This window comes from Pipistrellus hanaki (genome assembly GCF_964339955.1).
Source record: "Pipistrellus hanaki genome assembly, chromosome: 2".
Taxonomy (NCBI): Eukaryota; Metazoa; Chordata; class Mammalia; order Chiroptera; family Vespertilionidae; genus Pipistrellus; species Pipistrellus hanaki.
In genome coordinates, this window is record NC_140504.1 from 39053353 (window position 1) to 39331130 (window position 277778).

A 277778-nucleotide genomic window follows, 5' to 3' on the forward strand; every position below is an offset into this window, starting at 1 on the left:
CAATTCTCATTGTTCAGAGTATCTATCCCCCAAGTTGGTCAAGTTCCTTTATCATAATTATTGCATTGAAAAACTACATTTTTCAATGCACAGGAGATCACAACAGATGTTTCTCTTTCACATTGATGTTTCTTTCTCTATTCCTCCCTCCTGTCCACTCTCTCTAAAATCAGTGGAGAGCCAAAACCAGTTTGGCTCAGTGGATAGAGCATTGGCTTTTAGACTGAAAAGTCCCTGGTTCAATTCTGGTCAAGGGCATGTACCTTGGTTGTGGGCACATCCCCGGTAGGGGGTGTGCAGGAGGCAGCTGATCAATGTTTCTCTCTCATCAATATTTCTAACTCTATCCCTCTCCCTTCCTCTCTGTAAAACATCAATAAAATATATATATTTTTTAAAATCAGTGGAGAAAATATTCGTGGTTGGGAGAGAGGAAAGAAAGGGAGGGTAACTTTTTACTTCCCACTTAACACTCATTAAGACTTTATATCCTAATATAAAAAAATATAAAAAGACTTGCCCTAGCTGATTTGGCTCACTGGATAGAGTATCAGCCTGTGGACTGAGGGTCCCAGATTCGATTCCGGTAAAGGCATGTACCATGGTTTCAGGCACATCCCTAGTAGGGGGTGTGCATGAGGCAGCTGATCTATGCTTCTCTCTCATTGATGTTCCTAATTCTCTATCCCTCTCCCTCTCTGTAAAAAATTAATAAAATATATATTTAAAATACTTTATACCTAATTATGCATTAATTTTACAATATTAAAATAATTAAAGTACAATCATGTGACCATACTTAATGCCACAGAACTGTGCCCTTAAAAATGGTTAAGGTGGCCAAAACCGGTTTGGCTCAATGGATAGAGCATCGGCTTGGGGACTGAAGGGTCCCGGGTTCAATTCCGGTCAAGGACATGTACCTTGGTTGCGGGTATATCCCCAGTAGGGGGTGTGCAAGAGGCAGCTGATCGATGACTCTCTCTCATCAATGTTTCTAACTATCTCTCTCCCTTCCTCTCTGAACAAAATCAATCAAATATATTTTTTTAAAAATGGTTAAGATGGTAAATTTTGTTATGTATATACTTTACCACAATTTTTAAAAAGATATAATTAGCCCGGTCTGCTTGGCTCAGTGGTTGAGTGTTGACCTATGAACCAGAAGGTCATGGTTCAATTCTCCAGCAGGACAAATGCCACAGGATGCCCCAGGGTGCGGTAGGGGGGCATTCAGGAGGTAATCGATAAATGATTCTCTCTCATCATTATTGTTTCTATCTCTCCCTCTCCTTTCCTCTCTGAAATGAATAAAAAAATTTTAAAAGATATAAATTGAAATAAACCCTGTGTAGCTGAAACTGGTTTGGCTCAGTGGTAGAGCGTCGGTCTGCGGACTGAAAGGTCCCGGATTCGATTCCGGTCAAGGGCATGTACCTTGGTTGCAGGCACATCCCCGTTAGGGGGTGTGCAAGAGGCAGTTGGTCGATGTTTCTCTCTCATGGACGTTTCTAGCTCTCTATCTCTCTCCCTTCCTCCTCTCTGTAAAATATCAATAAAATATATTTTTTTAAAAAAGAAAAAAAAGAAATAAACCCTGTGTGAACTCATCATTCCCTAGCTTGAAAGCCCTCTAATGACTTTTCAAAAGTTTTCAAGTAAATTTGAAAATCCTTAATAAGATTCTAAAGCCCTGAATAATTCAGTAACTTTCCTTTATTCCCTGTAAGGCTCCACACTTTCTTTTTTTTTATATATTTTATTGATTTTTTTACAGAGAGGAAGGGAGAGGGATAGAGAGTTAGAAACATTGATGAGAGAGAATCATTGATCGGCTGCCTCCTGCATGCCCCATCCAGGGGATCGAGCCTACAACCCAGACATGTTCCCTTGACCAAAATGGTACCTGGGACCCTTCAGCCTTTAGGCTGATGCTCTATCCACTGAGTCAAACTGGCAAGGGCCCAACTGATATTTGACAAAGGTAAAAAAGCAATTCAATGAAGGATAGATAGTCTTTTCCAGAAATGGTGCTGGAACAATTGGCTATCCATAGAGGAAAAATTTAAAAACCTTGACCCATAAAGCCATGCCTATTCATCAAAGAGGAACGTTTATTTACATGCTTCCAATGAAACTCCTTTGCCCCCATTTCCTCAGGGGGCCCTCAGGCCCCACAAACCCGGCTTTGTTCTGTGGCGGCTGGCACCAGCTCAGATCCTGGTATCACTTAATTGGAAGATGGCTTGTTTTCTGGTCCTGACTCCTCAACCACGAGGAAACGTGCTGGTCAGCAGACCCAGCAGTAAGCAGCTGAGACTTAGGGCAATCTATCCCTCCAGAAGGAGCTATTCTTCTCACCAAATAAAGAGCTGGGCCCATTCCCAGCCAGCGTGGCTGAGTAGCTGAGCATCGTATGAACCAGGAGGTCACAGTTCCATTCCCAGTCAGGGCCCGTGCACGGGTTGTGGGCTCAATTCCCAGTGTGGGGCATGCAGGAGGCAGCTGATCAATGATTCCCTCTCATCATTGATGTTTCTATCTCTCATCCTCTCCCTTTCCTCTCTGAAATCAATAAAAAAATAAAATAATAAAAAAATAAAAACCTTGACCCAAACCTCACACCTTATTAATTTTTTTCAAATGAATCAAAGACTTAAACGTAAAATTTCTAGAGGCTAACATAAGAGAAAATCTTTGGGATCTAGGGCTTAGTGAAGAGTTCTTAAGATGGCTGAAACCAGTTTGGCTCAATGGATAGAGCGTTGGCCTGTGGACTCCAGGGTCCTGGGTTCGATTCTGGCCAAGGGCATGTACCTGAGTTGTGGGCATGTCCCCAGTAGGGGGTGTGCAAGAGGCAGCTGATCGATGTTACTCTCTCATTGATGTTTCTGGCTTTCTATCTCTCTCCCTTCCTCTCTGTAAAAAATCAATAAAATATATTTTTTTTTAAAAAGAGTTCTTAAAATGATACCATAGAAGGAAAACACAATAAACTGAGTTTTTGATATGTTGGCAAAATATGAAAAAGAAAGGAACACTTGTATATTGCTGACAGAAATGTAAAAATTTTCAGCTGGTATGGAAAACCTCACTAAGTTAGTATAGAATTACCATATCACCTAGAAAATCCACTCCTGGGTATGTACTCAAAAGAAATGAAAATAGATATTCAAGCAAAAACTTTTATACAAAGGTTCATCACAGTACTGTTCACAATAGCAAAAGGGTGGGGGGCGGGGGAACCCAATTTTTATAAGCTGATGAATGAGTAAACAAAAATGATATAGCTATACAATGATATATTATTCAACCAAAAAAGATAATTAAGTACTGATACATGCTACAACATAAATGAACCTTGAAAACATTAAGTGTAAGAAGCCAGACACAAAAGTCCACATATTGTATGATTCCCTTTATATGAAATATGCAAAAATATGGAAGTCTATAGAAACAGAGAGCATGGTTTCCAGGGATTGAGAGGAGGAGGGAATAGAGAGCGACTTTTTAATGGATATGGGGTTTCCTTTCGGGGTGATCAAAATGTTCTAGAACTGGATATAGTAATGGTTGCTACTCTCATTTTGAATGTACTAATATCACTAATGGTAAAATTTACCTATCTGTATTTTACCACAATAAAAATGGTGAATTCTATTGTATATAAATTATACCTCAAATAAAACATATATTAATTGTGACATTAATGGATGCTAAAACTTGTAGGTAAGATTTTGATGAAGACTGGGAAACAATCTCCCCACAAATGTACTTATTTATTTACAAAAAGAAAAAAATACACTGTAGGGGTGGGATGAGGGCATGAGACAGAGGGTAGGGGAGGCTGGGGGAAGATCAATGAGGGGAAAAAAGGAGATCTCTCTACTACTATATATATTACTTTAAACAATAAAAAAAAAAGGAAAAAATAGCATTACAGTGGAAAAACCTAGAAACCTTACCTGGAATAGTTTATTTCACGTACGGTATCAACTTGAAGTATGCTTTGGGATGAGATTAACATTTAAATTGGTGAACTGTGACTAAGCATATTGCTCTTCATACTGTGGGTGGACCTCATCCAGTCAGTTGAAGTAGAATAAGAAGAGGGGATTCTCCAGCAGACTTCCTTCAGATGTCTCTTGCATTATTAGCTCTCCTGGGTCTCCAACCTGCTACCCACACTGCAAACTTGAACTTGCCAGCCTCCTTAACTGGATCAGCCAATTCCTTATAATAAATAAGTAAATGAAAACACAAATAAGAACATAAACACACACATAGCTAAAGATACATCTCCTATTGGTTTTGCTTCCACTTGGAGAACCCTAATATACCACTTGAATCCAATGATCAAAGTTAACATCACCAGTCATAGTAACTGACAAGCACATCCTAATGTAATATAGTGAGAAGGCTACATTATTTATGTGGTAAACCTGCCAAAAATTAATATCCTGAATCTAATCAAGAGCAAACAACAGGTAAACCCAAACGGAGGCCGAAACCGGTTTGGCTCAGTGGATAGAGCATTGGCCTGCAGACTCAAGGGTCCCAGGTTTGATTCCCATCAAGGGCATGTACCTTGGTTGCGGGCACATCCCCGATGGGGGGTGTGCAGGAGGCAGCTGATCAATGTTTCTCTGTCATCAATGTTTTTAACTCTCTATCCCTTCTCCTTCCTCTCTGTAAAAAATCAATAAAATATATTAAAAAAACAAAAAAACAAAAAAACAAATGGAGACATTCTACAAAATAACTGGCCAGAACTCTTCACAAATGCCAGTATTGTGAAAGACAAAAAGGAATGAGGATTGACTTCTGATCAAAGTGTGAGCCATTTTCTCACCAAAGTACAAGCCTTTCCATACAGAGACTATGTCTTTTTAGCTCTGTACTGCCCCCCCCCCCTTCCTTCTGCCTGGCACACAGCAGGCCACCCAAGCTCCATGCCATTCCTTAGCCCTGCCTAGAATCCCCCTCCCCCTTCTGGAACCTGATTCGGGGCCCTCTGGGGCAGCACTGTCCCTTCCTGTCCTCAGTGGCCTGCCATGCTGCAGCTCTACCCCCAGAGTGCTCCCAGCTGGGCCTCAGAGACCCATTTGCTGTCCCCACCAAGCCCCTCTTCTCCCTGGCGTCACACCGCCTACCCTGCCCCACCCCATCCTGCAGGATGCTTCCTGCCTCTTGCAGAGCTGGAGCTGCTGACCCGTCTCTTCCTCCGTTGGCCTGTCAGGCCGGTCCAGCTTCCCAGCAAAGCTTGGCTCCGACAAGCGTGTTATCTTAGTCTCTGACAGGAACGCCATCTTCCCGGAACACTGTCCTACATCCAAACTCCTCTCAGGACCAAAGAGGACCTCTGGCCATTCCTGTGTGTTCTGAGCAGTTAATGACTGCTCCCTGCCGCTTCAGCTTTGGCCCGAGGGCCACATGTAACTTATGGTTCGTTTGCAGAAGGGGCAACGCACAAAACCCCCTTGAGCTCCTGGAGGACTTCCCTGGACTGGTGCTGCCTGGAGACCTGGAGCCCCTGGATGGCCCATCTGCCCACACACCAACCACTGCTTCTCCCTAAACCCGGAAGAGGGGAGCTCACTCAGCACCAGGCTGAAAGCAGGTTCAGCAAAGAAGGGAGGACAGGTGTCAATGGAAGCATGGCTCAGACGGTGTGGAAAGAACGCGGGTGGAATGCAGCTGGAGCTCGCTGTGGGCTGGGTCATCGCGATGGTGGCTATGTTTTCTGTGTCATCCTGGTGCATTTCCGCCCGTGGAGTTCCCGGGGGAGAGGCCCAGCGAAGGCCGCCATGCTCAGTGGAAAGGGTGTGGCTGAGGGCTCAGGTGCTCCAGGAGACAGGGGATCCCCCTGGGACAGAAGGGGGGGGGGGGGGTGGCGACTGGATAAACTGGGGAGGGGTGAAACCTGCCTTGCTTGAAAGCCCACTCCCACCTGCTGCCCCCTCCTCTCAGCTCCCCTCAAGGCCTCTTTGCAGCATCTGAGTGTGGCCTCTGCACGAAGGCATACAGGGGTGACTAACACGGTCACTTCCCAGGACGCCCAGACTCTCCGCCAGGGGCTGGGGAGAGCTTCTGCAGCATAGCACTTTCAAGCCGCAGGACCATTCCGCCAATATCCGGGAACCTGTTCACCAACAGAGATGTTTTCGCCTGTTGCAGTGGTGGGGTGGGGGGTGGGGTCCCTGATGGGGGAGGGGAGGGGTGGGGGTCTGCCACCACAAGAAGGCTCAGCAGGCGGGAAGACCTCGCTTCCCAGGTGGTGGGCAACGGAAGCACAGGGAGTTAAATCGCGTGGGGGTGATCCTGCCCACTCTCCTCCCCACCCCCGGAGAAAGCGGGGAGATGGCTCTGCCCTGGTGGGGAGGCTGTCTGCTTGCTGGTGGGGGGAAGTCGCTGCAGTGCTGAGGACCTCTGCTTGGCGTGAGAGGTCCCTGAAGTGAGCAGACAAGTTGAAGGTACCTGCAGGGCGGGAAGGGGGGGTGTCCCGCAGTGAGGGGGGCGCACTTTGAAAAGGGATGGGGTGGCTTGTTGGGGCTTGGGGTCCAGGGACCACCACAGGGAGCCGGGGTTCGCTGCAGTGATGAGGGAGGGGTAGTGCAGAGACGGGAAGCCTGGGGGGGGGGTAAGGGGGAGGGGTTGGGGCTGGTCCTGGGATAGCTGCGGTCGCTGCGGTGTTGGGGGGCATCTGCAGGACGCCCCGCTTCCCGGAGGACAGAAAGGGTGGGGCCTCGGAGCCGGTCTCGCACCGGCGGGGGGCTGTGCGGCGGGAGGACGCGGGCCCTGCAGTGCGGTGCGGGCCAGGCTGGCACCGCACGCGGAGAGGGGGGGGGGGTGGAAGGCGGCGAACAGCAGCCCCGCCGCAGCGGCAGGCGGGGCCGGGGCGGGCCGGGGGCGGCCTTTCGGATCGGGGGCGGGACCAGCATCCTCGGGGCCGCCGCCCCGGAGCGGACCGAGAGCGGCGCTGCGGGAGGGAGTCCGGAGCCGGAGCCCCGCGGGTGCCCAGGCGGAGAGCCCCGAGGCGCAGCGGCCCCGCACCCCGGCCCCGCGCAGCCAGGACTCCGCAGAGGACGCGGCGGTGAGGCGGGGCTGCCTGCGGGCGGGGACGACCCCTGGGGCATCCCTGGCAGCTCGGCTCCTGCAGGGAGAGGTGCCCGGACAGACGGACGGACGCCCCCGCCCCTGCACTTCCCCGGCCTCGCCTCCGAGAGACCCCCTCCTCCCGCTTCCCGACCGCGTTCCTCCCACCCCAGGCCCCTGCCCACCCCGCCCGCAGTCTCTCCGCATCCAGGTCAGTGCAGGCGCCGGGAGAGAAGGACCGCAGCCCTGGGCTCCCCTCCCGCCTCGCCCCTCCCCGCGGTCCCCGGCCGGGCTGGGGGCTCCCCGGAGGACGCTGGCCCTTTAAACCCCGCTCCGCACCCAGAGCATCTCCCTCTCCCGCCCGCGCTCCTTCCGACAGCTGGCGGCCGGGGAGCCCGGGGAGCCCGGGGGCACAGGTAGGGGCGGGGAGGCTGGGAGCCGGAGGTGAACAGCTGGGACCCCCCCCTCCGCCCCCGGAGGAGCCGCGTCCGGACTGCTCGGCGCCCCGAGCGCCGGTTAATCATTAACCCTCCGCGCCCCGGCCCCGAGCGCCCGGCGGTGCGCCCCGCCCGGCCTCCCAGGTAACGGGCGAGGGCGCGGGGCTGCCCCGCCGCCTCCTCCGCCCTCCGCTCCCCGCCCCGCCCCGCGGCCCCCGAGCCCCCGCGGCCTTGGATGCCCTGCGGGTCCCGCCCTCCCGCCCGGGTGCCCGCGCCCCCCTCACCCCGCGCCCCCCGCCCCGCCCCCAGGCGCCATGCCCGGCCTGTACTGCCCCGCCAGCTGGACGCCGCTGCCCCTCACCGACTCCTGGGTCCGGGCCCGCGCCAACGGCCCCTGCCTGAGCCTGCGCGCCCGGCTCACCTACCGCAACCCGCAGCCGCGGCCGGTGGACGGTGAGGCCGGAGGGGCGGCGCGGGGCGGTGGGAGCGGGGGCCGGGCGGGATCCGATGCCTCCTGTGTGCACCCCAATCCCCAGGCGTGTTCGTGTACCCGCTGGCCGAGGCCGAGGTGGTGTCGAGCTTCGAGGCGGAGGCGGCCGGACGGCGCGTCTCCTTCCGTCTGCAGAGCCGGCGCCGCGCGCAGGCCGCCTGCTGCCGCGCGCTGGGCCCCGCGCCCGGGGCCCCCACGCCCCGCCGCTGCGCGCAGGGTGAGCCCGGGGCCCGCCCCGCGCCCGAAGCCGCCCTCCTCCTGCCCCCGCCAGCCACCGATTTTATTTTTTTTTTAATTCATGGATTCATCCCTTTATTCAACAGCTGACACGCGCCAGGTGCTGGGGGGTGTGACCCAGGCCTGACCCAGGGTTCTCAGCCAGGGCGACAGGCACGGCGGGCATCACACACCTGCTTCCCGCTCTGGAGCCATAGCTCCCGAGCCGGGACAGGGTTTGGGTCATTCCCACGACCCTGCATCTTGTGCCACAAAGGGGTTCAGAGAGTGCGGGGTGGGGTGGAGGTCCGCCCCCGGGTTAGGTTCCATGGCTCGCACTCCATTCTTTACTTTGCGTGCATTTGTTTGGTTTCTGCACATGGGATGTACCGTCCGTTCGAGTGAAAGGAGGGACAGAATCCAGTGGTGCTGAGCGTTGGCATATGCCCCACAGGTAGTTAGAAGCCAGAGTGAGGGATGTTCCAGAAGGAAGGGGAGCCAGCATTTGACGGAAAGGAAGGGGGAGGCACCCCAGGCCAGCGCAATGGTGTGAGCGAAGGTTTGGAATTGAGTTGTCCTGGGTGATGGCAATGAAATACCCGGTGTTTATAGAGATTTACACTTCACAAAGCCCACTCACTGGTATCGCTTTGTTTGAGTCCTGAGAGGTGGGAATGCGATTGCTGTTCTCCTTCTCCCTTGTATAGGTCATGAAAAATAGCAGCAGTGGCCTCTTACATATTAGATGCTTTGCACATAGTATGTCATTTATTCCTTACAACAATCTCTGAGACTCAGTTACTATGACCCCTCCATCCCCCCAGGGCAGGAACTGAGGCTCCTCAAAACGAGAGTTACCAAAGGACCGAGTTAGAAGCCACAGAGCCAGGACCCACACTCTGCTCTCACCACACCACATGGCAGCAGGCTCTCTTCCGTCTTTACCACCCAGCTCCCCCTCCTTCTTTTATTCAGCAAGTATTCCTCAAAGGAATGGATAGGTGGTGATGGTGGGCCCGTGAGGTGAAGTAGGGCTGTAAGCGTAGTCTGGGGTCAGACCACGGAAGGCCCTGCCTATCACGGTTCATATCTGGCCGTTTTCCTTTCCCAACTGTGGGGACTCCATGCCCACCCCCCCGGGTTTGTCAAATAAAACTATGATCTGAGCAAATGGTGTGCTTGGTATGCAAATACAGCTCTATGTCCTCTAGCCCACTTCCAAGCAGATCACTGCTCCTAAACTCCTCTTGGGTAGAAAGTGCTGGAGCCACTCCTAGCAGGCAGTGGGGAACTCCTTAGTATTCATGAGCAAGGGATTTGTGGGTCCCAGGCTACAGGGAATGTCAGTCCACAAAGATGGTCCTCTAGGAAGGTCTGGATAGATAGGGGCAGAGGGTATGGGCCCCCCGGAATCTTGGCCTGGTGTGAATATGCCTTGTTCTCCGCAGCTTCCGTTAGCAGTGTTGTCACTGCCCCCTTTCCTGATGACAGCCAGATCCTTTTACCACCCATCTACCTCTGTCTACCATCATTCATCCCATGCCTCCATCCTGTACCACCCAGGCACTGGCCCAGTGGTCGGCAAACTCATTAGTCTACAGAGCCAAATAGCAACAGTACAACGATTGGAATTTCTTTTGAGAGTCAAATTTTTTAAACGTAAACTTCTTCTAACACCACTTCTTCAACATAGACTCGCCCAGGCCGTAGTATTTTGTGGAAGAGTCACACTCAAGGGGCCAAGGAGCCACATGTGGCTCGCGAGCCACAGTTTGCCGACCATGGCTGTAGCCCATTGTCTCTCCGGTACCCCTTGCCCAGGCTCCCCTGACTCAGTGCCTGCACCCACCCCTGTCTTCCCTCATCCCCTTCTGCTCCCAGCCCCCTCTGACCCCTTTTCTCACTCATCATAGGTCATCTTGTCTTGGATCTGGCCCAGGCCCGGTCCACACTGGTGCTGCCCACCGGCCTCATCGCCTCGGCCGGCACCATGACAGTGACCCTGTGCAGCAGCCGGGAGCTGCCCTCCAGGCCTGATGGGGTGCTCCATGTGGCTCTGCCCTCGGTGCTCACCCCACTGGCCCCGCCAGGTCCGCCGGGCCCCCCCAGAGCTCCGGGGCTCTGTGACGACAGGTTGGGCCTATGGTGATTCTCTTCGTCCCTCCCTCGGCTTCTCTGGGTCTAGTGCGGGTGAGGGGGCTCTGGCAGGGTGCCCCGGGTAATGGGCAGGGCGGAGCCGGGCTGGGGCCAGTCAGCCAGAGGGGCTAGGGGCCTTGGGAGTGGCCAAGTGACCCTCCTCGTGCTCCCTTCCAGCCCGACCAGCTGCTTCGGGGTGGGCAGCCCTCAGGAGGAAGGTCAGGCCTGGGAGGAGCCCGCTGCCCCTCCGGACGTGTTCTTAGGCCCTGCCCGCTGCCCCGCCCCGTACACCTTCTCCTTCGAGATGCTGGTGACTGGGCCGTGCCTGCTGGCAGGTGGGTGCCCCTCTCAGCACAGCTGACTGGGACATAATTCAAGGCTCAGGGATGGGAGGAACACAGAACAAAACAAAAAAAGACAGGGACCTAAGCCTTGGGGACCCCCAGTCTCACAGTGGGAGCATCCTCTGGACCCCTCAGTTTGTCAGTGTCACTTATTTACATACCGCCCCACTCACCCATGGGAAGAGAGAGGCTTATGGTGAGACCAGGGCAAGAAGCGGGGGAGGGTGCTAAATCAACACTTGGGTTGACCAGCCAGGAACAGAGCTGGGACTCTGCCTCCTAAACCACGAAACCATGCAACCCCTCCCCCCCTTGTCCATTGGAGCCTGTGACCAGGTTCTGAGAGCTGAGCTGAATCAGTCGTGATCCCTCGGGGCCCATGGCCTGGGAAGGGGGTGTTTATGCTCTTCGCGCTGACTTAGGGTGGGGCGAGCACCACCCCTCCTTGCCTCTTTGCCCCTCAGGCCTTGAGAGCCCCTCTCATACTCTGCGGGCAGATGCCCCACCCCACGCCAGCTCTGCCGCCACCATCTGTGTCACCCTGGCAGAGGGCCACCGCTGCGACCGGGCCGTGGAGATCCTGCTGCACCCCAGCGGTGAGCGAACGGGCACACGGCGAGCCGGCTCTGACCAGCCTCGGGCCACCTCAGTGGCATTTTTTTTTTTTTTTTTTTTCTATCACTAGCATTTCTCAAGCATAGATTTCTGGTCTCCTCCTCAGACGGACCAAGTCATCTGTAAGGGAGGGCCTGGTGCCGTGGTCGGCAAACTGCGGCTCCTGAGCCACATGCTGCTCCTTGGCCCCTTGCACATGGCTCTTCCACAAAACACCACGGCCTGGGCGAGTCTATTTTGAAGAAGTGGCGTTAGAAGAAGGTTCAGGTTAAAAAAAATTTGGCTCTCAAATGAAATTCTAATCGTGGTACTGTTGATAGCTGGCTCTGTTGACCAATGAGTTTGCCGACCGCTGGCCTGGTGGTGTAGGGAGGCTGCACAGCAGGACGGGGCAGTTAGGGTCCAGAAACAGGGACTTCCCTGACAGCTGTGTGCCCTCCCCTGCAGAGCCCCACCAGCCGCACCTGATGCTGGAGGCCGGCAGCCTGAGCTCAGCAGAATATGAGGCCCGAGTGAGGGCCCGCCGGGATTTCCAGAGGCTGCAGCGCAGACACAGTGACGGGGACCGGCAGGTACAGTGGCCAGGGGGCCTGACTTGGCCCCTGGCCTGGCTGCTAGGTGCATTTGTGCATGAGGATCAGGCGAGCAGACTCATGTCGGGATGAGTAGGGGGCTCTGCTCACAGTAAGAATGCTCAGCACCCCACCACCATCCCAAAGGGCTGGGAGTCTCTGGAAGGCCCATTCAGGCCTCCCTGGGCTGTGTCTCAGAGAACAGGGGCTCCGCCTGCCGTGGGCAGAGGACAGCCACCTGCCTCTGCCCAGGCCTTGAATCCCATGACCACAAAAAGGTGACTCATGGGGCGGGTGAGATAGAAAAAGGCCCCGGGGCTGAGTTCCACTGCCAGCCCAGGCGGGAGCTGCGCTCAGCCTGGCCCAGGGTGACTCTGGGCTCCGTGTTCAGGTGTGGTTCCTGCAGCGACGCTTCCACAAGGACATCCTGCTGAACCCCGTACTGATGCTGAGCTTCTGCCCAGACCTGAGCTCCGAGCCTGGACACCTGGGCACAGCTACGCGGGAGCTCCTCTTCCTGCTGGACGGCAGCGCCGCAGCACACAAGGCCTGTGGGGGCGTCTGGGGGCATGGAGGGCAGGCCTGGGGGCGGTCTGAGGTGGGCTGCAGCACACACACGCGCGTGTACACACACACACACACACACACACACACACACACGTCTCTTTCTCATACACAGATGCATCTCTCCCAGATTCCAAGGGCCTGTCTCATACATAATAGATTGTCACCTAATGTCAAAGCCAGGTGTCATATACACCTCCAGAGTCACATACACAAATGTCTCCCTAACACTCTCCATTCTCACACACACAGGGCCTCTCTCAGATCCTCATCCAGGCCCATTGTACACAGCCTGCAGAGGCGGGCCCTCCGTGTCCCTTTCTCTCCACCCGCGCCCCGGGGCCTGCCTCACCCTGTCCTCTCCGGCCCTCCCTCCCCAGGATGCCCTTGTCCTGGCCGTGAAGTCGCTCCCATCCCAGACTCTCATCAACCTGGCCACGTTCGGCGCGGCAGCGCAGCCCCTCTTCCCCGACAGCAGGCTGTGCAGTGACGTAAGTGCAGCCGGGAGTCTGGGGGCCCCGTGGAGAAGCTTCCCTCAGCCTGTGCCTTCTCCCCGCAGGACACGGTGAAGTTGATCTGTGAGAGCGTGGAGTCCCTGCAGGCTGCGGGAGGTCCCCCAGATGTGCTGGCCGCGCTGGACTGGGCCATGAGGCAGCCCCAGCACAGGGCCCACCCTCGGCAGCTGTTCCTGCTCACGGCCGCCTCGCCTGCGGCTGCCATGACCCAGCAAGCCCTGGAGCTCATGAGGTGGCACAGGGGGGCAGCCAGGTACGAGGTGGGCAGAGACCGGTGACTGAGGTGAGCCCCCTCAGAGGCTCTGAAGGTCACAACTGTCTCCCTTCCTTCATCAGGTGCTTCTCCTTTGGGCTGGGGCCTGCCTGCCGCCAGCTGCTCCAGGGTCTGTCTGCCCTCAGCAGGGGCCAGGCCTACTTCCCGAGGCCTGGGGAGAGGCTGCAGCCCATGGTGAGCTTGAGCCTGGGCCCTGTTCCCTACTCCTCAAGTCCTTCTCCCAAGTTGCACTGAGTCCGAGGCAGAACCCGGTTCTGTTGTGGGGTCTCCTGGCTTCTCCCCGACTCCAATCCCGACTCTCCCTGGAGGTGCCCATCAGGGGAGGAGCCACAGGGGTTGCTGTGGGATGCTTCAGGGGCTGAAGGTGAGGGGAGCACGGCTTCTGACCACCCCCCAAATATTATTCTCAGTTGTGTCCTGGTACTGAGTCATATCCTTGATAAGCCTTTTCTCATTCACATGGTAGAGCTCAGGCCAAGAGAGAGACCCAGCCCTGAGGCCTGAGCTCTCGGTCCCCTTGCTTGTTCCTACCCCCATTCCTTCCCCTCACCCCAGCCTGACCTGGCTTCCCTGAGCTAGAGACCAGGCAGGTGGGAAGGGCAGCCTTTCTGCTCTGTCCGCTGAGTGGCACCTCTCTCCCCCCCATGGCCTCTCCCCACAGCTGGTGCGGGCTCTGCGCAAGGCACTGGAGCCTGCTCTGAGCGACATCTCTGTGGACTGGTTTGTGCCAGACTCGGTGGAGGCACTGCTGACCCCCCGGGAGATCCCAGCACTCTACCCTGGGGACCAGCTGCTCGGTTACTGCTCGCTCTTCAGGGTGGATGGCTTCCGGCCTCACCTGCTTGGGGTAGGCCTGGGCTGGGGGACGGGCAGTGGGCCTGTGATCACTGAAGCCCTTGCATCTCCCTCCAAACCCTTCTTCCATTTCCCATGCCTTTCTGCCAGACTCTCCTCCTACCTCCAGGCCTCCTCAGAGACCACACGGGGCCCTCCAAGGTGACTGCAACCTGCCTCCGCTTTAGGTCTTCCGCTGAGTTGTCCTTAAAGTGGTGCCCTGGCTTTTACCATGGGTCACTAAGCCACCCAGACAGAGAACAGCTCCAGCATTTGCTATGAGATCTTGGTCACAATTTGCTCACTACTTCCCTCAGTGCCCTACAGAAGGCACCCTCCGATTATTCCCTGTAACATTCAGGGGCAGGTGCAGCACAGTCTAGATGAAATCTCAGGTACTAGCCATTTGATTTTGGGCTAGTGATTTAACCTCTCTGAAAACCATTTCCTCAAAGGCATTTTTTTTTTCATAGGGTTGTTGTAATTCGAGGTCATAATATACACGCTCTTGGTAGAATACTTGGCACGTAGTAGGAGTTAGAGATATGATAGTTATTTTTATTATGGAAAGCTTTCTCCCTTTGGAAGAACTAAGCGTGCATCTCTCTTTTTGATAACGGACTGTTTGCCCTTTTGCCTGGTTGCCAGGAAGCTCAGGGCCAGACCTGGAGCTCAGCCACAGAAGCTCTATTAACCCTATGGTTAGCACGGATGGTTCCTCCTTCCCTAGTACTGGGCTTTCCCTTCTGGCTTATTAACTTTATTGCCTCTTGCAGTTAGCCATCTTAAATCTGTTTGGAAAGAGGTCGCATCTTCCAAAAGAACGACAATCTGTTTTTTTCCCAATGACTCTTTCTCCCTAGGGCCAAGAGTCTGGCTGGCAGAGCTTGGGCGGCTCCATGTTCCCATCGCCAGAGGAGGTGCCTTCTGCCACCAGCGCTGGCACTGAGCCCACTGGCACCTCGGAGCCGCTGGGAACAGGCACTGTGCCAGGAGAGCTGTCCAGCCCCTGGGCTGCCGGGGACTCGGAGCAGAGTGAGTGCTGGGTGCCGGTGTGTGGCTGTGCTGGAAGGATGGGCAGGAGGAGGGGCCAGGGCGAGCTTCCTTCTCCTGCCTCCATTAGGTACCGACGCTCTGACGGACCCAGTCACGGACCCTGGACCGAACCCCTCCTCTGACACAGCCATATGGCGTCGCATCTTCCAGTCCTCATACATCCGGGAGCAGTATGTGCTCACCCACTGCTCTGCCAGCCCTGAGCCAGGCCCAGGCTCTGCAGGCAGCAGTGAGTCCCCTGGCTCCCAGGGCCCTGGCTCCCCCGAGGGCAGTGTTCCCCTGGACCCCCCCTCTCAGCAGGGCTGCCGCAGCCTGGCCTGGGGAGAACCTGCAGGCTCCCGCTCCTGCCCCCTGCCTCCACCCCCACTGGCATCAGTCAAGGTGAGACTCAATCCACATCCCTTTACCGTTATGTCCAGCCACACTTCTTGGCCATCTGCTGTATGTCGTACATGGTACGGTGGTTACGTGAAGTCTAGCTGAAGAGCTGGGTGGGTAAATCTAGAATGATGCCATGCAGTATACGGGGATGAGCTCAGGGACATGGTGCTGTGGGGACTTAGAGTTCTAAGGTGACTAACCCTGTCTCAGGGAGCCGGGAAAGCAAGAGCCACATCTGGAAAAATACGTAGAAGTGAGCCGGGCAAAGAGGGACATGGCATGAACAAAAAGACAAGTAACTTGCCGAAACCAGTTTGGCTCAGTGGATGTAGCCTGAAAGGTCCCAGGTTCGATTCCGGTCAAGGGCATGTGCCTTGGTTGCAGGCACATCCCCAGTAGGGGGGTGTGCAGAAGGCAGCTGATCGACGTTTCTCTCTCATCGATGTTTCTAACTCTCTATCTCTCTCTCTTCCTCTCTGTGAAAAGTCAATAAAATATATTTAAAACAAACAAAGTAACCTCCAGTGAGATATAGGATGTAGAGTGGCATAATTGGGAGGGGGCCAGAGGCCATGGGAGCCATGCCTTTTTCCTAACCACACTCAGGGTTTCAGTAAAAGGGAAAGCTGTGTGTGTGTGTGTGTGTGTGTGTGTGTGTATGTGTGATGGCCAGGAGCTATGCTTTCCTTGGCCAATGGACCCGCCTTGTCACCTGCAGACTGGGGCCTTGAGTGCCGAGGTGCTGAACCGTCGCCGCAGAGCGGCTCTGGCTGGCCGAAGCCTCTCATCGCCCCCTGGCCAGGTGAACCCAGTCCCTGGCCGTCCCCGGCACCCCTCTCTGGGCGCAGCACCGGAGGGGCCAGGCCCTGAGTTTGGGCAGCAGCTGGGACAAGGCCTGGACGACTCAGGTAAAGGTTGGCTGGAGAGTTGAATTCTGACACCACGGAGGCCTCTGGAAGGCCGAGCCCAGGGCACCACACCCCCTGCCCCTGCCATTGTCTCCTCAGGAAACCTGCTCTCCCCAGCGCCCATGGACTGGGACATGTTGATGGAACCCCCCTTCTTGTTTACGGCTGTGCCCTCTGATGGGGAGTCTGCACCCCCAGCAGTGCCACTGCCTCCGCAGGCTCCACGCTGCCACGTGGTGATCCGGGCCCTGCGTGGGGAGCAGCCTGTGTGCTGGGAGGTGGGTGTTGGGCTAGAGACACTCTGGGGGCCTGGGGATGATGGCTCACTGCCTCCATCACCTCACGAAAGAGAAGGTGCTTGGGACCAAGCACTCCATCGGCTGACAGCAGCGTCTGTGGTCCGGGACAATGAGCAGCTGGCTCTCCGAGGGGCTGAGACCATGGCTGACTGGGGTGAGTTGCTGGTGGGCCCAAGGAGGCTGTATGGGGCAGAGTGGCAGAGGTATGAGTCTGTTTGATCACTCTCTCTATAGATCACTTTGCACATAAACAATTTGAGGTGGCTCATCCACATTTACAAGGGGAGAAATTAAGCAGGGCAATGGGGGGAAAAAGGATAACAACAGAAAGGAGAGAATGAGGTCTTATTAAATACTGGAGGCCTGGTGCACGAAATTTATGCACTGGGATGGGAGGGTGTCCCTCAGCCCAGCCTGCATTCTCTTGCAGCCCAAGAGCCCTTAGGGGATGTCCCACTGCCACCGTCACTGTGCTTGCCAGCCATGAACCTAGCTTCTGGCAGCTTCTGGCTGAACTCACTGACCACCTGGGGGCAGCTCCTTCATTCAGCATCTGCTCCCTGGTCGTCAGTGCACATAATAGTGACCTGTCATCCCACAATTCAGTTGATTTGCATGTTAGCCTTTTATGCCTGTGGGAGTGGGCTGAAACTAGCTCTCCAACATCCCCCTAGGGATCCCAGATTGCAAGAAGGCGCAGGCCCAGCCAAGGGACCCCACTGGTACACCATCAGGGCCAGGGCGGGACACAGGAGGTTTGATAGCCAAGGAGGGACTGTGGGAGGGCTCCAGGGCATGTCTGGCCTCTCTCTCAGTCCCGATCGGCCAGACCCCAGCAGCAAGCTAATCTACCAGTCAGAGTGTCTGCCCCCCTGGTGGTCAGTGCACATCATAGCAAATGGTTGAGTGGTCTTAGCATATCATTAGCATATTAAGCTTTGATTGGTTAAATGGATGACCAGATGACTGGACACTTAGCATATTAGGCTTTTATTATATAGGATGCACACCATGAGGTTATGTGCCTTTGCAAGTATGTGACCCAAAATTGGCAAGCTTCTTAGCAGCCAATAGAGAGAAATGACATCTTGTAAGGATTTTTAGTGCCCATAACATAAAAACAAATGTCACTCAGGAAGACTGTTAAAACCAAGAAAAGCTAACATTTCAATTCCTCAGTTACACTAGCTATATTTCAAGTGCTTGAATCACACACATATAGGACATTTCCTTCCTCACAGGAAGTTCTATTGGACAGTGTTGAAATGAGCAGGTAGAAAAGGCACTGGTCCATGCTTCCTGAATGGTGTCCAGAATATTGAATTTCTGGATGGCCAAGAGGCATAGCCCTGCTATGGATTAAGGATTCAGCTTAACCACTTCTTGCTGAAGTTGGCGAGTTAAGCTGGTCCAGATCCTGAGAAACTTTACTCTGTCCAAAAGTGAACAGAGAAGCTATGGGAACACTGAAGTGTTTTTCTTTGAAGCCCTAAGTAGAGGGTGGGCGGTGGGAGTGCACCCCGGCCTGGTCAGCAAACTGCTCCTTGGTTTTACAGGCCATGCCCGGAGGTCCTGGCTCCGAGCCCTTCAGACAAGCAAGGTCAGCTCTGCCCCCTCCTGCTTCACCTGCCCCGTGGCTGTGGACGCTGCCAGTAGGGAAGTCCTGCCCTTAGCCCTGCAGGTGCGGGGCTCAGGTAGAGTCCCTCCCGAGTGTCCTCTCAGGTGCTGGCCCTCACTTCACTGGCCACATGCCCAGACAAACCTCTGCCCTGTCTTCTGTGCCCCTGCAGAGCCAGTGGAGTCCCCAGGCACCCCTCCTGCCTCTCAGGGCCATCTAGATGCAGCTCTGCCCACAGCTGTCCAGTGCAAAGGTAACACTCAACTCTGGGCCAATGGCAGGGAGCACCGAGCTGAGGGATCACCGCTGGCACTGACTGGCTCCATTGCAGGCCTTCAGGGAGGCCCTCTGGCAAGTGGCTCAGATCCAGACCAAAAGGACAACTCCAAGTCTGCTTGGGAGGATTCTGCAGCCCCTCCTCGAGGTCCTCACACCGTGCCCCCTCGGCCCCCTTTGAAGCTCAGCCTGGGCCATCGGAAACCCAGAGGCCCAGACAGCCACAGACTCTGCAGCCCCAACACAGGCCAGGCCAGCGACGGCAACAGCGAAGGCAGCAGCCATGACTACTTGCCCTTGGTGAGGACTCGGGAGGTGGAGGGTGGTGTTGCAGGGCCAGGGCGCTGTCTCAGCTCACTTCTCCCCCCACCTCCTCTCTCCTCAGGTGCGACTGCAGGAGGCACCGGGCTCCTTCCGCCTGGACGCGCCCTTCTGCACCGCGGTGCACATCCCACAGGAGCGCCTGTGCCGCGCCTCGCCCTTCGCCGTGCACCGTGCCAGCCTCAGCCCCACCTCGGCTTCGTCTCCCTGGGCACTTCTGGGCCCCGGTGTCAGCCAGGGAGACAGTGCCACGGCCTCCTGCAGCCCGACCCCCAGCTCAGGCTCCGAGGGTCCCGGCCAGGTGGACAGTGGGCAGGGTTCAGACACCGAGGCCTCAGAGGGGGCCGAGGGTCCGAGTGGAACCGACCTGCGGGGCCGGACCTGGGCCACAGCAGTGGCACTTGCGTGGCTGGAGCACCGCTGTGCGGCCGCCTTCGGCGAGTGGGAGCTGGCAGCGGCCAAGGCGGACTGTTGGCTGCGAGCACAGCACCTGCCCGATGGCCTGGACTTGGCCGCGCTCAAGGCCGCAGCCCGGGGTCTTTTCCTGCTGCTGCGTCACTGGGACCAGAACCTGCAGCTACACCTGCTGTGTTACAGCCCAGCGAACATGTGAAGGCTGCCCACTGCTGGGCTGGCAGCCCCCAACAGAGTCAAGTCACTGCCACCCGGGCCGGCTTCTCGGTGCCGGGAAGGGGTAGGACGGTGACAGCCTGCCCCCACTGCTTCTCATCCCCTTCCAGAATCCTCTTTCCCACAGAAAGTGCCTGCCTGTGCTCTCTCCCACTCCTTTCACCCCAGCTCCTTTCCCTCTGAGCTCTGTACAGTTCGGTAAAAGAGGAGAGAGCCACAGCCCCCAAATCCTATGCAATAAAGTGCCTCTTGCCCTGACTGGTTTGGCTCAGTGGATAGAGCACTGGCCTGCGGACTGAAGGGTTCCAGGTTCGATTATAATCAGGGGCATGTGCCTTGGTTGCGGGTACATCCCCAGTAGGAGGTGTGCAGGAGGCAGCTGATCAATGTTTCTCTCTCATCGATGTTTCTAGCTCTCTGTCCCTCTCCCTTCCTCTCTGTAAAAAAAAAAAAAAAAAAGAAAGAAAAAAAAAGTGCCTCTTAAAACTGCCTGAATGAGTTCTTTATCTGCCTCATGCATACCCCTCACAGGTTAGTCTAGGCACCTCCATGTAGGCTGCACAGAAGTGGACTTGGTAAGGTTTATTGGGAGGAGCACAGAGTCCATCCACGTCCAGGGCCCTGAGAAGGGGGCAGAGGTGATCTCAGTGGGCTTTCTTGCTGTGCTGGGCGCTCCTGGGGAAGGGCTGGGGGCCCAGCCAGAGCTGCAGCAGGATGACAGCATGGCACGCGTGCAGGGCAGCGGAGCTGCAGGACGTGGACGGGTATGTGTTCCAGGAGAGCTCGATGAGCCCCAGCACCAGCAACCTGGAGATGAGAAACACGCTCCAGAGTCTGGCCAGTGTCTAGGCCCCAGCCCCTCCAAGGTCCCTGACCCTAACCCGTACCCCTCCCTCAGGCTGTCCCAGCCAGTACCTGAGCAGGTGTGTGAGCCAGCGTGCAGGCGTGGCCCACAGGAGGTAGGGCAGCGTGTGGAAGTACCAGACGTAGAACTGGTAGTGGAGAGAACGGCTGAAGCAGATGCCAATGAAGTTGGAGGTGAAGAGGGTGGACACTATCTGTATGCAGTGGTCAAGGCCAAGGGCAGAAGCAGAAGGGCCTGGGGCTGGGGCTGGGGCCGGGCAGGGAGGTTCCAAAGCAGAGGGGTAACAATTTTTGGATCAGATAGCCCCCTGGCTCTACCATTCCCAGATGCATATTTTTGAAAACCTTTTAAAAAAAAAATATATTTTATTGATTTTTCACAGAGAGGAAGGGAGAGAGATAGAGAGCCAGAAATGTCGATGAGAGAGAAACGTCGACCAGCTGCCTCCTGCACACCCCCCACCAGGGATGTGCTCACAACCAATGTACATGCCCTTGACCGGAATCGAACCCGGGACCTTTCAGTCCACAGACCGACGCTCTACCACTGAGCCAAACCGGCTTCGGCTGAAAACGTTTCTTAACCTCTCTGGAATGCTCCTCAATCTGAGGTGGAGACAGGGATACCTAGGGCCATAAAGCCTGGTGAGTCCATCACTTCCTAGCTGGGTGATCTCGGTGAATTATTTAACCACTTAAAGCCCTAATGTTGCCAGCTGTAAATGAGGATAATAAATATACTTCCTATATCAGGGTCTCCTGTAAGCTTTAAATGTTAGCACAGCACCAGGCAGTGGATGAACGCTCATAACAATGATATTTGAAGTTATGAATAAATATACTCATATATGTAAATGCTCAGCACAGTGTTTGGTGCGGAGCAGGAGTTCTAAGAACGGGCCCTATGGCTATTACTGGTGCCTCTTTTACCCGCCTCCCCCCAGGTCACCACCTGACCAGGACCCTGTCTGCACCTGGAGAGGGCAAGACTTACCTTCCCATGACTTAAAGGATATGATTGGGTGTGAGGGGTTGAGGTGGAACCTTCCTTTTGGAGGGATCCTTCAGCAGGGACAGAATACTTTCCCCTGTCCTGGGGAAAAGCCATTCAGACATTCATCAAGCTCTCATCCTGGGCCAAGCTCTAAAATTCACCTCCATGAGTTCAACATCTCCCCTAAGCAGCCCCTAAGGCCCAGGCCCTTCCCTCCTTCCCCTGCATCTGCCCTGGGCACTGCGCCCCGTTCTCACCTGTGCCACCTGCAGAGAACAAAGAGCAGGAGCAGGGCGAGGTGGGTGGCCAGCAGCGCCAGGTGGAAGGCGCGATGCAGGAAGAGGCTCTCGGGGAGGAAGCGCCAGTTCACTGTCCAACGGAAGAGAAACTGGCGGCCAAGGTCAAAGGAGCGGGACAGGTACCCGACGGGGTTCTCCAGGAGGAAGGGCAGCCCCAGCACCACCTGAGATGGATGCAATGTCAGCAGAGCTGCCCAGGCCCACTCCAGCCTCATACCAGTCAGGAGAGTGGGAATCGGTGTGGGTCTCAGAGGTTCCTTAATTCCCGAGGACTCCCGCCCACCCCCCTCTCCCCGCCCCGCTCCGTCAGAGCCCGGGGCCAAAGAGGAAGCTGAGGAGGCAGGTAATGACAGTGCTTTAATGGGCAGAGCTAGAAAGGCCCTACAAGACCATCTAGTTCAGCATCCTTATATTACAGCAACAAACAAACAAAACAGCCCAGAGAGGTAGTGGCTACCCAGTCCAGAATCAATTCCAAAACCCTTGCCTCTTGGCTGTGAGGAAGTCTCAAGGAGGGAAGGGGGCCATCTTTAAAAAGGAGTGAGGTGGGAGTACCTGTAAGACAGCACAGATGCCCAGCTTGGGGAGGGTCCCACGGAGGCCAAATTGTGTGAGGAGAAGGAACAGTAATCCAGGGGCAAAGAGAAGCACGTTCATCTTCACAGAGACTGCCAGGCTAGATGCGGAGAAGAGATAAGGGTGGAAATCAGCTCCAGGGCTATGCACCCCCACCCCCACCATCCAGGCAACTCCTCCCCTCCACCACCAAGCTGCAGGATAGCTCGGTGTGCTGGGCAGCGGAGCTGCAGGACGCGGGTGGGTATGTGTTCCAGGAGAGCTCCATGAGCCCCAGCCCCAGCAACCTGGAGACAGGGCCCACACTCAGAGCTGCGGGAGGGAGGGGAAGGTAGCCTGGGAGGAAGCTGGGGATCGGGAATAGATACCTATTCTCTATGCCCAGACTGAACAAACAAATATATACTGAATATTAGGAATATGAATGACCGACTCCAATACAACTGTGAATTATGGGTTAGAGTGGAGCCTTTCTATAGATCCTGGACTCACCTAGTGGGACCTAACTGACCCACATTGTCTGGCCATGGCCTTGCTGCAGAAATTTAGGGGAAAAGTGATGGAAATACAATAGTAAGAAAGGGGACCAGATGGGAGGGATGCTGACCTGAAACAGCAGCAACCCCAGCCCCAGCGCCGGGCCAGGAACAGGTTGATACTGAGGAAAAGCAGCGCCATGGCCACCGGGTCATTGAAGAGCCGCAACACGAAGATGGAGTGGACACGGTAAGAGGCACAGCACATGAAGAAAAAGACGAAGGGAGGAACCTAAGAGGTGGGCACAGAGGGGAAGAAGGTCAGCTCACCAACCCTGAGCCATCACCATACCTCGGCCCTCCCAGGGTGGAGACCCACATCCTGGTATTGTGGACTCACCTTGCAGGTCTGGTGGTAGATCAGAAAGACAAGCAGCAAGGTGGCCAGGTAGAGCACGGCAAAGATATGCTGGGCCATGCGGATGTCCGTGCCATGGCCGGTGACATAGTACAGCCCCATAAAGATGTACACGAAGCCGGCTGGGTATCTGAAAGAGGAGGGGGAACGTGAAACTGGGAACAGATACCCCGCCTTGTCTCCAGTCAGCCCCTCACATCCCTGCTGAACCTGCTATCCCCACTCACACAAGAGGTCCAGTGTCACCCTGCAGTTGGGTGTAGTCATAGGTGCCATTGATGACGCCCTCCACCTCAGCCATGTAGGCCTTCCAGTCAATCTCTGTATCTGGAAAAGGAAAGGACGGTGTGGTTACTTCCAAGTCCAAAACTTGTCTGCCCCCAACCCATCCAACCCAAGCACCGAGTTCCAGGTCACCCTCAGGGCTTCTATCACAACCGCTTACCTAACTGCCTACGTGATATTCTTTGGGTGAACCCAGGCATCTCAAATTGTTTCTAACTGAACTCATAACCTACTCTAAATCTGCTCCCCTTCCTGAGTTCCACTGAATGGCACCATCAACCTCTCTGTTGCCCAAGTCACAAAACTGAAACTTCCTTCTCTCTCATTTCCAACCCCCATGACCATGTCCTGTCTATTCTTCATTCTACACATCTCTACTCTCATCCTTCTCGACTATTATATAGCAAAATTTGGGCCTAGCATAATCTCTAGCCTCAATGAGGCAACAGCTTCCTTATTAGGCTCCCAGATTTCACGTTCACCTCACCACAATATATTTGCCACCCTGCAATCAGCTCTTCCTATTGTAGAAACCTATCATGTCTCTCTGCTTGAAATCCTTCAACGATTCCCTAAGGCTGTTAAGATAAAGACCAAACTCTGTTACTGTCATTTTAGAAGAGGAACCTATGAATTATTGAGGGTAAGTGACTAGCTCAAGATCAGCAAGCTAGGAAGAGCAGAACTGAAACTGGAATTCATAGGATCCTAGATTCTTAACCACTAACTTTACTGCTATCTCCTTAACACAGCTTACTGACTCCTTTATAATCTAGTCTCAACTTCTGCAAACTCATTTTAGTACTGGCCTCACTTGAATTCTACGTTCCAACTCTAAAGAGACTCCAGGCCCAGTGGGCGTGGCTCAGTGTAGAGCATCGACCTAGGAACCTGGAGGTCTCAGTGATTCCTGGTGGGGGCACATTGCCCGGGTTGTGGTCTCGATCCCCAGTGTTGGATGGGCAGGAGGCAGCAGATCAATGATTCTCTCTCATCATTGGTATTTCTATCTCCCTCTCCCTTTATCTTTGACATTAATTAAAAAATATAATAAAAATAAAAAATAAATAAACCCCAGAATTGAACAGATGAGACCCAGCTGGGGAAGTGACATGTCCAAAGCCACAGAGACAAGCAGCAGCAGCAGGACATTCACACAGACCCAGGTCTTTGACACCAGGCTGGCGGGCTGTACCTTCAGGGCAGAGGACCAATCTCTAGGATCCCCCCTTTCGTCATGGGGGAGGGATTATCAGATCGGGTTTGGTTTTCGGTGGAGCAGGCTTGGAACTTGGGGTAAAAGATATGGGTCTGCAATTGATGACTAAGTGGACCTGGGGTCTGGGTCTGAGCTCCGAATCTGAGTCCCGGTTTGAGTAGGGCGTTCGAGTCCACCTCCCTCCCGCCTTCTCCGCTCCCTTCCACTCCCCTCCCCCTCGGCGCACTCACATGCCACCCTGTGAATGACCCAGAAGGTGATGCCCACCTCCGCCAGGCAGAGGCAGGCAGCCACCAGCAGCGTGTAACGCGGCTCCAGCAGCAGTAGACGCCGCTCTTGCCAGGCGCGCCGCAACCACTGCTCGCAGAGTCCCGCCACCCGGGGTGGGGGTCCCGCCCGGGCGCGTTTCCGAACGCCCGCGGCCATCTTGTCGGTGCACCGTTCATATGGGCCCGCCACCCTGGAAACCGGACCCTTTGGCACTTAGGTTCCGCTCTGGGCGCCGGTGTCCTAACCGAGTTGCCCGCGTCCTTATTTCCTACACTAAAATGTACTCCTTCTACATCGGTCTCTCCTGATGGACTGCACGTTCCCTACGAGCAGGAATGGTCTTACTCTTCCGTATATACTTACCCCTGGGTACCCAGGAGCTCAGATGGATGGAATATTTGCCCAGAAAAACAACACCCCTGCCCGTGCCCTCCCCTTCCCCCGTCTCCGCCCCAGTCCTGCCATCCCTCCCGGCCCAGTCTAACACTTCGCCGGTGTTGATCATATCTGTGTTCATGCCTGTGTCTACGCACCCCTCCTGCCACCCCTCAGAGCCTTCCGGGTGCTCAAAAAGGGGAAGAAACGGACCTTTCATTAATATTTCACATTTAATGTAAGAAGCCGGCCAAATTGAAAATATGAGAAGGGACCGTGATGAACCAGAGTGAGTCTGACACTACTACGAGTGTGGTTCTCCGATGTGAGAAGTACAGCCGGAAGCTTCAGAGTCTAGACAGCCGGAAGATTCTTCGCTGCGCGCTCAGCCGAGGGCGGAAGTTCCACGTGTTTATGTTGGGCAACCTCAATTGGGGGCGGGGACTCTGAGGCCACGCCCCCAATGCAGGACCGTCCAACCGGCTTCGCAGGGGAGCCAAGCCCCGCCCTAAAGGTGCCGGCCGCCTGCCCTACAGGCCCCGCGGCGGCAAACATGGCCACTCCCGGGGCCCCCGAGCCCCGGCCGGAGTTACCCGAGCACAACTCCGGGTACCGAGAGGTCCAGTACTGGGACCAGCGCTACCGGGATGCGGCCGACTCTGCCCCCTACGAGTGGTTCGGGGACTTCTCCTCATTCCGGGCCCTCCTAGAACCGGAGCTGCGGCCCGAGGACCGTATCCTGGTGTTAGGTGGGTAGTCCCGGCGCTGCCCAGCCCAGCCCGGCCCAGGCGGAGCTGACTGGACCGGCTCCGCCTCGGCGCCTCTGTCCGCTGGCCTCGCGTCTGTCCGCCCCTGACTGAGGATGCCCAGGTCAGGAGCCAAGATCCAGTATCTTCAGAATCTGGAGTCAGGGCAAACGGAAGTCCAGAGTCAGGTCCCTGTCCCCCCTCTCCAACTCGGCAATCTCTCTGAGCTTGGGCGCGGTAGGTGGCCCGGGGCCCTGTTCCTCGCCCTCGGGAGGCAGCCGCCAGCACTGGAGAGCTCGGAGGATCTAGTAAGTCCCTATGCTGGTTGGCTCTAGGACTTAGGAAGGGTCGTAAACCCGTCCTAAGCTTCGGAGTCGCTTCTAGAAATGGAACTGCGAGCTCCCGTCGGATAAGGCACGTGCAGGAATCCCGAGCACAGTGCATACCGCCTTTCGGTCTGCGCCAATGGGCACCGCGAGCTGTTGTCACCTGGAGGGAGTTGCCACTTTCCAAACTCGAAAACTCGGTGTTATTCCCCGCTGGCAGTGATGAGGACAGCGCCCTCTGAGGTCAGAGGGGATATTGCCACCGAGATTGGTGAGATTCGAGGAAAAAGTACTATCGGTAGGTTGCAAGATGGGGCTTTGTCCCAGTGCCAGCCTTGGGGAGGGGGGTGTTAGAGACGTTTGATTGAGCAACGGGATTCCTTCCAATTATAGTTTTTATTTTGGTATTTGTAAAAGCATTTATATGCTTAAGTGAAATATTTCATGTGCTCGCTTCGGCGGCACTATACTAAAATGGACAATACAGAGATTAGCATGGCCCCTGTGCAAGGATGACTCGAAAATTCGTGAAGTGTTCCATATTAAAAAAAGGAAAGAAAAGAAGTATTTCATATACATGTCATCTGGAATACAGTATATGAAAGTTATAAATGATAAATCTAATATGTATGTGCATACCATTCTCAGTTTGAAAAACAGAATATTCCTAGGACTAAAAGCAGGTATAACCTAGTGCTTAAGAACCTGGACCCTGGAGGCAGCTAATTCTGTTGGAATCTAGGCTCATGTAATCTTAGCTGTGGAATAATGGGCAAAATCATGGAATCTTAACCATGTAGTCCTGGAAAAAAATACTTAAATTTCTGTGCCTCCATTTCACAGCCTTAAAAATAAAAAGAGATTACTTATTTAGTGGGTTTTTAAGATGATTGAATGAGTATGAAAGATACCCAAAACAATGCCTGGTAAAATTAAAGGCCCATGTATATTCAAGGTTTTCTGTGTAGTCCTTCCAAACCCCTTAACCTCCAGAAGTAAGGACTCGAATTTTATGCTTTTAAGCCATTACATTTATGTATAGATTTACCATAGATCTGATTTTTTTTAAACTTTAGTGTGCATCTAAATCACCTGGAAAGCTGGACCCCCTCCAGGGTCAGTCTAAGGTGGATCCTAGGAGTCTGTAGTTTCAGCAAGCTCACAGCGGATTCTCATGCTGAGAATAACACTGCCTTACAATCTCCTATACTGGAAGGGGAGAAAAATATTCTTTTCTGGAGAGGGGAGAAAAGTCTAAAAATAAAAAAGGAAAACTTCCCAGGCATTATTCCCAAGATCTAAAGAGAGGACCCAGTCAGACCTGCGTGGCTCAGTGGTTGAGCATCAACCTATGAAGGAGGAAGTCCCAGTTTCATTCTTGGTCAGGGCACGTGCCAAGGTTTTGGGCTCAACCCCCAGGGGGCATGCAGAAGCCAGCTGATCACTGATGATTCTCATCATTGATCTCTCTCTCTCTCTCTCTCTCTCTCTCTCTCTCTCCCCCTCTCTCCTTCTCTCCCTCTCCCTTCCTCTCTGAAAACAATAAAAATATACTTAAAGAATAAATAAATAAAAAGAGGACCCACAACTTGGGAAGTACCTATGTTACATTCTACTTTAACAAACAAGCTGAGCACCTGGTAGGTGCTAGGGAATGTGCTGGGTGGGCCCTTTCTAACCTAATATTTATGACAACCCTGAGAAGTGAGTAATAAGTATTACTAGACTTACTGTAAATCAGGGGTCAGTACTGTTTCTGAAAATGGCCAAATAGTAAATATTTGGGCTTTGTGGGCTATACAGTTTCTGTGACAACTAGTCAGCACTGATGTTTAGTAGAAAAGCAGCCACAGACAGTACATAAGTGAATGAGAACAGCTGTATTCCAAGAAAATTTTATTTACCAAAACAGGTGGCAAACTGAGTTTGGTATTCCCTGCTGCAGGTCATTGTCTCAGGTTGGGTCCAGAAAGAAATCCTAAGATTACGATTCATCTCCTAGTGCTTTGTTAGGGATGTGCTCCCGAAGCAATCAGCCAGAGAGTGAGTGAATAGGGAAGGGAAGAGACCAAGCAGGGCCGAAACCGGTTTGGCTCGATGATAGAGCGTCGGCTTGGGGACTGAAGGGTCCTGGGTTCGATTCCGGTCAAGGGCATGTACCTTGGTTGCGGGCATATCCCCAGTAGGGGGTGTGCAAGAGGCAGCTGATCGATGACTCTGTCATCGATGTTTCTAACTCTATATCTCCCTTCCTCTCTGTAAAAAATCAATAAAATATATTTTTTTAAAAAGGGAAGAGACCAAGCAGGATTGTGATCACAGGTAAAAGTTTCCCTGAGAGTAGTTTCAGCCTGAAGAGTCACAGATGCAAACTGTCAGAATCAAGCACACACCAAAACCTAGAGGTACTTCAAGCGGATCTGATCAGAGCACTGACAGTGTCCACAGTTGTCACGTAGCAAATAGATGGTGAAGTAAGGGTGCCATCTGACTCCAGAGCTTCTGCTGTTGCACCATGCCTATGGGCATAGAGAGACATCTAGAACTCAGTTACAACTGATAAAATGATTAAAGATGGAATGTCACAACTGAAGGTGAGTGGACCTTCTGAAAACCGGAAACAGTTTTGCATAGTGGTTTAAGAGCTCTGATTCTGGCGTGAAACAGGCCTAGATCCAAATTCTACCCTGTTTCCCCGAAAATAAGACAGTGTCTTATATTATTTTTTTCTCCCAGAGTTGCGCTAGGTCTTATTTTCAGGGGATGTCTTATCTTTCCATGCGCTAGGTCTTATTTTCGGAGGATGTCTTATTTTTGGGGAAACACTGTAACTCTACCACTGGATGATGTGACCGTGGGAAGTTTCTTACATACTTTGGGCAGCCTCAGTTTTCCCATCTAGAAAATGGTAATGATACTAACAGTTATCTTCTCTGTGAAGGTAGTATGAAGATAAACTGAGATAATGCTTAGAAATGCTTAGCATAGGGCCCAGTGTTCAATGACTATTAGCCATCATCATCATTATTAAAAGTGGGAGTTAGAGGAACAGTTTATCACAAACCACTCAGATGACACAGAGTACCCTGCCTGAGGACTTGTGTATCTGGTCCCTATGGCTAGAATATCCTCGTAACAGATGAATGCATATGGCTGTCCTAGCTTTGCCATCATTATATAATACATCTCTGATTCTACATGTTCCATAGGAATCTTATCATAATTTCGCTTCAATTTGTATTTTCTATATATAGAGAAGGGACTGACCAGGGGATTGACTGTCAAGTCCCCATGGTGGCTATTTTTCTTTTTATAAATTAGTGAATTGGCATTCTGGTTTACCCCTCATTCTCTTGGTGCTGGGATAGCATCCACATAGCTCCGGACTCCTATGTAATGGGTTCGTGGAGCTGCCTCAGTTTTCCAGGCTCTACTTCTCTAAGGCTCCACCTCGGGAGGCAGGGACCTTCCCAAACCCCATCTTAGTTGCTAGCTCCAAATCACTGAGGCAGCAGGATCAGAAATCACTGCTTTGTAAGCATGACTGGCCCTGTGGTCAGATTTTGTTCTTCCTTCATCTTCAGTGAAGTTCTCTTGGGATATACCATTCCTTTACGGAGCAGGATAAAGTAAGGATATTTGCCAGCTTCTGTGGCTCTGGTTGAGTGTCAACCAAGGAACCCAGAGGTCACTGGTTCAATTCCCAATCAGGGCACATGCCAGGGTTGTGGGCTCAGTCCCCAGTAGGGTGCATGCAGGAGGCAGCAGATCAGTGTTTCTCACATTGATGCTTCTCTCTCTCCCTCTCCCTTCCTCTCTCTGTAAAAAACAAAAAACAAAAACATTTAAAAGAAAAGGGGAGAGGGATATTTGGGTTTGTCTGTTGTTGGGCAGAGCTCTGTAGGCATGAAGTCAAGTGTAGGGTGGTAAAGGGTTTGTGGGCCAGAGAACCCAGTGGGGTAACAGCCTGAACTGAGGTAGGGTCTTTTGTTCAGCCACTCTCACCTCCCATCCCATGTTGTGTATCTACTAGAGCTTGCTGTAAGGAAGCACACATTAATTTTTTTTCAGGTGAGACAGTAGTCTGCTTGAGCCTGGGGCCTGAGAAAGAACACAGGAAAGGTCAGCTGAGGACCAGTTAGCATCCTCTGGGTGTCTGATCTGGTACCAAGCCCTGCTAGATTAGGGCTATCCCCACAGCTGATCCTATGATCCTCTTAGAGACAAATGGGGATTAAAGGTAATCTAATCCCAAAAGCTGGGCATCCCCATGTGGGGCCAACAAGAGCTGTCATCCAGCCCTGGTCTCAGGCTGAGACTGACCACAAGAGGGCCTGGAAGAAGCCAACAGATCTTTGAAGAAAATCCATGGGTCCACATCCATGCTTCTAACCTCCACCTGTTCTTTTAAGGACCTCGTCCTCTTTGGGACTGCTTTTCAGGCACTTCCCACCAGTATTACGATTCTTCAAGACTGATTGGTTGTCAGCTTCCCTGCAACCCTTGCCCAACTTCCTGATGTGGGGACAGGGATCATCTTTTTTTTTTATAATATATTTTATTGATTTTTTACAGAGAAGAAGAGATAGGGATAGTTAGAAACATCGATGAGGGAGAATCATCGATCAGCTGCCCCCTGCCCACCCCCTACTGGGGATGTGCCTGCAACCAATGTACATGCCCTTGACTGGAATGGAACCCGGGACCTTTCAGTCTGCAGGCCGACGCTCTATCCACTGAGCCAAACCAGTTTCAGCAACAGGGATCATCTTATGTGCTCCCACAGCCTGTCCCTATTGAAACACTCATCACATTACGTGGCAATTGCCTGATTACACATCTGTTCCTCCCACCAAAGCATGAGCTCCTTAAGGTCAGGGACTCTTACTCAGTAGAATACAATATGTAAGGAATTATAAGGGATCAGCTCCAACGTGTCCCCACCTGGTTTCCCCTTCACTTGTTAATAAAATAGGAAAATGATCCCTAACCTGAAGTTTTCCCAGAGGTTCTCTGGGAGGTCCAGTATTAGGGTAATATTAATATCCTAATGATAATGCTATGAACCTAATGATGCCAATATTTTCCCATTCTGAGTCTGAGAAAACAGGCTCAGAATTGAGTGAATTGCCAAGGCAGTGTGACAAGGAGTATCAGAACCCAGATCTTTGAACTCCTACGTTCAGAGCTTCTTCATCTGTTTTAGTTCTTAAAATTCAGTGCAGCTTCTCCTGCAGGCAGGCTAGGTCTTGTTATCTTCCTTTTTCTAAATAGGAAACCCAAGTTCCTAATTCACACATCTAGGAATGATAGAGCCAGGATATGTGCCCACGTCTGCCTGACTCCGAGCCTCATGCTCTTTTCTGTACGGTGCTGCTTCTTTCTCAGCACAGGAGGGTTTGGGCTGTTGGAAAATGGGCCAAGAGTGGATGGATAATTGGGGAGGGGAGAATCAAAGCTAACTTATCTTACTCAGCTGGTGTGGCTCAGTGGTTGAGCGTCAACCTATGAACCAGGAGGTCACGGTTCAGTCCCAGGTGGGGCACATGCCCAGGTTGTAGGCTCGATGCTCTGTGTAGGACATGCAGGAGGCAGCCAATCAATGATTCTCATTGATGTTTCTCTCCCTCCCTCTCCGAAATCAATAATAATATATATGTGGAAAAAAATAAAAGGTAACCTAGCTTTTTTGCTACCCACCTTTTCCCACCCAGGATGTGGAAACAGTGCCCTGAGCTACCAGCTGTACCTTGGGGGCTTCCCTGCTGTGACCAGTGTGGATTACTCATCAGTAGTGGTGGACGCCATGCGGGCTCGCTACGCTCATGTGCCCACGCTGCGCTGGGAGACCATGGACGTACGGGCACTGGGCTTTCCCAATGGTTCCTTCGATGTGGTGCTCGAGAAGGGCACACTGGATGCCCTGTTGGCTGGAGAACGGGATCCCTGGACTGTGTCCGCTGAAGGTGTCCACACCGTGGACCAGGTGCTGAGTGAGGTGAGAGAGCAACAAGAGAGGAGGGCAGACCAAGAAGTGGAGCTGAGGGGTGGAAGTTTCAGGAGATTGGATGGACTTAGAAGCCTGAGGAGGCATTTTCATGACTGTGGTTACCTGAATGAAGGGGAGAGCTACACTGGTCAAGATTATAGGAGACTGGAGTGGCCAAGTTCACAGAGCTGATGGTTGGCTACTGGGATGCCGTAGGGATGGCATAGTAGCCAGGTTCCAGATAGGTAATAGACTGGGAGGGTGGGCAATTGGCAGGAAAGCAGTGTCCCCTGGCTTGACATCACTCCCGTGCTCCTACCTGTCTAGAATATAGCCCTGCCCCATAGAATGACCAGGGACACAGAAGGAGGCTCAATTTGCCATGGAGAGCTGGATGCAGGGTAGTATCTGGGAGGTCAACTGGGACAATACTGACCTTTGAGAACCTGAAGATGGACTCCTCACCAATGGCTTCTCTGTTTGCCTTGCAGGTGAGCAGAGTGCTGGTCCCTGGAGGCCGGTTCGTCTCGCTGACCTCTGCTGCCCCCCATTTTCGGACTAGACACTATGCCCAGTCCCGTTATGGCTGGTCCCTAAGGCATGCAACCTATGGCAACGGTTTCCACTTCCATCTCTACGTCATGCACAAGGGCAAAGAGCTTAGCGTGGCCCAGCTGGCTCTGGGGACCCAGATCTTCTCATCCCCCAAACCTCCCACCTCACCCTGCTTTCTCCAGGACTCAGATCACGAGGACTTCCTTAGTGCCATTGAGCTGTGAGGCCAGAAGCATGGTCCTTCTGCCCTGGACTCCTCAAGTTGTAATTCCTGACTCAGGGCTTAGGGTTGGGTCCAAGGTGCGCACATCCCAGGGGCCTGAGGCCTAAGATAGAGCTGATGAAAGCAACCCCACATGAAACAATATAGCCCAGGCTAAGTTACATCTCAAATCACAGGTTTCTGGCTTCCTTCTTGGGTTTCTCAGATCTCTCCTGGGCTCCCCAACTTCCTCTCCCACCATGCTGAATCCACCACAGCCCCTCTGCTTGCCAGCCAGACGCAGAGACCTGCATCCCTGGGGCCTGTTGTGGCCTCCCCACCCCCTTCAGCCTGGACTTACCCACAGGAGGCTGCAGACATTGCAACTAGATTGCTTTACAATTCTGACCCTGACTCCAACCCCAACTCTGATGACCTGTGCTGTTCTGGTTGTATATTTACCCAAGAATACTATTTATACATTGTAATGAAGTTCTCAGGCCAGGCTGCCTGCTGTGTTTACTTGGCAACTCTTCCCTGTCAGCAACATGCACCAGAGATTCTCAAGTACCCATTCCCCTCCCCAAAAGGGACTAGAGCCATTTTTGCCTGACCCCTGAGCAAACGGAAGCAAAAGCCACACACACAGGGAGGTCTGTGTTTATTCACGCACTCCTGGTACAGTGAGGATGGAGGAACATTTACAAAGGACACCCCTGGGTCGAGAACATCTCTAGGGCCACAGGTGTCATCCAAGGGTGCAGATCAATCCCCATTTGGGTTCCCAGGGGCAGGGGGGCAGGGGTCCAAGGTAAAATCAGACCTGGGCCCTTGGAAAGTGATACCTGGAGGGGAGGGGTCTGCCAGAGAGCCGCCTGGGGTCAGGCCTGGGCAGACTGGCCACGCGTTGGTTACCATGTTGGGGCTTGTCCATTCCCACCCTCAGCACTCGTCCTATCTGCCAGGCGCAGAAGAGTAAGGACGAGACGGAGGGGGGAGGGCACTAATGAGGGGAGCCAGTAAACAAAGAGTCGGATATAAAAATACAAATGTGCTGAGGAAGTCCCTTAGAAAGAGGCCGAGGCTGGGGTCACGCCAGACAGGGGTGAGGGTGAGGAGCGGCCTGGAGGGCTGGGCTCAGGTAGGTGGGAAGCTCATGCAAATGCGCAGCCAAACATCCCTGGCCGCGCGCAGTCCGACGCGGCTGGCAGCCAGGTCTGCAGACCGAGCCGGCCGGAGAGGGGCGGGGCTGGGGAGCCGTGCGGGAGGGGGCGGGCCGGGGGCTGCGGGCCGCAGGGCTCTGTACGTTCTGGTTGGTGTGCGGGATGGGGCTGCGGCCCGCGGTTCTAAAGTGCATGAGCGCGGCGGTGGGCTCCGGGCGGGTCTGCGCCGCAGCCGTGGCCGCCGCCGCCGCGGTGGTGCTGAAGCGGACAGCTCCGGAGTGCCCGGCGGCGGCGGCGACTCCGGCCCGGAGGCGGCGCGGCCCCGCAGCCCCCGCCCGCGGGCGCCTGGGCCCGGGCGGGGGTCGCCGGCAGCTGCATCGCCTGCCCGCGCTCCCGGCCGCTGCTGCGAGGCTGGGCCCGGAGCCCGCCGCCCGAGCCGGCGCGTCTACACTCCGGACGGCGGCTTCTCCCCCATCCCCTTCAGCACGTCGTCTATCCGGTCATCCTCGATCACCACTGCACAGGGAGGGGGAGAGCGCGTCAGCCGCGCGGCCCGGGGGGCGGCGGCCGGAGCGGGCCCGCGTCCTCGGGCCCCGCGCAGAAGCTGCCCGGAGCCCAGCAGCGCCCCTCGATCCCCATGCCACAGTGCCCCCCCCCCCAACTCTCCTGCTGCAGACTCACCCCACCACCTACCCAGCTCCCACAGACCCCTCCTCTCCCCGCGGAGGAACGCCCCCCTCGTTATAAGGCTCCGGCCCTCCAACCTCCCGGGCAAACCCTCCCGCCACCTGAGCTCCCCGCCATCCGAGCTGGTCTGAGAGACCTTTTTGCTCGTGGGATCCCCCTCGCCAACCCTCCCTGCAACGGAACCCCCTCCTCAAACGGAATCTCCAGCTAGTCTAAGCCTCTCCCCAACCTAACTCTCCTGCCATTTGAACCCCTCTTCCGTTCCTGGCACCAAAACAAAGCCCCCTCCCCATGCAAAGCACCAGGATGTCCGATTTCCTGTCTTCTCCCCCACCACCCCCCCCCCCCCATGCTCTGCAATCGGACATCCCTCCACACCCGAAGGTTCTTTCGTAGCATCCTCGGACTCAGCGTTTGATGCAGAAGAAGCGGCCCGTCTCCCCACGTTCCCCACTTGCAGGTAACCCCAAATGCCCCCGGCCGGTCCCTCCCCCTCGCCCGGGTGCCAGGGCTCTCCTTCCAGAGGTGTTGAGCTTCGAATCCGGGGCATTGCATTCCCGAGAGAGGGAAAGAGAGGGGGACAGCACTGCATCGGGAACCCCCCACCCCACCCCAATCCCAGCCTGCGAGCGGCGGGCTGCGCTGGTCTGCGGCAGGAGCTGCGGGAGCCCGGCGGGGAGCGGCCTGCGGGAGGCGCCCGCCCGGCGGGGGGTTTCTGGGTCAGGCCGGCCGCCTACCTCTCTTGGCTCGGCCGATCTGGCCCAGCTTGGGGGGTCGCTTGGCTTGATTGCCCGCGAAGAAGGAGTTGGTGTCCTGGAGGCGGCAGCTGAAGGAGAGGTCGGAGCCCTCGGGGTCGGCGCCGAAGCGGCCCATCTTGTCCTCGCTGTAGGGCAGGATCTCGGACATGGCGGGCGCGGGGCGGGCGCGGGACTGCGGCGGGGCGCGGACGGCGGGCTGGCTGCCGGGCCGGCCCTAGCTCAGCGGGGGAGCCGGCGGAAGGATGAAGTCATGCAGCATCCGGGGCTGCGGAGGGAGCCAGCGGGGCCTCCTCCCCCGCGCCTCCGCCTCCCGGGCCGCTGGGCAGGCGGCGGCGGCGGCGGCGGGGACCGGCGGGGGCGGCGCGGGGGCGGGGATGGCGGTGGCGGCGGCGGCGGGAGCGGAATGACGATGAGCGCCCGATGCCGCAGAGCGCGGCGGGCTGGGCGCGGGGAGGCGGGGCGGGCAGCGGCGGGGAGGCGGGGCGGGGCGGGGCGGGGGCCGGAGAGAGAGCGCCGGTCTCTCCCGGGAGGGGAAGGCGGGGACGGAGGGCGGTGGGCGGGTCTTGCCGGAGGCGGGAGCGGCGGCTGGTGAATGACTCCGGCGCGGGCACAGCACCTGCCCGGGAGAGGCGGGGGGAGGAGCGGCGGGAGGCCCGGCCAGGAGACTCTGAGCGCCGAGCCAACGGGCCTGGGGATGGGAGGGCGGGCCGGGCCGGAAGGCGGCAGCGGGGCTGACCCTCGGCGTGGGGCGGACACCGGGACGCGGCGCGGGGCGAGGTGTGCGGACCCGGCGCCTCCGCAGGACGAGGCAGCGGCTCGGAGCCGCGGGTGGTACCCTCGCCGCCGGCTGTGGTCTTACCCTGGGTTGCTCTTCGGGTTTTATTTATTTATTTTTAATATATTTTATTGATTTTTCACAGAGAGGAAGGGAGAAGGATAGAAAGCTAGAAACATGGATAAGAGAGATACATCGACCAGTTGCCTCCTGCACACCCCACCCTGGGGATGTGCCTGCAACCAAGGTACACGTCCTTGACCGGAAACGAACCTGGGACCCTTGAGTCCGCAGGCCAAGGCTCGATCCACTGAGCCAAACCGGTTTCAGCAGCTCTTCGGGTTTTAAACCGTTCACCCGCAGCCTGTGTTCCTCTGCCTGCCCTTCTGTGTCTGCCTCTGCCTCTCTCTATGTCAGTCCATAACGTGTGCCTGCCCGTATCTGCCCCCGTGACCCACCCCTCTGGGCGCTGCGGTCTGCGGTCTCCGTCTGCGTCGGTCTTACATGTCTTTGCTCTCCTGCACCCGCCTCCATGCTCGGCCCCTGCACCTATGGATCACTGTGTCTCCATCTCCCCAGTCTCTGTGCATCTCGATCTCACGTGTGGGGAGGTCTCGGGAACGGGACTGACAAGTGAGCACCAGGGTGGATGCGCGCCCCCAGCCCTAACGCTGACGCCTGATCTCGGGTTCGAAGCGCCCGGCGCGCCCCGCGGTCCTCCCAGCCCCGGTGCCTGGTGCCCGGGTGCGCGCGCTGTGAGAAGAATGAATGGTGGCGTCGCCAAGGGCACCCTGGCTCCAGGTGACGCAGGGAAGCCCGGAGCGCCTGAGGACGCCGAGCTTCTGCGTGTGTCCACAGTAGAGGGGGGAAGGGGGGACAGAGGGCGCCCCCCCCCCCCGCCCTTGCGGAAGTGCCTCACGTGACCGTTCTCCCGAACCAACGGGAACACTGTCTCCTCACACCTCCCACCCCCAGCTGGGCGTCCACTGCAGCGTCACCTGCTTGCCAGCGATCAGGGGCTCTGTGGAAATCATTGGCCTTGAAGGAGAGGGGTGATGACTGCGCTGATCAGGGTAATAATCATTTCCTGTGTTCAGTGCACCATTGAGGCGGAGGGGGAACCCACTGTCAGTGAAGCATGTACCCCACACAGACACCCCTGCCACCTCCCACCAAATCACACAGCTAGTAAGGCTGCCAAGTACTGAGTGTCCTTCCTCCAACAACTCACCACCAAGTGTTAGTCCCTGGAACACAGAGGCAAAAGCAATGGTGCTGCCCCAGAGACCAGGACTGGTGGTGTGGCTGCGGGGGAGGAGGAGGGGTGAGGGAGGGGGGGCGGGCGGAAGGAGAGGGAAGAGAAATGGATGCCGGAGGATGCCTCTGTGCAAGCCTCAGGCAGAGCCACAGATCTGGGGCCCATCCGTATCAAGCCCTCCTCTGCTGTGTGCTAGTCTGAGATAAGACGGAAGCTGGAGCTGGAGGCCCAGCTGAGGAGAGAGCCCGGAGGCCTGGAAGGACATCAGAGGCTGGAGCTCAGGAACACTAAGGAGAGTGTCCAGAAATGTCACCCCCACTGGAGGTTATTCAGCAATGGGTTCCAATCCTGGTTCTGCTACTTTCTCCATGAACTTGAACTGAAGGTCCCATCATGCTAGATTTTAAAAAAGTAATTCATGCCCGGCCAGCATGGCTTAGTGGTTGAGCATTAACCTGAACCAGGAGGTTACAGTTTGATTCCGAGTCAGGGCATAGGCCTGGGTTGTGGGCTCGATCCCCAGTGTGGGGGTACAAGAGGCATCTGATGGATGATTCTCTCATCATTGATATTTCTCTCTCTCTCTTCCTCTCCCTCCTGCTCTGAAATAAATAAACAATATATGCTTTTTTTAAAGGTAATTCATTTGTACTTGTAACATTTAGGAAAATATGGAAAACCATACAAAACTTTTGATATACAGGGGTGGGCAAAAGTAGGTTTACAGTTGTGAGTACAGGAAGCAGTTGTGTTTTTTTCATTTTCTAATATATATTTTTATTGACTTCAGAGAGGAAGGGAGAGGAAGAGAGAGAGAGAAACATCAACGGTATGAGAAAATCATTGATGGCTGCCTTCTGCACAACCCACACTGAGGATGGAGCCTGTAACCTGGGCATGTGCGCTGACCGGGAATCGAACTGTGACTTCCTGATTCATAGGTCAACAACCAATCACTAAGCCATGCCAGCCAGGCAGTTTATTCTTTTATTATTTATTCATTATTGTATTATATATTTGACTTACAACTGTAAACCTACTTTGCCCATCCCTGCACATATGTCCTTTCAATCCTTTCCCATGCATTTGAATAATATGCATATCTCCCTGTGCCTCCATCTTCCAGTTCAAAGCGTAGAGATGATAGAGCCTATATTAAGGAAAGTTTCTGAAGTGAGATTGTCCTGAGGTGAAGTGGGTTGTCTCAGGAGGTAATGAGCTGTCCCTCACCCGAACTGCTAAAGGGGACATAACCTTTCTTACCAAGGATCAGATGAGAACACTGGGTGGGGAATTGAAACAATTCTCTTTTCTTCCCCCAGAATGAGGGAGATGGAGGAATGACAGTTTAACTTGGAATTCATTTTGTTAGCTGCTTCGTAAATAATCTTATTCCAGCCCTAACTGGTTTGGCTCAATGGATAGAGCATCGGCCTGTGGACTGAAGGGTCCCAGGTTCAATTCCGGTCAAGGGCAGCTGATTGGTGTTTCTCTCTCATTGATGTTTCTAACTCTCTCTCCCTCTCCCTTCCTCTCTGTAAAAAAAATAAAATAAAAATAAATAAATCTTATTCCTGCCCCTGCTGTACATGTTGGACCATGATTAAAGCAAAAGACCTAAGTGCAGAATTATAAAGTTATAGCAATATATAAGCTTCCATTATGTGTTTAAAATGTGTGTTGGGGGGAACTCTTTAAAATTGTGATTCCCGCCGGGACCGGTTTGGCTCAGTGGATAGAGCGTCGGCCTGCAGACTGAAAGGTCCCAGGTTCGATTCCGGGCAAGGGCATGTACCTTGGTTGCGGCACATCCCCAGTAGGGAGTGTGCAAGAGGCAGCTGATCGATGATTCTCTCTCATCGATGTTTCTAACTCTCTATCTCTCTCTTCCTCTCTGTGAAAAATCAATAAATATATAAATAAATAAATAAATAAATAAATAAAATAAAATTGTGATTCCCTATTTAAAATTCTGATGTTCTACATCCCTGCCTATGAGATAAAAAGTCATTTTCACACCTAAAATTAAATAAAATTTGAGTGGCATTTTGTGAGCATGTATTGGATTTCTCAATTGAAAGCTCCTCAAAATCCAGTGGACTCAATCCATATGTTCTAAACAGAAAAATATATCTTTTGACATTTGAGCATAAATGGCACTTTTATTCAAGTGGAAATTGTAAGGCAAACTGACTTACAACTGTCAGTCCCTATTTTACAGACGAAGAGCCTAAGACACAGAGAAACTTAATAGCATACCCAAAGTTACACACCAGGTAGAAGGCAGATCCTCAATTTGCCTTTTGTAAGGCTTGTTCAGGAGGTTGAATAGGACCCCCCTAAAATTGGACCCTCAGAATGTGACCTTACTTGGAAACAGGGTCTTCGCAGATGTAACTACTCAAATTAAGAGGAGGCCATAATGGATTTGAGTGGGCCCTAAATTCAATCACTGGTATCTTTATAAGAAAAGGACAGATGCACAAAGACACACACACAGGGAAGGAGGCTAAGTGAAGAAGCAGAGATAGGAGTGATTTAGCTGCAAGCCAAGAAACACCAAGGATTGCTGGGAGCCACTGGAAGATGGAAGAAGCGAGGAAGGATTCTTGTCTACAGACTTCCAAAGGAGTATGGCCCTGCCAATACCTTGATTTTGGACTTCTCGCCTCCAGAAATGTGAGAACAAGTTTCTGTTGCTTTAAGTTACTCAGTTTGTAGGATTTTGTTACAGCAGACCTAGGAAAACAAATACAACCTGTTACAAATATTTTGGGGCAATATTTTACATCTCTCATGACCATGTTTCACCCTCCTTAAACTCTGTCCACTCAAAGGAAGCCCACCCCATGAGGGTATTTCTGGGACTCATTCTATTTAGCGGAGGCTAGTAAATCACAAAAGAAAAAAAGGAGACAGATCTGAGTGGATCGACATGGTAAGATATCAAGGCCTGCCAAAGTGTCACTAATAAGTGTAGAGTATGATTTCATATTTGTGAAAAAAGTACATACATATGCATATATACCCATATGCATACATAGTGTGTTTAGGTATATAAATGCATATAAAAGGAAAATCTGGAAGGATAGACACCAAACTGCTAATAAGGGTTTCTCCTGAGGATGGAACTGGGATCCCAGCAGAATGAATTTCATCTTTTATTATGTATGTTTCTGGAGTATATTACATTTGCAATAAAAAAGTTTCAATGATTTTTAAAAAATGTTTAAAACCAATGATATAGTCCACTTAGCAAGCATCACACCCCCGCCCCAGAAAAACGAGGTGACTTAGAAAGGATACTGATAGTTAGGAGCACAGAGTTTAGATTCAAATTGAGGATCTGCCTTCTACCTGATGTGTAACTTTGGGTATGTTATTAAGTTTCCCTGTGTCCTAGGCTCTCTGCCTGTGAAACAGGGACTGTGATACTGATAGAATCTACAGAGTGGGTCATTCTGAGAATTAAACAAGTTAACATAAAAAAGTGCTTAGGTAAGTGAGAGAAAATAGAACTGTTAACTATTATTATACAGAAAAGCATAAAGAAGTGAAAAGTAATCTCAGCATTAGATATATTCATATTAACTCTTAGATGTTGAATTTCCCCTCCATTTTTTTGTTGTTGTTATAATAGACAGTGCTGTGATGAATAAATGTAAGGGGGGGTGGGGAATGGCCCATATATTTTGTAGCTCCTCCAATCAAGAAGTAGAATCTATTTCTCCAACCCTGAATCTGAGCTTAACCTCTGGCTTGCTTTGCCCAATAGGGACATTAGCAAATGTACTGAAGGCGAAGACTTGGAAAAGTTCATGTACTGGGCCTTACCCTCTTTTCTGGTGCTGGAAGTTTTGAGCTACCATATGGGCTAACTTACAGGAGGAGGAGAGACCACAGAGACAGAGCCCACTCATCCCAGCTGGGACCAAACATGTAAAAGAGGCCAGTCAACTGGACCACTCAGCTCCTGCTGAACTGACCCAGCCAACCACTGAACAGATAAATAACAAATGTTTGCTATTTTAATCCACAAAGTTTGGGTAGGTTTTGTATGTAGCAAAAGCTACCCTGTTACCTTGAAAATAAGACAGTGTCTTATATTCATTTTTGCTCCCAAAGATGCGCTAGGTCTTATTTTCAGGGGATGTCTTATTTTTCCATGAAGAAGAATATGGTACACATTTATTGTTAAATGAAAATAAAGGAAGTTTATTACCTTTATATGGTACGGTAGTACGGTAGTTGTCAACACAAACCAGACAAACTGTGAATCCTACAGTATCAAGAATTTACTCATTTATTCAATGACAATCATGTCATCATCTTCTGGAACATCATCATAACAATCCAATTCCTGAATTTCCTGGTGAATTTCTTGTGACTCCATTACTTTCAGAATCAGTGGATCAAATCTCTCATGTTTAGCAATAGCATTCTTGAGACAGAGCCTGGGAGGGGGGCCTTATTTTCGGGGGGATGCCTTATATTTCACTCAGAAGGAAACCTGTAAGTAGGTCTTATTTTCGGAGGATGTCTTATTTTCAGGGAAACGGTAGTACCATCCTAAGAGGTAACCATTATTAGCAGTTTGGTGTGTATCTTTCCAGATCTTTCTCCTGTGGATCATGATTATTTCCTGGAACAATTTCCTAGAATTAGACTTCCTGGGTCAAATAGAGTGTACACTTATATCTGTTGATTTATATTGGCCAAAAAAGCATCCATTTGTAAGCCAACAGCAATATATGAAAGTGGCATATTCCTCATCTTTGTCAACACTGAATGTGGATGTTTCTTATCTTCATGGCTACATTATCCTTGTAAATTTAACACATAACCCGTTGTTCATTCCCCCTCAATTTAAAATCAATGTAGAGCCGAAACCGGTTTGGCTCAATGGCTAGAGCATCAGCCTGCGGACTGAAAGGTCCCAGGTTCGATTCCAGTCAAAGGCATGTACCTTGGTTGCGGGCACATCCCCAGTAGGGGGTGTGCAAGAGGCAGCTGATCGATGTTTCTCTCTTATTGATGTTTCTCTCTATCCCTCTCTCTGTAAAAAATCAAAAATAAAATAAAATAAAATAAAATCAATGTAGAGAAAATATTACTTCTGTAGGAAAGAAGAACAGAAAAGAGAGAGAATAATAGAATGAGAGAATAAAGCAGGGTCAAAGATTATAAACACAGAGGAAAGAAAGTAGAATTGTAGAATAAAGCAACCTCCAAGCCTTTTATACACAGGATACTTAACATGTAGTCAGGAATAGTTATGCACCTACTAAATGATTTGGGTCATGAAAGAGGCATGGAAAGGAACTGTCCATTTAGGCCAAGCCTAGTGAAACTGAGAACACTATAAAAGTAGGTACAGGCCGAAACCGGTTTGGCTCAGTGGATAGAGCATTGGCCTGCAAACTGAAAGGTTCCAGGTTCGATTCTGGTCAAGGGCATGTACCTTGGCCGAAACCAGTTTGGCTCAGTGGTAGAGCGTCAGTCTTCGGACTGAAAGGTCCCAGGTTCGATTCCGGTCAAGGGCATGTACATTGGTTGTGGGCACATCCCCAGTAGGGGGTATGCAAGAGGCAGCTGGTCGATGTTTCTCTCTCGTTGATGTTTCTAACTGTCTATCTATCTCTCTTCCTCTCTGTAAAAAATCAATAAAAAATATTTTTAAGTAAATAAATAAATAAATAAATAAATAAATAAATAAAAGTAGGTACAGGGTCTTCCTTATGTGGCTGCATTTCTCGGATCCACTCTCTGAGATACGATGCCTGTTCCCATTTTACAGATGAAGAAAATGAAGGGTCGGAGCTTTCAAGTCACTTGATAAAGATCATACAGCTGATAAAGAATTGAACCCAGATTTGAGTCCATGTCTATCTACCTTGAAAATAGATGTGTGTCTCCTAACTCTTCCAGAGAGGATATGGCAGAAGACAGGCAACTACTTAGGAGGAAGTATATCCTTGAGCCAGACCACTTGGGTTTGAATCCCAGCTCTGCTACTAACTGTGTGACTCAGCCTCTCTATGCCTCAGTTTTCTTCATGGCTTCGTAAGTGCCATGAGGATAAATGAGTGCATAGGTTTTGCACCTAGAACACTAGCTGGCACATAGGAAAGTGCTGTATACACTTGCTCTTTCCAGTATGGCATTGCAACAGCCGTGGGACTGTTTCTTATGAGCGTGTTGCCAGAAAGTCCTTACGTAGCAGCTTTGTTTACACTCACATGGCCATGTCTCGGTGGAATTTCCCGTGGGGCAAGACCAACCCTGCTGCCATGTTTCTCTGCATCCAGGCTGGGGGGGAGGGGAGAAGGAAGTGCTGTGGTGCCGCACGTCATCAGAAAGCATATGAACCACTCCAGGCTCTTGTCCCAAGTGGCCATCCCAAGGCCTTGCTGCTGCAGACCCCAGTGTTCTGGGTGTGAAAGCTCCTAACCTAGAATCCACCTGCCTTCTCTACTGTCTGGAAAACAGAACAGGCTTTCTCCAGCCTTTCAATGTTCATTTCTACCTACATAGGATTTTAATTACAACAACAACACTAACAGCCCGCAACACACTGAGTGCTCAGTGTGTGTCAGGCACTGCCCTAGGCTCTTACAAGTACTGTATTGTTTCATTTGATTCTTACAACAATCCTTTGGAAAAGGTACTATTCTTTTTTTTAAAAATATATTTGTATTGATTTTACACAGAGAAGAATTGAGAGGGATAGAGAGTTAGAAACGTCGATGAGAGAGAAACACCGACCAGCTGCATCTTGCACACACACACTCACACACACACACCCCACTGGGGATGTGCCCGCAACCAAGGTACATGCTCTTGACCGGAATCGAACCTGGGACCTTTTAGTCCACAGGCTGATGCTCTATCCACTGAGCCAAACCGGTTTCGGCTGAGAAAAGGTACTATTCTTATTTCAATGTTAGAAGTGAAAAAAATTCAGTCTGAATCCAGAATCTTTTTTTTTTTAAACGTATTTTTATTGATCTTTTACAGAGAGGAAGGCAGGATAGAGAGCTAGAAACATCAATCAGCTGCCTCCTGCACACCTCCTACTGGAGATGTGCCTGTAACCAAGGTACATGCCCTTGACTGGAGTCGGACCTGGGACCTTTCAGTCTGCAGGCTGACACTCTCTCCACTGAGCCAAACCGGATTCGGCTGAATCCAGAACCTTTCATCTTAACTATGACACCGTACTGTCTCCTGTTTGAGAACACGTCGTTATGGGGTGGAAAGTGCCAAAGAAAACAATCCAGCATTTCTCAGCCTGATTCATTCGGCACCCACCTTTTCTCAGCCACGAGCGCGTTCCATGCGAGAACCATTTGCAGCAGGATGTTTGAAGCCGGATTATGGATTTGCCACTTCTCAGGTCAGACTCATGTCCTGTGTTGGGGAGGAAGGTGGAGGATGAGGCACTTAGATCACACACACACACACACACACACACAACTATGGTAACAGAAAATATGAGGCACTCTGCAGGGTAGCAGACTGCAACACCTCCGGGCCTGATTAAGGAATGACAATATGGAAGGAAGGCAGATGGCAGATGCATAGATGCCACACTATTGCCTTTCAGTTAAGTAGTGCTTGGGTTGTGTGTGCTTTTCCCCCCTCCCCCCCTCTTCTTGTAAATCTCCCAAATAAAACGGTTTGCTTTCCTCAAGTTGGAAGTGTTAACACATCTTTTCTTTAAATATCTGCGGATGGCTGTTTTTTTCCCCTCTGCCAATTTGTCACCATCTGTAACCCTCTCTGTGTGAGAGGATCCGATGACAACAGTGATCGTGGAGAGTAAAAGTGCAGCAACGTGTACGGGGTGGGCCCTGCGTATGTGTCTCAGTGTGTGGCGTGTGTTGGGCTGGGAGCCCTGCGCGTGTGCACACTGTGTGTGAGTGGGCAGTGTGTACCTTCGGGGAGCATCCTGTGTGTGTCCTGGCTGGGTGCTGGCCTGTGCACATGGGATCTGCGTGCTCTCTGAGAACATCATGCGGACGCCCTGTATGTGGGTCAGCGCCCGCGTGCTGCTCTGCGGGCTGCTCTGCGGGCTGAGGAGCGGCTGTGCGCGCTCCGGGGGGAAGATGCTCCTCCATGGACTATAAATTCTCAAAGGTGTTTAAAGGGGATGATGGGGAGGCCTGCCGTTTGGGTAATTAGCTGGGCCGGGAAAGATCCGCAGCGTTTGGGCCTGAGTCCCAGGAACGTCCATTGCGGGAGGCTTGGGGAGGGAGGGCTGACCCCCAGAGCAGCGGCTTCCCTGCGGCTCCGGAGGGCGGCGGGCTCCGAGCGCAGCGGGGTGGCCGCGGTGGGTCCCGGAGCCGGAGGTCTGGGTGGCCGCCCCTCCCCTCCCCCGCGTTCCCGGCCCCGGGCGGGCGCAGCGCCGCGGGAGGCGGGGGAGCCCCCCACCCCGGCAGGCGGGCGGGCGGGCGGGGGCGGCGGCGGCCCAGGGAAGGGCTGTGGCAGCCGCTACGATGGCGCGCGGCGGCGGGGCCTGGCCGGGGTCCGAGGCCGCGGCCTGGGCGAGGGCCAGCCGCCGGGCGCCCTAAGGTGCCGCCCGCGGGGACTCCACCATGAACATCGCGCTGCAGGAGCTGGGCGGCGGCGGTAATGTGCGTGGGGCTCCGGGCTGCAGGGCAGAGCCCCCCACCCTCTCCCCAGTGGAGGAGGGAGGGAGGGAGGCTGACGGACCGGCAGCCTCGGGCAGGGGCTGGGGGGTGGAGGAGCAGGGGTCGGCGGGACCCCAGGTCACAGGTCCCGGGCGGGGAAGGGGCCTCGCTGCAGACGGGAGGCGCCGGCCTGGGGAGAGGCGCTGGGGCTGGGGCTGGGGCTGGGCCGCGGGCCATCAGCCCGATCCGCCTGACCCGAGGGCGCCCCGGCCTGTGGCAGATGGTGGAGTACCGACGGGCCACGCTGCGGGAAGACGACGCGCCCGAGACCCCCGTGGAGGGCGGAGCCTCCCTGGACTCTGTGGAGGTGAGCGAGGGGCTCTCCCGTCCTCCCCAGGCCCAGCCCTGGCATGAAGCCTGGCATACCCAGCGGCTTTGGGCTGCCCTGGAGGGTCACCTGCACCTGCCCCCACCCACCTCCGCTCAGACTCTGGCCGCTGCTGCGCGAGGACGATGGCGAGGCGATTCTCAGCCATGACGTTGCACAAAACAGGCTCAAGCCTCAGCTCAGCCTGCCTCATTGCCTCGGTGCCCGGAGTTAGCTAACCCCATGGCTCTGCCAACTGCCTGTGCCTTCGCCCTCTGGGAGGACTTCTGTGATCTTGGACCCCCATCCCCACCCCCTCGCCCCACCTGCAGCCGGCTAGCTGTGTCACCCTGTGTTTCCCAGGTGGGATTCCAGAAGAGGACGGGACACCTCTTAGGCTTGCACACCCAGCTGGAGCTGGTCTTGGCAGGGGTCTCGCTACTGCTGGCTGCGCTGCTTGTGAGCTGCTTTGTGGCCCTGGGGGTCCAGTACTACCGAGGTAGGTGGGCTCACCCCTGTCCCCAGCACCCCCCGCTGTGGGGACGCTGCAGGCTGGAGGGCCTCTGAGATAGTCTCCGGGCGGAGCCACCTTCCCCAGCTTTTCTCTCTCCTCCCAACCTTCCTGCCTGCACGTCACGGGCCCCCTCAAAGCGTTTGCCTTTCTCAGACTGACTGACAGCCCCCTGCCCTGGCCATGTTCCCTGCCCCAGACCCTTCCCACAGCACCTGCCTCACAGAGGCCTGCATTCGAGTGGCCGGGAAAATCCTGGAGACCCTGGACCGCGGGGTGAGCCCCTGTGAGGACTTTTACCAATTCTCCTGCGGAGGCTGGATCCGGAGGAACCCCCTGCCGGACGGGCGTTCTCGCTGGAACACGTTCAATAGCCTCTGGGACCAGAACCAAGCCATCCTGAAGCACCTGCTCGGTGAGTGCGCCCGTCAGGGGCTTGTGCCAAGTACCTGCTTCGTGCCCGGCAAAAGGCTTGGCACTGAGTAGGTACTTAATAAATGTCCACCAATGAAGAAATAACAGTGGCTGAAACCGGTTTGGCTCAGTGGATAGAGTGCTGGCCTGTGGATCGAAGGGTCCCAGGTTGGATTCCGGTCAAGGGCATGCACTTTGGTTGCGGGCACATCCGCAATAGGGGGTGTGCAAGAAACAGCTGATCGATGGTTCTCTCTCATTGATGTTTCTGGCTCTCTATCCCTCTCTCTTCCTCTCTGTAAAAAATCAATTATATATATATATATATATATATATATATATATATATATATATATATATATATAATTTTTTTTTTTTAAAGGAAAGAAATAACAGGGTGACTGGGGACACTCCTGGGGTAAGGGATGCAGAGAGAGGGGACTCCTGAAAGGTGGAGATGGGTTTCAGGAGGTGTGGTGGGGGGCATACCTCTAAGCACAATGGAGAGACTCCTCTCTGCATTCCATCTGGAGGGCTGCTGAGGTTGGTGGGCACCAGGGAGCCTGCGGTGTTTAGAGATCTTGGGTGGTCTTCGTGGACAGGGGACAGGAAGCCACACTTGGCCGTTCCACCCAGTCTTCCTGGGTTTGCATCAGGAGGGCTGCCCCTGGTTCAGAAGGCAGAAAGAGGGACCAGGTAAGGGCCCGGGAGCCTGCTCAGCAGCCGGCATAGTTGCCACCCGGACCTTTATTCTCCTCCACAGAAAACGCCACCTTCAATTCCAGCAGCGAAGCCGAGCGGAAGACACAGCGCTTCTACCTGTCCTGCCTCCAGGTGGAGCGCATTGAGGAGCTGGGAGCCCAGCCGCTGCGGGACCTCATCGAAAAAGTACAGCCCCTGGGTGGGCTGTGGGCTGTGGGCAGGGCGAGGGCAGGACTTGGAAGAGGGTGTGGCCCCCTGAAAGCTTCGGGGACCTAAATCACAGGTTCCACGATGGTCTCTACTCAGATTGGCGGTTGGAATATTACGGGGCCCTGGGACCAAGACAACTTCATGGAGGTGCTGAAGGCAGTAGCGGGGACCTACAGGGCCTCCCCCTTCTTCACCGTCTACATCAGTGCTGACTCTAAGAGTTCCAACAGCAATGTTATACAGGTACGGGGCTGGGGAAAGGTGGGGAAGGACGTATGAGCCATTTGCTGAGCCCAGACTCTCCTCCCCTCTGATCGGCAGCCTGGGGAGGTCCCCCTGCACAAGAGTCCAGGTTTAGGCGGGGGTGGGCTTACTCCTTTACCTTGCTATTGCAGGTGGACCAGTCTGGGCTCTTTCTCCCTTCTCGAGATTACTACCTAAACAGGACAGCCAATGAGAAAGTAAGGAGCATCCTCAGAATCCCCATCCCTACCCCCTGTTGAGCTGGGCTGGTCTCTGTTTACTTGGCTCAGGGTCAGGGTGGAGAACTAAGATGAGCCTACCCTATCACCTAGTGAGCTGACTGCCCTTCCTTCCTTCTTTTCCCTTTATTCTTTCTTCCTTCCCTCCTCTCCTCTCCTTCCTTCCTTCCTTCCTTCCTTCCTTCCTTCCCTCCTCCTCCTCCCTCTCCTCCTCTTCCCCCTCCTCTTCCTCCTCCTCCTCCTCCTCCTCCTCCTCCTCCTCCTCCTCCTCCTTCTCCTTCTTCTCCTTCTTCCAGGAAAACATTTCATAGGCACCTACTTTGTGCCTGTGCAGGGGGGGAAATCTGAGATGTACCTTTCAGAGTTACAAGAAATTATCTGTGTGGATGGGATCATGGACCTAGATATCTGAGAATAAGACTCCAAGTGGGTTTTTGGGACTCAGAAGAGACTTGGGTAGCCAGAGAATGTTTCCTAATAAGATTACATTGGAGCCCCACCAGCATGGCTTGGTGGTTGAGTGTAGACCGAAGAACCAGGAGGTCATGGTTCCATTCCCGGTCGGTCAGGGCACATGCCCGGGTTGCGGGCTTGATTCCCAGTGGGAGATGTGCAGGAGGCAGCCAATCAGTGATTCTCTCCCATCATTGATGTTTCTGTCTATCCCTCTTTGAAATCAGTAAAAACATATATATTTTAAAAGAGCTTCAAAAATTAAAAAAAAAAAAAAAGATTACATTTGAGCTAAGCCCTGTAGAATATCTAGGGCGGAGTGATATTATGCTGGGTAAAGAGAACAGTGTAAACAGAAGTGTTGAAGAAGGAAAGCTAAGGTGTACTTGGACCATGGGAAGGGGTCCAGTTTGGCAAATGAGAGCTCAAAGCAGATGAGAGGCTGGGAAGGTGGATAGGGTCTAGTTCCGGAAGGGACCTGCAATGGCACCCTGAGGTGTTTCTGTACAGACCTCAGACCACTGCACGCTCCAGAGCAGGGAGGGAGTGGCCCAGTGAGCAGTGCTTTGGGAAGCCAGTTGGGCTGGGGTGTGAAAAGTACATGCAAGAGAGGGAGCTTGAAGATCAGTTAAGAGTCTCTTCAGTACTTTAGGCTCCGAGCCTGTAAGTTTCCAAATGGGGGAAGTGGCAGAGGGACTGTTAGGCAGGGAAGGATGCAGGGGACACAAGTCCCAATTGTGACTTGTTGGTGACTGGATGTTAGAAGAGAGGAGTGGAAGGAGGAAGAGATGAAGTAAGTTAAGGCTACCATCCAGAATGATGGTGGAATGGCGGGGTCCTTAGAAAATCAAGGGTGCCTGTAGGAGAACCAGCTTAGGGCACTTTGGGTCAGAGGAAACAATGTGATGTCACAGGAAAAGGGCAGACTTTGAACCCAGACCTTGATTCCAGTCCCAGCTCTGCGGCTTGGTGCAGATTGACCTAGCTCATTTTACAGGTTCATCTGTAAAATGGGATCATAGCATCTACTTCATATAGTACTTTTGGGGGTGGGGGGGATGCAAGCTTATGCTCCTGCATGTGACAGACAGACACTCAGGGAGTGGGAGCTGCTAATTTTTGACGTGAGAGTTTGAGGGACCTGGGCACCATCGCTATGGAGAGGTCAGCAGGCCGCTGTGAGAGCTGGGTGCATTCCTGGAGAGAGGATGAGGCTGGAGGGAGCTGTGGGCTTGAGGGACATCTCCTTAGAAACCTAGACAAGGCTTTCAGAGAGAGGAGAGAAAGGAGGAGAATAGGGAAAGGAGAAAAGGAAAGCCTTTCTGAAGGGCAGTGGGAGAAAAAGAGCCAGAAGAGGAGGCTGCTATGGAGTAGGACAACCAGGAGAGTCATTTATCCTTTCATTCATTCTCAAACACTTACTGAGCATTCCCCAACCAGACCTCTTCTAGGCCTGTGGTGAACAAGACCTCGCCACTGCCCTCCCAGTGGGGGAGAAGGCATGAGATAGCTCGGTACATCCTGTTTACAGTTGCCAGGACTGTTACAGAGAAGCATGGCATCCTGGGAGTGAGTGCCACAGGCAGCCAGCCTAGTCCTAGGGTCGGGGTAGACTGCAGGGAAGAGAGAGTGTTCTAGGCAAAGGGAATGGCTAGCTTATGTACAGGCTCTGAGGTGAGAAGGAACATGGCCCATTGACAGACTAGTGAGGGGAGCAGGAAGGGAGCGGGGTCCGAGTCTTTCTGGGCAGGTATATAGACTCATATATTACATGGACATGGTGGGTCAAGTGTAGCATTTATCCCCAAAGAAATAGAAACTCAAGTGAAAGGAGTGGTGTGAACAGATGTGTGGTTTTGACATCATCGGAGTCACTGATGATGTCAAAAGGAGGAGGAGGAGAGAATCTGGAGAATGCAGGAGAGAACCACATGGTCCAAGACTTGGGAAAGGTCAGGAGAAAGGCTCTTATCGTGTGGCCAGTAGTCCTGGATAGGAAGTCTATGCCAGCATCTCAGGGAAGCTGCAGTGCCAAAGGCTCACAGAGGATAAAAACGTAGCAGTAAAGCAAGGTTCCGGGAGGTATCAAAAGTCAGTCTCGCCGAAATCGGTTTGGCTCAGTGGATAGTGTCGGCCTGTGGATTCAAGGGTCCCAGGTTCGATTCCGGTCAAGGGCATGTACCTTGGTTGGGGGCACATCCCCAGTGGGGGGTGTGCAAGAGGCAGCTGATCGATGCTTCTCTCTTATTGATGTTTCCAACTCTCTATCCCTCTTCCTTCCTCTCTGTAAAAAATCAATAAAATATATATTTTTAAAAAAGTCAGTCTCAAGCTGAAGGTAAGTAGGTAGACAGAGGAAGGGGTAAGGCAGTGGGCAGGATAGGGGTCAAGATCACTGGTGGAACTGACCTTCCCCCTTAGGATCTGGAAAGACTGAAATTGGTACTCACACCTCTTCCTCTGACACCAGCAGTGAGGAAAAGGAGAGGTGGGGAACTTGAGGAAATCTGGGGTTCAGAGGAAGGGATTCTAAAACTTTTCAGTAGAGGGGAAAAGAGGATGGCCTTTGGTGATTGAGGGAGCTCCAGGTGAGAGTGGGGCGTGGCCCCTGGGGGAGAACCACACAGGGCGTCCGTGCTAAACAGCACTGAGGGGCAGCAGGAGAAACGGTGAGCAGGGGTGGCGGCCAGGACAGACTCCCTCAGCCGTGGGCGGGACCTGTTGCTGGGCTGTCAGGATGACTGGGGTTTTGACAGGTGCTCACCGCCTACCTGGACTACATGGAAGAGCTGGGGCTGCTGCTGGGCGGACAGCCGGCCTCCACCCGGGAGCAGATGCGGCAGGTGCTGGAGCTGGAGATACAGCTGGCCAACATCACGGTGCCCCAGGACCAGCGCCGGGACGAGGAGAAGATCTATCGCAAGATGAGCATCGCCGAGCTGCAGGTGGGGCCAGTGGGGAACGGGGACAGCCGGGAGGCCCGGCCCCGGGCGCAGACCACTCAGCTCCTCTTCGGGCCGTCTTCCCGAGGCAGCCAATCCTTCCTTCGATTCCTTGCTTTTCTGAGCTTCCCAGCTGCATGGTGGCTATCCTGGAAAGAACTATGTGGGGACCATTTTAGGCCATCTTCCACGGGACCATCCCTTGGTCCCTGTCATGTGGCCGGGGCATGCGTAGAGAGATCACGTTAAAAACCTGTAACAACTGTACAAGACATCCACGAGACAATCAGAGAGTAGGCGGAAGCATCTCCTAGAGGGCCCTCCCTGTGCCCAGGCGTCAGCCCTTCGGTTGTTGGATTATGGAGAAGTTGGGTAAGGGGTCCTGGAGGAGAGGCCACCTATGTAGGGACGCTGGGTGGCATCAGAGGAGTGGTGTGTTTTCCATCGTTATGAAAATCTGTGCCCCAGCTAAATGTCACACGTGGTTTTCCTTATATAAGTGACTGGGCTCTGAGATTGAGGGGCGCTCAGGCCTGGAAAGGGTTTCTTTTCTTTTCTTTTTTCTTTTTTTAATAAGTGATATCTTCTTTTTTTTTTTTAAGATAAATTTTATTGATTTTTTACAGATCAATAAAGGAAGGGAGAAGGATGGAGAGCTAGAAACATCGATGAGAGAGAAACATCGACCAGCTGCCTCCTGCACCCCGCCCCCCCCACCACCACCACCGGGGATGTGCCCGCAACCAATGTACGTGCCCTTGACCAGAATCGAAACTGGGACCTTTCAGTCCGCAGACCGACGCTCTGTCCATTGAGCCAAACTGGTTTCGGCTGGAAAAGGGTTTCTTTTCTTTCTTTCTTTTTTTTTCTTTTTTAATATATTTTATTGATTTTTTTCTTTTTACAGAGAGGAAGGGAGAGGGATAGAGAGTTAGAAACATCGATGAGAGAGAAACATCGACCAGCTGCCTCCTGCACACTCCCTACTGGGGATGTGCCTGCAACCAACGTACATGCCCTTGACCGGAATCGAACCTGGGACCTTTCAGTCCGCAGGCCGACGCTCACTGAGCCAAACTGGTTTCTGCTGGAAAAGGGTTTCTGAAAGGAAGGGGCCACAAAGCAATGAATAGCACCTTGGTAATGGGAAGGACTCTCAGGCTCCAACATATCAATGGGTGAAGGGCCTGCTGGGAGCCAGGCGAGCAAGCAGGGAGGCTTTGAGATATATTTTGCTCCCAGGCCCTGGCGCCCTCCTTGGACTGGCTGGAGTACCTGTCTTTCTTGCTGTCACCGCTGGAGCTGAGTGACTCTGAGCCGGTGGTGGTGTATGGGACGAATTATTTGCATCAGGTGTCAGAGCTTATCAACCACACGGAGCCAAGGTATGGGGGATGGGGCTCAGGGCTCCGTGCAGGTTCCAGGCAGGAACTGAGCATAGGGAACTGGCATGCCAGACACAGAAGGATTTGACAAGGCCATGGATATTCCAACCAGCAAAAAAACAATGTCTTGATATACTCCCCTAGGGCAGGGCTTCGGGGGTCTACATGTGATCTGTATCCCTGCTCCAACCCGACTTCTGCAGGCAGGTGTGTGGTCCCGGAGTGAGAGAGATTCTGGGACAGCTCCCACGTACGCCTCTCAGGACTCCAGCTGCCTGCACATTTGTGGAGCTGCTTTGGGGTAGAAATGGTAACCCACCTGCCTTTTCCTTACGTTCTGTCCCGGACGCCAGCACCCTGAACAATTACCTGATCTGGAACCTGGTGCAGAAGACAAGCTCGAGCCTGGACCGACGCTTTGAGGCTGCACAAGAGAAGCTGCTGCAGACCCTCTATGGCACCAAAAAGGTGATCTCTCTCTCTCTCTCTCTCTCTCTCTCTCTCTCTCTCTCTCTCTGTCTCTCTGTCTCTCTCTCTCTCTCTCTCTCTCTCTCTCTCTCTCTCTGTCTCTCTCTCTCTGTCTCTCTCTCTGTCTCTCTCTCTGTCTCTCTCTCTCTGTCTCTCTCTCTGTCTCTCTCTGTCTCTCTTTCTCTCTCTCCTCCTGTCACACTTACCATGTCAGGCACCAGTTGCCTCGTGGTGTATTATGGAGCACAGGATTAGGAATCAAGCTGGCTTGGGTTACAGCCCCAACTCCTCCATTTTTTTAGCCCATGGACCTTGGTCATGTCCCGTAGCCTCTCTGAATCCCCATTTCCGGGTCTGTAAAACAGGAGTATGTGCAGGAAGAATGTATGCAGCTCTTAGTTTCTCGGTGCCCTGTTCAGTGGCGGAAACGGACGTGTACAATTATTTAGGGCTGGTAAGAGCTCAGATGGAATGGAAGGCCTTCTTCATGCTATAGGACAGAGGTGGGGGCAGCACATTATACCTGGGGGGACAGGAGGCATCAGGAAAGGCTACTCCGAAGAGGTGACATTTGAAGAATGAGTTCTCCAAGAAAACAAGGAGAAGGGCAGTCTAGGCAGAAGGAACAGGATGTGCAAATTCCCAGAGGCCAGAGGGAGCTTGGTGGGTTCGCATGTGTTCTGGTGTGAGCTTGAGAACAGGGCGGCCGAGGCTGAGGGTGGAGAGATGGGCCTGGGGCAATCCATGACGGGACCCGAAGGTTGTGTTAAGAAGTCTGGCATTGATTTTTTCCCCCAGGGATGGTTTTAAGGAGAAAGTAACCCAGTTAGATTTATGCATTAGATCAGCTTTCTTGGCAGCCAAATGGAAGATGGAGGGGAGTGGCCGAGGAGAGGGGAGGAGAATGGAATTAGAGTTTCCAGTTAGGAGAACACCACAATCTTCAAGCAAGAGGTGATAGTGTTGTAGTGCAGGGAAGCGGCAAAAGGCTGGTCGGGAGAGATGATTATGAAGCCGCTGGTAGACACTGGTGATACATTGAATGTGGGGTAGGGAGAGGGAGGAAGCTGGTGGCTTCCAGGTTTCTGGCAGGGGGGACTGAGATGTGGAGCTGAGCAAAAACCTCTGGACCTCAACAGGCCTCTTGGGAATTTAAGAGGAGGAAAGTGCCAGGAACAGAATGGGCAGCACGCATGTTTCTCCCCGGCTTTCTCTGCCGGGGCTGGCACATCTTGGGCTAGTGCTCCCCATTGTCCATGGAGTCCAAGGAGAGGTGGCACCCAGACCCAGGCCTCTGTGGTCCAGGGCTAAGAGGGGGTGACCCAGAGACAGCTTGGAGGACAGAGCCATCTCTGGGGGCCTGGCCCTCTGTCCCTTTCAGTCCTGCATACCAAGGTGGCAGACCTGCATCTCCAGCACGGACGATGCCCTTGGCTTCGCGCTGGGCTCCCTCTTTGTGAAGGCCTCATTTGACCGGCAAAGCAAGGAATTCGTGAGTCTTCAAGTTTCCTCCAACTCCACCCCTTGTTTTAGTTAAAACTCACTGTTCATGTTTGTGAGTACCTATAGGAAAAAATGGAAGGAAATTCATGAACAAGTTAACAGCGATTACTTTGGGTTTGGGATTATGACGGGTTCCTTTTGTCCTTGAAAGTTCTCTGCATTTCCCAAATTTCCTATAATGAGTTTATGTTACCTGTTTAGTAAGAAAAAAAAAAAACAATATTTATTTATTTACTTATTTTTTATCACCTGAGGATATGCTTTTCATTGATTTGAGAGAGGAAGGGAGAGGGAGCGAGAGAAACATCAATGTGAGAGAAACATCGATCAATTGCCTCATGTAGGAATCCCAACTGGGGATCGAACCTTCAACCTGGGTGTGCCCTGACCGGAAATCGAACTCTCGACCTTGCCGTTCACAGGATGAGGGTCTAACCACTGAACCACTGGCCAGAGCTTTATTTATTTTTTATTAAGAGATGATAATGAATGTGCTGAAAGTATCTACAAGGATGTTTATGGCAGTGTTGTTTATAATAAAAGAGAATGAAAACGGCTTTAATGTCTAATCATAGGAGAATGGAAAAATAAACTGTGGTTAGGATGGACTACGAGGTTGCCTTAAAACTGATGATATATTTTTAAGTGAAAAAGAAGTTGATATATATATATAAAATTCCATTATATATATGGAAAGATACTATAAGTAGATAATCAAATGTTAAATGAAGTTGCCTCTAAGAGAGGGATTATAAGTGATCTATTTTCTTCTTCAATTCCTCTCCGTTTTCTTTTTTTTTCCTCTCTCTTTTCCGTTTTCTAAATTTTCTGCTACCGCCGAAACCGGTTTGGCTCAGTGGTAGAGCCTCGGTCTGCGGAATGGGAGGTCCCGGGTTCAATTCCGGTCAGGGGCATGTACCTTGGTTGCGGGCACATCCCCAGTGGGGGGTGTGCAAGAGGCAGCTGATCGATGTTTCTAACTCTCTATTCCTCTCTGTAAAAAATCAATAAAATATATATATATATTTTAAAAATAATAAATTTTCTGCTACCAATGCTTTCCCTTTGTAATCAGATAAAAATCAATGCGCCATATTAAATTTAATAAAAATTAAATTTCCAGTTAAAATTTGTGATTAATTAGAACAAAGCCACCCACAATCCCAGTACCTTCACAAATGTTTCCTTCTCATCCTCCCCAGATGCTCGGCCTTAGTTCAGGAATTTGGGCACTCCCACACCCTCCCAGGGAAGGACAGGGATGGGACACCAGGTGGACGGGGGAGAGAGGATTCATTACTGCGAGTGGGAGGCAGACTCGTGTCCCTTCCCTCCCAGGCGGAGGGGATGATTAGCGAGATTCGAGACGCCTTCGAGGAGGCCCTGGGACAGCTGGTTTGGATGGATGAGAAGACCCGCCAGGCAGCCAAAGAGAAAGTAAGCTGTGGCCGGGGTTGGGGCGCCACCTTGAGGTGGGGATGGAGGAGACAGTTTTATGGGAGCCTGGGGAAGGAAACCCGTAACCTGGACTCTTCAGGCAGATGCCATCTACGATATGATCGGCTTCCCGGACTTCATCCTGGAGCCTAAAGAGCTGGATGATGTGTATGATGGGGTGAGTACCTCTGCCCATCAGTTTTGAACTTCAGCCGCATGCGGGGCACTGTTCCCTGGGCTCAATAATAGGAGCTCAAGCACTAAGAGGGAAAGAGGTGCTTGTTAGCTCCTTTCAGAGGCAATGCAGGCAACCTACATTGCTCAAGTGCTGGCTCTGTGCTAGGCTGCAGGCTCCACGTTGGTAGAATGCAGTGTTAACCGGCAGGGATTTGCAGTCAAACCTGACTCAAATCCTGTTTCTACCTCTATCTGTTGAACCTTGGACAAGTTGTATAACCTCTCTGAGCCTCTGTTTCTCCATCTGTAAAATGGGGTCCTATAAGTACCTACCTCATAGGGTTCTTGTGAGAACAAAAGGAGGGACTATGTTAAAAAAAAAAAAAAAAAGCACCGTTCATAAATGCTCTTCAAATATTGGTGTTTATTACTTACTAGATATTTTATGGTTGGAGAAACTGAGGCTCAGAGAGGTGCTAATTAGTAGCCAAGCTGGAACTTTTATCTTCAACATGCTCTCTTGCTTGCTTTCCCCCTCCCACCATTCCCATAGTATGAAGTCTCTGAAGATTCCTTTTTCCAGAACATGCTGAATTTGTATAACTTCACTGCCAAAGTGATGGCTGACCAGCTCCGAAAGCCTCCCGCCCGGGAACAGTGAGAACGGAGGGCTGTAGGCAGTTGGGGCAGCAAGAGCAGCAAGGGGGAGGGGGGTCCAGGGCTTGGGGGGATGGGCAAGCCTGGTCCAAACCAAGACACAAGGTCCTTGCTGCAGGTAGGTCAAGGCTGCTGGGCTGGGAGGAGCATCGGGGGCGTCAGGAGACTAAGCCTCTCCCGCCCCTTCCCCCTCCCCCAGGTGGAGCATGACCCCCCAGACAGTGAATGCCTACTACCTTCCAACCAAGAATGAAATTGTCTTCCCGGCTGGCATCCTGCAGGCCCCCTTCTACGCCCGCAACCACCCCAAGTGTGTGTGAAGCGGGAGGGGCTGGGGGTTGGGGCCTGGGCCTGTGGGTGGGCTGGGAGCGGGGCTGGAGGTGGGATCCAGAAATCCCCCTACCGTGTCTTCACTCAGCATTCCTCACTCACCAGGGCCCTGAACTTCGGTGGCATCGGCGTGGTGATGGGCCACGAGTTGACGCATGCCTTTGATGACCAAGGTAGAGGCCCGTGGGGTTGTTCCCTTTGGCCTAGAATTCCCGGTGGCTCCTGCAAGGCCTTGAGATGTTGGGAGCAGTCGAGCAGAGGGAAGCTCCTGACCCCAAGGGCTGAGCTCGGGTCTCAGTGGAGTGCAAAGGTTCCTTCTCCTCAGGGCGTGAGTATGACAAGGAAGGGAACCTGCGGCCGTGGTGGCAGAATGAGTCACTGGCAGCCTTCCAGAACCACACGGCCTGCATGGAGGAGCAGTACAGCCAGTACCGCGTCAACGGGGAGAAGCTCAACGGCCGCCAGACGCTGGGGGAGAACATTGCTGACAACGGAGGGCTTAAGGCTGCCTACAATGTGAGTGCCTGGCCGGCCCTCCAGGGGCTGAGGCCCACCCTGGGGCGGAAGAGAGCCGGGTGGAGGGGATGGGAAGGGCCTGGTGGAACTTACCGCTCCTGTGTCCAACCCCAGGCCTACAAGGCATGGCTGAGAAGGAATGGGGAGGAGAAGCAGCTGCCAGCCGTGGGACTCACCAACCACCAGCTCTTCTTTGTGGGATTTGCCCAGGTATTGCTCTCCTGGGAGGTCTGGGGTCTGCCCCTCTCCCATTTCTTCCTGGGTGTGTCTTTGGAAGTCTGGGGCATGTGGGAATTGGGGCCAAAGTTGGGGGGTGGAAGGTGGTCTGGGGAGGCCTCTTGGCTGGGGCGCACCAAAGCCTGAGAGGAAGCCCGAGGAGAGAGGATCCTTCAGGAGGCGACTGCAGATCTCAAAGGGCAGGGCTGGCCTGCTTGAGCGGGAGGGGTGGGCAGCAGCACTGATCCCCACCATGAACTGTGAGGTGGCAGTGGCGGAGGAAACTTAAGCTCGGGGACAGAGTGGTTCATCCGGGGCTACCCGGGAAGAAAGTAAGCTGCAGAGTGTGACTCAGGCAGGGTCTCCTCTAGGCACTTTGCACTGCAGCAGGCAGCCGCTAGGGGGTGGGCTTCTTCCCCTCAGATGCAGCAACCCCATTTCCAGGACAGCTTTGAAGGGCCTTCAAAGAATTTGGGGGGAGAGGGTGCAGTCCCCTCCCTTACTGCGGATAGCCAGGGGTTGGAGCTAATGCTGGCTGAACCCCCTCCGCCCCCCCACCCCCACCTCCTGCCTGTGTCCCTGAGGCCTCCTGAGCTGAGGGGCAGTGCAGTGGTGGTTTGTGTCCCTGGATGGCTCGGCTGCAGCCCCGTCTGTGACCTTGCCCACATTAGACACCGTATGTCCCCGTGTCTGTCCTGGCCCGCAGGTGTGGTGCTCGGTCCGCACACCCGAGAGCTCTCACGAGGGGCTGGTGACCGACCCCCACAGCCCTGCCCGCTTCCGTGTGCTGGGCACTCTCTCCAACTCCCGTGACTTCCTGCGGCACTTCGGCTGCCCTGTCGGCTCCCCCATGAACCCGGGGCAGCTGTGTGAAGTGTGGTAGACCTGGGTCCGGGGTGGGGGGGGGAATGGCCAGCTGTTGCTAGGGCCTGGCGCAGCTCGCCCGGCAAGGCTGTTTGCTCTGGAGTTTGGAGAAGGCAAATGCCAGCTAGACTCGGTCTAGCCCCTCCACACACCACAGGTGACACGAGTCCCAGTCCCTGCTCAACCACCACATTGTGCCTCTGCTTTGGGGGTGCCCCTGCCTCCAGCAGAGCCCCCACCACTCACTGTGACATCCTTCCATGTCACCTTGCCTGAAGGAGGCCTGGGTGGGGGTGCGGGGCACCAGCTCCCCCAGGAGGGAGTCGGCTTTTCTAGCCCCGAGCTCACTCGCTGGATGGCCGTGGGGCCTGCCGTGCCTGCCGCACTCTGACAATGCGGGGCCTGGGTGGTGTGCCTTCCACGCTTCTTCTGGAGGCTCACACGATGCTCACGTGGGAGTGGACTTAGCTCCTTTAGCACCCCCTCAGGGGCCGCCCTTCACCTCATGCTCCTCCTCATACTGCTGCTTCCACACTGCTGCCAACCCTCACTGACAGACCAACTGGGCTCGGCTCCTAGTGGGAGCCTGAGGGCCTCTGCAGGCTCCCTGCTGCCTCCTGGTTCCCGGGGCTCAGGGTGGGAGTGTGTATGTGTAGGGGATGCTAATTCCTGTGTATGGCGGCACAACTCTTAGGGGAAGGCTGAGTCTTCCCGGACCAAGCCGGAAAGCAGAACAGGGAGAGGAAAGGACAGAGTTTATTTTTGCAGGGAAGAGGGTGGGAGGGTGTGGTCTTGGCCCTGTAGGACCCTGTGCCAATAAACAGACATGCATCAGTCAGCCTGTCTCTTCCTTTGGTCCTGTTTTCACTTATTCACTTACTCATCCCACCAATGTTTACTGAACACCTACTATGTGCCAGGCACTCTTGTGGACACTCAAAAACTCATGCAGCAAAACAGGGGAATTGCCGAAACCGGTTTGGCTCAGTGGATAGAGCATCGGTCTGCAGACTGAAAGGTCCCACATTTGATTCTGGTCAAAGGCATGTACCTTAGTTGCGGGCACATCCCCAGTAGGAGGTGTGCAGGAGGCAGCTGGTCGATGTTTCTCTCTCATCGATGTTTCTAGCTCTCTATGCCTCTCCCTTCCTCTCTGTAAGAAAATCAATAAAATTAAATTAAAAAAAGAGAAACAGGGGAATGACATTTGAAACCCCAAGAAGACAGAGAAAGAGAGGTGGGATGGAAGGATGGAATGAAGCTAAATCTGAGTGGGCAGAATACATCCTCTGCTCACAGGCTCTGCCACTGTCGGCCCCTGGTGTGTGCAGCTGGGCCCGACACTGACTTCAGGGTAACTACGGTGCTACGGTCATGCTAGGGTCAGCTTAAAAAGTGGGTGGCACTCACCCTGCAGTGAAGGAAAGCCCTGGCTAAGGTAGCATGCCATTCCCTGGAGCTCGGAGTATCAGCCGCTGCTTGCAGCTGAAAAAGGCATGCATTTCCCCATTACCTCAAAGGCTCAGTGCTCCTGAGAGTCACTCATCCCACCTACATACACTCATCAGGGCCTAGCAAGTGCCAGGCATAGAGATGGCAAATACAGCCGTCACCCTCCAGAGTAAGGGAGGGGAAAAAGCATTTATTGAAAACCTCTTGCAGTCTAGGCACCTCTCATTCAGTCATTTATTAATTTATACATTCACAGGTGTACTTTAAAAATGTATCAATTACCAACAATGTTCCAGTCCCTGGGGATGCAGAGATGAATAAGGTGGTTCCTTCTCTCAAGCTACTCTTCTCTTGGCACTTTCACCTTCATGAGCTCATCTAATCCTCAATACAACGTTTTGTTGATGTTGATTTTCACCTGAGGATATGTTTCCATTGATTTTTAGAGAGAGCAGAAAGGATGGGGAGAGACAGAGAGAGAAATATAGATGTGAGAGAGACACATCGATTGCCTTCTGCATGCCCCAACCAGGGCTGGGGATCAAGCCTGCAACCAAGGTATGTGACCAGAATTGAACCAGGGACCTGTCAATCTGAGGATTGACGCTCTACCCACTGAGCCAAATTAGCCAGGGTGCAATCTATTTTATAAGTCCTCCAGTTTCTATTTTACAGATATATCCTTAACCACTCACCAAATTCAAAGAGACCTAATTGAAATCAGCTTTAATAGCTGAATGAACTTGAGCCTGTTCCTTAACCTCTATGAGCCTCAGTTTCTTTATCTGTAAAAGGAGAACTACAGCAAAACTGTGGAAAGAGTCCAGTCTCAATTCTCTTTAAAATTCAGTGTTCTGCCCTGGCTAGCGTTGCTCCGTTGGATTGAGCATTCTGGCAACGCCAAAAGGTTGCAGGTTTAGTTCCTGGTCAGGGCACATGCCCAGGTTGCAGGTTCAATCCCTGTTGGGGGTGAATGCAAGATTCTCACGTTGATATTTCTCTCCCTCTCTTTCTCTCTCAATAAAAGCATGTCCTCAGGTAAGAATTAAAAATATATCATTAAAATTCAGTGTTCCCCAAGATGAGGGTGGGTTTGGCTGTTTGGAAGGTTAAGAGTGAAACTTTGCCAGATTGGTGCCATCCCTGGGCAATGGCATCAGCATGTGTCTCACAGTTTGTCTCCTGACCCAGCACCAGTCTCCCCATAAAGAGCTATATTTGGGCCCCTGTCAAGTTACCTGGAAGTGCTGGCTGCTCACCGAGGGAAGGAAATAGCTGGCTACTCAGAAAGGAGCCAAGTGGCTTTGGGAACTTGAAGACCAAGGGAAGGCATAGCGTGAGCCACTGCGAGCATGACTCTAGGAGGGACGGCTGCATGTATCAGAGAGAGGAGGGCACCGCATCTGGAAACCTGGTTCTGGCTCCAGCTCTGTCACCCACTACATGTGTGACATGTAGGCATGGCTCATCTCTTCAGGGCTCAGCATCCTTAGCAGTCTGTAAAATAAGTAGTGATTTGGATGAGATGATGTCTGAGGACCTATTCAGCTTTAATGTTTTAAAAAGGAATTCACAGCCCTAGCCAGTTTGGCTCACTGGGCAGAGCGGCAGCCCATGGACAGAAAAGTGTCAAGTTTGTTTCCAGTCAAGGCACGTACTTCCATTGCAGGCTTGATCCCCGGCACGTGCCAGGAGGCAACCAACTGATGTGTCTCTTCACATGGATGTTTCCCTCTCTGTCCCTCCCTCTCCCTCCCACTCTCTCTAAAAAAAAAAAAAAAAAAAAGTCAATGGAAAAATATCCTTGGGTGAGGATTAACAACAAAAACAACAATAACAAAAAAGGAATTCATGGGCTTAGCAAATTCCAGAACCCAAAGAAATACTAAGAAATGGTTTATGAAGTTTGGGTGTTGCATAGAGGATGAGATTTATGTCAGAGAGCATATTGAGTAAGGAGAGAGGCTTGGCAGCATAAAGCCTTGCCTTGACCTCTGATTTCAGAAGCCAACTTAGAATACTGACCAGCTGGCCTCCGTAACATAGAAATTCCATCTGCAAAAAGGTAAAAGTGTCTAATAATAAGTAGCAGCTTTCATTTACTAAGTCCCTATTTTGTCTAAGCCTGTATGAAACACTTTAAAAACACCATCTCATAAATTTCCCACAATAATTTATAAGGTGGTTTTATCATCTCTGTTTTACAAGGAAGAAACTAAGGGAAAAGATTATATAACTTCTGCCTGGCTGGTGTGGCTCAATGGTTAAGCAATTAATCTATGAATCAGGAGATCACAGTTCGATTCCTGGTCAGGGCACATGCCCGGGTTGCAGGCTCAATCCCCAGTTGGAGGTTTGCAAGAGGCAGCTAATCAATGATTCTCTCTCATCATTGAGGTTTCTATCTCGCTCTCTCCCTTCCTCTCTGAAATCAATAAAAAATATATTTTTTAAAGATTACATAACAGGAGTGGGGGGGTGAGGGAAGAGACTGAACATAAACTGTGCACCTATGGATGAGGACAATGGGGGGTGGGGAAGGGGCAGAGGGTGGGGTAGGAACCTGGTGGAGGGGGGAAAAATGAGGAACTTTTGTAATAATATGAACAATAAAAGTTTATTAATAATAAAAAAAAAGATTACATAACTTCTAATGTCAGATTAGTCAGGCTGCATTAAAATAATATATGGAACTCAAATGCTGTTAATCACTACCATTTAGTCTTCTAAGTCATAGACTCAAGCACAGACAACTGTTCTCCAGGCAATTTCATCATACTTCTATGTGAGACCATCACCAGCAGGTACATTTCCATGCTCCCCAGCTCCCTTGGGCCAGGCACATGTGTCAACTAGGCAGCTGCAGGAAACTTAGGCACATGTTGATCTGAAACTAAGCCAGGAAGCACCTGTTTGCTGAGCACTCTGCAGGTGCTTGGTTCCAGAGGCAAGGCCAGGTGGACAGGTGGCAGGCCTTCACCCTTAGCAGCCCCGCCATGCTGACATGCATCTGGGATATGCTCTGGTGTGTGAAGGCAGAAAGGGGATGAAAGGGTGGTGCTCCTGAGTGGACACATGAGAGCAATTATTGGTAAGAGCTGGACCATAACCTACACTGTCCCATTAGGAAGTATGATTAGTTCTTGTGCACAACTAGGTAACATGTCAAATAATGATCATACACTTGAAGGCATGCTGGAAATGTCAGGCTGGAGGAGAGGCCCTTATAAAACAAGCACAGTTTCAGCCCTGGACAGTGTTTCTCAGTGGTAGATCATTGGCCCACACACCAAAAAGTTGTGGGTTCGATTCCCAGTCAATGGCATGTACCTGGGTTGCAGGTTTGATCCCAGATCCCAGTCGGGGAACATGCAGGAGGCAACCAATTGATGTGTCTCTCACATTGATGTTTTTCTTTTCTTTCTTTCTTTCTTTTCTTTCTTTTTTTTTTTTTTTTTAATTTATTGATTTTTTACAGAGAGGAAGGGAGAGAGATAGAGAGCCAGAAACATCGATGAGAGAGAAACATCGACCAGCTGTCTCCTGCACAGCCCCTACCAGGGATGTGCCCGCAACCAACGTACATGCCCTTGACCAAAATCGAACCCGGGACCTTTCAGTCCGCAGACCGACGCTCTACCACTGAGCCAAACCGGTTTCGGCCATTGATGTTTTTCTTTCTCTCTCTCCTTTCCTTCTACTCTCTCTAAATATCAATGGGGGGGGAGGAATCCTCCGGAGGGAAAAAAAAAAAAAAAAAGATACAGTGGACATAACATGACTTACAAAGTTGCCGAAACCGGTTTGGCTCAGCGGTAGAGAGTCGGTCTGCGGACTGAAAGGTCCCGGGTTCGATTCCGGTCAAGGGCATGTACCTTGGTTGCGGGCACATCCCTGGTAGGGGGTGTACAAGAGGCAAGTGGTCGATGTTTCTCTCTCATCGACGTTTCAGGCTCTCTATCTCTCTCCCTTCCTCTCTGTAAAAAATCAATAAAATATATTTTTAAAAAAGGAGAATTTGAACAGTTTTTCAATGTCTCACACTGACTCCAAAGAGAGCCCAGGCCCTTATTATACAAAGATGACATTCAAAAAATACTTGTCAGCCTGGCTTGTGTAGCTCAGTGACTGAGCGTTAACCTCCTCAGGAGGTCACAGTTCCGTTTCTGGTCACGGCACATGCCTGGGTTGCAGACTCAATCCCCAGTAGAGGGTGTGCAGGTGGCAGCCAATCAATGATTCTCTCTCATCATTGATGTTCCTCTTTCCCCCTCCCTTCCTCTCTGAAATTAACTGAAATATATATATTTTTAAAAGAAATATTTGTCAAGGCCCAGCGCAAGCCTGGTATTAGGCTGGGTGCTAGGGGCACAAAGATGGAGAGGACACAGTTCCTGTTCTCCAAGAACACAGAGTCTAGGGAAGGAGAGAAGTATGAATCAAGCATGGTGGGAGTACAGGGAAGAAATGAGTAACTTGAAGGGTAGAACAGGAAGTGTCCTGGACAGGTGACGTTGAGCTGAAGTGCAGATGGAAGAAATTTGCTAGCTGAAAACAGTGAAGGGCATTCCATACACAAGGATAAAGCCAGTCAGCTTGAAGGGCAGGGCATGTTTAGAAATGGTGAAATGTTTAGGATGATCAGAAGGGGTACACCAGCCCTGGCTGGTTTGGCTCAGTGGATAGAGCATTAGCCTGAGGAATGAAGAGTCCCAGGTTTGATTCCAGCCAAGGCCACGTGCCAGTTTGCAGGCTCGATCCCCAGTAGGGGTCATGCAGGAGGCAGTCAATCAATGATTCTCTCTCATCATTGATGTTTCTATCTATCTCTCCTTCTCCCTTTCTCTCTGAAATCAATTATATATATATATATATATATAATACACACACACACACACACACACACATATATATATATATATATATATATATATATATATATATATATAAAAGAAGGGGCACACGAAATAGGCATAATGAGAGGTTAAAAGTCTGGAGAAGTCATAACAGCAGGTATGAAAAAAAGGAATTGTAACATCTGCTATCCTGGGAATTAACAGTAACAAGGGCCACAGTGCAATCAATGTGACTCTTTGAAAAATATCACACAAAGTAAGTAGCAACCTAGTGGAAACAGTGCAATGCCGTGTCCTGCCAAGAGCACTTCTGGTGCTGAGTTATTTAAGTGATGCTCTGGCTTGAGTGGTTTTCAGATGAACAGAGCCATTCTTTTTTTTTTTTTTATTTTTTATTTTTTTTATTTTTTTATTTTTTAAATCAATCTTTATTGTTCATATTATTACAAAGGTTCCTCATTTCTTCCCCCCTCCACCAGGTTCCCACCCCAACCTCTGCCCCCTCCCCATCCCCCATTGTCCTCATCCATAGGTGCACAGTTTATGTTCAGTCGCTTCCTCCCTCCCTTTCCCCGATAGTAAATCCCTTTTCAGATAGTAAATCTGTTACTTAGCATTTTCTCATATCAATAATACCTCCACATGCCCAATGATACACTTCACACAAAAGACATTTCCAAATAGGTCAACCAGCCTCATCCAGGCCCCACCCAAGGCACTCACAGATCAACACCCCAGCGCTATACTAACTCAACACATCCAGATCTAAGCCTTCATCACTTGATTCAGCAGACCCTCAAGTTCCCGCAAAAGTTTCCAGCCATGTCTGAGAGGCAGCCGTGGGCAGGTACAGGCGAGGAGCAAGCTGTTTCGGGCCTGGTTGCTCCGGGCCTGGCCTCTGTTGCTCTGGTTCGTTCCACAACCAGCTGCTCCGGGTCTGGTCACTGCCGCTCCCGACCTAGTTGCTCTGGACTTGGCTGTTGCTGCTACAGGCCTGGCCGCACCCGACCCGGCTGCTCTGGGACCGGTTGCTCCGGTCCCGGCCGCTCCGGGCCTGGCCGCTCCCAGCCTGACAGCCGCTGCTCCGGGTCTGGCTGCTCCCAGCCTGGCAGCCATTGCTCCTGGCCTGGCCGCACCAGACCCGGCTGCTCCGGGCCTGGCCGCTCCCAGCCTGGCAGCCGCTGCTCCTGGCCTGGCCGCACCAGACCCGGCTGCTCCGGGCCTGGCCGCTCCCAGCCTGGCAGCCGCTGCTCCGGGCCTGGCCGCACAAGACCCGGCTGCTCCGGGCCTGGCCGCTCCCAGCCTGGCAGCCGCTGCTCCGGGCCTGGCCGCACCCGACCCGGCTGCTCCGGGCCTGGCCGCTCCCAGCCTGGCAGCCGCTGCTCCGGGCCTGGCCGCACCAGACCCGGCTGCTCCGGGCCTGGCCGCTCCCAGCCTGGCAGCCGCTGCTCCGGGCCTGGCCGCACCAGACCCGGCTGCTCCGGGCCTGGCCGCTCCCAGCCTGGCAGCCGCTGCTCCGGGCCTGGCCGCACAAGACCCGGCTGCTCCGGGCCTGGCCGCTCCCAGCCTGGCAGCCGCTGCTCCGGGCCTGGCCGCACCCGACCCGGCTGCTCCGGGCCTGGCCGCTCCCAGCCTGGCAGCCGCTGCTCCGGGCCTGGCCGCACCAGACCCGGCTGCTCCGGGCCTGGCCGCTCCCAGCCTGGCAGCCGCTGCTCCGGGCCTGGCCGCACCAGACCCGGCTGCTCCGGGCCTGGCCGCTCCCAGCCTGGCAGCCGCTGCTCCGGGCCTGGCCGCACCAGACCCGGCTGCTCCGGGCCTGGCCGCTCCCAGCCTGGCAGCCGCTGCTCCGGGCCTGGCCGCTCCCAGCCTGGCAGCCACTGCTCCGGGCCTGGCCGCACCAGACCCGGCTGCTCCGGGCCTGGCCGCTCCCAGCCTGGCAGCCGCTGCTCCGGGCCTGGCCGCTCCCAGCCTGGCAGCCACTGCTCCTGGCCTGGCCGCACCAGACCCGGCTGCTCCGGGCCTGGCCGCTCCCAGCCTGGCAGCTGCTGCTCCGGGCCTGGCCGCTCCCAGCCTGGCAGCCGCTGCTCCTGGCCTGGCCGCACCAGACCCGGCTGCTCCGGGCCTGGCCGCTCCCAGCCTGGCAGCTGCTGCTCCGGGCCTGGCCGCACAAGACCCGGCTGCTCCGGGCCTGGCCGCTCCCAGCCTGGCAGTCGCTGCTCCGGGCCTGGCCGCACCAGACCCGGCTGCTCCGGGCCTGGCCGCTCCCAGCCTGGCAGCTGTTGCTCTGGGCCTGGCCGCTCCCAGCCTGGCAGCCGCTGCTCCGGGCCTGGCCACACCAGACCCAGCTGCTCCGGACCTGGCTGCTCCCAGCCTGGCAGCTGCTGCTCCGGGCCTGGCTGCTCCCAGCCTGGCAGCCGCTGCTCCAGGCCTGGCCACACCAGACCCAGCTACTCCGGACCTGGCCGCTCCCAGCCTGGCCGCCGCTGCTCCGGGCCTGGCCGCACCCGACCCGGCTGCTCTGAGCCTGGCCGCTCCCAGCCTGGATGCTCCGTGCTTGGCTACTGCTGTTCTGGGCTTGGCTGCTCCCAACCCGGCTGCTCTGGGCCGGGCTTCTCCGGGCCCAGCCACTCTGTGTCTGGGTGTTCCTGGACTGGCCACCCTGGGCTTGGCCGCCTCTGCCTCAGGCCTGGCTGCCACTGCCCCAGGTCTGGCTGCTCCAGTGCTGGCCGTTGATGCTCTTGTTCTGGCTGCTGCTGCTCTGGGGCCTGGCCACTGCTGCTCCGGGCCCAGCTGCCACTGCCTTGTGCCTGGCCACTCTAGGCCTGGTCGCCGCTGTTCCAAAATTCTGTCCTTTTTTTCTCTTTTTTTTTTTTTCTTTTTTTAAAAAAAAAACAAAACGCATTTATGTTGCAATGTTGGCTGGTGCGTTGAGTTCTGACTTAGTCTTTGATTTTTCAAGATCTTCTTTGTATTCTTTCTTAAGTAATTTTACTATCATTTGCTCTCACTTGATTTCTTCACATTGAGAACTTCTTTGGTTTCTTCCTCCTTGTCCTGGGAGCTCAGCAGGTTGGCCTGTGACACCCCTTTGTTCTCCACGGGCTCCCGCGCTGCTCCAGCCTGTTGCCGGGGTCTGCGCCGCCCAAGAAGCAGCCCCCGTCCTTGGCTCCGTTGCCAGCGCTCAGCAGTCGAAGGCTCAGGGGCACCCCCCCCACTGGGGGCCCCGTCGCCCGGCTCCTTGCTGGCGCCCGGCTGGCCGGTGTCCGGCAGGGGCTCCTGCTCCTCGTGGCGTTCCTCCAGTCTGGAGCTTTCTTTCTCCCTCCCACTAGGGGAGTCCAGGATCAGAGTCAACAGACTGTCCTCTGCGCACAGTGTGCGCGACTCCGGGGGCTCGGCCTTTCGCCGCGCTCCCAGGACTCCACCTCACAGCTCCGTCTCCCCCTGCCCGAGCCTGGGTCCCCAGGGACTGGCCCAGACCTGGAGTTCGGGGCGGTCTGGACTGAGGCTCAGAGCTGCCGCCGGAGGCTTTGTTTCTTCCGGCTAGGGTAATCCAGCATCAGAGTCAACATTCAGTCCTCTGCGCGCCATGTGCGCGCGACTCCGGGGGCCCCGCATTTCGCCGTCCCCCGGGATTGTCTCCCCCTGCCGGAGCCTGGGTCCCCAGGGTCTCGAACAGAGCCATTCATAAGATGCATAGCTCTCCATCTCAGGCCATGAGTTTGGGGGCAGCACAGAAGGCTGGAGGACGCAATTTGAAGGAAGGCAGTAGGAAGACAGGTGATGGGCTGGTCCTGCTTGGAGAGCAATGTGGCCACAAGGCTGGGAGTTTGGCCAAATGGTAGGAAGGAGTGTTACTGGGAGGGCAGCCTGACTGAAATGAAGTTGAGAGGGACTATCCATGTTATCATAGGGCCTTGAAATAACTTCCATTTACCTCAGTCCTGCAGATTTCAGGTAGGTGGAGAATGACAACTGTCCGCTTTCCAGTTGTCAGGTACCTAGCCAAGCACTTCATATACATTGTCTTATTTCATTCTCATAACAACTTATGAGGGAGATACTTTAGTACCCACATTTCACAGAGGCAGAAACCAGGCTGAGAGGTTAGAACACTTGTCCAATGGTCACAACTAGTGAAGGGCAGAATTTGGTGTTATTTTTATTTATTTTTAAAAATACATTTTATTTATTTTTTAATATATTTTATTGATTTTTTTTTACAGAGAGGAAGGGATAGGGATAGAGAGCTAGAAACATCGATGAGAGAGAAACATCGATCAGCTGCCTCCTGCACAGCCCCTACCAGGGATGTGCCTGCAACCAAGGTACATGACCTTGACCAGAATCGAACCCGGGACCTTCCAGTCCACAGGCCGATGCTCTATCCACTGAGCCAAATCGGTTCCGGCAGAATTTGGTTTTAAATGCCAGGCCTGCTGCTCTTGTAAGCTTCTGTCCTCCCATTCACCCCCAACTTTTTATTTTGAAACATTTCAAACCTACCAAAAAGTTGAAACAAAGTATACAACAAGCATTCACATGCTCTTCATCTGACATCATCTGTTAACAGCCTGTGTCTTACGCCACATCACCCCATCTCCTCGATGATGGGATATAACTGGTATAAAAGACAAAAAAACCTGTGCTCTGATATAACAAAGTCATGAAAAAATGAGAGATTTAGGAGAAATACCTTTACAGATGACTGAAGAAAGCAGGACAATATATGGACATCTTGAAGTCAGAGATAGTAGAGGCAGAACAGGTATAGTCTACTCAATTTCTGTCAGCAAACCAGGACTGGGGAGTCATTGGTGATGGAAATGCAAAGTCATCCCCAGAATCCTAGCATGGAGTGGAAAAAAGCAATAGGTTTTAAAATGGGCTGCAGACCTTTACACTTATATTTATACAAATATTTAGCCAACATTCACTCAGTGCTAACCACACTGTGCTAGTGTTGTTGTTTTTAATATTTTTACTTTTTAAATATATATTTTATTGATTTTACACAGAGAGGAATTGAGAGGGACAGAGAGTTAGAAACGTCGATGAGAGAGATACATCGACCAGCTGCCTCTTGCACACCCCCTACTGGGGATGTACCTGCAACCAAGGTACATGCCCTTGACGGGTATCGAACCCGTGACCTTTCAGTCCGCAGGCCGACGCTCTACCACTGAGCCAAACCGGTCCCGGCAATATTTTTACTTTTTAAAAATTGATTTCAGATGCCGAAACCGGTTTGGCTCAATGGATAGAGCGTCGGCCTGCGTACTGAAGGGTCCCAGGTTCGATTCCGGTCAAGGGCATGTACATTGGTTGCGGGCACATCCCCAGTGGAGGGTGTGCAAGAGGCAGCTGGTCGATGTATCTCTCTCATCGATGTTTCTAACTCTCTATTCCTCTCAATTCCTCTCTGTGTAAAAATCAATAAAATATATTAAAAAAAAAAAAAAAAAGGAACTGCAACAATGACAATACATACCCATTAGAGAAAAGACAAAACAAAACACTACTTTAAAAAAAAAAATTGATTTCAGAGAGGAAGGGAGAGGGAGATAGAAACATCAATGAGAGAGAGAATCATTGATTGGCTGCCTCCTGCATGCCCCATACTGGGATTCAAGCCTAAAACCCTGACCCGAATGGAACTGTGACCTCCTGGTTCATAGGTCGACACAACCACTGAGCCACGCCAGCCGGGCTGTTTTTGATTTTTTAAGTAACCTTTCTGTGTTCTTTTATGCTTCAGAACGCAACAAAATGACTCTAGGCCAAATGCTGAGTTTCTCACCAGCTGAAGGGGAGAATTACTTCCTCTTTTCTCACCTTCTAGATACAGACACATAGCCCAAACTGAAGGAGAAACTTTGTTTCCCTGCAACAGTCAAGAAGACAGAGATCCCAATCCTACTCCTGACTATATATGATTTTCTCTGTAAAATGGACACAACCCTACCCAATTCAAAAGGTAGTAAGACAATATGTGATACTTAAAACCAGTCATGTCAGTGTCCGTCGTACCTGAGGAAGACCCAGACAGACAGAGGGCAAGGACTCTTCCTTGTTCCGTTTTTGGCCCAGGGAGGCATTGCTCCCCCTGGCTCCACAGGTCGACTTAAGATGGTAGCCATATTCTCCTGGCAATATTAGAGCACACTCCTTCAACTGGGGGAGGGGGAGGGAATGTAATAAGGTTACTACTCCACGGTGGAGTAAGGCTACACACAGATTACACAAACTTCACACAGACGGCAAACAAAGCGTCCTGGCTTTGGAGAATTTCGTCCGTGTGTCCCGCCACGCAGCCAACTAGGGCGTCCCTGTGGGTTACCATTCGCAGCGTCAGGACGAAACCGATGGGCGGTCTCCAGGCGCACAGCCGGCTCAGCTCCCACAGCAGAAGGCACGCCCGAATCCCAATCCGCAGTCTCGTGGCGTTCAAGGAACTCGCGGTCCTAGGTTTGCGCCCATGCCGCGCGGGCAGCTGGGAACTGTAGTTTTCCTGCAGCTTCCGAGCGGGACTCCCAGGCCGTGGCGTCATTTCCGGTCCCAGGCCGGCTCCGGAGCTGGAGGGCGGGGCGTCGTGGGCGACGCGCGAGGCTCCCTGGGAAACGGGGCGGGGCGAGCGCGGGGCGCGCGCAGCTGGCCGGCAGTGGCAGCGGAGATGGAGGAGGGTGGCCGGGACAAGGCAGCGGTGCAGCCCCAACAGCCCCCATCTACGGCCCCCGGCGGCGCGGAGGAGAAGCCGGGCGGCAAGGAGCGGCAGGATGTCGGGGACAAGGACAAAGAGCAGGAGCTGGTGAGGCATGGCTCCGGAAGCCCGTGCGGGCTGAGTCACGGCGGCTCCGTAGGCCTCGGGCCAGATTCCCAACGGCCCCGCCGGCCCCGGGAGGGGGCGGATGGGGTACCCCCGGGCTCCCGGCACCCTGCTTCTCTGGTCCTCATCCACAGTTCCGCGCTGTTACGTCCGCCGCCCTCACTAGCCCTCATCACCGCCTCGTGAGGTGGTCCGAGGTGGCTCATTGTCATCCCATGTTTTAAAGTGGCATTCAAGCAGGACTGGTCCAGAAGCCAGGCTGCCTGCCCAACAGGACTTCCCATCCCGCGGTCATTCCTCGTCTACCTGATCTCTCCTAAAGAGGCAGGCTTACTGCCCACCTGCCCCAGGGTGAGTGGGAGGAGGATGTGTGTGGGATTCCTCCTCTTGATGAGCTTCTTCCTCCAACCCTCCAGTCTGAGGAGGACAAACAGCTTCAGGATGAACTGGAGATGCTCGTGGAACGACTGGGGGTGAGTCATGATATGTTAGCATGAGCGGGTTCGTATTTGCAGCTTTCCCACTTGTTTGCTTTATTCCGTCCCGAGGCAACACGATGCGAGGTATAGGGAAAGATGGACTGTGTTGGGATCAGTGTTATGATGTTTCGAGGGAGGAATGTAACAAAAGGTACTTGAAGCATTTTGTAGCTTTCTCTCTGGGAGAAGCAATTCGTGAACTTTTAGCCGGGGTCATTTATTTTGTGTGCGGGTAGTTGGGGACTCACAGATGAATAGACAGTGATTTTCCTAGAGGAGTGGTTAAACACATGTACGCTGACTTCAGGGATGTGCCTCCTTTTTATTTTTTTTGTCTGCCCCTCACATCTCCTGATCAGGAGAAGGACACGTCCTTGTACCGACCAGCCCTGGAAGAACTTCGGAGACAGATTTGTTCTTCTACAACTTCCATGACTTCAGTGCCCAAGCCTCTCAAATTCCTGCGCCCACACTATGGCAAGCTGAAGGAGATCTATGAGAACATGGCCCCCGGGGAAAATAAGGTAAAACTGTTTCAGAAGCTGGTGGAGGCCTCCTCTAGGAATGCCTTTTCTTGAGTACCCATGGCGCTCATGGAAGTCACCGGAAGCCTGATAGACCTGAGACCAGAGCTAGTTGAATAGAGGCTGTCATAGTCAAAATACATAAGAGCTGTTAGGAGGATTGGCTTCTCAGAAGATTTCTGTCATTTATGTTGGACATTGGGATTTTTATTATCATGACCTGTTTTACTTCTTTAACCTTAATTTTTTCTTTTCCTTATATTCCATGTACATTCATTTGTTTTATCTTTAAAATAACACATAGTTCAGTCACTTCTTTGCTTGTTGTAACAACCCTCAACTAGGAACTCTTCAGCTCTCACCTAATTACTGCAGCAGCCTCCTAACTGGCCTTCTTCTTTGTTTTTTACTTCTATACGGTTTGTCTTTCATGCAACAGTCATAGTTGTCTTTCTAGATTGTGAGTCCTTTTTTGCTTAAAACCTTTTAGTAGTTTATTATTGTGATTAGAATAAAATTGAGAGTCCATCTTTCTCCACTCCTTCCTCATCACCATCCGTCAGCCATGTTTGTTTAGAAGGGATGCAGTGCTCTGGTCGGGTGGCTGAGTTGGTTGATTCCATATACCGAAAGGTTGAGGGTTTAATCCCTGGTTGGGTGTGTATGGAGGCACTGATCCATGTTTTACATCCATGTTTCTCTAAGTATCCAGAAAAACATTTCCTTGGTGAGGATTAAAAAAATAAAAGGGAGATATCAGTACTAACCCTAGGGTTATCGTGAGGCTTACCTTAGTTGCCATGTGTAAATTTCTAGAGGTTGGTGCATAGTTAATACTTAATTTGGGGGATTGATTCCATAGTGTGATACTCTACCCTGGATTTAACTTTAAAGACTTGTTTCTTTAAAGCGTTTTGCTGCTGATATCATCTCTGTTTTGGCGATGACCATGAGTGGGGAGCGTGAGTGCCTCAAGTACCGGCTGGTGGGCTCCCAGGAGGAATTGGCATCGTGGGGTCATGAGTATGTCAGGTAAGACCTTTTCTTGGGACTCTGAAGGGGGTTCTGAGACATAATTCCGAGTCCGGTCTTAGAGTATTATCTGTCTTGGAGTACCAGTGTATTGAGTTTCCCAGACACTGAATTCCCTGACCCATAGGGAAGTGCTTCCTGTGAAGCTGTGAGTGGGCCCTGATGGTCTGGCTCTATCCATTAGGCATCTAGCAGGAGAAGTGGCTAAGGAGTGGCAGGAGCTGGATGACGCGGAGAAAACACAGCGGGAGCCACTGCTGACCCTGGTGAAGGAGATTGTCCCATACAACATGGCCCATAATGCAGAGCATGAGGCCTGCGACCTGCTGATGGAAATTGAGCAGGTGGATATGCTGGAGAAGGACATTGATGAGAATGCATATGCGAAGGTCTGCCTCTATCTCACCAGGTGAGCAAATATGATAGGAAATGATGACAGTCTACTGTCCCAGCACTTCTCTCTTAATTGTGCCTCCTCTGTTTTCTCAGAGCATTTGCATCAAAGGTAGTGCCAAACTGTAGTTAATTTATTGATGTCGGTAAGCTACTTGAGGACAAAAACATGTCTCCTTAGTAGTCCCAGCATCTGGCATAGTGCCTGGATAACATATATATAGTATTTAGTATTTATTTTGGGTAAGTGAAGTAAATGGGGTAAATGTATGTCTGAAACTTCTGATCCCTTTATTATTTTTACCTTTGTAGCTGTGTGAATTATGTGCCTGAGCCGGAGAACTCTGCCCTGCTGCGCTGTGCCTTGGGTGTGTTCCGAAAGTTCAGTCGCTTCCCTGAAGCTCTCAGATTGGCACTGATGCTCAATGACATGGAACTGGTAGAAGACATCTTCACCTCCTGCAAGGATGTGTATGTGGGGAAGAAGTCGGCAGAGGAAGAGATAAGCTCATGGGTGGGAGCTTGTAGTTTCTGGTTAGAGCTTGAGGGGCTTTTCTGTGTCCTTAGCGGGTAGGGGCTGAGCAGTCGTGATGGCTCTCTCCCACAGGGTAGTGCAGAAGCAGATGGCATTCATGCTAGGCCGGCACGGGGTGTTTCTGGAGCTGAGTGAAGATGTGGAGGAATATGAGGACCTGACAGAGATCATGTCCAATGTGCAGCTCAATAGCAACTTCTTGGCATTAGCTCGGGAGGTGAGACTCTGCCCTTTTCTATCAAAGCTTTCTTGGTTGTGATTTTACTTGATTATAACTGACTGAATTCCTTGGTTAGAATTTCCATTGAGTGGGATATCAGAAGGGACAGCTAAGGGTAGACTCGGGGAGCAGTTGTGACCCTCTGACTTCTCTCCAGCTGGATATCATGGAGCCCAAGGTGCCTGATGACATCTATAAAACCCACCTGGAGAACAATAGTGAGTAGCTATCTGCTTGTGTGTGGGGATTGGAGGATTGTTAATTATGCCCCTTGTATTGGGAGTGATAGGTTGGCCAAACACATTTATCCTGGAGAGCTCAGAATTCCCACATACCTTTCCTCCAGGTCAGTGTTGGGAGCAAAGATAGAGGATCCTAGGGGGCCAGCTCAGAACCTGGTGCCAGCTGTCATGTTTCTTGCCCTACTCTTACCCTTCCTTTCCTCTTCCTCCTGTGCAGGGTTTGGAGGCAGTGGCTCTCAGGTGGACTCTGCCCGCATGAACCTGGCCTCCTCTTTTGTGAACGGCTTTGTGAACGCAGCCTTTGGCCAGGATAAGCTGCTGACGGATGATGGCAACAAATGGCTCTACAAGAACAAGGACCACGGTATAATCCTGTTTCTGCCTTATCTTTGTGTTGTTTTGGTCACTCTTGTCCTCCCAGGTTCACCTGTTACCTGACAAGTGATCCCCAGTGCAGTTCCTGGGAGAGCTCTTTATAGCAATTTTCTCGGTGTAGGGCCGTTTTCAGACAGATCTTTTTCTTGGTATAGGAATGTTGAGTGCAGCTGCGTCCCTTGGCATGATTCTGCTGTGGGATGTGGATGGTGGCCTCACCCAGATTGACAAGTACCTGTACTCTTCTGAGGATTACATCAAGGTTGGTCTGGGCATAGCCCACTAATGGGGACATCCCCTTCCCTGTTCTAGGGCCCACAAGGGCCTCCCGTTCCCTGGCCAGTTACCTGGTTTTTAACTCCAATTAAGGCAGGTGCTAAGTTGAGGCCTGTGTTGCGTCTTTGCAGTAAGGAAGGTAGAGTAGTCTGAGTGGAGGATCTCTTTGCATTTTTGCAGTCTGGAGCCCTTCTGGCCTGTGGCATTGTGAATTCTGCGGTCCGGAATGAGTGTGACCCTGCTCTGGCACTGCTCTCAGACTATGTTCTCCACAACAGCAACACTATGAGACTTGGTTCTATCTTTGGGTAAGGCTTATTGCTTCTCTTCTGGTAGTGCTCATCCTGAAATCTCTGTAAAAAAGGGAGTTGGCCCTTTTCACCATTGTATTGCCAAGAACTACGATTATGCCTGTCGAGTACTTGGCTCTTTGTGACTGTTGAAATGATGAATGAATGACCAATCCTCTTTTTGTTCCTTCCTTGGATGTGTGTTGGGGACTGCATCTCCCTGGCTTTTGCAGGCTAGGCTTGGCCTATGCGGGCTCAAATCGTGAAGATGTTCTAACACTGCTGCTGCCTGTGATGGGAGATTCCAAGTCCAGTATGGAGGTGAATAGAGACTGTTGGTCATTTATGGGATGTGGGGAAATACTCGAGTCCTACCACACTCTGTCATAAACAGTGAAAAAAGAGATGGAATTGGGGCTGGGAGAGGGGAGAATTATATCACTTTCAGTGAAATCCGTTGGAACTGGGATTCTAAGTCCCAGCGGTGTTGCTGCTAGTTCCAGCCCTTGGGATCCATGAGGAGTACCAGACTAGAGTGGCTAGTAACTTAACCCAGTTTGAGGGGAGTTAGTCTCACTGGTTTAGTTATTGGTCAACCCTAAATTTTCTTACTTGTATAGAGTTGTTTTAGTGATGGATAAGTATAGCATAGGCTTTAGTCAGAAAGACCTCAGTTCAAATCCTCCCACCTCTGCTTATAAGTATTGTGATTTTAGACACATAACTTAACCTCTTTTGGCTTCACTTTCTTCACCATTAAAAGAGGAATAACAGTAGGAACTGTTTCATGGGTTGTTGTGATTAAGCGTTAATAGTATCAAAGCAGGTGGCATAGTGGCTGACATAAGTATTCAATGAATTATTGCTACTATTGTTATTTTGGCCTACCATCAGAAAGGGATTTTTACCTAGTGCAGTTACAGCAGGTTGTAGGAATTTGCTGTCTGGAGTCAAGATAGGTAAACAAGTATTTTAATAACTTACGTGTAATACTGATTTCCCTGTTTCTAGGTGGCAGGTGTGACAGCTCTAGCCTGTGGAATGATAGCAGTGGGATCCTGCAATGGAGATGTCACTTCCACTATCCTTCAGACCATCATGGAGAAGTCAGAGACTGAGCTCAAGGACACTTATGCCCGTTGGCTTCCTCTTGGATTGGGCCTCAATCACCTGGGTGAGGGGATCTCTCTCTTTTTGGGCAAAAGGCTGACAATGAATGGATACAACAGGGACAGCTTATGTGTCAGGCTGTGGTGTGGAAGCAATGTCTTCTGACCCCTTGAATCTGTCCTGTAGGGAAGGGAGAAGCCATTGAAGCAATCCTGGCTGCGCTGGAGGTTGTGTCAGAGCCATTCCGCAGTTTTGCCAACACACTGGTGGATGTGTGTGCCTATGCAGGTGTGTGTCTTTGTGCTTCCCAGCGACTCCATTTCTCTCCTAGACCTTATTTCGGATTTTTCCTCCTGGCTCAGTCATTCTGATCTGTATTAGATTCGTTAGCTTCTCCTATTCTTGGAGGGAGCTTTTCTTTGGTACCTTTTCATTTCTACCCTTCCTCATTCTTACCATCCTGCTGTAGGCTCTGGGAATGTACTGAAGGTGCAGCAACTGCTCCACATTTGTAGTGAACACTTTGACTCCAAGGAAAAGGAGGAAGATAAAGACAAGAAGGAAAAGAAGGACAAGGACAAGAAGGAAGCTCCCGCTGACATGGGCGCACATCAGGTACTGTGGGCAGCCAGGCGCTCTGAGTGAGCTCGGAGCAAAGAGAAGTTTGCAGGGTAGAGGGTGGAGCTGGTTTGGGTTGGCTTTTGCACGCCTCTGAGTATGGCTGTGTATTGACTGGATTTCATACATGAGGGGAAAGGTGTGCCCCACAGAACAGCCTTTTCTTTTCAGGCAGGACTCTAGTGAAAGGTGAGATTTTTGTTGCCTGAGCTTACTGGGTTCTGCTGCCTCTTCAATTGCAGGGAGTGGCTGTGCTGGGGATTGCCCTTATTGCTATGGGAGAGGAGATTGGTGCAGAGATGGCACTGCGAACCTTTGGCCACCTGGTGAGTATCGCATGGAGAAGATGAGAATATACGGATTTTGATGCCTGGGGTTCCCTAGAGGAAACTTTTCTGACGGGTTTTCATGGTTGAGAAATGTTTTTTTCTGTGCCCTTTCTATAAAACTTGTTTAAAGCCTCTTTTACCTATTGTTCCTGTAACAAAGCTTATTTTTACTACTTTCTATGATACTCTTGTTATTTTCTTTTATTACCAGTTGAGATATGGGGAGCCCACACTCCGACGGGCTGTGCCTTTAGCACTGGCCTTAATTTCTGTTTCAAATCCACGACTCAACATCCTGGATACTCTTAGCAAATTTTCTCATGATGCTGATCCAGAAGTTTCCTATAACTCCATCTTTGCCATGGGCATGGTGGGCAGTGGTGAGTATCAGTCAGAAAAAGATCATAACCAGTTTGGGGGAAGGTTTGAGGACCTTTTTTTCCCAATACTCCATGATGCTTAACATTTCCAGGTACCAATAATGCCCGCCTGGCTGCGATGCTGCGCCAGTTAGCCCAGTATCATGCCAAAGACCCCAACAACCTCTTCATGGTGCGCTTGGCACAGGTAAAGAATAGAATTGTTTTCCTTAGAGTTTGCTAAGGGACATGTCTCTGGGGACGGAAGGGAGACATGTAGTGACATGAAGGGGACCTTGAGTTCAGTCTGGAAGGGAGGAGGTGAGTGCGTCGGATTTCTGTGTAGCTAAGTTAGTTGATGTTTAAGTTAGTTGATGTCTTTTCAGATGTGACTCTTCACCTCTACTTTCTGTATTTTTCAGGGCCTGACACATTTAGGGAAGGGCACACTCACCCTCTGCCCCTACCACAGTGACCGGCAGCTTATGAGTCAAGTGGCTGTGGCTGGGCTGCTCACTGTGCTTGTCTCTTTCCTGGATGTCCGCAACAGTGAGTTCCTGTCATCTTATATGGTGGCACATGGTGCCCTGTCTCCATCCCTGCCAGGGCCATCTTGACCATTTATGAGCAAGGCTTTGAGTTAGCTCTGTACCACTCTAAAAGTTTTGAGGGCCTGTGATGGACCTCATGAAACTTTTATCTCCCACACTTCTTTTTTTAAATCCTCACTCGGTTTTTAAAATTATATATTTTTATTGACTTCAGAGAAGAAGGGAGAGGGAGAGAAACTTCAACAATGAGAGAGAATTATTGATCGGCTGCCTCCTGCACGCCCGGACTGGAGGTTGAGCCTACAACCCAGGCATGTGCCCTGACTGAGAATCGAACTGTAACTTCCTGGCTCATAGGTAAAATGCTCAACCACTGAGACATGCTGGCCGGGCACCCAATGATTTTTTTAAGGAAATATATCTTATTGATTTTTTACAGAGAGGAAGGGAGAGGGATAGAGAGTTAGAAATATCGATGAGAGAAACATCAATCAGCTGCCTCCTGCACACACTCTACTGGGGATGTGCCTGTAACCAAGGTACATGCCCTTGACTGGAATTGAACCCGGGACCCTTCAGTCCCCAAGCCGTTGCTCTATCCACTGAGTCAAACCGGTTACGGCAAAGGTATTTTTTTCCATTGATTTCCAGAGAGAGTGAGGGTGGTGGAGGAGAGAGAGAAAAACAGTGTAAAAGAGCCACATTGATTGGTTGTCTCACATTTGCCTCTACTGGGGCTGGGGAACCTGCAACCAAGGTACGTGCCCTCGACGGGGAATCAAACCTACAACCCTTCCGTCCAAGGTCCAATGCTGTAACTACTGAGCACCGGTCAGGGCATATCTAGCATACTTTAGATCTGGCCCAAATATATTTCTTTAGAGGAAAGAGAACTGAGTCCAACTTCTGCTCCTGAGTGCCTGGGGGAAAGCGATTATCAAATTCGAGGGCTGTTAGCAAGTAAGGTGGGGACATCTCTGGTTTATAGTAGGTTATATGAAGTGGGGAATGTGGGTTCAGCTATATAACGGGTTAAAGAGTCAGGGCTGGAATGGGGTCCCTAGGTTCAGATCAGGCTTGTCTTAGTGTCTCTAACTATGTTTGTCATGTGTTCTTCCCTCAGTCATCCTAGGCAAATCTCACTATGTATTGTATGGGCTGGTGGCTGCCATGCAGCCCCGAATGCTGGTTACATTCGATGAGGAGTTGCGACCATTGCCAGTGTCTGTCCGTGTGGGCCAGGTGAGGGGTTAAGTGGAGGGGAGGGCTCAGACTGTATTCTAGAACTTGGAGAATGCACATGTACCTGCTTCTATGAAACTGGTATGGGCTCTGGGTTGCTGCTGCATTGCTCTCTGGGATTCCTTCATCTCCATTTTCTCACCCTACAGGCAGTGGATGTGGTGGGCCAGGCTGGCAAGCCTAAGGCCATCACAGGGTTCCAGACACACACAACCCCAGTGTTGTTGGCCCATGGGGAGCGGGCAGAATTGGCCACTGAGGAATACCTTCCTGTTACTCCCATTCTGGAAGGTTTCGTTATTCTTCGGAAGAACCCCAACTATGACCTCTAAGTGGCCACCAAAGGCTCTGAGCTGCAGCTGATATGTTAGTGGGCCATGCGCCCTTATGCCAGAGGTGGACACTGCTCCAGACCTTTGTTGGAGTTGTTTCCTCCTGTTCTTTTGTTACTGAGTGAGATCACTTTGTTGAATAAAGACCTTTATCCCCAAGGTCCCTCTCTGTCTGTTTTCTGGGGTATGGTGGCCAGAGGCCAGAATGGGGTGGGGAGTAGATGTGAGCCAGTATTGTTTGCAGCAACTCTGAGCCTTGGCTAGCAGGGAAGCTGCCCTGAATGGAAAGAACTAAGCCCTTTTTCCTTCTCTCTTTCCTAATCGTCTTAAGACAGTGGTTCATCTTCAAATCCTTGAGATGCTGATAAATGTAATGGATCTTCTTTCTAGGAGATGCATATATACACATTTATACAAACTCTTACAAATAACTTTGTGAGGGCTTTGTGGACCCATACACCTCCCACCCCAACCCTGTCAATGCACACCCATCCAAGCCCGTTATTCCCTGACTTTGGACTAAACTAAGGATTCCTGCTCTAAGAGGCAGCAGAATTAGCCCCTCTTGATAATTTGACTTCTGTGTTGATGTATGAAAAGGACATCTTTAGCTCCTATGACCCTCTGTCACTCTTGGGAGGTTGCTGTTTGAGAAATTTGATCATGTTAACATCCGTTGGGCTTCCTTTCAGAATCAGTATAAGAAACTTGACCCTGACCTTCCCCTGGTATAGCAATGGGAAAGAGAAATGGCCTCCTTCCTGGAATATAATCACTCGATCTGCAGTACTTCCTTGTGGGGCTGGTTTAGCTGCACTGACTATTGGGGCCTGGGCCTCAGGATGCAGTAGAGAACATGCGGTCCTGGCAGTAATTGCTAGCATTTTACCCAATACTTACTATGGGATTAACCTCTGAACAGTGACTGGCACTTAATAGGTCTATAAATGTTAAAAGAATAATTCTACATACTTCTGAGACCTCACAACAACTTTTGAGAGAGGTATTATCCCTGTATTTTGGTGAGGAATGTAATGTAGAGATTCAGTAACTTCTTCAAGGTCATGTAGTAAGTGGTGAAGTCAGGATTGGAATCTAAATCTATCTGACTCCAAAACCTGTGCCTATAAATTCACTATATTAATCTGTCTATGTAGCTTTGGAGATTTGTGGACCCCATTGTAGTCCAAGCTCTTGTTAGCTGGAGAAGCAGCAACTTTGGATTGAGTGTCTCCATTGTCTTCTCTGCTTTCATTTGGCAGCCTGTATAAAACCTGTATGAAAGGTTAAAGCACTGACCTTGGGAGAGCAAACCTGTCCAACTCCTTTCATGAGACCTGTTGTAGTTTTGAGAAAATCAGCATGTCTCCTGAGCCTCTGTTATCTATATAAGGGGGATATAATAATTGCCTTACCTGCTATCCAATGGTGGTGATGTTAAAATAAATTAGAAACGGAAAACAAAAGGGTAATTGGAGTAGTAAAGTTTCATGGTGGCTCTTAATCTTTTTGCAATCAATTGTTCATTCAACAAAAAATAACCAATGGAGCCTTATTCTGCATTCTAGTTTGCGGGAATGCAAAAATTGAAAGAAAAAAAAAACACAAACAAACAAAAAAAAACCTCTTATCAAAAAGCTTATGTAATGGAAAGAAAACAATTTAAGATCAATACTGTACTAGGTGAACATGTTACCCTGATATTGAAATAGGGCCTAAGTGCCTGGAAAAGAGGGATTTGAGGAAACAATTGGAAGAAGATGAGTTTGGAAAAGAAGGTAGGCTGTGGCTAAAGGAGTAACAAAAGCAGAGGTGGAAAAGCTATTTGTTTTCAGAAACCGTGGATAAATGAGTGGAGCCAGGGAAAGTGTGGTTGGAGGTACAGTTCTAAGCCTTCTCTGATCAGGTTTAGAAGAGCTTTGCTGTGCTAAGAAATTGACAATATCTCCATCACTGAATAAGAGCAGGAAAGTGACATGATCAGCTAGCTATCTGGGGGGGGAAGTGCAACATGGAGGCTCAGAGACCACGCAAGTGAATTGAATGCCTAAATTGGGACGATAAAAATGGGGATAGGGAATAGATGAAGAAAGATTTTTTAAAAAATGCCTTTATTGATCTTAGAGAAAGGAAGGGAGAGGGAGAAATAGAAACATGCCTTCTGCATGCACACTACTGAGGATTTAGTTCGCAACTTGGGCATGTGTCCTGACCCTGAATTGAAGTGGTGACCTGTTGGTGCATGGGACAACTCTCAACACCAGCCAGGCAAAGAAAGATTTTTTAAAAGAGAAAATCAAAACCGGATTTTGATCCAAACACCAGTAGGACCTGGTGTCTGATTAAATGTAGTATGTGAATGGGAAGGAATATAGGATGAATCCCAGATATTTTTTTAAAAAAAGAGAGAGCTAGAAACGTCAATGAGAGAGAAACATCGATCAGCTGTCTACTGCACAGCCCCCCCTGGGGATGTGCCAGCAACCAAGGTACATGCCCTTGATTGGAATCGAACCTGGGACCCTTCAGTCCGCAGGCCGATGCTCTATCCACTGAGCCAAACTGGTTTTGGCTGAATCACAGATATTTTTAAAAAATATATATTTATTGATTTCAGAGAATAAGGAAGAGGGGGAGAGAGAAAGAAGCATCAATGATATGAGAGAACCATTGATCGACTGCCTCCTGTAAATCCCCTACTGGGGATTGAGCCCACAACCTGGGCATGTGCCCTCGGCCAGAATCAAACCTTGGCCGATGCCCTATCCACTGAGCCAAAGTGGCTACGGTGAATCCCTGATTTTTTGGTTGGGCAGTGTTTATACAATACATGAACAACAACGTGTTTAGGGTCCAGGTGGAGGACTCTATTGAGTAGGGAAAGATGACAAATTTCTATCTAGGCATACACAATTTGAGATGCCTGTGGGATGATTAAGTGAATATATCTTTTTTTAAAAAATACTTTTATTGATTCAGAGACATCAGTGATGAGAGAGAATATTGATGCGCTGCCTCCTGCAACTTGGGCATGTGCCCTTGGCCAGACTTGAACCTGGGACCCTTCAGTCCACAGGCCGATTATCCACTGAGCCAAACCAGCTAGGGCAGGTGAATATATCTTAGAGTTGCAGTTCGATTCCCGGTTGGAGCAAGTGCCTGGGTTGCGGGTTGAGCATTTATGTTTATATTTCCCTTTCTCTTCCTCTCTGAAATATATGTGTGTGTGTGTGTGTGTGTGTGTGTGTGTGTGTGTAGAACTCTTTTAGGTAGAATCTTGTTCTAACGAGATTGAGTGAATTCTAAGGTAGGAATGGATTGACGTAGGTAGTAACTGATTATTTATTTCTTTATTTATTTAATATATTTTATTGATTTTTTACAGATAGGAAGAGAGAGGGATAGAGAGTTAGAAACATTGATGAGAGAGAGAGAGAGAGTTAGAAACATCGATGAGAGAGAATCATCCATCAGCTGCCTCTTGCACACCCCCTACTGGGGATGTGCCCGCAACCAAGATACATGCCCTTGACCGGAATCAAACCTGGAACCTTTCAGTCCGCAGGCAGACGCTCTACCACTGAGCCAAACTGGTTTTGGCGTAACTGATTTTTTAAATTGAATCTTTGTTGTTGAAAGTATTACATATATTCCCTTTTCCCCCCTTCTAGCATGCCCTTGCCCCAGGCCTTTATTATCCTATTGTCTGTGTCCATAGGTTATGCATACAAATTCTTTGGTTGATCCCTTCCCACCCACCCACCCTCTCCTGCCTTCCCTCTGAGATTCCACAGTTTGTTCTATGTTGTTGTTAATCTTCACTTGAGGATATTTTTTGTTGTTGATGATGTTAATCCTTACCCGAGGATATTTTTTCCATTGATTTTTTTTTTTTTTTTAAAGAGAGAGTGGAAGGGAGGGGGAAGAGACACAGAGAGAAACATAGATATGAGAGAGAAGCATTGATTGGGTTGTCTCCCATATGTGCCCTGACTGAAATCTTTTGGTGTATAGGATGACACTCCAACCAACTGAGCCGCCCCACCAGGGCTGATTTTCTTAGTTTGCTCAAGGAGAAAGAGAAATGAGAAGAGTAGAGTAGGGAGCCCTATGTGATTAAGTTACAGCACTTGAATCAATGAATACTCTAGATCTAGATTGACATTTTCATTTTCACTGTAGTTCCTCTTCTATGTATCTATTTTGCTCTCCCACCTTTGGAGCTTCAGTTCCTCATATACAATCAATCCATTCTGTAGGAAATTGTGAGGATTGAGGTCACCTAAGTCATACATATTAAATGGCCAGTTCATCATTTGGTGCTGAGATATTTTTTCTTCTGAGATAATGTGTATACACAGGGAGAAGGGAGTGAACAAAAACCTACCCACTGTTTTAAGCACTTTTTAAAAAATATGTTTTTGGTGGTTTCAGACAGGAAGGGAGAGGGAGAGAGAGATAGAAACATCAAAGAGAGAGAACCATTGATCAGCTGCCTCTTTGCATGCCCCACACTGGTGACTAGCCCAACCCTGCCTGACCCAGAATCAAACCATGACCTCCTGGTTCATAGGTCGATAAACAACAACTGAGCCATGCAGACTGGGTTTAAGCACTTTCACATGAATTAACTCCTTTAATCCTCACAATCCACATTATCATTGTGAGATTAAAAGCACGGCAGTTAAAAGCTTAGACTTGATCCAGACTGCCTGGTTTCAAATCTTACCATTTTATAACTGTACTAGAGGCCTGGTGCATGAAATTCGTGCTTGGGTAGGGTCCCTAGCCCTGACCAGGGATCAGGGCCAATAGGGGACTTAGGCTGCCTGCCAGGGCCTTCCTTCATTTTGTGCTGCTCCCTGGTGATCAGTGCATGTCATAGCCAGAAATTTAACTGCTGGTCTCCTGGTCAAACTCTGAGGGGACAATTTGCATATTTGGCATATATATATGAATGATTAAGTAGGTATATTACCAGGTATTAAGTAGGAGAATTTGGATTAAAACCCAGGCTACCTATCTGACTCCTGGTATGTGGATTTAGTTTAGTATGGTCCCTTCTGGGGTCTCAATTCTTTTAACTACTGGGCAGTTGTTTTGAGATTACTTCTTCCATCATTCTGAATTTTCCATGATTGATTTTTACTCTCTGATAGTGGCTGAACTTCGTGAAAGACATATCCCTTACACTAATTTTATAGTTAGAATGTTTCAATTCTTTTAGCATAGAACTCAGTTTATATATTTTTAAATTATTTATTTATTTAAAAAATATATTTTATTGATTTTTTACAAAGAGGAAGGGAGATGGACAGAGAGTTAGAAATATCAATCAGCTGCCCCCAGCACACCTCCCACCAGGGATGTGCCCCTGATTGGAATCAAACCCAGGACCCTTGTATCTGCAGGCCTTGCTCTATCCACTGAGCCAAACCAGTTAGGGCGATTTTTAAATTATTTAGATAGACTTTTTAGAGAGAGGAAAGAGGAGAGAGAGGAGAGAGCAAGACAGAGACATCGATTTGTTGTTCCCCCTATTTTCTCATTCATTGGTTGATTCTTTAAAAAAAAATTTAAAATATTCATTTATCTTTATTTTCTAACGTTTTTTAAAAAAATATATATATTTTATTGATTTTTCACAGAGTGGAAGGGAGAGAGATGTATCGATGAGAGAGATACATCAACCAGCTGTCTCCTGCACACCCCCCACCGAGGATGTGCCCTCAACCAACGTACATGCCCTTGACCGGAATCGAACTTGGGACCCTTGAGTCCGGAGACCGACACTCTATCCACTGAGCCAAACCGGTTTCGGCTATTTTCTAATGTTTTTTTTAATGAACATACATTACTAATGTAAAAAACAGTTTCTAAAACATTGGTTGATTCTTCGATGTGCCCTGACCAGATCAAACCTGCAACCTTGGTGTATCCAGACCACGCTATAACCAACTAAGATTCCCAGCCAGGGCATCACACTCAGTTTTATAGGTCTGTCAATGAACTAACCTACATCATTTTCAAAGGCTGTATAGTTCATACTTCTTTTTGTATTTTTATAGAATATTTTACATTTCATTTGTACCATGGCTTCCTTAGGCAATACTGAGTCTTTGCTTTCAATATTCTAGACCCCTAGCTAGCACCTCACCTAGCACTGAGTATGCACTCCGCAAATGCTGGCTCCAGGCATGAATGAGCTAAAGCACTGCGGAACATAGCCTCGGAGTTGGAGGGTCCGTCTGGAGTTCCAAAGTTCGGGAGGGGACACGGGGGCGGGCCTCGGCTGTCACATGACGAGGCGGAGCAAATCCCATGTGCTCCGCGGCGCCGGGCGCGGCTCCGCCCTCCGCGCCGGTCACGTGGGGGCGCCGGCTGCGCCTGCGGAGAAGCGGTGGCCGCCGAGCGGGATCTGTGCGGGGAGCCGGAAATGGTTGTGGACTACGTCTGTGCGGCTGCGTGGGGCTCGGCCGCGCGGACTGAAGGAGACTGAAGGTAAAGCCGCCATGTCCGGGCCCGACCCGGCCCCCCCACCCCCTCCCCCCGCATCCGCCGCCATCCGGGCCGGGACCGGCCGCCCTGTGCCGCCGCCCCGGCGCCCTGGCTCCGCGGCTCCAGCCCAGGCCCCCGCCCGCCCGCCAGGGCCCGATCCCCGGCCCACGTGTGCCCGGCCTGGCCCGGCCCGGCGGCCGGGTGGGGGTGGGGAAGCGCGGGGCCGGAATATGCGGTCCCCGCGGCCTGGGAGGGCACCGGGTGCCCCGGCCACGGAGCCCCGCCGCGGTCTGCCCCGAGGAGGCCCCGCCGGCGCAGGCACCGCGCTCCCGGCCGGCCGCCCCCTCCCCCCTTTGCGGCCCGGCCGCCGGGAAGTGACACGTTGTTCTTTGGCACTGGTCGGCCCTGCGCAGGGAGGGCGCAGGGGAGGGAGGCGACGGCGGTGGGCAGGGAGGAGCCCCCGGCCCCGCCCGCCCGCCCTCCAGGCCGACCCTCGCTGGAGACCGGCTCCTCTTCGGCGGCCGCCGCCCGCCGCCCGCCTGGCCTTTCGCTGCCCGGCTCCCGCCCTTCCTGGCTTCCACTCCTGGGCGGCGGCAGGCTTCGCCTCGGGCCCCGCGCGGGTGCCCCCGTGGCCGCTCGCGGCAGGCGTGCCTTGTGTGCCCCTGGGCCAGGCCCGGAACCCGGTGTCCCCAGGTGGGGGGTGGGGACACCACGGCCGAAGCTGCTAGCTCCGCTTATGATCCGGGAGCCTGGTGCCAGCGAGACCTGGAATTTCCGGTCTGGTTGGTCTTGGGCCCCGCGGAGCCAGGTTGATACCCCTCACCTCCCAACCCCAGGCCCTCGGATGCCCAGAACCTGTAGGCCGCACCGTGGACTTATTCTTAACCGAGGGGGTGAGTGTGGGTGCTGTTTCAGCAGGTCAGGGGGGCGGTTGGAGGTGATGGCGGGTTGACAACGTGTTGGTGGGGGGAGGGTGCATAAGCTGTGTCTTGTCTGCTCCTTCACCCCCCCCCCCCCTTGGCGCCTCCGGGGCTCCGTGTGGGACCTGGCCCTTTTCTAACCCCTCCCCCACTCCGTTTGCCTTAAGCTTGGGTCCCTTCCCCTTTCCGAGCTCCACTCTTTCCCAACAGGTGTTGGGGGGACCCTGATGTGGACCAAATGAAATGAACAAAGCTCCACAGCCCACAGGCCCCCCACCCGCCCCATCCCCTGGACTCCCACAGGTAATTAGGAAGGAATTAGCAGAGACTGGGGTGGGGGTGGGGGAGATCAGGCAGCCGGTCAGGAAACAGGTTCCAACCCTCTGGATTTTCCCACCCCCATCTGTGTCAGGGCAAAGTGCAGTTTTCTGCTGCCAGTTTGAGACAGGGCTCCTGGCTGTTCCCAGGGGCTGTCATGGAGAGGGGGTATGTGGACTGCTGAGGCTCTTGCCCCAGATCTGCTCCCCTTACTTCACCAGCTTGGGTTTCTGCCCCACCCGGGTTTCCCCTCTCGCTGAACTCTGGTCTCCCCCTTCAGCCAGCGTTTCCCCCGGGGCAGACAGCACCGGTGGTGTTCAGTACGCCACAAGCGACACAAATGAACACGCCTTCTCAGCCCCGTCAGGTGAGGGGCTGTGGGGATGGGAATAGGGGGCCTGGGTGGGACCTATGGAAAGCTTAAGCCAGCTTGGGCCTGGATGGAAACTATGGAGGCCCTGTACCTGCCCCAATTTCCTGACAGTTGCTCTGTGTTCTTTCATGCGACTCTGCACTGTGCACTGTTGATTACTTACGGCCCTTTGGAGAATATGTAGTTGGTGGGGGTGACATTACTAGGGGTCCTGGTGTCATGAGAATTGGGGGCAGTACTTTGGGCCCTGCTGCCAGCTCCTTTCCTATTTCCTCCTTTTACTGGGAGGCTGCCATTGCTCCATTCCCCTTGCCTTCTTTCTCTTTGGACTATGGCAAGATAAACACTCCAGCTGCTTCTTGCCTTTCTCTGTTCCCTAAATTCTTCCTCACTACGTGGGAGGATTCTTGTCCTACTTCCTCCCCCACCTCCCCCCATCACCTTGGGGATAATGCTCTTCTTTCCTGTCCCCATGTGCTCTCAGGGAGGATTCAGGTCTCTGCAGGTAATACCCCTTTGCTAATTCTGGACCTTCTTCTGGTCTCACCCTTATCCTCTGTCCTAGTCTAGGGCTAGACCGAGGGACTGGAGGCTTCAGGGTGGGGACCTATTTGCTGTCTAGGTTTTCAGTCTGCGACTGACTGATGCATGTTAGGGGCTCAATCTTGCACTGTATACCTGGCAACTGGGTGACCTTTGCATGTTAGTTAGTTTCCTCAGTACTTTAAGGTGGAGCAGTGCATGCTGGGAATATGTTGTCCAGAAAGGCTTTAGTTAGGCATAATGCATCTGGGTGCTAGGAAGCCTCTGCAGAAGGGTAGCCTGGTGGAGGTGACTGAGTATGCATGGCAGTGAGGGAGTAAATACACAGGGTGCGAAGTGTACACTTCAGTGTAGGGGGCACGTATAGGTACAAGAGGCCACTTAGCCATCATTTGGTGAAGTGGGTCTTGGAAGGATTGGGCCCCATGCTCCATAGCCCTAGCACTTCTCTCCAGACTAGAGACATTGCAGAGTGGCCCTTCCCAATATCAACTGCCTTCCTCCCTCTTGACAGCACTTCTACCCTAGCCGGGCCCAGCCCCCGAGCAGTGCAGCTTCCCGAGTGCAGAGTGCAGCCCCTGCCCGCCCTGGCCCAGCTGCCCATGTCTACCCTGCTGGATCCCAAGTAATGATGATCCCTTCCCAGATCTCCTACCAAGCCTCCCAGGGGGCCTACTACATCCCTGGACAGGTGAGGCTGGGGGCTGGAAGCCACAGAATCTTGTACTCCAACCCTCATCTCCCCAATCCAATCCCATCTCTTCTCCATAGGGTAGGACTTCTTTCTGGTCACTGCCCAGAGTTGGCTTGTCCCATCTTTTTTTTTTTTTTTTTTTTTTAATGGCTTGTCCTATCTTGCCCTACATTCTCTTTGTAGTCTGATATGATACTCAGCTTCCTCAACTCCTTCTCTCCCCCTCCTCCTCTCCCTTCCCCCTCACCAGGGGCGTTCCACATACGTTGTTCCGACACAGCAGTATCCTGTGCAGCCTGGAGCCCCAAGTTTCTATCCAGGTGCAAGCCCTACCGAGTTTGGGACCTATGGTAAGCAGGGGAGGGGGAATCAGGTGAGAGTTGAGTACAAGGGACATCTAAACTCAGTAATTCCTAAAGCCCTTTCTAGGCTTATCTCTTGGTCTAAAAATGATAGGGTTAATAAGTTGTAGGGATATGTGTGGGTGGTGGGGAATTTTATCCTATTCCTGAGAGTTGGAGTCCTCCCCACCTCAAGGAATATTGGATCAGGCACCAGTGTGAGGGCTTGTAAGCAAACATTTCCTGTGATACTCATTCCATGGTGGTGGGGACCCATGGATTTGGGAGGTTTTTGTAGCTGTTTTTCATTTATAGTCTCAGAGAGGATTAGTCTGTTCTTTATGGTAGTGGTTTCCAGAGTTTTTTGATCATCTATCACGAAAAATTTTGATTAGGTACCTCTAATACGTGTTATGTTTTTGTTTATAAATTTGCATAATTTAAACAAATAATATTTAGGGTTGCTTGTGAAAAACAAGTGGAGGTTATGGATGAGATTAAAGAATGTATCCCACTTTGGAGACCATTGCTTTAAGGAATTAATTTTTCCTGATCTGGGGCCTGGTTCATAATTTTACTTTTTATTTCCTTGCTCCTGAGCAAAGGGCTGGAGAACGAACTGGACTCATGTTGAGTGGCTAGGGTTGGCAAATCTCTTTTTCTCATTCCCAGCCAAAGACCTGATTCTGTTTCAGGTTAAGTAGTTGCTGCTCTCTCAGTATATGTGTATGTGGTGCCTGGGGTAGGGTACATACAGCATGTTACCAGGTGGAAGAGGAACAGACAGAATTCTGGTGGCTGGTGTGTGATGGGGAACGAGTCCCTGCCTATAAGGGGTGTGTGTGTGTGTGTGTGTGTGTGTGCCGGTGTCAGGAATTCTTGTAAACGCAGCTCAGACTGGTTCCCCAGCTTTGACAGACACCTAATTCCCTTGGGGAGGAGGGTGGGGCAGGGCAAGGGGCCGGCTGTGGGTGATGAGAAGTTCTGGGGTTGGGAGGTACTCGGGCAGGCATTTGTGTATGGTTGTGCCCTGACGCTGCCACCATTCTTCTTTCCGTGTGTCGTCTCCCCCCTCCCCCGCCAAGCTGGCACCTACTACCCAGCCCAGGGTGTGCAGCAGTTTCCCACTGGTGTGGCCCCCGCCCCGGTTTTGATGAACCAGCCACCCCAGATTGCTCCCAAGAGGGAGCGGAAAACGGTGAGTAGCAACAGGGGCTCCAGGACATGTTGGAAAGGGAGAATCAAGGTCAGGCGCATTGTGGGTCAGGGAGCAGGAAGTTGAGGAAGGAGATCTTCGGTTGAAATGGGCAGAGAATGGGGATCTGTGAAGTGCTCATGTTTTTTTGTGTGCTGCTAAGATTACTTTAGAAGAAGCTCATGGGAAGACTGAAGTGGCTGGTGGGGAAATTCCTGAGAGAACTGGGTTCTGGGGTCCAAGAGATCTATGTTTGGTTTTAGGTTTCTGGTGGCTTGCTTTAGAAATGGTTAGTTTTCTGTGGCCCCACCCCCACCCCCTAGTCCTGGAAGCTCTTGAGGCCTCCGCCTCTGCTCAATCCTCAAGCCCTGGGCGTGGTGCCCAGAATAGGGTGCCAGGGCTGGGGAAGCCGCTGAGTCACCCTGGCTCCACCCACTGGATCTGGGCCCTGCCCCCAGAGATCAGGCCAACTAGCCACAAGTGAGCCGAATGGGTCCTAGAAGGGGGTCCTGGGCCCTAGGGTGCGCAGCCACTGCCTTGGGGACTGTTGGGGCAGGGATGAGGGAGGGAGGGAGGGGCATTGTGATGTACAGGCCTGCTCTGTGAGGTCAAGGGTCTCAGGGGTGGGGACCAGGGCAGGGACTACAAGAGCAGCCGGATGGGTTGACAGTAGAACTCATAGGGTTTCCGGCACCCGCCCACCTGTTCCCAGTGGGAGGGTGGAGGGTTGGCCTGGAGTCTTAGGTGTGGGGCAGGGTGGAGAGGTGGGCTCCTCCTGCGTTCCACTCATCCTATAGCTTTTTTTCCTCAGATCCGAATTCGAGATCCAAACCAAGGAGGGAAGGATATCACAGAGGAAATCATGTCTGGGGCCCGAACTGCCTCCACACCCACTCCTCCGCAGGTACTGTGTGTTAAGTAAGACCATGGTTGGGATGGCTGTTCTGCCCTGGAATCCCAAGTCCGGTGGCCTTTTCCTTCCACTAAGGGATTTATTTCCCTGCTTCCTGGATTCTAGGCAGAGCTAACATAGAAATGGCTCTAGTAAAGAGGGTTGTGGGACTCAAGGCAAAGTTGGTAACACTTTGTGTTCTGCAGACGGGAGTCGGCCTGGAGCCTCAAGCTAATGGGGAGACTCCCCAGGTTGCTGTTGTTGTCCGGCCAGGTGTGTAAGCATGTGGAGCAGAGCTTTTTTGGGGAAAAGGAGTGTGACAGTTTAAAATGCCAAGGAGGTGTAAAAATTAAAACAAAATGTCAAGGAGTTGGGGTGGTGCCTTGAACCAGGTACCAGAGAAGAATGACTTAAGTTTCGGGTAGTGGATTTTGAGTGTGGGTTGAGTTTTGGGTGAAAAGGGGGGGAAAGGCTTAGGTGGGAGAAGATCGGGGGAAGGGAAAATTAGGTTGGGAATGCCTTGGCTGGGAGGCGGAGGTGGAGGAACAACAGAGAAAGACTTGCCTGTAATTACTCATTCTTCTTCCTGTGGTGCAGATGACCGGTCACAGGGAGCAATCATTGGGGGCCGGCCGGGGCTGCCTGGCACAGAGCATAGCCCGTCAGAGTCGCAGCCTTCGTCACCTTCTCCGACCCCGTCACCACCCCCAATCTTGGAACAAGGATCTGAGCCTAATCTTGCGGTCCTCTCTATTCCTGGGGACACTATGACAACGGGGATAATACAAATGTCTGTAGAAGAATCAACTCCCATGTCCCGTGAAGCTGGGGAGCCATTTTGTGTCTCTCCAGAACCTGCTCCCCTCGCTGAACCCATACTGGAAGTAGAAGTGACACTTAGCAAACCAATTCCAGAGTCTGAGTTCTCTTCCAGTCCTCTCCAGGTTTCCATCCCCCTGGCATCTCCCAAGGTGGAAATTCTTCCAGAGTCTAATGGCACGGTCCCAGCCGAGGATCTAGAACCAGAGCTAGAGTCCTCAAACCCAGAACTTGCCCCTTTCCTTCCTCCCGCTTGTCCCTCTGAGTCCCCCACGCCTACTGCTCCAACCACCCAACCTGAGGAACTGCTCAATGGAGCCCCCTCACCACCAGCTGTGGACGTGAGCCCAGTCAGTGAGCCAAAGGAGCAGGCCAAGGAGGTTACAGCGCCAGTGGTTCCCCGCACCATCCTCTCTGCCACTCCACCTGTGGCTCCTCTGGTGACTTCCCCTGCTCCAGAGGAGGAAATGGAGGAGGAGGAGGAGGAGGAGGAAGAGGAGGAAGAAGGAGAAGCTGAGAGTGAGAAGGGAGGAGAGGAAGTGCTTCCACCAGAGAGTACTCCTGTTCCAGCCCACCTGTCCCAGAATTTGGAGGCAGCAGCAGCCAACCAAGGTCAGACGTGGCTGGATGGTGGAGGTGGGTCAGGCCTAGAGGATGTGGTTCTTTCTATTTATTGATCTCCCGTTTGTGCTATTCTGTCTGGGTCAGAAGCTCAGTGATGGAAACTAAGAACTAGATTAAGGAATTTTAAGAGAGGGTGTGATGGAAAGAGGAAATGTTACATAGTGACTGCTTTTTCCCCTTAGGGGTTAGGGACGCTTCTTAAGTTATTCCCATTTCTTTTTTCCTCCCCTGTCCTAAATATAGTGGCAGTGTCTGTGCCAAAGAGGAGACGGAAAATTAAGGAGCTCAATAAGAAGGAAGCTGTAGGAGACCTTCTAGATGCCTTCAAGGAGGTAAGGAAGCAGATAGTAGCAGAGGGCAGAGTCTGGGTATGGAATAGTGGCTGAATTGCAACCAAACGGAATGTTCCCACGGTTGCAGGCGAACCCAGGAGTCCCGGAGGTGGAAAATCCGCCTTCTGTAGGCAACAACCCCTGTCCAGAGCCTGAGAGCAGTAGTGTGGCCACACGACCCGAGGAACCAGATGAAACCTGGGATTCAAAGGAAGAGAAAATCCACAATGCTGAGAATATCCAACCTGGGGAACAGAAGTATGAATATAAGTCAGGTATGTTGAAGGAAGGGTTGAGAGGGCTGAGGACTCTAATCAGGACCTCTGGAGGCAGTATGGTTGGTTCATCTGTCTTCCGTACAGATCAGTGGAAGCCTCTAAACCTTGAGGAGAAGAAGCGTTATGACCGTGAGTTCCTGCTTGGCTTTCAGTTCATCTTTGCCAGTATGCAGAAACCGGAGGGACTGCCTCATATCAGTGATGTGGTATTGGATAAGGTTGGTGGTCTTGAGGGGAAGCTAAGTTTGTACTGACTGGCTGGATGGATGGGGTGGAGCCCAAGGTCCGGAAAGAGCAGTCAGTGGTCCTAGCCTGTTTCCGATACCTTCTCTGTTCTTTTCACAGGCCAATAAAACACCACTGCGGCCACTGGATCCTGCTAGACTTCAAGGCATGAATTGTGGCCCAGACTTTACTCCATCCTTTGCCAACCTTGGCCGACCAACCCTCAGCAACCGTGGGCCCCCAAGGGGTGGGCCAGGTGGGGAGCTGCCCCGAGGGCCGGTGAGTGGGACTGGCTAGAGGGGTAGATGGGCAAGGGGCATGGGATGTATGGCCCTCTGTATCTCGTTGGGGAATTAGAAGTGTTCCCTGAAGATGTGTGGTGGTGGTGTCAGGTTGTGCTGACTACCATATCTTCTCTTATCCTTACCCCTTGCTTAGCAGGCTGGTCTGGGACCCCGGCGCTCTCAGCAGGGCCCCCGAAAGGAGCCACGCAAGATCATTGCTACAGTATTAATGACTGAAGATATAAAACTGAACAAAGCAGAGAAGGCCTGGAAACCCAGCAGCAAGCGGACAGCAGCTGATAAGGACCGAGGGGAAGAGGATGCTGATGGCAACAAAACCCAGGTACCGGCAAGTCCTTTGTTTAGTCCCTGTTCTTTCTCTTCAGAGTTTGCTGAGCCAACTTTGCCTGTTTTGCTTCTGTCCATACTATCCCTAGCTTCTTCCATTCTCATACCCTTTTCCATCCCTCCCAGTGGCCCCTGTTCTGAGAACCTCACTGGATCCTATTCCCTCTCCCCACCAGGACCTGTTCCGCAGGGTGCGCTCCATTCTGAATAAGCTGACACCCCAGATGTTCCAGCAGTTGATGAAGCAGGTGACACAGCTGGCCATCGACACCGAGGAACGCCTGAAAGGGGTCATTGACCTCATTTTTGAGAAGGCCATTTCGGAGCCCAACTTCTCTGTGGCCTATGCCAACATGTGTCGCTGCCTCATGGCGGTTAGTTTCCACTATTTTCTAAATCTTGTGGTCTGGCCTCCCATTTCTTGAGTCCAGCTTCTTGGTTCTCCTCCACTCTGTGCTGTTGGTGGCAGCTAAGGGGAGGCAGAGCCGGAGCTAAAGGTCTTCCTGGCTTTTAGGTAAAGACGGTGAGGGTCTTTCCCTGCCCTGGACTAATCTGAATGTGACCATCTCTTTGACATACAGCTGAAAGTGCCCACTACAGAAAAGCCAACAGTGACTGTAAACTTTCGAAAACTGTTGTTGAATCGATGTCAGAAGGAATTTGAAAAAGACAAAGATGATGATGAAGTTTTTGAGAAGAAGCAGAAAGAGATGGATGAAGCTGCTACGGTGAGAGAAAACCAACCAATCCCACTGCTTATCCAGAAGCTACTTAGCTGTAGAATTGGGGGTGAAGGTAGTGGTATGGGGGTTTCCCTGCCTGAGGACACGAGTGCTTGTTGTGGGTATAGAAAAAATCCAGATGTTGGAGGAGAGGGTTTTAGCCCTGTGGCTGGGTATCTTTTTGATGTGTTTCCTGTCTCACGACCACCAGGCAGAGGAACGGGGTCGCCTGAAGGAAGAGCTGGAAGAGGCCCGAGATATAGCCCGGAGGCGCTCTTTAGGGAATATCAAGTTTATTGGAGAGTTGTTCAAGCTGAAGATGTTAACAGAGGCAATAATGCACGACTGTGTGGTTAAACTGCTTAAGAACCACGATGAAGAGTCCCTTGAATGCCTTTGCCGTCTGCTCACTACCATCGGCAAAGACCTAGACTTTGAAAAAGCCAAGGTAGGGGTCCTGGGATGTGGAAAGGGACAAGCTGAGGTACGTAGGGCCGGCCTACTGTCCGCTGATAAACTCCCTGTTGGGCTGTCATGTCTGGGCCACTGAACCACAGTGATGGAGCTGAGGGCCTGCAGCTGGAGGTGAAGAATTAGAAGTTCCTGGCCTGATCTCTTTGCTGCTTCTCCCTAGCCCCGAATGGATCAGTATTTCAACCAGATGGAAAAAATCATTAAGGAAAAGAAGACTTCATCCCGAATCCGCTTTATGCTGCAAGATGTGCTGGATCTGCGACGGGTGTGTCCTTACCTTCTCACTACTCATCTACTGCCTCTGACCCCATCCCCCCAGTTGTGCCTGCTTTGGCCTCTTTGATATAATTATCTTGTGGTTGGCTTCATGTCCCCACAGAGCAATTGGGTGCCTCGCCGAGGGGATCAGGGTCCCAAGACCATCGACCAGATCCATAAGGAGGCGGAGATGGAGGAGCATCGGGAGCACATAAAAGTGCAGCAGCTCATGGCCAAGGGCAGCGATAAGCGTCGGGGTGGCCCTCCAGGCCCGCCTATCAGTGAGTTTGAGGCTACAGTTGAGGAGGGGCAATATGAGGGGTTGTGCTTCCACTGATGACTTCTTGTAAGTGCCACGTGTCTGGGCCACTGATACCCCATGATGGAACTGAGGATCTGAGGAAGCAAGGCTGGGGTCAGCCCAACTGGACAGGGCTGTTAGGCTTTGCGCACTATTTCAGTATGCTCTCCTTTTTGTCCCAGGCCGTGGCCTTCCACTTGTAGATGATGGTGGTGGCTGGAACACAGTCCCCATCAGTAAGGGCAGCCGCCCTATTGACACCTCACGACTCACCAAGATCACCAAGGTAGGTGTGTGTATGTTGGAGGGGGTAATGTCTGTAATAGGAGGATATTGAGGGATCAAAATAGGCATTAAACACAATTTGGGTCTCCTGCCCTCATTCTCTGAGGTTGGGAAAGTGACAGCTAAAATTTTCCTCTTAGATTAACTGGTTAGATCACTAGAGACAGGACTGCCAGCCCTAGGACGTGTGATCACGTTGGTCTCGGCCACTCTGTGGTCAGCACAGACACACACCCCAAATTAGGTACCGAGGTCCATTCCCTGTTCTGTATATCACCCAGGCTAAAAACGGTTTTTACTGGTAGGAAAAAAGTGAGTGTTGTTATGTGATATGAAATTATGTGAAATTTATATTTCATTCTTAGTTTTTTTGGAACTCATCCACACTCATTCCCATTATCCTCTGAGAGTGCTCTTGTGTGACAGCAGCATTGTTGAGTAGTTGAATAGAGACTATGTGGCTGCAAAGCCTCAAATATTTACTATTTGGCCCTTTACAGAAAAAGCTTTCCTGGCCCCTGGTCTGGGCTGTTGGTGGCTGTGTGGCTGGGGGCTTTGGCCAGGTCAGACCCATGACTCTTCACCCCCTTTCCTTCCTCAGCCTGGCTCCATCGATTCTAACAACCAGCTCTTTGCACCTGGAGGGCGATTGAGCTGGGGCAAGGGCAGCAGTGGAGGCACAGGAGCCAAGCCCTCTGACGCAGGTAGGGAGGCCACTGTAATGAGCTCTCTTAAGGGTAGAGCTTTGTCTGCATGGGAGGCTCGTCTCCTTGCCTGTCTGTGGGGCTTTCGGTACAGAGTGGTTAGGTAATGCAGGAGCCGTGTACCACGTGGGGGAACTAGGGACTGAAATGCTTTAGTGTTGGGGCTAGGACCAAGTGTCCCAAACTGGCAAGTAGGTGATAGGATCTAAGGAAATATATTTTAATCTTCATTTATTGCCTCCCCAGCATCAGAATCTGCTCGTCCAGCTACTAGTACCTTGAATCGCTTCTCAGCCCTTCAACAGGCAGCACCTACTGAAAGCACAGAGAACAGACGTGTGGCCCAGAGGTGAAGTTTCCTAGGTCTCTTGTTTTTCACACACTTGGAGGATGCCATGATTGGGTTTGGGTTGTTGCCATAGGATTCCTCACACACAACTGTAATGCTGAGCCAAGAACAAGGCCTGATGGTTGCTCAGCATGTTGGGTAAAGGAGTGAATGCCTGGGCAGTACAGGTGAGAGACCATGTGCTTGTCTTTCTTCCAGGAGTAGCTTGAGCCGGGAACGAGGTGAGAAAGCTGGGGACCGCGGAGACCGCTTAGAGCGGAGTGAGCGGGGAGGCGATCGTGGGGACCGGCTAGATCGCTCTCGGACACCTGCCACCAAGCGGAGCTTCAGCAAGGAAGTGGAGGAACGGAGTAGAGAGCGGCCTTCCCAGCCTGAGGGGCTGCGCAAGGCAGCTAGCCTCTCGGAGGAACGCGACCGCGGGCGGGATGCTGGTAAGGGGTTAAGAGAGGAAGGGAGGGAATGGTGTGGGCTCGTTTGGGACTAGTCAGTCCCTAGATAGTCTTCAGAGCTGCGGTTTTCTGGAAAGACTGGAACTGAAGAGTCTCTGATCTGTTTTGTACCCCCTCAGGGAAGCGAGAAGCCACCTTGCCTCCTATGAGTCCCCCTAAGGCTGCACTATCAGAAGAGGAGCTAGAGAAGAAATCCAAGGCCATCATTGAGGAATACCTCCATCTCAATGACATGAAGGTTGGTAGTGGGAGGGATCTGAGTGATGGTAAAGTGGGTAGAGACTGTGCTGCCTGATACATATTGTAGGGTCTGGACCAGATTCTGACTGCTCTCTTCCTCCTGTACCCTGTGCCCCCTGCAGGAGGCAGTGCAGTGTGTGCAGGAGCTGGCCTCACCCTCCCTGCTTTTCATCTTTGTGCGGCATGGCGTTGAGTCCACACTGGAGCGCAGTGCCATTGCTCGTGAACATATGGGACGGCTGCTGCACCAGCTGCTCTGTGCTGGGCACCTCTCCACCGCTCAGTACTACCAAGGGTATGACCGGCTTCTTTGCCCCTCCCACTTTTACAAAACCACTAATTTCCTTCCTTTGTAGGACCTGTGGAACCTTGAGGGAGAATGTAGGTCCCTCAACCACCCTGGTCAACATTATTTTGGTCAGGGGTAGGGGGTTGAGCCATCTAAGGACAAGAAAGTGTCCTTAGCTTGAGGTAATTGCCCCATGTTTGGGAAATATTCCTGATAGGCTCCATGTTTAATTCTTCAGCCATGTCTTGTTACCCCAAAAGGAGGGTGGACACCTGGCTCCTCTTTCCTAGAATGCCCTAACTTTGAATTCCCTTTGCAGGCTGTTTGAAATCCTAGAATTGGCTGAAGATATGGAAATTGACATCCCCCACGTGTGGCTCTACCTAGCAGAACTGGTAACGCCAATTCTGCAGGACGGTGGAGTACCCATGGGGGAGCTATTCAGGTGAGCTCCCTTAGCTGGGAGGAATTCAGGAGAGGTAGAAAAGGGGGGGTGAGGACGGAGGGGTGGTTGGCTAAGATGCCTGGTTTTAGGGAGGGGTGGGATAGTATGTTGAGGGCTTAACAAAAACAACTGAATTTTCTTATAGGGAGATTACCAAACCTCTGAGGCCCCTGGGCAAAGCTACTTCCCTGTTGCTGGAGATCCTGGGGCTCCTATGCAAAAGCATGGTGAGTGAGAGCCTTTCAGGGATGATATGTTCAGGATTTCTTCCCAATGCTTTTTGGGCTATTAGGGGTGACACTGAAGCTTCTTCTGATCCTTTGGTGGGATGGGGTTAATGGGGATGGATGGTAATGCTGTGTTAGTATCTGAGCGAGACTGGTACTACCTCAGACCAGTTCCTCTTAGAGTTCTGGCCAAGTCTGGAGAATGGAATCTAAGACCCTAGACCAGTGGTCGGCAAACTCATTAGTCAACAGAGCCAAATATCAACAGTACAACGATTTAAATTTTTTTTTGAGAGCCAAATTTTTTAAACTTAAACTTCTAACGCCACTTCTTCAAAGTAGACTCACACAGGCCGTGGTATTTTGTGGAAGAGCCACACTCAAGGGGCCAAAGAGCTGCATGTGGCTGGTGATCTGCAGCCGACTACGGCCCTAGATCCTTGTTTGATGAATTCATTCTTTTATTTATTCATTCATTTTATTTATTTATTTTTATTTTTAAATTTTTTTTTTTAATTTTTAATTTTATTTTATTGATTTTATACACAGAGGAAGAAAGAGAGAGAGCTAGAAACATCGATGAGAGAGTCATCGATCAGCTGCCTCTTGCACACTCCCCACTGGGGATATGCCCGCAACCAAGGTACATGCCCTTGACCGGAATCGAACCTGGGACCCTTCAGTCCCCAAGCTGACGCTCTATCCATTGAGCCAAACCGGTTTCGGCCATTCATTTTATTTTTTATAAATAATGTTGAAAGTATTATATATATCCTTTTTTCCCTCATTGCCCCATTCATTTTTTTTAAACCTAGTGTTTAAAGAAACACAAAAACATTTACTACAAAGTAGGCATTGATAATAAATACAGCAGTGAATAAAAACAAGTTGGAAGAGGAGAAAAAAGACGATTTAACAAAAACAACAGTGTGAAGTAAAGCATAAAATAAAGTGGTTGAAGTTGAGTGTTTTAAGCATTGTGAAGTTGCAAGCGAGTGTCTGTTTGATAATCATGACATGATATCCTGGAAATGCTGCCTGGTGTGAAAGTTAATTGTTGACTAGCAGGTAGAAAGGTGGGAAGATAGGAAAGGCAAGCTGGGTGTGGTGTTCAGTGGTAGTGAGAAGTTGGAAAGTGCAGTTTCAGAAGAGTTCAGCTATCTGGAACCTGGAAGAATGAGACTTGGAATTGAAAGGAATTGTTCTTTCAGCATACATAATTATGTACCAGGATAATTTGTTTTTTTAAAAAGGCATGTTGAACTACTACTGTATTTTCATTGAATCTAAGGTGCCATAGATTTTAGGATGTATTTATGCTCTGCTAAGAAGGAAAAAAAGACTTATGGTCGTATTTTTAAATGTAATTAACTTCCCTCGCTGGTTTGGCTCAGTGGATAGAGCGTTGACCTGCGGACTGAAGAATCCTAGGTTTGATTCCGGACAAGGGCACATTTTTGCGTTGTGGGCTGGATCCCCCAGTGCAGGAGGCAGCCAACCAATGATTTTCATCATTGATTTTTCTATTTATCTCTTTTTCTCCCTTCTTCTCTAAAATCAATAAAAATCTGCCAGGACCGGTTTGGCTCAGTGGATAGAGCGTCGGCCCGCGGACTGAAGGGTCCCGGGTTCGATTCCGGTCAAGGGCATGTGCCTTGGTTGCGGGCACATCCCCTGTGGGGGGTGTGCAGGAGGCGGCTGGTTGCGATGTTTCTCTCTCATCGACGTTTCTGACTCTCTGTCCCTCTCAATTCCTCTCTGTGTAAAATCAATAAAATATATTTTAAAATAAATAAATAAATAAATAAAATCAATAAAAATCTTTTAAAAAAATAATAAAGTAATCATTAAGAAACGTAATATACTGAGATAACTCCATTTCAGTGGTGTTAAAATCCATGGTTATCTTTAAAAAATCTATGAACTACTACTATAATAATCTTGTTAAGGGTTGATATCATCATTTTGAATACCTGTGATTATAAAAGTAATCCTTTCAGAAGCTCTTGCTTTTTATAGAATATTAGTGGCCGAGTGCACAAAATTTGTGTGTGTGTGGGGTGGGGGTGGGGGGGGCGCGGGTGTGTGTGTGTGTGAGTGAGTCAGCCCGGCCTGTACCCTCTCCAATCTGGGACTCCTCAGGGTATGTCTGACTGCCGTTTTAGGCCTGATCCTACAGTCGGACATCCCTCTGGCAATCCAGGACCGCTGGCTCCTGACTGCTCACTTGCCTGCCGACCTGCTCTCCCCAACTGCCACCTCCCGCCAGCCTTCTCATGCACCCCCTTGCTGTCCTGATCACCCCCAACTGCCTCCCTAGCCAGTCTGCTCGTCACAAACTGTCTCCCCCCCCCCCCCCCCCCCCCCCCGCCAACCTGCTTGTCCCCAACTGCCCCCCTTTCCTCTCACTCGCCTGATCACCCCTAACTGTCCTCCCTCCTGGCCTGATCTCCCCTAACCACCTCTGCCTTGGCCCTGCCTCAATGGCTTTGTTTGGAAGGTCTCCCAGTCTAATTAGCATATTACTCTTTTATTATAGATGTGCTCTCAGACTGCTGTTTGAGAGGATTCTGATTTGTGTTGTGGGTGAAGGGGTGTATATGCTTCTAAAATTTCCTGGACTTTGGGAACCAATAAATGTAGTTGTTAGCTGTCCTTTCCCATCAGCATTTGTTACTTGGAGTAAGGAAAAACGAAGCTATTTTAGGGGGGAAAAGATATGTAGGAGTGTGTAAGGCTAGGATGAGGTATTTATTTGGATTTGGCTGTTTACCTTTTGTGATCCAATAATTCTTGGATAATCCTTTGAAAGGTAATTGGCATCTTTCCTGGAGCCTCTTAGGCCATTCCCCCCAACCCGCAGTCTCATAGTGGATGAGTGCCTTGTGTCTATGCTTGATGTCTATGCCGGGTACTAGACTGTAAACTTGGAGGTCCTGTGCCTATTTTGTAATTCTATAATAGTGGTTCCCAACCTTTTTAAAAAAATATATTTTATTGATTTTGTACAGAGAGGAAGGGAGAGAGAGAGAGAGAGAGAGAGAGAGAGAGAGAGAGAGAGAGAGAGAGAGAGAAACATCGATGAGAGAGAATCATCGATCAGCTGCCTCTTGCACACCCCCTACTGGGGATATGCCCACAACCAAGGTACATGCCCTTGACCCGGGACCTTTCAGTCCCCAAGCCGACGCTCTATCCATTGAGCTAAACCGGTTTCGACGGTTCCCAACCTTTTTTATGGCCGTGCCCTTCCTAAGCATTTCTCAAATCCTGATGCACCCCCCCCACCCAACGTATAATTCTTATTTAAAAAGTGAACTCCTATTCATGTGGCGGAAGCCTAAAAGGCCATTAATTTGGTCTAAACAAGCTTCCAAAGAACATGGCATCCATGAAAGAAAAATGAAAGGACAAAAGGACAGTTGAAGTACTGAGGAAGAAATCACTAAGAAGTTGTTTTTTTAGTGATAATATGAAGTGATATGAAAATAGAGCAAATAAAGTTTCAAAATATATAATAGAGGACTGAAATGCATAAATGTGTCACAATGTATGTTTATATACTGTATATGAGGCTCCTGGAACCATAAGAAATGCAAAAATAACTCATTCTTGAATTTCCCCCTTAACAATCAAATTTCCCCCCTGTGGAGCGTGTGCCCCACGTTGGGAACCACTGGTCTATAGCATCCTGAGCTCTAACTGGCACCTAGTGGCCTTTCAGTAAATATGTGATAGATGCCATTTGTGGTGCTGTTAGATTCTTGGAGAGAGAAAGGGATGCTGAGTTGGTCTTGTGTTTTCCAGGGTCCCAAAAAGGTGGGGGCACTATGGCGAGAAACTGGACTCAGCTGGAAAGAATTCCTACCGGAAGGCCAGGATGTTGCTGCGTTTGTTGCTGAACAGGTTTGTTGCTAGAGCTCCATTTGGGACTGGCCAGTCTTCCGTCATCTCACTCACGTGGTACTCTTACCTCTTGACCGTGGGCTTTTTTTGGTTGCAGAAGGTGGAGTATACCCTGGGAGAGGAGTCGGAAGCCCCTGGCCAGAGGTTGCTCTCCTCTGAGGAGCTGAGCAGGCAGCTGGAGAAGCTGCTCAAGGAGGACAGTAGTAACCAGCAGGTGATTGACTGGATAGAGGTACGTTTCTTTTTATATCGGGAGAGCAGAATAAAGAAGTTGTTCTGGTGTGATGATGGGGGCAATATTCAGATTTTATGGGTCATATGTTTTCCTTTTTCCTGAATAGGCCAACCTGACTGAGCAGCAGGTAGCATCCAACACATTAGTTCGAGCCCTCATGAAAACTGTCTGCTATTCCGCAATTATCTGTAAGAGGAGCCAGGAAGATGGTGGGGCAAGGGTGGGCCCAACAGACGGAGGGAGGGAGGTTTTGGTCATTGCCTCCTAGTTCTGAACCAGAGTGAGGGTGCATTATCCCACTTATCTCTGTCTTTCTTCCCATAGTTGAGACTACCCTACGAGTGGATGTTGCAGTGCTGAAAGCACGAGCGAAACTGCTACAGAAATACCTATGTGATGAGCAGAAGGAGCTGCAGGCACTCTATGCCCTCCAGGCCCTTGTAGTGACCTTAGACCAGCCCCCCAGTAAGAGCCAGGCTGGAGGGTTGGGGGTGGGGTGGAAGAACCGCCAGAAAGCGGGGACAGTCATGGAAAGGTGGGTGGTCATTGGAGAGCAAAATGCTCTGATGGTTGATTACTTCCCTCTAGAGTAGGGGTGTCGAACTCAATCAGAGAAGGGGCCAAAATCTAAAATCCATCCTAAATCGCGGGCCGAATGGTTTACTGAACAGTCATAAACTAACAATGTCATAAACTGACAGCGGAGTGCAGTGATGACAGCGCGGTGCGGGCCACATTGCAAGGCCTGGCGGGCTGGATTTGGCCCGTGGGCCTTGTGTTTGACACATGTGCTCTAGAGTGTTTGTTTCCTTGTCTACACATGGGAGGAGTTAGACTCAGTCTTGAAGGTGTGACTACCTGTCTTGTGCTTAACCAACTATTAGGTGTCAGGAATGCAGAGCTGATAAATGATGGTTCCCTTTGCCAGGCACAGGGCTGAGATAATTTTCTTGCCTCATTTAATCTCACAACTTTAGAATAGATGGTGCTGTCTTCCATTTTGGGAGACTGAGGGTTAGGTTAACATGCCTGAATTATGCATTCTGCAGATAGGTAGGTGCTGGGGCTCTGAGCTGTTAGCAATTAATCAAGCACAGTTCCCATGCTGTCCTGGAACCCACAGCAGAGTGAGGAGTGTTGGAAGATGGATCCTGCGGGTGCTCTTTGGGGAGTACACTTAGTCTGAGGCAAGCATGTCAAAGTCTTGGCCAGAGGGCTGAGATTTTCACATGCTTAGTCTAAGGTAGGGGTGTCGAACTCAATCAGAGAAGGGGCCAAAATCTAAAATCCAGCCTAAATCGCGGGCCGAATGGTTTACTGAACAGTCATAAACTGACAATGTCATAAACTGACAGCGGAGTGCAGTGATGACAGTGCGGTGCGGGCCACATTGCAAGGCCTGGCGGGCTGGATTTGGCCCGCGGGCCTTGTGTTTGACACATGTGGTCTAAGGGATAATGAGTGGGAATTGACAAATGGGAGCTAAATAACAAGTGGGAGGGGGAGACTTGGAAAAGAACTGTGTAGAAGGCCATGAAGGTAAAAGAACTTGAAGGAAGAACATTGTGGGAGAGCCCAGAAACCAGTCATGTGGGGCAAAATGGGGTTGAGAGAGGGATATGGGCTGGGTCATGCAGGGGCTATATACTCAGGGGTTGAGTTTTGGGCTTTAGCCTAAGGACAAGAAGAGGCCTTTTGGGCCTTTAAGCATACTTAAAATATTCTAATTCAGTCTTTAGATCTGGCTATTAGAGGAAGAGTATGGTTTGGAATAGGGGTGAGTGTGAATGCAGTAGGATCAGCTAATTCAGGAATGTGTTGGTAGTGGCTCAGTTTGGCTGTGCAGAAGGGAGAGGTGTGGGCAGATTCCAAGACATGCACTGACCTGGGAGAGGGCGATGAGAGTCATATGCCTCCCAGGATGGTTTTAATATTTGGTAGGTGAGGTGATAGTGTGGTACCACCCATTGAGTGGTAGGGAAACTGGATCAAGTTGAGTCTGGCTATATTGAGTTTGTGGTCTGTGGATGGGGGTGATCAGAGATGTTGGTAGATACCTGGATATCTGAATTCATTTGGAGAGGAAGAGATCAGGGCCAGAGGTCTACCTGTTAGTTGCTAGCACAGGGCAACAACACATGCAAGTCACAAGTAGGAAAACAACAAAAAATTACAGGATTGCCTGAGGGAGAGTGATGAGGGCCTGAGACAGTACCTTCAGGTGAAGGATCAACAGATAGATATCAAGGAGGACAGGACCCTGTGAATGAAGGACAGTAATTTTAGGAGAGGGAAGTGGTCAGTAATGTTAGATACTGCTTGAGAACTCCATGAGAGATGACCTGAAAATTAAGGGCTTCTGCAGGATAAAAACATGGAGGCCATCCTAACAGAATCATTTGGTGGAGTAGGGTGTAGGATCTTAATTAAAAAGGATTGAGTAGTATTTGAGAAAACAGCAAATGTAAACAAAAGTCTTTGAATTCAATCTCTGTCAAAATAAGAAAATACTTTGGGTATGACATAGTTGAGATCAGAGAAACTTAGGCTTGAAAATACAGGGCAGATTGTGTGTATAGGATCCCCAGGGTGGGGTGTAAAGGATTTGGAGCACAAGTTTGGGACAAAAAAATGTACTGCTACCGTTGCTGTGGGATGGGGATGGGAGGCTGCCCACAGGCAAGCAGTTGTAGATTTGAGGGTGTGCGTATCCCTAAGAGTATCCTGGATTGCAGCTTCTTAGGCAGCTCAGTCAGCTATTCACAAATGAACTGGGCTATAGATTCTAAGGTTTATTCATTTCCCTCTCCTTAAAAAAAAAAAAAAAATTATTGATTCTTACAGAAAAACATCAATTTGTTCTGCTTATTTATGGATTCATTGATTTTTTTAATATATTTTATTGATTCTTTACAGAGAGGAAGGGAAAGGGATAGAGAGTTAGAAACATCAATGAGAGAGAAACATTGAATAGCTGCCTCCTGCACACCCCCTACCAGGGATGTGCCTGCAACCAAAGTACATGCCCTTGACCGAATCGAACCTGGGACCCTTGAGTACACAGACTGACGCTCTATCCACTGAGCCAAACCGGTTTTGGCGATTGATTCTTGTATGTGCTCTGACTGGGGATGGAACCCTCAATCTTGGTGTATCGGGATAACATCAACTGAGCTACCTGGTCAGGGCTATATTAATTTCTTTTATATATATTGATTTCAGAGAGAAAGGGGAGACAGACATCGATGATGAGAATCATTGATTGGCTGCCTCCTGCATGCCCCCTATTGGGGATAGAGCCTGCAACCTGGGCATGTGCCCTTGACTGGAATTGAACCTGGGACCCCTCAGTTTTTAGGCCAGCACTATCCACTGAGCCAAACAGGCCAGGGCTTAATTTCTTTTTTCAGAAAGAAATATGTTCACTACTATTAGGAATATAAAGTTTGCATTGGAAATACCGGCAGTGCAGTGTGGGGAAGGAAGTAGGTTATGTTCAGGGTTATAGGACAAGTACTTAGGAAGGCTTAGGAGTGAGGGAGAAAGGGTTAGAGAAGGGGGTGCTTGAGTTGAATTTAAAGGAATTCACTAGAAAGGTGACAAGAGAAAGGATGTTCCTGGCAAAATATGTAGCACTTATAAATATGTCAAGGCCAGAGAGGATGTGTTATGTTCAAGAGGTGGAAAGTAAGAGGAAATTGGAATCAAGTTTGTCAGGATCTGTAATAGGGGCCAGTAGATGCTTAGGTTATACCCCTTGAATTGTGAGTGATACATCTGGGATTGTGATTACAAATTTCAGGAGTACCAATTTTACATGGTTTTCCCTGTTAATGATGAGTGAAAAAATTTGAAGCTGCTGAGGTGAGTGAAGCTAGGCCAGTTTTGTAAGGTTTGGCTAAGTGACTCATTCCTGTGAACCAGTCTCTAGATCATGAGGTTAGCATCCCGTCAAAGACCTAGTCACTCTGAAATGGTCAAAGATACAGATGTCTGGACAGTTGGTCAAAGGCCTGTTTTAACAGGAGCTTGGGAGGGATTCCTGTGGGTGGGATTGGTGGCTGTGGGCAACACACCTCTTACATCTGTCCTACCTTGCAGACCTGCTTGGGATGTTCTTCGATGCGTTGTACGATGAGGATGTGCTGAAGGAAGAAGCCTTCTACAGCTGGGAGAGTAGCAAGGACCCCGCTGAGCAGCTGGGCAAGGGCGTGGCCCTTAAATCTGTCACAGGCTTCTTCAAGTGGCTTCGTGAGGGGGAGGAGGAATCCGACCACAACTGAGGGCCGGTGGGGTCGGGGACTTGGAACCCCATGGACACTCGGATGGCCCAGCCAGCCGCCCGGACTGCAGGGGGGTCAGCAGCAGCGGCGGTGGCAGTGGGTGCCTGTAGTGCGATGTGTCTGAGCTAATAAAGTGGCTGAAGAGGCAGGATGGCGTGGGGCTGCCTGGGGCCCCCCTCCAGGATGCTGCCAGGTGTCCCTCTCCTCCCCCTGGGACACAGAGATATATTATATATAAAGTCTTGAAATTTGGTGTGTCTTGGGGGGGCACCACTGCTTGCCCCTGGGGTCCTTTTTTTATTTTCTGAAAATCACTCTTGGGACTGCCGTCCTCGCTGCTGGGGGCATATGCCCCAGCCCCTGCACCACCCCTGCTGCTGCCTGGGCAGGGGGAAGGGGGGGCACGGTGCCTGTAATTATTAAACATGAATTCAATTAAGCTCACTGCCTCTGCTTTATGGCCTTCTCCCTTGGAGAAGGGGTATGGATCGGCGGGCAGCCTCCTTTCCAGAGCTGGCACTACAGCAGCTTCCTAGAACTTGGCACCCCTCTTACCTCTTCCCCTGTCCATGATTGTGGGAGCTGGGAGTCACTTTCTTGGAGGGTGGCCCGTGGAGTGGACGTGGTTGGGTGCCCTGTTGGTTAGGAGGGGAGAGGGAGACTGAATAGCTCTGGGGTATGTAGTAGAATACACTTGGCTGGTTTCACTTTCCAAGCAGTATGTGCTCAAACCCCTGTTGAAAGGAGGTGGTCCTGAGTTTCAGGCTGTTGATGGGCGGGTCCTTTCTGGTTACAAGGGATCACCAATAAAATGAGGGGGCTGGATGCAGTGAGGTCCCCTAGCCCCATACAGTGCTACTGTCAGCCTGGTCCAATGAATTCTCGCCGAGACTCCAAGACATGTCGACTCCCCTCCCCTGCTCCACCTTAAGGGTTCATTCCATGGTTGGGCCTGGGAGCAGAGGACAAGCTTTTTCCATGCCCCTGCCCTGCGTGGCTCTGACGCCTGCTCGCCCCGCCCGCCTCTCACTTTGGATGGTGACGCGCTGGCCACGCCCCCCGCGTTAACGTCACCGGCCGGTCCCCTCTCCCGGGAGCGGTGGCGGATGCGCGGTTCCCACCCCCCTCCCCTGACGGGTTTTCCCCTCCCTGGTGGCGGCCGCGGCCCGACCCTCTGCAAGCCGATGGCCCGGGTCCCGAGCGCGGGCTAGGGCGCCTGGGTTCCCGGCCATGGGCTATGTCGGCTCCCGGAGCCCGGCGGGTCAGGGTAAGAGGCAGAGGCCGGGCGCTGGTTGGGGAGTCCGGCTGCGGGGAGCGGGTGGGTCGGGGCCTTGAGGAAGGGGCCGGTGTCGGGAGAGGGAGGAGCCTGCGCCAGGGAGGCGGGCCAGGCTAGAGGAGGGAGCGGAGCAGGCCCGAGCGGGGAGAGGGCGGAATCAACTTGGGTTCGGTCCCTTGGCCTGCCTGCTTCTGGGCTCTGCAGGGTAGACTCTTGTCTTTCCCCTGGAATCCCACCGCTGAGGGTGGCAGGAGGCGCATGGCCTGGGGAGGGGTTAGTGAATCCTCTCCAGCCCATGGAGACTGTCCTTGTCCACCCACATATATTCATCATCGCCGCCACCACCCCTTCCTACACCTCTCTTCTCGCTGCCCTGGGAATGGCCCTATCCTGGGAACCTACCTCGCTTATCTGTGCTCCAATCTCCTCAAGCCTGCAAACGCTGTCCAAGTACCCTACCAGGGAATTTTTGATTAAACCTTACTCCCCACTTCAGAGTTAGATGGTTGATGAACGGGACTGAGACCCAACGTGGGGCACCTGTGTGCACCTGATCACCTCTCACCTCTTATAACTCTTTTAGTTCCCTCCCCCCACTCTCAACAATAACAATAACAACAAATCGCCCCTGCCCTGTGGAGGGAAACAGGAGCTAAGCAGGTCTACCCACAACTGCTGACCCTTGCCTTGGTTCCCCTGGATGGTGCATGCTGGGGCCTGGTCTTAGTCCTGTGCATCTGTGGTTGGCCACTCTCCTTCAGTGTCATGGATTTCGCCAAGTCTAAGGCCAGGTAGGAACTCAAGATGTTGAGGGCCAGGTTTCTGATGGGTCCTGGGTTTCAGCATAGGTGGTCAGTCACACAGGCCTTTGTGTGGTTGGTACTAGAGGTTCTTTGGAACTAAGACTCAGATTTGTACTTTCCTTGGGTTCCCATGAGGAATCCTGGGATTTGTAGTACTAAATTAGCCCCAGCGTTTGAAGCTGAGAAGCATCAAGCTGCTCTGATCCCTCTGGCCCTGTAACGCTCGGAGTTCAGGAAGTCATTCCTCTTGTAGTCAGGGGAGAGTCTGGCTGACCTCAGGGTTAGGTACCAGCTAGGGCCAGGGATGGCCTGTAACCTTGTGTCTGTCTTCTGGTTGGTAGCATTTCTGGGAACCACCAGCTGGATGAGGCCCAGGGACAGAGACGGCTGCTCCAGCTAAAGGTCAGTTGGGATATATACATTGCCTGTTGGCACTGCCTAGGGGGAAGAGCCTCAGCGAGCCGAGCTCCACAGAGCTTGGCTGGGCCCCTGGCACGCCCACCTCCTCACAGCCATGAGACAGGAACACTTTCCTTATGTGACTAGGAACAGGTTCCAAGTGGGGAGGAGAATGGCTCAACATCCGGAACCAAAATAGGAATAGAACTGGGAGCCGAGCCTGGAGCAGTGCTGGGCTTTTGGTTCTCTGCATCAATACAGCCAGCATGCCTATGATTTCTGTGCTGGGCAAAATGTTTCTCTGGCAGCGCGAAGGGCCTGGAGGACGCTGGACTTGTCAGACAAGTCGCAGAGGTGAGACCAGGGACTGTAGATGCGATCTGGGAGGTGACGGGAACCCGAGGGGTAGGGTGTTCAGGTGGCAAGAGGAAAATTACTTTGGCTTAGCTATTGGGAACCAGGCTGAAACAGGAACAGCCAGGCTGGGGCCAGACAGGCCAGCAGGAAACAGCCGTAGGGGACTGGGGCAAAAGAAAGAAAGAAAAAAAAAAAATCATGGGCTTGTCAGAGAAGAAGAGTAAAGCTGAGCCTGGCGAGAGGAAAAAACCAAGAGAAGGAAGGCAGCAAGCCTGCAAAAGGGCCCAAGATGGTGGTGGAGAGGGGGCGGGCGATGGCGGTGGAGGGATGAATGAGGTGTGCTTTCCAAGAGGAATGGGTAGGCTGAGAAACCAGAGGAGATTCAGAATTTATCCAAGTTTGGGTTTCATCCCGAGGGGTTTGATGGCAAAATGTATCCAGTGGAGGAAGGGGGTCAGTGGCTGCCGCACGATGGCCACAGAAGGAGCAGAGAGGTGTGTGTGGGGGTGGGGGTGGGATAGGAGCTTTCAGGGTTGTGGGAACACCAGGCGGTGGCTGATGTCCTGGGAGGTGGGGGGGAGAGAGGTGAGGAGGAATGATGTGGCAAGACCGGATGAAAAGGAGGGGGATCTTGGCAGAAGTGGGCGCCCAGCTGAACAGCGTTCCCGCCCCCCTCCCTCCCCAGTGGCCTCGGACCCCGCGTGGGCTGTGGAGTGGATCGAACTTCCTCGGGGCCTCTCTCTCTCTTCCTTGGGATCCGCTCGTACCCTCCGAGGCTGGAGCCGGTCCTCTCGCCCTTCCTCTGCCTCCGTGGACAGCCAGGACTTGCCAGAGGTGCTGGGCCCCTGGGGTGGGTAGGGGGTCGGGGGACCGTATCCACATGATGGGGACCTGTATCCCTCGCACCCGCCTCGCCAGCCCAGCCCGTTCCTGGCTTCCTTTGCCGGAGCGCGGAGGCGCTATCCGGCCGGCAGCAAGGCCGCCCCCACCGGTCTGCTCCGCTCGGCGCCTCGCCAGCATCGGCGGGCGGGCTGCTCGCGCCTCCGGCGCTGACGTCAGCGCATCCCGGGCCATATCCCTGGAGACCCTGTTGCATGGTGATGGGTTGCCAGGGAGACATACACCTTTTCTCTGGGCCCGGGCCGCAGCTGCGCGGAGTGCTGGCACTGATGGTGGCGGCTGGGGGGAATGAGGGGAGGGAGGGAGGGAGAGCGAGCCAGGAAACACCCAGCAGGTGCTCCTCCCTCCAGGCCTGGCCAGAGGCTACCGGCGCCACCCTTGGGGGCCCTGCCAGCCAGGTACTGAAGGGGAGGGACAGAGGGGGAGTGGGCCTGAGGTCAAGGGGCAGGTGGACCCCTCTTGTGAGGGGTGGGAACCGATGGAGTAGAGCTAAGGCAATGCCAGGGAGGGTGCCTGCGTCTCTGACTTCATTCATTTGTTGAGGGAAACATTCGCCTGGGCTTGCCAAGGAGCACAGAGCCAGGTGCAGCGTGGAGGTAGGAGCCCAGATGAATCAGACTCAGGCCCTGCCATCCTGAGATCCCTCAGGAGAGACGCAAGGGTCATGCTGGGGGTGGGCAAACGACTGAAAACACAATAAGAGGTGGCACTGGAGTGAGGCCTTGAACGGTAGGGAACATTTGTCAGGCAAAGATGGCATTCTTTGCCCAGGGAAAAGCCGGGTTTCTTTGCCTGGAGGAAGGCAGGAGGCTGCCTGCTGTCAGGGAACGTGAGAAATGGGGTTTTACTGGACAGAGGAGATCAGGGGTGGATTCCAAGCAGGCCTGGTGGGAGGCAGAGCCTCACAGAGTCCTTCGGTGCCTGGCTGTGAGCTTGCACTTCACTGGACAGGGATGGGGCCCAGGAAAGATTTTAAACAAGGACATGTTGTGACCAGTTGCACCCCAGGAATATTGTGTACACATATGCATTGCCTTGTTCATTCGGCCTGTGCATTTTGAGAGAGTGCTCAGTGCCAGGCATTGTGCTAAACCCTGGCATGCAGCAGTGACCAAGAGAGACTGAATTTCTGAAAGAGCTTAAGGCCAGTGAGGGAGACCAACAAGAAATGAGGAAAGACATAAAATAGACCATAATTACACACTCGAGATACATTAATAGAAGGTGGTGACTTGTTACAGAGGGAGGGTGGACAACTAGTAGGGTGGCCAGGAAGCCTTCTCTGAGGGAGTGCTATTTCAGCCAAGACCAGGAAGATGAGAAAGAGCCCGCCAGACATGGGAAGGGGGAAGGAGATCACTTACACAACATAGGAGGCTGAGAACACAGCATGGAGTCAGAAGAGCTGGGGGGACTATCGCCATGCTACTCTGGGCAAGGAGCATCTGCGGAGGGTGAGGGTAGTATCAGAGGCAGTTGGCGATGGAATTGTTAGAGCTTAACGACAGAAGTGCGTAAGGAAAGCTTTTGGGAGAGTTGATGGTAATGCTGAGGTTTGGAGCCAGGCTGAACTGGAGAATGGTGGGATGATGCCAAGTGAGGGCCAGATGAGGAGGAGAAGGTGTTGGGTTTGTTTTTGGTCATCCTGAGCTTGTGGCTGTGATAGGCTCCCGAAACAGCTACAATGTGGGTCTGAAGACAGAGGAGAGGGGTAAAAGGAAGCAACCTGGATATTATATCCTTTTCCATTGCTCTTTTCTCCAAGACCCTACTCCATGGTTCTTCCAGAACTGTCTCTTCTCTGGGAGCTTGGAAGGCAGAGGCTTAGCTATCGTTCTGCTCCTTTGGGCCTGCCCACGTCTCCATTGCTTCCGGGGGGGGGGGGGGTGAGGTGGGGGGAGGGGAAGCACAATTTGCTGGTGCTGTTTTCTTACCTTCGTACATATCCCAGCAGCCTTTGGGAAACATGGGGAATGGGCATGTGGGAGGACACTGCTGTCAGAGGAGTACTCACCCTCCGATTCTGTCATCCAAGGTGAATGTTGGAGACACAGTCGCGATGCTGCCCAAGTCCCGGAGAGCCCTAACTATCCAGGAGATCGCTGCACTGGCCAGATCCTCTCTGCATGGTATGCACCCCTTCCCGTGCCTGTGGCTATTTGGACCTTTTTTTTCTTCTTCTTTTTAATATATTTTATTGATTTTTTTTTTTTTTTTACAGAGAGGAAGGGATAGAGAGTTAGAAACATCGATGAGAGAGAATCATTGATCAGCTGCCTCTTGCACACCCCCTACTGGGGATGTGCCCACAACCAAGGTACATGCCCTTGACCGGAATCGAACCTGGGACCTTTCAGTCCTAGGGCAGACGCTCTATCCACTGAGCCAAACCGGTTTCGGCATGGACCTTTCTTACATGCCCTTGGGAATTGTATCCTGTGAGCTCCTGCTGCTGTCTCCTTTTTCCTCTCTTTCTCAGGTGAATCCGTGCCCCCCGCCCAGCCAAAGGCACATGTGGACCCTCCTTGCCACCACCCTTACACTTCCCTCCCAGATGCTCCCTGCCCCATGCTCTTACCAGGCTTTCTGACTCTGCCCCACCTCCAGGTATTTCCCAGGCGGTGAAGGACCACGTGACCAAGCCCACTGCCATGGCCCAGGGTCGAGTGGCTCACCTTATTGAGTGGAAGGGCTGGAGCAAGCCAAGCGACTCTCCTGCTGCCTTGGAATCAGCCTTTTCCTCCTATTCGGATCTCAGTGAGGGTGAGCAAGAGGCTCGCTTTGCGGCAGGTGAGTGACAGAGAGACAGTCAGCCTCGCGTTTGTCATAGGGATGTTCTCTCTCATCTCCTTGGGCCTGATGTGGGGTTTGGGGTGTTTCCACACCCATGTGTCTTCCCTCTTCTGTCTCCAAGCTGAGCCCTACTCTTAGCTCGCTTCTGCTAATGAATTCCATGTCTTCCCCCACAGGAGTGGCCGAGCAATTTGCCATTGCAGAAGCCAAGCTCCGGGCATGGTCTTCAGTGGATGGTGAGGACTCGACCGATGAATCCTATGATGAGGACTTTCCTGGGGGAACTGACTCAGGTGAGAGGACATTCCGTACTAGGACTGCCACCACCCGGGGTGGAACTGCCTGACAGGCCCTCTGGTTCAGAGCTCGGCTTCGGGAAGGGGAGATCCAGAATGCCCTCAGCCTTTGGGAGGAGAGCGGAGAGAGGCAGACTCTGTCCAGGTAATGCTCGACTTTCCGTGGGCAGGAGGGCTGTCCACTCTCATGGGTGGGCAGTCAGCAGGTGGAAATGAAGTAGTTCCTTTCTCTGCCCATCTATGCAGTTGAGCCTCGCAGTTCTCAAAAAAAAAAAAAAAAAAAGCTCGGAGACCTCACCAGCACCTTCTGTGCAACCATGTTGTCTCTGGGAGGGTCTGCCGTGTCTTGCCTCTGAAAGTCCTCTCAACACAGCCTCCTGGCTGGCCGAGGCAGCACAGACAGATGCTTAGTGCAGCAGCCACAGCACCTCATGGGGCTGTGACGCAGGCAAAACAGGAAGCTTGCTGAGCCTGCACTGCCCACAGGGCTGCGTGGCTCCAGCTTAGCATCGGCGCATTCCAGGCTGGCGGGCCTCGGGCCTCTCTCCCCGCTGCTATGTGCAGAAGCGACCCCGTGGGGCCGTGCAGCTGTGCGAGGCCCTCCTCTCATCTCCCATTCTCGGGACCAAATGGCTGACTTTCTCCGTAGCTTCTGGGCTCAAGCCTCCTAGACCCCCCCCCCCCCCCCCCGCCCACCCCTTTGTCTTTGAAGGTTGCGTCCTCATGCCCCATCCCTTTAGCTAATTAACATTCTCTGAAGTGGGCGATGCATTAAAGCAGCTCTGAGACGGCCGCTGGAGTCCAGAGAGGACTGATGGGGATGACCGAGACAAAGACAGCCCCGAACCACAGTGTTTTTGTTTGATTGAGTTCCAGGCCTGTTTTGACCCCGGGATATAATGAAAATAGCTACATTTATCCAAGGCCACTACTAGCCCATGCAGAATCGTTGTGCAAATTTTTAAAAATATATTTTATTGATTTTTTTTACAGAGAGGAAGAGAGAGGGATAGAGAGTTAGAAACATCGATGAGAGAGAGAATTATCGATCAGCTGCCTCTTGCACACCCCCTCCTGGGGATGTGCCCGCAACCAAGGTACATACCCTTGACCGGAATCGAACCTGGGACCTTTCAGTCCGCAGGCTGATGCTCTATCCACTGAGCCAAACCGGTTTCGGCTCGTTGTGCAAATTTGAAAAAGAGTTTTCCTTTTCCTGGTGGGCACAGCCCCATGCCAGGGCATGCTGCTTGGTGAGCAGAGTGTGGTCTGAATTTCACTTACTGCCTTGGACACTCCCCTTGGGCAGCGAAAAACCTGCACGGCATGTAGGTATCCCTGCCTTTATTGCTTTCTTACTGCGTGCCGGACTGTTCTCTCAGCAACCCTGTAAGGTGGGTATGTAAGAATCCCCGATTCACCATTAAGGAAACTGAGGCAGAGAGGTTAAGTGACTTGCCTCAAGTTCCCCCAGGTCTTACCCACCATCCCTGGAGCTGTACCAAGGTAGAGAGCGGAGATGTGGCCTCCGGGTTGGCCGATCGAGATGGGGCTGGCGGGGTTATCTTCTGTTCTCTCCCCGACAGACATGGCTGGGCAGCTGCCCCTGGGACCGCACCTCCAGGACCTCTTCACCGGCCACCGGTTTTCCCGGCCTGTGCGCCAGGGCTCCGTGGAGCCCGAGAGCGACTGCTCGCAGACAGTGTCCCCAGACACCCTGTGCTCCAGCCTGTGCAGCCTGGAGGACGGGCTGCTGGGCTCCCCGGCCCACCTGGCCTCCCAGCTGCTGGGTGAAGAGCTGCTTCTCGCCAAACTGCCCCCCAGCCGGGAAAGTGCCTTCCGCAGCCTGGGCCCCCTGGAGGCCCAGGACTCGCCCTACAACTCGCCCCTCACAGAGCCCTGCCTTTCCCCCGCCGAGGTGGAGCCGGCCCCCTGCGAGGACTGCCAGCCGCTCTGCCCCCCGGCGGGCAGCTGGGAGCGCCAGCGGCAAGCCTCCGACGTGGCCTCTTCTGGGGCGGTGCCCTTAGAGGAGGACGAGCTGGAGCCGGAGGAACAGTGACGCACATCGTGCCCGGCGGTGGCACGTGCCCCCTGGCTGCGGCAGGGGGGGCACACAGCCTCTGTGCCGTCGTGGGCTCGAGGCTTCCAGCAGAGCTCCAACGCCTGGGGGCGCTCCTGGGAGCACTCACTCCTCATTGTGTGTTTTTGCATGAAAGTGTCTAGAGAGGAGGCAGGGGCCAGGCTGGGGGCGCATGTCCAGCCCCCACTCCTGGGGCTTGCCGGGGGTTGCCCGGGGCCCCTGGGGCATGGCTACAGCAGTGGCAGAGTGATGTTTCATGTTCTTAAATCAAAAAACGCCACCTGTTTCCTCCTCTGGTGATGTGAACCTCCGAGGGGGCAGTCGTGACTGGGCTACGTGGGATAGAGCGGAAGGGAGCCCGGCCCCCCTGCCCCTCCCCCGCCTCTCTCCCCCGCTTCTCTCCTCACCTCCACGTCATGTACAGTGCTTGGTAGAACCACCCCCGCCCAGGGAGCCACTGAGCCGTCCCCCGGGGTCCCTTTCCCAGCTGGGCTCATCCTGTGCTACATACACCTCTCCATGGTCTCTAAATCTTATTTCCTAAAGAAAGAGGGGTTGTGGTCTGTTCTTTCAGTCGGATCTTCTCTGGGAGGCGTTGGAATGATGGGACCTCTTCCTGGCCACCCTGAAGGGGTCTGGGCCCTCTCCCAGGCCCTTGGAGGGTGTGTGGGCAGGGACCCCCGGGGCTCCCAGCCCACCGGGCTGCTGTCGGGCAGAGTTGGAAGAGGACACGGCTCTGGCTGTTACAGAGATGTGACTTCTGTGTTCTTCCAGAGAGGGCCACCAGGGGGCCACACGGGCGCCCCCGAGCAGGGCAGGAGTTGTGCCAAGGGAGCGCCTCTCCTTGGGGAGGAAAGAGGGCAGTGCCTTTTTGGCTGCAGGAAAGGCCAGAGCTACAGTCCTGGGGGCAGCCAGGGTGCGATGGCCCAGCAGTGGAGGCCTCTGCGGATCCTATACTCCACGGACAGCAGGCTCGGAGTTTTAAGGCCGTGGGGTGTAGGTGGCCACAGATTGCAGGCCTTGCAGGCTTTGGCAGGCAGGAGGGCCCGCCCAAGGCAAGAACACGAGGTGATGGGCACAAGCATTCTCTATACAAGTGGCTCAGTAGGTGTTTATTTTGTTCTATTTAAGAATTTGTTTTATTAAATTAATATAAAAATCTTTGTAAATCTCTATATACATCTGGTCATTGGAGGTTCCAGTATAAACCCATCGTAGTTCTACCCCTTTCCCCGCCTCAAAGGGGCAGCAGGGGTCAAGTACCACGCCCCATCCCCATCCCCATCCCCATCCCCATCCCGCCAGGGCAGAGCGGATCTCCCTGCCCTCGCAACACTTCCAGGGGGCGCTGTGCCCGATCCCGAGTAGGGCGAAGTGGAAGAGGCTGGTGCCCTGGTCTGGGAGTGGGGGCCGGGGCCCCGACCTTTGGCTGTAGCTGCCTCCTGCTTTCCCACGGCAGAAGGGACAGGGGAGCTGCAGGGTCCGGGCTGGACAGCAAGGCCACTGCCACCCCAGGCTGCCTGCCAAGGCCGTCACTGGCACTTGTCATCGCTGTCGGAAGGGCTGCCCTCCCCGGGGAGGCTGTGGCGGGAGCGCGGCCCCCAGAGCGCGTGCACCTCCGTCGTCTCCGTGTCGCTGCTGCTGGTGACGCTGTCGCGGAAGCTGGCGAGGGGCGGCCGGACCTTGACGCCCTGCGCCGTGACGGAGCCCTCGATCGCCTTCCGGAGCTGGAATGGGGAGAGGGTCACACTCTCCAGCCGCCCCCTCCAGGTGGCTGGACATGAGCTCCTCCCGTGCCTTTTTGGGAGCGGAAGTGGCGTTGACAGCCACTGTCGTCTTACCTCCTTGAGGGTAACGATCCCGATGAGCCTGCCAATACTGGTGACATAGGCGTGGTCCACTCCCAGGAGGGAGAAGATGGTGTGAGTCTACAGGGCGGGGAGACAAACATCGGGCTTTATGCTCAAGGGGAGAGGGGCCCAGGAGGAGGTGTTGGGGTGGGAGCAGGATAGAGGGGGTGCTACAGATGGTGGGGGAGCGGGGAGGCCAACTGGAGGGAAAAGTATGAGATGGTGCAACCAATCTTCAGAAACTTGATAGTGAGAATCTTCATATGGATGGGAAACAGAGGAAGGATTCTTTATCCATGTTAGCAAGGAGAACGGATGAGAGAGCTGTTTAAATGCGACACCTAATGATTGGCCAGGCACCTAGCTAAGTCTCACATTAATTCATGTTTAATGTTAGCACTGTCCTGGGAAGTCTGACACCCATTGTACAGGACAGGCCGCATGAGGCTCAGTGACTTGCTGGGGGTCCTCAGTAAGTCGTGGCCCAGCAGCTCCGGGCCACTTTTCAGTGCCCTCTGGGAGCAGGCACTGCCCTAGTGGGCCTATGCGGATGTCCGATTAGTCATGGATATATCCAGGGGGAACGTTCCACGCCCCCCTTAACAGCACTGGCCCCGAGTCCTGTTCCTCTGACCCAGCCTGGGTGGCTGACACATGCTTCCCCTTTGCCCTCAGCTGGCTGAACATGTAAGGTATCCCTCACCCTGGCTCTGATCTTCCCCCCTTCCCGGTCCCCCCCGGTCCCCAGTATTGGCCTGCAGCACTCTGTATGTCTCTCTCAGTTTGCCTTTTCTAGGGCCCAAAGCATCCCAGGTCTTGTTGACATGTAGCTTACAGTCCAAGGGACAATAGTTTCCCCCAACCCCCATGTTTTTCTTGCTTTGGACCCTTCCCCCAGGCTTTCCAGTGTAACCACCCAGGCTTCAGAGATTGTCAGCTAGTTCTTCTTGTGCTCCAAGTGGATTTTCTGGGGCCAGATGTCTTGTAAAAACACTCTACTGACTCAGCAGTTCCTGGAATTTTTGGCCTATCAGTTATCACACTGTTTATAGTTTACTTGTAAGCCTCTTGGCTTAATGCTTGAATTCAAATGGGCATTACTATTCCAGCTTCTTGAGTACCAGCTGCTCAGAAATCATTATAATGATTTTAACACTTTAAAAATGTTTTCTTGTACATCTGCTGAATTCTTTAGGAAAGAACTTCCTGAACTTTCCTAATTTCCTCCTCCTAAGGCATGACAGTACTTATAAAAGGAGGTGGAATTCCAGTTTTAGCATAAGTTTTTCTGTGTTCCTTTAATAAATGTCATAACTGCCATTGTTTGTTTAGTAAGTTCCTTGAATCCTACATGCTACAAGTTATCTTTAATTTCCTCATCTGATTTCATTGGGAAACATATCTTAATAAGATTTCCTGTATTGCCCTGCTGGTGTGGCTCAGTGGTTGACTATGAACCAAGAGGTCACGGTTTGATTTCTGGTCAAGGCACATGTCCAAGTTGTGGGCTCGATCCTCAGTGTGGGGTGTGTAGGAGGCAGCCAATCAGTGGTTCTCTCTCATCATTGATATTTCTATCGCTCTCTCCCTTCCTCTCTGAAATTATACATATATATATATATATATATATATATATATATATATATATATATCCTGTACTAATAATCCCTTGGATTTGTCTTCTTATGTTTAATAATCCATCTCATCCTCTCTCAACGGTCATATTAATTCGTTCCCCTGAATTTTCCATAATCCTAATCAGAGTGAGCTTCTGATGATATGCCTTTTGGGTTTGTAAACCACTTGTCCTGGGGAGTCACCAAGCCTTATTGATCTACCTCCTAAACATCCTGGCAATTCTTCCTGACTTCCTCACCATCCTGATCAGGATGGGACTGTAACATCTTTTTTATTTATTTTTGGTTAATCCTCACCTGAGGTTTTTTCCATTGCTTTTAGAAAGGGTGGGAAAGAGGGAAGGATATCTATACTTCTTATCTAATAAAAGGTAATGTGCTAATTAGACAGGACATCTTCCAGGCATCCTTCCAGACAAAGCCACAGTGACAGGGGCTGAGGCAGAGGTGGTTAGGAGTGATCAGGCCAGAAGGGGAGGGCAGTTAGGGGTGATCAGGCAGGCAGGCAGGTGAGCAGTTAGGAGCCAGCGGTTCTGGATTACAAGAGAGATGTCCAACTGCCTGTAGGGATTGGGCCTAAACCAGCAGTCAGACATCTCCCAAGGGGTCCCGGAATGGAGAGGGTGCAGGTTGGGCTGAAGGACTCCACCCCCCTGCATGAATTTTGTGCACCAGACCTCTAGTGTGTGTGTGATATATATATATATATATATATATATATATATATATATATATATATATGAGAGAGAGAGAAACATATATGTGAGGAGAGAGGCACATCGATTGGCTGCCTCCCACACTTGCCCCGACAAGGGCCAGGGATCAAACCTGCAATTTAGGTATGTGTCCTTCACTGGAAAGGAACCTGAGACACTTTGGTACACAGGCTGATGCTCTAACCATTTAGCACACCGGCCAGGATGGGACTATAACATCTTAATGGGTTATCCTTTCTGCCTCCCTTCTATCCAAGAATTCCCATCCTATCAGCTTTCTCAGAGTTAGAGCCCAGACTCCCCAGAATGGCCTATAGGACCCTTTTTAAGTCCATCTCAGCCTGTCTTTCTCTTCTCAGATTCCACCAGACTCTCTAGCTTCCAGCCTCACCTAATCACTCATCCTATCCTGAAAATATTAATTTCTTGCACACTTCCTTCATTACGCCACACTTCCTTAAAGCCCTCTATTTTTCACCTCTAAGCATAACTAGTGGTGATTTCTAAAATATACTGACTACTTACTATGTGCCAGGTTCTTTTCTGAGTGGCTCACATGTCTGACCTCCCTAATCCTCAGAAAACCCTATGGTGCAGGTACTGTCCTCGTACCCCATTTTACAGATAAGGAAACGGAGCACAGAGAAGCGAAGAAATTTTACAAGGTTACACAGCTAGCCAGCACTGGGCGGGACGAGGATCAGGTTCAGTCTGACCCCGTGTTGGCACTCTACTTCCTCCCTCACCTCCACTCACTGCTGCCGGGTAGGTGGCCCCTGAATGAATGCGGGACTTAGCTGATAAGGTAATCTCCGGTGGCACAGGTTCCTAAATAGTCTCATGTATTCCCTGGCCCCTCTGGATGTTCCCCTCCTGAACTTAACTGAGCTACTACTTACTGACTCCTCGGACCTGCAAGGACATTTTGAATTCTAATCTTCTGTTCTTATCACTTCCAGTTCTTTGTACTTTGGGTAGTCGGTTCCTCAAAGGTTTCGCTTCCTCTGATTTTTTTTTTTTTTTTTAAAGTTTGTAACAAACACCTACTTTGTTCTTTTTCATTTTAATTTCATTAGACACCAGGGAGTTCATTGGAGAGCCTGCATTTCTTGGGCTTGGGAACAGTGAGTTGAAAGGGAGAGGGACAGCGTGGCCCGCTGAAAGAATACTGGGCCCGGGGCCAGGAACTCTGGGCTCTCGGCCTGACTCTGCGATACTGACCGAGGCAAGTGACCCCACTGCCTCAGTTTCCCCATGCATTAAAATGGTTCAATCCACAGGCTTTTGGGCCAGTTTTGGATTCTGCTACATACTGGCTGGCTATGTGATCTTGGCCAAGCTGCTTAACTTCTTTGAATTTTAATGTCCCCATCCATAAAAACTGTAAGTATCACACGATCTATCTCACAGTGTGGCTGTGAGGATGAAATCAAACATGTGGACAGCTTAGCCCAGTGCCTGAGGCTCAGCAGGCACTCATAGAACGTCAGCATCATCAGCATCTTTCTGCGACGTTTGGGAACTAAGTAAGATGATGGAAAAGCTTTAGCCTTCTTGGGAAGAAAGACTTTAAATCAGGGTGGGGGAACATATAAGGTCCACAAAATCATTTGGTCTGGCCCTGCCAAGGTGTGAGGGGTGAATTGATGAAACGTTTGACCGAACACAGCAGGCTCATATATAAATAGCTGATAATTTTGTACAGCCCACGGACGATGTTATAAATATCCAAACGGGCCTTGGCAGCGAGAAGGTTCCCCACCCCTGCTTTAAAATAAAAGCCAAATGTATTATTCTCGGGCCTACTTCCTTTTTCTTCTGCAACTGCACTGCCCTGCCTCACTCACTTTGATCAGAGGTCTTTACCGAAGAATTACACGTTCCTTTCATACATTTTGTTTTTTGCTTTTGTTTTTTTTGTTTCTCTTTTGTTCCCTGCCAGGGACCCTGCTTGTCTACACTAAACTGGCTCTGAGGCACAGCTTGCCTCTCAGTTAGCTGTGCAAACTGCAGACCTCGGGAATGCTCCCCCGCAGGCCCCGGCCCCCCGCACAACAGAGGTTTGCACGTTAAAATCTAACAATTTAGCTAAAACAGGGCTCTGCCCTAGCAGCCTGCTGGGTGTGTGCCTGCCCTGAGCAGCCTGAAGGTGCCCAAGGATGCCGCCATGCCCCATTCTGGGGAGCCCAAGGCAGCCAGTCCTCACAGAGAGCCCCGCTTTCTAACGCCCGCCTCACCCACCACCAACCTGTCTGCGCTCAAGTTTTCTCCCCGTCTCCGCAGGCTGGTTTTGTCCTTCTGTTGAGCTGTCTTCCTGCGTCCTCGCCTGTTGTCCTCGCCTGTTTTCCTCCGGCCTACGTTCCCTGAGACTTTCTGGGGTCTGACATTCCAGGCCCCCCACTGGGCCTTTCTCATCTTTGTTGATCTCTTCTCGGCAGTGTCCCCACCCCTACTTGGATGTTTGTTAGCTTGTTTATTAGATTTTCTTTTCCTGCTTGTTTCTCACCCTTTTTTTTTTTTTTTTTTTTTTTTCCCCCAGTGTGAGTGTATCAGCCTTGTTGGGAGCTGGCAGCCTCCCTCCTCGCTCTGACCCTAGCCTGGCCTCCTGGCTCCCACCCAGCTTGAGCCCGGTCTTTGTTGCTGCGTTGGTCCAGAGTTCCCAGGGGGCAAGGCTGAGAAGAGGAAAGATGATGCTTGATTCCACCGCAGGCAGGAAGAGGCCGAGGGGACCCCGCGCCTGGCCTCCCATGGTTTGAAGCAGCGTGCTTGGAAAACATCTCAGCACAGAGCACGCTCTCTGCTGTCCCTTTTTGTGCCCGCCGGCTCGAGTCCACACTTGTGGGAGGGCTAGACCCCCACCCACCCAGGCCAGCCCCGGGTTGCTGGCCCTACCTTGTGCAACGAGGTCCGCTCCACCAGCTGGAAGGGGGCAGGGTCGATTTTGCAGTCGCTGAAGTTGACCGGTTCGTCTAGTTGCTGCTCCTCCCACTCCAGAATCTGAGGGCAGGAGACTAGGAGGGTCAGGCAGGAGGTGCCACCAGCGGCCCTCACCTCCCGGAACGCTGGGCCTGCCCCTTTTCCTACCCCGCGCGCGTCCCTCCCATGGGGACAGAAGCCAAGAGGATGACTGAACACACCCCGGAAGAAACAGGGTCCGGAGTCCAGTCACACCTTACCTCCTCAGGGGTCATTTCACTTTCCAGGTCTGAGTCGCTCTAGGAGAGAGGGAGGCTGGCAGCTGGGGCCGGGGAAAGGGGGTACACCCCCCTCCGGGGGGGGGAGGTTTATCACACAGACCCCAGCCTGCCCTGTCTAGTGCCCCTTCGCTGCAGAAAGAAGGGAGCACTTACTGCCAGGGAAATTCGGACCCGCTTCAGCTTGCGCTTCTCACAGGATTCCGACTTCTCCAGCTTGGTTAGAGCCGACAGGGAGAGAAGAGGGATTGAGTTAAAGGGAGAAGGGAGGTGAGAAGAGAGGTGAGCCAGGGGGAGGGTGCATTGCAAGGACAGAGCTGGCATCTAGGAGGGCAGAAGGGCAGGGGGAGTGGAAGCAGGTGCTACGGGGCCACGGCAGAGGTGATCTCGGTGGCGTTAGAGGTTGAGCTGGAGGAGAGGCTGCAGCCACTCACCTCTGGAGCGCCCTCCGGGGGCGGACTGCCACAGAAGAGGCTCCTGAGGGCGATGCCAGCCTGCTCCACGTTCCCTGTGTTCCCAAACACAAGGCCCTGGGACAATGTCATCTTTGGGGGAGCGGGGAGGAGGGGAAGGGGGAGAGGAGGGCAAGGGGAGAGGCATCCTGGTTCTACCCCTGGTCCATTCAGGCAGCCTCTTCGCCCGGACGCGCCCCAGCTAAAAGGCACACAGGGGCCGGAACCGGTTTGGCTCAATGGATAGAGCATCGGCCTGCGGACTGGAAAGTTCCAGGTTCGATTCCGGTCAAGGGCATGTACCTTGGTTGCGGGCACATCCCCAGGAGGGGGTGTGCAGGAGGCAGCTGATCGATGATTCTCTCTCATGGATGTTTCTAACTCTCTATCCCTCTCTCTTCCTCTCTGTAAAAAATCAATAAGATATATTAAAAAAATAAATAGAAAATAAAAGGTGCGCAGGGGCCCTTGTGTGGCCTCAGAGGCCGGGCCGGCCCTGTGGGCGGAGGGAGGTGGGGGCGGGTGCTGGGCTCACCTGAGGGGCTCTCCCTGAGGCTCATGGAGTTGCTGGACGCCCTCTTGAGAGCGGGCTTCAGGGGCTTGTGAGGGTCCCCGCGGGCTGCCGGGAAGCCCGCGTCCTCTGTGCTCACCTGCACAGGCAGAGGGGCCGGTGAGGCGGGGCCCCGGGATGCCGCTCGGCCGCGCTCCTGACCAGTCTCCGCACCGTTAGGAGGAGGAGAGTGTGACTGCAGGGCTTGGCCTCACCTGGAAGCGCACCGAGCTCTCGGGGCTGGAGGGACTCTCCGGGTCCAGGGGCGGCGGAGGGGTCTGGGCGGCTCTGCGCTCCTGCATGTGCTGCCGCCGGCGGGCCGGGCTCAGCTGGGCCCCCAGCAGCGCCACCACCTGCGAGCGCTCGATGGAGCCCAGGAGGATCATGGACTCTGCACGGAGCGGGCGGGAGGACGCCGGAGCCGAGAGTGAGGCCCTCCTCCCCGCCCCCAACCTCCTCCCGCCCTCAGAGGGGGGCCTTGGACGCAGGCCCCACGCCAGGGGGAAAGCCCTGCCTGGCAAACGCTGGCTCTTCCTGTTCCCTCCCCCTTTCCGGGCAGCGACCCTGGGGACGCTCAGAGAGGTCCCGGCCCCCCGCTGGTCTCACCAGAGGACTCAACCAGGGCGAGCATGCGGCCCTTGGTCCTGCGCAGCGCCAGCCGCAGGTCCCGGAAGGTGCAGCTGAGGGCCACGTGGGGGACATCTCGCACCATGATGTCCTCCACTCGCACCCGGTACTGCCTGGGGGCAGGGAGAGGCACTGGTTTGTGGTCAGCATGGGGAGGAGAGCCGGGGCACCACCGGCAGGGCCGTAAGGAAGGCCCAGAGCCCATGGGGACAAGGACGAAAGGCCAAGCAGGAGTCCCTCCAGGGTCTGGACAAGGGGAGGAGCTCTGGGCAGGAGGGAGCAAGGTGGCTGGTCTCCCAGCTTCACTGACTGTGGACCCTGCTTGGAGGCGGGTGTGAGGGGGTCCTGGGCCACCTTCTGCCCTCCCCCCCCCCTAACCCCTCGGTTGCCCAGCCCTCCGTACTGGTGGCGGCCCCAGCCCAGCTCAGGCAGATAAGGCAGCTTCTTGATTCGGATGATGCTGTCGTAGAGCGAGGGCTGCAGGCTCTGGGCGACCGCGTTGGCCAGGATGACGGCGATCATGACGGGCAGGATGTGGGCGATCTGGCCCGTGAGCTCAAACACGATCACCGCCGTGGACACCGTGTGTGTCACCGCTCCTGCCAGTGCAGCCGCTCCTAGGGAAGCTACCTTCAGTCTCCTCAGGGTTTCCGGGGACCAGATGGCCCTTCCCACCTGGGGACAGTCCCAGGGGCACCCTCAGGGCTGCCCAGGACAGTTTTGAGAATTGGGTTTCTGCATTGGAAGGAAGCCTGGTTTCTGCCAGCAGGGGGCACCAGAGCCTCAGGCCCTGTGGCCCTCCCAGGGGTTGTCCAGGGCCTGTGGGGGAACCGGAGCAGGGAGCACTCACCCACCACGGCATAGCCCCCAGGCACAATCCGGTAGGTGCTGCTGTCCGTGTGAATGCCATCCGGGAACCAGGCGGCCATGCTTTCGCCCACCAGACGCCCAAATGCCGCTCCTTCAGGGAGTGGGGTGGGAAGAGAAATAGGCAGTGGAGGGGGAGGGTGGGAACACTAGGAAGAGAGAGGGTCAGAGGGTGGGGGAGGAGCCGGTGGGTCATTCAGTGCAGGGGACAGTCCTTTGGGGGTGGGCACTGGGACAGGGCCAGGCCAAGGCCCACTCCCGGGCCGTGAGGGTACGGCCCGGCGGCAGTCAGAAGGTGGGCAGGGGAAACAGGCAACTGAGACTCACCAATGACAAAGACAGGCATGAAGGCCCCACAGGGAACTGGGATGGTGGTGGCCAGTGCAGACATCCAGAACTGTAGGCGGAAGGCAGTTCAAACAGGCAGACGTGCCACCTGGCTCCAGGTAGTCCCCAGCTCCCCCCGAGAATTCCCCAGGGAGGAAGGGCTCCAGAACCAGATGGCTTGGGTTTAAGTTCTCACTTTGCCACGAGCTATGTGATGTTGGGCCAATTGTGATCCCTTTATGTCTCAACTTCTCATTATTTTTTTTTTTTAATTGATTTCAGAGAGGAAGGGAGAGGAAGAGACAGAAACGTCAATGATGAGAATCCTTGGTTGGCTACTGCCTGCATGCCCCCCACTGGGCACCGAGCCTGCAACCCAGCCATGTGCCCCTGACCAGAATCGAACCAGGAACTCTTCCGTCTGCAGGCTGACGCTCTATCCACTGAGCCAAACTGGCTGGGGTTCTCTCTTTCTCTCTTTTTCTTTCTTTTTTTTTTTTTTTTTAATTTTATTGAATTTTAGAGAGGAAGGTAGAGGGATAGAGATAGAAATATCGATGGGAGAGGAATATCGATTGGCTGCCTCCTGCATGCCCCCTACTAGGGATTGGCCAGCAACCTATGCATGTGCCCTGACCATCCTGACAAGGAATCAAATCAGTAACCTCTTGGTTCATGGGTCGATGCTCAACCACTGAACCACACTGGCCGGGCTTGAATGCCCATCTTTGACAGGGAGACTAATGGTACCTTTCCATAGCATGGTTGTGAGGCTTAAAGGAGTTGGTATGCGGAAAGCGCTGAGGACAGCCTGGGTAAGCATTAGCCATACGTTTGTAAGGAGCCCCACCTTCATGAGAATGAAGATGACCAGCGTGAGGAAGACATTGGCACGCGGAGGGCTCCAGGCCTGTGCAGTCCCGGGAGGCTCCAACTCCTCCACCAGGCCCTGGCGGACCCACGTCCGGTTGTCAAACAGGGTGACCAGCGTCTCCTTCTGTGACAGCTACAGGGGAGAAGGGTGCCTCAGGCCGGGGAACACACAGGATGCGGGGACGGGGCCCGCAGGAGGGCAGGGGCTGTTGGCGTTAGGAGGGGTGCATCCCAGCGGAAAGCATGCGTTCCTGTTCTGCCTGGGGTTACCTGTCCAGCCATGAACTGTCCCAAGCCAGGGGGGAAGGTCAGCGTGGAGATGAGCAGGGTCACGAGAGCCGGGAAGAGCAGGCGCCTAGAGATGTAGGATTCACAGCGTCAGACACGGCGATGCACTGGCCACGGGTGAGAGGCCGGGGGCCCTCACACCCCTCAGGGCTGAGGTGGCCGCAGAGCCTCGGCTCTCCCGTAAAAGCACCAGTTCTGAGAGGAGGTCCCCTTCGCTGTTCACGAGATGACGGTGCTGAGGGTGGTGGCCATTGGGGTTATCATGAGCCCCAACTACATTCTGTCAGCTTCAAACTCCCTAGGGGGTAGCCATGGCAGCAAGTCCACCTTTGGGACACCGCGGGGCTGTGTCCCCTTCCTTTGCCCTCAGAAGGGCTCTGCGGGGGAGGAAAGAGGTCCTGGTCGGTCTGTTTCTCTGGGGTGACTCAGGCTGAAGGTCAGTGCTCGGGGAGAGGCGGGGGTCACGTATGAAGTGACTGAAGGTGCCATAGGGAGCGGGCCCAGTCGGCTGCCCTTCCCCTGAAGGACGTCAGTCCCAGCAAAAGTCAGGCCTCGGGCTTCCCCCTCCCAATCCTCAGGTCACCACTGCGAGAGCTGTGCCCTGGAGATTAAAACAAGTCTCCATCTCCATGCTTCCCTGGAGGAAACAAAGGCTCGTCTGCCCTCCAGGCCCAGGCTAGGAGGTCTGAGTCTTAGATCTAAGTGCCCTCTGCTACTGACTGCGAATTCAGACGTGCCAGTTTTCAGGTAACTCCTGTAAGAGCCAAACTGTCCAACCCACCAGGAAAACACCATTGGCTGATTTTCTCAATGGAGTGCCTATACACACACACACACACACACACACACACACACACCGTATTTTCCGGCGCATAAGACAACCCCCTAATTTTACAGTTAAAACATAGGTTTAGGCCTATATTCGCTGTATAAGACTACCCCCCACTTCCGAGGCAACACCAGTTCTTTTTTTAATAGACCGCCTCTCTGACTCTGGCCAATCTGAGCAGGCTTTTTACTAGAACACAGTATACATGTTCTGTACCCGAAACTACACTGTGTTCTAGTAAAAAGCCTGCTCAGATTGGCCAGAGTCAGAGAGGCAGTCTATTAAAAAAAGAACTGGTGTTGCCTCGGAAGTGGGGGGTAGTCTTATACAGCGAATATAGGCCTAAACCTATGTTTTAACTGTAAAATTAGGGGGTCGTCTTATGCGCCGGAAAATACGGTGTGTGTATATGTGTATTTTTTTTTTTTTTAATTATCACCTGAGGATATGTTTTCTCATTGGTTATTTTAGAGAGAGTGAAGGGAAGGGAGGAGGAGGAGGAGGAGAGAGAGAGAGAGGGAAGAATCGATGTGAAAGAGACACATCAATGGGTTGCCTCCCGCATGTGCCCTGACTGGGGCTGGGGATCGAACTCGCAACGGAGGTAGGTGTCCTTCACCCGGAATCGAACTCTCAACCCTTTCGTCCTTGGGCCGATACTCTAACCGCTGAGCAAACTGGCCAGGGCTGGAGTGCCCCGTTTTTGACGGGGCCACTGTATGCCAGCCCCTCTGTGAGTCCCCCCCGCCCACCGCACTGTGCCCCTCACACCCCCAAAGCCGACCCACTTTTTCATGAGGAAGCGGTTGAGGGTTTTCTGCTTCCGCATCACCTGCACGATCTTCCGGTTCAGGTAGACAAAGAGCGCCCCCCCGAAGCCACTGGCGATCCTGGAGAGGGGAGAAGCATCGTTGTACGAGGAGGTCTTCCCTCTCTCTCCTCCTCCTCTCCCACGGCCCCGGCTCCCACCGCTCCTCACCCAATGACAGCAAAGGCCGGCAGCTCCTGGAGGTCAAAGGGGAAGTCGAGCCGGAACCGGGTTTTGAAGAGAGCAGTGATAGTCTCTGAAGGGAAGGCAGAGGAGCAGAGGGAGGCGGGTGTAGCGTCGAGGCCCCCCTCTCCCCCCTGAGCCATCTCAGGGGCTCCCCGTATCCCCCAGGAGCCCCACCTTCATCTCGGTTCCAGACGGCCAAGACCCGGAAGATGAAGGCACTGAAGGTGGCGGCAAAGAAGCCCCGCCAGTAGTTGCGCACCGCGAAGAAGGTGGAGGTGACCTCGATGCTGAACAAGACACCTGCGAGGGGCCAGGGAGGCAGGACTCAGAGCCGATGAGGAGGGAAGGCCCAGGGCGGGGCTGGGGCTGGGGCTGGGGCTGGATCGGCCACCCACCTCCGATCGGTGCTGCAAAGCAGCAGCCCACCCCCACGGCACAGGCGGCGGCCAGCATCTCCGTGTTCCGGGATTCATTCTGGAGAGAGTGGCGGACCGGGCGATCGGCTGGGCCCGGCAGCCCACCCCTCTCCTCCGCCTTCCTCCAGGGTGCCCCTTACCTCATAGATGCCCCCGAAGAGGGAGAGGAACTTGCTGAGCAGCGCAGCACACATGCTTGCGATGTGTACGAAAGGGCCCTGGGGGAGGGGGCAGAGGGGGAGGAGGGAGGAGGTGAGCGGGGACCCCGGCCCGGCTGCTTCCTCCACCGGGAGGGGCTCCTTTCTTCCCCAGCCCGCAGTCACCTCCTTGCCCAGGGGCATCCCGCTGCCCAGAGCACAGGTCAGCCCGATGACCTTCGCCACGAAGGTCTTGAGGGTGAGGTATTCCTTTAGCACCACGCCCCGCAGGATGGTCTTCATCTCGGGGATGCCGGACCCTGGAGGGCGGACAGTCCCGGCAGAGTCGTTTGAAGGGCCTGGTTCAGGGGGACCCACCTCCGCCCTTCCCTTCTCTCCCTCCTGTACCGACAGCCTGCGGAGCCAGGATCTGGGTAAATCCGGCGGAGAAGGTGATGAGGACGACAGGATAGGTGACCCAGGCCAGGTACTGGAGCAGGAGGCTGGTGTGCAAGCCTCGTGACATCCACTGCTGAGCTGTGGGGAGAGGAGGCGCTGTGGACCCCTGCGGGGCACACCCAGTCCCCGCCAGGCCTGGCCGCTGGGCTGCAGGGATAGGAGAGGCTGTCCCAGGGGAGGCCATACGGAGCCCAGGCACAGGGGCAGGGAGGGGGTCCTCCAGGCCTTCCGTGGGGCAGAGATCACTGCAGGGAAGAGGGGCAGTGGGAGAGGAGAGGCGAGAAGATGGGAGGAGGCAGCGGTCGTGTCTGAAGATAGGCGCTCCGGCGGCCAAATAGCCAAGATACTCGGACGAGTTTGGCATGGAGGAAGCAGGCTGGCGTTCCCCAGCCCTCGCCGGCCAGCCCTTGTCCTCACCCTGCAGACAGGCGGCGATGGCATAGTCCATGGCCCAGCTGACCAGCGCCATGACGAGCCCCAGCAGGACCAGGAAGATCCAGTCTTCACCAACCCTGGATACCAGGAACTTATGGCAGCGGACGGAACAGACTGGGAGCGGGGAAGGAAACAGCAGGGGGGGGGGGGGGCTGGCACCAAAATGCTCCTACCCTGCCTCCCCCAACCCCCGAGGGGCAGCGCTAACCAACGGCCTCTGCCCCCCCCAGGACAGCACAGCCAGATCCCCTGCCCAACCCGGCTCTCACTGCGGCACCGGGCGCAGCGGCTCTGTCCGTATTCGAGGAGCTCGAGGGGAGCCGGAGGGGACAGCGGGCTCCTCCAGGGCTCGGGCCCTGCCAGGCGGATCCGGGCGGCCTCCTCTTTGGCAAAAGCCCCAAGGTCCTGAGTGTAGCGGCCATACATCTGAGCAACGGGGAAGACAGGGTTAGCAGCTCTGCCTGGCTGAGAGGGGACCCAGGGAGGGCCCTGGGGTCTCCGCTCCCCTTCTCCCAGCCCCCAGTTTTTATATATATATATATATATATATATATATATATATATATATATATATATATATCCCCTCTTGAACCCACAGGTCCCGCTTTGGCTTGGGGTGTGAGGACAATGCACATTGCAGACTGGGGGAGCTGTCCTGCCGGATGGATGGGGACCGCCAAGGTGCAGGGACACGGCGGCGCTGGGGGTGGCAGAATAATCAGTCCTCTTCTCTCAGCGCGGCCCGGGGGAGGGTGGCGCTGAGGAGGAGTGGGAGGGAAGCCCCAGAGGAGAGCTGGGAGAACCTACAGCTCTGAAAGTGGGAGGAGGGAAGGTCAGGGAATAAGGGATGGCCAAGGGCATACGGGTAACAATGAGGTCCTCAAGGAGCTGGGGGCAGTCGAGTTGGGCCTAGGAACAGGCGGGGCCTCAATCCTTATCACGTTCCTGCTGGGCCTCTGGCCTGTGACCGAGTCAGCTGTACCCCTTCCTCCCACCCTAATCCCCTTGTCCCTATTCTCCATCCCCTGCCCCCCCCCCCCCCAGCCCAGCCGGGAGTGGAAAGTCTCTCGGGTGGGTGGGGAGTACGTGGTGGCCTCAGCCCACACGGCAGCTGCCCTGAGTCCCCAGAAGCTGGTGGCTGGGCTGTGATGCTGGGGCGATGGGACCGGAGAGTGTCCGAGCCATGGCTAGACCTGCCAAGCTGGGCATGTGTTGAGGGGTGGGGAGGAGTAGATTCCGGAGCTTCGAGACACAAAGGGCTCCTGTTGGGACTAGGGGGTGGTGGTGGTGAGGGAGGGAAAGACAGAGAGAGAGAGAGAGAAAGAGAGAGAGAGAAAGAAAGAGAGAACAAGATAGAGAGCAAGAAAAGGGAGAGAGACCAGAGAGAGGAAAGGTGGGGAGGGAAGAGAGGACTTGGGGAAGGAGCGGGGAAGAGGAAGGAGGAGAAGGGAGGAGGAAGGGAGAGAAACAAAGTAGAGCATACACAGGCCGACCCAATGTCAGAGTGGGAGGTGAGCCTGTGAGAAAAAGACAAAGGGATCGACAGGAGGAGGAGGGGGAGAGGCTGGAGCAGAGAGTGCCCGGGAGAGAGCTTGACCCTGAGAACTCATACCAGAGATAAAGACCGGGCGAAGGAGATGGGGCTGGGGCTGGTGCAACTGATAGACACGGTTTCAGGGCCAGGTGCCTGGCTTCCTAGACCAATGCCCATTCTTGGCTGGTGCAGGCGGACAGTCACCTCCCACCCCATGTGAAGGCTCAGCCAGCCCTACACCCTCGCTCCACCCCCACCCCTGTCACCTCTCCCTGTCATCTTGTTCCATCCGGTCGTTCCCTCTCTCAACCGGGCACCTCCCAGCCTCAATTACAGCCAGGGGCTCCTTCCTCCTGCAGAGGTTCCCTCCCTGCCTCCTTCCTGGGCAAATTCCAGGACCAGCTGTTTACAAGGGAGCCCGTCCCTAGAGTTTGGGCCCCCCCACCGCAGGGACACAAGGAAGGGCAAAAGGCGTCTCAAACCCTAAGTTACAGCGGTGGCCACAAGTCAGCTCAGAACCCCAGGATCCCTGCTTCTAACGAGGTCAAGGGACACCCGTGGGGTGGACAGGGGCTGGATACTCATGGACAAAAGTCCCAAATCCCACACGCATTCCTGCTTGACCTGTACCCCCTTAAGTTCCTGTCCCCCTAGTGCAGCAGTCCACCCTCCCAAAGAATAGACGCAGGGGTTCCTGCCACTATTGGGGGCTGGGTTTGACTATCTTTCCACACACTCTTGTCTAGCACAGTAAAACGCACGTCCTGGGGTCAGAGAGAATGTCTTGGTGGTGGAGATGGAGGTGTTCTTAGATAAAGTTCCACCGGCCGGAGGGTGTGAGCGGTGCTGGGGAGGGGGAGTGGGTGCTGAGACTCGGGTCCAGGTGGCCAGGGGGAGGAGCAGAGAGGACGTGGTGTGCTGGCGGGGAGAGGTGAGGGGAAGGACACCTCGGACAAGCACCTGATCTTGTCCTCTGCAGGCCCCAGCCTCCGCCAGAACCCTGCCTGCAGCCCGTCCCTTAGCCCTCCAACCCCCCAGGCCCCCGGGCCTCAGTTTCCCCGGCTCAGCAGGCTGGGCGGGGCTCTGGGGGGAGGTCCCCGGTCCTCGCGCCTCGGAGGGGAGCCGGGAGCAGCGGCGCGGAGCGCACCCCTCCGCGCGCGGCTCGGCTCCCTCCCGCACTCACCAGGGTCTGCTCGTACTGCAGCGCCCGCGGCTCCATCCCCTCCGCCGCCGCCGCCGCCGCCCCGGCCGCCATCTCCGCGCGGCCCGCCGGCCTCCCGCCGCGGCTCGGGCTCCGGCCTGGACTCGGTTCCCCGCCCGCAGCGCCCGCGCCGCCGACACCCGTCCCGTCCCCGCAGCCCGGGCGGCCGAGTGCAGAGCCTCCCGCTCGCGTCCCCTCCTCGGCGGGCGGGCCGAGGGCGGTGCCCGCGGGGCCGCTCCGCCCGCCGGCCCATGGGCGGGGGCCGGCCCGCCGGCCGGGGTCTGCGGCGGGGCCGCCTCCGGGGCGGGGAGGGGAGGCGGTAGGGGGCGTGGGGACGCGCGAGCCCGTGCCCGGCTCCGCGGAGGCGGGGGGCCGGGAGGGGCGCCGGGGGTGGGCCGGCGCGGGGGCGGGCCCGCGGGCACGTGGAGGGGCGGGCTGGCTCTGCGGCTCCCGGTGCCGGAGCCGAGCGGAAGGGACTGGCGGCACCGGGGTCGGACCGCCGGGACCGGGGCCAAGCTCTCTCTCCGGAGCGGTTCCCTCTCTTGCTTCTCGGAGGGACCAGCAGCAGCTCAGCCACGCCGCCGCTCCGCCTGGAGCGAGGAGCAAACCTGCGGGGGCTCGGAGGGCAGCACTAACTCCAGGAATGGGGGGAGGGGGTGCAATGCTCGGAGTTGAGCCCTGGGGCTCTCATCCCTTCCCTCCCTCCTTTCTTGCGGCTTCCCCGGGGAGGTGCACCTGGAGCACTCTGGACTGAGGGGTGTGCGGGCTGGGCCGCGGCTGCGGCGGCGGGGGTGGGGGAGTGAGGCCGGAGGAAGGGAGGTCTGGGTGCGGGGCAGGGCGCTCCTGGAGGCGGGCGTGGAGGGACAGAGGTCGCTTCTTGCTGGCAGGGCCCACGGAGAAACCCGAGTAGCTGCTGACATCTCGCCGCCGAGGGGGGAAAAGGGCCTGGTGGGCTCTTGGTTCTCCATCAGGGTTCGAAGTAGGATCGAGCAGGCAGAGGGTGGGGTGAACGCAGGGTGGATGGCCTGGGAGTGCGTGCCAGAGATAGTGGCCGGGGAGAGGCCCGTGCCCGGGAAACAGGCAACAGGATGCAGGGACATGGGGGAGGTGGAGGTGCTGGCTGGGAGGAGGGGACAGTGCCCGGGAAGGGAAGGGGGCAGTGCGAGAGGAGCCAGCATCCTGGAGGAAGGGGCAGTCCGTGTAAGGCAGGAGTATCTGCAGGAGAGGAGAGAGCCAGGGTGAAGGGGCACAGTGTCCAGGGGGGAGAGGGCAGGGGAGAGGGAACAGGCTGTACCAGGCTGAAGGGGCAGTGCTCCGGAGGGCAGGGTGATGGGGCCAATGCCAGGCTCCAGGGGCGGTGTGGGGGAAGAGAGCAGGGCTCAGGGCAAGAGGACAATGCTGGGGAGGGTGCGGTACCAGGGGAAGGGATAGTGCAGGCTTTCCTCTTCCCCGTAGTGACATCATGGCAAATTCCCAAACTGAAAAGACCCAGCTCGGGTTACATCTAGCAGGGCCGAGCTGGGCCAGGCCGGCCTGGAGGGCCTCGGGTGCCAGCTGCAGGGGCTCGGGACTGCGCCCTGCGGAGCCGGTGCTCCGGGGGGCGGGGTTCTGCTCCGCCCTTCCTCGGCGCGGACTGTGCCCTCGGCGAGCACGCGTGCTGGCAGGGCTGGGCTGGGCTGGGCTGCTCTGGGCCAAGGATCAAGGTCTCTGGCTGGGGTAGCGGCCCATGCGTTCCAGTTTTGCCAACAGGAATACTGAAGAGGGCGCAGTCGAGCCTCCGCAGAGAGCGAGAAACCGCGCCACCTCCGCGGGAGGTGTGTGTGGGGGTGTCTGTCTATGGTGATCCCGCCCTGGGGCGGGCTTATCGACCTGACAGGCCCGCCCTCCACACCGAAGTCTCTCCGAAGCAGCAGTTCGGGGCGGAAGTTAGGGAGCCCCGAGAGCTTAGGCGACGGAAGTGGCCGTGCTACTGCCTGTCTGCGCGCAGGCGTAGTTTCATTTCCTTGCTGGTGCTGTTGAGGCGGTCCTATTCCCGCTCTCCTGCTCGTTTTCTCCGCGCGAGGGGTTGGGCGGACTCCTCTAGTGGTTGCACGGTCAGCGCCCTCCGTGCTCCTCTCATCGCCCTGCTGCCATGGCCGGCATTCTGTTTGAGGATATTTTTGATGTGAAAGACATTGACCCGGAGGGCAAGAAGTTTGACCGAGGTAAGCGAGGTATAGAGAGGCGGTTTTGGGTAAGGGACTAAATCTGGTTCTTGGGGACACGCCCCCGGCCCCCCAACCCACGTGGCGTGCGCCCACCATCAGGTCCTGATGTAGGGACCGCGCTCAGAAAACATTTTATAGGTGAAAGAGCGGAGACACCGCGCTCTCCTTGGGATCACACAGGCTGTGCCCGGTGCCTGGGGGGCCTTTTCTCGTGGTGCTAGTCAACTCCTGAGCATCTTTCCGGCCGCTGCCCACTCTGCCAGGCGCTGTCCTGGGCACCTTACATGCTTTGTCTTATTTCTTTCAAGAGTCTACATGAGGTAGTTATTGTCTTTACCCATTTCTCTCCGAGAAGCAACCCACCCAAGGCTGCACAGCAAGTAATCCGACTCCAGAATCTATATTATTATTTTAAAAATATATTCCTTTATTGATTTCAGAGAGAAAGGGAGGAGAGAGAAACATCAATGATGAGAGAGAATCATTGATCGGCTGCCTCCTGCACACCCCCTGCTAGGGATGGAGCCCGCAACCCAGGCTTGTGCTCTTGGCCGGAATTGAACCTGGGACCCATCAGTCCGCAGGCTGATATCTTTTATTAAGATATTATATATGGCCGAGACCGGTTTGGCTCAATGGATAGAGCGTCAGCTTGGGGACTGAAGGGTCCCGGGTTCGATTCCGGTCAAGGGCATGTACCTTGGTTGTGGGCAAATCCCCAGTAGGGTGTGTGCAAGAGGCTGCTGATCGATGACTCTTTCTCATCGATGTTTCTAACTCTCTATCTCTCTCCCTTCCTCTCTGTACAAAATGAATAAAATATATTAAAAAAAAGATATTATATATGCACATGTCTTACTATTGCCGCCCCCGTCGCCCCCGCCACACACACACACACACCTATAGTCTTGTATTGCCCTTAGAATCTTTAGCTTTGTGTGAAGCCCTCTCCTAGTTAGAGTTGACTGCTTGGAATAATAAAGAGTTGCTCTTTATCCTGTCATTGATCAATAATTGTTTCTTTCTGTTTTCTCACCCTTTGCCTGGAGACTGACATGTTCTTCAGGACAAACACCAGTTCTTACAAGTCCTAATAATCCCCTCAACATAGCACCTGACACAGAAAGACAAAACCTTTGCCCAAAGTTAGGCTGTTTTTTAATCACCGAGGCAGGCCTAGAGTCTGGATATTCTTTGTTGCCCGAGGACTTTTGATTCTTTTCCTGGGATTTTCTCCACTTTGCCTCTTTCGTATCTGGTTCTGATTGAGTCTGCACTTCTGAGAGCAGATGAGAGGCCAGTGGGTGCAAATTGGGTTAGGTTGAGACTTCTATTGTGCTCGCCCCCCCAAAGTGGGGTCTGCAGGGTCACCCTGGGTCAGGCACTTACCCTCTGCCACTCTTTCTCTACTTCTCTCCAGTGTCCCGACTGCATTGTGAGAGTGAATCTTTCAAGATGGACCTTATCTTAGATGTAAACATTCAGATTTACCCTGTAGATTTGGGTAAGTATTAAACACAGAAAATAGAAGGAGACTTTTTGCCATTCTGGCTGTTTTCACTCTCAGATATTGCCGTTACTTTCAGGTGACAAGTTCCGGTTGGTCATAGCCAGCACCTTGTATGAAGATGGTACCTTGGATGATGGTGAATATAACCCCACAGATGACAGACCTTCCAGGTGAGGGAGTGAAGAAGGGAGCACTTGAAATATGCCTGTGAATAAAGTAGATAAGTGGTGTAGAAAGATCCTTATTTAATTAAGTCGTGGAATAAATGATTATCAGCAGAATCTGAGGAACTTAAGGAAATTGCCGCACTTAAGAATTAGCAAGGTATAATAAAAATTAAAAAAAAGAGGAAAAAAAAAAAAGAATTAGCAAGGTACCTGGCCAGTGTGGCTCAGTGGTTGAGTGTCGACCTATGAGCGAGGCAGTCATGGTTTGATTCCTGGTCAGGGCACATGCCTGGGTTGCAAACTTGATCCTCCGTGTGGGACATACAGGAGGTAGCTGATCAATGATTTTCTCTCATCATTGATGTTTCTATCTCTCCCTCTTACTTTCTGTCTCTGAAATAAATGAAAACATATTTTTTTAAAAAAATTAACAAGGTGTTTATCCAGAGCAGTTATTACATGCTTGTGGTTTTTTTTTTTTTTTTTTTTTTTTTAATATATTTTATTGATTTTTTGCAGAGAGGAAGGGAGAGGGATAGAAAGTTAGAAACATTGATGAAAGAGAAACATCAATCAGCTTCCTCCTGCACCCTCCCCCACAGGTCCTCCCCTCTTCCCCCCAGGGAATGTGTCTGCAACCAAGGTACATGCCCTTGACTAGAATTGAACCTGGGGCCCTTCAGTCCGCAGGCTGACGCTCTATCCACTGAGCCAAACCGGTTCTGGCTACATGCTTGTGTTTTGTAGCTTTTTGATGGTGGAGGAAGTGACTACTGAGTGACCTAGGCTGTATGGGCCTTGAGTCTTGGAGGGGAAGTTTGGTGTGATGGGAGTTTGGAGCCCCATTGAGTTAAAATCTCATTTGTTGAATAACCTTAACCTCTTTCAGCCTCAGTTTTCTTGTCAGTGAAAGACAGGTGGTTGTATCTAGTTCACAGGTTTGCTGTGAAGACTAAATAACATTGTATTTGGAAAGTGCCTGTTGCTATAATGCTGGCACTTAGCAGTTACCAATTTTAAAGGATTTCTTATTATTGTTAACTACTTTAAAAAATATGTTTTTATTGACTTTCAGGGAGAGGGAGAAGGGAGAGATAGAAACATCAATGAGAGAAGCTTCTATTGGCTGTCTCCTGCACACCCCCTCCTGGGGATTGAGCTCCCAACCGGGCATGTGCCCTGACCAGGAATCAAACCAGTGACCTCTTGGATGTCCAGCCACTGAGCAACCCTGGCCTGGCATTGTTTTTTTCTTTTTCTTTTTTTAAAATATATTTTTATTGATTTTTTACAGAGAGGAAGAGAGAGGGATAAAGAGTTAGAAACATTGATGAGAGAGAATCATCGATCAGCTGCCTCTTGCACCACCCCCACTGGGGATGTGCCCGAAACCAAGGTACATGCCCTTGACCGGAATCGAACCCGGGACCCTTCAGTCTGCAGGCCGACACTCTATCCACTGAGCCAAACCGGTCTCGGCTGGCCTGGCATTGTTAACTACTTTTAAGAGTAACTGCCACTATTGTTCCACAGGGCTGACCAATTTGAGTATGTGATGTATGGAAAAGTGTACAGGATTGAGGGAGACGAAACGTCTACTGAAGCAGCAACACGTCTGTAAGTTCCTTGGTCTGTGAGAACCCTTTCACCCTGCCCTCTTCTGAGAATTGGGGACTTGCTTATCCTTCCTGTGTTGGGTCCCTCTCTCTAAGTACCTCAGACCTAAGCAGGACCCAGAAAGAAACTTCTGGGAACAGTTTCAGTTGTCAGGGTCTCGGCCCTGGTGGTCCAAACGAGACCCTGATAATCTTGCTGTGTGCGGTGCCAAGGAAGGTTGCTTCCTTAGGAAATAAATGCAACATTAAGTAATTAAGCTGCTAGGTGTGTTTGTGCGTGTGCGTTTGTATGTATGTATGTATATGTATATGTTGCTACACTGCAACCCAACCCCTAGTTCTTTGGTTTCCCTGCCTCGCTATTTTTTTCTTTAAAATCTTATTAAAACAATATGTGCCCTTTGTAAGAAATATGAAAAGCAGAAAAGTAATGTCAAGAAGGAACAAAAGTCATCTATAATCCCATACCCAGAGGGAACCTTTTACATAAACATTTTTGAATAATCTAGGTTTTTTTTCCCCTGTGCTTTTTTTCTTTGAGATCTTGTTGTTTATTACAATGTCTTCTTCTACTCTTTTTGCTTAATGTTATGTGAAACATGTTTTCCCATGTCCGTTTAGAGCTTTTCCTAAACATTTTAATAGCTGTATATCTAACATTCTAGTACCGGTAAATGGATAGATCTGAATTGATTTGACCATTTCCTTTATTCTGGGCATGTAGTATTTTCTACTTTTGCTAATATAAAAAACACTGCCTTGCATGTGTCTGTGCATTCATTTTTGTCTGAATTTTGGTTCCTGCTGACAAAACATTAGAAAGGTGCCTCTCTTTCTTAGGCTGGGCTGGAGAGCTGCTGAGTAACAGCTGCTCCGAATCTCAGACTCATGGGACTGGACCTTCTGTTTCAGCTCTGCCTATGTGTCCTATGGGGGCCTGCTCATGAGGCTGCAGGGTGATGCCAACAACCTGCATGGATTTGAAGTGGATTCCAGAGTTTATCTGCTGATGAAGAAACTGGCCTTCTGAACCACCGGGAAGCCAACCTTGCTGCTTAGTCACTCAGGTCATGGACGTTTGTTCAAGTCTGAATTGCAGTGGCTGCTGTCCTGTTCAGGAGGGGCTGGCTCTCTGTCCACTGTGGTGCTTCTCTCCCTGGTCTGGACTCAGTGGGAAACCGACTTGCCTTTGAAAGACCCAGCGGGCGAGTTTAAAATGAACCAGAGTTGTTTTGTGTGTATGATTTTTTTTTTTTTAATTAAACTTTACTTTTTCAGATTTTTCCTCCCCTTAATTCCCCCCCCCCCCCATTTACTTTAAAATAACTTATTTTTTATTTTTAGTTTGCCTATGGTATAGTATGTCTCTGGCCCATAGCCAGATGATCATCCAATGTAAGATCTGTCTCAGCCTTTTGGCCTCTGGGTTCAGGGTTTCTCAGTCTCCTGGCTGACGATCCCCAACATTTGTCCTCCAATGTGGTTTTCTACACAAGAGAAGATACGGTGTTTTGGCTCTGGGGCACCCCCGGCGCAGAAGATAACCTCCATTTGGCATAGAATTTTGAATTGGCCAGGAGCCCCGCTTGTGTCCTTCTAACACTTTCAGTCGCTTAAGAAGTCAAATCACGTTGACTTGAATGAGTCACTTGGGTAACTGGAAATGTTCATCATTTTTAAGGAAGCTTTGGGTAGAGGCTTTTTTTTTTTTTTTTTTCCCCCTCCCTCCCTGGGGTGGAGACTTTTATACATAAGCATGGGACACAGCTCTGAAGAAAACAGGAAGAGTGGGTTTGGTGGTTATGGGACCAGGTGGAGGAGCTAGCTGTCGGCTCTGTATTCTGGCGGTGACCTGGAGGGAGGGTAAGTTTCTTAGCGGTGACACTGAGCAGGGAGCTGCTGCACAGATCAGTGAAGCGGACAGGGCACCCATACCAATGAGGTTGGCAGTCCAGTGCCAGCACCCGAGACAGTGCAGCAGCCCGACTGCAGTCACCGCCTGAAACGTGGAGGAAGCTCCCAGTTGAGGAAATGGTGATGCTTACCAGGACTCCAGCAGAGGGGCTGGCTCTTCAGCCTGGCAGCAAGGTCCCCGAGAAAGCACACGGGACTCCGATTACCCCTGGGAAGTTCAGGGTAACTCTCCAGAGATTTGTGAGTGTGTATTAAGCAGTTGTCTCTTTTGATCTCTCGGGTTGCCAGGGGAGCTGGTCCCCTGGTGGGATGCCTGGGGAGTCATTTTCAGGTCTTTACATGAGGTGTTAGGGTATTTAGGGAAATGGGTTGAAAATGAGTGGTCCCTGCAGGGAGGAGGTGAAGGTGTTTCTTTCGCCTTAGTATGGGGTGGGGAGGGTGGAGGGGGAAATTGGAGACGCAGAGGGGGTTGGGATGGGTTTTTATGGGATCCTCCAGCCTTTCCATAGAGTCCAGCTTTGGGGTAGAGGACAGGAAGAGAAGGGTGAAAATTTAGGTTAGAGTGGGAGAACCTAATTACCAATAGTAGTTTTTGGAGTGGCACAGCAGACTGTCCTAGCTGCTCTGGGTGGCAGAAGAAAGAGAACTGGCATACAGGTGAAAAGAGATAGGAATGTTCTGGTTGTAACAGGTGTTTTTTTTTGTTCTGTGTGAAGAAAAGAGGAGACAGATTTAAGAACAGGTTAGATATTCAATAGGGACAATCAGTTCACACTGGAGAAGCCCATGAGTTTTTTACATTTGCCCTGAGCAAGTCAGATGCTAATACTGGATGCCTGGAACTTTCTGGCTACATACTTTTTTGCAGTTTTGCCATCTTTGTCTCACCTGACTGTGCTGAGAACACCTAATTCCTTGTCTCTGGTCCCTTTGACATACCTGGTTCTGGGTGCTGTCTCTTTCATGTGCCATAAAGGGTTTCATTTGATTATTAGATGTACTCTACTATAGTACTGCAGTAAATTAAAATTTCCACTTACCATTTTCCCTTGACTGCATCCTGGAATTTGTAATGTAGATGAGCTGATTCTTTCCCACGTAGAAACTGACACCAGATTTGGACAACACTTTTGAGCTTTGTGCATTTGTTGATTCCTTCTCCATGGCAACTGTTCTGTCCATAATGGGGAAGGGGGACACCTGGAGATGTCTAAACAGGTCACTCATACCAAGAGCTTTGGCTTTCTACTCAGAACTCTTTTATCTGTTGATGTATTGACTCCCTAAGGACTTGGGAATTTTTCCTGATAAATAGAATCACTGAATAACATTGGACAGTGCACCACACTGGGGAGAGTATGAGCTTTAGACTAAGTTGGCCTAGGGCAGTGATCGGCAAACTCATTCGTCCACAGAGCCAAATATCAACAGTACGACCATTGAAATTTCCTTTGAGAGCCACATTTTTTACACTTAAACTTCTTCTAACGCCACTTCTTCAAAATAGACTCGCCCAGGCTGTGGTATTTTGTGGAAGAGCCGCACTCGAGGGGCCAAAGAGCCGCATGTGGCTCGCGAGCTGCAGTTTGCCTACCACAGGCCTAGGGTATTTCTTTTTTCTTCTGACAGGCTGTGAAACCTTTGGGAACTTGCCTGGCTGCTCCCTCATCTATAAAGGAGAGAGTCCCCGGAGCCTTAAAGAAGGCTATACGGTACCTGGCACCGACTTTCATCCTGCTGTCTGTAGCATGCCTCCAATGATCCTGGGCATTGGCAGTGTTTGGAACTCGGTTCCTGGCTCCTCTGCCTACGCTGTAGACGTGCCTCTCCTGTCCCAGCTCCTCTGGGTGCCAGAAGAAAGAACTGGCATACAGTTGAATAGAGATAGGAACTTCCTTGTCATAAGTTTTTTGTTTTGTTTTGTGTGAAGGGAAGAGGAGACAGATGATTTGGGAATGGGTTAAATATTCAATGGGGACCTTTTGGTGGGGAGGGAAGAGGAGGAACTTCCATTAGTTTTCCCTACTGGAGCCTCTGGAGGTGGTATTGACCTTTGCAGTGGAGATTTGTTCAGGGCAATATAAACCTCCTCTCCCTAGCACCAAGATGGCATTTATGGGCAAAGCCTCATACGCCTGGCTTTTTTTTTCCTCTAGAGATCCCCTAACAGAGTTTATGGTGGTCACACAAAGCTGCTTTTTAGGTACTATTTACCTCTGGGTACTGGGAAATGAGCCTTCAACTTGTACTTTGAGTTGTAACTTGTGTCTCCTGCTGTGTGAGCCCTAGGCGACTGACTCATGCCACTTCCTGCACTTCCCCCTGACCTCCACAGGAGGGAGGCAGGACCCCGAGCTTGGAGAAGCTTCCTGCTGAGCTGCTGAGGCTCGGCTGTTTGCTCAGCTGTCACTTCAGGTCTTTTCTTGCCTGAACTGTCTGCACATCCTTACCTGAGGTGTGAGGCACTCCTGGGCTTCCTGTTAGTTTTTCTTTATTTTTTCTTTATTTTGTTAGGGAGGGGCAGAGCTATTGCCCTCTGAGAAGAATATTTTTTTCTTTTCAGTTAGCTTTTGGATGCTTAATTTATTCTTTATTTATACAGGCTCAGACAGTCTTTGTGGGAAGACAACGTCTCATTCATTTCTCAGGGGTAAGGATCTCCTAAGAAAAGGAGGTCAGAGTGCCATTGAGAATGAGGTAAAGGGTTATGGTAAAGAGACTAACCTTAGTTCTGAGCAGAAAACTAAAGCTCACTTTTCTGTTTTCTGACAGAAGATTAGTCTCTACCTCTGTTCAGAGGTCAGGCCAGTCCAGGCCTTTAAAGGAATTATCACACGAAAAAGCATATAGAGAATCCGTAAGTTGTAAATTTGTACAGAAAATAGACCGATAACTAGCTGCTCTGGTGAATATTATTGATAGGTTAAAAAAAATAGCTTTTCTGCCCCGCCAGTGTGGCTCAGTTGGTTGAGCGTCATCCCATACACCAGGAGGCCGCTGGTTCGATTCTGGTCAGGGCGTACGCCCAGGTTGGGTTGCACGCTCCATTCCCAGGAGGGGGCACGCAGGAGGCAACAATCGATGTATCTCACATCAATATTTCTCTCCCTCCCCCTTCCTTTCCCTGAAATCAATAAAAACATATTTAAAAAAAAATAGCTTCTGGTGTTTTAAACAGAGAAAAACGATCCCCTTTCCGTCCTATGTGTCTGCCTTCACCAGGACTGTGGGCTCCAGGGAAAGCAGGAAACCTGGGGAGCTGCAGTTGTCTCCGGGGCCTCTCCTCCGGGTCAGAGAATCACAACGGGAGACACTGCTGGTGTGGGCAGCGCCTGAGCACCTTACTCCTCCTGAGACAGATTCCGGAAGTGAGGGTGCACCTCCGCTCGGAGAGGACTGGTGGGGTCGGGCATGGCAGCAGAGGGGTCAGGAAGTGGGAGTTGGAGCTGGGCTGTGGGGGTAGTGGGCACGGAGGGTGAAGGTGAGAAGACTGTATGTTGTCCAATGGCAGGAAGGGTTAGGGGAGAATATCCAGGCTGGAGGTTGGGTGGCAGGGAACCCATGTCCAAAGTTCCTGGAGGAATATTCAGGGCTCCTGGGGCCCTGGGTGAGGGTCCAGGAAGGAGTCCATGAGTTCCATTCAAAGGTCCGTGAGTCCTGTTCAGTTGTCCAGGGGTTTGGTCCAGGAACCTGGAAGTTTGGTTCAGCAGACCAGGCCCGTTGGCTCCGACTCCTTGCAGCCTCTTCAGAAGTCCAGAGCCAGTAGTTTTGGCCAGGACACTGGAGTTCGTCTCCAGCAATCCAGAAGTCCTGTTTGGAAGCTTGTTCAGTGTGAGGAGGAGAGAGGTACTGTGTGGGAGCGCGGTGGTGGGCAGGGCCCGCTTGGCGCAGAGGGTGGGCCCTACCACATGCAGCAGGAAACGCACCTTTCCTCGGAGCAGTTGCTGGAAGCTCAGGAAGATGGCACGGGGATCTCTGTGAGCGGAGGTTCTGCCCTGTGGAGGAAGCTGAGGGCAGAGGATGGGCCTGAGGCCAGAGACCTGGGCCAGATCTCACGCCTCCCTTGTCTATGTGGGAAGATAGGGTACCAGCGCCCAGGCTTTATGGCTTGGAGGGAGCATTCCTTGGGAGGTCATCTCTTCTACCTCAAGATTCTTAGAATTCCTCTTCCCTCGGGCCTTCTAAGGAGACTGGGTCCGAAAAGAGGGACATGTCCCATAGTTCCCTTGACTGGGGACTTACCTGGGTCCCAAGGAGGCCCTGCAGGGCCCCGAGGAGGAGGCGAACTTGTCCCGAAAGCTGCCCCAGTAAGAATGAGAGGCAAGTGGCTTCCACTTGTCCCCGTGCTGCCATCACTCCCTCCAGCAGGAGGGTCGTCGCCCCCAGAACGTCCTGTGCCTTGGTCTGCTCCTGGGACAGAGATGGACGAGAGAAGCGCACTGCTTCAGAGGGCATGCTAATAGCGGGTGGGAAGCTCGGAGGAGTAGCCAGCAGGATGAATCATAGACGCTGAGAATTGGACAGGACCAAGGTCCCACCCAGCACAGGAATTCCTTCACAGTCTCCCGACTATTGGTCATCAGCCTCTGCTGGAATCACTCCAGTGTCCGGTAACCCTGCCTGGTCTTCCACTTACTCTCAGTCAGAAATGCTCTTTTTCTTTCTTTCTTACTTCCATTATTCTGAAATCTGCCCTTTGATGGCATTTACCTCTTGGTTCTAGTGCTGCACATCTCTTTCTGCTACAAAAATCTTAGGATCATGTGATTCTTTTTTAACGGAATGTAGAGATGAGACCATCGTAAAGAGCATAAAGATGAAGGGAAGGGCTTGCTGGTACGTGGCAGAGCTGGAACTAAGGGCTCCCATGGAGCTGCCCTCCCCTAGTCCAGCCTCCTAGAAGGCCCGAGGGAAGAATGAGATTCCAGGGCTCCTGAGGATAGAAGAGTTGACCTACCATGGAGTGCTCCTTCCCAGTGGTTTCCTGAGCCTCCGACTAAAGCTCCCCATGCTATACCATAGACTGTCACTCCGTCCATGCTAATCAGACAGGCTTTTTATTTTTTTTTAAACCATTCATCATATAACATGTTTTCTGAACTCTTCCTGTTCAGTTGCTTCCTCCTGAGTACATGCTAGTTTAATAGGTCCTCTGAATAACTTAGCGTGTGTCAGTACTTAGTCCAGTATTTTTAAGTGCAGTCCACTCAGAATTTTATGGGGCTATTTCCACATTATTGATGCTAAACATTGAAAGCTACCCAGAACCACTAGGTTTTTTAAATAGCTGCCTCAATAATGTTGTTACATGTGAAGTTTGGGGTCAACTCAACCCTCCTAGATCTTTTTCATAGTTAATTCTAGGGCCAGAAGTTTATATGAGGGAAGCAGGGCATTGTGGCCTGCAAGCTGGAATAGGACTTGACTCAAGTACTTTACACATGTAGAAATTTTTATATATCTCTGTTAAATTCTACCACGTTTTGAACCTCGCCTTTCAGTGATTTGAATTTTGATTCTGTCTTTTGTTATTTTTGTGGTGGTTCCCAGCTTTGTGTCATCTGTGGATGACAGATAAGTCTTATTTATTCATGCCAGCTTAAGAAGCTTGAATTGGACTAAGTCAGAGGCATGGCTCACGAGAGACCTCTACCCAGCTTTTCATGATGTTCAGCTTTGAATCTATGTAACACACTGGGACTGCAAGCCATCATCTTGTCCAGAGGATATTATCACAGTAGAATGTAGATTGGGTTAGAGCAGCCAAGCTGAAGACGAGATATTTTCAGAGAACTCAGGAATTGTAAAGAACCCACAGGAAGCAATAGGAAACTGATGAAGACAGGACTTAGAGAAACCCAGGGGAGGGGTGGCTTTCTTACCGTCTGGGTTTTCCATTCTCCCAGGGTGAAGTCCACGGCAGGCAGCAGGACAGGTGTGGACAAAGGGCTGATGTCTGGGCACTGGCTCTGTTGAAAAAAATTGGTGGGAGAGGGGAAGAGAAAGGACATGGTAACCTAATGACCAAGATGCTTCCATGAGTAATAGGTCCAGATTAGCTTTCAGAGGAGAGCTTGATTGCAAATCATAATCCTTGTCAAGGTCATGGTCTTACCAAAGGCAATGTTGGAAGAACAGTGATTGGATCAGGGAGTGAGGGGATCTTACCAGTTAAACGGACAGAGGGGACAGTGTTTGGGGGATTCTTACCAGTCGGCCTTGAAGGACATGAGAGTCACGTAGCAGTTTATTTAGCAGTCGGGGGTCACAGGCAGGAGGAGCCGGGCTAGACCGGGTCAGCCGTGCAGTTAGGAGAAGCATGACCACGAGGAGCAGTTCTTAGATTAGGAGAGGCGAGGTTGGAAGGGGTGGATAAGGAAGAAATCATTGTTGGGTGGTGGTCCAGGAATTCCCATTGAGGACCCAGACCCTGAAACCCAAGGAATCTGCCACCCAGATGCCTCATTTCTCGGAAATTGGGTTCTCCCAGCCACCTCCCTCCCCGACCACTGCAGCATATCTCCTTTCCCTTTCCCTTCCTACCGTGCTCTGATTTGGCTCTCAGCCCCTCAGGTGTGTTCTTACCAGTCAGCTCCATTCTGGCCGGGCTGTCTGGTTGGAGTGGCTCCCTGTATGGGGCCTCTGCCCTGAATCCTTCCTGGGGCCATGGAGGCGGCTTGGGCTCTTGCACTTCTGGGCAGAGTAGGGTGGAGCACACAGCGTTGGGTGGGGCGCGGCACAGGTGGGCTGAGGAAGAGGGTCTGGAATCTATCCTGCAAGTGACGGGCATGAAGAACAGTTATTCAAGTTTTAAGGAAGAGACTCTGGCGCGGGGAGCAGATGCTGGGAGGGCTTGCGATGCTGACCAGCCTAGAACTGCTAAAGCTCTGAGCGCTCCCACATTTTCTTGTGATCGTAGTAGCATATGCTGTCTCCTCTTTGTCAGGGTTTCTCAGGGAATCTGACACGAGTTGGCTGCCTCCTGCCGAGAGCAGCAGGACAGGATGTGTACACAAACACACATCTTAATGGGCCTCAAATTCCGAGCCACCTTGATTGCTTGGTTGGATAAAATCTGGAATGGGGATAGAGAATGGAGCACTGTGGCACAAACCTGAAGAAGAGACGGGGAAACCGGAAGAAGGCCAGGATGGGGAACTAGCAGATACGTAGGTACAATGTATCAAGGGGTAGCTTGTAGAGTGGGCAGGGAAGTGGAATTAGGCAAAAACAAACAAATAAGCAACACCAACAAAAACCAAAACACTGAACTAACTAGAAGTCATTGATTAAAAGATTGAGAGAAGGTGGCCTGGGAGAAATGAACCTCTCATCCTTCCCCTATTTACTCCCACACAGAAAGCCTCTTAGAGTTTTCCTTTGCTCTCCACGTTCTGAAATACTGGGTTTTCCAAGGCAAGGAGGCAGGCTAACAGTCCCGAGCCTTCCTTCCTGAGGCAAGTTATCCAGGAACGGATACCCACCGAGTGAGATGAAGCCCTCCTTACATGGCATACCTCGCCACGGCCACCCACCATATGTCATCGCCCGTACCTTCCCCCCTGCCCCCTCGCCAGACCCCTTCCGGTTCCTTCACAGGACCCCCCACGTGGCTTCCTCCTTCTTTCACAAGTTGTGCAAAGAGGCCTGCACCTGTTTCAATATTGGGATTTCCTATAGGTCTGTCAACATGCAGGAACCCTCCTCCCATCACCCTCTCTCCTTGTGCCCTGGCTTGCCTGACCCAGCTTCCCAGCCCCTGGATTCAGAACCTTAAGCTAACTAGGAATGACGGGGTAAGAATGAAGATCGGAGCTGTGTCCACCTTGGCGCTGTGTTCCCCAGGTCCTAATAATATACTTCCTTTCTCATCCCCCAACACCCCCAGCCCATGTCCCCTTTCCTTAGTGCCCACCAGGACTGTGCCGTATTCTACGAAGTCTGTGATCAGTCCCTCCGAACCCAGCACCCCACCCCCTACCCCGGCTCTGTCCTACTCCTCCCATTCTGGGAAGGCCACAGGCTTCCTGACAAAGGTCAGTGCCTGTAGGTTCCAGTGTGCCCGCCCCTCCCCCAGCTGAGAGCCCCATTCCTCTTTCCTGTCCTCCCTACCCTCACGGAACTGCAAGCCCTACTTGCCACTCACCCGGCGGAGAAGGGCTCCCGGACCCAGGTGCAAAGCGGGAGGCGCTCTGGGGAGCAGATGGGTAGGAAAGCTTGTGGCGTTGGGGCCTAGCCCCTTCCCAGCAGTGGGGTCACACGCCTGCCGGGGCCACGTCTGCCCAATCAGAGAGCAGGGAGCCAGCAGACACTGCGGAGGGCCCCCGGAAGTGACGCCTTCTCCCCCCACCCTCGCTGGACCTGGAGCCCCTGCCTGGACCATGGTCTACTACTATCCTCCACCCACACACACCGCCCGGAGGACCGGCCTTTTCCTAGGAAACGTGCAACCTGGGGCCTGGCTGGAGAGGAGACGGGAGGGGAATAGGTTGTGTGTTTTTTTTAGGAGGAATCCAGCAGGACATTTTTGTTTTCAGTTCCCGGCTGGCCAAATTTCTTTTCCCGAGATACCACACCTGCTGCTGAAACCCAATAAGGCTCCTTGCCTTCCTGCTTCTCTCTCCTATAGCCCCGGGGAGTAGGGTCTTAGACCCCCTTTCTGAGTGGGAACATGGGCGTTGCCTGTGTTAGAGAAGGACGCTGTCAGAGGTCAGTGCTATGGGGAAAGGGTTTGGACCGTTTGAAAGGACCGCACAGTGAGGGGGTGTGTGCTCGGCCCGTTGGCTCGGACAGCTAAGCCCACTTCTCTCTGCCAGTGTACTCCTTTGCTCCTCTTCCATCTCCTGCCATCCCACACGTGACAAGAGGAATAACCAGGCCCATGTGTCCCAGTCTTAGGAAAGACAGCTGCTATTCTCCCCCCACAAATACCTCTTGCTGGCCTAGCCCCCCTCTTCCTTTGGCCCTGCCTCTAGTTCCTTTGCTTTCCTCTCAGCCCCAGGCTCCCCAAGCCTCTGGCCTCTGGCCTCAGGGCCTCTGGCCTCAGGGCCTCCTGGCCTGACCTTGTTCCCATCCCCTCTCCAACCACCCCTCCCCCACAGTTCTTCTTCAGGCTCTCTCCTCTCCTCCTCCCCAGGCAGGATGGGGCTGTCTGCTAAGGAGTATGGCCTAGATCCCGGAATTCTCCATCTCAACCAGAGGAGATGCCTCCCAAGATTAGGAAGGATGGTGCCGGGATGGTTGGGATGGTGTGGGGGGGTGGGTGGGAGGGGACAGGGAGGCAGTCATGACCAGGAAAACCAACCAAGACAGAGGAGTTTGAGGTGAGTGAGGAGGCTGAGGGTCCCCGCGGTGAAGGAAGAGGTGAGAAAGCATGCCAGGTGGGGACGATGGTGGCTGGAAGATTTTGAGGACAGGTTACATGGTAGGGAGGGAACTGACCCCAGGCAGAAAGGACACAGTCTGTTTCTGGCTAAGTTCCTGTCCTGGGGAACAGTGGAATGAGGAGGGACCTCAGACCAGAGGTGGGGACCCAGGCTAGGCAGGGAAAGTGGGTGGGTGGGGTCTGAGAGGTGCTGTGAGCACAGAGTCAGGGGGACCATGGGTTGACAGGCCTCTCCCTGGCGTTGTCACCCGTAAAGACAAGTCTTCATCCTTCCCTGGAGCCGAAATCCAGCGCAGTGGCCGGCCCAGGCCTCAGGCCTAGCCTCTGCCCCTCCCTGGCCTGGGGTTCTCATCCTGGGCGGGACACGCACCTCCTGCTTGGTCCAGCTACCCTGGGGCCACCGGCAGTGGAGGGAGGGTTTGGGGGGGCCCTCCAGACCTGCCTCTCCTCCCCGCTTCGCGCCCCCTGGTCCCTCCCCTCCCCTCCCCTCCCCCTCCGCTCCCCCAGGCCCTCCAGCCCCTCCCTCCTCCCCTGCCCGGTCCCAGCCCCTCCCTCCCCTCCCCCACTCGCGATCCGGGCCGCGGCGGCTGGGCCGGACCCCCCGGGCTCAGCCCGGCCCCTCGCCGAGCCACCGCCGCCGCCGCCCCGTTTGCAGAGGAGGAGGCCCCCGGCCGGGGTGCGGAGCCCGGGGCATAAAACGGGCCCGCACGGCGCCCGGGGCACCAGAGCAGCGGACCGCCGGGGCGCTCCCGGCCTCTCCCTCGCCTGGCCCCGCGCCGGCTCCGCGGCCGCCCGCCCGCCCGACGAGCCCCGCGCACCGCCCGGGCCCCGGCCCCGGCCCCGCCGCCGCACCGCCCCCGGCCCGGCCCTCCTCCCGCGCCCTCCTCCCTCCTCCCTCTCCTGCCCCCTCCTCCGCCCGCCTCCCCAGCTGTCCGGTCCGCGTCATGCCGAGCCTCCCGGCCCCGCCAGCCCCGCTGCTGCTCCTCGGGCTCCTGCTGCTCGGTCCCCGGCCGGCCCGCGGCGCCGGCCCCGAGCCGCCCGCGCTGCCCATCCGGCCCGAGAAGGAGCCGCTGCCCATCCGGGGGGCGGCAGGTAGGCGGGCGCCCCGGGGAGGTGCGGGAGGGAGGTCTGTGCCCGCCCCGAGGGGGCGCGGGCGCAGGTGGCGCGGCGCGGGCGGGGGGCCGGGAGGGGCCGGGCACCCAGGGGGCCGCTGGCAGCGCCCGGGGCGGGCACCGGCGGGAGCGGGACAGCGGCCGCCAGCCAGCCCGGTCCCCGCAGGCTGCTCCTTCGGCGGGAAGGTCTATGCCTTGGACGAGACCTGGCACCCGGACCTGGGGGAGCCCTTCGGGGTGATGCGCTGCGTGCTGTGCGCCTGCGAGACGGTGAGCGCCCCCGACGGCCCGGGCCGGCCCCTCGCGGGCGGGGAGTGGGGGGCCGCGCTGGGGTCCCGGGGTGTCCCGGAGTGGACGCGGGGAGGGCGAGCAGAAAGAAGCCAGCCTCCAGATATTTGGGGTCCTTTCCCGGCTGGGGGAGGAAGCGCCCCCTTCCAGGCTCAGGTGTGGACTGACCGCCCGCTATGTGTCAGGCTGTTTGGCCAGCGCCTCTCCTCCGTCTCTCACCCATTAGTTCCCAGCTCAGCCCCCTCGGGAGATGCTGTTAGTGTCCCCACTGTCAGAGGGGGACCCCGAGGTCCAGAGAGAGTGGGTAACTTGTCCAGGATCCGCCCCTTGTAAGGCGCAGTGCCTGCCTCGCTCCCGTGGTCTGGGACACCCCCTCCTTGGGTCTTGGGGTCGGCGCCTTGCACCCACTCAGTGGTTCCGTCTTTTCCGCGAGCAGCCGCCGTGGGGCCGCCGCGGGAGGGGCCCGGGCAAGGTCAGCTGCAAGAACATTAAGCCCGAGTGCCCGGCCCTGAGCTGCGGGCAGCCGCGCCAGCTGCCCGGCCACTGCTGCCAGACCTGCCCGCCTGGTAAGACTGCCCCCCCCCCCCCCTAAGACCTGCCCCCCGGGTAAGACCTGCCCCCCCCCCCCTCCGGGTAAGCGCACTCTGGGGCCAGGGGAGGGCGGCCGGCGGGGCTCTGGGTCCGGAGCCCCTCCTTCCAGGGTCCCGCTGACCGCGCCCCCCCACCCCCGCGCAGAGCGCAGCGGCCCCGAGAGGCAGCCCCCCGGCCTGGCCTTCGAGTACCCGCGGGACCCGGAGCACCGCAGCTACAGCGACCGCGGGGAGCCAAGCGCCGAGGACCGGGCGCGTGGGGATGGCCACACGGGTAGGCAGGGGCCCGGCCGGGGCCGAGTGGCGGTTTTGGGTTTTGGCGCGGCCGGCACAGCGGGGTGAAGACGTTCGGGACATCGTCCTTCTCTCCCAGACTTCGTGGCGCTGCTGACGGGGCCGAGGTCGCAGGCCGTGGCAAGGGCCCGAGTGATGCTGCTGCGCTCCAGTCTGCGCTTCTCCATCTCCTACCGGCGGTGAGGACGCGCTGGGAGGGAGGGAGGGAGAGCCGGCTGGGCGCTGGAGCCGGGAGGGGCTGGAGGGGCTGTCTAGGGCCCAGGCTCAGAGTCCGTGCTCCTCCCCATTTACCCCCATGCCCAGGCTGGACCGTCCAACCCGAATCCGCTTCTCAGACTCCACGGGCAGCGTCCTGTTTGAACACCCTGCAGCCCCGACCCAAGATGGCTTGGTGAGATGATGCCATTTATGAGTGTTTGTCTGGCCTGGACACTGTGCTGAGCGTGTGTGCTCCGCATGGCCTCCTTTGGTCTTCACAACAGCCCAGGGGGAGGAAGGCACGGATGGTATATGCCCATTTTACAGATGAGGAAATTGAGGCTCAGGAGTGGAATGTGATTTGTGCAAGGTCACCTAGCTAGTAAGTTGTGGAGCCAGGATTTGGACCCCTGGATTCCTTCTTCTTCTTTAAAAAAAAATTTTTAAAAAATTGATTTTAGAGGGGAAGGGAGAGGGAGAGAAAGATAGAAACATCAATGCTGAGAGAGAATCATGGATCGGCTGCCTCCTGCACACCCACTACTGGGGATCGAGCCTGCAACCTGGGCCTGTGCCCTTGACTGGAATTGAACCTGGGACCCTTCAGTCTGCAGGCCAACATTCTATCCACTGAGCCAAACCAGCTAGGGCTGGATTCTTTCTTAAGCTTCCGAGGAGAGCAGGGGGGCTCCTTCCTGTATGCCCTCTCTGTCAGCTGGGCCTCGCCGCTGGCCCATCCTGCGTCCTGTTTGAGTAGGGTCTTCTTGTCTCTCTGCTCCAGGTGTGTGGGGTGTGGCGAGCAGTGCCTCGGCTGTCTCTGCGGCTGCTCCGGGCAGAACAGCTACACGTGGCCCTTGTGACACCCGCTCACCCTTCAGGCGAGGTCTGGGGGCCCCTCATCCGGCACCGGGCTCTGGCTGCAGGTGAGGGGAGCAGCAGCCCCTGGGCATGAAGTTCTGTCTTCTCTGCCCCAAGGAAGGGAGTGGGCTGCGGAGGGGGCGTGCTGATGGGCTCTCACGGTCCTCCCTCCCCCAGAGACCTTCAGTGCCATCCTGACCCTGGAAGGCAGCCCGCAACAGGGCACAGGGGGCATCACCCTCCTCACGCTCAGCGACACAGAGGACTCCTTGCACTTTTTGCTGCTCTTCCGTGGGCTGCTGGAATCCAGGAGCGGGGGTGAGTGGGATATGGGGAGGGACGCCAGACGGGCAGGGGGAGCGCCTGGCTCTCGGAGGTGTCCACATGGACCGCCGTTTCAGGACCGGCCCAGGTTCCCTTGCGGCTCCAGATTCTGCACCAGGGGCAGCTGTTGCGAGAGCTCCAGGCCAATGCCTCCGCCCAGGTGAGCGAAGGGTTGGCTTTTGTGGCCACCTGCTCTGGCCTCTTGCTGCCCCTCCCGCCGATGATCCTGCTCTGTCCCTAGGACCCAGGCTTCGCGGAGGTGCTGCCTAACCTGACCGCCCAGGAGATGGACTGGCTGGCGCTGGGGAAGCTGCAGATAGCCCTGGAGAGGGCGGGTAGCCCAGGCTTGCGTATCAGTGGGCACATCGCTGCCAGGCAGAGCTGCGATGGTGAGGCAGGGTGGAACCTGGCACCCTGGGCACACACGACAGAGAGGCACAGACAAGCGCCCAGGGCAGGGCCAGGGCGGCTAGGGGAGGGATCCTGGGGGCTGGGGGTGTGAATGGCCATGGGGCCAGCCTACCTCCCCTTGTCTTGCCCCTCTGCAGTCCTGCAAAGTGTCCTTTGTGGGGCCGATGCCCTGACCCCAGTTCAGACAGGGGCAGCTGGCTCAGCCAGCCTTACGCTGCTAGGAAACGGCTCCCTGATCTACCAGGTAAGTCAGGGGCTGCGGGAGGTGGAAGGGCAGCGGAGTGAGGCGTAGATCTGGCCTGCAGTTCAGGCCCCGCGCCTTCTCGGCCGCCCCAGTTTGCTCGCCCCAACTCTGCCCACCAGGTGCAAGTGGTAGGTACAGGCAGCGAGGTGGTGGCTGTGACGCTGGAGACCAAGCCTCAGCGGAGGGACCAGCGCACAGTCCTGTGCCACATGGCTGGGCTCCAGTCGGGAGGACACACAGTGAGTGCGGCTGGCAGAGCTGGGCCCCGGGGCCCGTGGACCACCGGGAGGGGGTTGTGGGAAGCTAAGTTGGATGGAGCAGCTAGGTTCAGCATCCTTCACTCATCCACAGGCTCTCTCATTGAAACAGCGATTCACGGGACACAGTTTTAGTGAGACTCAGGCCACAGAGTACAAAGGAAATCAGATATGGCCCCTGTGCTCAGCAAGCTCGTGTCAAACGGGAGGAGTAAGGCAGGGAGACAGTGCAGGAGGTCAGCATGTACTAATTGTGAGAGCAATGGCTGCCACTTGTTGAGTCTTTCTAGGTGCCACGCACTATACTGGTTGCCTTACTTATATTATTTTTGACCCTCACAGTACCCGTTTTAGAGATGATGAAGTGAACGGTCAGAGGTTAACTCTTTTTTTAAAAAAAAAAATATTTTTATTGATTTTTCACAGAGAGGAAGGGAGAGGGATAGAGAGTTAGAACATCGATGAGAGAGAAACATCGATCAGCTGCCTCCTGCACACCCCCTACTGGGTATGTACCCGAAACCAAGGTACATGCCCTTGACGGGAATCAAACCTGGGACCCTTCAGTCCACAGGCCAACACTCTATCCACTGAGCCAAACCAGTTTCAGCCAGAGGTTAACTCTTTAAGGTTATTATATAGGTAGGAAGTGGCAGAGAAGGGACTTGAACGTGGACCTGCACGGTTCTTATTCAGTGTTACTGGTGTGGGGAAGTGTGCATGGGTCTAGTGGGGGCCCAAAACATGGAAAGGCTTCAGAACCTTAGGCTTGTGTGCAAGCTGAGGAGGGTTCCTCTGGGAGCCGGCAGGCTCCAGCTAGGGCTCACCCTTCGCTGTCCCCTAGGCCACGGGCGTCTGCCCCGGGCTGGGTGCCCGAGGGGCTCACATGCTGCTGCAGAATGAGCTGTTCCTGAACATGGCCACCAAGGACTTCCCAGATGGAGAGCTGCGGGGCCACGTGGCTGCCCTGCCCTACAGCGGGCACAGCGCCCGCCAGGACAGTGAGTGCCCCACGGGTTTGCCCGCCCTTTGCTGCCCTCTAATCAGGGACTCAAGCACCTACGGGATGGTGTCGGAGTGCTGGAGCCTGAGGAGTCTTTCTCTGCCTGAGCTCTAGGTTTGCATCTGGAGATGTGTAGGTGGGGATGTGAAGGGGGCCCTCCTGGGAGACCCTCCCCGTTGCGGTGGTGCAGGGTCTAGAACTTGCTGCTCCCCCAGTCCTGGGCCTAGGGGCAGCATCTGCCAGCTCATGGAGTCTGTGCTGGGCAACGCGGGAAAGCCGGGGTTGAGTGGCTGCTCTAGGCCACCTTCTCACCTGTCATCTCTCCTCTGTCCGGATCCAGCACTGCCCGTGCCCCTGGCAGGAGCCCTGGTGTTGCCCCCCGTGCAGAGTCAGGCTGCGGGGCATGCCTGGCTCTCCCTGGATACCCACTGTCACCTGCACTATGAAGTGCTGCTGGCTGGGCTTGGTGGCTCAGAACAGGGCACTGTCACTGCCCACCTCCTCGGCCCACCTGGGATGCCAGGGCCCCGGCGGCTGCTGAAGGGATTCTATGGCCCAGAGGTGAGGATGCGGTGGTGGGAGGCAGCTTGGAAAATATCTGCTTTTTAGCTTAAATGGCTGTGTGTGTGTGTTTGTGTGTGTGTGTGTGTGTGTGTGTGTGTGTGTGTTTGTGCGTGCGTATAAGCAGAGCTCAGGCTGCTTGGTATGGCAGAGCTGGCATGGGCTCAGAAGTGGACAGACCGGGCTGTGAACCTGACCCCGCCTTTTATTACTCATTCTCTTTCCTGCGTCCTTCTCTGGTGGGGTCCCTTGAACAGTAGGTACTATCCGGGACCTCCAGAGGCGCAGGTGGGGTGACGACGCCCCATGAAGTCGATGGGCCGTCACGGCCTTGTTGTCAGAGAGCCTGGGCTCCTGAGCTCCATACCATTGCTAATGAGCTCTGCATCCTGGAGGCCTTATTTGACCTCCCGGGTCTCAGTTTCCTCACCTGCACGTCGGGAACAGCGGACTCAGCCCCAGAGGGCCTTGTTCCCGTCCCTTACCCTGTCTCCTCACAGGCCCAGGGCGTGGTGAAGGACCTGGAGCCGGAGCTGCTGCTGCACCTGGCACAGGGCACGGCCTCCCTGCTCATCTCCACCAAGGGGAGCCCCCAGGGGGAGCTTCGAGGGCAGGTGGGCAGCAGTGGGGATGGGTCAGAGCTGGGCTGGCACCCCGTGTCTCCGTGTCACTTGCTCTCTCCAAGCCCTGGGGGGTGGAAGTATCACACTGCTTGGCTGCCTGGGAGGATGAAGCCATACGAGGCACGTAAATAACAAAGCTGGCAGCAGGCCACCCTGTGCCTGGCAGCGGGCATGATTGCTGGGATGAAGAGCATCCTTCTGTGGCACAGGGGCACTCAGGGGATGAGGTGTTTCTGCTTGGCGGGCTGGCCCCAGCCGGGGGAGATGCCAGGGGGAGCCCGGGGGCGCTGCCTCAGCTCCCCTCCCCCCCCAGGTGCACATCGCCAACCAGTGCGAGGTGGGCGGCCTGCGCCTGGCAGAGGCAGGGGCGGAGGAGGCCGGGAAGCCTGGGGCTCCGGAGGCAGCGGGCGCAGCTGCACTGCCAGTGCTGCCCGCTGTGCTTGGCCCTGATGCCCCGGCGCCGCCAGTCAAACCTGGCAGCCCCTGGAGAGCCCGAGACCCCAACACGTGCTTCTTCGAGGGACAGCAGCGCCCCCACGGGGCTCGCTGGGCACCTAACTACGACCCGCTCTGCTCAATCTGCACCTGCCAGGTAGGAGGCCCTGGGAGGGCAGGGCGTGCTGGGGCCTGGGTTCTGGGGCAAGGGCGCCAGCCAGACAACCTCCCGCCTCTCCCTGCAGAGGCGGACAGTTATCTGTGACCCCGTGGTGTGCCCGCTGCTCAGCTGCCCGAGCCCGGTGCAGGTGCCGGACCAGTGCTGCCCGGTGTGCCCTGGTGAGTGTCAGGCAGGGGTGGAGGCAGTCATGGGGGCTCCGCCAATGGGGGGGAGTGAGGCCTCTAGGAAGGGAAGGAGGTTGTCACCCTCTGCCTTCACTATTTAAAAAATATATATATTTTAGTGATTTTTTACAGAGAAGAAGGGAGAGGGATAGAGAGCTAGAAACATTGACTTGAGAGAAACATCAATCAGCTGCCTCCTGCATACTCCCCACTGGGGATGTGCCCGCAACCAAGGTACATGCCCTTGACCGGAATTGAACCCGGGACCTTTCAGTCTGCAGGCCGATGCTCTATCCACTGAGCCAAACCAGTTGCGGCTCTGCCTTCACTATTTTTTGGCTCCACAGAGAAACAAGATGTGAGAGACCCGCCCGGGCTGCCGAGGAGCAGGGACCCCGGAGAGGGTGAGCTGGCCGTGTGGGAGCCAGGGTGGGGAGCCGAGAGGTGCTGATGGGTGGGGCCAGGAGGGGGACGGTGGGGTGAGAGTAGACCTGGGTGAGTGAAAGCTGAGGGAAACAGAGTCCAGTGACACCTGATGGGCTTCATTAGAGTGACTGGCCCAAGAATGGGCCCAGGATTTGGTTAGAGGGTGTGGGGTTGGCCTGAGCCTGAAGCCTTGGTCTTTGGATCCAGCCAAGGAGCCCAGTACTAATGGCTGCCGGCCACTGTCTGCCACCAGGCTGCTACTTTGATGGTGACCGGAGCTGGCGGGCAGCGGGGACCCGGTGGCACCCCGTCGTTCCCCCTTTTGGCTTAATTAAGTGTGCCGTCTGCACCTGCAAGGTATGGCTGCTCTGTCTTCCCCAGTGCTCTGACCCCGGGGGGCTGCAGAGATGGGAAGGGGGCTCCAGGAGAGGAAAAGCCCAGACTATTGAGGGGGGCTCAAAGATCAAAATAATATGGGAAAGCCCTCTGGGCTTTGAGAGCTGGCTTCCTGCAGGAGAAGGGCAGGGGAGACCTGTGTGAATTCTGCCAGCTGACTGTCTCCATGTAACCCGGGCACTTCCTGTGCTCCTCCCCCACCCCCGCCCCAGCTGCATGTTCCTCTCCTGTGAGCGCATGTGCTAGCACCTAGCTGGCAGGGCTACAGAGAGGATTTAGATCAGGGATGCAAAGCGCCAGCCCAGGGCCTGGGTAAAAGGCCGTGGATATATTACTCGAGGTATGCGTGCGGAAGGAGAGGGAGGAAGCAGGAGTGCTCCCCCTCCTTCCTAACACCCCGCGCACCATGGATCCCTCACACAGGGGGACACGGGAGAGGTGCACTGTGAGAAGGTGCAGTGTCCCCGGCTGGCCTGTGCCCAGCCTGTCCGCGCCAACCCCACTGACTGCTGCAAACAGTGTCCAGGTGAGGGGCGTGGGCACAGAGGCCTCTTGGGGCAGATAGGGCCTTTCACGCTTTGTCCTGGGTGAGGGGATGCACGGTGAGGGTGCATGGGAGGGACTTCTCAGCTAATTCAGCATTTCCTGGGCACCACTCTGTGTCTAGTCTGGAGCCAGGGTTCTAAACACAATGGAAAGATGTGCATGTATCAGTGGGCTATGATGGGTTCTGGTTCCTGCCCCATCCATCCATCCATCCATCCATCTATCCATCCATCCATCCATTTATCCACCCATCCACCCACCCATCCATCCATCCATCCATCCATCCATCCATCCATCCATCCACCCACCCATCCAGATTTATCACCCACTAAAGACCAGAAACTGCTAGGTTCAAAGACAAATAAAACCTGGGTGGCCCTCATAGAGCTCTTCCTCTTCATCTCCCTCTCTCCCTTCCAACAGTGGGGTCAGGAACCCAGCTCCAACTGGGGGACCCCATGCAGGCCGATGGGCCCCGGGGCTGCCGGTTTGCAGGGCAGTGGTTTCCGGAGAGCCAGAGCTGGCACCCCTCAGTGCCCCCCTTTGGGGAGATGAGCTGTATCACCTGCAGGTGTGGGGTAAGTGAGGTGTCGGGGGCTTGTGTGAGGTGGGCATTGGAGGCCTGACCTGGACTAGGGCGACCTTCCCAGGGAGGGCAGGCTCCTGGGGGCTGAAGGCCTCTGGGGACCCTCAGGATCTGCTCTGTCCTGCCTCAGGCAGGGGTGCCCTACTGTGAGCGAGATGACTGTTCGCTGCCATTGTCCTGTGGCTCAGGGAACGAGAGTCGCTGCTGCTCCCACTGCACGCCCCGCCGATGTAAGTGAGGGGGCCCAGGGGCAGCGCTGACCGTGGGATGCCTAGGAGGGAAGGGAGCACCCGCCGTGTGCCAGGGACAGTGCCCTCTGCTTCACGATTGCCACTCTATTCTGCCCTCACAGCTGACCTGGTGGGCTTGTTACTGGTAATATTTCATTGCTGTAAAAAAATATGTTTGTTTTTTTTTTAAAAAAAATATGTTTTTATTGATTTTTAGAAAAAGAGGAAGGGAGAGGAAGAGGGAGAGAGAGGAGAAACATCAGTGAGAATCATTGATTGGCTGCCTCCTGCATGCCCCACACTGGGGATCAAGCTCACAACCTGTGCACGTGCCCTAACCGGGAATCAAACCGTGACCTCCTGGTTCATAGGTCGGTCGATGCTCAACCACTGAGCCACGCCGGCCAGGCACAATCTTTTCTTTACAAATGAGATTTCTGAAGCTCCGAGGAATTAGGCTAACAGGTTAAGGTTACACAGTGTTCTGTGCTGACTTGCTTAGAAAATACTGACCTTTCTGGGACCAGAACAGGGATACTTTGCTGGGCTCTCTGTGCCACCTCATTCCCCTCCCTCCTCCTCCAAAGTTCGCCTCCTTCTGTCCTCAGCAGCCGCAGAGACCAGGACAGCTCCAGAGCTGAAGAAAGAAGCCCAGGGCTCCTAGGGAGCAGCGGGAAGGCCCATGACCAAGAGGATGGGGCCTGGGCTGGGAGAAGGAGTGGCGCCGAGGACCCTGCCTCCTCCTGTGGGAAACCCAGTGCCTTTGGCTCCTCTTTTCGGCCTCTTCTCCCTCCCCCACTACCTCTGGGACCACCACTCCACAAGGGGGAGGGGCTGTCAGGGCAGACCAAGGCCATGGCCACTCCAGCTCCTGCCCTGTCACCCTCTGGCCTCTGCCTTGGAAGCCCAACCCCTTTCCTTCTGTACATAATGTCACTGGCTTGTTGGGATTTTTAATTTATCCTCACTCAGCACCAAGGGTCCCTCCCGACTTCACTCCTGCTGCCCCTGAGCTGAGCAGAGTCATTTTATTGAAGATTTTTGTATTTATTAAAACATCTTTTTCAATCTTTGAGCGGAAGGTCTTTCTTTATGGCCAGGGACCCCATGGACAAGGGTCTGAGAGGAGGAGGGCGGAGAGGTGAACTCTGGCTCCGGGAGCTTTGCTCGGACCCTTGGAGGGCGGGAAGAGACCTGAGATGAAGCAGATGGCACAGCAGCGGGCTGGCAGGCCTGGTTCCACACGGAAACTTGGGCCTGTCTTTGAGGTGGACTAGAGCCTCAAAAACAATGGCTTCTAGGTTAAGCAGAACTGAAGTGCAAGTTTGGTTTCCACGGGTCTACCCATGGCTGGCATTTCTGCTGACTCCATGTTTGAAGTTGCTCCAAAAAAGAGAAAAGTATAACCAGCCTCTATTTTCTTTACCTAAAATGTGGCAAACACTTCCTGTTAATCTTCTTTCCTGGAAACTAATTGCATTCTGGGTCAGTTCTGGGGAAATTCCAGATCAGAGTGGATTGGAATCAGCCCTAGTCCAGTCTTGGCTGAGCTTATCTAAGTGATGGATGGAATAAGGCCCCTTGGTCCTTTCTCCCCTTTCCCGCCACCAGCACCTGGGCACTCCCATAGACCTCACAGGCTTGTGGGAAATAAGAGCGTCAGGATCGAGAGCTGTCACATACACGCACCTGCAGGCTTGTCTTTTCTGTAAACAATGTGGGATGAAACGAGTCTGAAGTTTTATGACCTACTGAAGTAGTCAGAAGGGGAAACCAGCGCCTTCTTATTTAGGGATAGGCATGGTGCATGGTGCCTGAGAAGTTATGGTCTTAGCCCATTGAAGCATCCAGTACCAGTTCTGCTGTTAACTAGCTGAGTGACTTAACCTCCTCAAGTCCCTATTTCCGTTCTGTAAAACAGAGATCTCCCTCCCAGGATTCAATCAGAGCTTGTGAATCACACAGCTCAGTGCTTGGCATACATTCACTGCAAAGACACTCGAGCTGAGGTAGGGCTCCTGGAGCTGGTTTGAAATTAAAAATGAAAGGCAGCCGAAACTGGTTTGGCTCAATGGATAGAGTGTTGACTTGGGGACTGAAGGGTCCCGGGTTCGATTCCGGTCCAGGGCATGTACCTTGGTTGCGGGCATATCCCCAGTAGGGGGTGTGCAAGAGGCAGCTGATCGATGACTCTCTCTCATCGATGTTTCTAACTATCTCTCTCCCTTCCTATCTGTACAAAATCAATAAAATATATTTTAAAAAAATGAAAGGCAGGTAAGATTCTTGGAGCTGGTTTGAAGTAAAAGGCAGGGAGAAACCTGGGGAGGAGAGTGGCAGTGGGTTCCAGCTTTGTTTGGTGTGACAGTCTACCGAGTGCCCAGGCCGAATGGGGAGGCCAGGCTGGGGATGAGAAGATGAGGAGGGTGGGAGAGACTGGACTTGACCCAGAGCCCTGGCTGTCAGTAGGGGTATCAGAGGGTCAGACAGGGGAGAAAGAGCAGCAGGATCGGCATGGGGCTGAGTGCAGGGAACCAAGTACAGCTCCAGGTGTGGCATGATGGAGGATTTAGCCCAGAAATAGATGAATTGGCAGTACTGCCCCTCTGATGAGGGAGTTTGGTGGGAAGAAGGGTTGAGAAAGGACATTTAAAAAAATATTTTATTGATTTTTTTTTTTTTTTTACAGAGAGGAAGAGAGAGGGATAGAGAGTTAGAAATGTTGATGAGAGAGAATCATCGACCAGCTGCCTCTTGCATACCCTCTACTGGGGATGTGCCCACAACCAAGGTACATGCCCTTGACCGGAGTCGAACCCGGGACCTTTCAGTCTGCAGGCCGATGCTCTATCCACTGAGCCAAACCGGTGCCGGTGAGAAAGGACATTTTGATCCATAGATTTAACATGAGTTTTCTACTGACACAGACGAGAGGAAGAGTGCGCATCCACAGGTGGCTCCGGGAGGCAGAGCCTTGCTCCTGGATCTGGCCCCCAGGCACCCAGCAGCATCCGTGGATGTCAGCTGAGCAAAGGAGTGAAGAGCTAATGGATCTAGGCAGACCATTGTTCTTAGACCACAGTCCTTGAAACACCTTTCCCCTCACGGGCCTGCATTCGAACCAGAGCTGACCTGTCCCCACATCCTGGGTACCCGGTATGGTGACTGCAGAGGACCTGCCCTGGGCACATGGGAGCCACAGGTCAGACAACGTGGGAGCCCTGACGTGCAGAGACCTCAAGAGGGCACCCCATCCATTCACCTTTAGGCAACTGCATTACCTCTGAGAGCCCTTCGCCTTCCTCAAAAACAAAACAAAAGCAACCCTAAAGCAATAACAAAACCCAAGGATGGCTCATCCTGGGCAGAGGATTGTAGTGTCTCCAGTCAGGTGCTGGTAAGATTTAAAATTGGGTCAGAATTCTCGGGGAAGGGGGGAGTGGTGGATGCGGGAAGAGACTGAACATAAACTGTGCACCTATGGATGAGGACAATGGGGGGTGGGGAGAGGGCAGAGGGTGGGGTGGGAGCCTGGTGGAGGGGGGAAGAAATGAGGAACTTTTGTAATGGTGTGAACAATAAAGATTGATTTAAAAAAAAAATTGGGTCAGTCAAGCCTTCTATGTAGTAGAGGCTTTGCCTGGGCCTCTGAGCTTCTCCTGGGAAAGAGATGGATGGTAAAACAGGGGCTCTGCTGCCGGAGGAGAGAGGGGTGGTCCCGATACTCCTGTATATTGACTTGTCCTTCACATGCGGTCCTCCACTTGTCGCTTTCTGCTTGTGAGCATCTTTGGGCTTTCTGCGGTGACACCCTTGTGCCATCTTTTATTTGCCACATCCACATTTTGGTGTCTGGTGCGGGATAGCCATGTGGGCTGTGACCTGGTGGTGCTGTTGGCCCAAAGGAAGCTGGCAGCCACCAGTTTGCTTTGGGCCTGTCACCCGGAGCAGTCTGTGTAGGTATTTGAGTAGTTTATGGCAATGACTTCAGAATGACTTCTGAGCTCTGCCTCGGACCCTCAGACCCTCGGACCCTCAGACGTATGAAAGGGCCTCCAGGCAGCAGGAGAACGGGGGCTGTGGAGAGTGAACAGCCCAGATGTTTGTTGGGAGTGGGGAGTCCAGGGTCCCCACTCAACTTCCACGCAGGCTGCTGCTCTTCTCAAAAAGAGGAGTTGGTGGCTTTCTAAAGAGTTTCAGACAGCTGTTTTACTGCATTTCACCCTTAGCCTTTATGAAAACAATGGGAAGTAGACACACAAAAGGATGACACTTTTTGTTGTTGTTAATCCTCACCTGAGGATATGAGAGACGAGAGAGAAAGAGAGAGAGAGAGAGAGAGAGAGAGCGAGAGAGAGAGAGAGAGAGAGAGAGAGAGAGAGAGAGAGATGTGAGAGAGACACACTTGAACCAGATTGAACCGAAGTATATGCCCAGAATCAAATCAGGGACCCTTCAGTCCACAGGCTGACACTCTATCCACGGAGCCAAACCAGCCAGGGCAAAAGTGTGACTCTTCTGACACAATGACAGTGACGAAGGGGGCGTCTCATAAAGTAACAGGATTAGAGCCAGGAGGGGGTTCAGCAGGCACACTGGAAGGGACACTTTCACTCACCAGAGATGAAATGTGAAGGAAAAGACAGAATATGTATGGAATACTGGAAATATACTGTTAAGGATGGCACAAGGGAGGGGTTTTTGTGTAACTGTTAATGATCATAAAGTTCTGAGAATGAAGCCACCCTTTTAACATTGTTTGGCTCTAATATATGTTTTCATGGATCCAGGGGGCTGCCAGGATTATTTTTGCTCACCATAAAAGTAAATCATTGCGAATAACTATAGCAATGCACACATGTGAGGGGAAGAAAGAAAAATTCACCTGCTAGAAAGATAGAATTCGCTATTAATAACTCACTGAGCGTTTTTTTTTTCTTTTCTGAGTTTCAGCTTGCCCAGCCCCAGCCCTGCCCCCACTCCGGGCCCTGCCCCTGCGGCCCCGCTGTCCCCACTTGTGGAGTGGCGGTGAGGCCTGTCCTTGTCCCCGCGGAGGGTATTTGTGTGATAACCCTCATGAGCTGGAGCACATGGAAGTCTGCACAAATAAGGAAAGCCGGAGATTGCATTTCAGGGAAACCTGACCCTTTGTATTTAAACTGGCAGGAGAGGCAAAACCCCAGAAATTTGGAAAAAATGTTCACCAACTCAGAGAAGTTGGCAGATGGGTTGGTATTCGGTGATTTGATTTTCAGGGCATTGACTGGAGCCCGCCAGCGGGGTTCCAGCTCCTCAGCGGAGGGGTGCTGGGTAGGCCTCGAGGTTGTCTGGTCCTCATGCGGGCAGCGGAGGTTGGCTTGTGGAGAGCTGTCGTTTGAAAATCTCACTAAAGAAGGAAAAATTCACCTGTTAGAAAGATAGGATTCCAACCCCTGCATAATCGCTATTAATAACTCACTGAGCGTTTTTTCTGAGTTTCAGTCTGCCCAGCCCCAGCCCTTCCCCCACTCTGGGCCCTGCCCCTGCAGCACCTCTGTCGTTTGAACACCTCCTACAGAAGCACCACGCAGAAAGCACAAATGGGCTGCTGAAACCGCCCAGGAAAGGGGTTCATGGGAAAGAAGGGGGGCCAGGGAAGATGATAGGGGTGGGTACCTGAGAGGCCCGCCCTGGAAAGGCCCTCGATGCTGGAGGACAAAAGACGCCTCATTTTCCCACCCCCACCCCCTCTCAGCAGCTCCTGCAGCTGGAGCCAGATCAACCCCAGGTGTCCTCCCAGGGGATCAGGGACCCACCTGGGGAGCGGCCCAGCTCTTCTCCTTCTGACCCCTCTCCCCCAGGCCCCGGGAGGTCTACATCAGATTTACTTTCAGGACACAAACATCACTGCACTTGCTGGCCGATGCTTGACATTCCTTTAGAAGAGTTTTTTTCCTTCCACAACCGGAAGATGGGAGTTTTAAAATGCAAACAACTGGCTAAGATAATAGGTTATCTGCTAAAATATAACCTATCAGTCAGCGAATGCAAATGACTATTGTCAGATTCTCTTTCTTTTGACGAGGGGGGAGTTAGAAACAAGGCAGAGGGCGGGCCACGGAAGGGTGAGGAGTGGGGAAATGGGGACGCACAGACAGCCTTCTGTGCAGGGACATTGATGAGGGCCGGGCTGTTACCTTCCAGACCTCCGGGAGGAATAGTTGCTGTGTGAGACGGAATTTCTGTCCTGCACATCTGTGCACTCTCCCAGCTTAGCGGGAACTCGGCCACTCAGACATATGATTCACATCAACTATGTTTTTCCTGACTTTCAGAGGTTTTTTTTTTTTTTTTAGAAAGGCTGACGTTATTATGAAGGAACTTTTTTCTCATAGGTTTCAACTGAGGTATCACTTAGGTTCCAAATGAGGTACCACTGGGAATGGCACCAGGGAAGATCTTCAGATGTAGTTGTTGTTGTTGTTGTTGTTTTTTTTTTTTTTAAATATACTTTATTGATTTTTTACAGAGAGGAAGAGAGAGGGATAGAGAGTTAGAAACATCGATGAGAGAGAAACATTGATCAGCTGCCTCCTGCACACCTCCTACTGGGGATGTGCCCACAACCAAGGTACATGCCCTTGACCGGAATTGAACCTGGGACCCTTGAGTCTGCAGGCCGACATTCTATCCACTGAGCCAAACCGGTTAGGCAGATGTAGTTCTTTTATTTTATTTTATTTATTTATTTATTTATTTATTTTTTATTGATTTCAGAGAGGAAGGGAGAAGTAGAGAGAGGTAGAAACATCAATGATGAGAGAAATCACTGATCAGCTGCCTCCTCAAAGTCCCACACTAGGAACTGAGCCCATAACCTGGGCATGTACCCTGACCAGGAATCAAACTGTGACCTTCTGGTTCATAGGTGGATACTCAATCACTGAGCCAGAGGTAGTTTTTAATTTCCCCAGCCCTCCTCCAGAGATAGGTGAAAGAGGGAACTTTCTGAGAGGGATTAAAAAAGTAGTGCTTTGCCCTAACCGGTTTGGCTCAGTGGATAGAGCGTCGGCCTGCGGACTGAAGGGTCGGTCCCAGGTTCGATTCCAGTCAAGGGCATGTACCTTGGTTGTGGGCACATCCCCAGTGGGGGGTGTGCAGGAGGCAGCTGATTGATGTTTCTCTCTCATCAATGTTTCTGTCTATCCCTCTCTCTTCCTCTCTGTAAAAAAACCAATAAAAAATATTTTAAAAAAAAAGTAGTGCTTTATTTTTGTCTGGTAACAAATTTAATTAATTTTTATTGAAAAAAAGTTTTGGCAAACAGAAAAGGGTAAAGTGAAGAAATTTAATGTCCATTACCTAATAAAATTAAAACATCATCTCAGAAATAATCCTCATTTAACTTTGATTTCTCTCCTAACCTTTTTCTGAACATTAATATACCATGACTTATCTGAAAATTTCAGATGGTATTTCTAGTGAACCATCTTTTTAAATTATAAAAGTAATGTTTGCATCATGTAGAAAATCTGGTCTAAAAAAAAAAAAAAAATCCAGAATTTGTTTTTGCAGAGAATACGAAGTTTTTTGAGATGCTTTCTTCCTCTTGTGTGTTTTGTTGAGTTGATCCCGTGTTTATAGTTTTAGATCCCTCTTTTCTCCTCTTGGCCCTATCATCACATATCTCATGAGCTTTTGCCATGGATGGTTGGGGTTTTAAGAGACGCTTTTTCCACATAAGGGTGAAGCCAGACGCCGAGGCTGAGGATAAGCTGACACCCCGCAGCCTGAGTGCAGGCGTGGGCTAACCTTGGCCCTCGGTCTGGTGGGATAAGGGCAGGGCAGATACGTGGCGACAGAGCCTGGGATAAAGAAGGAATGAGTTTGGACACCTAAGACGAACCACAGTCTGAAGCAGTGGGGAGCCGTGAAGATGCTGGCAAGTGGCAGTCAGCGGGACTCACAGATGTGCCTCCAAGGGGGGGGAGGGGCTGTCCCCCTGAGATCAGGCAAAAGCTGCTCCGAAGCTTGGATGAGCTCTCACCACATAGCTGTGGTTACCTTAATAGTCTGCAACGTGTGTATTCATTTTGGTTGCCAGGAAGACTCAGCTGAGTGGATTTGGGCTCAGGAGATAACATTTGGTGAGAAGGGAAGCAGTTGTTGGGGATGGTGGTGGAGACGGGCCTGAGGAGCAAGAAAAGGCTGCTTTGCTAGAAACCTTCGTAGTCAATTGATCTCTATTGCCTCAGTTTACTTACTTGTAAAAACTTCCCAGAAACATGGCATGTCTTGAACCAGCAGCAGCTTAGTACAGTGGTTTGAATCCAGGGCCTGACACTTAAAATAAATTTGAGATAACATTGATAAATAACATTATATAAGTTTCAGGTGCACAACATTCTAATTTGATGTCTGAGTGCACTGTAGCATGCTCTCCACCTAAAGTCTTGTTTTTGTCCATCACCGAACACCTTCAGCCATTTCACTCTCCCTCATCCTCTTTCCCTCTGGGAACCACCAATCTTTTGTCCGTATCTATAAGTTTGTTTTGTTAGTTCATTTGTGCTTTTTTTTCTTTTTTTCTTTTCCTGTTTTATATTCCACCTATGAATGAAATCACAGTTTATCCTTTTTCCTCTGACATATTTCACTTAGGATAACATCCTCAAGGTCCATCCATGTTGTCAGAATGGCAATATTTCATTATTGCTATTGCTGAGTAATGTTCCATTACCTAGATATACCTATATCTGTATCTATATCTATCATCCATATCTATATCACATCTTCTTTTTTTATACTTTTATTGATTTAAAAGAGAAAGGGAGAGGGAGAGACAGATAGAAACGTCAAGGATGAGAGAGAATCACTGATTGGCTGCCTCCTGCATGCCCCGCACTGGGGATCGAGCTTGCAAGTTAGGGCATGTGCCCTTGATCGAAATCAAACCTGGGACCCTTTGGTCATAGGCTGACCAGCTAGGGCCATCACATCTTCTTTATCCAATCATCTGTTGATGGACACTTAGGTGGCTTCCATATCTTGGCTATTGTAAATAGTGCTGCAGTGAACAATATCTTTTGAATTAGTGTTTTCATAGTCTTCAGATAAATACCCAAAGAAGAATTGCTGGATATGTGGTAGTTCTATTCTTAACAGTGTACAAGGGTTCCCTTTTCTCCACATTCTCAGACACTTGTTATTTCCCATCTTTTTTGATAATAGCCATTCTGATGGGTGTAAGGTGATTGATATTTTATTGTGGTTTTGACTTGCATTTCCCTAATTATTAGTGATGTTGGACATCTTTTCATGTGCCTGCTGACCATCTGTATGTCTTCCTTGGGAAAATGTCTATTCAGATCCTTTGCCCGTTTTTAAAAAAAAATTTTTTTTTTTTAAATTGTTGAGTTGTATGACTTTTTAAAATATATTTTGGATATAACTCCTTTTGGGGAATATCATTTGCAAATATCTTCTTTCATTCCAAGACCTGACATTTTTTGGCTGTGTGGCCTTAGGCAACTCAGTTGACATATCTGAGCCTTAGTTTCCTGCAAAACGGTGATAATAATGGTTCTCTGTATGATTGTTATATGGACTATAGAAAGTGCATATGCAGTCCTGGACTATAGGAAGGGCGTAATTAGTTCGTTAGAGTGTTGTCCTAATACACCAAGGTTGAAGGTTTCATCCTTGGTCAGGGGACATATAAGAATCAACCAATGAATACACAATTAAGTGAAACAAATCAATGCTTCTCTCTCTCTCTTAAATCAACAAACAATTCTAAAAAATAAAAGAGAGAAAAAGATATGTAACAAGCTTGGCATAGAGTTGACACTCAATGACATCACTATAATTGGACCTGATTGGAGTGGGATTCATTGGGGAGGTATGAAGTGCTATGCTTGGCCATGGAAGGATGAGGTTATTTTGGGATAGAGGAAACGGAGTGCTAAGGCCTCTATTGTGTGATAGGACAGACATTGCTACTGTCTTTCTACTGTCAAAGAGAGTCTTCTGTAGCCAGCCTAAGCTCACCCTCCTTTCCCAGCCCAGAGAGGAAACATTCTTCCTTCTGGGAGTGAGGCTAAGCCAACCTACCTAATCGAGGTGGGGTGCGGGGCAGGGCTCTGGGCTGGAGAGGTGTGCAGCGGAGATGTGAATGAGAGGGGAGTAGTCCTGAGAGCAAAGAGGCTCTAACAGGTGGCTGTGGCTGTGTTTATAGGTCTCCCTTAATATTTTTCAAGATATGAGTAAAAATAGAAGTATTTTTTTGTGTGATAAAATGTATAGGGTGTCCAAAAATGTATATACACATTAAAAATACATTTCATTTTCAAAATTAGGTGTATAATTCAGTGGCATTAAGTATATTTACTGGTACAGTGTTGTGCAACAATTACCACTATCCATTTCTAGAACTTTTTCATCATCCCAAACAGAAACTTTGACCCCTTTAAACAATAACTAACTCCCCGTTCTCCTTCCAGCCCCTGGTAACTTTTATTATCCTCTCAGTCTCTTTGAATTTGCCTATTCTAGGCACCCAGTAGAAGTGGGATCGAAGAATATTGGCCCTCTGTGTTGGGCTTATTTCATCCCACATAATATTTTGGAGGTTTATCCATGTGGTAGCATGTATCAGAATTTCATGCTTTTAAGCCTGAATAATGTTCTATTGTATGTATATTTCACATTTTGTTTACCATTCATCTGTTGATTGATATTTGGGTTGTTTCCACTTTTTGGCTATTATGAATAGTGCTACCATGAACACTGGGGTACAATATCTGAGTCCCTGCTTTCAATTATTTGCATATTTGCTCAGAAGCAGCATGCCTGGCTTATGTGGCAATTCTCTGTTTAACTTTGGTTGTGCATCTTTTGTTCTCATTATGTTTCTCATGTATTACCATTCTGTTATGGTCCCCCCTTTATTTCATGCCAGTGATTTGTTGGAGAAACTAGATTATCTCTACAGAATGATCCACATTCTAGATTTATGTATGTATGTATTTATGTATGTAAGTATGTATGTATGAATTTATTTATTGGCTCCTCCTAGTGCCATATAATTTGTCCCCACATCCCCTATGTTCCTGAAAACCGAAAGTTAAATATAGAGTCTTGATTGGATGCTGATTCAAGTTTTCCACAGGAATATTTCATAGGAGTGTTCTGAATTTCCTAGTGGGTCATATCAAGAGGCACAAATTGTGCTTCTTTTTAAAAAAAATATTTTATTTATTTTTTACAGAGAGAAAGGGAGAGGGATAGAGAGTTAGAAACATCGATGAGAGAGAAACATCAATGAGCTGCCTCTTGCACATACTGGGGATGTGCCCGCAACCAAGGTACATGACCTTGGCTGGAATCGAACCTGGGACTCTTCAGTCTGTAGGCCCATGCTCTATCCACTGAGCCAAACTAAATTGTGCTTCTTAAACATAAATCTACTCTGAGAATGAACCACCCAGCTATCTAGGCTTTTAGGATTAGACTTCTTGGAGCTGCATTTCATGGGGGAAGGAAGTAACAGTCAGTGGCTAGGGGGCTGCTTCTTCTGGTTTTCTGGGGAGAGTGTCCCCTCTCCCACCCAAGCAGCCCTCAGGACCTGGTCTGGCCCAGGGCTCTGAGGTGAAGCTTCTGGAACCTCAGAGCTTCTGTAGCTCAGCAGGTGGGGGCGGGGGAGATCTGCATCTTGGCCAGAAGGAGAAAGTAAAAGGTGGGAAGACAAGGCCCTTTGCTTATCTTATCTCTGGGCTTGGTACACAGCCGATGCCCAGGGAATGCTGGTCTGTAGTGATGTTGGTCTGTAGTGATGACGGTTTACCCTTTACTTTCACTATGTACCTAGTGAAAAGAAAACATGTTTTCACAAAACTGCACATGAATGTTTATGGAAGCTTTGCTAATAACTGTCAACAACCGGGGACAACCCAAAGGTTTTCAGCAGGTGAACCGATGAGCAAACTATGCTGCATCTGTCAGTGAAACAAAACCACTAGGCAATAAACAATCACGAACTACTAAGACCCACAGCAACGTGGATGCATCTCAAGTTCATCGTGCTCAGTGAAAAAAGCCAACTCAAAGTATGATTCTATTCATAGGGTATTCTAGAAAAGGCAAAACTGTATGGTTAGAAAAGAGATCAGTGTCTTCAGGGACTGGGGCTGAGGAAGAGGTTGACTACACAGGAGCATAGGAGAATTTTGGAATCATGGACAATTCTATATTTTGATTGTAGTGGTGTTTACATGATTATATACATTTATCAAAAGCTCTCAGAACTAGGCCGAAACCGGTTTGGCTCAATGGATAGAGCGTCAGCTTGGGGACTGAAGGGTCCCGGGTTCAATTCCGGTCAAGGGCATGTACCTTGGTTGTGGGCACATCCCCAGTAGGCAGCTGATCCATGACTCTCTCTCATCAATGTTTCTAACTCTCTATCTCTCTCCCTTCCTCTCTGTACAAAATCAATAAAATATATTAAAAAAAAAAAAGCTCTCAGAACTGAATTCTAGAAAGGGTAAATTTTATCACATGTAACATATACCTTAATACAAAGTGGGGGAGGGGAGGTGTTAGGGTAGTGATTACTTGTCATTTTGAGGCCGCCAATCAAATCTCCCAATCCTATTCGCTCCCAGATCACCAGGATCACCAGTTCAGAGATCACCACAGCCTCCCAGTTTTCCACTCAGAGAAGTCTTTTTAAAAAAATATATATTTTATTGATTTATTTTACAGAGAGGAAGGGAGAGAGATAGAGAGCTAGAAACGTCAATGAGAGAGAAACATCGACCAGCTGCCTCTTGCACACCCCCTACCGGGGATGTGCCCGCAACCAATGTACATGCCCTTGACTGGAATCGAACCCGGGACCTTTCAGTCCGCAGACTGACGCTCTACCACTGAGCCAAACCGGTTTCGGCAAGAAGTCTTGATAAAAGGCATAGACACAGTCCCCAGTATAAACCAAACAGACCATTTATCCCTCTCTCGGGGACAGCTGTGAGTGAGCAGGTGAGTTGGGCTCAACCAATCGGATACCCTCTCCTGGGCTGTGACCAAAGGTTTGAGGATGGTGGCAGGTGAATTCTGTTGTGTCAACAGCAGCAGCTTGTGGACAGATGGTTCTGTGCTGAGACCTTGACATTCTTACTACTCTCAAGAACATCCCTGCTTCCTCCTCCTTATCACACCAATTCCCATTTTGCTTACAATGGCTAGGATAAGTTTCTGTTGTTTGTAAGTCATGAAACTTTATGATACAAATAGGGTAAGAGCAGGTAAAAAGGAAAAGGGAAAAAAATAGAAGTATCAATGGGGAAAGAGGAAGATGGAGAAGAGGAAGATAAGGACTGAGTGATGAATCCCGGCAAACCCACACTGGCAGGCCAGTCGTGGGTACAGGGGAGGTGTCTATCCTTGGTCCTGATAGAGCCACATTCAGGCAGTGGTGTCTGGTACCCCCACTGTTGTACTTTGTGGAGGTGGTGATATGTGTGTGGGGTTGTTGTGGCAGATATGCGAATGTGCTCATTCTGTCCTTACTGGTTTGGGGTAATAATACAATGAATGACAACAGCTATTATTTATTACATACCTATACTGTACCATGCATTCTTTTAATATATATATATATATATATATATATATATATATATATATATATATTTCTTTATTGATTTCAGAGAGGAAGGGAGAAGGAGAGAGGGATAGAAACATCAATGATGACAGAGAACCACCGATCAGCTGCCTCCCGCAACCCACCCCACTGGGGATCAAGCCCGCAACCCAGGCATGTGCCCTTGGATGGAATCAAACCTGGGATCCTTCAGTCCACAGGCTGATGCTCTATCCACTGAGCCAAGCCAGCTAGGGCTCATGCATTCTTTTTTTAAAAAAAAGATTTTAAATTGATTTTGAGAGAGAGAGAGAGAGAGAGAGAGAGAGAGAGAGAGAGAGAGAGAGAGAAGGAATCATCAATTGGCTGCCTCCTGCAATCTTTCAGTGCACAGGATGATGCCCAACCTTCTGAACCACACTGGCCAGGGCTGTGACCTGCAATCTTAATTTCATCCATAATGCCCTGGGGCAGGTACTATTATTCCCACTTTGTAGAAGAGGAAACTGAGGTTTAAGAGATTAGGTAAGGCGTACAAAGACACACTGATAGTAAGTGGTTGGGTGAGGGTTCAAATGCAGTTCTGACTCAGGGGACATGAATTCAAGGGATCATTTTATTTTATTATTTTAAAAAATCCTCACCTGAGGATATTTTTCCATTGATTTTTAGAGAGAGTGGAAGAGAGAGGGAAAGACAGAGAGAAATATCAATGTGAGAGAAACACTTCGATTGGTTGCCTCCTGCACAAGCCCCTACCAGGGCCCAGGCCAGGGAGGAGCCTGCAGCTGAGGTATGTGCCCTTGACTGGAATTGAACCTGGGACTCTTCGGTCTGCAGGTTGAGGCTCTATTTACTGAGCCAAACCAGCTAGGGCTACTTTATCTTTTTAAAAATATGTCTTTATTGATTTTTAGAGAAAGAGAGTAAGGGAGAAGGATAGAGCGGTAGAAACATCGGTGAGAGAGGAACATCACCGATTGGCTGTCTCCTGCACAACCCCTTCTGGAGATGGAGCCTGCAACCCGAGCATGTGCTCTGGCTGAGAATCTAACCATGACCTCTTGGATCCTGGGTTGATGCTCAACCACTGAGCTACACTGGCTGGGTGGGATCATTTTAGTTTTAAGGGAAGGGACAGATGTCTAAGGATTCCCAGGGTCAGTGTCCCTTGAGGAAGGCTTCATGGGGCCTCATCCAGTTCACAGAATTCTCAAGCAAGTCGTGTCTGTTTCATTGCAGGTCTTTAAAAGGTCTGCAAGGTCCCGATTACGTAGAGGAGTAGTTCTGACCTGGGAGTTTTTACAAAACAGACTCAGGCTCCTAAACCAGACACTCCGGGGTGGGAGCCTGACAGCAACAGCTTTAAAAAGCTCCCCATGGGACGCTGATGCAGGTGAGGGATGAGGACAAAGGCAGGCCTTAGGGGCACGGTCGGGCGATGTGACCACGCTCAGAGGTCTCCCTCAGAGCAGCCAGTCAGAGAAGGGTGCAGCAACTTTGGTAAACTGTGGTCAAAAGCAATGGTGATAATCTGCTATCTGTGCCCATGAGAAGATTGTTCCAGGGTAGTTAGTACCAGAAAGTTCAGGGATCTCCCATAGAAGTCTCCTAAACCCCACACACTTGTGGGTTCTAGGTAAGGTTACTAGTTTACACCCTCCCACCCCCCCACCCCCTTCACCCCCACAAGTGTACTGGGTCAGTTGCCATTAACTTTCAAGAGGTAGGACCATAACCTTTCCTCCTACTGTATTTCTGCAGGTGTCCTGGGGTCAGGATGAGAATGGAGACCGAGGTGGGGTCTGTGTGGGGTGTCTCATTTAGATTAGAGCAGGTCCCTGAAGCTCCTTTCAGTTTCTGCTTTCACCATTTCTCCGCTGTGTTGTCAACTGTCTCCTATCTCCCTGCCATGGGCCTCTCTCTGCCCTTCTGTTTGCCAGTCATCTCTGACCCCCGTCTCTGCCTCCTCCTGTACCTCGTGGTACTGGCTGCCCATGCAGGGTTGATGACACATCCTCATCCTGTCCTTGGGTCTTGGGACAATACTCACTCTTTTGCCTGTGCCTAAGAGTGCCTTGTCACCTATTCCCAAATTTCTGGGGCTTACAATCCTTCTACTTCAGTTTAGCTTCTTAAGGGGAGAAGATGCGTATGTCCTATGCCTGAGTTCCTAATGGTGTTTCTTCCCCTCACTGCCTTGGCCCCAGTTTTACTCTGAGCTTCTGGGATGAGGCATGCTTCCCTCATCATCACCATCATGACCATTTACTGAATATTTACCATGGATCAAAGAGTACTATGATAAGAGTTAACATACATGTGGTCCTGCAAGCAACCATGAAATTGTTACAATTATCCTCCTATCCCCATTGTGCAGATAAGAAAAACAAGGCACATAGAAGTAATTTTCCAAAATAACACAGTTGAATAAGTTCCCCATGATCTATGTCTCCCTCCCGCTGCCCCTTTAACCTCAGATCTTTGCATTCCAAGTGGAGCTCAGCTACTGCCCCTGACCTTCACATTGTGGTGTTGAGTCTGGTCCACTTCCTGGTAATTTCCTTCCTGGGTTCTAGTTGCTGCTCATATCATGGATTTTATCACTCTCCCCCCCCCCCCCCCCATGCATTACAGCTTTCCAGACACATGCGAATCTTACATATGATTAGAGTTCAAGATCTTTTCCATGAGGCCAAATATACTTCCTTTAATGTCTCCAACCACTTTAGGACAACACTAGAGGCCCAATGCATGAAATCTGTGCAAGAGTAGGCCTCCCTTCCGCCAGCTGCGGGCACCGGCTGCCCTCTGGGTTTCCAGCGACTGGGTTTCCCTTGCTGCCCTGGCTTCATCCGGAAGGTCATCCGGTCTAATTAGCATATTATGCTTTTATTATTATAGATAAAAATAATACAGACACCACTGCAGGATGGTGTCACTCAATTCCACAGGATACATGACAAATTCAAAGCTCTGGGCTAACGATGGTCACCTGCCAACTCTTGGGCGTGACTGTGTGTGATGTGGCTTCAGTTCTCGCCTGGCGGTGCTCCCACCAGCGCTGCCTCGGGGCGACAGCACCAGAGGGTGGTGGGGCTGGCGGCAAGGGCTCTCCCGCCTTGCCAATGGCACTAGGATGGTCACTCCAGGCAGTCTTCTGGGTGTTCCTCACCTCCTCCCAGGGCTTTCCACACCTGCTCTTGCTTGCTGTGATGTTACGGGGTGCACGAACGAGTCTGTTCTTTTCTTTCTTTCTTTCTTTCTTTTTTTAAAATATATGTTATTGATATTTTACAGAGAGGAGGAAGGGAGAGAGATAGAGAGCTAGAAACGTCGATGAGAGAGAAACATCGACCAGCTGCCTCTTGCACATCCCCTACCGGGGATGTGCCCGCAACCAATGTACATGCCCTTGACGGGAATCGAACCCGGGACCTTTCAGTCTGCAGACCGACGCTCTATCTACTGAGCCAAACCGGTTTCGGCGGCGAGTCTGTTCTTTTCACTCTGGCCACTGGCCCTCTCACCTTTCCTTCCTGTGGAAGGCATGCGTGTGGTCTACAGGGAAAGAGATCATATTCCAGGAATTCAGTGATTATGGCCTAAAGAGTTCTAGAGGAGTTACTGTTGGAAGATGTGCTGTCTGAGTTTATGCTATAAAGTCCCCCCAGGGGTAAATTGAACTCGATCTGAAAATAAATAACTGCACATATTGTTTTGCAAACTCTATGAAGACTTGCATTTGTGATCATTACCAAGGGAGCCCTCGCACAACCTTGGAAGAGTCCTGGGAGCCAGCACTCAGGGCTGCGCTGTGGGTGATGTGATGTAGTGCCATGAGTGGTGATGGGACTGGTGTGAAATCAACGGTGTTAGGGAACCGCAGAGGCTGGAAGGTCTGTATTGTGTTAATAGAAACAGTTCTTAAAGAACCAATGTCCCCCCAAAACCGGTTTGGCTCAGTGGATAGAGCGTCGGTCTGCGGACTGAGGGGTCCCAGGTTCGATTCCAGTCAAGGGCATGTACATTGGCTGGGGTCACATCCCCAGCAAGGGGTGTGCAGGAGGCAGCTGGTCGATCTTTCTCTCTCATCAATGTTTCTAGCTCTCTATCCCTCTCCCTTCCTCTCTGTAAAAAAGCAATAAAATATAAAAAAAAAGAAAAAAAGAAAAAGAAAAAGAAGAACCAATGTCCCATGAGTAATAACAGCTTTGCTGTCATTTCTCGCAGTGAGATTCACAGAGCTACCAGGTCGGAAGTCAGGAGGAAGAGATTGGTGAGAAGGCACGGGGGAAGGCTCTTTTGGGACCAGATGAACAGAAGCCAGGCACCGTATGACATCCTCTCCTCCCTGACCCCCCGGTCACCAGATCTAGCCAGTTCGTCTCAAGCAAGGATGTGGGACTGGGGTGGGCGGGGCTGCTTCTCAGGAGTGTGGCTATCAGAACTTTCGGGAATTTCTTCTGGAGCGGGTCAGAGATCTGGAGATGGCTCCTCCAGTGTCCTGGCTGGGGGTTAGGAACCTGGCTGCCAGTGCCGGGGAGGAGGCTGTGGGTGGGGCAGTCTCAGCATTTAACAGGCAACCAGCACTGGACCCCGTTCTGAGCGTGGTGCCCTGCCCTCACTCTGCCTGCCATGCTAGTTCAGAGAAAAACACATACCTCCAGGGTTTGTTGGAATGAGGGATGGAATGGGATGGGCAGGACCCTAAGTCCTCCTGTTTTTGGCTCCGCCGTCACCAGTATCCCTCCTCATGCTCCGCTTTCAGAAGAACCTGGGGCCACTGACCCCTGAGCCATTTGGCAGTTCTTCGGCTGTAATAGGATGCTTCCTTCACTTGCACCACAGCTCAGGGCTGAGTTTTCTGAAGTCTGGTACATCGGTTACCTTTTGTCTGGTTGCTTTCCAACTTCTAAAATGTTGCTATTGTCACCTCTTCCATTCTCTTTTTTCCTTATGAATTTTTAACTTAAAAAACAAACAAACAAAAAACAAAAGATTTCAGCCTGGCTGGTGTGGCTCAGTGGTTGAGCGTCAACCCATGTACCAGGAGATCACAGTTCCATTCCCGGTCAGGCCTGGGCTTCAGGAATGATCCCCAGTAGGGGGCATGCAGGAGGCAACCAATAGATGATGCTTCTCTCTCATCAATGTTCCCATTTCTTTATCCCGCTCTCTTCGTCTCTGTGAAATCAATAAAAACATATTTTAAAAAATTGATTTTAGAAAGCACGGAGGATGAATACGTTGGCCCGGCCTAACACTGTTAAGCTAACAGAGTGATCTCTCTAACAGTTAATCTGATCTCTCTAACAATTAAATCTGATTGCATCTCCCTTCTGTTCAAACTACTTCCATTGCTCCCCGTTGGCAGCAGGATAAAAAAATAGAAATCTGTGCATGACATTATTTTAAAAAATATATTTTATTGATTTTACACAGAGAGGAATTGAGAGGGATAGAGAGTTAGAAATGTCGATGAGAGAGATACATCGACCAGCTGCCTCTTGCACAACCCCCATTGGAGATGTATCTGCAACCAAGGTATGTGTCCTTAACCGGAATCGAACCCGAGACCTTTTAGTCCACAGGCCGACGCTCTACCCACTGAGCCAAACCAGTTTCAGCTGTGCATGACATTTTGAGGCTTTGCTCTACATCAGAGTTTTTATTGGGTTCTATTAATTTTAGTGTAACAGGAATTTCAGTGCATCTAGAGATAGTCAAAAGTTCACTCTTGTTCTCTATTAAATGTCAGTGCTGAACAGTGTTTGGCTGTTACCTGCATCACCTCTGTCCCCTTTTCTCTGGGAAACTACAATTTTTGAATTGCTCTCGGTTGGTTGGAGTTGGGCTGCAATGATGGTGTAATGGTGTGTGTGTGTGTGTGTGTGTGTTCACACCTATGGCCGCAGCCCTAAGCAGCTGCAGGTCATTTCCGGTTTATGTTGCCAGCAGTGAGAAGGCAGACTCTTTTTTTTGTATTTTTTGTGGGGCATAAATTACAGCTGGTGATAAAACTCGTTCGGTCTCCCTCACGATGCCACCACCTTGGACCACACAGATCCTTGGCTTAGGTAATCCTGCCGGAGTAGAGGGACGAGCTTCCCCCAGATGGATCCGGGAGACACATCCACAGCGGGAGCTGTCAGGACCACCAAAAGGTGGGGGGATGGGCGTCTGTTTTCTCTTTTCCCCGGTGATAACACGAAGGATAGTTATGAGCAAGTGAAGTTGCGTTTGGTAGATCTTGTTCAAAAAGAGAACACATTGATCTATTTACTCCCTTGCCAAATAAAAGAAAAGTGCCATCATGAGTGGCTCCAAGAGGGTGTTAGGACCCAGGGTGACTTTGCTAAGAATCTCTCAAAAAAGGTCATGCAGGCCTAGCTGGTTTGGCTCAGTGGATAGAGTGTCAGCCTGCGGACTAAAGGGTCCCAGGTTCGATTCCAGTCAAGGGTACATGCTCGGGTTGCAGGCTCGATCCCGGGTGAGGGGCGTGCAGGAGGCAGCTGATCAGTGATTCCCTCTCATCATTGATGTTTCTATTTCTCTCTTTCTTCCTATCTGAAATCAATAAAAATATATTTTAAAAAAGGCAATGCAGACTCTTCATTGTGTTTTTCCTTTGTATTTGTCCCTCTTCCCCAAAACAAAACACACGGACTTCATTTTCTTTCTTTCTTTTTTTTTTTTAATAAATATATTTTATTGATTTTTTACAGAGAGGAAGAGAGAGGAATAGAGAGTTAGAAACATCGATGAGAGAGAATCATCGATCAGCTGCCTCTTGCCCGCCCCCTACTGGGGATGTGCCTGCAACCAAGGTACACACCCTTGACCGGAATCGAACCTGGGACTTTTCAGTCCGCAGGCTGAAACTCTATCTACTGAGCCAAACCGGTTTCGGCAAAACACACGGACTTTCTAGTTCAACCACATGGAACTAACTCCCCACACTTGCCAGGCAAGAGCGTACGTTCTTGGACATGCAGTTTTGCAGTCTGCTCCCTCTGCCTGGAAAACCCGCTCTAACTTTTCTATTCCAGCTAGGCTAGCCTCATTGCTATTTTTCTTTTTCTTTTTTTTTTTTTTTTAAATATATTTTATTGATTTTGTAGAGAGAGAAAGGGAGAGAGATAGAGAGCTAGAAACATCGATGAGAGAGAGTCATCGATCAGCTGCCTCTTGCACACCCCCTACTGGGGATATGCCCGCAACCAAGGTACATGCCCTTGACTAGAATCGAACCTGGGACCTCTCAGTCCCCAAGCCGATGCTCTATCCACTGAGCCAAACCGGCCTCGGCCTCATTGCTATTTTTCAAACATGCCACTCACATCCTCACCTTTGAGCCTTTGCATTGGCTGTTCTCTCTGCTGGAATATTCTTCCCGCACGTCGCCACGTGGCTTGCCCCTCCACTCCAGGCCTACCTCCTGGTCATCGCTGTCAATGCCCTCCACCCGAAGGCCGCCAGGAACCCACCTGCAGCGGAGCGGGCTGGGTTTATTGCAGTTGCAGTGAAGGAGAACACCCACCACGGGGCCCTGGGAGCTTCTCGGTCTGCGGGCGTCAGAAAGGACCTGCAGGGTTTGGGCTTGTTTCTGTCTAGATCCATCACGGTCATAGAGTGGCCTTGTCTGGGGTTGATGTTCTGTGAAATTGTTTATATTCTGCAGGAGAATGCCACAGCGAGCTGTGGGTGCCAAGGCTAGCGTCCTCTTTATCATCGAGTCCTTAGTGGGTAGGACAGACACTGGAGGAGAGGGGACCGAATAAAAATGTGTTGAATGAATGGATGAAGTCTGTGCTCGGAAGATTCTTACCTTGCATTCAAGTGCCCAGCCAGGGGCCCCTCTGCTGGGAGCTGACCCCGGTGAGCCCAGCCTGGCCCTGGTCTATGCTCTTTCTCTGCCTGCAGCCCTCTTCAGAGCAGCGATAAGAGTCATGGCACGAGGGTCTGCCTGTCAGCCTCCCCACCCTGCTGCGAACGCCGTGAGGACAGGGCTCACCTCCTTTCCCTGAGAACCCAGGGCCCGCACAGAGCAGCCACCTAACAACCCACTGGCCGGCTGAGTGCCCGGCGTGGCTGTGCTTGAATCGTGTCCTCTGAGAGCGTGGCTTGGGCTCCAGAATGCTGCACGTGTCCTCTGAGAGCGTGGCTTGCAGGCCACTGGGCGGGAAATGGTTAAATAGGAGCCAGCCAGGCACTGTCCGTCAGAGGGTATGTTTGCGAGTTTCTGATACTTGGGAGCAGCTTTAGGCAGGACTTTGGCCTTCCTGTGGGGCCTCTGCAGTGTAGATTCCACCTGGGTCTGGCTTATTCTAAAAATATCCCCCCATCCCTGCTGCTACCCAAGGGCCAAAGGAGGCTGATTGAAGACTTACAAATCAACATTTGTAATATGAATTCATCCTAGATTAAATTAATTTTGTGAACGTCTTATAAATAATTTAAAAATGTTTTGATCACCAAATCAGGGACTGCATATAGGGGACAAAGGGAGTTACCTGATTATCTGTTTCTTTCTCACAATGACCCATTAAAGTATGTGCAGCCAGTGTCCTTACTTTACAGAGGGAGAAACAGAGATGTAGAGAGGTTAAGTAACTTGTTCAGAGACACACAGCTAGTGAGTGACAGAGGTATATACGATCAGGTCCATCTAATCCCCAAACCTACTTTTGACATCCCACAATCCTGCAGCCTTCATGGGACAGTCTGGACATCTGACTTAAGGAACCCACTCAAAGAGCACTCTGGATCAAGTGGCCCCTGGAGTAAAGGTTCTGATAACTTAGGGCAAGACAGGAAGTGGCAGCCTTCACAGAATAGACCCGAGGAGGGTGGGCTACATTTTGGCACATCAGGGGGGACAGTAGAGAATTCCACCTTGGGGCCTGTGTGAGTGGCCCTCTGGGTTGACTGTGCCCTCTCCACTGGCCAGAAGTGGGCCAAGATTGGATTATGAGAAGACTTTTAACTCCTGTGGACATTTCCTTAGCTGCAGGCACTGCAGCTTCTTCTTTTGGCCACTAGGGGGCGGTCCCGTTCAATGGCACAGGGCCACTCCCTGCAGTTATTCTCAGGCCTACTTCTGCTCTGAGGAGAGAGGAGTGGATGCTGTTAAGGCCTTGTCTACCTCCATCCTGTGGCCTTCCCTTTCAAAGAATAACTCACTATGAGAGAGAGAGAGAGAGAGAGAGAGTGTGTGTGTGTGTGTGTGTGTGTGTGTGTGTGTAGTGGGCACATAAGCAACCGAGGACCTCTTTTATCTTGAGGAGGAAATGTGTTCCTTCAGAACCACTGGCCCTCAGACAGTATTCATAGCTAAGCCCATGTGTACATGCCTACCAAATTTCTGTAAAATATATATTCTCTTTTACATTTAATAAAAGGAAACATGGGATTTCTCTGTAGGTATGGCTACCACACAAGTCAGCTCTCAATTTCCAGCCAAGATGGCATGGTGAGTTCATGCTGAGGCCTATTCCCTCTCCTCCAAACACATAACAATAATAAACATTTTTTTTTACAATGATAAATAAAAGGACATAGTTGGACCCCAATTCAGAATGGATACCTTTGTGTAACAGGACTGATCATAACTGTGGGGCTGAGAGCAGGTTGGCCTCAGGGTCTAAAAGCAGCAAGAGCTGCCAGAGGCATAGCTCCTGGTGAGGAACTACAGTGCTCCGTGTAAGACAGGGGACAGCAGCCTGGCTCCTTGCAGTCCGAGGTGGGGTGAGGTTCCCTCTGTTTATGAAAAGAGGCAAGAAACACACACACACACACACACACACACACAAACACCGCCAGCTGTTTCCATGCAGTCTGGGGCTTGAAATGTGGGAAGATGAAGACAAACTCTTGACTAGGAGCAGAGCCAAGCTGTCTTCTGGCTGTGTTCCTGGATCTGTGATGTCCTCATACCACAACAGAGCAGGAGCCCTGACACACTGCTGTAAGACCTGGTTTTCAACGGGGCCTAGGGTCTCCAACTCAGGACATTTAGAAACAGATTAGAAAATAGATGTAAATACAAAATTGAAAAATTCTTTAACTCACTATGAGACTGTAAACCAAAACATAAGAAAATGTGGTAAGAAAACAGTCAACAGAACCAACATTGGTAATATGAATTCATCCTAGATTAAATTAATTTTGTGAAAGTCTTATAAATAATTAAAAAATGTTTAGTATGCCTAAAAAGGCAAACGAAGGCTTCATATCCATTGAACTTTAACGAGAGGGTAGACAGAAATAAAACAAGAAGTAGATGTAAAAAGAATCAATAAGAAATCTTGGAAATGAAAACAGTGATCATTAAAAAATACACTAGACAGAATAAACTGTTAGATTAGACACAAGAGGGATTTAGTGAATTACAATAGAAGACATTGCTTAGGAATGAACACTAATACAGTAAACAGAGACAAAGATTAAAAATACAAAAGCACGTATGAATCATGAAAGATGGCATGTAAAATGACAATGTATGTCCAATACGAGTTTTAGAAAAAGAAAAATGAATGGAATCACAGTGAAGTGATATATGAGGAAATAGTAGCAGAGAAATTTCCCTGGGGAAATTACAGAACATCAAAGGCAAAGAGAAAAAGACTTTACAATAGACCTGAGAAAAGACAGATTACAAGGAACTTCTAGCTTCAGCAAAAAAATATCTGGATGATGGAGTAATATTTTCAAAGTGCCACTGGACTTTTATACCCAGCAAACTTACAGTTGATGTTAAAGACAAAAAGGAACCTTTCTATACAGATAAAGACCTCACTGAAAGATCCATTATAGGATGTGCTTCAGTAAGAAAAATGAACCCAGAAAGAAAGGGAAGGATACAATGAACAATGCTAGCACAGAAATTGATAAAATTATGTTAATAAATCTAAAGATTGATCACTTAAAGGTCTTACTTTTTCTCTCCTATTTTTTAACCCCCCCACCCCATCTCTCTCTCTCTCTTTTGCTTTCAGGGAGATTTTTTTTGGCTTTTCCTCAAAACCTCCTTGTAATTTTTCATTTCTTCTCTCATATTTTTATTATTCTGCTTATCTTTCCAAGGATATTAATTATAGACTTTTAAGCAATTTTCTTTATATATATATATATATATATATATATATATATATATATATATATATATATATATATATATATATATATTTGATTTTTTTACAGAGAGGAAGAGAGAGAGATAGAGAATTACAAACATCAATGAGAGAGACACATTGATCAGCTGCCTCCTGCACACCCCCTACTGGGGATGTGCCCGCAACCACTGTACATGCCCTTGACCAGAATCGAACCTGGGACCTTTCAGTCTGCAGACCGACGCTCTATCCACTGAGCCAAACCGGTTTAGGCGACTTTTAAGCAATTTTCTTTATTTCCTTTTTTTTTTTGGTTTCTTCCCAGAGGAGGCTCAAATGTCTGGTAATTCTTGCTTGTTAATATTTAAGATAAAGCAATAAAAAGCTGACGGGAAGCTCTGTGTGCATGGGCTGGAGTTGTCCAGATGGGCTTCACTGTAGGATGGTCTGACTGAACCACTTTCCCATGAGTCCACAGGTGCCAATGTATGTAAGTCTTTTCTAGGACCGGCCAACCTCCCTGGAGAGGAATCTCATCTGTTGACTGTGAGGAGTCAACCCATTTGCCATGTTCTGGGATGCTGAATCGTTGAACTCATACAGATTTTAAATAAATCATCCTATGTTTAGTGCCATATCCCTACTCTCAGAGACATCTGGTATCCCCAGTTTCTATGACTTTTCAGGATTGGGCTTACTGTACCACTCTGCTCTGAATTTTTTGTAGGGTGGGTTTTGGTGTCAGCTTTTTCTGGTATATTGGGTCTGCTACCCCTCATCTATCTGTTTTTCAGCTTCCAAATGGTGTCTTTTTGTCTTCCATTTTTTTTGTGGGTTTATGCTTAAAAAATAATTTTAGACAGTTCTAAAACAGAGACTTAGGAAGGAGTTGATAACTGTTAACTGGAAATCTTCAACCCCCCTTAGCTAAGTAATAGGCAAAACTAAAACCTAGACCTTTGCTGCTCAATATGGTAGCTACTAGCCACATATGGCCACTGAGCAATTGAAATGTGGCTAGTCTAAAATGAGATGTATTACATTTTTTAAAGAAGTACTTTTTAAAAAATATATTTTACTGAGTTTTTACAGAGAGGAAGAGAGAGGGATAGAAAGCTAGAAACATCGATGAGAGAGAAATGAGATGTATTACATTTACAGTGTAGCTCTACACATTGAATTTCTGAGATTTAGTATGAGCAAAAGAATGCGAAATGGTCCATTATTGAAAAAAATTAATTACATATTAAAGTGTCAATATTTTAGATCTATTGGGTTAAATAAAAGATACTACTAATATAAACTTCACCTTTTAAACTATTTAAAATGTGGCTACTAAAAAGAGAAAATTATATGCATGGATCATGTCTTATTTCTACAGGACAGCACTACTCTGGATGACAAGATTGAAGAGTTGTTTAATGAACAAGTAAAGTGTGATAATGTCCTTGATGTATATGAAGAAGAAAATGGAACAACTTTAGATTTGTTAGAATAAATTATGATTAGATATAATAGTCAATAATTAAAGATAACACCAATCTACACCATATACAAAAACAAACTCAAAATGGATAAAAGACTTAAACATAAGATGGGAAACCATAAAATCTTAGAAGAATCCATAGGCAGCAAAGTATCAGACATATCTTTACCGATACATCTCCTAGGACAATGGAAACTAAGGAGAAAATAAACAAATGGGACTACATCAAAATAAAAAGCTTCTGCACAGCAAAAGAAACCATCAACAAAACAAGAGAGCCCACTGCGTGGGAGAACACATTTGCCAGTGTAATATCCGATAAGGGTTTGATCTCCAAAATTTATAGGGAACTGAACTTAACAAAAGAAAGATAAACAATCCAATAATAAATGGGTAAAGGATCTAGACACTTTTTGAAAGTGGAAATCAGAAGGCCAAGAAACATATGAATGCTCAAAGTCACTAATCATCCGAGAGATGCAAAACAAAATGACAATGAGGTACCATCTCATGCCTGGCAGAAGGGCTATCATCAACAAATCAACAAATGACAAGTGCTGGTGGGAATGCAGACTGGTGCAGCCACTATGGAAAACAGTATGGAATTTCCTCAAAAAATAAAAAATAGAACTCCCATTTGACCCAGTGATCCCACTTCTAGGAATATATCCCAAGAAATCAGAAACACCAATCAGAAAGAATATATGCACCCCATGTTCATAGCTGCACAGTTTACAATAGCTAAGATTTGGAAATAGCCTAAGTGCCCATCACCAGATGAGTAGGTTAAAAAACTGTGGTACATCTATACAATGGAATACCATAAAAAAGAAATAATAGAAAAAAAGAAATAACCCTTATCATTTGCAACAACATGGGTAGACCTGGAAAGCATATGCTAAGCAAAATAAGCCAGTCAGAAAAACCTAAGTATCACATGATCTCACTCATTTATGGAATTTATTGAACAACATAAACTGATGAACAAAAATAGATCCAGAGGCATAGATACATCGAACAGACCGTCAAACCTCAGAGGGAAGGCAGGGGAATGGAGGGGGTAAGAAATCAACCAAAGGACTTGTATGCATGCTTATAAGCATAAACAATGGGCACAGACAGTAGCGGGGTGAGGACCTGTGCTGGGGGGTGGGGGTGGGAGTGGGTGGGGAGAGGTCAAAGGGGGAAAAAGGAGACATATGTAATACTTTCAACAATAAAGAATTTAAAAAAAGAATTAAAGATAAACCGAAGAATTAAAATACAACATATAGCTTCCAAACCAACATAGAGAAAATAAGATACTATAAAAACTTTATCAATTCACCAGAAAACAGCAACGATTTTTCAAAGAGAAAAAGAGGAAACATTATTAAACTTCTATTTAATAATACGATATCAATAAGTTAAAATATTTAAGTAACCACTATTTATATAAAGTTGACTGATTACATGCAGAGATGATCAGAATGGATAAAAGCACATGAACCATATATATGAACTGTAAGGAGTCATTCCTAAAAAAGTGAGTTAAAAAGAAATCACATCAGAAATTACCAAATGTTTAGAACCAAATTATAACAAAATACCATATAGCAAAACTTATAGTATAAAGCAACATAATTATAATTTTAAGGCATTTATTACAAAAAGGACAGGTTTAAAATTAATTAGGTACTCAGTCCAAGGAGCTAAAAAAGGTATGATGAGTAAACCCAAGGAAAGTAGGGTAGAGAGTAAAAATAATGGTGGTTCATTGAAACAGAAAACTAACAAAATTGACAAGCTTCTAGCAATACTTATCAAGGAAAAAACTATAATCAATATTAGAAACAAAAAATAGGCAAAACTGGAAATGGAACAGAAATTTTAAAAAATAGTAAGAGAACAATAGAACAAGTTCACATCAATGAAACTGAAAATAAGAAATGGATACTTTTCTAAAAAATGTTAGTAATCAAACTGGACTGAAGGAGAAATATAAAAGTTTGAATTAACCAATAGGAATTGTGTAATTAATCAAATATCCCCCTTCAAAAGACATGAATTTTGCAGGAAGGTTCTGCTGAACCTTCAGAAAATTGAAACAGGGAAATGAATTTTTGAGGCTAATATATTCTTGATACTAACCAAACAAGGTAGGCTCAAGAAAAGAAAATTGTAAACCAATCTCACTGGTAGCCAGCCTCCAAGATGGCCCCCAATGACCTTCATTTGCTATTCACATCCTTGTGTAATACTCTCCCCCAATGAGCCATGGCTTGTCTGTGTGTCCAATAGGATACTGCAGAAGTGACTTGGGGGCTTGTTCCCAAAAGACACTAAAGCTCCTTTGCCTTACTCTTGTGGATAGCTCACTCTGGAGGAAATAGCTGCCAGTCATGGACACAGCCAAACATCCCTTATAGAGAGATCCACATGATGAAGAACTGAGCCTTTTGCCAACAGCCAACACCAAGTCACCAGTCATGTGAGGCGTCATCTTAGAAGTGGTTCCTCCAGAAACTGAGAGATAATAAATGTTTATTGCTGATTTAATCAGCTAATTTGGGATAATTGTTGTTATTTTCATGGAGAACTGTTACTCATTTAAGAACTTAGATGCAAAAGTAATAAATAAAATACTAGCAAAATGAATTTAGCAGTGTGTTATTAGAGTTTATTTCAGAATGTGAGAATATTTAATTTAGGAAAGTTTACTAATGTGATTTACCATATTAAAAAAATAAAGGAGAAAATATATGAACAACTTAACAGATACAGAGAAAACATTTGATAAAATTTTACATCCATTCATGACAAAATTCACTGAATTTTGAATAGAAGAAAACTTTTTGAACAGGATAAAGGTTATCCATCAATAATCAACAGCATTCCCCAGCTGGTTTTGCTCAGGGTCCTAGTTTTAATTCTGGTCAAGGGCATATACCTGCTTTGCAGGCTTGATCTCCAGTGGGGGGTATGCAGGAGGAAGCCAATCAATGATTCTCTCTCATCATTGATGTTTCTGTCTATCTGTCCCTCTCCCTTCCTCTCTAAAATAAATAACAAATATATTTTAAAAAATCAACAGCAAACATACTCACATGGTGCAATTTCAGAAGCATTTCATTTATATTCAGGAGTAAGATAAGATGCCTACTATCATCACTTCTTTTCCACATTGGAGAACCTAGCCTATGCAACAACTCAAGGAAAAAAAGAAGAGGTATAAAAATTGGAAAGGAAGAAATGTAAGTGTTTTGTTTTGCAGACTGTAATTGTCTACATAGATAAATCAAAAGAATGTACAGATAAACGATTAAAAGTATTAAATTAATTCAGCAATATTGCTGGACACAAGGTCAACAGAGAAAAATTGTTAGTCTTCCTACACATCAATTATGGACAGTTAGCAATGTAAAAACAAACATCTCACTCATAATGGCACAAGAAAGTATGATATGCCTAGTGATTAATCTAACAGAAGATAGAAGAATTTTTATGGAGAAAATTGAACAACCTTGTGGGAAGAATACGAAAGAAGACCTGAAAATAAGTGAAGAGACATAAGTTCGTGGGTCAGAAGACTCAATATTCTAAATATGCCAATTTCTGCCAAATAATCTAGACATTCCATTAAATTTCAATTTTAAAATCCCTATGAAGTGTTTTGTGTTTTTTTTGAAGGAACTTGGCAAACTGATCTTGAAATTCATATGGAAGAGCAAGAGATAGATAAGTTTAGAAAAGAACACAGGAGGTGGGATGGGAGGAAGACTTAACCTACAAGATAACAAGACTCAGTGATATTATGAAGGAATGATAATTAGGGAGTGGGGTGATGGTGCAGAACAGGGAGCCCAGGAAGAGACCCACGCACATATGGAAAAGATATACGACAGTTGGCATTTCAAATCAGCAGGGGAAAGAAATTACTTTTAAAAATAAGTGATGCTTGGAAAATTTGTTATCTGCATGGAAAAACATTAAATTAGGTTCTTAGTTCCATCCTCCAAAATAACTAACTAAAAAGCTACCCTTTAAAACTTTTAGAAGAAATAGGGAGAAATCTTTATGACCTTTGAGCAGGTAATGATTTCTTCTTCTTCTTCTTCTTCTTCTTCTTCTTCTTCTTCTTCTTCTTCTTCTTCTTCTTCTTCTTCTTCTTTAAAAAAAATATTTTTATTGATTTTTCACAGAGAGAAAGGGAGAGGAATAGAGAGTTAGAAACATCAATCAGCTGCCTCATACACACCTCCTACTGGGAATGTGCCCACAACCAAGGTACATGCTCCTGACTGGAATCAAACCTGGGACCCTTCAGTCCGCAGGCTGATGCTCTATCCACTGAGCCAAACCGGTTTCGTCCAGATAATGATTTCTTAAACAGGACACAAAAATCAACCATAAAGGGAATGAAGGATATTCACGGAACAACTTCTATTCAAAAAAGACATCTTAAATAAATTTGAAGACAAGACTCAGGCTAGGGGAAGGTATTTGCTACTCAAAAAGAAACTGAATGGGCAACTTTATTAATAATCAAAGAAGTAAAAGTTTAAGCTATATGAGATACCATTTCTCACCCATTGGGTTGGCAATAATTAAAAAGGGATACTACTGGATATATTCAAGGATGTAGAGTAGATAAACAGAAACTCTGATGGGCTGCTGGTGGTACAATCACATTGAAGAGCAATTTGGCAATGTCTAAGGAATGTCAGATATGCATGTCTTTCAACTCTACAATAGACTCCTAGATAAATCCTACATGTCACAAGGAGACACATATGGGATATGCAATCAGGCTGGCAGGGGAGTGGTTAGGGGGTGATCAGGTTGGCAGGCAGAAGCAGTTAGGGGCAATCAGGAAGGAAGGCAGGTGAGCAGTTGAGAGCCAGCAGTCCTGGATTGGAGAGGATGTAGGCTGGGCTGAGGGACACATACCCCCATGCATGAATTTTGTGTACCAGGCCTCTAGTGCTATATAATAAAAGGATAATATGCAAATTGTCCCTTTGACCAGGAGTTCAACCAGCAGGCAGGCCGGCCAACTGGCCATTTCCCCTCCCCCTAGCCAGGCTGGTCAGATCCCACTCATGCATAAATTCATACACTGGGCCTCTAATTATCAATATATATATATATATATATATATATATATATATATATATATACACACACACACACACATACATACATACACACACACACACACACACACACACACCACACACACTGAGTGGCCAGATTATTATGCATTCAGAGGTCATAATAATCTAGCCACTCAGTGTATATATTTTATAGTATACAGGGGAAAGATAAGTATCAGAATTCCAGAAAGCTGGGTGTTGGTTGCTTAGATGTAAGATATGTTAGTTGCCTATACTTCTTTGTTTGCTTCAAATATTATATAAAAATCCTCTCAGTTCAGACAGAAGGACTCTGAGCTCCTGTGTGTGCACATTTCAGATGCTGGGCCTCTGGGTGGCCCTTTCCCACCCATCCTGAGCTCCCTGAGGTGCAGTGTCTTCTTCCTTTCTGCATTCCTAGGGCCTAGAATGTTGTAGATGCTCAACCTGTGTTTGTTGGTTGACTGACTGACTGACTGAACGAGTAAACAGATCAAGAGGGAAATGAAAAAGGAGGAAAGTTAGGAGGAGGATGGATCAAGAGATTGAGACAATGCTTTCACTGCCTGCATCTGACGTGGCCTGCTATGGAGAGAAGTGGATGGACTTGAGAAAAACTAGGAAAATGAGCTCTGCTGGACTTGAGACATGACTAGAGGAAGAAGCCTAGGATGTTTCCTGAGGCTCTGGCTCAGAGGATGGCGATGGTGGCTGGCTATGACATTTTTGCCTGTTTAGGCAGGGAATCCTGAAGGACATGTAAGCTTAAGTAGACAGTGAGTTTAAGTTTAGAGAGTGCTGTGAGGCCTCCAGGTGCCAATATCCAGATTGTACTAGGATAAATGGGCTATAGCTTAGGAGAGAAGCCAGAGGGAGAAGTGCAATGTGGTTGTTCTAGGAGAATGAGGATAAGCAGTCCGGCAGTGCCTGTGCATACTTAGGGAGAGGGGACAGACCGAGGAGGGCAGGCAGCTGCACACAGACCCTGGGGAGCATCAGCGCTTGAGGACTGAGTGGCGAGAAGGAGGCTGAGACGGGAGTCCAGAGAAGGAGGAGGACAGGAGAGGCAAGGAAAAAGGTTTAGGAGAGAGAGTGGGGTCAGATAAGGAAGAAAGGTACAGAAAGATAAGAACAAAAGAGTGCTTTTGAATTTGGTAAAAGCAGGCCGTTCGTGGTCTCTGCTGGAGGAGTTTCCCTGCTGGGAGAGGGATAGCAGATTGCATTCCATCATGAGGGACGAAGTGCTGAATGTGAGTAAATGTGGAAAAGCGAACCTCAAAACCCACTTTTTTCAGACGTCTGGACTTAAAGGGGGGAGGAAGGTAGTTTAGTAAAATCAAGGGAGGAGCTAGGGGTTGAAGATTGTTGACTCTAAATAAACTAAGGGAAGGAATCTGAAGAGAGAGAGGTTTAAAATATAGGAGCGGGGGTGGGGAAGTCTAGCCAATTTTGCTCAGGCAATAGTGCTGACCTGCAGACTGAAGGGTCTCGGGTTCGATGCCAGACAAGGGCATGTTCCTTGGTTGCAGGCTCAATCCTTGGCCCTGGTCGGGGCCCGTGCGGGAGGCAGCCAATCGATGTGTCTCTCTCATATTGATGTTATTCTCTCCCTGTCTCTCCCCCTCCTTTCACTCTTTCTAAAAATCAATGGAAAAAATACCCTCTGGTGGGGATTAACAACAACAACAACAACAACAAAATATTGGAGTGGGGGGAGATAGTTGATGAATCAAAGTTTTGGCAGAAATGAGGGAATGCACTCATATTAATACTAGCAACACTAATTAGTATAGTAAGATTAACACTAGCAAACACTTATAGACACCTACTGTACAGCAGGTGCTCTTCCTTAACATAAAATTAATTCATTTAATCTTTTTTAAATATATATATATATTTCATTAATTTTTTACAGAGAGGAAGGGAGAGGAATAGAGAGTTAGAAACGTTGATGAGAGAGAAACATCGACCAGCTGCCTCCTGCACCCCCCCCCCCCCCACCAGGGATGTGCCCGCAACCAATGTACATGCCCTCGACAGGAATCGAACCTGGGACCCCCCAGTCTGCAGACCTACGCTCTATCCACTGAGCCAAACCGGTTTAGGCTAACTCATTTAATCTTTACAACAGTCCCATGAGAAAGGTACTATAATCACCCCATTTTATAGATGAAGAAACTGAGGTACTGAGAGGTAAAACATTATCATCATTACTGTGCTCTTTTTATTTATCAGAAATATGACAACTCTGTAATGCATGAATAGATCAGTTTTACCCGTTAGGTACAGTTAGGACACAGAGAGAGGTATTAAGGACATGGAAGGAGAGTTTGCTTCAGACTCTGATTTTGGAGGGAAGGAGGGAAGGATGTATGTGGTCACGGAGATGGATGAGAACTTAGAGGAGTGGTGCAGAGAAGGCAACAGGAACTTCAGGCAGCTCAAGCCAATGGCTTCTATTTCTTTGGCAAAATAGAGAAGGAAGACATTCATTGTGGAAAACAAATGGGTAACAATAAAAGAAGAACATTTTAATTTCAAGTCATTTCCATAACTATTTTAAACATTTTGCTGCATTTATTTCCGGAATTTGCTCTAAGCATACATATACTGGCATAAATACGTAACAAGGAAGTCAGCCTTCCTTCTAACGGAGAGGATAAGAGTCAAAAATAAACTCAACAGAATCCAAAATCCAAACCCTGTCATTTTGGAGCCACCAGCAGTGTGGAGGAGATAGCTGTCTGAGCTCTCTTCCTCGTCCTGAGAAGCCTGCCTCCAGGTCTTTCGTTGTAAGTCCTGTAGCCTCTTCCGGTGTGCAGAGGTCTGAGGCATGGAGACCTGGCTGCCTGCCAGCGTATTGAAAGATCATCTTTGCAGTGAGGGGATACGGGGGGCATCTCTGCAGACATGTCCTTGGAGAAATGCTGCAGTCCTGAGCATGAATTTAGCTCAATCCTAGTGGCAGAATAGTAGACCTCTTATGAGCCGATTGTGTGTAAAAACAAAACTCAAACAATATTTATGTGTGTGTTTGTGGTTTTGTTTCAAGGTAGGTTGTCCTAGATTAGACAAGAGCATACATGTGTGTGTGTGTGTGTGTGTGTGTGGTGTGTTTGTATGTGTGTCGTGTGTGTGTGTGTGTGTGTGTGTGTGTTAGAGCCGGTTTTTCTTCTTCACTGAGGAAGTGCCAAAAGCACATTCTGGCCCTGGCTGGTTTGGCTCAGTGGATAGAGCATTGACCTGCGGACTGAAGGGTCCCAGGTTCGATTCTGGTCAAGGGCATGTGCCTTGGTTGTGGGCACATCCCCAGTAGGGGGTGTGCAGGAGGCAGCTGGTCGATGTTCCTCTCTCATCGATGTTTCTAACTCTCTATCCCTCCCCCCTCCTCTCTGTAAAAAAAACAAAAAATCAATAAAATATATATTTAAACAAAACACACACACATTCTGGCTCAGGGATGTAGCCCCATCCGAAATTGGAGGTGGGATGGGGCAAGGCTACTGGAATCCCCAAAGGGAGCATTCATCAGACTGAGCCCGGTTGTCTGGGGCTAATGCTGTGCAGAATGATAGCTCGGTTTGTATTGAAGGGTGTGGAAGACCAGCCGACAGATCCCCGAGAGAGGATGCAGGAGAGACGGAGGTGAGGTGCTCCGACCTTAGCAAGCAGAAGGTGCTGGGCCCTGTCCTGACGCGACACCCCTGGATCAGCCTGAGGATGAGAAGGACCTGGATGGAAGGGCATGATCCCAGGGCCCACAGGATCCTGCTCCCCACATGCTTCCTTTAATAACCTCCCAATAATGAAGTGTGCCAACCGTGCTCTTCAGTGGCCTCTCCTGTGGATGGACTCTGGCTTCTTAACTAACTCCCTGTGATGGAAACACCCACCGGACTGGACTTCATTGAAGAGCAAATTCAGCTCATCCTGGGAGCTGGCCGCTGCCATGTCCCCGCTCCTGTAAGGACCCTTCGCCAGTTCTCCCCGTATCTCCCCTCTCAACACCTTCACGTGGTGTTTCTGCACCACCAGGGGAAGCCCCCGCACGCCTTGTTCCCAAGCACACAAAATTCGCGGAGAAAAAGAGGCCCAAACGCACTGAGAAAACATCGAGGCGAAGGCATGGCTGGGATCCCAGCCCCGGCTCCCCGTCCCCCCGCAGCTACAGCCTTGGCAGAGCGGAGCCCTTTCCTCAGTGTTTGGCTTGGAAGGTAGACGAGGTGAGTCAGCCCTCCTGGCATCCTCCTTCCAGTCTCCAGTCTCACCGAGATGGGGTCACTGCCAGATCAGTAGAATTATTTATTGGTCTCCCCCGCAGCCCACGTCCCGCCAGTCCTGTCTCTGAAACCAGGTCCCAGAAGATGTCCTGGGAGGAGCAAGCCACAGCAGCTGTCTCAGTGGCCTGGAGCCTCTTGTGACCTGGGGCCTGGGCCCTGGATGAAGGGAGCACTTCCCTCGGTGTCTCTAAAGGCTGTCCTTGGGTACGAGGCCAGGGAGCACACACCTCCCAGATGTCACTGGACACGCCTGGGTGGAATGCCAGCTCCATCACTGACGGGCTGGGTGGCCTTGGCTTGCTTGCTTGCTTTCTTTCTTTCTTTCTTTCTTTCTTTCTTTCTTTCTTTCTTTCTTTTTTTTTTTAAATAAATCTTTATTGTTCAGATTATTACAAACGTTTCTCTTCCCCCCCCCCCTCCATTGCTCCCCTCCACCAGGTTCCCACCCCACCCTCTGCCCTTTCCCCACCCCCCATTGTCCTCATCCATGGGTGCACAGTTTTTGTTCAGTCTCTTCCCGCACCCCCCCTCCCCTTTTCCCTGAGAATCGTCAGTTCACTCCCCTTCCATACCTCTGATTCTATTATATTCACCAGTTAATATTGTTCATCAGATTTTTAAATTCCGTTGGTTTTTAGATTCACTTGTTGATAGTTACATATTTGCTGTTCATTGGCCTTGGCTTTCCCTCGTTGAGCCCTCAGAGATAAGTTTCCTCTTTAAAATGAGGAATCATGCTATCTGTACTTAGGACCAAAAAAAGGGTCCATGCATATGAGTATAACAGGGCCTTAAAATTAAAATGTCGCCCTAACAGGTTTGGCTCAGTGGATAGTGTCTGCCTGCGGACTCAAGGGTCCCAGGTTCAACTCCAGTCAAGGGCATGTACCTTGGTTGTGGGCACATCCCCAGCGGGGGGTGTGCAGGAGGCAGCTGATCGATGTTTCTCTCTCATCGATGTTTCTAACTCTCTATCCCTCTCTGTAAAAAATCAATAAAATATATTAAAAAAACAAAACAAAAAACCCCCTAAAATGCCCACCAGACACCAATACGTACCATAGATGTGAAAACCCAAATTGAGATGCCAAGTCACCTATTGAAATGTCTGAATCTGACCCAAGACGTTTCGAACCCCTTTGCCCACCTTGGGACTCTGTAAAAGCAAAAAGAAGAATCAGGGGGGGTTGCGAGGGCAAATTTCCTTGGAGAAAGCTGTGCTGTGAGTCCTGTCTCCGGGAGAAGTGAGTTCCCGCTCCCTTACCTCAAGCCTGCTGAGGTCTTGCACTTAAAGGACAGGGCTGCTCTGAGAGCGTAACGTGTGACCCCTCCAGCTGGGCGTTTTGGCCTGGGCTCGGGTCCCACCTGGGGAATGTGGAAAGTGAGAGGAGGGCCCACAAGCTGCTTTGGTTGGGCTGCTGCCACTATGCCGGGACCAGCCTGCATTTGCAGAGGTTTTTTTTTTTGTTTGCTTGTTTTTTTTGGGGGGTGGGGTAAGAAGCATGCGAGTTTCCTCTGGACAGATGTGGGCCTCACTGAGGAGAGGTCCTGCGAGGACTCCACGTCTTCGTTCCTCCGCGGGGTTCTCCACCAGCTAAGGCTGGAGCTGAACGCCCGGGGGCTGAGGAAGGGTCTCCGGTGACCACCCCAAATGAGATACACCCACAGGTTAGAGGGAACTTTGGGAGAAAGAGCCCGAGCGGGGAACCCTTGGAGAGGGCATTAAAGCACTTGGCGAGAAGGAGGCGGAATTTAACATCTGCCTGGCAAGAAAGCCTGAAGTCAACTTCACAGCTGCTGCTGCCCCTTTCCCCGACGGCTCCCACAGAGCTGCAGTCTTCGTAGCCATGGTAACTGGCCGGGGAGGCCCAGTGGAAAAAGAGAGAAGAAGCCAGCCCCTCCACACTGTCCCACTGTGGGCTTCCAGCTGGGCAGGTGGTGGTGGTGGGGGGAGGCGGAGAGGGGAGGGAGAGTGGGATTTATGGTAAAAGGTTCAGACTGTGGATGAATACCTCGCATTAGCATTCTCATTTCTGAACGGAGACTGGTGTGCAACCAGAGTGACCACAGACACTATTCTAAGAATGAGCAGAAAGTTCTCAGGCCGGGGAGTTGCCCTTCCTGGAATACTGTTGGTGCAAGGAAACAGCCCGCCGCCGGTGACTCTGGGCCCCGTGCACCGCCGTGAGCAGCCGGGACACGCACCGAAACCGTCCTCCCCGCTCACCTGGTCCTCCCTGGCTCACAGCCTGCTCTTGCCCTGACGCACTTTCCCCAGCTCATCTGTTATGCTGGAAGCACGCTGTCTGTCCCAACGCCCAGGCCAAGTTCTTCTGGCAGAAGCCGTTTCCTGGCACGGATGGTCTTGAGCCTGATCTCCCTAGAAGACAGATGACTCCGTGACGGGCTCCGTCTTCCTCAGGAAGCGAAGAGCATGACGTGTTTTTCCTGTTTCTCAGGCGGGGGTAGGAAGTCGGAGCAGGCAAGTCCACCGCTGCCCCCGAGCCCCGGTGGGCAGGCTTAAGCTCCCGGCCGCACTGGCTGCTCATCTGCAGAAGTTCCTGCTGAAACTGTGTATCTCACAGGGTGAAAGGAAATCTTGGATGAGGTGGAACCCTAAGACAGTGGTCGGCAAACTCATTAGTCAAAAGAGCCCAATGTCAACAGTACAACGATTGACATTTCTTTCGAGAGCCACATTTTTTTAAACTTAAACTTCTTCTAATGCCACTTCTTCAACATAGACTCGCCCAGGCCGTGGTATTTTGTGGAAGAGCCACACTCAAGGGGACAGAATGAGATACTGAATGCTTCTCAGTTCCTTGCCAGTTTCTCCCAGGACCCAGAGAGCACCCCCACCCCAATCCCCCTTTTGGTCTCATTGCAAAAACTAAAACAAACAACAAGCCACACCCCAAAACCCTAAACCCCTTAGACAGTCATATTCTGACGTCTCACTGCTCTGTGTCTAAATGGGCATTGGCTACATTCATCCCATTGAGCACTCAGTGCATCCTCTCAATTTTGAGGCCATCTATTCTTCAAAAAATATATCTTCCATCAGATTGTTAAATCTGACAATATAAAAACAATTAAAAACTGCCCTGGCCAGTGTGGCTCAGTTGGTTGGAGTGTCGTCCCCAACACCGAAGGTTGCAGTTCCTGCACACCCCCTACTGGGGGTGTGCCCGCAACCAAGGTACATGCCTTGACCAGAATCGAACCTGGGACCCTTCAGTCCCCAGGCAGATGCTCTATCCACTGAGCCAAACCGGTTTCTGCAGTTTTTTTTTTTTTTTTAAATTATTTATTTTAAATATATTTTACTGACTTTTTACAGAGAGGAAGGGAGAGGGATAGAGAGCTAGAAACATTGATCAGCTGCCTCCTGCACACCCCCTACTGGGGATGTTCCTGCAACCAAGGTACATGCCCTTGACTGGAATCGAACCTGGGACCCTTCAGTCCAAAGACCGATGTTTTATTCATTGAGCCAAACCGGTCAGGCCAGGTTTAATTTCCTGCCAGGGCACATACCCAGGCTGCAGGTTAGGGAGGCAACTCCTCTCTCTCTCTCTCTCTCTCTCTCTCTCTCTCTCTCTCTCTCTCTCTCTCTCTTTCCTTTCCCTTAATCTCTCTAAAAATCAATAAACAGATCCTCCAATGAGGATTAAAAAAAAAACAACACTTTTGTATGAAAAAAGAGCCAACACCGGTTTGGCTCAGTAGTGGAGCGTCGGTCTGCGGACTGAAAGGTCCCTGGTTCGATTCCGATCAAGGACATGTACCTTAGTTGCGGGCACATCCCCGGTGGGGAGTGTGCAAGAGGCAGCTGGTCTATGTTTCTCTCTCATCGACGTTTCTAGCTCTCTATCTCTCTCCCTTCCTCTCTGTAAAAAAATCAATAAAAATATATTTTAAAAAAAAGAAAAGAAAAGATGCTATAAATACAATTGAGAAAGAATTCAGGGGGTAGGCGAAATGGATGAAGGGGATCAAAAGGTATCAATTTCCAGTTACAAAGTAACTAAGTCAAGAGGATATAACATACAGTATGGTGACTTTAGTTAATAATACCTTTTTGTGCATTTGAAAGTTGCTAAGAGAGTAGATCTTAAGAGTTTCCAATACAAGAAAAAACAATTTGTAACTGTGTGTGGGGACGGATGTTAACTAGACTTACTGTGGTGATCATCTTGTCAGGTATTGAATCACTATGCTATGCACCTGATACTAATATAATGTAATATGTAAATTACTTAGCACTTTAAATAAAAAAGGATTCAAAGAGACAATTTACAGAAAAGGAATGCCAAGTGGCCAATAGACTATGAAAGGATGGCCAAACTTACTAGAAACAAGGGCCATGCAACTGAGCATGGTCAAGAGGGACAATTTTGCGCCCATCAGACTGGCAAAATGAAAAAGTCTGAAAATATCACATCGTGGTGTGGCTGAGGGGAAATGGAGACGGCCCTAGACGGCTTGTTGGAATGTAACCTGAAGAGCGGTCTCACAGAACCCAGTGAAATTAAAAATATGCGTATCCTATCTCCCTGCAATTCCACTTCTGGATACTCACTTGGAAAAACCCTCACCCGTGTGCAGAGGGCTCACATTATTACATTGTTTCTTGATGGTAGAAAGCCCCTCTATAAATAAAGGTATAATATAAAATGTGGCAGAGTTGGTAACACAGTGAAATAGTCTACAGTAGCCCAGAGAAATTAACAGGGCACTCCCCTTATAAATGCGGAGAGAGATAAAACTCACACTGTGAGTAAAAAGCGTGAGTGGCAGAATGTTATTACTTAAGTAAGATTTAAAGCCATATACAATAGCATCGTCTGTATGCCATACACATTATTGGACCAGACAGATACATACACACATTCATGGCGGTGGCTGCTGCCTTCAGGAAAAAGGGGAGGAAGGGAGATTGGGGTCAGAAAGACCATCAGCTTTATTTGTAGTTTTATTTCTTTAAACAGATTGCTAAAGGCACATCTGGTAAAACATTACAAATTGTCACCACTGATTTGTGGAAACACAGTATTATAGTATTTTCTGTCCTATTTTGTAGTGTTAGCATTTCTTTAAGAATTTCCTTTCTTTTATTTTCTTCTTCTGGAACACCTATTAGAGAAAAATTGGAACTTCAAATTTATTTTCCACATTTCTAGCTCTCTCCCATTTTTAAAACGTTTGTAAATATTTAATCTACTTTTTATTAATTTAAAAAATAAGTATAGTTGACATACAATATTCTATTAGTTTTAGGTGTACAACATAGTAATTTTTATACACCTTATAATGTGACTAACAATAAAGCTGGTAAACTGTTACATACCAAGTTACCACCATGTTATTGACTATAGTCCCCGTGCTGCAGGTCACACGCCCATGCTTTATTTATTTACTGACTGGAAGTTTATACCTCTTAGCCCCATTCACCCGTTCACCCATCCCCTGACATCCTTCCTTTTCTGACAACCATCAGTTTATTCTCTCTAACTATGCACTTGTTTTGTTTGTTGGTTTGTTTTGTTTTTTCTAGATTCTCTATATGAGTGAAGTCATACGGTGTTCGTCTTTCTGTCTGACTCATTTTACTTAGCATAATACCCTCTAGGTCCATTCACTTTGTTGCAAACGGCAAGATTTCATTCATTTAAAAAAAAATATTTTATTGATTTTTTACAGAGAGGAAGGGAGAGAGATAGAGAGCTAGAAACGTCGATGAGAGAGAATCATCGACCAGCTGCCTCTTGCACACCCCTCACCGGGGATGCGCCCGCAACCAATGTACATGCCCCCGACCGGAATCGAACCCGGGACCTTTCAGTCCGCAGACCGACGCTCTACCACTGAGCCAAACCGGTTTCGGCAGATTTCATTCTTTTTAATGGCGGAGTAATATTCCATTCTTTACACCCCCGTCCACCCCCCATACACATTACATCTTTATCTGTTGATGGACTCTTAGATTACTTGCATGTCTTAGCTATTGTAAATAGTGCTGCAATAAACATAGTGTTAGGGTTGGGGAAGGAGGAACTGCAAGGGGCTAAAGTGGTAAGGGATTATAAATTTATTAGGTCATCTGGATACCACATGGGCTGGGCTCAAAAATGGTGCCAGCACCCAAAGACGGGGAGTCAGAGCTTTTTAAAGGACTCTAGATGGGCTTTTTTTCTGGGCGGAGAATACTTTGTGCAGGACGGGATTCTGGGAAAGCCCAGAGGGGAGAGATAATGGTCTAAGCAAGTGGAATGTCCATTGTGAAGTGGCCTAAAGGTCAGTTCTGGGGGAGGGGTGGTTTCAATTCAATTATTTGACCAGACCTAATCATAGGAGTTCATATAACTTTTTAAAATATTGTCTCCTTTTTCTTCAGATAAATGCCCCAAAGTAGAATTGCTGGGTTGCATGGTAGTTCTGTTTTAAACTGTTTTCCATAGTGGCTGCACCAGTTACACTCCCATCAACAGTGCACAAGGGTTCCCTTTTCTTTACATCCTCACCACCACTTGTTCTTTGTTGGGGTTTTGCCTGCATTTTAACACTTGCCTAAAGTGAAATACTGCATTGTCATTGAACAAGTTTATTGCAAGGTTTGTTACTTCTTTGTCATAGTGATGTTTCTCAATCAATATTTACAGTGCAATTCCCTGAGACATTCACAACATGAGGTTTAGCGGTCAAGTGACTCAACTTGTGCATTCTCTCCTCTGTTTGTCACCCGAGAGATGCATGACTCATTATGCAGGTATTGGCATGAAAAGGCTGTTGGGTCTAGAACTGAAGTTTTGTTTATCAACTGAGATGTTTTTCAGTGAACAACTTGGTGGAGAACTGAATTGTTCCAGATGGGAGACATTTGAGAACCGAGGTTTGATTGCACAGGTCTTTTACCTCCTTGGTTAAATTTATTCCTAGGTATTTTATTCTTTTTGATGTCACTGTAAATGTAAATTTCCTAATTTCTTTTTCTGATAGCTCATTATTAGTGTATAAAAATGCAACGGATATCTGAATATTGATTTCTGTATTCTGTAATTTGACGGCATTTATTTATTTGTCCTAATAGTTTTTGGTAGGGTCTTTAGGATTTTTTACTTATAGTATGTCATCTTGTCTAATTGCTATGCAATTTGAATGCCTTTTATTTTATTTTATTTTTCTTGTCCGATTGCTGTGACTAGGACTTCCAATACTATGATAAACAAAAGTGGTGACAGTGGGCACCCTTGTCTTATTCTTAATCTTAGAGGGAAAGCTTTCAGCTCCTCACCATTGAGTCTGATGTTAGCTATGGGTTTATCAAATATAACCTTTATTATATTGAGGTATAATATTTAAAAAAACCTGACACCTTGTTGACAGTTTTTATCATAAATGAATGTTGAATTTTGTCAAGTGCTTTTTCTGCATCTATTGAGATTATTATATGATTTTTATCCATGGCTTTGTTAATGTGGTTTATCACATTGATTAATTTATGGCTATTGAATTATCCTTGCATCCCTGGAATAAATTCTACTTGGTCATGGTGTATGATCATCTTAATGTATTGTTGAAATTGATATGCTAATGTTTTGCTGAGCATTTTTGCATCTCTGTTCATCAAGAATATTGGCCTATAATTTTTTTTGTAGTGTTTTGATATCAGGTAATGCTAGCATCATTTGGAAGTGTTTCTTCCCTTAATTTTTGAATAGTCTGAGAAGGATAGGTATTAATTCTTCCTAAAATGTTTGGTAGAATTCACCTGTGAAGCCATCTGGCCCTGTACTTTTGTTTGTGGGGAGTTTTAAATTTTATTTTATTATTACTGATTCAATTTCATTACTATTATACTATTAAGTCTGTTCAGATTTTCTGCTTCTTCCTGGTTCAGTCTTGAAGGTTGTACATTTCTAGGAATTTATTTCTTCTTGGTTGTCCAATTTATTGAAATATAATTGTTCATAGTATTCTTTTATGATCTTTTGTATTTCTGTGGTGTCAGTTGCAATCTTTCCGCTTTCATTTCTGATTTTATTTATTTGGCTCACCCTCTTTTATCTTGATGAGTCTGGCTAAAGGTTTATCAATTTTGTTTATTATTTTAAAGAACCAGTTGTTAATTTCATTGATCTTTTCTATTGTTTTTTTTTTTGGGGGGGGTCTCTATTTTATTTATTTCTACTTTGAACATTATTATTTCCTTCCTCCTACTAACTTTGGGTTTTGTTTATTCTTCTTTTTCTACTTCCTTTGGTGTAAAGTAGATTGTTTATTTGGGATTTTTCTTGTTTCTTGAGATCTGTATTGCTAAGAGCTTCTTCTTTAGAATTGCTTTTGCTGCATCTCATCAATTTTAGAGAGTTGTGTTTTAATTTTAATTTGTTTCAAGATAGTGGTAGAAAGTTAGAAACATTGATGAGAGAGAATCATCGATCAGCTGCCTCTTGCACACCCCCTACCAAGGATGTGCCCACAACCAAGACACATGCCCCTGACCGGATTTGAACCTGGGACCTTTCAGTCCACAAGCTGACACTCTATCCACTGAGCCAAACACTTTCCTTTTCTGGGAATATCCTCCTTACAACTTTCCAACCAAGTCTGTGTGCTCCCCAACAATCCTTTTTTATAGCTGCAGAGTATTCCATTGTGTAAAAGTACCACAGCGCCCCCCCCCCCTTCTCCTCCACTCCCCCCCCCCCCCCCCCCCCCCGCCCACTTATCTACTGATGGGCACTTGGGCTGTTCCAGACCTTATCTGGTGTAAATAGTGAATGAATAGAACAATGAATGAATGAACAGATTACTCTGACACAATTTCACTGTGGGGTAGAGAGTTAAGGGGCTTGCCCGGCTCAAGGGCCCAAGCAGCCTGGATTGCCTGCCTCGTTAGGCTTTTATTGGAATTTTCATCTTTAGATACAATCAATAGGGTGAGTAATCTTGGGAGGACACATGTGTTTACATTTTTCTCTAGGCAAAGGCAGACCTTATCTGGTGTAAATAGTAAATAATACTGCTTTGAACGTAGGGGTGCATATATTCTTTCTGATTGGTGTTTCAAGATTCTTAGGATATATTCCCAGAAGTGGGATTGCTGGGTCAGATGGCAGTTCCATTCTTAATTTTTTGAGGACTCTCCATGCTGTTTTTCATAGTGGCTGCACCAATTTGCATTCCCACCAACAGTGTACAGGGTTCCCTCTCCCCCACATCCTCACTTGTCATTTGTTAATTTATTGATGGTAGCATTCTGGCAGATGTGAAGTGATTCCTCACTGGAGTTTTAATTTGCATCTCTCTGATGATTAGTGACATTGAGCATTTTTTCATCTGTCTATTGGGGACCAGTATATCCTCTTTGGAGAAGTGTCTATTCAAGTTTTTTGACTATTTTTAAATTGGATTGTTTGTTTTCCTTTTGTTGAGTTGTATGAGTTCTTTATATCTACACCCTAATTTGGAAATTAACTCATAAGATTTATCACTGGCAAATATGTTCTCATACAGTGGGTTCTCTTTTCATTTTGTGGATAGTTTCTTTTGTTGTGCAGAAATTTTTTAGTTTGATGTAGTCCCATTTGTTTATTTTTTTTCTGTGTTTCTCTTGCCCTAGGAGAAGTCTTAGCAAATATTCTTCTATGTGAGATGTCTGAGATTTTACTGCTTATGTTTTTTTCTAGAATTTTTATGGTTATACAACCTACATTTAAGTTTTTAAAAAAAAAATCAATTTTAAGTTTCTTCTTGTGTATGGCCTAAGTTGGTGGTCTAGTTTCATTTTTTGCATGTATCTGTCCAATTTCCCCAACAGCATTTATTGAAGAGACTGTCTTTACTCCATTTATACTCTTGCCTCCTTTGTCAAATATTAATTGATCATATAGACATAGGTTGATTTTTGGGGTCTCTGTTCTATTCCATTAATCTATATGCTTCTATATACTTTTCATTTTAGTTAATTGTATTCTTCAGCTTTGATTGGTTCTTTATTATATTTTCTCTTTGTTGAAGTTCTCACTGAATTCCTCTATTGTTCCCCCAAGTTTGGCAAACTTTCTTTGAATTCTTTTTGTCTTTTTTAAAATATATTTTATTTATTTATTTATTTATTTATTTATTTATTTATTTATTTATTACAGAGAGGAAGGGAAAGGGATAGAAAGTTAGAAACATCGATGAGAGAGAAATGTTGATCAGCTGCCTCTTGCACACCCCTACTGAGGGGTGTATCCGCAACCAAGGTACATGCCCTTGACTGGAATCGAACCTGGGACCCTTCAGTCCATAGGCCAATGCTCTATCCACTGAGCCAAACCAGTTAGGGATACTTTGAGGAAAATTTTATTTCCATTTCATTAGGGTTTTTTTTCTGATTTATTTATTTATTAATTAAGTATTGTTACTTCATTTGGAAAATATTCCCCTGTCTTCTCATTTTATTTGACTTTTTATTTTTGTTTTTATAAATTACATAAAACAGCTAGTTCTCTTTTTTAAACATATATATTTTTGTTGGTTTCAGAGAGGAAGGGAAAAAGGTAGAGAAAGAAACATCAATCATGAGAGAGAATCATTGATCAGCTACCTCCTGCACTCCCCACACCGGGGATCGAGCCAGTAACCCAGGCATATGCCCTAACTGGGAATCAAACCGTGACCTCCTGATTCATAGGTCCATGTTCAACCCCTGAGCCACGCCAGCCAGGTTATCTATCTCTCTTGATCTTGAAGAAGTGGTCTTATGTAGGAATGACCTCTGTGTAGACTGTGTGTATTGGCAGACTGGCTGGAACCAAATCTGGCAAATGGCACATGGGACACCCAGGAGGCTAGCCAGCCAGAGCTACAGTGAGCACTGGCTAAGGTGTCCTGGAGCAGGAATGGACTGGCTGGCTGGGGCGGCAGCAGACACTGCCTGGAGCAGCGCAGGAGTGCTGTGGTGGTGGCTAGAGTGCTTGCCCTGAGTTCTTGCCCATGCCATCTAGGTGGAGGGAAGGAAATGTGAACAGTGGTACTCACCAGCATCTCCAATCGCTGCAGATCCCGAAAACTTTCTACAGCTCCTCACCTGCTCGGCAGGCTCTTTTGGGTTAGTAAATGGGTTGTTTTCACATACAGTTTAGGTGTCCTTTAAGTAAATATTTTGTTTCTGTGCCCCAGAGCAGGCAAGTCTGCCCTTGCAGACCCCTCAGTGTTATCCTTCCCTACTGCAGGTCACTTATTGAGGTAGGGTTTCCTTAGTTACCACCACTCCATCTCTCCTATCCTTCCGTATTGGTCCTTCTCTCATTTGTTGAGTAGAAGCTGTTCACTCAGCTATTAGTTGTTGTTTAGGAGGAATTGCTCTGTATATAGATGTATATTTGGAGTGTCCATGGGAGCAGGTAATTTTGGAGTCTTTGTGTTACATTTCAGAAGAATCCCTCAGTTCAGTTTTACAGCTCAATAATTCTTATGAACTGTAATTATTTTGTTATAGCTCATCTGTTTAATTTCTTATTTTCAAGAGTTCTCATTGACCCTTTTCATCACAGACTGCCTATTCTTCACAGATGCCAGACTCTCCCTTATTCCTCTGAGGACTTGGATTATGTTTAGGTCTTGCTATGATTATACTTTGCCTCTGTACATTCTTTTTTAATGTCTGCTCCACTTCTTTCATGGTGTTGGCCTTCCTCAAAAGTTTGCTGGTTGCTGTCAGTGTTCATTGCTGTAGTTGAGAGATTTGCCTCATTAGACTCTCTAGCATCTGTTCGTGCTACTTGCTTGGAGAAGGAGTGGCCTGGGCGTGAGTGTGGGGCAGGGGAAGGGTGGGCAGTTGGAAGTAGGGTAGGGCAGAGGCTGGCCTTGTGGGTGTGGGAGCTCCAGTTTCTGGTATGCATGGTGCACTGCCTTGTCTGAAGCAAGCACGGAGCCAAGCCCACATCTACTCTGCTGCCCGGAGGGAATGTCCCAGGTGTCTCTAAGTGGCTGTGTGTTCGTGTTTATGTGACAGGGCTGTTCATAGAGAACAAATGCTGTCCTCTTGGTGGTTCTCTTTTGAATTTCCTTGGTCTGGTCCAGCTCTCAGGGCACTCCTTCCTCTGGGCATGGTGCTCTCCCTGGGATTTTTTTTTTCTTCTCTAGTCCAGTTCCATCATTATTTTATCAGCATTTCATCTTTAGGAATTCCCCACAGTTTCTGACCTAACAAGGGGATCCCTGCATAAATTTGAATTGCAGATTAAAAAATATTTTATTTGTTAGAAATGTGTCTTTTTTGCCGGCACCGGTTTGGCTCAGTGGATAGAGCGTCCGCCTGCAGACTGAAAGGTCCCGGGTTCGATTCCGGTCAAGGGCATGTGTCTTGGTTGCGGGCACATCCCCAGTAGGGGGTGTGCAAGAGGCAGCTGGTCGTTGATTCTCTCTCATCGACGTTTCTAACTCTCTATCCCTCTCTCTTCCTCTCTGTGAAAAATCAATAAAATATATTTTAAAAAAAGAAAAAGAAAAAAAAGAAATGTATCTTTTTTTTTTTTTTTTTTTAAAGAGAGTGTTGTTCTTTTTAAAAATATGTTTTTATTGATTGTTTTTTAAGAGTGAGAGGAAGGGAGAAGGAGAGAGAGAGAGAGAGAAAGCGGGAAGAAGGGAGGGAGAGAGAGAGAAAGAGGGAGAGAGGGAGGAAGAGAGAGAGAAAGAGGGAGAGAGGGAGGAAGAGAGAGAGAGAGAGAGAGAGAGAGAGAGAGAGAGAGAGAGAGAGAGAGAGAGAGATGTGGATGTGAGAAAGAAACATTACTTCCTTCATGGACCCTGACCAGGGATGGAACCCGCAATCTGGGTATGTGCCCTTATTGAATCAAACCTCGACTTTTCAGTGCATGGGACAACGCTCAACCAATTGAGACATCCAGGCCACCATCTGTGAATCTCAAGCTTGAAGAGAGAGGTTAGGGCTAACTAACCATGGAGATTTAGGAGTCATAGGAATAAAAGAAAACTCGAAGCATGGGAGGATAAAAGATATTCAGAGAGAGCTTGTGCACAGAGAGAAGAAAAGCCAGCCAAGGATAGAATTTAGGAAATTACCTACACTTAAGAGGTTGGGATAAGACAAGGAGCCAATGGAAGAGAGTGGCTAGAGAGGTAGCGGGAGACTTGGAGAAGGGCAGAGGAGAGAAGAAGGATAACTAGTGTGAGAGGTGACAGGACTGGCCCTAAAACAATGCCATGAAAACAACACTGAGGCTGCTGGTGGCTTTTGGGGGCTGCCTCATTGCAAGAATGGGGCCAAAGGGAAATGGAGATGAGTTCAGGCTGGTGATGAGGAGGAAGCTGAGGCAGACAGTGGAAGAAGTGAAGCTTGCAGAAGGCAAAACACCAGCAGGAGGGGATTCTGCTAGACTTTAAGGAGAAAACTCCTCCATTGAAGGGAGGCTTCCTGATACCTACGTGTAAGGAATTTTTCCCTTTTATGGGAAGCAGATGGAATTAACAGACTTGATTATTGTTTCTACTTATAATGTATACAGCAAGAGGTATATTGTAAATACTTGTAATTCCCTGTCATAAATCTATCTTTGTTTTAAAGCCACCATGGTTTGCTTTTTAGTTTTCTCTTTATGACTGAGGGGCATTTTCCCACTTTGTCATTGAGTAGTTCAAGAAATGTATTGTATGATTAGCCCTAACTGGTTTGGCTCAGTGGATAGAGCATCAGCCTGTGGACTAAAGGGTCCCATGTTTAATTCCGGCCAAGAGCACGTACCTCAGTTGCAGGCTTGGTCCCTGGCCCTGGTTAGGGTGCATGTGGGAGGCAACCAATTGATGTATCTCTTTCAAACATCGATCTTTCTCTTTCTCTATCTCTTCCTCTCCTTTCCACTCTAAACATCAATGGGAAAATATCCTCAGGTGAGGATTAACACATATGCACACACAAATAAATAAAAAAGAAACATACAATGAAGTGTCATGATTTTTGTTCTCGGGAAAGTAGTAAAACATGTAGTAACAGCTTCTGCCCTTGGAGTAAGTATATGGCTGCTGCTCAGAGGCCATGCTCTCCAGAAGACTCCTCTCTGTTTAGTCTGTTGCCAGGAGAACCACCTCAGCTCTGAGAGCCACACCTGCCCAGACTAGCACAGAAATTGGACCCTTGACATAGGGCCAAATCAGTGGGATTAATATCTGGGTACTGTTTGGCACCATAAGAGGAAATACAGGGTGCATTCACTTTGTAATTGGATTCTGATTAGTTGTGTCCTGATATTTTCATCTCATTGCTATGGGAGAAAGACATTACTGCCCAGTCCAGAAAGGAGAGTCCTGCCTAATTTAGGAAGATTATGAAATTAAGGGAGAGACAGACAAGGCAGAAAAAGGGGAAATAAAGCAAGGCCCTAAATACAGGCTCCCAAGAGAAAAAGGGGGAGAGGTACAGTGGACATCCCCCCCCCCCAAACGCTTTATTGAGATATTTATTTATTCCTTTATTAGAAGGTGTAATTGATATTTAATAAACTTCATATTTAAAGTGTACAACTTGGTAAGTTTTGGCACCATCAACATTATCAAGATAAGGAATGTATCCCTTAGTCCCTATGGCTTCCTTGTCTCCCTTTGTAAGCCTGCCCTCCCTTACCCTCTGCGCCTAGACAATCTGGGTCTGCTTTCTAGAGCTACCAAGAAGCTTGAATTTTCTAAAATTTTATATACATGAAATCATACAATATATACTCTTTTTCTATCTGACTTATTTAATCAACATTATTACTTTGAATTTTATTCATGCTGTTGTGTGTGTTAATAGTTCATGGCAGACTAGTACTCTATCTTATGGGTATACCACAATTTGTTTATCTTTTCATCTCTTTTTTTTTTTTTTAAATCAATCTTTATTGTTTATATTATTACAAAGGTTCCTCATTTCTTCCCCCCTCCACCAGGTTCCCACCCCACCCTCCGCCCCCTCCCCATCCCCCATTGTCCTCATCCATAGGTGCAGTTTATGTTCAGTCTCTTCCTCCCTCCCTTTCCCCGATAGTAAATCCCTTTTCAGATAGTAAATCAATTACTTAGCATTTTTCTCATATCAATAATACCTCCACATGCCCAATGATACACTTCACACAAAAGACATTTCCAAATAGGTCAACCAACCTCCTCCAGGCCCCACCCAAGGCACTCACAGATCAACACCCCAGCGCTATACTAACTCAACACATCCAGATCTAAGCCTTCATCACTTGATTCAGCAGACCCTCAAGTTCCTGCAAAAGTTTCCAGCCATGTCTGAGAGGCAGCCTTGGGGCGGGGGCAGGCGAGGAGCGAGCTGTTCCGGGCCTGGCTGCTCCGGGCCTGGCCTCTGTTGCTCTGGTTCGTTCCACAACCAGCTGCTCCGGGTCTGGCCACTGCCGCTCCCGACCTAGTTGCTCTGGACTTGGCTGCTGCTGCTCTGGGCCTGGCCGCACCCGACCCTGGCCCGGCTGCTCCCAGCCTGGCAGCCGCTGCTCCGGGCCTGGTTGCTCCCAGCCTGGCAGCTGCTGCTCCAGGCCTGCACGCACCAGACCCGGCTGCTCCGGGCCTGGCCGCTCCCAGCCTGGCAGCCGCTGCTTCGGGCCTGGCCGCACCAGACCCGGCTGCTCCGGGCCTGGCTGCTCCCAGCCTGGCAGCTGCTGCTTCGGGCCTGGCCGCACCCGACCTGGCTGCTCTGGGCCCGGCTGCCCCGGGCCCGGCCTCTCTGAGCCTGGCCACTCCCAGCCTGGATGCTCCGGGCTTGGCTACTGCTGTTATGGGCATGGCTGCTCCTGACCCGGCTGCTCTGGGCCCGGCTTCTCCGGGTCCAGCCACTCCGGGTCTGGGTGTTCCTGGACTGGCCACCCTGGGCTTGGCCGCCTTCGCCTCAGGCTTGGCTGCCACTGCCCCAGGTCTGGCTGCTCCAGTGCTGGCTGTTGATGCTCTGGTTCTGGCTGCTGCTGCTCTGGGGCCTGGCCGTTGCTACTCCAGGCCCGGTTGCCACTGCCTTGTGCCTGGCCACTCTAGACCTGGCCGCTGCTGTTCCAACATTCTGTCCTTTTTTTTTTTAAAAAAAAAAAAAAAAAAAAGCATTTATGTTGCAATGTTGGCTGCTGAGTTGAGTTCTGACTTAGTCTTTGATTTTTCAAGATCTTCTTTGTATTCTTTCTTAAGTAATTTTACTATCTTTTGCTCTCACTTGATTTCTTCACATTGAGAACTTCTTTGGTTTCTTCCTCCTTGTCCTGGAAGCTCAGCAGGTTGGCCTGTGGCACCCCTTTGTTCTCCACGGGCTCCCGCGCTGCTCCAGCCTGTTGCCGGGGTCGGCGCCGCCCAGGAAGCAGCCACCGGCCTCAGCTCCGTTGCCCGTGCTCAGCGGTCGAAGGCTCAGGGGCACCTCCCCCCCCGCCCCCCGCTGGGGGCCCCGTTGCCCGGCTCCTTGCTGGTGCCCGGCTGGCCGGTGTCCGGCAGGGGCTCCTGCTCCTCGTCGCGCTCCTCCAGTCTGGAGCTTTTTTTCTCCTTCCCGCTAGGGAAGTCTAGCATCAGAGTCAACAGACTGTCCTCTGTGCGCAATGTGCGTGACTCCGGGGGCTCTGCTTTTCACCGCTTCCCCAGGACTCCACCTCACAGCCCCGTCTCCCTCTGCTTGAGCCTGGGTCCCCAGGGATTGGCCTAGAACTGGAGTTCAGGGCAGTCGGGAGTGGGGCTCAGCACCGCCGGAGATTTTGTTTCTTCCTGCCAGGGCAATACAGCATCAGATTCGACATTCTGTCCTCTGCTCGCATTGTGTGCATCTGCGCACAGTGTGCGCGACTCTGGGGGCTCCGCTTTTCGCCGCTCCCCTGGGATTCCGCCTCACAGCCCAGTCTCCCCCTGCCTGAGCCTGGGTCCCCAGGGTCTGGCCTAGGACTGGGGTTCAGAGCAGTCGAAACTGGGGCCCAACACGGCCGGGGCTCCTGTTTTCTTCCCTCCAGGGCAATCCCGCATCAGAGTCAACATTCCTTCCCTTGCAGGCAATGTATGCGACTCCAGGGGCTCGGCCTTTCGCTGCTCTCCCAGGACTCCACCTCACAACCCCATCTCCCTCTGCTTGAGATTGGCCCAGAACTGGAGTTCGGGGCGGTCAGGAGTGGGGCTCAGCACCGCCGGAGGCTTTGTTTCTTCCCGCTAGGGTGATCCAGCATCAGAGTCAACATTCAGTTTTCTGCGCGCAATGTGCTCGCGACTCCGGGGGCCCTGCTTTTCGCCACTCCCCTGGGATTCCGCCTCACAGCCCCGTCTCCCCCTGCCGGAGCCTGGGTCCCCAGGGTCTGGCCCATAACTGGGGCTCAGCGCTGCTGGTTCGGGGGTTCAGCCCAGGCCGGGGGTTTTATTTCCTTCCTGCTAGGGAATGCCAGGCAGCACCCAGCCCTCTCCTCCTCTCCGGCTGCGACCTCTCCGCACGCTCGTGCTTGCGGGCGCGCAGCATGTCTCTGTACCTTAGGCTTTTTTTCAGCTCCTCTGATTTTCCTTCTGGTTTTCTCTTTCCTTCTTGTTGTAGAATTTTCAGTCAGTCGACTACCTGTAGCTCTGGGCAATGTCCACTCTACATTTTAGTTGTATTCCATTGAAATTGTTGTGTGCTGGTGTGGTTAGGTGTCTACCCAAGCAGCCATCTTGGATCCTCCTATCTTTTCATCTCTTGAAAGGCATTTGAGTTATTTCCAGTTTTTAGCTATCATAAATAAATTTGCTGTAAATATTTGTATACAAGTCTTTGGATGGGCATGTGCTTTCTTTTCTCTTGGGTAGCTACCTAGAAATGAAATGGTTTGAATGTATTAGATGCAGTTTTTAAGAAAATGACAAGGCCCGGTCAGTAGCTCAGTGGTTGAGCGTTGACCTATGAACCAGGTGGTCTCAGCTTGTATTCCCAGTCATGGCACATGCCCGGTGGCAGGCTCAATCCCCAGTGTGGGGAGTGCAGGAGTCAGCCAGTCAATGATTCTCTCTCATTGATCTTTCTATCCCTCTCTCCCTCCCCCAGCCATGGGAGCAGGGCACCTGGGCTTCTCTGAAGGCCTTTTCCCACATAGAAGAGAAATCGTGGCTTCTGGTACTTTCTCTCAAAACTCTGACCCTCATGGGGCAATGTTTATGAGGGAGAGTTAAGAGAAGAAAAAGCAAGATTCAATGTATAAATACTATATGAGTTTATCAAGATGATCCTATTGTGGTACTGTTGTGGGAGATTTGTCTTCTTGCTACTTTTTCATATGTTCCAGGTTTTCTGCAAATTACGTTTAAAATATGTTTATTTATTTATTTAAGTACAGTTGACATACAATATTGTGTACATTTGCAGGTGTGCAATATTTATATACCTTACGATGTGATTTCACAAGTCTAGTAACGAACTGTCATAGTACATAGTTATCACAATAATGCTGACTATTCCCCTTCATCTTTTCCCTCCCACCCTTCCCCATAGAAACCAGTTTGATTTGTTTCTATGGGTCTGTTTTTGTTTTGTTTTTTTAATTCCACATACAAGTGAAATCATATGGTATTTGTCATGTGCATTGATAGATGGATAGAGAAGATGAATATTACTCAGCAATAAAAAGGAATGAAATCTTGCCATTTGTGACAACATGGATGGACCTAGAGGGTATTATGCTAAGTGAAATAAGTCAGACAGAGAAAGTATATTTGTTTTTTTTAAAAGTTTCATGTGAAAAGTTGCAACTGGTAATAAAAATGTTGATGGATAGTTAAAAGAGCAGAAGGAAAAAAAAATCCCCAAAATTCATTATGCTTCTTTCTGGGCAAAATTGCCTCTCCTATTAGTCTCCCTGTCCCCTTTGCCCTGTTTGTTCTTCTTCATGCTGTGTGTGATGACCGGGCATATTTTATGCTGATTGAATCGTCTCTTGTCTGCTTCACCCTCAGCATGTAAACAGCACAAGAACAAAGGCTCTGCCAGAACGGTTTATCTCTGCAGCCCAGAGCAGCCCAGGCGCTGAGAAGAATTGAGCTCAGTAAGTGTTAATGAATAAATGGTTAACTTAGGAGAAATATTAATTTTCTTCTTCATACACTTCTGAGTTTTTAGCTGTCTTCCAATGAATTTTATTACTTTTGTGATCATAGGAAAGTGAATAAATATTATTTCCCCCTCCATGGAAATGGCACAATGAAATGACATCTCAATTATAATATTCAAGAGTGGAGTTCTTTTATAATGAAGTGGACATTCTTTTAAGTCTCAAAGATGCACGAGAAATCCACTGGTGTGAGTCATATGTCTGTGTGGCCAGATTCCTGCTGAGCTGGGTGAGAGCACATATGTGTAGAGAAAACCGCAAGTCATTCACAGGGCCATCAACGGTGTAGTACCCAGAACCGACCTGTGTGAATTCACCTCCCAGAAGGCCTGTGCTCTGTGTGTCTCCCCCGCATCTGTTTACCTTCTTGTCTTTGGTCACTAGGTATAGAGATGTGCTCACCAACAGGGTTCTGGAAAGTCTGCCTGGATTAGATCTCGGGGCTGGTCTGGCTCCAGCTGCTGAAGAATGTGGAATCTTTTGTCTTCCAGCATCTGGAGTCTGCCATCGCAGGATGAGTCTGCCAGACCCTTCCCACTTCCTGTTCCTTCCATCGCTCACCTTTTCTAGCTTCACCACTTGCCCTTCAGCCCCGTAGGGCCTGTTTTCTATGCTCAGGAACATGGCTTCTTTAGGTGATGTTCAGTGATAGCTTCAAACTGCTATTCAACTTGTCTGCCATATTGGAAAACCTCTCGACGCTTCTTGAAGCTTTCCGATCCCTGATTACAATACTCCATTGTGGGAATGCAGCAGTTTCACTAGCGGGGATCAGCCGAAACCGGTTTGGCTCAATGGATAGAGCGTCGGCTTGGAAACTAAAAGGTCCCGGGTTCGATTCCGGTCAAGGGCATACCTTGGTTGCAGGCATATCCCCAGTAGGGGGTGTGCAAGAGGCAGCTGATCGATGGCTCTCTCTCTTCGATGTTTCTAACTCTCTATCCCTCTCTTCCTCTCTGTACAAAATCAATAAAATATATTAAAAAAAAGAAAAAAGAAAAAAGGAAATGGGATCAATTTGGGATCCTTTCTCCATATTTATGACAGGCGTCACCTGCCTTCTCTCTGCCTCGCCACACTTCCAAACGTTGTGCTGATTCATCTCATAGAACAAGTTCGTGCCAGCTGCAGGGGGGGGCTCCCCAGTTGTACCCAAGGAAACATATTTCTATAGAGGGTGCTCTAGCTGGACTTCATTTCATCTATGTAATGTGTCAGCCAACATCATAGTCTTATTTGCACCTTCTCTCATTCTGGGAGCAGTCTGAAGGCTTCGTGAAAATTCCTGTGAACTCCAGGAGGCTGACATTCCAGGTTCCCTCTCAGCTGCAGGTCTCTTCCTCTTCACCGTCGCTGAGATCATTTGCATCCCACATTTCATGGCGACTCTTTCTCTTCTTCTCCCACCAACCAGATACAGGGCTTTTCTTTGTTTTCCCCAGAATCAGTTCCAGCAAGACCAGTGATTTTAGTGTTAGTCATTAGATATCCCTCCTCACTATGAGTTTTAAGCACTAAAACATTAGTAGTAACCTGCATCTACCTCTGTGTTCCCACCATATGCCATATTTTGTTAGCTGCCTGGTTGCTGGAAACTGTACTTGGCTTTCTTCCCTCTCCAGGCTTGGGTCTTTGCTAGGAGCCTTGGTCCCCCTGTCCCTGCAGGGTAGAAGTGGATAGAACCAAAGGGGCTTACATTTAAATTTTTTTTTGTTGATATTTTTTCATTGTTTTTCAATTATAGTTGACGGAGAGCCCAGGGTGTAAGTGGGGGAGGAGGTTTGGCCTGTGGAGTCTCTTCTCATCTGTGATTTTCATGGTGCCCAGGCCCCTGGAGGAGAGAGGCAGTGAGATGGCGGACTGCCACACAGAGCAAGAGAAGGCGGTTGCAGTTCTGGTGGAAAACTTCTACAAATATGTGTCTACGTACAGCCTGGTCAAGAACAAGATCAGTAAGAGCAGCTTCCGAAAGATGCTTCAGCAAGAGCTCAACCACATGCTGACGGACACGGGCGACCGAAAGGCTGCTGACAAGCTCATCCGGGACTTGGACGCCAACCATGATGGATGCATCAGCTTTGAGGAGTACTGGACCTTGATAGGAGGCATCACTGGCCCCATCGCCAATCTCATCCATGAGCAGGAGCAGCAGAGCAGCAGCTAAAGCACCCCCACCATCCCCTCATGGCACTGCCCCAATGCCCGGCCCCTCATGCTCTTCTCAGCCTCCTGTCCACCCAGGCTCTGTCCTCAGTGTTCCCTCCAGACCTTCTGTTGATCATTGCTGAATGGGTGTGTGTGTGTGTGTGTGTGTGTGTGTGTGTGTGTGTGTGTGATATCAGGGCCTCTTTATGAACATCTCACTCTGGGGGATGCCGACCTCAGGGTTTCAGTCCCTGGAGCCAGCAGGCCTTGTGCATCCAGGCCCTGGGTACTGTTTGGGGAACTCAAAAGTTTAAGTCCATCTACCCTCCCAACATCTCCCCCACATACACCCTGAGCCCTGTGTCAACTGTAATTGAAAAACAATGAACAATGATATTTCCTCAAATTGATTCCCTTTTAATGTGCACAGATTTTGTGCACCGGGCCACTAGTCTATTTATAAATCTTCCCATAGCCTTTATTCATGGAGTGCCTCCTACAGGTCAAGCATCAAACACAAGTCTTACCATGCATTGTCTGATTCTATTCTCACAGCAACCTAAAGAGTATGTATAATTATAATCTCTCTCTCTCTATTTTTTTTTTAAGAGAGAATAAAAGGGAGGGAGAGAGAGAGAGACATTGATGTGAGAGTGCGGGAACCCCTTTCATATGCTGCGTGGTTGAGGGTTCAGGTTCAGGGTTTGGGTTCTGGAGAAGGCTGCACACAAATGAAAGAGACTAGAAAATATATTAATTTGGCGATATTGGGGGCCAGGCGGGAACCCACCTCCAGTGGGAGGACTACTCCTTGCTCTGGCCTTGCAATCCCTTTTAATAAGGTTTGGGATCCAGCCATAGCCAGTAGGAGCCAATCAGCAAGGATTTACATAAGATTGACAGGGGGGAGTTGCTTCAGCTACCAATGTCTCAATTAGAGGACAATGGGTGGCTTCCGACATAAGAGAGCCACATCAACCCCTGTTGCCTCCTACACATGCCCCAATCAGAGCTGGGTATCAAACCTGAAACCGAGGTACAGGCCCTTGACCAGGAATTGAACCTACAACCCTTCGGTCAGTGGACCAACACTCCAACCACCAAGTCAAATTGGCCAGGGCTATCATCTCTATGTTTCAGATGAAGAAAGAGAGGCACAGTCGAGTAGTAGGGTTTAGATCTACATCTGTATGATCTACAAACCTGTGTTCTTGACCCTTGCCCGGGCTGCCCTATCAAAGTCCTCTGTGTGGTGTTCGGGGTTGAAGTGAGGTTAGGGACTGGACATTTGAATCAAATAACTGTTCAGAGAGCTCCGGACTGAGTGGTCCCTATGTTACCAAGAGGCTCAGATAGAAACTTTGTGTCTATCCATCGATGGTGTAAATCTTATACAAATTGTGGGGAGCTCTTTAGAAAAAACAATTTTTTAAAACCTTACTTTTTTTTGCCTTGGCCTTAGAAGGGACTTGTGCAAGGGAGGGTGCTGAAGCTTAAGCTTCATTATCAAGGTTTGATGCCCAGAGGGGCTGGGCAGGAAGGAGCTGCCTTCACAGAGCAGGCCCCCAGCAAAAGCTCTGATCTGGTACAACCAAGGAGAGACCGGTACACCGCACGTTCCACCCAGACCCAGGGAAATTGTATAAATGGAGGTGGCTTGTGGCTCTTCCACAGGACAGACTCGGCAAAGGTGGTCCAGGGTCTGGGTGTGTGTGTGTGTGTGGCGGGGGGGGGGGGGGGGGGGGGGGAGAGGGGTATGTGCCAGGAAACATTACTACATGGTACATCCCTCTTTGGCATTTCCTGGGCTGAGAGCACCGCAGCTTCCACTGATGGCCACGAGAGGGAGCTGCTCATCAGGTTACTGCTTGTGAGGAGTTTCAGGCACCCAGTCACCCTTCCAAGGCACCCAGGGTCTCTGGGCCACTCCCCATTGTTCTCCTCGGGCCCAGGGGTGCAGATGAGACTTTATCTGCATGCCTTGGTGTCCTCTTTCAAGGAACAACTCACAGGGGTAGCGGGTACAGCCGTTGGAGGATACCTATGGATTCTACCTGCATTTTACTGTCAAAGGTTCAGAGATAGTCAAAGTAAAACCAATGAAGCAGAAATTAAATGATGTTTCCTTTATTTATTTTAATACTTTCCATGGAATCTTCTGACAATCTCTGTATCCTCGGCACTGTGAACTTGCACAATGGCAATGTAAATATACCTTGATGGAATAATTTTCAATTCATTTTTCTTGGATCTTGATGGAAGTCAAATGTTCATCATCTCTAGGAAATGTTCCTGTTTTATTGTTTGAGCATATACCTTTTCCCCTCACCCTCAGTATTTTTCTGTTTCCAGTTTATAGAACTTTTTTTAATCGTATGTCGGAGTCCTGGATTGATCCTCTATAGATCTTATCTTTTCTCTTACATTTTTCTATTTTGTTGTCTTTTTAATGTATATTTTTGAATTTTTATAAGTTTGTTTTTTTTTTTTTTTTTGTTTTTTTTTTAGCCAAACTGATGACACAGGCCAGGGAGCAAGATCTCAAATGCTCTTTGATCTATTTTCCGATCTACTGATCCTTCTATTGAAATTTTTTTCAGTGATCATAATTTTAATTTCTAAAAGTGCTGTCTTGTTCATTGAATTTTTTGATTATAGAGCATTCTGGCTTTTTAATGCTTGTACTAGCGTCTCAAATTTCCCTGAAGACACTATATGTATGTTTTTAAGTTTTTTTTATTCCATGAATTTTTAAAAATATATATTTTATTGATTTTTTTTTTTTACAGAGAAGAAGGGAGAGAAATAGAGAATTAGAAACATTGATCAGCTGCCTCCTGCACACCCCCTACTGGGGATGTGCCTGCAACCAATGTATATGCTCTTGACTGGAATCAAACCTGGGACCCTTCACTCCCCAGGCCAATGCTCTAACCACTGAACAAAATTGGTTAGGACTGTTCCCTGAGTCTTAGCTAAGATCATTTTTCCTGTTGTATTATTTATTTATGGATTGATTTTTTTACAGAGAGGAAGGGCGAGAAAGAGAGACAGAGAGCTAGAAACATCAAGGAGAGAGAAACATCGACCAGCTGCCTGCCTCCTGCATATCCCCTTCAGGGGATGTGCCCGCAACCAATGTACATGCCCTTGACCAGAATCGAACCTGGGACCTTTCAGTCCGCAGACCGATCGATGCTCTATCCACTGAGTCAAACCGGTTTCGGCTTATTTATTATTTTTAAAAAACATTTTTATTGATTTCAGAGAGGGAGAAGAAGATAGAAATATCAATGATGAGAGAGAACCATTGACCGACTGCCTCCTGCATGCCCCCTACTGGGGATTGAGCCTGCAACTTGGTCAGATGCCCTGACTGGGAATCAAACGGTGATCTCTTGGTTCCTGGGTCAATGCTCAACCGCTGAGCCACACCCGGCTGGGCCGTTTTTTCCTAATTTATATTTCTCTCAACTTTTAAAATGGAATTTATTGGGTCTCTCAACTTTTTATTTTAAAAAATGTTCAAACTTAAAAAAAGTTGAAAAAATAGTGCACTGAATATGAGTACACCTTTTCCCTGACCATCAATCATTTTGCTACATTTGCTTTCTTTCCCTCTTTGTTTTCCCCCCCAAATAGTTTGAAAGTAATTGCAGACATTATGACATTTTACTCCTAAATAGTTCAGCATATGTATTTCCATTTAGAATAACAATATTCTCTTACCTACCACAAGATCATTACTGTACTCCAAACACAACATTGATTCAATAATATCTCCTAACACTTCGTTCATATTTAATTCCCCCCATTTGTGCCCAAACTTACATTAGTAGCATTTTGTAAAATCCAGAATTGGATCAAGAGTCACGTATTACAGTTAGTTATGTGTCCTTATTCTCGTTTAACCTATAACAGTGTCCTCTTATCACTTTCTGGGGCAGTGTTTCCTTGTGCTGACTTTTTTTTTAAAAATAAATTTTTATTGTTCATATTATTACAAATGTTCCTTTTCTCCCACCCTCCATTGCTCTCCTCCACCAGGTTCCCACCCCACCCTCTGCCCTTTCCCCACTCCCCATTGTCCTCATCCATAGGTGCACAGTTTGTGTTCAGTCTCTTCCCACATCCCCCTCTCCCCTTTTCCCCAAGAATCGTCAGTTCACTCCCCTTCCATACCTCTGGTTCTATTATATTCAACAGTTAATATTGTTCATCAGATTTTTTTTTAATTTTCTTGATTTTTAGATTCACTTGTTGATAGTTACGTATTTGTTGTTCATAATTTTTTTTAAAATATATTTTTATTGATTTTGTACAGAGAGGAAGGGAGAGAGATAGAGAGTTAGAAACATCGATGAGAGAGAGTCATCGATCAGCTGCCTCTTGCACACCCCCCACTGGGGATATGTCCACAACCAAGGTACATGCCCTTGACCGGAATCGAACCCGGGACCCTTCAGTCCCCAAGCCGACGCTCTATCCATTGAGCCAAACCGGTCTCGGCTTGTTGTTCATAATTTTTATCTTTATTTACTTTCTCTTCTGAAAGAACCCCCTTCAGCAATTCATATAATTCTGGTTTGGTGGTGATGAACTCCTTTAGCTTTATTTTTTATTTTTTATTAGTGAAGCTCTTTATCTGACCTTCGATTCTGAGTGATAGCTTTGCTGGATAGATTATCTTTGGCTGTAGGTTCTTACTATTCATCACCTTGAATATTTCTTGCCATTCCCGTCTGGCCTGCATGGTTTCTGTTGAGAAATCAGCTGACAATCGCATAGGTGCTCCTTTATAGGTAACTACCTTCTTTGCTCTTGCTGTTTTTAATATTCTCTCTTTGTCTTTTGCTCTTGGAATTTTAATTATGATTTGTCTTGGTGTGGTCCTCTTTGGATTCCTTTTGTTTGGAGTTCTGTGCGCTTCCTGGACTTGTAAGTCTAATTCTTTCACCAGGTGGGGGAAGTCTTCTGTCACTATTTCTTTCAGTATGTTTTCGATATCTTGCTCTCTCTCATCTTCTGGGACCCCCATAATTCTGATGTTGGTTCGCTTGAAGTTGTCCCAGAGGTTTCTTACATTATCTTCAATTTTCTGGATTCTCTTGCCTTCTAGCTTCTGTGGAGGAGTGTCTTCTGGCTCTTTATGTTCCAAATCTTTGACTTGATTCTTGTGATCTTCCATTCTGTTTTTAGGACTCTGTATAATATTTTTTATTTCAGACAATGTATTCTTTATTTCTTGTTGATCCCTTATCATTTCTTGTTGATCCCTTATCATTTCTTGTTGATCTCTTATCATTTCTTATTGATCCCTTATCATTTCTCGTTGATCCCTTATTAATTCTAGTTGATCTCTTTTCATATTCTCATAGGTCTTATCAATCTTTTCTAGGAAATTCTTGAAAAATCTTATAAGCGTAGATTTGAACTCTATATCCAGTCGCTTTTTGTCCTCCATTTCTTTTGTTTGTGATCTATTTCGTTGTCGCATTTCGCAGCTACAGATGGGGCGGAGTTTCAGGGTGGAGCCTACAGCCTTGGCTTCCGTCAGCCCCCCTATGCTGTTTCTGGGTCTCAGGGTCCTTCAGTACTGCAAGCGCCTCTGAGAGAAAGGTGCCCTCGATTTTCGCCTGCTACCAAACAGTATGCTCTCCCCCAATAAGCCCGGTATTGGGGTTCAGTTCAGTTGGAAGTGGAGTTGGAGGTGGCGTTCAGAGCAGTCTGGAGCCCCTGTCTCCTTCCCGCCAGGGCAATCCTGCGGCACAGCCAACGGTCCCTTCTCTGCGCGCAATGTGAGCGGCGCTGGGACCTCCTTTCGCCGCTCCCCTGGGGTTCCGCCTCGCAGCCCAGCTCCCTCTGTGTGAGCCTGGGTCCCCGGGGTCTGGCCTGGAATTGGGGTTCAGAGCAGTCAGACTTTTTGAAGAGCTTAGGCTAGCTATCTTGTGGAATGTTCTACGCTCTGGGTGTATTTGTATGTGTTAAACAGGTTAAACATTTTTGGCAAGTACATCCCTAGCTCATTTTGTGTACTTAAGATCTCGTCTCATTAGGAGGTAATTCTTTCCGTATTGGATGTAGCTTACACACCCCGGGCAGTGATATTATTACACAAGTGACACTGTGTCCTTTTCAGGGTGTCATGTTCAGAGGAACACAGTGCTCAGGAACACAGTGCTCACTCGCCCTTCACCGGTGAAACTGATTTGGGTTACACATTCAGTTACTGTCTGTCTGCAACTTGTCTTTCCCATGCCATTATTTCTTCAAATATAATTTATTCCTGCTACAACCTCTCACCTCTCCTTCTGAACTTCAACTATATACGTGTATAGTAGACTGCTTAATATTGTCCTACAGGTCACGAAGGCTCTGTTAATGGTTTTGTCATTGAGAAAAAAAATGTATCTCTGTGATTCACTTTGGATAGTTCTATTGCCCTGCCTTTCAGTTTGCCAATATTTTTTTCTATAGTGTCTAATCTTCCCTTAAGCCAGTCAAGAAGACTTTAATTTCTTTTTTTGTTTGTTTGTCTAAATTTCTTTATTGATTAAGGTATCACATATTTGTCCTCATCCATTCTCATCCCACTCCCTTCCCCATGCATGCCCCCACCCCACTGTTGTCCTTGTCCACTGGTTAGACTCATATGTATTCACACAAATCTTTTGGTTGATCTCTCCCCTTTATCCTCACCCTCCCACATCCTCCCTCTGAGGTCTGACAGTCTGATCCATGCCTCCTTGTCTCTGGGTCTGTTCTTGTTCATCAGTCTATGTTGTTCATCATTTCCCCTAGATGAGTGAGATCATGTGATACTAGAAATATACTTATAAGAACCGAAAATGAGACAAGCAATAATGGTTATGCTGAGAGGCAAATGAATCAGTCTATAGTGAGTTTCTTTCTGGGCCAACAGTTCTTTTGAGACCCAATTTCAATGTCAAACAGTTCCTTATGTGTACACAAAGAAGACTTTAATTTCTGATATTGTACTTTTCAATTCTAAAATTTTCATTTGACCCCTTTTAATAGTTTCCATGTATTTACTGAATTTACCCATTTGTTTACTCATTACATTTCTTTTTCCCCCCTTTAAATCCTTAAACATTTTTATAATGGTTGTTTTATAGCCCGTGTCTATTAATCCCATCATCTCTATCACGTCTGGGTTTGTTTCTCCTAATTACTTTCCCCTCCTGATTTTGAATCACGTTTTACTACTTTGTTGCCTGTCTAGTGAATTTTATTTGTAGGCTGAACCTTCTATGTGCCATGTTGTTGGAATTATGTGGTTTTCCTTTACTAGTAAAGGTTGTTGAGGTTTGTTTTAGCAGGCAATCTATTTGCTGGCAATCTATTTGCTGATGAACCACTTTGATTTTTTTTTTTTCCTTCAAAGCTTGTTTTAAGCTTTGTTAGGACTGGTCTCGAGGCTCCTGGTAGCACTACTCCTAAGATGTGGCCTTTCTGAGGCCTCAAATGAATTTTACATGGTTCCGCCACTCTGGCTGGTTGGAACTCCTGAGTTTCCTGCTGTCAGTCCCCTGTAATCTCTGTGCAGCTCCCAGCTCCTCATTCGCTGTTCCCTGCCATGCTTTGCTCATCTGTCCATGCTCACAGGAGTATTGGGTCAAAGACTTAAGGGGACTCCTATACAGATTTCTAAAGCTCTTTTTCTGTGTAGCTCTCTCATTTCCAGTACCATCCTCACCAAGTTCCAGCTGCTTCAGCAGGACTAAAATCTAATGTCCGTCTTTCAGCTCACTGAGTCCATTGTTTTCTGCGTGGGCTTTGCCTCTCTGTCCTGTGGTCTAGAACATGTCTTCAGAAAGAAAAGCCAGATAATCACGGAGCTCACGTGGGTGTTTCTCCTCTTAGGGATCACCCTTCTCTACTGTTGTCCCAATATCTTAAAAAAATTCCTTTATACATGTCTAGTTTTATAGTTATTTATAGCAGGAGGGCTAGTCTAGTACTAGTTACTCTGCCATGGCCTAGAATATTGGAAAATTTAAATGCCAACTACAGTTTCTTAAAAAGATACCACACGTTTTAAATTTTTAATTCTTTCAGTTTTGGTAAGTTTTGTGAGAACATTGTCCAATTTATCCAAATTACAAACTACATTGTAGCTGAAGGTGGGACTTTTGGCAGAACCCGTATTTATAAGGCAGGAGGAACCGTAAGAGCCAATGAGAAGTGGGATCAAGAAAGACAAGTGGGAGGCTTCTCCATCTCCCAGGCCACAGCCAGCTGCAGGTACTGGTGTCTGGGACTGTGGCTTGTAGGAAATGTAGGAAAAGGGCCAAGAAGACGTAGAGAGGAATGCGTTTTCAGAGTAAGGGAGTGTGTGGTCAAGAGTGACAAGTGGGATGAAGACAGACAAGATGCCCTTAGACTGGGAGGCCCTGGTGGTCTTGGAACGGTCTCCATGGAGGAACTGGGGCTGAAGAGACACTGGGTTGAGGGTAGGGGGTGAGAAGGTAGAGATGGGGCTAATGGACTGTTGCCTGGCAGTTTGGGAGCAAGGGACAAGAAGGGGAAGGAGGGAAATCCAGACGGAGAAAGAAGCCACGAAAACAGAGAGGAAGGAGACGGGATATTTGAAGCAAGTTCTGAAAAGTGAGTCTGAAACACAGGGAAGGGGTAAATGCAAACAAGAAGGAACAATTTCTTTTAGGCAGAAAAGAAAGCAGAGTCCCTGAGTCAAGAGAGGGAATGGTTTTGACGGGGAAGGGACACATGTCACTACTCTCACACTAATGTTTACAGTCAAATTTATAGGCTTGTGAGCAGTAGCCTCACCATCTGCTTTTGTTCATCTGCCCCTTCTCCCTCCCAAACTTATGTTTTTCTCCTTTAATGGCTCATCCTTTCCTTCTTGTCCACTAAGTGTGGTCACATCCTAGCCACCTGTCCCTTAGAATACTCCTCTCTCCACTCTTGGGTCACGGCCGAAGAAATGTTTTCTCCTCTTAGGATAAGGGAAGTTTGGCTACTTATCCATTTATGCACCAAAACTTTTATTATTCTTACCTCTTTAGATGGGGCATCTGTTAAATGTTTTCACACTTCCCTGCTGAGGTGGAGGCTGCTAGCTGGCCACCAAGACCCGCTCCCTCCTTCTTCCTTAGTAAGAAAAGCTGGACACAGCTGCCCAGGGACACCCTTTGCAGTTATTAGGTGTGGTCATGTATCTTATCTTGGTTTCTTCCAAAGCAGATACTAAGATAAAGTCTTTCAGATGGCAGTTTGTTTGGAAGTGTGATCTCAGGAAGCAAGAATGAAGAACAAGCGAAACAGGGACGGAGGATGTGTTTGTGGGTTGACCACTGCTATGCATGACTGTGCTCAGTCTAGAAGCCTTCTGATAAGTCTCATGAATGCATCTCAGAGTTGTCTGCTTGAGGGATGAAAGAGGAAGAATTTATCCTTTGTCTTCTATCCCCCACTGATCTAAGTCTTAGACTCTAAGAATAGCACCACAAGCCTTAAATCCCCCTGTATTTTGGATTGCACATCTATTATAATCTACTAGCGGTCTGGTGCATGAAATTTGTGCATGGAAGAGGAGGGGAGGGTGTTCCTCAGCCCTGCCTGCACCCTCTCCAATCTGGGACCCCTCAGCGGATAACTGGCAGTCAAACATCCCTCTCACAATCCAGAACTGCTAGCTCCTAACCACTCACTCGCCTGCCTGCCTGATTGCTCCTAACTTCTTCTGCCTGCCAGCCTGATTGTCCCTAACTGCTCCCCTGCTGGCTTGATTGCCCCTAACCACCTCTGCCTCAGCCCCATATCCAGGACCCAGGATTCCCTCTTCCAGCTGACCACAGGTACCCAGGATCCGGGCTTTCCCTCCCTCTGGTCAGCCATAGGTGCCCAGGCCAGCTGCAGCCACAGGGGATGGTGGGCAGGTAGCTTTGCCTAGGCTGCAGCCGCAAGTGCTGGCGCCTGCGACTTCAGAGTGGGAGGCTTCTCCATCTCCCAGGCCACAGCCAGCCGCAGGTACCAGTGCCTGGGACTGTGGGTTGGTGGCTTCTCCATCTACCAGGCTGTAGCCAGTCACAGGTGCTGGTGCCTGAACTGCAGGTGGGCAGCTTCTGTTTTCTCTGGGATGCAGTGTGGATGACTTCTCCAGCTGGCTGCAGCCTGGGATCAAGGGGCAGGTGGCTTCTTTATGTCCTGGGCCGCACCCAGCCTCAGGTGCTGGGGCCAATCTCTTTGTCTCCCCCAGAATGTGGGGCAGGTAGACATGAGGCTTTTCCAGCTGGCTGTAGACTGGGATTATGGGGCAGACAGCTTCTCCATCTGTTGCCAGCCTCAGGAGCTGCCACCATGTTTTCAAGTTAATTTGCATACTCACTCTGATTGGCTAGTAGCGTAGCAGAGTGATAGTAATTTGCATGTTTCTCTTTTATTAGTGTAAACTAGTGACCTGGTGCACGAAATTTGTGCATGTTAAAAGGGGATTAATTAAAGGAAATAATTTAATGTTGCTTTTTGCCCTTTCTCTATAACAAGTGTCAGAGATGAAAGAAAATTAGTAAAATGTACATGAAAACCTTCCTCCTGTCAGAGTCTGGGGCTCACCACAGGACCCAGAGTCAAGTTCCCGTCCACCCACATGCACCTCAAAATTGCATGTAACCCAGACCTGGCTGCCTCCCCACATTGGGATAGGTCCAGACCCGGCCAGTCCCACCCTTGTCAAGCCCTGCCGGACAGGGGGCGTAGCCTCAGGTTCTCTGGCCAGGCACCAGGACTGGGGGTGTGGCCTGAGGTCCCCCAGCCCAGACCGCAGGGGGGGAGGGGGGACTTTAGGGTGGGGGGGAGTGCCTTGAGGTCCTGTCAAGCCCCCCAGGTGGGAACATGTCCTGAGTTCCCCTGTTAAGCTCCCTGGGTGGGGGTCATGGCCTGAGGTCTTCTGTCAAGCCCCGCCTGGCAAGTGGGTGCAGCCTCAGGTCCCCTGGCCCAGCACTGGGGGGGGGGGAGGGGGGGGAGGCACAGCCTAAAGTCCCCTGGCCTGGTGCTGGGGCAGTGGAAGCAGCCTGAGGTCCCCTGCCCCAAGGTCCCCTAGCCTAGCACCAGGATGGGAAGCGCACCTTGAGGTTCCCTGTCAAGACCTGCTGTGTGGGGGACACAGCCTGAGGTCCCCTGTCAAGTCCCATGGGGAGGGAGAGGGCATAGCCTCAGGTCCCTGCTGATTGCTCATTAAGGCTCCTTATGGGAATTTGGCATCAGCTGTGGGTGCAGCCATCTTTGTGACAGAGTGATGGTCAATTAGCACGTTACCTCTTTATTAGATAGGGTAATAATAAGAACATAATATGCAAATTGACCAAACAGCCAAACAGTGGAACGACCATCTGGATGAAGCTGTGGCTGCAAAGGCCTACTCTTGTACAAATTTTGTACATTGGGCCTCTAGGAATGTATATAAGTGCCACTAGCAGGGCAGAACTAGACGTACAGAGCACTGGGCTCAAGGCAAGGCACTGTCAGGTTGCACAGGCAAAGAACTGATTGATTGAAGTCTGTGCATACCTGGTCGCCAAAGCAGTGGGTGGAGTAAGAGGTTTGGCCGAGATGATTTGAGGTGATGCACAAGGGGGATCCTTGTATCACTCAGATTTGTGCTTGTCTTCCATCAAGTCCAGTCCACCATAGAGTTCCAATCAAGAAGTTTGTCAGCTACAGTCTCTGCAAGAATGTAATGCAAGGGTGTCCTCATTGCTGCAGCTGCCCCAAAGCTGAAACTGGCATTTATCGTCTCCTTCTGTCACCGTTATAGGTTTTCCTCTCCATCAGCCAGCACTTTGATTGGTGTGGCTTGGTTGCCTGGTGGGGAGACCTTCAGTCCAATGGATCTGAGCCTTAGCTACCTTGCTCTTGTTGGGCAGTGGTTGTAGTAATTACCTGATCACCATTATCACTGGGCATGGGATCTCTAGTTCATCATGGCAGTCAGAATCAAACACCCCCAGTGAGCAATCTTTGTTTATTGGTCCATTGGCATAGGATTCCAGAGTCCAGATAGTAGGTATAGTTTCAAGTTCACTAGTCCCCTTATGTTAGACTAGAGCCCAGCCTGCATCCTCTTGCAGTCCAGGATCCCTCAGGGGTTGTTGTCCAACTGACAGTTTAGTTTAGTCTGGCCTCCCTCTGCCACAGCCCTGCCCCCCAATCACCCCTCCGCTGCCACTGGTCACTGCTGCCCCCCTGATCCCTGTCCCCTCCCTCTGCCCGCTGGCATGCGCCTTGGCTGGCCTGGCTCCACTGTTCAGTAGATTTGCATGTTAAGCTTTTATTATATTGGATGCTTCTCCTCTCCCCTACCCCCCTCCAGGTCTTCTAATACAACTGAGGATAAGGCTGTTGAGACAGGAAGCACTAAGTCTGAAAGTGGGACACTAGGAGTAATGATGGGAAGACTCAATCCTACTTCTAACTCTTGGTCCCTGGACTCATGTCAAATAGCTACTGAAGAAACAACACTACCGATCGCGCACTGGCCAGTACCTATACCTCGTCTTAGAGGATGCACCTCAACCCCACAGGGGTTGTCCTCAAGCTCATGCCTTGGATGAGACTTTAACAGGCCATCCCAGTGTTCTCTCAGACTGTTTCTGGGGTGCTGAAGAACACAGTACGATCAGTAGATCCTTTGATCATATGTCCATGTCACACTTCCTTTGCCATAAGAAGGGTTCCTTGCTCTCAGGTTATCATTTTCTGAAGTGTGATACATCATGCTAGTAGGTAAGGAATTTTGTAAGCCTGAAAATGGCGGTGCTGGTGGAAGAACAATGGGCAGGGGGAAGGAAACCAGAGAAGGTATTCTGCTGCCCTTTATGTGGCAAAGGACAGTAAGGTAGAAATCAGTATGATTGTTCTGTTACTGCTGCAGGCTTGGCTCAAGTTCTGTGTGTCCTACACTTGCTTGGAGGTCCTTCTCTTGAAGACCTTGGAGAAGATGACCCACAGGGGGCTTAGGGCAAGGGCTTCAGGCTCACTCAACTGGGCAGGGCTACTGCCTATGGCTTCACAGCTGAACACTTCACAACACCAGGGAGTGCCAGTTGCAAAACTGTGACGTGCATGGCACTGCCTAGAGCCACACTGTGTAGGGATCCTGAGGGGGTATCACATTTCACCAGTGGCCACTGTCACATGTGTGCTGGGAACAGTCCCACAATTTGATGCTATGAGAATCCCAACTATTAATTTAATCCGAGGGTGTAGACAGGGTGAGGAATTAAAATATGCCCTTCCTTAAACCTCCCAGAGATCCAGCTATCCATGCTCACCTCTAAAAGCCTCTAGGCCTCCTTGCATTCCTCCACCCTTGTCCTCCTTCCTTGCAGTGGGAGGCGTGGTGATTCATGCAGAAAGGCCTTGGTTTACAGGACCATCAGTTTTATGAGCCGGTGATACTGGGCTTGTGAGTGTTTAAAGTAAAGCTGTCATTATGGTTCCAGTGACAACCAAGAGCTGCAGTAATGTCAGCAGTGCCTTTCTTCTGAGGAACTCATGGTGCTTTCACTTTCTCCTTGGTATCTCTGTGAGGTTGGAAGAGAAGAGGGGGACACATTCCTCATTGTACCCCAAGAGAAACTGAGGCCAGAGGGAAAAAGGGACTTTCCCATTGTGTGGGCTGAAAGCTTGTGTCCCCTCTAACACTCACATTGCCATCCTAATCCCCAATGCCGTGGTATCTGGAGGCAAGGCCTGGGAGAGGTGACCAGGTCATGAGGGTGGTGCTCTCAGGATGGGATTAGTGCCGTTATAAGAGAGACCCCAGAGAGCTCTCTTTCTCTCTTTCTGCAGAATGAGGACACACTGAGAAAACATTTGTCTGAAAACCAGGAAGAGGGCTTTACCAAGAACCTGATCATGTTGGCGTCCTGATCTCAGACCTCCAGCCTCCAGAACTGGGAGAAAGAAATGCTTGCTGTTAAGTCACCCCATCTATGGTATTTTGTTATAGCAGCCCAGACAGATCAAGACACCTGGGGTCCCAGCAACTTGGTAGCAGAGACTCTATCTCAATGCATCACTCCTCAGATAGTCGCTACTTCTTTTTGGAAACCTCACACACCTAAACTCACACGGGGGATGCATCAGTCAGCATCCAATCAGGAGACAGAAACCATAAACCAGTGACTTGAACAGGGAAAGTTTAATATAAAGAATTATGGCCGAAACCAGTTTGGCTCAGTGGATAGAGCGTCGGCCTGCAGACTGAAGGGTCCTGGGTTCGATTCCGGTCAAGGGCATATACCTTGGTTGCAGGAACATCCCCAGTAGGGGGTGTGCAGGAGGCAGTTGATTTCTCTCTCATTGATGTTTCTGGCTCTCTATCCCTCTCTCTTCTTCTCTGTAAAAAATCAATAAAATATATGTTAAGTAAAGAATTATGAACTGCAACAGAAGATTGGAGTACAGCAAAGTTGGTTAGTAATAGGTGGAGAAAACTTGGATAAGTACTGGAGCAACCACTCCCCCAGAGCTGGGGTAGAACACCCAAAGGAGGTCTTCCTCTGCAGGCCTGAGATCCAGACCTCACTGGAGAGGATGTGGACAGGGCCCCCTGGATGCTGAGGCCTGCCCAGGTGTGTGCCAACAGGACTCACTGAGAAACAGTTCTCTGGGTGCAGGGGTGGGGAGGGGAGCTGCCCATGAAGAGGCCCTGGTGCTGCTGGCTGCTGAGTCCATCAAATCCCTGCATGCACTGGGCCAGGAGCTGCAGAAGACTCATGCTGCAGGAGGCTGCCCACGGGAACACCCTGGGACCTGGCAGGCTAGTGCCTTCCTCCTCCAGCTTTCTTTCAGTTGTCACTACTGAGAGGCTTAGTGTTCGGCCAGCCGACAAAGGGGAAATATTTTAGGGTTCAGCTTCATTCAAACAGAGCAATAGCCTTGGAGCTGAGAGGCAATAACTTGATCACTGGCACAGGAGTTCTTCAACTAAGAGTATTTGAATTCCATTTGGTAGCTTTCAGCTCCAAACCAAGCTTCCAGAATGGAAAGTCTGTAGGCACAGGAAGAAGGAAAAGGGACCCAGGGATTCAGGGAAACAGATCAGCAAGGTGAAAAAATTTCTACCCACCCCCGGTACTCTTGTGGAAGAGAAAAATCCATAATGCATTTTTAATTGAGGTATAATTTACAAGCAATTAAGTACATTAATCTAGCCAAAACCGGTTTGGCTCAGTGGATAGAGCATCGGCCTGTGGACTGAAAGGTCCCAGGTTTGATTCTGGTCAAGGGCATGTACCTTGGTCATGGGCACATCCCCAGTGCCCCTATCCCTTTCTCTTCTGCTCTGTAAAAAATCAATAAAATATATTTTTTAAAAAGTACATTAATCTTAAGGGTACTACTTGAGAAATTTTTGTTTATGTATAAACCTATGTGATCACCCCCCAGATCAAGAGAGGACATTTCCAGCACCCTACAAAACTCCCTCACTCCCCTCCCAGTGAGCACAGACATTCCCTCGGGCAGCCTCCTGCAGCGGAACACCACTCTGACTCCTATCATCATAAATACAACCCAAAGGAAAACCAGCCATGATGCTTATTGCACTGGTTCCTGTGAAGATGTCTGGCTACAAGCCTAGATGAGCAGGCTCCCATCCCTTTACTGGCTGGGTGATGCTCCATTGTGTGGGCCCAGCTAAGGTAAATAGTAGATAAATCTCTGGACTGAGAGGTGCCACCCAGTGGGTGGGGCAGGACAGGCTTTGAATCATTTGAGTCACCGCTGAGTCTTCAGAGTCTGGAATTGTCAAAGTGAAAGTGGAAAGGACCTCAGGGAGCCACTCGATGGACAGGGCTGAGCTATAGCACAGTGGACCGGGGCCATAGGAGGGCTAGACTTGGGCATCCTGGAGGGGCTGGGAGCCAGTGCCCAGCTAAGGTCCTGGGGTAAGTGGCTGGGATTCAGAGGGGGACAGGTGACAGGCCCTCACTTCAGTGCCATGACTTGCTCGATCAGGGGTGGGGGTGGGGCTGGATTAATGAGCTGAGTGGTCCTTCTGGCTCTGTGCAGGGCTCAGAAGGTGATGGAGGAAACGCTGGTTTCAAGAAAGGAATGTACTGGAAGCAGAGTGGCAGCTTTCACAGAGCCTAAGGGTAGGAAAGGTAGGAGGCCTCAGGAGGATTGGGGACTGGAAAGGCAGGGACCAACTTTTGTAGAGGGCCCCTTGGGAATGCACATGGATGGCCTTTCATTATTATTTTTAAAAAATATTTTTTATTGATTTTTATTTTTTTAACAGAGAGGAAGAGAAAGGGATAGAGAGTTAGAAACATTGATGAGAGAGAATCATCCATCAGCTGCCTCTTGCACAACCCCCACTGGGGAAGTGCCCCCAACCAAGGTACGTGCCCTTGACCAGAATCGAACCCGGGACCTTTCAGTCCGCAGGCCGACGCTCTATCCACTAAGCCAAACCGGTTTCGGCTGGATGACCTTTAATTATTGAGCCACGCCCTGGGAACATGTTTCCCCAAAATGGCGGAAACTGTTATCAGTACCGATTTCTTATCTTTATCCTTGTGCTTGGAATGAGGAACAAATAGGACCTTGACTTACCCAGGTCTGGATGTGCTGAATCCCAGGAATGAGGGAATGAATAGCACCTTGGCACATCCAAAACTTCTTTGACCTTAAACCCCCACTTTGGAAATCAATAAATGTGCTGTGTTATCTGTGGTGGGTGTTGACTGTCTCTCAATTGGAGTGGCAGCCCCCCACCTGGGTCCCAGCTTGAATCTATTTCTTTGTCTTGGTCTCCTTTTGTCTTTAATTTCTTAATCCCCAGCTCCTCCACTCAGGAACCTGTCGTTTTCCATGCGGGTTGCGGAAAACAGAGAAACAGCCCCCCCCAAAGTTTCCTTTTTTGCTGTTTTGTGCTCATGTGCACCCCCCCTCTCTGGCCCTGCCAGGTCTCCCTTGTTTGCTTCTCTGTGCCTGTGTCTTCACTCCCTTCCCTCTGTGTCCTCTATCACAAACCCAATCAAATTAGGCTGTTCCAGCCTCATTCCCTGAGACCTCCAGGTGAAGGGCCCAGTTGAGTCTGTCTCAGTCTCGAGGGAATGACCAGTTAAAAACATCTGCCTCCCCATCCCACCCCATGCTTTGGGTCCTCCTGGGTCCAGGCCACAAGGATAATGGGCAACCAGGTGCAGTCACGGCCTCCAGGAGGTGTGGGAGGGGTCCCTGTGAAGAGAGCATGGTCTGGAGAGGTGACGGTGACTTTACTGCCCAGGCAAAGGAGAGCGGGAAGGTCTGGCACCGAGACAGCCGTCCTCTGGAGTTGCCCATCCGGAGCAGCCTCTGCCGTTGGCTGTGTTGTCGTGAGTCTGAGGGCTCCATCCCGCTCGGGAACGGGATGACGGTGGCTGTGGGGAAAGAATCAGTAGCTGCGATCTCTTGCTGATGGGAACTGGGAGGTAATAATACAGTTGGAAACCTGCCAACATTCTGGGGAAGGAACGTTAGGAAAGAGACAGGGAAGTCCCCAGGGGCCCAAACTGAGCCCACGTGGGCAGGGGAGGGGCAGAGGCTCTGAAGACAAAAGGATTAGCTGCCGTGGCTATGTGTAACACCGGGTATGTCACTGAATCACCCTGACGCCCGTTTCCTCATCTGTAAATTGAGATAATAACACATCCTCCAGGACTGGGTGCTATTAGAGATGATGATTGCATGGGTCACAGTACTCAGAAGTTAACTATTGCCATTGTTTACACGCAAACACACACGTACACACACGCATGCACGCATGCACGCACACACTGACAAACAGAAGGAGAAAGAAGGTGAGTGCCCTTGTGGGTCTCCCTGATTGCATGTAGGCTTCAGCAGTGCTGGCTTGGTACCAGGGACCTGGGGGCCTTTTGAGTTCCTCACAATAATGTCTGGGACCTCAAGTTGAACAATTGGCTCAAAATACAAAACGGAAACACACAACGGAAATGGATAAAGGTTAAGTCCCCTGCAATTCAACTAACTCATAAATGATATCTTAAATTATTCTTCAATGGAAACTCTACACGAGTTATACAGGCCATGGTATGTTGGCATAAGAGGGCCTACCTTTGTATTTTGGCTTCAGCACGTGCCAGCTGTGTGGTTTTGGGCAAGTGACTGAGCCTCTCTGTGCCTGCTCCTCATCTGTAAAATAGGAATAATAATAGCGCCTACTTTAGAGGGTGTTGTGAAATATTTAGAATGGGGCCTGACACGTAGCTGGCTTGACTGTTAGTATATTTACTGTAGGATGAAGGTGCATTCTCATATGCTTGATATAATTAGGGTAGGGCCTCCACGGAAGAGGCCTGAGCCTCAGAAAGGTTTTTAAATAGCCCTGATTATGTTTGTGTGACTATATTCTTATTTAATCAGCTGTAACTTAGATTGTTATCCACAGACATGTGATGGTAGCTTCATAAAAATTAATGGTTCTCTGCAGGGCTATACTGCTGCCAGGGGTATTTTGGAAATTTTTTGTTGGTGGTGGTTTTCACTCCCATAATAAGCAGGTGTTACTGCTGTCATTTAGTGGGGCGAGACTAGCAGAATAAAAGATTTCTTTTGTGTCCCTCAGGACTTATAATGATCCAGTTCTAGGATATAACTGAACTAGAATTATGTAGGTGAAAAATCTGCTTATGGTTATTTGAACCCAGAACTACAGTAGTTGCTTTATCTGCAGGGGATATGTTCCAAGATCCCCAGTGGATGCCTGAAACCACAGATAGTACTGAACCCTATATATACTCTGTTTTTTCCTATATGTACATGCCTATGACAAAGTTTAACTTATAAATTAGGCACAGTAAGAGATTAGCAACAATTAATAATAAAATAGAGCAATTATAACAATAGACTGTAATATGGAGGCTCTCTCTCTCTCTCTCTCTCTCTCTCTCTCTCTCTAGATGAATGGGAAGGTCCGGGACTTTCCAATAATGTGGGAGACTTCAAATATAACTTCAGTCAAAGATTTTCAACTTTTTCTTTTCATCTCATGGCACATCTTGGCTGCCTCTTGAACACCCCCCTACCGGGGATGTGCCCGTAACCAATGTACATGCCCTTGACCGGAATCAAACCCGGGACCCTTCAGACTGCAGACCGACGCTCTACCACTGAGCCAAACCGGTTTCGGCGGTTTGATCTCTTTTGTTGTCGGTTTACATGTCCCCATTAATTGGGCCTTTTGGACACTATTGTCTGGGCCTGAAACCTTGCTATTCCCATGTAGGACCTTCATGTATCCCTACCATTTGCTGTTCAGATGTGAGCTTTTCCTTCTGACGGATGGCTGCCACATCAGGCATCCCACCGTCCTGCCAGGAACTGAGTGTTAAATCAAGGGCAAACACGTTATGACCTTGTCAAATGAAGCCGCCCTTCTTTCTAACTTTTCAAAAATTAGCTGCTAAAAAAGGAGAGGGGCACTTAGAAAATTCTGAGAAGCTCCTGTGATTAAGATGAACGATGTTTTATGAATGAAAAAAAAAAAAATAATGCTTAGGCATACCTTCCCTGAGTGAGCACCTGCTGGCTCCTTCTGTGCATGCTGGAGAGCCATTCGTCAAAGAAATCTTGCTTTTAATAGTGTGTGGGAGGAGGTGGTTTAGATTACGTATAGCTAAACATCAATATATGATCTTACAGGCTCATTATTTTGTCTCCAACAACCTCCCACCCCAGGTCTGTGAGGGCCAGGATCAATGCTTTCCTTGTTCACCGATTTCTCCCAAGTGCTTAGAAGGCGCTAGAGACAGAGATATTGCTTGAACGACTGACTGGATGAATCCATCCATCCATCCATCCATCCATCCATCCATCCATCCATCCATCCATCCATGACTCATCTATCTCCTCCTCACCTTAGTCCTGTGAACTTCTGAATACCAGGGGTGCCGCCCTCACCCCAGCGGCGGTGGGACAAGGACACACAACTGCACAGGGGCCTCGCCCTGAGCACCCACGCGGGACACTTATTTCCAGGCTCAGGTTCAGCCTCCAGAATCTGCTGTTGTGCATGCGAGACGCCGAGGACAGAGGCGACTTAGAAGGGCGGGCCGCCACTTCCTCTGGGCCTTCTCCCAGGCCGCCAGGGAGGGCCGCCCAGGGTGTGCGCGCACGCAGAAGGAGCTGTGAAATCAAAGGCCTGGGAGCCGCGCCCTGGCCGCGCCCCTGCAGCCCCTGGAGCTGGGCAGAGGCGGGCTCTCCGCTGATGTTATGCCCGCCGCCCCAGCCCCTGCAAAGGGAGAGAAAAGCCTGCGGGGGTTTGGGGCCCCGGCACCCCTGCCATTCTCAGGCCAGAGACCCCGAAACAAGAGGGTGGCTGGAGTGAGGCGGCCACAGCCAGGCACAGCCTGATAGAGCTGGACTCCTGGCACAGTCTCACAGCTTTGCAGCTAGTTTTGTACCCTGGCACACTTTTTATTTAGATTTGTTGTTGTTGTTAATCCTCACCTGAGGATATTTTCCCATTGTTTTTTAGGGACAGTGGAAGAGAAGGGGAGAAACACAGAGAGAAACACGATGTGAGAGAATTGGTTGCCTCCTGCATGTGCCCCCAACCAGGGTCAGGGATTGAGCCTGCAACTGAGGTCCACGCCCTTGATTGGAATCCAACCTTCAGTCTGTGGGCCACACCCTACCCACTGAGCCAAACCGACTAGGGCTAAATTTCAAGTTAAAAATATCAAGTATAAGCCAAAACTGGTTTGGCTCAGTGGATAGAGCGTCCCCCTGCGGACTGAAAGGTCCCAGGTTCGATTCTGGTCAATGAATGGCATGTACATTGGTTGCGGGCACATCCCCAGTGGGGTGTGTGCAGGAGGCAGCTGATCGATGTTTCTCTCTCATCGATGTTTCTAACTATCTATCCTTCTCCCTTCCTCTCTGTAAAAAGTCAATAAAATATATAAAAATATATCAAGCATATTATTCGCATTATTTCTTTACATGGTAACACAATCAGAAGTACAAAAAAAAAAAAAAAAAAAAAAAAAAAGTCGGGATTCTGACCACCCTAGTCACCCAGTTTCCAGGTTCCTAGAGTCTTTCCTGGGACACAGGATGGATGGGTTGATTCACAGGACAGGAGGATGTTGCCGCAGGAGAGCCCTGGGCTCACTCAGCCTCTCACCGACTGGTTCCTGGGAGCTGTGTCCCGGGAGATGGGTGGGCTCCCGGGGTGTGTGAGTGAGGGGTGGAGGGGAAGGGGGGGATGGGGTGTATGCACAGGTCAGGGAGAAGGACGTTCTCCAGGTTGAGCCTGGCTCTGCTCAGTATCTTCCAAGAATTGCGAAGTGGAGAAGAAAGCAGCCTCATTACCAAGGACACCATAGGCAGCAAGGAAGGGAGACGGGTGATCTCTGGGTTCAGCGGGGTGACTGAAGGCGGCCCAGAGGTAGGTAGTTGGTGGGGGGGCTGGAAGGAAGAGAGAGGAGGAAGGTAGTTGGGGGAAGGGGGAGGAAGAGAGAGGAGGAAGAGGAGCAGGAGGGGAGACAGGGAGGAGGTGTCCTAAGAGGGAAGGAGAGAGGAGGAGGAAGGGGAGGGGGGAGAGAGAGAGATTGTGAGAGGGAGACTTGTGTGTGGGGACTTGGAGTGATACCTGGGGGAGGATTTAAGAATGGGAGGACTGCCCTGACCGGTTAGCTCAGTAGATAGAGCATCAGCCTATGAACTGAAGGGTCCCAGGTTTCCACTCTGGTCACGGGCATGTACCTTGGTTGTGGGCACATCCACAGTAGGAGATGTGCAAGAGACAGCTGATTAATGTTTCTCTCTCATCGGTGTTTCTAACTCTCCCTCTCCCTTCCTCTTTGTAAAAAATCAATAAAATATATATTTTAAAAAAGAGTGGAGGACCTTGAAATATAGATCACTGTCCTTCCTGTAGTCCCTTTGTACTCACAGGCCAGTGAAGATAGAGGAAGTTTGATTTTTTCCCATTTGCAGTATGGTAGGCACCCAATAACCAGGACTGTTGAACTGGACAGCTATCCAATGGACACCCATCAAACTAGAACAATGCTCATGGTAGTCCTCAAATTAACTTCCCTGCTCCACTCTACTGAGAGAGTGGAAAACCCTTCGCTGATTCAGGGGGGAGCCTTGGTCCTGAGCACGTTCGTTTCTTCCTATTCTTTCACCATCCAGTTTACATCATGACCGGTACCAACGCAGGCACTTCCTTCATGCAGCAACATGATGGAGCAATGCAGGACCAGTTCCACTCGTCTTGGGAAAATAAGTTCCCTCCCAGTGTCCTGGGGGCCATCCTTCGCTGGGAGGGGAAGGAAAAGAAGGAGGAAGCGTGAATTAGAAACAAGGTTTTGTTTCTTGCCTACTCCCTTTCTTGGTACATGAGCAATATTTGGTTTCTGTGTTACTATGACCTCCTGGTTTTCCTCCCTGGCTGCTCTTTCATGGTCTGCTTGACGTGTGCCTCTGTCCCTTTTCTCAGTTAAATGTGGTACCTGCCAGAGTTTCCTCTTCCCCATACCCTTTCCCTGAGGAACTCATCCATCCCCGAGGAACCAGAAATGGATTTGATGACCATTTGTGACTCCTAGATTTCCCTCTCTACCCGTCCCTTTCTCTTGAGCCCCAGACTTGTACAGCCACCTACTTCTAGAACACCACCTCAAATTTTCTATCCCCACCCAGAATTCATCTCTTCTCTTCCAGCCTGTGTCCTGGTTTTCATCTTCTCAGCGATTGCATTTACCTTTCTCCTCAGCTGCTCCAGCTCCTTGGCCCCTTTCTCAGTCTACCAGCCTTCAGCTGTGCCATTCTGGTCAAGAACCGCTAAATCAGCTAAAAGTCCAATCCATGCACTTTTCTTCTCATCCAACCACCATCACCTGCTAGTTTGCTAACTTGTCTCCTGCTTCCAGGTTTGCCCTCCTCCACGCCTGAGTGATGTTTCCAAAATGGGCATTTGATCATTACAGTTGGTTTCGGTGCAAACACAAAATTCCTTCCTGTGGCTTAGAAGGAATCTGACCTTTGTCTGCTTTTCCACCTTCATGTGTCACCATTCCAGGCTCAAATACTGAGGTCCAACTATCCTATTTTGTTCACTTCCTTCAGTGGTTATGCAGTGACCGAGGGACGTTCCCTTGGTCCTTTCTTCTCTCCCCGATATTTCCTCCACCCTTCTTCCTCTGGCTATACTGATCCTGTAGATCCCCATGGAGATGATAAATAGGATAAGGGTTTCAAGGTCTGGGTGGTTCTTCTTAAATACTATTCTTGCTAAATATTAGAATGTAGCCCAATATTTTGCACAAGTAGCTGTAACTTGATGAAGGAAATCCAGCAGAATAAGATTAGCCAACTGCAAAGAAGAAATCAACATGTAATTTTTAAAAAAATATATTTTATTGATTTTTTACAGAGATGACGCAAGAGGGATAGAGAGTTAGAAACGTCGAAGAGAGAATCATTGACCAGCTGTCTCCTGCACACCCCCCACGGGGGATGTGCCTGCAACCGATTTACATGCCCTTGACCAGAATCAAACCTGGGACCTTTCAGTCTGTAGACCAATGCTCTATCCACTGAGCCAAACCGGTTTCGGCTCAACATGTAATTAACCAAATAATGTATATATGTAATGTTTAAGCCTCCCTTGGAGAGACAGAGTTTTTGGATGTAAATAAAACTACCTAATGACAACCATGTCTGGTCCTTGAATAGAACACCCTAAGCAAGGAACCCCTTGAGTTTGGTAACAGAGACATCTTTATTCTAGGAAGTGTTTCTGGATTCCAAGTCCAGCTTAGCTGCCCCTTCCTACAGCTCTTTTCAGACTGTATTTAGCTTGCTGTTTATTTATCTTTCTTCCACTCTTGAACCATAATCAGCTTGAAGACAGGGATCCTGGCATCTGGGGACTCAGGGACTGGCATGGAGTCTGGCACATAGTAGATAATAAATACTGAGTTACAGCCTGCTTAAAAAAATTGAATATGTGCAAATAAATAAAAACCAACCAAACAAGCAAGGGCTATCTATTCAGAGTAGAACAAGGAAGTCAACCACCATTATTTGCTTTTTGGCAAAGATTCAAGACAGGCAGTGGGGTGGAAAAGCCGCATAGTGGAAAGAAGAGAAGGAATCAAGTAAGCCCTGACTGCAGCCATTGACATGGGAAGCTGTAGCTGGCTAACTAGAAGTGGAGTAGCCACAGGATTGGTTAGGGGTGCATAATTAGCTTTCTTTGATTGGTCCTAAGTTGGAAGGACAAAATTTAGGGAAGCTGTTAGTTATTAACTGAGTCCTGCCCATTTGGAGGCAACTGTTACAGGGGCTATTGTTTGGCTTCCTGGACTGGTTGCCTGAGATAGCTATCTAACTTTCTACGAGTCTGACTTGTAGATAGTAAATTGGCTTCCTGGGCTGGTTGCTACAGATTTTGGGTCAGAGTTTTATTTTTATACATGGTTTGGTCATTGCCCATTTGTATATTCAGTCTCTTAAACTAATATTTATTAGCATCTACTGTTCACCATACTTTGCATTATGTTGTATGTGTAATGCCTCATTTACTTTTAACCATACCTCTGTAGGGTAGGTATTACCATTTCTACTTAACCTTGACCACTTCCTCCTTAAAAACTCACGCTATTTACATTTTCTGTCTTCTAGCCCTCCTTGATGCCTTAGGTTGTCTCCTGACCTCACTCCTCACCCAAATTCACTAAGGTTAGGGTTTCTGAAGTTCTCTTCCAGCCCAAGGTTGCCATCTTCTCAGATATGCCATTATCCTTACTCAGTTCCTTCCCACAATGCTAGATTCCTAGTTCTGGATTTCTTCATCTTCAGTGACCATCAATCCAAACCTCTTTAGTCACCCATACCTTAACCATCAAGCATATCAGTCATCATTACCAGGAAAAGTCTCATCTCTAATAGATAAATACTATCATCTATTCTGTGATTAAAATAATATCCTACCCTTTTAGTTCTTCTGGGAAGCAATTAATTTTGGGTAAGGGCATTATGGCAAGATTTCAAAATACTTTTTAGTATTTTCTAAGGTATCTAAAATGTACTACATGAATAATACCCCCAAATCTTCTAAATATTATTTTTTAATCTTTAAAAATTAGTGTCATCTACCTGCCTACCCAACACTCTATCTCTCTCCTAGAAGGAACAGGAAAGGAAAGAAGTCCATGTAACATTATACAGTCTCTGTTATAATGCAATCAGAATCTATAATGATGAAGCTTCTTTAAAATGAAGTTACTAAAATTATTTTGAAAGATCTCCAAAAGTCATGACAAACATAATTGACATAAATCATGTTTGAGTGGCTATGTTCCAATATGCTGGGTATGATGATTAATTTTATGTCTTAACTTGGCTAGGCCATGGTACCCAGTTGCTTGGTCAAACATCCGGTTGGATGTTGCCGTGAAGGTATTTTTAAAGATGTGATTAACATTTAAATCAGTAGATGTTGATTAAGTAGATTACCCTTCATAATGGAGGTAGGCTTCATTCAATCAGTGGAAGACCTTAAAAGAAAAGACTGAGGTGCCTTGAGGAAGAAGAAGGAATTCTGCAGCTAGACTGCCTTTAGACTTAAGGTGGCAGCCTCAACTCTTCCCTGGTCTCCGGCCTATTGGCCTGCCCTACAGATTTTGGACTTGTTAGCTCTCACAATCTCATGAACCAATTCCTTAAAATTTCTACCTATTCACATCCTATTGGTTCTGTTTCTCTGGAGAACCTTGACTAATACACTGGGCAAACACCTAGTGTGTAGGACAAAATTCCCACACACGGCACAATCAATAGGATCCACCTCTGTAAATTACTTCCTCTTGCCTCTAGCTATTAGTCTTCTACACTTCTAACTCCTTCTCATTAAATCTGTCCTAACATCTGATAACATGCATTTACGGTTGTTGACTAAGAGATTATACTTAGTTTAGTAGGTGGTTTTAGTCAGTGCATGGTGTCATTATTAACATTTTAAGTTTCTTGTTTCCAAGTTGAAGAAGATTCTTAACATTATCCTTGAATAAAGAATGTTCCACTAATAGGCTAAGAGATTTATTTATCATAAGGCATCTTTTTTTTTGTAATATAATCTTATTGGTATCAAAGAGGAGGGGAGACAGAGACAGAAATAGAAATATCAAAATGATGAGAGAGAATCATTGATTGGCTGCCTCCTGCACGCTCCCAACTACAATCCCAGCATCCAACTGTGACTTCCTGGTTCATAGATGGATGCTCAACGATTGAGCCACACTAGCCAGGCATCCTGAAAGTAAATCTGTCTTAATCCTTCAGGGTGGGGCATGGCAGGTTTTATGCAATCTTAAATTTATACAATTTGAGGTCCCTCATTAGAAAAAGGAATACAGAGATATCTCACTTTTGCAATTTTCAGTAACATGTGATCATACGAACGCCTCGTGATGGCTCCTCCCAGGGCTTTGGACAGAAGACGTAAAGAGAGGGGCTCTGAAGCTCAAGCTTTATTAGCTTCAGGGTAAATCTGGCTTTGCTTCTGGGGCTTTCAGGGCAGGAACCGAAAGGAGGGTGCTGGCCTCTCCTTGGCGTGGTTTCTGCTTTGCAGGGGTGGGAAGCTGAGGCTGGCTGGGTTCCAACTGCTGGAGGAAGATACACTCATCTTCCTCTAGATCCAGCGTGTCCCTCTCCTCTAAGCCCTGCCACCGGGAGTTGCCAGATCCTTGCCCCATTTCCATCCCTTCTCTTTCTCTGCCCCAACCCGTTGTCCCAGAGCTTCCAGGCTTTTGCACACTGTTTCCTTAGGGAGTGTCCAGTGTTATTGTAGGTGACAGCACGCAGCCCTGCAAATGCAAACGCCTCTCTCTGTGCTGAAGCTGCCCAGTCTCTGAGGACAGCATTTGGGACTGGTGGATGCAGCTGCTTCCCGAGTGGGCACTTTTCTCTGGGTCTTTTCTCCGAAGCTATGGGCAGCATCTCCTCCCTTCCTCCTGCCTCTTCAGACTTCCACGTGCTGGTTTATCCATCTGACAGAGGCACGCGCATGCTATTTGAAGCACTGGCTTTCTAATTGTAGCCAGAGACAAGTATTTTTATCTAGTTTGCTTTTCTGTATTTCACTGATTTACCGGCACCCCCCCGTCCTCATTCTGGGAGAAGCTCCACTGAATGAAAATGTCTGCAAATTCCAGGGTCTCTCTCAGCTCAGAGTTCCTTCCCTTCTGCTCCCACCAACTGAAATCTGGGCGTTTTCTTTGATCTTACCCTAGAATCACTCACACAAGACACATATGTATCATAGACTTTACTGAACAAGTTGGAACAATGGAGTTTTTGACATTAGAGCAAAAACCAAACAAGTTAAATTATGTAACTATCATTCTCATGTCTCACAACCACTTTTGGGAATTTTTCTCTTGCCTCCTTTCTCCCCAGACATGAGCCTCTGCCAAATTGGCTGGTCTCCCTTCCCCCTCATCCCTTAGTCCCTTAGAAGGTAGAAGTAGCCCCATTTAGTTGAGATTAAACAAAACAACAACAGCACAAGTTCTTCATCTTGTTACACATAGTGTGGGTAAAAAACGGAGAAAAATGAAGAAAACAGAAGACCTCACCATTCTGCAAAAATGGAACCCTCTCATTCACACATTGCAGCCCTTCAGCTGTACACACACACACACACACACACACACACACAGAGCCAGTCAGCCTTGCCTTAGATATCTGGAGAGAACTCTCTCTGAGCCCCCAGCAACACCCCACTTCCCTATATTTACTCGTTTCATTTTCTCCTCTCGGATCCCCAAAGCTGTCACCGAAAAGCACTGCTCCTTGTTCTCACTTCATGTAAGTCCATGGCCAGGAACCATCCTGAATAGTGAGACAGGGAAGAGGCAGACCTGGAGAGGACAGTGAAGCACTCCTAGGAGCTGGAAGGTTTATTGAGGAACAAGGACGATGATTCCTGTGATGGAAAGCCATATTGTAGACCCCAGGGCATGTCCATGCTATGCACACAATGGGCATCCCCCATGCTATGCACACAATGGGCATCTCCCATGCTATGCACACAATGTCAAAAGGCCGGCACAAAGACGGGTTCGAATCCTAGACACCGCCATCTTGCTGCTCGGCCCCTGCCCTGAGTTTCTCCAGCTCGTCACTGCTGTAGCCTGTGGGGCATGGCTGGTATTTGGCACCGGAAGTCTCTGACCAGGAGGAGCAGTGATGATGCCAGAGGCTGCAGATGCCATAGACAGTGGCCAGTATGGCTGCCCCTAAGCCCAGGTACCAGCAGAAGAAGATGGCGAGGAAAGTGAGGTCCTCGTGGTTTTCTGATCGCCAGGACTGCCCGGAGGGAGGGACGTACATCACCAGGCAGAGCTGCAGCATCCAGGTGCTCGACACCAGTGCCAACCAGGTCTTGAGCACCCAGAGTTGGGGCTGGTCCGGGACCCAGACCTCGATGGCGAGCACCAGGCTGACCAGGAAGGTGGGCACAATGAACAGGATGTGCACACGGATCTCCAGGGCGCTCTTGTGCTCAAGGTGTGCCATCAGCAGCAGTGCCAGGACGCAGAAGGCCAGGGCCTCGGCCGCTCGCTCCAGCTTCATACTCTGCCGTGCCAGGCACGACTGGCTCACAATGTCCACCACACCGCTGAGCATGAAGAACCCGTATATGGTGCCATGATGCCAGTTTTCCGAGAATAGGAATGGCCGCCGAGGGTCCTCCCAATTGACTAGCTTCATCCGGTTGACTCCTGGAGGGAAGAAGAACTCTCCCAAAATGCCAGTCAGGCTGAAGACGACCTTCACCACTCCTTCCACAGGGACTGGCTTCCAGCTGTGATCTCGCTTCTCCTTCGGGGGGAGAGGGAGCTTGAGAAACCTCTGTCCCCGTAGCAGGGCCAAGGACACCAGCACTGAGTAGTAGAATGAGAAGAAGAGCAAGCATATCCCTGCCAACAGGTGTCCCGCAAGGGTGCCCATGGTCTCGGTGTATGCGTCGGGGCCAACAGGGTGAGAGCTGGCAGATGAGCAGCGACCTCACAGGGCTCTCTCCTCACAGGCAAGCGTGGCTGCTTCTGAGCAGTGGAGAGATCTCCCTAATCAGCCCCGCCCCAGCCTCCCACACCTGGAAAAGCATGCCTCACCTCCTGTGTTGGAAGCACCTGAGTTCCTCCTAGGGTGGGTCCCTTTAAGAGACGAGACGTTTCACCTCACTCTGTTTCTCACGGAGATGGGCAAGGCCTAGCATCGCCAGCTCTGCACCTCCCTGCAGGCACTGGCTTACCCTTTCTCTTCCGCCTTCCACCTCACCCCTCAACAGAGAGCCGGGAGGGAAAGGGTTAAGTTACTCCAGCCAAGAGGAGAGGTGGCCTCCTCTCTTCTATGACTATCTCTAGGTGACAGGCACATTGAATTTTTTTTTTTTTCCATTTAAATCCTTCAACAACTCAATGAGGGAGTTATCGTTAAGCAACTTTACAGATGACATCAAGGCTCAGAGGGGTGAAGGGTACCACAGGGTAAGACACCGAGCAGCTAGCACAGCAGAGCCAGGAAGAGGTCCCAGGTCTATTTATCCGTTTACAGAGTTCAGAGTTTGTCACGGCAAAATGACTGAATCTCAGCTCCGACATTGCAAGTTTCATGATTATGGGCAAGTTACTTTGTGTTCTTGAGCCTCAGTTTCCTGATCTGTAGAATGAGAACAATAATTATTCAAAGGTCTGTTGTGAAGATTAAATAGAATAATGTATGCAGAGATACATATTAAAGTACTCAATAAATGGTGGTGATTATTAGTAATTAAACTGTTGCTGTTATTAACATTCCTATAATGCTGAAGTTGTGCAAGAATTTATATGAATGATACTGAGGCAGGATTCATAAAGAAAAAAAGTCAAAAGTTAATTATATTTAAAAATAATAAAGTTTTGCCAAAACCGGTTTGGCTCAGTGGATAGAGCGTCAGCCTGCGGACTGAAAGGTCCCGGGTTTGATTCCGGTCAATGGCATGTACCTTGGTTGCAGGCACATCCCCAGTAGGGGGTGTGCAAGAGGCAGCTGATCGATGATTCTCTCTCATCCATGTTTCTAACTCTCTCTCTCTCTTTCTCTCTGTAAGAAAGTCAATAAAATATATATTTTTAAAATGATAAAGTTTTTTTTTTTAAATAAATATATTTTATTGATTTTGTACAGAGAGGAAGGGAGAGAGATAGAGAGTTAGAAACATCGATGAGAGAAAGTAATCGATCAGTTGCCTCTTGCACACTCCCTACTGGGGATATGCTCGCAACCAAGGTACATGCCCTTGACCAGAATCGAACCCAGGTTCCTTCAGTCCCCAAGCCGACGCTCTATCCATTGAGCTAAACCGGTTTCGGCTAAAATGATAAAGTTTTTAAAAAATATATTTTTATTGATTTTAGAGAGGAAGGAAGAGAGAGAGAAAGAGATAGAAACATCAATGATGAGAGAGAATCATTGGTCAGCTGCCTCTCGCATGACTTCCACTGGGGATCGAGCCTGCAACCCAGGCATATGCCCTTGACTGGAATCGAACCTGGGATCCTTGAATCAGTAGGTTGACACTCCACCCACTGAGCCAAACCAGCTAGAGCTAAAAATGATAAAGTTTTTTTTTTTTTTTTTTTTTTCAGAGAGGAAGAGAGAGGGAGATAGAGATAGAAACATCAATGACAAGAATCATTGATCAGCTGCCTCCTGCACGCCCCCTACTGGTAATCAAGCCCACAACCCAGGCACATGCTCTGACCAGAAATTGAACCATCACCTCCTGGTTCATAGGTTGATGTTTAACCAATGAGTCAGGCAAATTTTAAAGTTTTTTAATGAATAGAAATGAAACATCCCAATTAATAATTTTTTATTTGTATATTAAATTATTGTCAACAAATTTCAAAAGAAAAATGAACTGTAAAATTTTACCCCAGTGTGTTGTGAAGGCAGGATCACCAACCCAATGGACCAGAGAGCAGAGCATTAAACCAAAGAGAACTATTCTCTATCCTTAAGATCTAATGACATTTGTCTTGCTAAGTTTTGAACTTGCTTTGGGAGCATCACCCCTTTCTTCCAATTTGTCCCTTCAGAATAGGAATATTTACCTATGCCTTGTCACATGACTGTATAACTTTTCTGGTTCCACAAGTTCACAAGTGGAGAGTTTTGCCTCAGGATAAATCATACTTTGTGTCTCGCCCATACCTGATTTAGATATTATTTTATTTTAAAAAATTATCTTTATTGTTGAAAATATTACAGATGTCCCCTTTTGTGTGTGTGTGTGTGTGTGTGTGTGTGTGTGTGTGTTGTTGACCCCCTCCACCCTGCACCCACTCCTCCCAAGCCTACACCACACTATTGTCTGTGTCTATGGGCTATGCATACATGCACATAAGTTCCCCAGTTAATCTCTCCCCCAACACCACCCCCTATCCCTGTGATTTAGATATTTAGATGAAACTAGATTTTAGAGTTGATGCTGCAATTGGTTGAGATTTTGGAATGGAATAGATATATTTTGCATATATTTATGATTTTCATGGGATCCAGGAGCAGAATGTTATGGATTGAATGTGTCACCCTCCCTCCACCAATATTCATATGTTGAAGCCATATCTTCCCAATGTGGTAATAGATGGAGACGGGGTCTTTGGGAGGCAATTAAGTTTAGATGAGGTCATGAGGGTGGGGCCCCATGATGGGATTAATGCTATAAAAAGATAAAGAGGAACCTGAACTCTCTCTGCCATGTGAGGAATAAGTAAGAAGGTGGTTGGCCGAAACCGGTTTGGCTCAATGGATAGAGCGTCGGCTTGGGGACTGAAGGGTCCCGGGTTTGATTCTGGTCAAGGGCATGTACCTTGGTTGTGGGCATATCCCCAGTAGGGGGTGTGCAAGAGGCAGCTGATCGATGACTCTCTATCATCGATGTTTCTAACTCTCTCTCTCCCTTCCTCTCTGTAAATAATCAATAAAATATATCAAAAAAATGTTTTTGTTTTTTTTATTTTTTTTATTTTTTTTATTTTATTTATTTATTTATTTATTTATTTATTTTTTACATATTTTCTTGATTTTTTTTTATTGCCCCCCTCCCTCCCTCCCACACATCCCCTCCCTCCCCATAGTTTTATGTCCATTGGTTGTACTTATATGCATTTATACAAGTCCTTCGGTTGATCTATTATCTCCCCCTGATATCCCTACCCTCCCCACTGTAATTTGACAGTCTGCCTGTTGCTTTACTTTCTCTATATCTGTCTCTTGGTTCATCAGTTTATAAAGATCTTTATCATCCACCGATGTGTGAGGTCATGTGGTGTTTCTCTTTCGTTGATTGGCTTATTTCACTCAGCATGATGCTCTCCAATTCCATCCAGGTTGCTGCAAATGATGAGAATTCCTTCTTCTTTATGGCAGCATAGTATTCCATTGTGTAGATGTACCAAAGTTTTTTGATCCAATCATCTGCTGATGGGCACCTAGGCTGTTTCCAAATTCTGGCTATTGTAGATTGTGCTGCTATGAACATAGGGGTGCATATATCCTTTCTGATTGGTGTTTCTAGTTTCTTGGGATATATTCCTAGAAGTGGGATTACTGGGTCAAATGGGAGTTCCATTTTCAGTTTTTTGAGGAAACTCCACACTGTTCTCCACAGTGGTTGCACCAGTCTGCATTCCCACCAGCAGTGCACGAGGGTTCCTTTTTCTCTGCAACCTCGCCAACACTTGTCGTTTGTTGATTTGTTGATGTTGGCCATTCTGACAGGTGTGAGATGGTACCGCATTGTTGTTTTGATTTGCACCTCTCGGATAATTAGTGACTTTGAGCATGTTTTCATGTGCCTTTCGGCCTTCCTTCTGTCTTCTTTTGAAAATATTCTGTTTAGGTCCATTGCCCATTTTTTAATTGGATCATTCATCTTCCTTTTATTTAGTTGTATAAGCTGTCTGTAAATGTTGGAGATTAAACCTTTATCAGTGGTAATATTTGCAAATATGATCTCCCACACCGTGGGCTTTCTTGTTGTTTTATTGATGGTTTCTTTTGCTGTAAAAAAGCTTTTTATTTTGAAGTAGTCCCATTTGTTTATTTTCTCTTTAGCTTCCATTGCCCTAGGGGCAGTATCAGTGAAGAAGTTATTTTGGCATACGTCTGAGATTTTGCTACCTGTGGATGCTTCTAGTATTTTTATGGTTTCCCGTCTGATGTTTAAGTCCTGTATCCATTTTGAGTTTATCCTTGTGAATGGTGTAAGTTGGTGATCTAGTTTCATTCTTTTGCATGTGTCTGTCCAATTTTCCCAACACCATTTATTGAAGAGACTGTCTTGACTCCATTGTATATTCGTGCCTCCTTTGTCAAATATTAATTGAGCATAGTGATTTGGGTTGATATCTGGGTTCTCAATTCTATTCCATTGATCTATTTGTCTGTTCTTGTGCCAGTACCAGGCTGTTTTGAGAACAGTGGCTTTGTAGTATAGTTTGAAGTCTGGTATTGAGATCCCTCCTACTTTACTCTTCTTTCTCAGAATTGCTGTGGCTATTCGGGGTCTTTTATTGTTCCAAATGAACTTTTGGAGAGTTCTTTCTAGGTCAGTGAAATATGTCGTTGGTATTTTAATGGGGAGTGCATTGAACCTATAGATTGCTTTAGGAAGTATGGACATTTTGATGATGTTGATTCTACCAATCCATGAACATGGTATGTTCTTCCATCTCCTTCCATCTTCCTCTATCTCTTTTTTCAGTGTCGTGTAGTTTTCCGCAAATAGGTCCTTTATTTCTTTAGTTAAATTTATTCCTAGGTATCTTAATTTTTTTGGTGCGATGGTGAATGGAATTGCTTTTTTAGCCTCTGTTTCTGTAGTTTCACTGTTGGTGTATAGAAATGCCATGGATTTCTTGGCATTAATTTTATATCCTGCTACGTTGCCAAATTCATTTATTAAGTCAATTAGTTTTTTAATGGAGTCTTTTGGGTTTTTTATGTACACTATCATGTCATCTGCAAATAAGGATAACTTTACTTCTTCTTTTCCAATTTGGATGCCTTTTATTTCCTCCTCTTGTCTAATTGCAATGGCTAGTACTTCCAGAACTATGTCAAACAGGAGTGGCGAGAGTGGGCATCCCTGTCTTGTTCCTGTTCTTAGAGGGAATGGTTTTAGTTTTTGCCCATTGAGTATAATGTTGGCTGTGGGTTTATCATATATAGCTTTTATTATGTTGAGGTATGATCCTTGTACTCCCACCTTTTTAAGAGTTTTTAACAGGAAAGGGTGTTGGATTTTGTCAAATGCTTTTTCTGCGTCAATTGATATGACTATATGATTTTTATCTTTCAATTTGTTTATGTGATGTATCACGTTTATTGATTTGCGGATATTGTACCATCCTTGCATTCCTGGAATAAATCCTACTTGGTCATGGTGTATGATCTTTGTGATGTTCTTCTGGAGTCGATTTGCTAGAATTTTGTTGAGGATTTTGGCATCTATGTTCATGAGGGATATTGGCCTGTAATTCTCTTTCATTGAGTTGTCTTTATCTGGTTTTGGTATTAGGGTGATGTTGGCTTCATAGAAGGAGTTCGGAAGTGTTCCTTCCTCTTGGATTTTTTGGAATAGTCTGAGGAGGATAGGTTTTAGTTCTTCCTTGAATGTTTGGTAAAACTCTCCTGTGAAGCCATCTGGCCCTGGGCTTTTGTTTGCTGGAAGCTTTTTGATGACGGTTTCAATTTCTTCCCACGTCACTGGTCTATTGAGATTTTTAGATTCTTCCTGATTGAGTTTTGGCAATTTGTATTTTTCTAGGAATATGTCCATTTCCTCCAGGTTGTTTAGTTTGTTGGAATAGAGTTGTTCGTAGTATTTTGTAACAATCTGTTGTATTTCAGTGGGGTCTGTTGTTATTTCACCTCTTTCATTTCTGATTTTGTTTATTTGGGTCCTCTCTCTTTGTTTCTTGGTTAGCCTGGCTAGAGGTCCATCAATCTTGTTTATCCTTTCGAAGAACCAGCTCTTGGTTTTGTTGATCTTATGTATTGTTTCTTTGGTCTCTATGTCATTTATCTGTGCTCTGATTTTTGTTATTTCCTTCCTTCTGCTTACACTGGGCTTTTCTTGTTGCTCTTTTTCTAACTCTTTGAGTTGTAGAGTTAGTTCATCTGTTACCATTTTTTCTAGTTTTTTGCAATAGGCTTGTAAGGATATGAACTTCCCTCTCAAAACTGCTTTTGCTGTGTCCCATAGATTTTGGATTGTTGTGTTTTCATTGTCATTTGTTGCCAGGATGTTTTTAATTTCTTCCTTGATTTCTCTGGTAACCCAGTCCTTGTTTAATAGCATGTTGTTTAGTCTCCATGTATTTGATTTCTTTGGATTATTTTTATTGTAATTAATTTCCAGTTTTATGCCACTATGGTCTGAGAAGATGCTTGATATGATTTCTATCTTCTTGAATTTGAAGAGACTTTGCCTATGTCCCAAAATGTGGTCTATCTTTGAGAATGTCCCATGTGCACTTGAGAAGAATGTATATTCTGTGGCTTTGGGGTGGAATGTTCTAAAGATGTCAATTAATTCCATCTGGTCTAGTGAGTCGTTTAGGATTGATATTTCTTTGCTGATTTTTTGTTTAGATGATTTGTCGAAGGGTGACAGTGGGGTATTAAAATCTCCTACTATGATTGTATTGCTATTAATCTCTCCCTTAATGTCCTCCAGCAGTTTTTTTTATGTATTTGGGTGCTCCTGTATTGGGTGCATATATATTTACCAGGGTTATTTCTTCTTGTTGGATTGTACCCTTTAGTATTATGAAGTGGCCTTCATTATCTCTTTTTATGTCCTTCACTCTGAGATCTAATTTGTCAGATATAAGTATTGCTACCCCAGCTTTTCTTTCCTTTCCATTTGCCTGGAAAACTTTTTTCCATCCCTTCACCCTCAGTCTGTGTGCATCTTTTTTTCTGAGGTGGGTTTCTTGTAGGCAACAGATGTAAGGGTCTTGTTTTCTTATCCAATCTGACACCCTATGTCTTTTGATTGGAGCATTTAATCCATTTACATTTAAGGTTATTATTGATAGGTACTCATTTGATGGCATTTTTATTCTATACCCATGTTCCTTCTTCAATTCCTATTTCTTTATTTTTACAGTAGACCCTTTAGCATTTCTTGCATTGCTGGTTTGGTGGAGATAAATTCCTTCAGTCTTTTTTTGTCTGTGAAGCTCCTGATTTCCCCTTCAATTTTGATTGATAGTCTTGCTGGGTACAGTATTCTTGGATTCAAACCCTTCCTTTGCATGACTTTGTATATTTCATCCCATTCCCTTCTGGCCTGATATGTTTCTGTTGAGAAATCAGTTGCTAGTCTGATGGGGGTTCCTTTGTAAGTAACTTTCTGTCTCTCTCTGGCTGCTTTTAAGATTCTTACTTTGTCGTTGTTGTTTGCCACTTTAATTATAATGTGCCTTGGCGTCTGTCTTCTGGGATTCATTTTGCTTGGGACTCTGCGAGCATCTTGGATTTGTGTGGGTTTTTTCTTCTCTATCTCAGGAAAGTTTTCTGTCATTATTTCTTGAAATACTTTTTCCACGTCTACCTCAGTTTCCTTTCCTTCTGGAACCCCTATTATTCGAATATTATTTTGTTTTGTAATGTCCCAAAGCTCCCGTAGGCTCTCCTCCTGCTTTTTAATCTTTTTTTTCTAGAAGCTGCTCTAATTGGGTATTTTTTTCCATCTTGTCTTCTAGCTCACTGATGCGGTCTTCCGCTTCATCTAGTCTACTCTTGATGCTTTCTATTGAGTTCTTCATGGTAGCGATGTCATTTTTCATTTCTTCTTGGTTCTTCCTCAATTCCTGATGGTTCTTCCTCATTTCTTCTTGGTTATTGTCAAATTTCTCTTCCATTCTTTTTAGCCAACCAATAATCATTATTCTGAACTCTTGCTCTGGTAGGCTGCTTGCCTCTGGCTCGTTTACTTCCTTTTCTGGTGATGCCTGCTTTTCTTTCATTTGTGGGGTGTTTCTTTGTCTTCCCATGGTATCTCTTTTCAGGATGTCTGGTTATGTGGTGTTCTTTCTCTTGCGTTAATTTATAGGTGCAAAATACAACACTACCAGGTACAACACGAGAGGCACTTAACAGGAATGTATTTACAATATTAATAACCTCTAATAAAGGTAACCCCTAGCGATAGGCAAATTAGGGTATAGGAGAGAAGGAAGGAAGGAAGGTAAAAATAAAATAAAGAAAAATTAAAAAAAAAAAAAAAAGTCAAAGAAGAAATAAAGTAATGACAAAATGAAGTTAGAAAACAGGGAGAAAAAGAAGAGAGAGTAAGAGAGAGAGAGAGAAAGAGAGAGAGAGAGAGAGAGAGAGAGAGAGAGAGAGAGAGAGAAGAAGCAAACTAAAAAAATGGGAAACAAACTATATATATGTGGAGAAAATTGCCATAGATCAACCACTGAGCCCAGCCAATGCCGGTAACAATACTTGGAGATTAATACAAACTACAATACAATATCCACTATTATTAAGTAAGGTTATGATATACAGAAGTCAAAGAAACAAACAAAAACAGAGGATTTAAAAAAAAATACAAAGCAACAATAACAACACTGGAATAAGCATAACAATTTCACTGAAAAGCACAAATATTCACAATAATCAACCTTCACTCAAACAATGAGAAAAGGATAGAAAGTAGAACCGTTTTTTTTTTTTTTTTTTTTTTTTTTAACTAGTTAATATAGTGCAGAGAGTGATATTTATACACTTGTATCAGGGGTTGGAACTTAGGTCTATGAGTATAGTGAGAGCTTTAGCAGGGGGTATACAGAAAGAATAGAGGAAAAACTAAAGCCGGAAAGGGATAGGATAAACTGGAGACTAAAAGGTTAAAGTTTAGTAAGAGAGTGATGGGGTAAAGGTCGAATTGAGATAGGGTTGAATGATGCTATAGTAGAGATTAAAATAGAATGAAGGTTACTCCCAATGTAAAATAAAGACGAAGTAAAATGGTACTGGGGAGGAAAAGAAAAAGAAAAAAAAAATTGCAAAATAGCAGTAGTAATAGTGAAGATAGAGATTGAAAAATGTAATAATTGAAAAGGTAAAATCAAGTAAGGAAAAAAGAAAAAAAATCGTTTCTGAAGTAAAAGATGTAAAAAATGAAAATTAAATAAAAAATGTAAAAAATGAAAATAAAATAAAGAATAGTATAATTAGCATAAAATTGTCCAGTAGAGTTCAATCACTTCCTCTGTTATTGTATTTGGTATGCCTGGTTCTTGGATCAGAGAGTCTTGCGGTTCCCAGCTTTCCACTGCACCTCAGTTTTGTAAGGTAGTCCTTAATTTTAGGTAGGCTATATCTTAGTTATTTGTGTCCATTTATTTTTGATTAATTAAAAGAAAAAGAAAAAGAAAAAAGAAAAAAAAAAAAAAAAGGCAGTTTGTAGTTCAGCCCTTAGGTGTCAGTGTTACTGGTTTGACCTCCCAGACTTTGGTTGCTCTGGCCTTCTTTCTCTCTGGGGGCGGGCCCTCGCAGCTCTCCTGGGCTACAATATAGGCGGGGCCGCGGCCGCACTGGGGGCGGGGCCTCGCGGCGCTCCGGGGCGCAGCGCTCAGGGCCGCACTGGGGGCAGGGCCTCGCGGCGCTTTGGTGCTACAATATATCAATAGGTGGGGCCGTGGCTCTCAGGGCTGCACTGGGGGCGGGGCCTCGCAGTGCTCCGGGCCGCGGCGCTCAGGGCCGCTCTGGGGGCGGGGCCTCGCGGGAGCAATGGGGCTATCGCAGCCTGAACTCTCAGCCTAGCCACGCAAACTCTGACCTTTCTGTGGGTGGTTGAAGAGCTTCCTTGAATCCACGTGCTTGCTCCGATCAGGGCGCCACAGGTGCTCGATGGACTCCTCGGCTGTGGGTTTTCCAGGCCTCAGAGAAGCTGCTCCCTTCCTGGTAGGGTGGCGCCGCCTTTGCGCCGAGCCCGGAGCTCCGGGAGAAGTCGGGAGTGCTGGCCGCTTGGTCAGGAAAAATTGTCCAGCGGACACTTCCTTACCTTCCTAGAGTGATCCGCTGCCCCTTAGCTGCTAATCAACATTCCCTGAGCGACTCAGATGTTGCTTCTATCTGTTTTGGGACCGGGGTTAGAACAAGTCCATCTGTTCGGTCGCCATCTTCAAGCTCCGCCCCGTTTTTGTTTTTTTTAAAAAGAAGGTGGTTGGTTGCCTGCAAGCCAGGAAGTAGGTCTTCACCAGGAACTAAATTGACTAGCCTCTGGATTGTGGACTTCCCAGACAGAACTAGAGAAATAAATATCTGTTGCTTAAACCACTCAGCCTGTGGTATTTTGTTATGGTAGTCTAAGCTGACTAATACATCGACCTATTGGTGGTGTGGTATTATTTCCACCCATTTGTGAATTTCCAGCTTTCTTTCTGTTGTTGATTTCTAACTTCATCCCATTTAGTTGGAGATACTTTATATGATATATTTATTTTAAAATTATTGAGAATTGACTTGTGGCCTAACAGGGTCTATCCTGGTTCTATGTGCACTTAAAAAATGTGTATTCTATTGTTGGGTAGAGTGTCCACTTATGTGTGTTAGATTTAGTTGGTTTATTGTGTTGCTCAGTACTTTATTTCCTTACTTATCTTCTGTCTGGTTGTTCTATCCATTACTGAAAATGGAGTATTGAAGTCTCCACCTATTTTTGTATAACTTTCTTCCTTCAATTCTGTTCATTTTTACTTCATATATTTTGAGGGTTTGTTATTGGGTGCATAAATGTTTATAATTGTTATATTTTATTGTTGTATTGAAGCTTTAATTAATATATTAGAGGCCTGGTGCATGAAATTCATGCACCCGGGGGAGGGGGGGGTTGTCCCTCAGCTCAGCCTGCACCCTCTCCAATCTGGGACATCCTCTCACAATCCATGACTGCTGGCTGCCAAATGTTTGCCTGCCTGCTTGCCAGCTTGCCCCTAACCACTTCTGCCTGCTAGCCTGATCACCCCCTAACCACTCCCCTGCCCTAACTGCCCTCCCCTGCTAGCCTGGTCACTAACTCCCCTCTGCTGCTGGACTGGTTACCTCCAACTGCCCTCCCCTGAAGGCCTGGGTTCCCCCCTCCCCTCCCAATTTTCCTCCCCTGATGGCCTGGTCACCCCTAACTGCCCTCCCCTACAGGTAGGAGAAAGAATTCATGAACTTGAAAATAAGATTATCAAATCTGAGGAATAGAAAAGTGAACAGGGCATGTGGGAAATAATCAAATAGACAAACATATGCATTGTGAGGGTCCTAGAAGAAGAGAGAGAGAAAGAGGCAGAGAGAATATTTGAGGAAATAAGGGATGAAAGCTTTCCAAATTTCATGAAAGACATGAATACAAATATCCTAGCAGTCCAATGAAGACTAAGTAGGATGAATTCAAGGAGACCCACATCAAGACTCATTATAACCAACCTAATGACAACCCAAGAGAGAAGCAACTTATCACTTGCAAGAATCCACAATAAGATTATGAGCAGATTTCTCATTAGAAACTTTAGAAGTCCAAAGACAACAGGCTAGTATATATTCAAAGCACTAAAAAAAAAAGCCTGTCAACCAATCATCCTATATTTGGCAAAATTGTCATTCAAACATAGGGAGAATCTAAGACATTCCCAGATAAACAAAAGCTGAATTTGTTCATTATTATTGGACCCGACCCTCCAGAAATTCTACAGGACTTGCATGTTGAAATGAAAGGACACTAGGCAGTAACTTAAACTATTTGAAGAAATAAAGATCTCAATAAAAGTAAACACATGGGCAATTATTAAAGCTAGTACTATTGTAACTTTGGTTTATAACTTCAGTTTTTGTTTTCTACACAATTTAAGAAACTAATACATTTCTAAAAACAATTATTAATCTAAAAGATAGTATTATTATAACACTAGGGGCCTGGTGCATGAATTCGTGCACGGGTGGGAACCTTTGACCTGGCCCTAATCGGGGCATATAAGGGGGGGCAGCCAACAGGGGGGAGGGACTGAGGGAGGTTGGCTGGCTGGTCCTCCCAATTGGGGCCCACAGGGAGGGACCTCTGGAAGTCATTCTCATGGCCAGTTTCTGTGGATTAATTTTTTTCCTTTGTAGGACCATATTTTCTTGGTTCTTTTTATGCCTTGTGGTTTTTGTTTATGCTGTGACAACTCTGGAAATCAGATGTACCTCTATCCCCAGAATTTGCTTTTTTTTTTGTTTTTGTTTTTGATTGTTGTCGGGCAAGCATGTCAAACTCTCGGCCTGTTGGCCACAGGCCTCGTTCATTTGGCCCGTGTGAACCTTTGAGTTTGACATGCATGTTAAAGGGTGTCTCTGTGCCAGGGATCAGCCTGAGGTGTCAAGGCTTGCCTTGCATACGTGCTCCAACCGGAAATCCCTCCCACAGCCCAGGTATGTGCCCTGACTGGGAAAAGAACCAGCAACCTTTCGGTGCAAAGGATGACACTCCACCAACTGAGCCTCTCTGGTCAGGCAGGTTCTGCCTTTTAAAATCTTCCTGATGCCGAAACCGGTTTGGCTCAATGGATAGAGCGTCGGCTTGGGGACTGAAAGGTCCTGGGTTCGATTCCGGTCAAGGGCATGTACCTTGGTTGCGGGCATATCCCCAGTAGGGGGTGTGCAAGAGGCAGCTGATCTATGACTCTCTCATTGATGTTTCTAACTCTCTATCTCTCTCCCTTCCTTTCTGTACAAAATCAATAAAAGATATTTTAAAAAATAAAAAATAAAATCTCCCTGAAGCTGCTTCAGCTAGTGGGAGTTGCAACAGTGTTGGTCCACCTCATTGTCGGCACCTTTGCTGTCAGGAGCAGCAGCCAGTGATTCGAACACAGATCTCCAATATTTGGAGGAGGAGAAAGTATTTCTTGTTTTCTCTGGCTCCTTCCAGCCTCTCCAGGAATGCTGGTATGGCTGCCTGCCACAAATTTGGGGTGGTGGGGAGAGTCACTACTGTGCTAAGCTGAAGTTGGTACAAAGTAACTGAGACGTGCTGTCCAAGCTTTCCTCTGGAAGCTGAAAACCTTCAAATAGATTCCAAAATTCCAAGATAGTCACACCAGACCTTCTGCCAATATAATTGTTGTCTAGGTGGGGAGACAGAGTTCGGACACTTCCTGCTCTGCCATATTTCCTGATGTCCCTCACCATTTTTCACATGCACTCATTTGTGTGTGTGTGTGTGTGTGTGTGTGTGTGTGTTTCTCTGTAACTTAATCTCATGTATATAGATTCATGTAACCACCATCACGTTCACTATCATCTCTTAAAAGTTCTTTCAATTCTTTGTCTTTGGGTCACAACTTAGTTGTCAAAGACCTGGCTTATCTATTCCATTTTGATCCATGACATTGGTGAAATCATGCTGGTAAGACCTAGAGAGCAAGAAGTAGTAGATAACCTAGATGACTTGGTAAGACCCATATCTTGTAGAGGGCAGGCAGTAAAATAAAAGTTCAGGAGTATGCCACTACAGTGAAAGCTTTAATGGTCCAGTAGCATGTCAGGATATTCGCTTAAAGGAAAGACAAGTTGCTGAGCCTTGTACCCCACCATAAGAAGAAGAACACGTTTGGGGGCTCTTGGGTTTGTGGACACAACTTGTACAACATCCGACTGTGCTGTGCTGATCCCGTTACAGGGTTTCCCGGAGAGCTTTTAGGTGGAGGTCAGTGTCAGGAAAGAATTTCCAATGGGCACAGGTCTCAGTGCAAGTGGCTTTATCATTCCTTAGTGGGTCCAGTAGTGGCACATTTCATGGAGGCTGTGCCACGTCTAGATAGAATCACAGCTAGGGCTCCAACATTTTGGAACAAAGCCAAGAATATGTTGGCACGTGACTATCCATCCATGTTTTGAGAAATTGCTCTTAGCTTGCTATTGGGCCCTTCTGGAGACTGAGCACTCATCACCAGGGAGCCATGTGATCTGCTTTCTGTTTCTAAAGTCAGGCATGTATAACAGAGCTCCATCATTAAATAGGTAGGATACAATGAGGTGAGGCTTGAGCATATCCTGAAGCATAAATAAGTGGCATGATGTGTTGCTCACATTCTCAGCGTGATTCTTCTTCCCTCTTCTTCCCTCTTCTCCCTCAGCCAACCCCTCATGGAGCACTGTACACCGTGACCATGTGGACAGCTCCCTGAGAGCCTCTTAAGGGGTGGGGGGAGGCATTCAAGCTTGGTTCCAGATGGCTCTCCCAGGAATGCACTGAGCAGCACTATCGCCCCACTCCAGGATGGTCCTGCGGAGCAGTAGAGAGAAAACAACACCGCTTCCAGAGGGCAGAACTTTGAACAGAGTATTTTAGTTTGTTTCCCCCCTCCCCGCCCCCACTTTTTCTAAAAGGCTCAAGGACCACTAAATCATGGGTTGTGTATAAAATCTGGCCACATCCCCTAACAGTTAAGGCCTAACCAGTTTGGCTCGGTGGATAGAGCATCGGTCTGCAGACTGAAGGGAACCAGGTTCGATTCCGGTCAAGGGCATGTACCTTGGTTGCAGGCACATCCCAGTGGGGAGTGTGCAAAAGGCAGCTGAATTGATGTTTCTCTCTCATCGATGTTTCTAACTCTCTATACCTCTCCCTTCCACTCTGTAAAAAAAAAAAATCAATAAAATATATATATATATTGTTAAATAAAATAAAATCTGGTCACATGATCAGTGACTTAGAAGAACTAAGATTAGAAGTTTTATGACTGAGGTTTTGGGAAGACCTAATGGCTAGAACTTTCAGAATGGGCTCAGGATATTTGTGTTGCATGTGAATGCTCAGCAAAATATTCCCACGGAGGATTTCAGGAACCAGGGTCCAGAACAGCCCACTCTGTGGACTCCATCCTGCTCTCCCCCCACTCCAGGGCATGCTCCATGGGCTCATGAACAGTATAGCCAGGGTGGCTTGAGTGGAGCTTACGTGTAGCCTTACAACACAGGTTTCCCTTCACAGAGGATGACGTAGTCCCTCTACTCCTTAAGATCAAACAAGGATAGTGGTAAAGAATGATAAACGTTTAGCCAAAAAAAGAAAGGAAGGAAGGAAGGAAGGAAGAATGTCTAATGGCTACTACAATAGCGAATGACTATATAAAATATTTTTTCCATCCTAACAACGCTGGACCCCGAGAGTGCAGAGTTTTAGAGCCAAAGGGAATAATGTTCCCACCAAAGGACACTATAATTTCATTAAACTGGAAGCTGAGGCAGTCACTCGGATGTTTCCAGCTTCCTAAGGCACAAGGTAAACAGGAAAGATGAGGCATACAGTATTGGTTTTGGCAAGTGGTTCTAAGTAGCACAGGGACATCGGACTGTTGCTACACAAAGAGGTGGGGAAGGGGTGTGGATGCAACACAGGTGCTTCACCAGGTTGCTTTCTTAGGTGACGTGTCCAGTGGCAGTTAAAGGAAGATGCTTCCACAATCCTAGGTGGGCAAGACCACCAAAAGCTCTTTGATTCAGTTATTCATTTGCAATAAACAGTACTAATGCCAGACACTGAGGATACAACAATGAACAAGAGAGACAAGAAACAAATAAATATACAAGTAAAGAAAAAAAATGGTAGGGAATGATAAATGATAAGCTCCCTGTCCACATAAGGCTATTTCAATAGTGAGTGAAGCCAGCAAGGAAGACTTACAAAAAAAGTAACATTGAACCCAAGATCAAATTGGCATCAGGTTCCCATGTGATTGAGTTTATCTCTATCACATAAAGACTGGAGGAGGAGATGTAGAAAAGCAGAGACCTTGGTAAACCCCTCTTCCAGTGATGATGTATGCTATTTTCAATCTTTCCACTAATGTCCTCTTTCTAACCAGAACCAGATTTTGTTTTTCACCATAAGCACCTAGGTAGTAAGGCCATGAGTAATTTGTCTTTTCTTTTATATTTCCCCCCTGCATTTTACAATGAGCAAACATTATTTTTGTATATTTAGAAAGTATCTGAAAACTTGAAATCAACAATGCCATTTTTTTTTTAACGATTAGATAAAAAGCTTGGGCATGAAAAAAATAAAAATGTAGCAATTTCTGGATATTCATTTTATGGAAAATATTAATTTACGTCTCTATTTTGTATTTTTCAAATGTTCTAAAAGGCTTTATTAATTTAATTTTATGGTAAAAATGTCAACATGGAAAACGTTGTAAGCACTCTTCTCGGGCATTAAAATATTTCTTTATACATGTATATTTATGTGTATAATTATTTATAAAGACATAAATGTAATGCTGACAATGTTTAAAGATACCAAAAAGCACAAAGAAAAATAAAGAGTAATATAAAATAGAAAATGCCAACACAGAATGAACAAGTGTTAAGATTTGTTATGTTTGCTTTCAGGATTTAAGCAAGCAAGCAAACAAACATTTAAATCCTTTCAATGCCCTTCCCATACCTCCCTCCTTTCAATATTATAACTTTGGCCTGAATTTTCCCTGTCATTCTGTCATTCTATATGTTTGCATCTCTCTCTCTTTCCTTCCTTCCTTCCTTCCTTCCTTCCTTCCTTCCTTCCTTCCTTCCTTCCTTCCTTCCTTCCTCTCTCTCTCTCTCCCCCTCCCTCCCTCCCTCCCTCCCTCCCTCCCTCCTTCTCTCCCTCTCTCTCTCTCTCTCTCTCTCTCTCTCTCTCTCTCTTTCTTTCTTTCTTTCTTTCTTTCTTTCTTTCTTTCTTTCTTTCTTTCTTTCTTTCTTTCTCTTTCTCTCTCCACCCGCTTCTATCTTTCTAATCTATCTGATATTTTCTATGTATTTCTAGTCCCGTAGAAACAAGGAAGGAGCTCTTCCTTGAACAAGGCGCTGGTCATGCCTAAATTAGGACCCATGTAAGTGAAGTTCCTTTGTAGTGAAGTCAGTGCAGTTAAATAAGAAAGGGGGGATTCAAGGATCATACAAAAATACAGTTGATGGGAACCATATGTCTGAGTGGCCACCTTCCAATAAACTGAACGAGTGCACAGATGTGTTGGTCCTAAATTCCTCTACTCCCAACTCCTATTTTATCCACCAGGTAACTAGGTAAACAGGGCTAACCTTAATCTTCCCCACTCCTGCACCCTCTCTCTCTCTCTCTCTCTCTCCCTCTCTCTCTCTCTCTCTCTCTCTCTCTCTCACACACACACACACACACACACACACACACACACACGCACCAAAGCGACCATGAGTCCCTGGTGTGTCTATCTCTCTGATTTCCCAAGCCAGCAGTTACTCATCACCTGCTACTCTCCGAGTCTTCCAGGTTGTCAAAGAGACAATGTCTGATAATAATCGCTTGCTGACTGGTAGACTATCTTTGGCAGATGGATTTCCATCACTGTGATGTCTCAGTAAGTCATTTTAAGCCCCTCATCACCAGTGGAAGAAGGAAAATCTTTAGCTTTACCCACGCCTAACGGAGTTTTAGGCATCAGCCAGTAGGTGCTGAGATGTGTTGCTATGGAGAGAGGGTCCTGAAAGCTAATCTGACCTAGGCCTTGTAACCCAGTAGATTTCAAGGCTGCCTATGAGAATCACTGAGGAACTTTATAAATGTTTGCCTCTTGCCACATCCCATGTTCTGATGTAATTGGTCAGGGGTTGGGTTTGAGCACTCATAGTTTTAAAATCTCTCATGCAGACACAGAAGGACAAATACTACATGATTCCACTTATATGAGGTATCTAGAATAGTCAGAAAGAAAGAAAGTAGAGTGGTGTTGCCAGGGGCTGGGGGGAAGGAGGGAAGAGGACTTGTTTAATGGGCACAGAGTCTCCTTAAGGAAGATGAAAGTTCTGGAGAGGGATAGTGGTGATGGTTACATAACAGTGTAAATCTACTTAAGGCCACTGAATGTATACCAAAAACTGATTAAAGTGGAAAATTTTATGTTTTGTGTGTTTTGCCAAAAAAAGTGAAAAATAAACTCTTCCCCTGGTGACTGAGAACCACCTTTGTTAGGTGAGCTTACTGTTGGAAGGGTGAGTCCTGTCCTCTCCTTACTCCCCTGGGGGGTTCAATTAGGACCTCAGTGGTTCTCAACCTTCCTAATACCGTGACCCTTTAATACAGTTCCTCATGTTGTGGTGACCCCCAAGCATAAAATTATTTTCGCTGCTACTTCATAACTGTAATTTTGTACTGTTATGAATTGTAATGTAAATATCTGTGTTTTCCCATGATCTTAGGCGACCCTGCTAGAGGTTCTCAACTGCTGCTGTAGAGCCTAAGCCATTGGAAACACAGATATTTACATTATGTTTGGGGGTCACCACAACATGAGGAACTGTATTAAAGGGCCTCTGACTTACGTGCTGTTCTGGTTTCAACTACTGCTGCCCCTGGGGACAAAGAAGTTTCACTTGTCATATTTCCTTTAAGATTTGGTCTGCCCCTCCGTGGCTCCAGTAGCACTTCTGTATCGAGTAGCAGCATTTGTGGTAGGGGCTAAATGGCAACCTCTCTACCAGCAGGGGTTTTGTTCTCTGGCCTCTTCCAATATCTGAGGCTGGAGCCTCCTCCCTTCCCTCTCTTTTTCTAGACATAGTACATGTTCTTGGTTTGATTCAACCCCCTAATCTGACTCACGCTGTATAAATCACACCATGGGGATGACGAGTTCTTTGTACGTTCTCTGATGAAATGTCATGTTGACCTAGTGTGTAACTCAGATGTTAGCTGAAGTCATCTTATCTTTTGAAATGTATATGAAGTTGACTCAACACCTACCCCACACCCTGGAGGAGTCTAATGCTCTGTCCAAGGTTTCTGAACTCTCTGGGACTGGGATTTTCCTCCCACCTGATTGTGAGTGCCTAAATCTGCTCTAAAAATGTTCTATGGCAGCATCTTTGCTCTCTTTTTTTTTTTTTTTTTTTTTTTTTTTTTTTTTGCCGTTTGACCCAGAGGGGCAACTTGGCCTTTTTTTCATTGATTCCCACCTCTTCCCTTTGGAAAACAAAACAAAAACACTCACACAGGAATCTGTTTGTGCATTGGGCTTTATTATATGTGTGAGGACCAAAGCAGAACTCCCAATGTTGGCTGTTAGATATTTCTTTTCTTAAAAACCCTTCAGTAATATTATTGGATTCCATCCCTATAAAATCCCCAAACTAGTAAAATGAACCTAGGTGGCCCTAGCTGGTTTGGATCAATGCATAGAGCACCAGCCTGGGGACTGACGGGATCTGGGTTCGATTCCAGTTATAGGGTACATGCACGAGTTGTAGGCTCAATCCCCAGTAGGAGGTTTGCAGGTGAGAGCCGATCAATGATTCTCTCTCATCATTGATGTTTCTATCTCTTTCTCCTTCTCCCTTCCTGTCTGAAGTCAATAAAAATATATTTTAAAAACTAACCTAGGTGATAGAAGCTAGGTTGGCATGGTGGGGTGACTGGGACGAATCATGAGCGGGCTTTTGGGATTCAGGTACAAATGTATTTCTTGATCAGATGCTGGCTACACAGGTGATTTGGAGGAAAGCTATGGAGTTGTACATTTGTGATTCACACACTTTTCCGGATTTATGCCATGCTTCAATAAAAATTTTACATTAAAATCAAAGAACACAGAAGAAGCTTGTCAGCAACTTTGTGTCCAGGCATGTAGCTTGGCTCTCTCTCCCCATCCAGAGTCTCTCCCCAGATCAGCAGAGAGAATTCTCCAATTTGTCCAGCATTTACATCCAGAAGTCAGTTTTGGGTTTTGACCTGTTGACGTTTTCAGAAAGGACTGTTGTCAGTGAGGAGTCTGTGCAGAGATGGCCCCTCACACACCTTCTTCCTAAACATCCTGGTCACAATTGTACTAGTGAGAAGTGGGCAGACTCATCCAGATGCCCACTTCCCACTCCTTCCATTCTTCTCTATCAGCCTGTCCTCTGGAACATCCAAACCTGTCAGAAGAGAGACTTTGTCTCTGCTTCTTACCTTCCAGAGAGGCCAGGAAACCAGCTCTGCGTAGTGAGACAGACAGACTGACAGATCCCGAAGCCATCCCTAGAGCTGAACAGACCCCAGAAAATAGGAGCATCGCTCATGAGATAGGACATCAAACCGTGGCTCTCAGAACATTTTGTTCTGTCTGCCTGTGGGCATCCTCAAAGGACAGCTCTGAGTCTGGACACCTCCATCCTGCAGCATGTCCTCTGCCCTAAGCTTCTCCAGCTCTATCGTGGGGCCCAGCAGGCATGGTGGGACCTGGCACCCGTTCTTCAATAGTAGGAGCAGCCATGGTGCCAGAGGCTGCAGACGGTGGCAGCACAGTAGCGCTTAAGGCCAGGCTCCAGCAGAAGGTGCTAAGGAAGCTCAGATTCCAGTAGGGTAAGGGGCATATCATCACATATAGCTGCAGCGGCCCGGTCAATGGCCATCTTAAACATCTACATCAAAAGCCAAGGTGTTGACTGCCCACCCCACCTTCATGTGCTGCTGTGCTAGCCACGTCTGGATCATTACAGCCGCTACACGCTCACAGGGAAGAACACCAAACCCAATGACCTGCTGCCCTGGTGTGGGGAGTAGACCAGCTGGTCAGGCTCTTCCCAGTCCATTATCACTATCTGCAATATCCTCAAAGGACAAAAGAACTTAGCAAGGGTGATTTTAAGTAGACAACTACTTCCCCTAGCTCTTCTTGCTGCTGCCACCTCTGTCCTCACATTCCTTGGTAGGGCATGGGTCCAACAGGACAGGCACACCAGCCCTTGGGAGGTGAACCCAGGACTCTTCATAGAGTCTCATAATAGCTGCTCTTTCTCCACTCCCTCACCCCTTGCCCAGGGAAGCTAGAGCCAGTCAAATCTCACCTTCCTGCCCTGTCTTGGCCTGCGGTGTTAACACCACTGTGGGGTTCATACTGATTATTGGCTGAGCTGGGTCTCTGGGGCTGGGGCTCCACAGGCAGCAGTCTCAACACTTGGAGAAGACCTGATCTTGCTACTTAAATCTCTGGCAGTCTCCCCCCGCTCCCCCTGCCCTGCTGAAATGATGCTTGTGTTAAGTGAGATGAAAACGGTTTTTTTTCCCCACTGGAGAGGGGGTCTGCAGGAAATTCTTTGAGCTTTGTGAGTTCTACTGTTCTGTGAAACTACACTTCCAAGCCCTCCATCTATACTGTCATCTTCTCAAAGTATATATCTGGGGATGTGATGGGATGGGGTCATGTTAAGAACCAGTCTCCCAGTTTTTACCATCCAAGGGTCTGATAATGTGCTGGGGTTCTTGTCCCAACATTAAGAAGGGTTCAGCATCTTAATGATGAAAGGCTGTGTGTAGATTAAGAAGGAGTCCAAAGATGAAAAATAGTTTTGAAAGGCATTGGCGATCAGAGGAGCTTCAGCTAAAGGAGCTAAAGATTCTTCTTATCTCAGGACCCCTTGCTTTTTATTAACACAATTTGTCCTAAGGCAAGGTGAAGATAACACACTTCAAAGGGTAGGGTACAGAAACATTGTCAGCTTGGGGAATAACCTACAGTTGTTCAGGTGTTTGGCCAACAGGAGGCAATAACATGTAGATTGAGATGCCCTGAGCTGTCTCGCAGCAGACAATCATCCTATTCAGGTTTGGGGGAAGTGCCCTCTAGCTACTCCAACAGGTAATTACATATGTGACTCAGCCCTTATTGAGCCCCCAAGTTTCATCAACCTTGTGATAAAACTCTTGTAATTATGACATGCTGGAATTGGCTCCTGACAGTAATGCTAAGTTGAAGGGGATTTGGTGACATAGAAGTCAATTATGTATCCCTGATGGAAGTATAGACAGGTGAGCCAGAAAAGAAGTCTGGTTCTACTTGGTCAAATTGAGTCCTACATTTGCATGCCCTATGACCTAGCAATTTTGCTCCTGGATGTATATCACAGGGAAGACCTTATACGGATCCATTAGGGATCACTTATAAAGATGTTCATCACTACACGTTTCTATAGGGAGCTGAAGGCAACCTGAGTGTTCATTACTGGACAGAGGGGTACATACACATAATAGGGTTAGACAGTTTGAGTTACATGTCACACAGCAACATGTTCACGTGTTAAAAGCAGAGAGGAGAAAACAGAATGAAATATAACATATTCACATAAACTTTAAAAATATATGTGTACAAATCAACAATACACATTTTGCAAGAAAACCTTCAAGTAAAGATGCCCATTAACACAGTAAAATAATGACCTGGGGAGAGGGGAATGAAAGTAGGGAATAGAGATAAAAGAGAATATGTTCATCTCTGAAATAAGTAATGGGCTCTGTGTAGAACAAGGACAGTAATATGGCATGGACTGAGCAAAATAGGAATAATCCAAACCTCTTGAACCAAGGCAAACAAAAACAACCATGGACACAAAAGGAAGACACGATGTGCATATAAAATCCTGATTATACACAGGAGAGTGTGATGTGGGCCAGGGAGACAAGGCAGGGGGAGACCCTGTCCATGTTAGGGAAGTCAGAGGAGGCTTCATGGAGAAGGTGTCAAGTTTGAGTGAATGTTACCCACTTAAGAACAGGCCTCTTTCCCAAGAAACCCAATCCAGTCTAGCCACCTTCCCACAACTGATTCCACTGCCTGAAAGCCAGACACCAAATCTTTAAATGTTGGCTCATGTAAGAGAGGTCTGCTCACATCAAAGAAAACCTGCCCATCCACTTATACAGAGTTTGAAATCAAACCTTATCAGATTATCACACCAGAAGGAAATGCGGATCCTTTCGCGAAGAAGATTCCAGGCCTCAAATTAATTTACAAAACAGTCATTTCAAATAAAATGTCCAGAAAGTACATAGGTCACATGAGGCATGTGAGACAAAGCAACATGTGTTAGAATCAACAAAAGCCATAGGAATAGAAACAGACCTGTTTCTATTTATTACCCGAGTCTGTTTATTACAGATACAATCTGTAGTAAAGCAATGATTACCATGTCTATGGAAGTGATAGCAGAATTTGAAGTTTTATGCAGAGGATATGGAAATTGTAAAAGCAATATTGCAGATTAAAAAGAAATCCAATTAGATATTCTGTAACTGAAAAGTACAATAATTGAATTAAGAACTCAAAGGAAGGGTTGATACCAGTCAGTAGAAACTATCCAGACTAAAGCCCAGAGAAATTATAAAGTTGGAAAATATAGAAGAGGAGATAAGTGAGATAGAAGATAGAGTGAGGAAAATCCAAAATATGTTTAGTTGAAATTTCAGAAGGAGTGGGAGAGAGAGAATGGAACAGAAGCAACATTTGGAGAAATAATAGTTGAGAATTTTCCAGAATTGATGAAACGAACCAATCCTCTGACTCAAAAGCCAAATGAGAGATTCCCACAGAAAATAAGATTCTCAGAGAACCAGACACTGAGTAAGCCAAGGATTCTCTTAAGGAAGTTCTCCTTCCAAGACAAGGTGTGAAAGTACCCCAAAGGAGCTGGTGAATTTCTTTTTAGAGGAGTTTTTGTTGTTTGTTTAAGGAGATGAAGAAACTTGAGCTTATTTATAAGGTGAGGCAAGAAACCAGTTGAGAGTGAGAGGTTGGAAAACAAAGGAGGAGAAGTAATGTCTGAAGAGGGAGCAGGAACCGAGGCCATGAATAATTATAATAGCTACCATTTATTCAGCATTACAGGTTGGCATCTGTTTCAGGAACTTGCCAGACATTGATATTCATTCTTAAGGTTCTAAACAATTAGTATTTCTTTTTAAAAAATATATATTTTATTGTTTTTTTACAGAGAGGAACGGAGAGAGATAGAAACGTTGATGAGGGAGAAACATCGACCAGCTGCCTCTTGCACACCCCCTACCAGGGATGTGCCCACAACCAATGTACATGCCCTTGCCCGGAATCGAACCTGGGACCTTTCAGTCCGCAGACCGACGCTCTATCCACTGAGCCAAACCGGCTTCGGCAACAATTAGTATTTCTATTCAAATATCACTGATATGTTAACAGATGCTCAGGTAGTTTACAGGAAAAACCAACCAACCAAACCTTGATGGTATAGCTAGTAAGTGGCGGCACTAGGATCCAAATCAGGTCGGACTTACTCCGAAGCCATGTTCTCCCTACTCTACCAGGCTGCTTTCAGAGCTGCCGTTGGCCTCAAAAAGGCCTTTCCTCGGTCTGAGATTAGAGAGTAGGAGAAGATGATGGTGGATGGAGATTTCTGCAGAATATAGCATGTGGATGTAAGAAAAGTCCAAACCTACGGAGAAATTTTATGAGTTTATTTGAGCCAAACTAATGACAGCTGCTGAGAAGCAAAATCTCAACGGATTGAGAATGCTCCTGAGAATGGCGGTTTTGCAGCTTATTTAATACATTAGAATCAAAGGAAGAAGCGTAAGGAGGGTTCCATGAAATCCATTGATGGTAATTGTGGAGGTGGAGAAAGCAAAGTGGAGAAATCTCTAGGAGTGGACCAAGTAAAACACAGCGACACGCACTTCTTTTACCTGGTTCTTGAACAACTTAAAACTTTTTGTTCCTTCTTTTATAAAGCACAGGGCCGTTAATAATGAACACGGCACACAGAGATGTTATACAGGGAGCAAGGAAACAAAGGGGGGTTCTGTGGTCTCACCATTACTCTGACATCTCCAAGGTACTATAGTATCTGAAATGCAAGAAGACAATAGACAGCCTCACTTAGGTGAAGACTAACCTTTGTCAATAAAGCTACCGCCATGCCTCACTCAGGTCCCAGGCGTGAGTGCTGGGGGCTGTGGCCAGGCTCCACGTCCTCCAGGGCACTGACGGGGCTGTGAGCTCCTTACCCCTGCACCTGCCGCACCTGGCACTCTCCTGAGACACTGGAGCGCTGATAGAAGGTCCAAACACTGGAGGGATCCTGTGTTCTGAGAGGCGCGCTAGTGCCCTCTAGTGTGTGATCTCGGAATTTCCTGAGGTCCCGCTACTGTGATGGGGTGGGGGGTTGGGAGTGGGGAGGGGGAGACATAGGAACCCCCAGCTCCACTTGGGTGTTCCACCACTGGGCCCAGCAGACAGCGTTGAGCGGTGTAGCCCCTCGACGGTGCAGACAAGGGCTGGGGCGGGGGGAGTGAGGATGGTGTGGTCCTCCAATGAGCTGGTCTGAGTCAGCTCCCATCCAGGCCTCCTCATCCCTTTCACTGGCCTCCAAAGCCTTTCAGGTCTTCCTTCTCCTTGGAAGAAAACAGGGGGAAATGAGTCTATTCGTGCCAGACAGCTTCGTGTCACGTGGGAACTCACTGCTAAAAAGAACTTGACGTGATCCAAGGGTTTTTGAGTATATCCAAGAAAGGGAAAAGGATAGGACAGGGGGAATCAGCAGACGGGGAAGGGTACTAGTTAAAATGAGTTTTGAGACCTTGATCTGCTTGTTCCTAGACCAAAAGACTAGAAATAAGATGTTAAACTTTTAAATCATTAGAGCTTTATAAAAGAAGGAACAAAAAGTTTTAAGTTGTTCAAGAATCAGGAATAAAATACCAAGGGAAATCATGGAACTAAAAAATAGAAAAAGAAGCAAATAGAAAATATATATCAAAGATCATAATTATTACAGGTGGATTAAGTTCCTCTATTTAAAAAAAATCTCCTACTAAAAATCCTGGGACAATCTACTATTTTCTGTTCATAAGATGTATGCTAAAACAAAATGACAGAGTTTGAAAACAAAGAGGCCAGTAAAGATGCATCAGGTGTGGATGCAAGGGGCTACATGTCAGCCTGACAAGCTCAGGGGAGGCCTGCATGGCAGTCTTGCAAACCCAGAGACCTGAAGTCACCACAAAGGATGGTCTGAAATTAAACTTTAACTAAAAGCAGTTATGGTGGGTAGTTACATCCTAGGCTGGTATCTACACTGACAAGCTCAACCCTTACCTTAACTGAGTCTGTCTTTTTACATCTATAATAACATACCCTTGGAATGTCTGGGTAACTTGTAACTTCCTTTGAGCCAGGACAGCTAACACAAATTCCTTCATTATCATGTTAATTTTCCTGCACCCACCTAAGTATGAGTCTATCATTTTTCTTTTTATCCAATCCCAGGGGTTTCCCCCACTTTCTCCTTCCTTCCTAGTCTATCACCTCCCTCCCTTCCTTTGATTGCAATGTATAAACATAGATGTAACCTGCCATTCTCTAGAGCACATGTGTCAAACACAAGGCCCGCGGGCCAAATCCAGCCCGCCAGGCCTTGCAATGTGGCCCGCACCGCGCTGTCATCATTGCACTCCGCTGTCAGTTTATGACATTGTCAGTTTATGACGGTTCAGTAAACCATTCGGCCCGCGATTTAGGCTGGATTTTAGATTTTGGCCCCTTCTCTGATTGAGTTCGACACCCCTACTCTAAGCCAAACCATGGACAGTAGCAATAGCTTTCAAACTGGTCTTTCTATGCTCCTCTTTTTTTTTTTTTTTTTTTTTAAATAAATCTTTATTGTTCATATTATTACAAAAGTTCCTCATTTTTTCCCCCTCCACCTGGTTCCCACCCCACCCTCTGCCCTTTCCCCACCCCCCATTGTCTTCATCCATAGGTTTTATGCTCCTCTTGTCTTCTTTCCTACAACGCAGACAAAATGTTCTTTTCAAAACATAAATCTGATTCTCAAAATTTAACTCTCCTCCCTGCCTAAAGTCCTTCAATGTCTTCTTCTGTCACCAAGAATAAAATTCAAACTCCTGCCCTGGCCGGGGTGGCTCCGTTGTCCCATGCACCCAGAGGTTGCTGGTTCAATTCCTGATCATGGTTGCAGGCACGATCCCTAGTAGGGGGAGTCTCTGCAGGAGGCAGCCAGTCAATGCTTCTCTCTCCTCGACATTTCTCTCTTCCTCTCTCTGTCTCCTTTCTTCTCTCAGAAAAAAAAAATCAATAAAAATATCTTTTAAAAAATCAAACTACTTACTCTGGCCCATAAGCCTCACTCTCACCCCAACCTAGCTCACACCACCCCACTCTCCCAGCTGCTGCCACAATGTCCTCTTGCTGTTCATCAAATGTGCCCAGGCACACGCTGCCCGCTGGCTGGAATGCCATCTCTGAGCCCTTCCTTTTCATTGCTCAGGTCCAGCTTCTGGATCTCCCCTGCAGAAAGGCCTTCCCTGGCCAGCCTAAGGAGAGTTGGGCTCCTTGCCTATTGACTCTTCATCATTATGCTGTCTATTTCCTGCAGAGTACTTATTATAATCTGTAAACATATTGTTTTTTTTAATTTACTTATTCATTACTTTTCCAATATAATTTTTACTAGAGTCTTTTGGGTTCTTCTCAGTATATAATAACACCTGCAGGTAGAGATTAATTTTTTCTGTTGTAAGAATTTGTTCTTGTAATTTCATTTTAACAATACAACAGGGTCTTTAACATAATATTGAATACTAGTGATCATACTAAGCATCCTTTCCTTGTGCTTAATTTTAATGGAAAAGCTTGAGGGTTTTACTGTTTAATAAGTTATTTGCTATTGCTTTTTGGTAAATATTCTTCATCATGTTCCCATATTACTTTTACAGCTTCTTCTGTGATAACCTATCTATTTAAAATGTCTCTTTCTTTTGGTGTCAATTGGTATTTTCCTAGGAATTCAAAAATCTTCTCTACATATTTTAGTTGGTTGCCATAGAGTTGTATGTAATATTGTCTTATAATCATTTTTCTCTCTTTTGTATCTGACATTATATGGCCTTTCAATAGGAAGACACAGTATCATCAAGATACCAACTTTCCAAAATTAATATATAGATTTATTGTTTTAATAAAAATCCCAACTAAGATTTTTATAGAATTGACAAGCTAATTTAATATAGATATATTTTACTATAAAATGCATGTAAAGTACTAGAATAAAAGATGACAATTAAAAATAATAACTTTGGAGCAGGGAAAAACCAAGTAAGGGACAAACCTCAGAAGCTAAAAATTGGACATATGTGAACACATTAAAACAAAATTTTGCATGAAGAAATACCAAATAGAAAACAAATAAAGTTAGAAAAATCATTGCAACTCATTCAGATAAATGGCTAATTTCCTTAATATATACTGAACTCTTACAAATAAAAAAAATTGTTAAAGCCCAGCCCAACAGAAATATGGGCACAGAGCAGAAAAGATATGCAAATGGTCAAAAGACCAAAAGCATTAAGGAAATACACTTGGAGAGCAAGTTGGCAGTAACAAGCAATCTGGAAGCTAGGCATTTTTTTTGCTACACTGCAACCCCAATCTTGGGCATGTACCCTACAGAAACTCTCACACACATGCTGAAGGAGACATGGACTAGCCAGTGGTTGGCAAACTGTGGCTCATGAGCCACATGCTGCTTTTTGGCCCCTTGAGTGTGGCTCTTCCACAAAATACCATGTGCGGGCGCACACACATACAGTACAATTGAAACTTTGTGGCCCATGTGCAGAAGTCAGTTTTCGCTCTGGGCGAGTCTATTTTATTTTATTTTATTTTTATTTATTTATTTATTTTTTAAGTATTTTATTGATTTTGTACAGAGAGGAAGGGAGAGAGATAGAGAGTTAGAAACATCGATGAGAGAGAGTCATCGATCAGTTGCCTCTTGCACACCCCCTACTGGGGATATGCCTGCAACCAAGGTACATGCCCTTGACTGGAATCGAACCCGGGACCTTTCAGTTCCCAAGCCGACGCCCTATCCATTGAGCCAAACCGGTCCTGGCTGGGCGAGTCTATTTTAAAGGAGCGGCGTTAGAACACTCAAGGGGCCAAAGAGCCGCATGTGGCTTTTGATCTGCGGTTTGCCGACCACTGGTCTAGTTCACTGTCCATAGTAGCACTGTTGGTAATCGGGACACAATGCAAACAGTCTAAATTTTCATCATTAGGAAAAATACACTATTATGCTAATATTATCTTAAATATACATTGAGTAGCCAGATTATTATGATCTCTGAATGCACAATAATCTGGCCTGGCGCATGAATTTGTGCATGAGTGAGGTCCGATTAGCCTGGCCAGGAGGGG

At 49.5% G+C, this 277778-nt stretch overlaps 14 protein-coding genes and 1 long non-coding RNA gene across 55 annotated transcripts; 9 read left to right on the forward strand and 6 right to left on the reverse strand.

Annotated features, from left to right (window-relative positions):
* The first annotated feature begins 6949 nt into the window (after positions 1-6949).
* VWA5B2 (von Willebrand factor A domain containing 5B2) lies at positions 6950-19771 on the forward strand. 2 transcript variants are annotated; one of them, XM_084876114.1, is made up of 19 exons: positions 6950-7985; positions 8069-8239; positions 10152-10371; positions 10552-10709; positions 11183-11314; positions 11781-11905; positions 12297-12452; positions 12850-12960; positions 13029-13237; positions 13321-13432; positions 13920-14105; positions 14956-15127; positions 15216-15529; positions 16248-16437; positions 16537-16890; positions 18293-18430; positions 18527-18607; positions 18686-18930; positions 19016-19771. In XM_084876114.1, exons 1-19 carry the CDS (start codon positions 7847-7849, stop codon positions 19562-19564), a joined length of 3762 nt encoding a protein of 1253 aa, XP_084732240.1. In that variant the 5' UTR covers positions 6950-7846; the 3' UTR covers positions 19565-19771. The 2 variants fall into 2 exon arrangements, with proteins under 2 accessions (XP_084732240.1, XP_084732239.1); XM_084876113.1 differs by lacking the exons at positions 6950-7985; positions 8069-8239; positions 10152-10371; ... (2 more) ...; positions 11781-11905; positions 12297-12452 and adding an exon at positions 14204-14254 and having other exon boundaries at positions 12496-12960; positions 18293-19771.
* Positions 19772-20213: 442 nt separating this feature from the next.
* ALG3 (ALG3 alpha-1,3- mannosyltransferase) lies at positions 20214-25174 on the reverse strand. 2 transcript variants are annotated; one of them, XM_084876115.1, is made up of 9 exons: positions 24943-25174; positions 23436-23535; positions 23191-23338; positions 22922-23082; positions 22294-22414; positions 21697-21902; positions 21461-21538; positions 20497-20640; positions 20214-20388 (listed from the first exon to the last, which is right to left on the reverse strand). In XM_084876115.1, the coding sequence occupies exons 1-9, from the start codon at positions 25136-25138 to the stop codon at positions 20226-20228; spliced, it is 1317 nt and encodes a 438-aa protein (XP_084732241.1). In that variant the 5' UTR covers positions 25139-25174; the 3' UTR covers positions 20214-20225. The 2 variants fall into 2 exon arrangements, with proteins under 2 accessions (XP_084732241.1, XP_084732242.1); XM_084876116.1 differs by having other exon boundaries at positions 24980-25109.
* A 668-nt stretch (positions 25175-25842) lies between these two features.
* On the forward strand, positions 25843-33366 carry EEF1AKMT4 (EEF1A lysine methyltransferase 4). 2 transcript variants are annotated; one of them, XM_084874232.1, is made up of 3 exons: positions 25843-26106; positions 32144-32427; positions 32910-33366. In XM_084874232.1, the coding sequence occupies exons 1-3, from the start codon at positions 25911-25913 to the stop codon at positions 33195-33197; spliced, it is 768 nt and encodes a 255-aa protein (XP_084730358.1). In that variant the 5' UTR covers positions 25843-25910; the 3' UTR covers positions 33198-33366. The 2 variants fall into 2 exon arrangements, with proteins under 2 accessions (XP_084730358.1, XP_084730359.1); XM_084874233.1 differs by lacking the exon at positions 25843-26106 and adding an exon at positions 26120-26727.
* A 455-nt stretch (positions 33367-33821) lies between these two features.
* On the reverse strand, positions 33822-36309 carry CAMK2N2 (calcium/calmodulin dependent protein kinase II inhibitor 2). Its single transcript, XM_084874236.1, has 2 exons — positions 35763-36309; positions 33822-34854 (listed from the first exon to the last, which is right to left on the reverse strand). The coding sequence occupies exons 1-2, from the start codon at positions 35929-35931 to the stop codon at positions 34784-34786; spliced, it is 240 nt and encodes a 79-aa protein (XP_084730362.1). The 5' UTR covers positions 35932-36309; the 3' UTR covers positions 33822-34783.
* On the forward strand, positions 35449-60921 carry ECE2 (endothelin converting enzyme 2). Of its 4 annotated transcripts, none has more exons than XM_084874194.1 (19): positions 35449-35485; positions 46730-46816; positions 47180-47315; positions 47527-47742; positions 48505-48629; positions 48750-48896; positions 49049-49114; positions 52345-52533; positions 53773-53915; positions 54269-54383; positions 55765-55875; positions 57225-57323; positions 57424-57501; positions 58054-58157; positions 58357-58467; positions 58593-58660; positions 58813-59003; positions 59118-59213; positions 59926-60921. In XM_084874194.1, the coding sequence occupies exons 2-19, from the start codon at positions 46730-46732 to the stop codon at positions 60100-60102; spliced, it is 2259 nt and encodes a 752-aa protein (XP_084730320.1). In that variant the 5' UTR covers positions 35449-35485; the 3' UTR covers positions 60103-60921. The 4 variants fall into 4 exon arrangements, with proteins under 4 accessions (XP_084730320.1, XP_084730318.1, XP_084730317.1 ...); XM_084874192.1 differs by lacking the exon at positions 35449-35485 and adding an exon at positions 45755-45955; XM_084874191.1 differs by lacking the exon at positions 35449-35485 and adding an exon at positions 46063-46452.
* Positions 60922-61052: 131 nt separating this feature from the next.
* On the reverse strand, positions 61053-72863 carry LOC311617662. 3 transcript variants are annotated; one of them, XR_014794144.1, is made up of 4 exons: positions 72729-72863; positions 71085-71236; positions 62774-63032; positions 61053-61953 (listed from the first exon to the last, which is right to left on the reverse strand). It is a non-coding gene; the product is annotated as an uncharacterized lncRNA (long non-coding RNA). The 3 variants fall into 3 exon arrangements; XR_014794145.1 differs by having other exon boundaries at positions 61053-63032; XR_014794146.1 differs by having other exon boundaries at positions 61053-64598.
* A 90-nt stretch (positions 72864-72953) lies between these two features.
* Positions 72954-82280, forward strand: PSMD2 (proteasome 26S subunit ubiquitin receptor, non-ATPase 2). The gene is made up of 21 exons (XM_084874190.1): positions 72954-73196; positions 73631-73687; positions 74053-74217; positions 75128-75249; positions 75434-75658; positions 75955-76113; positions 76250-76394; positions 76555-76615; positions 76857-77003; positions 77170-77276; positions 77471-77598; positions 77814-77901; positions 78592-78754; positions 78877-78978; positions 79160-79305; positions 79551-79634; positions 79849-80017; positions 80110-80204; positions 80419-80545; positions 81671-81789; positions 81939-82280. Exons 1-21 carry the CDS (start codon positions 73062-73064, stop codon positions 82119-82121), a joined length of 2727 nt encoding a protein of 908 aa, XP_084730316.1. The 5' UTR covers positions 72954-73061; the 3' UTR covers positions 82122-82280.
* Positions 82281-88465: 6185 nt separating this feature from the next.
* EIF4G1 (eukaryotic translation initiation factor 4 gamma 1) lies at positions 88466-110411 on the forward strand. 13 transcript variants are annotated; one of them, XM_084872514.1, is made up of 34 exons: positions 88466-88622; positions 89456-89512; positions 89750-89842; positions 90138-90224; positions 90715-90735; positions 91288-91464; positions 91718-91817; positions 92894-93006; positions 93815-93907; positions 94102-94168; positions 94493-95326; positions 95582-95670; positions 95759-95945; positions 96033-96166; positions 96294-96452; positions 96612-96800; positions 96982-97179; positions 97387-97533; positions 97739-97975; positions 98162-98266; positions 98381-98540; positions 98743-98846; positions 99447-99549; positions 99796-99898; positions 100097-100329; positions 100467-100585; positions 100710-100882; positions 101196-101321; positions 101467-101548; positions 105356-105454; positions 105552-105686; positions 105796-105877; positions 106014-106154; positions 109791-110411. In XM_084872514.1, the coding sequence occupies exons 3-34, from the start codon at positions 89783-89785 to the stop codon at positions 109970-109972; spliced, it is 4839 nt and encodes a 1612-aa protein (XP_084728640.1). In that variant the 5' UTR covers positions 88466-88622; positions 89456-89512; positions 89750-89782; the 3' UTR covers positions 109973-110411. The 13 variants fall into 13 exon arrangements, with proteins under 13 accessions (XP_084728640.1, XP_084728646.1, XP_084728649.1 ...); XM_084872520.1 differs by having other exon boundaries at positions 105555-105686; XM_084872523.1 differs by having other exon boundaries at positions 91751-91817.
* A 136-nt stretch (positions 110412-110547) lies between these two features.
* FAM131A (family with sequence similarity 131 member A) lies at positions 110548-119425 on the forward strand. Of its 8 annotated transcripts, XM_084872541.1 has the most exons (8): positions 111288-112039; positions 112393-112453; positions 112598-112804; positions 113493-113641; positions 115743-115836; positions 116315-116497; positions 116677-116793; positions 118383-119425. In XM_084872541.1, the coding sequence occupies exons 3-8, from the start codon at positions 112717-112719 to the stop codon at positions 118853-118855; spliced, it is 1104 nt and encodes a 367-aa protein (XP_084728667.1). In that variant the 5' UTR covers positions 111288-112039; positions 112393-112453; positions 112598-112716; the 3' UTR covers positions 118856-119425. The 8 variants fall into 8 exon arrangements, with proteins under 8 accessions (XP_084728671.1, XP_084728670.1, XP_084728667.1 ...); XM_084872545.1 differs by lacking the exons at positions 111288-112039; positions 112598-112804 and adding an exon at positions 110548-111239; XM_084872547.1 differs by lacking the exon at positions 112598-112804 and having other exon boundaries at positions 111290-112039.
* A 542-nt stretch (positions 119426-119967) lies between these two features.
* CLCN2 (chloride voltage-gated channel 2) lies at positions 119968-136624 on the reverse strand. The gene is given in 25 exon segments (XM_084872531.1): positions 119968-120603; positions 120718-120804; positions 125972-126076; positions 126256-126294; positions 126430-126489; positions 126708-126781; positions 127261-127375; positions 127491-127666; positions 127882-128015; positions 128306-128519; positions 128753-128863; positions 129097-129166; positions 129947-130102; positions 130240-130324; positions 131875-131976; positions 132066-132150; positions 132255-132380; positions 132476-132554; positions 132637-132714; positions 132820-132953; positions 133042-133170; positions 133510-133641; positions 133797-133953; positions 136245-136326; positions 136328-136624. Coding segments are annotated over 25 exon segments (2913 nt in total). The 5' UTR covers positions 136516-136624; the 3' UTR covers positions 119968-120408.
* Positions 136625-137621: 997 nt separating this feature from the next.
* On the forward strand, positions 137622-143041 carry POLR2H (RNA polymerase II, I and III subunit H). The gene is made up of 5 exons (XM_084872561.1): positions 137622-138466; positions 139890-139973; positions 140056-140149; positions 141680-141763; positions 142675-143041. The coding sequence occupies exons 1-5, from the start codon at positions 138394-138396 to the stop codon at positions 142790-142792; spliced, it is 453 nt and encodes a 150-aa protein (XP_084728687.1). The 5' UTR covers positions 137622-138393; the 3' UTR covers positions 142793-143041.
* A 1326-nt stretch (positions 143042-144367) lies between these two features.
* Positions 144368-152222, reverse strand: THPO (thrombopoietin). 6 transcript variants are annotated; one of them, XM_084872552.1, is made up of 7 exons: positions 150543-151290; positions 150262-150449; positions 149887-150014; positions 149559-149645; positions 147919-148086; positions 147603-147671; positions 144368-147486 (listed from the first exon to the last, which is right to left on the reverse strand). In XM_084872552.1, exons 1-7 carry the CDS (start codon positions 150599-150601, stop codon positions 147103-147105), a joined length of 1083 nt encoding a protein of 360 aa, XP_084728678.1. In that variant the 5' UTR covers positions 150602-151290; the 3' UTR covers positions 144368-147102. The 6 variants fall into 6 exon arrangements, with proteins under 6 accessions (XP_084728678.1, XP_084728677.1, XP_084728680.1 ...); XM_084872551.1 differs by having other exon boundaries at positions 147603-147683; XM_084872554.1 differs by lacking the exon at positions 150543-151290 and adding an exon at positions 151823-152222 and having other exon boundaries at positions 144368-147671.
* A 1654-nt stretch (positions 152223-153876) lies between these two features.
* CHRD (chordin) lies at positions 153877-163863 on the forward strand. 6 transcript variants are annotated; one of them, XM_084872530.1, is made up of 23 exons: positions 153877-154153; positions 154340-154443; positions 154898-155027; positions 155197-155325; positions 155425-155524; positions 155649-155736; positions 156325-156466; positions 156579-156719; positions 156803-156885; positions 156967-157114; positions 157274-157380; positions 157500-157619; positions 158482-158638; positions 158981-159201; positions 159702-159815; positions 160138-160416; positions 160505-160598; positions 160952-161008; positions 161284-161387; positions 161850-161952; positions 162396-162550; positions 162689-162788; positions 163397-163863. In XM_084872530.1, the coding sequence occupies exons 1-23, from the start codon at positions 154006-154008 to the stop codon at positions 163450-163452; spliced, it is 2880 nt and encodes a 959-aa protein (XP_084728656.1). In that variant the 5' UTR covers positions 153877-154005; the 3' UTR covers positions 163453-163863. The 6 variants fall into 6 exon arrangements, 3 of the variants coding, with proteins under 3 accessions (XP_084728656.1, XP_084728655.1, XP_084728654.1); XR_014793981.1 differs by having other exon boundaries at positions 153877-154443; positions 162667-162788; XR_014793982.1 differs by having other exon boundaries at positions 153877-154443; positions 162667-162788; positions 163400-163863.
* A 41366-nt stretch (positions 163864-205229) lies between these two features.
* LOC311616755 (protein S100-A16-like) lies at positions 205230-221783 on the forward strand. Of its 4 annotated transcripts, none has more exons than XM_084872562.1 (3): positions 205230-205301; positions 217346-217434; positions 219328-221776. In XM_084872562.1, exon 3 carries the CDS (start codon positions 219353-219355, stop codon positions 219662-219664), a length of 312 nt encoding a protein of 103 aa, XP_084728688.1. In that variant the 5' UTR covers positions 205230-205301; positions 217346-217434; positions 219328-219352; the 3' UTR covers positions 219665-221776. The 4 variants fall into 4 exon arrangements, with proteins under 4 accessions (XP_084728688.1, XP_084728690.1, XP_084728689.1 ...); XM_084872564.1 differs by having other exon boundaries at positions 205237-205315; positions 219328-221783; XM_084872563.1 differs by having other exon boundaries at positions 205244-205348.
* Positions 221784-247791: 26008 nt separating this feature from the next.
* On the reverse strand, positions 247792-248712 carry LOC311616593 (transmembrane epididymal protein 1A-like; the record flags this gene model as incomplete). The annotated part of the gene is made up of 1 exon (XM_084872131.1): positions 247792-248712. The coding sequence occupies exon 1, from the start codon at positions 248674-248676 to the stop codon at positions 247792-247794; it is 885 nt and encodes a 294-aa protein (XP_084728257.1). The 5' UTR covers positions 248677-248712.
* Positions 248713-277778: the final 29066 nt, after the last annotated feature.

Excerpts from the sequence above, each read along its gene's own strand:
- EIF4G1 (XM_084872514.1), top strand. The coding sequence starts at position 89,783 with ATGAACAAAGCTCCACAGCCCACAGGCCCCCCACCCGCCCCATCCCCT. Across the intron at positions 98,267-98,380 it reads ATGTGCTGGATCTGCGACGG|AGCAATTGGGTGCCTCGCCG; the intron begins GTGTGTCCTTAC and ends ATGTCCCCACAG. Across the intron at positions 98,847-99,446 it reads GACTCACCAAGATCACCAAG|CCTGGCTCCATCGATTCTAA; the intron begins GTAGGTGTGTGT and ends TTCCTTCCTCAG.
- ALG3 (XM_084876115.1), bottom strand. The coding sequence starts at position 25,138 with ATGGCCGCGGGCGTTCGGAAACGCGCCCGGGCGGGACCCCCACCCCGG. Across the intron at positions 23,536-24,942 it reads GGTCATTCACAGGGTGGCAT|ATACAGAGATTGACTGGAAG; the intron begins GTGAGTGCGCCG and ends TTCCTTTTCCAG. Across the intron at positions 21,539-21,696 it reads GTTCTCTGCAGGTGGCACAG|GACAGGGGAAAGTATTCTGT; the intron begins GTGAGAACGGGG and ends GCTTTTCCCCAG.
- VWA5B2 (XM_084876114.1), top strand. The coding sequence starts at position 7,847 with ATGCCCGGCCTGTACTGCCCCGCCAGCTGGACGCCGCTGCCCCTCACC. Across the intron at positions 10,372-10,551 it reads CCGGGGCTCTGTGACGACAG|CCCGACCAGCTGCTTCGGGG; the intron begins GTTGGGCCTATG and ends GCTCCCTTCCAG. Across the intron at positions 15,530-16,247 it reads CCCCACTGGCATCAGTCAAG|ACTGGGGCCTTGAGTGCCGA; the intron begins GTGAGACTCAAT and ends TGTCACCTGCAG.
- ECE2 (XM_084874191.1), top strand. The coding sequence starts at position 46,414 with ATGAACATCGCGCTGCAGGAGCTGGGCGGCGGCGGTAAT. Across the intron at positions 47,743-48,504 it reads CATCCTGAAGCACCTGCTCG|AAAACGCCACCTTCAATTCC; the intron begins GTGAGTGCGCCC and ends TCTCCTCCACAG. Across the intron at positions 52,534-53,772 it reads TGAGCATCGCCGAGCTGCAG|GCCCTGGCGCCCTCCTTGGA; the intron begins GTGGGGCCAGTG and ends TTTTGCTCCCAG.
- POLR2H (XM_084872561.1), top strand. The coding sequence starts at position 138,394 with ATGGCCGGCATTCTGTTTGAGGATATTTTTGATGTGAAAGACATTGAC. Across the intron at positions 138,467-139,889 it reads GGGCAAGAAGTTTGACCGAG|TGTCCCGACTGCATTGTGAG; the intron begins GTAAGCGAGGTA and ends ACTTCTCTCCAG. Across the intron at positions 141,764-142,674 it reads ACTGAAGCAGCAACACGTCT|CTCTGCCTATGTGTCCTATG; the intron begins GTAAGTTCCTTG and ends CTTCTGTTTCAG.
- LOC311616755 (XM_084872562.1), top strand. The coding sequence starts at position 219,353 with ATGGCGGACTGCCACACAGAGCAAGAGAAGGCGGTTGCAGTTCTGGTG.
- PSMD2 (XM_084874190.1), top strand. The coding sequence starts at position 73,062 with ATGGAGGAGGGTGGCCGGGACAAGGCAGCGGTGCAGCCCCAACAGCCC. Across the intron at positions 74,218-75,127 it reads TGGCCCCCGGGGAAAATAAG|CGTTTTGCTGCTGATATCAT; the intron begins GTAAAACTGTTT and ends GTTTCTTTAAAG. Across the intron at positions 76,616-76,856 it reads AACCCACCTGGAGAACAATA|GGTTTGGAGGCAGTGGCTCT; the intron begins GTGAGTAGCTAT and ends CCTCCTGTGCAG.
- CAMK2N2 (XM_084874236.1), bottom strand. The coding sequence starts at position 35,931 with ATGTCCGAGATCCTGCCCTACAGCGAGGACAAGATGGGCCGCTTCGGC. Across the intron at positions 34,855-35,762 it reads GATCGGCCGAGCCAAGAGAG|TGGTGATCGAGGATGACCGG; the intron begins GTAGGCGGCCGG and ends CTCCCTGTGCAG.
- THPO (XM_084872549.1), bottom strand. The coding sequence starts at position 150,601 with ATGCTACTACGATCACAAGAAAATGTGGGAGCGCTCAGAGCTTTAGCA. Across the intron at positions 149,646-149,886 it reads ATGTCCTTCAAGGCCGACTG|AGCCAGTGCCCAGACATCAG; the intron begins GTAAGAATCCCC and ends TTTTTTCAACAG. Across the intron at positions 147,684-147,918 it reads AGGGCCTCCTTGGGACCCAG|CTTCCTCCACAGGGCAGAAC; the intron begins GTAAGTCCCCAG and ends CTCTGCCCTCAG.
- EEF1AKMT4 (XM_084874232.1), top strand. The coding sequence starts at position 25,911 with ATGGCCACTCCCGGGGCCCCCGAGCCCCGGCCGGAGTTACCCGAGCAC. Across the intron at positions 26,107-32,143 it reads GGACCGTATCCTGGTGTTAG|GATGTGGAAACAGTGCCCTG; the intron begins GTGGGTAGTCCC and ends TTTCCCACCCAG. Across the intron at positions 32,428-32,909 it reads TGGACCAGGTGCTGAGTGAG|GTGAGCAGAGTGCTGGTCCC; the intron begins GTGAGAGAGCAA and ends TTTGCCTTGCAG.
- CHRD (XM_084872529.1), top strand. The coding sequence starts at position 154,006 with ATGCCGAGCCTCCCGGCCCCGCCAGCCCCGCTGCTGCTCCTCGGGCTC. Across the intron at positions 155,028-155,196 it reads CTGCCAGACCTGCCCGCCTG|AGCGCAGCGGCCCCGAGAGG; the intron begins GTAAGACTGCCC and ends ACCCCCGCGCAG. Across the intron at positions 158,639-158,980 it reads GCACAGCGCCCGCCAGGACA|CACTGCCCGTGCCCCTGGCA; the intron begins GTGAGTGCCCCA and ends GTCCGGATCCAG.
- FAM131A (XM_084872540.1), top strand. The coding sequence starts at position 113,006 with ATGGGCTTGTCAGAGAAGAAGAGTAAAGCTGAGCCTGGCGAGAGGAAA. Across the intron at positions 115,837-116,314 it reads GGCCAGATCCTCTCTGCATG|GTATTTCCCAGGCGGTGAAG; the intron begins GTATGCACCCCT and ends CCCCACCTCCAG. Across the intron at positions 116,498-116,676 it reads AGAGGCTCGCTTTGCGGCAG|GAGTGGCCGAGCAATTTGCC; the intron begins GTGAGTGACAGA and ends CTTCCCCCACAG.